The following is a 247,823-nucleotide window of genomic DNA, read 5'->3' as shown; positions in this document are numbered from 1 at the left end:
GCCATGGCTCACGGGCCTAGCCGCTCCACGGCATGTGGGATCTTCCCGGACTGGAGCACGAACCCGTGTCCCCTGCATCAGCAGGTGGACTCTCAACCACTGCGCCACCAGGGAAGCCCCTATGACTTCATTTTTTAAAAATTCAATATGTAGGTGAGATCATACAGTATCTGTGTTTCTCTGTCTTATTTCCCTTAGCATAATGCCCTCAAGGTTGATCCATGTTGTTGCAAATGGCAAGATTTCCTTCTTTCTATGGGTGAATAATATTCAGTTGTGTGTATATATGTATATATATGTGTGTGTATGCATGTATGTGTATATATATATATATATATATATATATATATATATATATATATATATATACATAATCTTTATCCGTCTCACCATTGATGGACAGTTAGGTTGTTTCATGTCTTGGCTATTGTAAATAATGCTGCAGTGAACATGGGGGTGCAGATATCTTTTCCAGTTACTTTTTTCATTTCCTTAAGATAAATACCCAGTGGTGGAAATGCTGGATCGTATGGTAGTTCTATGTTTAATTTTTTGTGGAACCTTATACTGTTTTCCATTACCCATGAAGGAATTTACATTCCCACTAACAGTGTATGGGAGTTCCCTTCTCCACATCCTCACCTGGTATTTCTTTCTTCTTTTTTTTTTTTTATTGGGGTATTGTTGTCTTACAATGTTGTGTTAGTTTCTACTGTACAGTGAAGTGGAGTTCCCTGTGCTATACAGCAGGTTCTCATTAGTTATCTATTTTATATATATTAGTGTATATATGTTAATCCCAATTTCTCAATTCATCCAACCCTCCCATCCCCCCTTGGTGTCCATACGTTTGTTCTCTACATCTATTTACCTGTTATTTCTTGTCTTTTAAATAATAACTGTTATCAGATGTGAAGTAGTATCTCATTGTGGTTTTGATTTGCATTTCCTTGATGATTAGTGATGTTGAGCATTTTTTCATGTACCCGTTGGCTATCTGTATACATTCTTTGGGGAAAATGTGTATTCAAATCTTCTTCCCATTTAAAAAATCAGATTGTATGGGGTTTTGATGTTGAGTTTTATGATCTCTTTATATATTTTGATATTAACCCCTTATCAGATATACAATTTGCAATTTTTTCCCCTTTCCATAGGTTGCTTTTTCATTTTGTTAATGGTTTCCTTTCCTGTGCAGAAACTTTTTGGTTGAATATAGTCTCACTTGTTTATTTTTGCTTTTGTTGCCTTTGCTTTTGGTGTCAAATTCAAAAAATCATTGCCAAGACCAAAGTCAAGGAGCTTACCACCTATGTTTTCTACTAGGAGTTTTATGGTTTCCAGTCTTATGTTCAAGTCTTTAATCCTTTTTGAGTTTATTTTTGTGTATGGTGTGAGATAGTGGTCTAGCTTTATGTTTTTGCATGTGGCTGTCCAGTTTTTTTGGAGAGACTAACCATTGTATATTCTTGGCTTTTTAATCATAAATTAATTGACCATATATGCGTGGGTTTATTTGTGGGCTCTCTGCTCTATTCTGTTGATCTGTGTGTCTGTTTTGTGCCAGTACCATACTGTTTTGACTACTGTAGTTTATTGTGTAGTTTGAAATCAAGAAGCATGATGCCTCTGGCTTTGTTCTTTCTCAAGATTGCTTTGGGTATTTGGGATCTTTTGTTGTTCCATACAAATTTTAGTATTGTTTGTTCTATTTCTTTGAAAAAATGCCATTGGAAATTTGAGAGGGATTGCACTGAATCTGTAGATTGCTTTGGGTAGTATGGACATATAAACAATATTAATTTTTCCAATCCATGAGAATGGAATGTTTTTCCATTTATTTGTGTCATCTTCAGTTTCTTTCATCAGCGTCTTATAGTTTTCAGTGTACAAGTTTTTCAGCTTCTTGGATAATTTCTTCCTAGGTATTTTATTCTTTTTTGATGCAGTTGTAAATGGGATTGTTTTCTTAATTTCCCTTTCTGATAGTTCTTTTTTTAAAATTTATTTTATTTTCATTTTTGGCTGTGTTGAGTCTTTGTGGCTGCGCACAGGCTTTTCTCTAGTTGCGGTGAGTGGGGGCTACTCTTCGTTGCAGTGTGCGGGCTTCTCATTGTGGTGGCTTCTCTTGTTGTGGAGCATGGTCTCTAGGCATGCGGGCTTCAGTAGTTGCAGCACACAGGCTCAGTAGTTGTGACGCATGGGCTTAGTTGCTCTGCGGCATGTGGGATCTTCCCAGACCAGGGCTTGAACCGGTGTCCCCTGTATTGGCAGGCAGATTCTCAACCACTGGCCATCAGGGACGCCCCTGATAGTTCTTTATTAGTGTATATAAATGCACCAGATTTTTGTATGCTGATCTTGTATCCTGCAACTTTACTGAATTTGTAAATTAGGTCTAAGTCTTTAGGGTTTTCTATTTGTAATATGTCATTTGCAAATAGAGATAGTTTTAATTCTTTCATTCCAATTTGGATGTCTTTCATTTATTTTTCTTGCCTCTAGCTAGGACCTCCAATACTATGTTGAGTAAAGTTGAGTATCATGTTACCTGTGGGCTTGTCATAAATGGCTTTTATTATCTTGAGGTATGTTCCCTCTATACCCAATTTGTTGAGAGTTTTTATCATAAGTGGATGTTGAATTCTGCATATATTGAGACAATTATATTTATTCTTGTTTTTGTTTGTTAACTTGATATATCACATTGATTGATTTGCAGATGTTGAACCATCCTTGCATCCCTGTAATAAATCCCACCTGATCATGGTGTGTGATCCTTCTTTTAATGTACTGTTGAATTCATATGTTCAATTCATACATTCAATATGCTGATATTTTGTAGACAGTTTTTACTTCTGTGCTGATCAGGAATATTGACCTATTATTTTCTTTTCTTGTGCTGTCCTTGTCTAGTTTTGGTGTCAGGGTAATGCTGGCCTCATAAAATGAGTTTTGGGATATTTCTTCCTCTTGCATTTTTGGCAAGAGATTGAGAAGGATTGGTGTTAATTCTTTTTAAATGTTTGGTAGAATTCCTCAGTGAAGGTGTCTGGTCCTGGACTTTTGTCTGTTGGGAGGTTTTTGATTATTGATTCAGTCTCCTTGCTAGTAATTGGTCTGTTCATATTTTCTACTTCTTCGTGATTCAGTCTTGGTAGGTTGTGTGTTTCCCGGAATTTATTTCTCCTAGGTTATTCAATTTGTTGGTGTATAATTGTTCATAGTAGTATCTTAGGATCCTTTGTATTTCTGTAGTATCAGTTGTAGTATATCTTCTTTCATTTATGATTTTATTTATTTGAGTCTTCTCTTTTTTTCTTGTTGACTCTAGCTAAAGGTTTTTCAATTTTGTTTATCTTTTCAGAGAGCCAGCTCTTAGTTTCACTGATCCTTTCTATTGTCTTTTTTTCCTCTTCCAGTTTTATTGAGATAAAATTGACATCCAGCACTGTATGAGTTTAAGGTGTACAGCATAATGATTTGACTTATATACGTCATGAAATGATTATCACTATAGGTTTAGTGAACATCCATCATCTCATATAGAAATAAAATTAAAGAAAGAGAAAAAAAATGTCTTCCTGTGATGAGAACTCAGAATTTACTCTGTTAACAACTTTCATACATAACATACAGCAGTGTTAATTATATTTATCATGTTGTACTTTATATCCCTAGTACTTACTTATCTTATAACTGGAGGTTTCTACCTTTTGACTGCCTTCGTCCAATTCCTCCTCCTCCTAATCCCTGCTTCTGGTAACTATGAGTCTGGTCTCCTTTTCTATGAGTTTATTTGTTTTTGAAGTATAATTGACCAACAACATTGTGTTAGTTCCTGTTACAGAACATAGTGATTTGATCTTTCTACACAGTTCAAAATAATCACCACAATAAATATAGTTACGATCTGTTACCATAAAAAGGTGCTACAGAGTTATAGACTGTGTTTCCCACACTATTCATTTCATACCTGTGACTCATTTATTTTACAACTGGAAGTTTGTACCTCTTAATCTCCCTCATTTATTTCTTTCCACCCCCTCCAGCCCCCCTCCCATCTGGCAACCACCTGTTTGTTCTCTATATCTGTAACTAGGTTGAGCTGTATTCCACAGGCCTGCAAGCCTTGTAATTGCCTAGCCTCAAGACTGAAGAAAAAGCCCATAGACAGCGATAGCGATATCGGTGGTTTATTGGATAGGGGATCTTACACATCTGAAACAAGGAGTTCCTGGAGCTGCACTCCACCATGTATGGCAGACAGCAGGCAGGTCACAGCAGCTGTCATTGCGACTAGGGGAAGAGGGAGGTTACTAGTTGTAGGTGGAATTGACGTCAGGTTGGCTTATTGGTTACCAGGGAAACCAGCAAAGGGGCATGTCCCTCAACACCTTTGATAAACTAGGAGGGCGGAGCCTTTCTGATCTAAAGATTAGAACAGTCACTATCTGATGCTGGGGGCAACCATGTAGGCAGTTACTGATTAGGCTCTATGAATGAGAGAGAAGGTTAGTCATTTGAGTAGCATGTAGATAAAGCATGTACTAGTTGAGTAAGGGGTGTACAGAGAGCAAGAGAATCTCCATCTTGAGTGGCCTGATGGTATATTCTGTTTCTGTTTTGTTATGTTTATTCTTTTTTTATATATTTTACATATAAGTGAAATAATACAGTATTTTCTTTCTCTACGTGACTTATTTCACCTAGCATAGTACCTTCTTGGTCCATTCATGTTGTTGCATATGGCAAGTTTTCATTCTTTTTTCTGGCTGAGTAATATTCCTCTCTGTGTGTGTATGTATATATACATATGTGTATGTATATGTACCACATCTTTGTCCATTCATCTTTGGTGGGTACTTAGGTGGCTTCCATATTTTAGCTATTGTAAATAATGCTGCTATGAGCATATATTTTTTCTAATTAATGTTTTTGTTTTCCTTGGATAAATACCCAAGAGTGGAATTGCTGGATCATATGGTAGTTCTATTTTTAATTTTTTAAGGAATCTCCATACTGTTTTCATAGTGACTGCACCAGTTTACATTCCCACCAACAGTGTATGAAGGTTCCCTTTTCCACATCCTTGCCAGTATTTGTTATTTCTTGTCTTTTTCACGATAGTCATTCTGACAAGTGTGAGGTGGTATCTCATTGTGGTTTTGATTTGCATTTCTTTGATGATTAGTGATGTTGAGCAGCTTTTCAATTGCCTTTTGGCCATCTGTATGTCTTCTTTGGAAAAATGTCTGTTCAGATCGATCCTCTGTCCATTTTTTTTTTTGGTTTTTTTTTTTTGCGGTACTCGGGCCTCTCACTGTTGTGGCCTCTCCCGTTGCAGAGCACAGGCTCCGGACGCGCAGGCTCAGCGGCCACAGCTCACGGGCCCAGCCGCTCTGTGGCATGTAGGGTCTTCCTGGACCGCGGCACGAACCCGTGTCCCCTGCATCGGCAGGCGGACTCTCAACCACTGCGCCACCAGGGAAGCCCGATCCTCTGTCCATTTTTTTTTTTTTTTTTTTTTTTTTTGCTGTACGCGGGCCTCTCACTGCTGTGGCCTCTCCCGTTGCGGAGCACAGGCTCCGGACACACAGGCTCCGCGGCCATGGCTCACGGGCCCAGCCGCTCCGCGGCATGTGGGATCTTCCGGGATAGGGGCACGAACCCGTGTCCCCTGCATCGGCAGGCGGACTCTCAACCACTGCGCCACCAGGGAAGCCCGATCCTCTGTCCATTTTTAATAGGGTTGTTTTATTGATCTTGCGTTGTATGAGTTCTTTTATATTTTGGATCTTAACCCCTTATCAAATGTGTCATTTGCAAATATCTTTCTGCCATTCAGTAGGTGGCCTCTCATTTTGTTTTTTAGTTTGATGTAGTCCTGTTTGTTTATTATTGCTTTTGTCCCCTTGCTTGAGGGGACATATCCAAAAGAATATTACTAAGGCTGATGTCAAAGAGCTTACTGTGTGTGTTTACTTTTAGAAGTTTTATGGTATCTAATCTTATATTTAAGTATTTAATCCATTTTGAATTTATTTTTGTGCATAGTGTGAGAGAGTAGTCCAGTTTGATTATTTGGCATGTAGCTGTCTAATTTTCCCAAGACCATTTGTTGAAAAAGCTGTCTTTTCCCCACTGTATATTCTTGCCTCCTTTGTGGTAGATTAATTGCCCATATAAGTGTGGGTTTATTTCTGGGTTCTCTAGTCTGTTCCATTGATCTGTGTGTCTCTTTATGTGCCAATACCAGACTGTTTTAATGACTGTATCTTTGTAGTATAATTTGAAATCAGGGAGCATGATACCTCCAGCTTTGTTCTTCTTAAGATTTTTTTTTGGCTATTCAGGGTTTTTTTGTGTTTCCATACAAATTTTAGAATTATTTGTTCTAGTTCTGTGAAAAATGCCATTGATATCTTAAACTCCTGTGGTTGTCTAAGTAGTCTACTTTGTTCTTAGTGCCTCTCTGTAGTTGGAGCATGTGCCAAAATCTTTCAGTGTCCCAAAGGGGAGGATTTCAATCATTACCTAGATGCAGGCTGATTGGAAGCTGGACCCTCAGGCAGCAGCTTTTAAAGTATGAAGACTTTCAGGGGAAGACTCAGCAGTGGGCTTTTCTGTTTCATGGGAAGACTCAGCAATGGGCTTGGCTGTTTGCTCCCTCTGCATTGAGTTCTGGGGTGACAGCTAATTAAGAACTTTTCTTTGTTTGCCTCCATCCCATTTAACCCACGAACCCAACCCCTACTAGCCACCAGAGCCAGGCTATCAAGAGCTGTGTCCTCTGGGTGGCAGCTACAAAAGCTGTGGTGCCAGGCATGTGCACAAGCTCCTTTCTCAGAGAGACACTGGTGACCTGACTTGGGGCAGAGGGAAAACATGAAGATGGCACCCACCAGCCTCTCTGGTCTCTGGAGAGGTTTTCAGTGGTCCCTCATGAAGATGGCACTCACCAGCCTCTCTGGAGAAGTTTTCAATGGTCCCGTATATACTTGTTTTAGTTGAAGCCTGCCCCTCAGGCCACGGGTAGGAAGATAAATTAATAAGCTTCTTTCACAGAAAGACTGGGCATGTCAGTCTGCTGCTTCTCCACCATGCCCTGGGGGAATAGCCAGTTAAGAACTCTGTTTTTTACAGTCCTGTGGGACTTATGAATATAAGCCTTTCTGTCCACCAGAGCCAGCAGTCAAGGGGTGACTCTTGGGTGATATGCACAAAAACTAGGGCACCAGATATGTGCACTAACTCCTTTCTGGGAGATACCATGACCTGGAGTTATGCAGAGGGAGAGCACAAAGGTGGCCTCTGTTATCTTCGGAGAATATTTCAGTAGGTGCCTAATGTATGTTACATTAGATGCCTGCCCCTTAGACCAAAGCTTTAAGATAAGCAAATAGACCTCTTTTACAGAAAGACTGGGTGTTTCAGTCAGCTTCCTCAGTGCTGGGCCCAGGATGTCCTCAGAACTATTTCTCACTTCAGAATTGTTTCTCAGTTCACTATAGCCTTGTGTATTTTGTGGATGCAAGTCCTGTGTTGCTAGATGTTTTGGGGGCTCATCTCTCAGGTGCAGGTCTTAAAAGTTGCCAGGTGTGGGGTTCAGACCCTTTGCTCCTCAGGGAGGAGCTTGGAGTTGTGAGTCTCCTACTGATTGTGGGTCACCACACTAGGGGCGTGGTTTTCAGCAAGATTGTGTCTCAGCCTCTCCTGCCTGTTCCGATGTGGGGTTTTTTGGTCGCCCATTGCGTAGGAGTCTTTCAGCTAGTTTTGTGGTTTCTTTCAGAGGAAATTGTTTTATATGTAGCTGTATATTCGGTGTGTCTGTGGGAGGAGATGAGTTCGGGATCTTACTACTTCACCATCTTGAACCATAACTTCTACTGTGGTGTTCTAATGGTGATTTTCTGTTTCTTTCATCCCTCTTACATTTGTTATTTGGAATTCTTTTTAAGAAACATTTGTCCCCTTCCTTTACATACCAGTGTGGAGTCACTGATATTTATTTTATTATTTGGGTATAATCCATTACTGTCATTATTTTGTCGTTCAGATTATTCCAGCATTGGGAGCTCTTTCATTGTTGCCTCCTGTGCCCTTTTGACATGTTCCCATTTTAAAGAAAGTATTTCCTTACTTTCTGGAACTATAAGATGTGCTTGTATTTCCATGCCCTACACCTAAAATTGGCCATTTCTCCAGGAAGCCCTGGTTATTTTTACTGGATAATGATAATGAGAAACTAAGATCTTGGAGCTAGTTGTACTTGTTGCTTTAGAAGTGTCATTGCTTCTATGCTTGCACAGAAAACAGAGCTAGTAAATATATTTATGTATGCTAACTCATATATGCAGACACATTTGTATTTTGGTATCTGTACATAATGATGAGTTTATACCTTTGTCTGTAATCCAACACCACAACATTCACTCTAGCCTTCCCCCTCGCCTGTGTGTCTCTTCTTACTCTGACAATGAGAAATGTGGCTATGTCTACAGTTTATCTGTTGAGCATGTAAAGTAGTCGCAGATTTGTTAACCAGTATCACTATGAGAAACAAATTTACCATCTAAAGCACAGTGCTTAGTTCTTTTTTTTTTCTTTAGTCTTACATTATCTGGTCAGAACACTGTTTTCCAGAGTTACTTAGGTCAGTTGTTTTTCCATCCCCTTCAGTGAGATCATGTCATGGTTTTATAACACAGTTATATTCATTTGTCACAGTCTGCACTTCATCCTGGCATCCCTATTGGTCTTTTAAACTTGCATACAGTTAAGCTTACTTTCATCAAGTACAGTTCTGTGGGTCTTGACAGATACATGGGGTCATATATTGACCACCTTAGTTCCATGCAGAATGGTTCCATCACCCTAAAATTTCCATATGTGACCCACCCCTGTTCCTTCCCTTTACTCCTGGCTATCACTGGTCTGTTTTCAGTATAACCTTTTTTTTCCTTTTCTATAGTGTCATACAAATGGTATCATACAATATGTAACCTTTTAGATCTGGCTTCTTTCATTTAGAAAAACACATGTAAGATTCAGCCAAGTTGTTAGGTGAATAAATAGCTTATTCATTTTTGTTGCAGAGTAGTATTCCATTGTATGCATATAACACTGTTTATCTGTTCACCTGCTGAAGGACATTTTGACTGTTTCCAGTTTTTGGTAGTTATGAATACAGCTACTTATCCTAAGTAGGATTGGTGGGTTATACAGTAAGTGTCCTAGTCTGTTTGGGCTGCTATAACAAAAATACCATAGACTGGGTGGCTTAAATAACAAATATTTCTCATAGTTCTGGAGGGTTGCAAGTCCAGATTGCTGGCAGATTCCGTGTCTGATGAAAGATGCCGCTTCCTGGTTCATAGATGGCCATCTTCTTGCTGTGTCCTCACATGGCAGAAGGGACAAGAGAGCAATCTGGAGTCCCTTTTATAAGGGCACTAATCCCATTCATAAGGGCTCATGATCTAATCACCACTCAGAGGTCCCACCTCCACTTACCATCACATTGGGAATTAGGTGTCAAGATACGAATTTTAGGGAGGCCCCAACATTTGGTCCATAGCAGTAAACGTATACTTAAATTTAGAAAAAACTGCCAAAATTTTCCAGAGTGACTATAACATTTTTGCAATCCCACCAACAATAAGTAATTCCTATTGCTGTGCACTCTTACCAGCATTTGGTATTGTTAGTTTTTTTAACTAATATTTTAGCCATTATAGTAAGTATGTAGTGGTATCTAATTGTGGTTTTAATATGCACTTCCCTAATGACTAATGATGTTGAGTATCTTTTCATATATCTTTGCCATTCTTTAGTTAAGTGTCTGTTCAAGTCTTTTGCCCATTTTCTAATTGGAAATTTTCTTATTAAGTTTGAAGAGTATTTGTATATTCTTTATACAGATCCTTCATTGGATATGTGGTTTGCAGATATGTTCTCCCAGTTTGTGGCTTGAGTATTTATTCTCTGAACAGTGTCTTTGTAGATCAGAAGTTTTTAATTTTGATCAAGTCCAATTTACAGGCATACCTTGGAGATATAGTATGTTCAGTTCCAGACCACTGAAATAAAGTGAGTATCACAGTAAAGTGAGTTACACGAATTTTTTTGTTTCCCAGTGCATATGAAAGATATGTTTACACTATACTGAAACCTATTAAGTGTGCAATAGCATTATGTCTAAAAAAACAATGCACATACCTTAATTTAAAAATACTTAATTGGTGAAAAATTCTAACCAGCATCTGATAATACAGGCTCGCCAAACATTCAATTTGTAAAAAAAAAAAAAATGCAGTATCTGCGAAGCACAATAAAGCAAAGCTCAGTAAAACAAGGTATGCCTATGTCAATTTTTTCTTTTATGGATCATGCTGTTGATATTGTCTCTAAAAACTCATTGCCAAACCCAAGGTCACACATTTCTCCTATGTTTACTTCTAGACAGTTTTATAATTTTAAGTTAGGTATATGATATATTTTTCCACTTGGAGTTAATGTTTTGTATAAGGTATTAGGATTATGTTGAGCTTTTTTTTTTTATGCCTATGGACATCTAGTTATTCCAGCACCATTTGAGAAAACTATTTTTTTTCTATTGAGTTTCTTTTGCACCTTTGTCAAAAAACAATTTGGCATATTTATGTGAAGACTACTTTTCCTTAAAACACTGGTTAGAACTTCCAGTATGATATTGTATATCATAGCAGTGAAACATTGCTTTGTTCTGGATTTTAAAGGGAAAGAATTCATTCTCTCACCATTAACTATGCTGTTAGCTATAGGTTTTTCACAGATGTCCTTTATTATGCTTAGGAAATTCTGTTCCTAATTTGATGAAGATTTTTTTTATTGTTAATGGATGTTGAATTTTCTTGAATGCTTTTTTGTATCTTTTGAGATCTTTTTCTTTTTTTTTCTGTTCAGGAAGCATTTTATTGTTGCTCCAAGTTTAAGAATTTTCACTGACAGAAAATCAGCTTTTAGAAACTCTCCCACATTGCTCTGCTCAGCTTCTGAATCTTGGGATTTGCAGACATTCAACATATTTCTCTCCAGTACGGACAATCATTTCACCCATGATTGATGGATCAGTCTTAACTTCCAATTTCAATACTTGGCCTTTACTTAGGAAGCTCTTCAGGACCGTTTTTAATTCAGTAAGAGTGGCTTCATCTAAAGAGGTTGCAGTGGTAACTGTGCAAGGTGCTTCTCCATTGTGGACATTCATTGTAGAAAAGGCAGAAATGACTCCAGCGATATTGTTCAAGCGACCATTTTCAGCAAGCAAATTGAGCAGGTTGGACATGAGGGGAGAAACCTCTCTTGTTGTCATGTCATTTAGGCTTTTCACTTTAATGGAACGCTTTGCATAGGGATTCATAATAGAAGCAGCCGTTTTGGGTTCCTTCAAGATTTGTGCTATTCCTTTTCTACTTGCTTCAGTTTATCCTGTTTAAATGCAGCAGAATAAAGAGCATATCAGAAAACGCTTTTGCTTTCCCAACATCACAACAGCAGGTGAGGGTGAGCCAAGCGCTCTCCCTCCTGTACCACAGCCTCCATGGTGCCCTGGGGTCCTTTGTACATTTCACAAGCGCTGTCACTGTGCTGACTGCTGGGGAGTGCAAGATGGTGAGAACAGTCGCTGCTCTTGGAGACTCAAAGAGAAGCTGGGAGGACAGATTTGTGGGCAAATAATTGTGGCAGTGTGATAAGTGTCTGCTGAAGTATGGACAGGGAGTCCGAAGGGAAGATTCCTTAACTCTGCCTGGAGGTACTGGGGGAGGCATCCAGGAGGACATGCCCTGTGAGCTGACCTTGGAAGGGTGGGGCTGTATGTGACCAAAGCACAGCAGTGAGTGGATGTTAGGCTGGGGGAAAGTGATGAAGAGGGGCGTTGTCTCATTCCTCTCATGGTCTTCAGGAAGTATCTTGTCCCTGCCATGGTAGCATTTACTAATTGTTAAGCGAGGGGCTGCAGAGTTCTTGCCTACATTGATTAACTCATTCTCCCCCACTCCCTGCTTTTTAAATTGCAAAAGCACTATAGGCTAATGGTAAAAATCGCAAGCAATGCAAAAAACAAAAAAAGCAGTAAAAAAAGAAAAAAAAAAAGGGAAAGGTCTGTCTCCTTCCTTAATCTCCTTACTTGAGACAGTCACTATGAGTATGTAGTTTGGTGGGTATTCTTCCAGTATTTTTCTATAGATATGCAGACATAAAAACTATATAGTTTGTTTTGCAGCAGTGAAGTTATATATTTTGCTCTGCAGTTGCCTTTGATATGGTAGTATGTGGGCAAATTGCCATTGTTTTGTTTTGTTTTGTTTTTTGCAGCACACGGGCCTCTCACTGTTGTGGCCTCTCCCGTTGTGGAGCACAGGCTCCGGACACGCAGGCTCAGTGGCCATGGCTCACGGCCCCAGCCGCTCCGCGGCATGTGGGATCTCCAGACCGGGGCACGAACCCGTGTCCCCTGCATCGGCAGGTGGACTCTCAACCACTGCGCCACCAGGGAAGCACAATTAGCTACTATTTTGTTGAGGATTTTTGCATCTGTGTTCACGAGGAATATTGGGTTATAAGTGTTTCTTTCTTGTAATGTTGTTGGTTTTAACATTAGGATAATTTGGCCTCATAGAATCAGTTGGGAAGTATTCAGTATTATTCTACTTTCTGACAAAGATTAGGTAGAATTGGTATTATTTCTTCTTTGAATGTTCTGTATTTTACAGTAAATTTTTCAGAATCTTCAGAATTTTTTCAGTAAAACCATCTGGGGCAGGAGTTTTCTTTTGTTTCGGGGCGGGGAGAAGGTTTTAACCTACAAATTCAATTTCTTTAATCAATATAGAAATATTTATGTTATCTATTTTTTAGGTGAGTTTTGGTATTTTGCACCTTTTAAGAGATTAGCATATTACATCTAAGTTTTGTGTGACTGTGTCAAATACATGGCCATATAATTTTTTATTATTATCTTAATGTCTGTGAGATAAGTAGTGATATCCCCTCCTTTATTCCTAATATTGGTAACTTGTGTCTTCTTCAGCCAGGCTAGAGGTTGATCAATTTTATTGATGTTTTCAAAGAAGCAGATTTTGGCTTCATTGATTTTTTTCCTGTTATTTTTCTGTTTAAATTTTATTTATCTCTGCTCTCATCTTTATTATGCCCTTCCTTCTTCTTGCTTTGGATTTGTTATTCTTGCTCTCTAATTTCTTTATTCAAGCATAGTTTACTGATCTCAGATCTTCTTTTCTAATATGAATGTTTAATTCTATAAATTTCCCTCGAAGCACTGCTGTAGCTGCATCCCACAAATTTTGATACATTTTCATTTTCATTTAGTTTAAAATATTTTAAAATTTCCCTTGGGACTTCCTCTTTGACTCTTGGCTTACTTAGAAGTGTGTTGTTTAATTTCCAAATATTTCAGGATTTTTTTCAGATATCTTGTTTAATTCTGTTATGGTTTAAGACGTACTATCTTTGTATGATTTCTATTTTATACTTGTTAAGGTTTGTCTTAGGGTTGAGTGTGGTCTGTTTTGTGAATGTTCTGTTTAAACTTGGGAAGAATCTATATTCTGCTGTTGTTGGGTAGAGTGTTTTATAAATACCAACTAAATTGAGTTGACTTTTAGTGTTGTCCAGGTCATCTATATTTCTACTGATTTTCCTCCTACTTGTTCTGTCAGTGACTAAGAGAGGCATCTTGATATCTCCAGCTATAATTGTGAATATGTCTATCTTTTCATTCCTATCAGTTTTTAGTTTTTACCTCACATATTTTAAAGTGTAGATGTATACACATATAGGATTATTATGTTATCCTGGATGATTGACCACTTTATGTCACATCACTGTTTGGTCTGATAATATAATATTCCTTGTTGTGTAGTTTATTTTTTATGAAGTTAATATATCTACTCCAGCTTTCTTTTAGTGTTTTCATGATATGTATCCTTTTGTTTTAAACCTATCTGTATCTTTATATATAAAGTGAATTTATTGTGGATAGTGTATGGTTAGGTTTTGTTTCTTTATCCAATCCAATTTTTTTTCTTTTTTTACTGGTGTGTTGGGCAATTCACATTTAAAATGATTATTAATGTGGTTGGATTAAAATCTTTAATCTTAAGGCTAGATGTTTTTTCTGTTCCATTTTTTTTTTGCTGACTTCTCTGGGTTTAATTGTACATTTTTTTATGATTCCATTTTATCTCCTCTGTTGACTTAATATTTACATGTCATTTAAGAACTTTTTTAGTGGTTGCTCTGGAATTTACAGTAATATTTTAAAATAATCTGAGTCAATCTTCAAACAATATTATACCACTTAGCATCTGTATATTAATCTTATAACAGTGTATTCCCAGTTATTCCCTTATATGCTATAAACACAATATATTGTTACAGCTTTTTTGCTTTAATAGTTAGTTATCTTTTACAGCAATTAAAAACAAAGATATTTTTGTTATCCTCATTTACTTTGAACACTCTACATGTCTTTATATAGATCCAAGTTTCTGACTATATCATTTTCATTCAGAAGTGTTCCTGCCCCTTTTTCAGATCTAATATTGGGGCTAGTTCTCCCAGCGGTAGAACTTTTTTTCCTTTTTATTCTCCTCCAGCTTCAGTGGGTTTCCACCAGTTGCCTCAGGCAACAATTTTGTTGCCCTTCCCTCTGCGGATTAGACTTGTATTCCTTAGGAGATATAGAGGACATGGGTCTGGGCAGGGTTTCAGTGGTGGCTGTTCTTCCCAGTATCTAGCCAGTATCATGGGGGAAGCTTTTTCAGGATTCATCTTGATTTATCCTATGAGCATTTTGTGGGATTCCTGGAGAGAAAGCTTACAGGAAGACACAAAAGCCCCTAAGTCTGGCTCCCAGGGGCATCACAGTCTTACTGTAGCCTTTGCTTAGCCTATCTGATTAGTTAAAAATTACTGGCTGATTCTTCTTATTAGCTTGTATGGCATTTGGCCCAAGTAAGCAAATGCTCAGGTCCTGTTTGTCCTTATGCCTGTCTCTTCAGATTTTCTGTTAGTTGTTCACACTATGACCTCAGTTTTCTGATGGGTTCAAGAAAAATTGTTAATTTACAATGTGTCCAGCTTTTTTTTTCTAAGGGTGAGCACAGTGCTTTTTTCCAGTTCTCTACCTCTCCAAGGTGAAACCTCAAGTTGTCTGATTATGTATTTTTAAATGAATAATTCTGGGCCTGAAACTCCTAGGATATATCTTGGATACATATAAGAAGAGTGATCTAACCCCCCACTACCCTGATTCTGGTGATGCTGCACGTTAGAATGAGCTAAGGGGACTGTCATTTTACGTTGCCAAAGTTTACCCAGGTTGCCAAATACCTGTTGGCCTTTTCTTTATTGTTTCAGCCCCAGTCAGCATGTTAAGTTTTGCATGTGAGTGCTGTAGAGATACAACGTGATGTTTTGGGCCCTATGTTTTAAAAAGTGATTAAAATTTTAACACAGCCAGAGTCTGATAAATTTTAGGTGAGATTTACCTGACTTAGGCTCTGGGACAGATAATCCACATAATTTGCATAAAATTCCCAGCGAATTATACAGTAAAAGAAAAAGTTTAAGTAATTTAGTGTTTAAGACATTTCAGTGTAACTTAAATGACCTTGTATTTCAAAACTATGAGTGTTGCTTATGTGCTGATTTTAGTAAACTGCCTCAGATTTAATACTATATAAATATTGCTATTAATTAACAAATGATGGATTGCCTAGTGTATAAATGGAAATACACCAGGTTTTAAATCCTTGCCTTCACATTTCTGACATACTGATGTAAAGTTAACTAAACACCAGATGGCCAAAATATACTGTATGACTTGAAGGACATTTTGGGAACTGTTGAACTATAGTACTTTCATCCTTCATACTTGACATGACTCTCCATTATTATTTGACAAGGAAAACTGGGAAATTGGGTGTGATAGTGAATTCCCCATCTCATACCTGACACCATCATTAACCAAGTCGTTCAAGCCAAAAACGCAGGAGCAAGGCCATAGTGTAAGGCTGTGAACAAGGACACCAAGCCAGGGGGGCAAGTGGGGCTGAAGTATACCTTCACTCTGCTAACCAAGCTATATGCCTTGGTTTGGGTCTTCTATGGCCTGAAGAACAAATGTTCTTTCTAATTTCTGATCTCATTAATGTAGTTTCCTTGGCCATGACCAGGAACTATCATTGACTCCTTTCTTTCCCTCCAGCCTTATTCCGCAGTTGGCTCTTTTGGCTCTGTCTCCATAACATGCCCTGAATGAGTTCATTTCTTATCACTTCCACTACTGCCACCCTTGTCCAAGCAACCATTGTTATCTTTTTCTGGGACTTCGCAGTAGCTTTCTGACAGGTCTTCCTTCTTCCAGCTCTTGTCCCTTTAACCCACCAGTAAGCCGTTTTCCATTTTACTTTCAAAAGAGTTTTTTAAAAATAGAAAAAATATATTATTTAGATCTGAGAAAGAAGTGGGTGAAGATAAACGTGTATATGAGAGGCAGTGTTGGATAACGGTTAAGTAATTGGGTTTTTGGAGTTAGCACAGTGTTTTATTTTATTTATTTTTAAATTAATTTTTGGCTGCATTGGGTCTTCGTTGCTGCGCGCGGGCTTTCTCTAGTTGCGGTGAGTGGGGGCTACTCTTTGTTGCAGTGCGTGGGCTTCTCATTGCGGTGGCTTCTCTGGTTGTGGAGCATGGGCTCTAGGAGTGCGGGCTTCAGTAGTTGCAGCATGCGGGCTCAGTAGTTGTGGCTCGTGGGCTGTAGAACGCAGGCTCAGTAGTTGTGGCGCACGGGCTTAGTTGCTCCGCGGCATGTGGGATCTTCCTGGACCAGGGCTCGAACCCATGTCCCCTGCATTGGCAGGTGGATTCTTAACCACCGTGCCACCAGGGAAGTCCCTAGCACAGTGTTTTAATTTAGACTTTGCTGTTCATTTTTTCATTCATTTACAAATGTAGCCAACAAATATGTTGAGTGTCTACCATGTGCCACTGTTTTAGGCCTTGGGGATTCAACAGTGAACAAAACGGGAAAAACAAAACAAAGAAACCCCCAAAACCCTGGCCTTCATGGAGCTCACATTCTAGTGTGAGATACAATGAAAACATAAGTAAGTAAAATTATACAATGTTAGTGAGAAGTGCTAAAATGAAATTATAAAGTTGAGAAGGGAGACATATATTTATATAGAAGGAAGTTAAAATTTCAGGTAGGATATTTAAGGAGTACCTCACTGAGAGGACTACTGTTAAAGACCTGAAGAAAATTAACTATGGTCAAGTTACCTGGCCCTCTGAGTCTCAACTTCTTCATTTGCAAAATAAGCAGATTATCATCCACTTCATACATTTGTTGGGAGGAATCTATTAACTGATAGATATAAACAGCTTAGTACTGTACCTGTTACCCAGTAAATGCTTGGTATTATTATTTTATTTCATATATGAATAAGTACTGAAGCTTTAAAGGTACTTTTAAATGTTTGTCACAGAACTTAATACATAAAACTTCCATGACAGAAGTTAAATAGGTGGTAGAACCCTCATTTCAACTGGTCATATGGTGGTGGTTAGAATTTATCATTTATTTCTTGTACCACCCGTTCCATGTCAGTTGCCTTCAGTCAGTGTCTCAAATGATTGGGGCTCCTTATTCAGTGGAATAATCTGTCAAGAATTATGAAGGATTTGAGATTTTACTGTACTTGAAAACTTTAAAGTTAGCCTGCCATAGTTATCGATGCTGGCAGAACACGAGACTTGTGATTCAGTGACAAAGAGTAGTGTGGCCATCAGTATGTCTGAATGGTTCTACTTGTCCCCAAGTCCCATGGAAGCAGCATGTATAGGTCCAGATGAATGTTGCACACACAGTAGGGTTGTGTTACAGGAGAAGAACTTTCAGCTTAGGGAACTCTAACCTTTTATAATGGGCAGAAGGAGACACTATTTTCCAAGGCTGTAGGTAAATTTACCCTTTGCTCTGGTGGCAGGTACTATCTCTATTTTCCAGGGTTGCTCACTGTACAAATAACCTGGAGAATATAGTCCTGAACAAAGAGCAGTTAGACTCTTGCTTGCAAGATGTGTGGAAATGTAGGAGACCCACTGAGAATATCTTCCAAAGTGTTCTCATCTCTGCTTCTGAGGGAGCTGAGCCCTAATGGACATGCCTATGGCTGCTGTGCTCTGCCACTCATTTAGAGGCACTAATAGACTCCTTCAGGGCTCACCTTGGAGCTATCTGTGTCATCTCCATTGCAGCAGCAACCCATTTCCTCACAATTAATGGAATCAGTCCACGTGTCCAGTACCTTTTCCTGGTTCAACCAGTCGGCATCTGGAAGCCCAGGTAACTAGGTGGCAGCCTCAGATTCTAATTTAATGAGACCATTGTGTGTTCCTGGTGGAAACATTCCTCCCTTGGATACTAAGAGCTCTTTTCAGTGGAATTGGACAGAAGGTATACATTTTGAAGGTGCTTGTTAGGTATAATAGTGAAAGGAGATAACTGTATCTTTCAACTCTGAGTTATTGAACCTATGTATTTTGTTCATGAGAGATACAGGATGAGATACTGACCACTAGTTTAAAACATCTACTACATTATGTAGGTCAGCACCCCAGCCATACATATCTTTCTTAGATTGAGGAATCACTGAATCTTCAGTAGGCTAGTCTATGATGATAAGTCCAGCTGCATATGGGTAATGATAAAACTAGTGAAACCCATGGGCATCAGCTTTCTCTCACTGTAAGTTAGGTAAGTTTTCATTCTGTTGAACAATGAATAAACCTGTTAACAGGAAACAGTAGTAACAAAGTAATAGTAACAATAGTAATAGTAAAGTATTTAAACAGAAAACTATTCATGTTTGATGCTTAAGATAAATATCTGCTTTCTCCTGTCCAAAGGTTGGAATTCATTGAAAGACACATATCAGAGATACGGAGGTTAAAAAAAATAGTCAGCTTTATTGCCTAATGAATCTGAATTGGAAAATGTGCTCAGCTGTCTGGCCAAATGGGGTTGCCATCACTAAATACACAAACTTCCTCATTCTATCAGTGCAAGCTGGACAAATCCAGCTTGCCCCTTACAGCATGCACAAGGGAGGAAATCAGAATTGCATCCTCCTTGCAGGCAGGCTGGCTTCAAAAGATGAAATGAGAATAGGCTCATTCATTTTCTCTAGAAAATGAATTTTCTAGAGAACTTTCTCATTTTCTTCATAGTGAGGATAGAGAAGGTTCTAGAGCAATTCTATTTAGTGTAGTCCATGGACTGAGGCCACTCCATGAATTATTAATGTTCTACAAGAAGTATAGAAATTGAGAGTACGCGTTTAGAAGTTCTTACAGCAATTGACAGAACACACTTGAATCTAATAATAAAACTGAATGTAAAAAATTAAAAATTTGAGCTTGTGTTTTATATGTTGAGTATTTTAAAAAATGTTTTCATTTTGAATAATTGATCTTTACTGTATTTTACAAGTATTGTTTTGGCAGTTTAGATTGGTACTGCAGATTTATATTTTGGTACTGCAGATTTATATTTGGTGCTACATATAGGTAATTTTAAAAAAATGATTCTTCACTACAGATGGTTTGTGAATCCCAGGTCTAAAGTGGGCCAGGAATTACGATCTTTATATGAGAAAATCCTTTAGATTTTGTCACATGTCATTGGAATGTTATAGAAAATCTGGATGTATAATGTGATTTACTAGAATAGGATAAGGTACATGATACTCAAAATATAATTTTAGCAGACTGCCTGGAAACTGGTATCTACACAGGGCTGTATCTTTTTTCATTCAAGGATAGAGATCATCCTTGGTTTTTGTTTGTTTTGTTTTACAGTTGTGTACTATTCCATTAAGTGGGTCTGTCATATTTCATTTACCTGTCTTCCACTGATGGACATTTGAATTGTTTCCATCCATTTATTATGAAGAATACTGCAGTAAATATTCTTACATAATTATTTCACACATACGCAGGTATATCCAGTAGTGAGCCTGTTCAATAAGGGATGATGTGCCTTTGTAATTTTAGTAGCTTTGCGTAATTGTCCTTCATGGGGGTTGTGCCAGTTTACACTCCTACCAGCACTGCACAAATATGGTTTTCCCATAGCTTTGTCCAACAGAGCCACAGAAATTTTCAACAGTTACAGATTTATTTTAAATTGCCCTTTTTTTGGTAATCTCATATGTCAATACATTTAAAGCCAGAGGAAATTTTTCACATTTAGAACTTACTACTAGCACACTGTTTCTTGGAAGCAGAGAATTAATACCTGAAGTACAACTCCAGGAACTAATTTTCAAAATTTTTACTTATTCTGTTGTTTTATGAAGTAACTATCTTAGATAGTTCTCTGGTAAGCTTGACCAACAGAAATATTGTACCTATTGCTCCCAACTGTAGAGCTGCCAAGGGGGAAACAGAGATCAGGCAGATGATTCATAAGATGGTCTAGCAGAATACAAAATGATGATTCTAGACACTAGGGTTTTAGTTTTGCTACTGAATTGCTGTGTGACCTTAGATAGCAGTTCTTAATTCCCCTACTGACACTTAGTGTACATGCATATCTACATACATACCTATACACACACACCCTTGGCTAAGTGTCTTGACTCTTGAGCTTTTAATCTGTCAGAACAAATAAATGCAAAAGTCTGCACCAGAGGCTTTCTTGAGGTGTTTTCTAGCTCATGGTTCTTCAGTTCTACTCTTTACCCAGCCTTTAAACTGACTATTGACTTAGCTAGATTTCAAACCTGAGTTGTGATTAACAGTATTATAGCTACCTTTGAATATTACTTTAGATTTTGCTATTCTTTTAAAATTTATTTATTATATTTACATGTATAATATTATACATATTCGTATGCACAAGGAATACATATAAATATATAAAGAATATAGTATAATAAAACAAATAGCTGTGTACTCACCAGTAGCTTAAGAAATAGAACAATACCTAATATTTCTGAAGCCTCTGCTGTACCTCTCCCTGAGATAGTTTTTTATAAGTATTTTTTTCTGTGAAAACAGTAACTGACCCAGGATGGGCATCTATTAATTATAAAAATAAGCTATAAAAGGAAGAAAAGTCTCAAACAACTACAGACTGAAACCAATTATTGTGACTTTATTACAGTAGTTACAAACAATACTTTAGTGGTATGTATTTGTATCACAATTACTCAAACTATATACAAATAGGTATTTATACAAGTCTACACTTAAAAAAAAGAAAAAGCAATTAATGTCCAAAAAAAAAAAGTCACATTATCAACAAAATTTTTTTCTAAACGTTATGGCCAATAACAAAGGAAATTCACAGTTATTCTGAAAATATTTTAAAGATGCAGGAATCATATTGCACATAATACAGTTATAAACCTTACTGAGCAAATGTGTATATTTTAATCTAGTTTTTCACAAAATTTACATTCTCATGCAATACTTCACTGTATACAGAATGGTGGAACTAGAATAAACAGGTTAACTTACAAACTTTTAATATAATGGCCACAAAATTAGAATTTTTTAAAGTTATATTTAAAATAATTTTACTATACAAAAAAACCCCCCAAAAACCCAACACTCCAGTGTAATAAAGCTTAACGGACAGAATCAAAATTTGTTCACAGATCAAGTTACATTTTTAGTGTTCTTCTTTATCTTTTCCTTTCTTTTCCTTTTCATCCTGTAGTGCAGTACCGAGTTTTTTAATAAGAACTGACAGAACCTTGTCCAGTGGGTCCATGACTCCTCTTTGAAGCCACTTAGGAATAGTAGTCCTGGCATGATGAAAGCCCAATTTTTGAAGAATATAATCAACGCCTACTGGATCAATTTTTCTTCCAGTCCAAGAAATTAATCTAAAATAATTACAAATTATTATTAAGGAGTACAGTGCCCTAGCACAGTCCTGAAGATAGGTTCAAGACAAAGTATTTTCAGTAGATGCAAATGATTATCTAACCTGCAATTCCTGGATTCACTGTAATAGCACTCAAAAAATGTGTGAGCCTACACAGCAACGGCATTTATGAATTTCATCGTGATTAATTTATTTTAGGCCTCAAGTTACATGGTCATCTTAAACCTTTAAAGGACATCTGGCTCATTCTAAAAGATGGTATTAACTTGATGGGGGGAATCCTTTCATGATGTACACGTATATCAAATCATGATGTTGTACACTTAAAATATCTGTTTTGTCAATTATACTTCAATAAAGCTGGGAGAAAAAGGCTAAAATTTACTAAGTGTTTGCTATGTGCTAAACATGTTTGAAGGAAGAACCATTTTCTCCCTATTCTTTCTATTTTCTTCCATATAGAAGAACAGCATTAGTGAAACACACCTGGTCTTTCTCTGCCCCCTTATTGATGATTTATCTGATTGGCAAATTAACAGAAGAACCGAGTAGTGTAGTTCAGTACCCTCCTCCCTACCTGCTCTTCAGGAGCCACTCATTTTGAACTGTTTCTCCATGCCATAGGTTTTTCAAGGACAGGCCCCTAAATAGTTAGCCCAAGACTGTTCGTGGCTACCTGTAGCTAGGTGAGTACACAAGGCTGCTGACTGCACAACTCTAGCATCCCTCTGCCCCTCACCTCCTACTTGAGTTCTGCATCGAGACCCTGTATGTAAGTCCAAGCCTAGACTTTGTAATAGAAAGACATTGTTGCTTGACACCAAACCACATTCTGTTATCAGCTTTATAAGTATTAAAGCTGTAATTTTGATTTCCAGCTGCCTCTTGCTGTTTCAATTGATCCTGAACTTAGGTAGGGAAAAGGAGGGTATGAAGCACTGGTCTGCTAAAACTCTAATGGTTTAATAAGGTTTTTCCATTAATTAACTCATGTAACCACCCTGGAATGTAGGTAATACCATTTTCCAGATTTTTCATATGAGGCACCTGAGGCATTAGATCCTTTGGCCAAGGTCACTCAGCCGCTATGCTATGTAGCTGGGCTTAGAGCCCGGAGCCCTTAACCACAGGCTCCACCAGTATATCGTATCGCTTAATCTCTTGATAGGTATCTAAAATATATACATATATATGTGTTTATGGCAAATTTAACTTTTTATTCTCATTTTAAATTAAAAGATAGTCAATTTCATTATATTTATAGAGATTTACATATACTGAACAGTTTTCTGTATTAGGACCTTTGCAGTATTTTAATATTGACACTGTTAATATTTCTCATGAGTATATATACTATTAATACCAAAGTGTATTGTTGATTTGGTTACAACATATTTTATTAAATACAAATTACTAACACAAAGTCACTACTTTCTGCTTATACAGGAGTCCACTGAATAATGGAGATCTTACTAGTTTGGAATGATTCTGTGGCATAAATATATCTGAAAAATAACATCTAAATGAAATATGTATCATTCTGCAGAATGTTGTGCTGGACTTTTTTTGATACTGTTATTGCATGATGGACAGTTATAATTTGATTAACAAAGCAGAGGAGAGGAAAGAGGAAAATAACAGGAAGTTTGTGTTAAATCACACACAAGGACATACAGAGCAAGTACTGCTAGTTACAGCAGAAGTCTAATGTAATTAAAACTAGAAAATACTTTGGAAAGTTTGATATGAAAACAATGTGATGTAGCTGGGATTGTGATTGTAGTAGAACATGACACAGTAAAGGAACCTAAATCTGAATTAAATCTGACATTTCAGGATGGTTTTATATTGCTTAGTATGCAGACAGAAAGACACTGTGACACTGTAGGTTCTATTACATTGTCATGACATATGTGAGAAATTGTAATGACTCCTTAATGATGATGTATGACTTCTGCATCTTACAAAAGTTTATTGTAGCTACCTCAAACACCTGAAAATAACATCCTGCTGAGATGGTGAAAAAATAATAGCAACTGCAAAAGTGGAGTTACTCTCATTTTTTACTGATTAACTGACAGGATATCATGTCACACACTGGATAGCTCGTCAGCACGGAGCTATTCTCAGTTGTTTGTGCTTCTTTTGCCTTGCTTAGAAGCACTTACAAGAGAAAAAAGGAGCAGCAAAAATATCAGTCAGAAGCTGTAGAGGTTGTAAGTGACTAACATAAAAATATTTTTTGGTAAACCATATTTAACCTGCTGCATTATTTATAACCTTTTTCTCATAATAATCTCATAGGAAATAGGTAAATATGTACACCCACTCCTTACCTAAGAGTGGGTTCTAGATGCCATGTATTGCACATAAAATCTCTCCAGTCCACAGTAGTGTAAGTGATGCTGTCTTCTCTGTCTTTGTCAGAGGAATTTTCATCATGAATGATAACTGGACTTTTCTGTCCTGGTCGAGTAGATAAAATCCGAGGTGGAAAAATAGCTATAAGGAAAATGATATATTAATATTGCAAATACATATCTTATAAATTTAAGTCACTAAATGAACAAAGTAATTGGCTCCATTTGTTTTTATTTATAAACTGGCCAAAGCCTCATTTAATTACATTTCTTAAAAAATATTTAAAAATAAGCCATAAGTAAGTGCCAGTTGTTGGTATTTCTTGGAGAAAGACAATATCGAAGTTATTTTATTCTAAGAATTAGAAATAACATGTCATCATTTATTTTTGAGTAATAGCACATGTTTTACATGTATCTGTGTGCCTAAAACATACAGTAAAGAATACTGAGATTTACTTGATAGCAGGCACAGGACACTGAAATTGACAGTTATAGGGCTCCTAAAGAAATGCCTGTAGATGGATGACTTTTTAACAGCTTTTTTGAGATGTAGTTCACTCGTTTAAAGTGTACAGCTCAATGGGTTTTTTTTTTTTTTTTTTTTTTTTGTGGTACGCGGGCCTCTCACTGTTGTGGCCTCTCACGTTGCGGAGCACAGGCTCCGGACGCGCAGGCTCAGCGGCCATGGCTCATGGGCCCAGCTGCTCCACGGCATGTGGGATCTTCCTGGACCGGGGCACGAACCCGTGTCCCCTGCATCGGCAGGCGGACTCTTAACCACTGCGCCACCAGGGAAGCCTTCAATGTTTTTTTAATGTTAATGCCTATATATATATATATATATATATATATATATTTGAACAGCTGTACTAACTTAGGAGTTTTTTAGGTAAGCAGTCTTTTCACTCTTCATAGTTGAGTACTCAAATGTTCTATGAAAAATGAAGTCTTTTAAAATTGGTGATCATAAATGATATATTTAAAATTGAATCTGGGACAAAAGTAGCTTTCATATGATCTTTAATAAATACAGCATTCCTATAGGGCACAGGTTTTCAAGACACAAATTGGGCATAAAATAATAATTAATATGAAATATGATATATATTATGTAGCTCTGGTTATAACTGTTAATTAGCAGTGGGATAATATATTCATTGGGAATGAACCTAGGCATGAAGCTGTACTCTCACACCACATCAGAATACAGATGTCTTCAGTTATTGCTTGGTCTGTTGCTCTGCTTTTGTTTATTATTGATGGTGGTTACAGTACTACAGTTTATCTGGATGTTCTAGGAATATGTTGATTCTGCTCTAGTCTTACATGCTGTTAAGAATTTTCTGAGGCATGTTTATATTTATTTTGCCCAACACTACTTGCTTTTAGTTTTTTTTAAAAAAAATATACTTACAGCTATTAAAATATTTTATTTATAATTAAAATCCCCATAAGTAATTTTGTTACTGTAAGTCCAATAATCAAGTCCCTATTTCCTCTTTTCTCATTGAAATAATGTCTTACAACAATTTCTATAAAAAATACATTTTAGAAGAAGCACAGAGTTCATGGCAGGCCAACACAATATTTCATAAAGTGACAAAGGTTCCACATAATACCCAAGGGAAAGAAATCTGGCAGGCATTCATACCTAGGTAGACTAGAAAAGAATTCTGCACTTCACAGCTTTATCTAGAATCTGTGTTTCTCCACATTAAGTTTAAACATTAAGGCAGAGAGAAAAACAAGAGGATTAACAGTGATGGTATATTTTGTTGCTCTATGTGAAGACTGGATCTATGCATATTATACATAACATTTCCTATTATACGCCTGCAGTCATTTTACTTGAGTGGCTCATAGATTTCTCCCAGCCATCATTATTGCTTTCACTCTCACTGAATTTTTGGCACATCTAGATTAAATAGTAATGGAAGAGCAATTCAATTTATGTATGCTATATTTACACTCTTTCCACATGGTCTTTTGAAAATCTGTCTTTGTTTTCTTCACTCAAACATTCATCATGAAGCTATTTTGAAATATCTACAAGATAAATTTTATATTTCTTTCTTCTTGGAAAAAATGAAGCAGTTATTATAGTGTGATTATAGTGTGACTTGATTATATTTAATAAATAAATTTCATCTATTTGAAGCAGTTTTTTTTAAAAGCACATGTGTTGTTTTTACCATTGTATATTCATATAGTTGCACAATAAATATTTATTGAGTGAATAAAGACCATATATTTGGAGAGCATTCCATATCATGACATTTTAAACTACCTCATTCTTTTAAACAGCTACAGAGTATTCCATTTCATTCTATGGACACACCATAATATACTCAGCCAATTCCATATGGATATTAGGGTCACCATATGTTTCTTAGTGGGCCAACATTTAAGTTTCCAGTGAGTAAAACCAATGTTAGCTAGCTCATGAAAACAAGACACCACTACTGAGGTCTAAATATTTATAAAAAAGATAATGTTCTGTGCATTCTAGACAGATATATCTTCTTATTTAATTCGGTTTTCCCAATTTTGTATGTAACTCTTGCTAACTTTATTATGTAGTTGTTTCTCTAGTCACTTCACTTTGACTAGCAATATTTCCTCAAAGAGGTTTTCTTTTCCAACTTTTGTGAGACTATCTTACTAGACCTGATAATATACAGAACATATATGGAAACATTGTGTAAAGTATAAAACACCATTCAGTTTGAGATATGGTTAGAAAAAAATGAAATGTACCTGGCAGATACTCAGAAAGTCTATCACATTGTCTTACTACTATATATTTATTGATATTTGTAACTCATAGAGGAAGGAGATACATTCTACCCATTTTATCACTAGACCATAAAAATCCGTATAAATTGTAGTGAGAGCTGCCTTTCCTGAAGCTTGAAAGGAAAAACAAAAACAAAAACAATGTTACCCACCTTTTTCTTTTTCTTTAAGATAAGCTGACACTAAATCATGAAGAAACATGATGAGCTCAGCATCCATCGTCACACAAATGTGGTCAGTGAACTCTGTCACCACACTGCATTCTACCTTTGGCTTCAGGCTGGCGTCTGCAATGGCAAAGTTCTTTTACAGTAAAAGATTATTGAAATAAGTCCCTTCCTCTTCCCATTAACAAGGGATTTACATGGGTCCGTGTAAATGCCTCCACTTAAATGCAATTTCTGTATATGACTTACAGAATGATGATGATAGTTTACTAAGCACTTTCCAAGTATAAAAACCTGATGAAATCCTATTAGCTCCATTTGAGGAGAAAGAGGCACAAATGGAGTAAATTATTTGCCAGAGGTCATACAGCTGGTAAGAATATCAATCAATTTGAACCAGAAGATCAATTTCATTATATTATATTACAAAAATAACCTTCAGGGAAAAAAAGAAGTTTGAAGATCCTTTAGAATTTTCTTAGTTAACTTTGGAAACTAAAGATTGTTTTTCCACATACTCTGTAATGAAGGTTCTTGTGGTTCTTGAACGTGAATAGATTTAAAGTCAAGCTGCATCCTTGGTAATGCAAAGATAGTCTCTGTTTCATGATTGTAGCTAGAACATCCTCTGAATCCACTCAGCAAACTAGAATTCTTCACTGTAGTGCTATTCTCAGTGTTATTAGCATCAACATTTCGAAGCAGATTTAGCTCTACAAGCATAATGATAAAGACAATAAGAATCAAACCAACAGGCATTGATAAGCATATAGCTTTCATGACAGTGATACACAGAACTTTTATCATTTCAAAAGGTTGGAAAATGAACACATTTAAAAAAAGAGAGCCATAATTAAGCTTTGATTTTGAGACTAGTTATATGCCTCTATAAATATGGACACATTTATATATACATACATATACAAATATATATCTCACTATTCTCAATATTGAAGCTTTATAACATGATTTTGGATAAATCCAGTAAATTGTGTTTTTTTGTTTCTTGAATTTTGAATATTATTCTCAATTGAAATTGTATCTGAATTTAATGAAGGCGAAGTCTTAACCACTGGACCGCCAGGGAAGTCCCAGGAGGTCTTTTTAAAGTAAAACATTCAAGTCTTAACAGGTCCCAGTCTAGTCAGCTTTTTAATACAGATGAAATGATTGGTAAAAGCAGTACTCTAAACTCTAACACAAAAACAACCACAGAATGAGAATTTTCATGACTGAATTACTACAAGACTGGTGAATCTAATGTACTTCCTTATCCTCCTTTGTTCTGAGAACATTTTTAACAGTCTCTGATCCCTAGGGTTGCCTGTGCGTAACAACTATTTTCCATGAGGCCCAAGCCATCTTCTTTTCCATTCTGAGAGGATTAAAAAAAATTAATAAATTAAAAAATGAAAATCAATTTAAAAACTTCATCAAAAGCACTCTCTTTAAACTTATGACTTCATAGGATTACTAATATTTAGTTTCATTTTATTCCAGCCATCCTGAACCTTAATTTTTGGTATTCTATTACTTAGTTGTATAATAACTTTCCCAAACCTCCAATGTGAACATTACTATAAAAATATTTTTCCAATTATAATAAACTTAATTTAATTTATTTAAACCAATTTTATTTTGAATGTTTTCAGTTACATCTAAAATAATTTTAGTCCATGAGATGTTGCACTACTAGGGTGGTGAATCATGTACTAATATTGCTACTTAAGGCAGCTGGAATAAAACGAAAATTGTTTAAAGAAATGGAAATTCTCCCTACACTTAAATTCTAAACACAGTCAACAGAGCCCAAAATAGAACAAAACAAATCTCTCCAAAGAATCAAACTTTTAACCTTCATTTCTTGTGGCTGTAACGTAATTGAACCATTCTTTCACACTTGCTACTCCATGGGGTGGATTTTCATGGCGACGCCTTGTTATCTTGGTTATTGTTGCCATAGGACTTTCCAAAGCACCGCATGGTTTGGTAACCATGGTATTATGGCCCAGATGAAAATCCAGTGTTTGTACAATATATGTAGAATGATCACTAGCGCCTAGAGGGGAAAAAAAGTTTCTCAGTGTAACAAACTATATTTAGATGCAAGAAAAGTTGTGGTCCTAGAGCAATAGATTTAGCTAGGTAAGTCATACATAGTAAGGAGTACAAAAGAGAGAAAAAAATTCACAAATACTCTTTCTTTTAGTTATAACTGGATCTATCCCCAAGAAGATGAAGAACATCAACCATTTTTTTCCTTCATCATTAAGAAACCACTGAGTAGAAAATTAAAGCTAAAAGAAACTGTAAATAGAGGTAAGAGCACAGCCTGCCCATAAAAGTTTTGTAAAATAGTATTGACTGGCAAGTAATTTCCTTACACTACCACTGTGTGTCATCTTCTCTTCATGTTTTTATAAGAAATTTTTACAATAACTATTATTTTGACTGTGGCCAGCCACAGCAACAAAAACTTTGCCTAAGTAAGAAACAGAGTGAGATGGTAAGTTCAGAAATAAGTCCTTTCGAAAGAGAGGCATGGACGTGTATACACTACCAAACGTAAGGTAGATAGATAGTGGGAAGCAGCCGCAGAGCACAGGGAGATCAGCTCGGTGCTTTGTGACCGCCTGGAGGGGTGGGATGGGGAGGGTGGGAGGGAGGGAGATGCATGAGGGAAGGGATGTGGGAACAGATGTATATGTATGACTGATTCACTTTGTTATAAAGCAGAAATTAATTAAAAAAATAAATAAATAAACTTTAAAAAAAAAAAAAAAAGAAATAAGTCCTTTAACATGTCCCAGACTTTATAGATACTGACTCATTGGCAGTGAACTCCTTGACACTGTCAGATACATGATAATAAATAGAGATGGATTTCAGAAATACCATAAGAAAAACAGATAAAAGATATGAGAAAAGAAAATTACTTTGTCATATATAATCATATAAGAAGATGGGGAAAAGTGAAAGCTGAGAATGTGTCAGTTTACCATCTTCCCAGATTTTTTGAGCTTCAGTCCAAAAAGCAATATTTGGTTCCTCTAAGTGAAAAAGGGCCCATGATTTTGAACGGAAATTTGGACCATGAAAACAAGCTAGTGTCATATGATTTCCATGTAAGCTCATTGATCCTCCAAACTGCATTCCATCTTCTGGTAATGGAATCTGAAATAAGGATATGTGGCATCCTGATACCACCTTCAATACTCCAGGCCAATGTCGATGATGGGCTGCATCGAGCACTGCAAGAAAACAAATAACCAGTTATCCTGAAATATCTCATGAACATCCTGAATGCTGGGTAGGAAAACAGCAGGTGGCTACTTTCTACAGCTGAAGTGACTCAGATAACAGATGAAAACAACAATTCAGTCCCTGGTTAACATTAAGCAGAAGCTAATAAGGATACAGCCTGGGAAAAGATGCTGTGTAAGGACGGCTAGAACTCAGGAAAGTAGCAACTTGCTAATAACAATTACAACTAATGCTTCTGTAATGATTAATGATTTACAAAGTGCCTGCATGAAATTTTATGTAGTTCTCACAGTATCTTTGTAAACTAGGTATTTCATCTAGACTCTTCAAGTGAAATAGAAGAGGGGTTAAGTGAACCAGTGATTAGAAGGCCTAGAAATCAAAGGCAGATCCCTGATTTTAAGTACTGGAAAAAAAGTCTTTTATACCCTTTGCTGCTCAAAAGTGAGGTCTGAGGACCAGTGGCATCAACATCGCCTCGGTGCTTGTTAGAAATTCACTCTTATGTCCACCCCAAATCTACTGCATCAGAATCTGCATTTTAAAAAGCTCTCCAGGTGTTTCAGATGCACAGTAAAGTTCAAGAAGAACTAATGAGATATACAGTTGACCACTGAACAACATGGGGGTTAGGGGCACTGACCCTCCGCACAGTCGAAAATCCACGTATAACTTATGGTTGGCCCTCCACATCCACACTTCCTCAGGATTCAACAAACCATAGATGGTGTAGTACCACAGTACTACATGGGCCTGCACAGTTCAAACCCATGTTTTTCAAGGGTCATCTGTACAATTCATATTTCTATTTCCCACTTATTCCAATAATATCCTTTTGGCTGTTTTCCACAATTCTCATTCTGGATCTAACCAAGGATCATACATCATGATCATGCAAGGATCATGTATTAGTTGGCATATCTCTTTAGTTTCCTTTAATCTAAGACAATTCCTTAAGCCTGTTTGTTTCCCATGACAAAGACTTTTTGGAAGAATCCAGGCCATGCATTTTTGGGAACATCCCTCTATTTGTATATATGTCTGATACCAATTCTAGTTTAAAGGAAATGCAGGGACTAGGGGAACAAGATAAATGAAACCACAAGGAAGCAACTGAAAAAGACCCAGAAAGTAGGATATTCTGCAGGACAATTGGCCAAGTCTCTTCAGCAAGTCAGGTCACTAAAAAAAGGACTATACTGAATTTAAAAATAGTAAAGGAATATAACCATTTTTAATCTGTGATCTTGAATTGGATATACTGGTTTGGACAAACCAGTTGTAAATATAATTTTAGATCAGTTGTAGACTGTGCTGAGGTGGCTAGAGGAGATAATTAGCACAATGGAAAGTTCGAGACTGTTGACTGGAAAAGGCTACAAAACAATATGAATAATGTTTTGGTAAAAGGTACATATGTGTGTGTGTGTGTATACATATACATACACACACACACATACATACACACACACACGCATAGAAAAGTATCTGAAAGTATATAAAGTGTTCACAGTGATGATTTCTGGGTGGAATGTGATTTTTTTTTGCTTGTATATGTTTTCTCATTTGTTTTCCCAATACACATGTACTGCTTATGTGCTAATAAATGATTAAAAATTATCCTGCTTCTGACTACTTTTCACTTTTACCACTCTCTCTCTAGTTAAGGCCACCATCGTCTGTTGCCTGGACTCTCAAAAATCCTCCTTACAATGGTAATGTAAGTCTGTAGCAATGGTAATGGTAATTATTGCAGTGATTTCCTTACTTTCATTCTTTTTTTTTTTTTTTTTTTTCGGTACGCGGGCCTCTCACTGTTGTGGCCTCTCCCGTTGCAGAGCATAGGCTCCGGACGCACAGGCTCAGCGGCCATGGCTCACGGGCCCAGCCGCTCCGCGGCATGCAGGATCTTCCAGGACCGAGGCACGAACCCGTGTCCCCTGCATCGGCAGGCGGACTCCCAACCACTGCGCCACCAGGGAAGCCCCTTACTTTCATTCTTAACCACCTTGGTCTGTTCCCCACACAGCAGCCAGAGTGATGCTTTAAAAAGGATTAATTTTTTTAAAAGTGAATCAAATAATATCAGATCTGTTCAAAGCTCTCCAATAGCTACCCATCATATTAAAAATCTTATCTTTGGCCTCTCTAAATTCATGTCCAGTATTTTCTTGCTTGCTCACTCTGTTCCACCACAGTGGGCCACCTTAATGATCCTCAAACAAGTACGTTTCCTCCCGACTGTAGGAGCTTTGCACCTTTCGGTAGCCTACATTGCCCAGAACTCTCTTCCCCAGATCTTAGCCTAGCTCTCACTTCAGAAAAGGTTTCCCTGACTACCCTTTCTCAAACAGCTATCCTCACAGTATGTATCACAGACTCTATGATCCTGCCCCTGCTTTGTTCTTTTTCTCAGCATTTCTCTCTACCTGAAATTATCTTACATACTTACTTAGCAAATTTGTTATCATCTGTCTCTCCCATTAAAATGTAAGCTCCATGAGGGTAGGAATTTTTTCTACTAGTAGATCTCCTAGGCCTAAAACAGTGCTTAAGAACACGGTTGATACATAATAAAAATTTGAATTACTGAATGAAAATCTGCCTAATATGACACAGGTAATAAATCCAAACTCAGACATTCTGATTCTATAGCCCATGCTCTAAACCAGAACATGGTGTTGTCATATTTAGTATTCAAGAGCATGGAGTATAGTTGTATGTATTAAACAGTCAAATGAACATGAGTAATGTAATGGGAAATACAATGTAAGCTATTCAGAATAAAAGAAAATATATCTAATCATTAGTTGTAACTTGTAATTATGTAATAAAGTAAGAATTAATTTGTAGTGTAGTGATGTAATCTGTAATAATGGCATGATTGTAGATGAGCTGTGGCAGGGGGAGGAGATAATGAATGAATGACTTCCCAAATGATGGCCTCTAATTCCACTGGTGGGTAGGAAATTGGGTACTTTGCTGAGTGAGCAGGATAAAAAGCATATGGACCACTTTTTAAGTATGGTATATAGATATTATTTTAAACGAACACATATTTAGTGAAAGATAAAGCATATATAAAGCCTTAGTCTTCTCTTACATTGTTCTTGTGAACTTTTCTCTAGGTTATTAGTCATTGTCTTAGGTGGAAGATAAGGAACTGGTCCCCAGGTAGACAGAGCTCGTTTGCTGGTGTCAAACTGTTGAGTGAAAAATTCCTGCAGCTTCATTCCTATTTTTATCAGGTCTGGTGTAGTTGATCTTGATATCATTACTTGGAAAATATCCCACTTCAGATCTCCATGGACAAAAATTTCACTAGAGCATAAAACAGAATCTTTTATCATATATATTACAGAAGACAGTTTAAAAGCACAAGAAAAAGTCTCTTCCCCACCAGTTTTTTCATTCATATTAATTGTATGATATAAAATCACTGTGCAGGAAAAATGGTTTGTGTTTTCTCACTGGATGATAGAAAATATGTTGAGTAGTCATGTAAAGTACTGAAAAAGTAATATTTTACTAAATACCTTTTATCAGTAATGCTTGAATCCAGTGCGTTATACAGATTTACTTTCCATTCATCCTGAAGCTTGAGATCAGCATTACTGAAGATACCCATGAGAATACTTGAGCCCATGTAATCAACACGAGCTTCAGTAGAACCCATAGTAATCTGAATTTTGTGACTGGGTTGCTGATTTGGATGTTCAGAAATATGAGCTAAAATAGAAACAATAATTACTTTGCACAGAAATGCCTCATGGGAAAAACTCATCAAAATCAATTTTCAAATACTTTTCTTCAACATATTGTTCAGTTGTAAAATTTCAACATACCAACCATCTCCAAAGCATTGACATCTATAGTCCCTCCAACTACTCCTCCTTTAGAATCTAACTGTGATCTTCCTAGACCAACAGACATGCTTATCTCTCGATCTCGATTACTTCCTACTGACAGACGGCCCTGGCTCTTCAAACCACTAGTTGTCCAGCTATAAAAAAGAAAAAGTGTTATTAATTAGACATATGGCTTCCCAAGTCAATGAATTAAAACAGGAGTTAGATGATTTCAAAAAAGTTGGACAATGAAACAATACATTTCTTATAAAAACTATGGTAAACATTTGAATATTAACATTAATGATGAAGCTTTCTTCTTAACTAGATAATTATGCTATTTTCCTTATCATTTTCTATCTTTTTAGAAGACATATTTCATGCTGTTTTTATGTTACAATCTCTTTAGGATTAAACCATTTTCAGGATAAAGCAAGGCATATAATCTTTTATCTACTGTCTTCACTGTCTCAAACATTGCAGCATTAAAAAAAGGTTTTGAATTGCTTTACTACAATTAGAAAAATTACAACTAATGATTAAATATATTTTCTTTGTATCTGAATAGCTTACGTTGTATTTCCCATTACATTACTCATATTCATTTGAACGTTTAATTGCTTCAGGTTGATAGCAAACACGACAAGTGTTTCCCATGGGGTCCCTTGTTGGCTTGCTGCTCTGTTTGATTTGTTAAAAGGAGTTGATGTTTTTGAAAGTGAATCTAAAAATAGAAAATCAAATGTACATTCACATAGATGCTCAGCCAATTACAAAGCAAAAACTACTCATCACTATAATCCAGAAAATAAAATTATGATATTCTTGTGTTAAAACCTAACATTTACTAGCTGTCATATTGCCTCCAAAATATTAATAGTTACCATTTACTGAACGGTCAGTAAGGGTTGCCAGCCTTACTTCTTGAAAGCTCATAGTTCTGTATGAGCTCCATCTTATATGAGGAGATTCTGGTGTGCATGGGATATAGCAGCACAGATCATTTATCACCCTAGGATTTTCTTACCAAAGGAGAAAATCATAAGTTGCTGCTGCCAAGAAGAGAACTTGGAAGGCAAGTGCCATTCTGAAATGCAGAGGCTGGCTGGGGTGCCTGTCTTCTGTGTTCTTATGGACTCAGTATATATCCTGAGTCCTGCATTGACTCATTATATATCCTGAGTCCTGCATTGACTCATTATACTCTAATCTTACCTTGTGACATGAACTACATCATTCATTTTATATACTTAGACACAAGTAGAGCCTTGAGCACATAAGAGTTAAAAAAAATAGTGGCTGAGTAAAAGAATGACTGAAAGAATGCAAAGATTAACTTTTTCAATATGGAGTTTACAACACTGTAGGTTTGTTTTACTTCCTGTGGTGCATGCTAACACTATGCTCACTCATTCCTCTCTCCCTATCCCTTTTCAAAGCGACTAGCCGTCCAGCTGTCTCTTCTGCTAGCAAATACTGTGAAGTGCTTTGTCTGTTGTTTGGTCTGGGGTTCCTCCCTCAACCCCACATCTCCATAAAAACCTGCAAGAGAATAACTTCCTGCATTTGGGGCAGAAGTCTGGGCATAACTAATTAAGATTTTTATCTTGGGGTCACTGGAGGACTACTGATAACAAGGAGAGCAGTGTTACCTCTTTGGGGAACTGAAGAATCAGACACACTCCTTGACCTTATGGAAGCTGGGGATTTTAGGCTCTGTGCTGCTGTCCCTGGTGACATGGTGCTGTTTGTCATATGCTCATTGAACACATTAGGTGACTGAGGCATGTGGGTGAAAGAGGATGACTGACTAGGCTGCTCCCAGGTCCTGCAGTAAGCTTTTCTTGAAGATTCGGGGGAAAGGTGTTGGCTTACACCTTCAATGGAATCAGGTGTCCCTGGGCCAGATGCTAACAGAAAAGTAGATAGCAAAAACAAAATTAACAGGGTAATATCACCATGTTATAAAATAAGGAATTTCACCACTCCACCATTTCTAATCACATTTTATATCCCTTCCAGTTCTCTGACAACTGTATGATGTACAGTTTGCAAAGTACATTCCAGCATGTTATTTTTTAAAATTCTCACAGAAACTCCATGAGATGGGTAGGACAGGCACTCTGTCCCATATTACAGATGAGGGAATAGACCCAGACCCAGATTTCTGATATTTTCTACTGTATCATGCTAACTCTGTCTTTCACTTACGCAGTGTAATACTACAACAATATCTAAGTCCAAGAGAAAAAATGCAATATGATAGCATGTCCCCAATATATTCTATTTTCCATGTTTAACCATGATTAACTTGGTTAAATGTATTTCTGCGTTTCCAGATTTTACAAAGATTACAGGGTAATCATTACAGAATAAAAATCAGCTGAACTTAACCCCTGAGAGTGCAAGTATTTTGTGACCTCCAGTGCTAGTGCACTCCCAGTGGTTATTTGAACATTAAAGGGGCTCCACTGACATTTGCTGAATGAGTGAAAGAATTGCAGGGTAAAACTTACCAAGTAAGACAAAGTTTGTGTTATCAATCATGGATCTTGTTACTTTTGTAATCAAAATGAAAAGCAGCCTAAGTATAATTTATAATTACATAAACAAGCTTACTTGGCAAATTTATAGTTTGGTCTCCAAGGAACAGGCGTCTTGCAATACTCCTTCTATACCAAGCTCTTGGAAATGCCAGAATTTCACTGAGGCGGCGCATATCATATTTAAAGGAAGCAGACCCTATATCACAAACAGCTGATACATAAATAAAGTTTGTTAGAACACATTTCCAAAACCTTTAATATTTTCACATGGTAGGTAATAATAGGACATGATATCACACAACTGAATTATAATTCTGTTACAATTCATGAAATACCAAAATAAGTTACATAGTATGATTAGTAAGTGATAATGTGTTCCACAAATGATAAAAATAGCACATTCTGCACTGTTAGTTCCATTTTTAAGGTGAGGGCAAATTGGAATTCTATTATCAAGTGATGATATCGTGAAATTCTCAGAGAGGATCTAAAGATCGGTCTTACAAACAGCTTCCAGCTTTAACATACAGCTCTTCTCAAATATGGGAAATGAATCATCAGGATGAGCGAGAATACAAACTTCCTCAAAAGTAGCTGCAAACCAAATAACTATGGCAAAAACTACTATTTTCCCTTTAGACAGAAAGTAGCGACTTGTCAATCTGAAAGCACTCTCATGGCTGTCTCTAGGGGTTCTGCTCTGAGCACACTGCTGCTTTTGCTTCATGTGCCTTCTGTTCCTCCACCATAGCTTCTGTTGCATTTACATGCCAACATTTCCCAAACCTGAAGTGTCTGTTTCAGTCTGAGCCCATATCCACACAGCTCATTAGCCAATTGCCTACCAGACCCTTTCACCTCAAGGTCATATAGGCATTTCCTTCTTTATTTTCTATCTAAGTTAATGACCTCACTGTCCCTTCAGTCACCTAAGCTAAAAGTTTGAGGCATCCTTGTCTCCTCTACTGCTCCTCATACAACTTGTCCTTAAGCTTGTGGACTCTCATATTTCTCTTGAAACCATTCCCTCTACTCTTTTTTTCCTATAACAACTCAGGCCCTCATCCCCTATTGCTTAGTCTGTTTCAACAGCTTCCTCAAGCATCTTTCCACTCTACCACCCCTTTTCATTCAACCATTAACTCCCTTCCTAAACCATCAATCTGAAGCATCATTCTTTTTTTTAATGTAAACAGATTATTTTATAAACCGTATATAATTTTGGTTGTTTTTTGTGGTAAGAACACTTAACATGAAACCTACCAGCTACAGATTTTTAAACGTACAATACAGTATTGTCACCTTTCGGGACAATGTTGTCATACCATTTCTTAAAAATGCTAATGGCTTCTCCCCGCCCAAAGGATCAGAACCTTATTCTTTAGCCTGGCATATGAGTCCCCCCTACCCCAATCATGTCCTGGGCTATTTTACCAGCTTTACCTCTAGCCAACTCCTCTTTCCCTCTGGCCTCACCTACTGTGTACAACTAACTAAATGTTCAGTTGTACCTATGCTTCAGCTTCAGTGAATTAAAGTATGATCCAAAAGCATACTTTTTGACACTTTTGTACCATTAAATACCATGTTGCTATAGCCAAGGATATTCCTACATAATTTTGAAGATCTGGTCCAACATCATCTCCTTTGTGAAGCTTTCTCTGATCACTCATATAAAGCAGAATATGTTTCCTCCTCTTTAAGTAAACCTCCATTATAGGATTTATCACACTGCACTGTAATTTGTCTACTCATAAGACCTTCCCTTATTCATGCCTGCACCTTCAAGCATCTAGCAGAGTGCCTGGCACAAGTTCACTGTAAAATAAAGGCTCAATATATGTTTGATGAATGACCAAACATATATTGTGTTGAGTGAGTTAAGTATACTTACTATATCTTTTCAGTTAATAATTTAAAGATTTTTCACTTGCATAGTACTCTGAATTCTTCAAAATGTTCTACATGCATTTAATTTTAAATACTCAAATCACAACGTAAAGAAAATGAGCAAGTAATCTGTCCATAGTTATGTAACTAGTTATAAAGCTGGCAACACATATGCACACAACTCAAGATCTAATGACACCAAGTAAAAAATTTCCAACACTCATCTCTCCTTAGTGTTTTAAGAATTTCTAATTAAAAAATCAAACAAAAAGTCAGAAATTTTACCAATTCATGGTAGAGAAGCGAAGAAGCCGTTTTCAGTGATTCAATTAGGCATATTTTGGCCCTTGGGTGATATTTCCATGTATTTATCTAGCAATCATATTTCTAACATTGATTACCTGGACTGAGATAATAGTTGGCTGGACAGTTATTCTTCTCCTTTAAATCAATTTATCACTGAATGCTTAATATTACTAAATGTATTTAATAATTAAACACGAAAAGGAGGCCCTTATTTAATTCTGGAAAAACAATATTTTAATTAAAAAACTATAAAATTGAATACCAGATATATTTATTAGTGTAGTGTCCATTTTGCTTGCAGACTTGCTTACAGACTGACTTTCAAAAAATGAGGCACCTCCTGAACGCCTTATCCGAGACAAACTCACTTTTACGAACTCGAGATTTATACTGAGTGAGTCTTTTCGACCAGTGACTGAAGTGGCTTCTTCATCCACATTCCCTTTAAAAAAAACAAGAAAAAAACCCCAAAAAACACATGCGTATGAACACACACACATATATATATGTATACACACACACACACACAACTATCTTACATGAAATTATGAAATTACATGAAATTATCCAATAGGCTAGAATATGCTATCAAATAACATCACTTAAGTGAGTAAAAATTTAAACAGAATGACCTAATGAGCATTAGGCATTCCTAACAATAATTTTATAGGTTCAAGCCCATAAACATAATAGATGATTTTTACAGCATCTCTCCAGCAAAAATTAGGATGGACATGGAGTGTGTGTCTTTATTATTTGTCTAAATAAGTCAAGAGACATTCACTAATATCAACATCCTATGCATTTTTAGTGGTAAATCTGCACTTTAAATGCCAGGGGAATTTAAGTTCACTAAATAACTAGTAATAATAGTCTCATTTTAAATTAACAAATGTGATGCACACCCTTTAAAAATTTACTATTTATAAAATATAATTTGTTATACAAATAGTGATTTGATGAAACATTTAAAATTTAAGTAACATAAGTAACGATATCTGAAGCGACTGCACAGTGTGTATCACTTATAAAATATTTGGAGTTTTAAAATTCTTATATAATTGATTTACCTACATGACTTATTTCATATTTCTATTTATTATGTAGAGACAGGATAGATATTATCAAGAAGAAAAATAAAAGTTTCTGATCTCATTTTATATCCATTATTAAAGATAACATTTCTAAAAAGATCAAAGCTTGAAAAGATGCGATAAATTTGAAAAAGATGCAGACATGCCAAGTATACCTAATCCTCCTGATCCAGGTGTAAGGCCAGAAACAGCAGTTTTTTGTTTCCCTGCTCCATATGGATGAAATACATAAAGGGAAAAGTCAGACATGCACGCAGTGAAGCTCAACCCAGATGAACTGCTGCTGGAACTGGTCAGATCTGACTGACTACTACTATGTCGACTTCTGCCAAGAGGGCTGCCTAATCCTGACAAACCTACAGGGAACACAAGAACACCAAAATATTTATAAGCCACAGAAAATTTTAAAAACTGTCACTAATATAGTCTCAAGAAACAAACATGACTTGAAAATAAAGTGAAAATAGTCAAATATTAACCGATCAATAGAGTTAAATCCTTGAAATTAAAATGAGGACTTAGATGTATTTTCCAGTTAATTTACTTCGTAAACTAGGGCTGAATATTCTGTTCATCTTTGAAATAATTATTTATACATATTACTGGCCAATTCCATGGTTTCCTGTTTCTTTTCTCCTTTGTTCTACAGGAAGCAGGCCGTGGAAGAGGTACAAAACAGCTGGGTTTTAAGCAATGGAAGAGAAGAATGAACTGTAAAAAACCCAAACCATATAGCTGGAGTCCACATTTCCCAGAAACAGTGGAAACAGAGTAAGGTACACAAATAGAGAAAGTTAAAGATCTCCTTCTCTTAGGCAGCTACGTGCCCTCACTGGCAACATCTACCATGGGTGGACAGACTAATTCCAAATGTGCTTTAAACATAAAAAATATGAGACTGTCTGAATGGAGCTTTATATGATTTGCCAGTGATTCTAAAATACGTATCTCCAGACCAGACTTCTTTTGGATTCAGATATTGCCGCTGGTTACTTGACATCCAGCTAGAATGGATCACAGACATGTGATCACCGACATGGTAAGACAAAACTTACCATGTCCAAAACTGAACTGATCTTTTCCCCTAATCTGCTTTTCTTCCAGTATTTCCCATCTCCGTAAGTAACACTTCCATGCAAATAGCTCAGCCAGAAACCTGGGAGTTATCTGTCATCCTTCCCACTTCTAACTTCCTATCATGCAATTTATCACCATACCATTTCTATGTCTAACAACATATATCAAGTATGTCCATTTTCCTCCATCTTACTATGGCTATTCTAGCCTAAACAATGATCAATTCTGGGCTGCTGAAATGGCCAACTTCTCTCCCTGCTTCCTTCCACTCCTGTTCTCCTCAAAGCAACTGCCACACTGCAGCTGGACTAGTGTTCTAGAAGTGTGAATGATAATCACGTCCACTTCCCTGCTTAACCTCTCGGTGGCTTCCCTGAATGATATGGCTCTTTCCTATCTATATAAATCTTGCTTATGACAGTATACCCTTTGTTCACGATGCTCCACTTATACTAGTTTTATTCTTTTTATTTTTCAAAGTTGTCAAATTCTTTCCTACTTAATTCTTGTATTCTGTACCTGGAGTGTTTATTCCCCCAACTCTCTGCTTGGCTAACTCATACTTAACCTACTTCATGTTTCCACTTAAAACATGTTTGTTTGCTTATTATCTGTTTCTCCAAATTCAATTTAAGTTCCATATTAGCAGGCACTATGTCTGTTAGCTAAGTTCACTACAGTATATCCAACCCCTAGTACTGACCCAGAACTCAGTAAAGTTCAGTAAAGATCCTTTAAAAGAATGGATATTGTCATAACCTACATTTCTTATACATTTATTCTCATCATCATTCTTTCATGTTTTATGATGATAGAATAAGGGGTGCTGTTTCATTCTTTAATTTTCTAAAATAAATGTGGACATAAAAATAGCTGTTCATTTTATTTTCCTCTCATTATATATTTCTAGCATAGTACATATATACTGCTATAATAATTTGTGTTAATAATTTGTGATATTTTGTCATTAAGAAAAAAGTGAATATCCCAACAGAGAAATGGGCATGGGCATATTTATCCCCCTCTGTCAAACAGCCAATAAAGTAACAATCATATTAACAATGATTGAAAATAAATTTAAAGCAAAGTGTTGAGAAGAGTACAGTGAACTTGGCGTTCAGACACGTTGTGGTGAAGATGCGGAAATCTTTATAGTCTTACTAGAGAGTAAAATATATCAAACACCTTAAAATGTTTACACTCTCTGACTTAGGAATTCCACTTTTAAGAATTAATCCTATGGATGTTTTAAAATATTTATATACAGAGATACTCATCTCAATATTATTCACAAAATAAAAACCAAAGAGCCCAGGGAGTTTCAAATATATGATCAAAATGATGTTATATCATACAGTCATTAAAGTTATTTTAGAGATAAATACTTAATAATTTGGGAAAACCTATATTTAAAATTTCTGAAAGTTACATAGCAGAAGAGACCATATTTCAGTTTTTCCTGGGAAAAAGATCATATCTTCACAAAAATGCTAGAGAGTAGGTAGGAACTGATAAAGGGATATTATTATTTTCATTTTTGATACTTTTCTGTTTTCTTTATGTTCTGTAATGAACAATGAGTTAATTTTATAATCAAAAAAATATGTTTTCAAAAACCAGCACTATTGCTCCAACATGTTGTTGACTACAATACAATTCCAGCAGCAATATTTAGGAGCTAAGTGTAAGACAGTGGGCAGTGGCATTAGCAAAAATCTTATTTCTAAAATATCAACTTTTTGTTGTGAAAATTTTCAGAGATTTACACAGCAAAGCAAATGTTTTGCTTTAGCCCTTTCTCCACATTGCGGAATATCCCCTGGGGGCAGAATCGCCCCCCCACTGCTTAAGACCACTGAACATTAGTTCTCTCATCAATTTTCATTCATTCTAGTCTCTCTTTTAAAAAATGGCCAAGAAAATCTTTATTTTTTGCATTTGTGATCTCTAAATGATTTTTAGGGCAGAAATGACACAGTTTTAATACAGTGAAGTGTGACTATCTCATCAGGAAATCATCAGTTCTGCTTTAAAAACTAAACCTTTCATGAAACAAACATTTGAGGAGGTAACAAAATTTACCATTAAAAAGTTTTTATACACACACACACACACACACACGCAATGTGATATACTTTTAATTCAGTGTGATAAGAAATCCTTGCAAGATAATACTACATCTCATTTACCATTTGCAACACTGATTACTTGTAATGTAAAAATATAGCATAAAATCAAACACTCAGAAGTACTTGAACACATTATCATTCATACCTCATAGTGCATGCAATGCGTATGTGAAACCAACAACAAAATGCTATCCCACTGCCATTCCTTTGTAATAAAATACACTCAAAACTTTGATCTCCTATAGATTTTTTTCTACAAGTACTCTAATTCTCAAATATTCTCCTTTTCAAAATTTATTTATTTGGCAATGTATATTACTGTTAAAATAATACTTGGCTTTATGCCAATTGAATAAAAGAATGTTTCCACACCTGGTATTCCAGTTTTGCTTGCAGAGGTCTTTGTTCCACTCTGAGGAGCATTACCTCCAGGGGATAAAGTCTCTGCAGGATACGTAGCCCCTAAAGTCTCCAGCTCTCCTCGGTTTGAAGAAAACACCAAGTCCAGGGATGGCAGTTTTAGCATGCATTCTACTCTTGACACTGGTAAACAGCTAAACTTGATCTGTGAGGGCTAAAAAGTGCAGAAAGCCAAAAAATAAGTTTCTAGGAGCTAGATGATTAAAAAATTTCCCACTGGACTCCAAAAATTACATTCAGTTTCTGTTTCAGTCTACATATACCAAATTTATTATTCGACACTTAAAAGAATTTTGTCTTTAGTGTCCTACCTTTTTCAAACAGACACACGATACATTAACCAAAGTATATTAACAAAATGGTATCATTTTAAAAACTCTAAATATTTGAGGAACTATCTCTAAGCAGTAAATATGTAGACAGATAATTCAGAACATTAAAGATGTTTATGTTCATATTGTTCATAATCAAGTATTTTAAATAATTTCCTTTTATACTAAAATTTAAAAAGGCTATTGCACTAATAACTGAAGTTTTACAAACTCTCAAACCCTTACTCATTACATGTTTTCATCAGATCTTCAAAAAAGCTTGTGCAAAACTCCAGAAGATCAGACTGAAGTTCTTTTGGCCAAACTGCTATTGTAGAAATTAATCTGAACAGATGATCATTAGCGTTGTTTTTTCTTTTTTTTTTTTTTGCGGTATGTGGGCCTCTCACTGTTGTGGCCTCTCCCGTTGCAGAGCACAGGCTCCAGATGCGCAGGCTCAGCGGCCATGGCTCACGGGCCCAGCCGCTCTGCGGCATGTGGGATCTTCCCGGCCTGGGGCACTAGCGTTACTTTTATTCTTGAGATTGTTCATAAAATTTTAATTGAGAGTAAACTAAACCTTGAAGTTTGGATACAAGCCAAGTCCTCCTTAATAAATGGACTCAATCGGATGCTAATATAACATACCTCGTTTTATTGTGCTTTGAAGATGTTGAGTTTTTTACAGATTGAAGGAGGTTCATGGCCACTCTACCTTGAGCAAGTCTAATGGTACCATTCTTCCAACAGCATTATTTTTTAATTAAGGCAGGTACATTGTTTTTTTAGATATAATACTATTGCACACTTAATAAACTACCATATAGTGTAAACATAACTTTTATATGCACTGAGGAATCAAAAAATTCATGTAACTTGCTTCACTGCAATTTTGCTTTATTGCAGTGGTGGTTTGGAACTGAACCCACAATATCTCTCAGGTATGCCTATACTCCTAAAGGACTACAGATTGGACTGAATTTTAGAATAAAATATTAAATATATATTATATAACTCTTAGAAAAATCTAACAAAGGTACTGTTGTGACTTTGTATCTCAATTTCACTTTATATCTGCTCCCAAATGACCATAATGACAAGAAATATAGGTGCCATCATAAAAAATGGCATAGAGTGCTAAAAAACAGTTTTAACTTACATATTTTTACATTTGCCACAAAAGTATGAGATCTCAATTTTGAAAACTCAAAAGATACGAACCTCCTCAGCAGACAAGTAAACACACACATAAAATTATACATACACTTCCCAAAGGTTCACACAACCTCTAAGCCATCATAGACATACTAAAGGTCCATGAAGCTTAAGAAAACGCTAAAGGGTAGTAATATTGTAAATGTTCAAATAAACTTAAGAAAAAATTTTTTTCTTTAAAACAGAAAGGAATAAATGAAGTATATCACCTGAACTCGTACATAAACCACAACATCTACAGGGAAGGAAGAGTAAGCAGATGTTGAAGATGATACTAGTGATGTTGTTGATTCTTCCATAGGATCTGGTATTTCAAAATGTCCCATATCTTCATCTTGTGAGCTGATAGCTGTTAAAATATTTAGTTTTAAGTGCACTATTAGGGCAAGGGCAAACTATTTATTAAAAGATCTTTTTCTCTTATGCTAGTACTGAGATCCGGGGTATGAACGCACAGAAACACTGGCTCTGTAGCCCATCATTCTATACATCTTTCCCTATTCAAACCTCTTACTCATTCCTTCAAACTCTGATTCCCTGCTGCTATACCAAACAACAAACAAAGAAAAAAGTAATTATGCCTTTGCCCTCAAGGAGTTTCCAGTCCAAGAGACACACTAACATAGGACCTAAAAATGTTAATTTTGTCACTAGCTGTGGCCGTGGAAGAATCGTAAAACCCCACCAGGACTAGATGGTCTCTCAAGTTCTTCAGTTCTATAATTCCTTTACATTTATCATTGAATATATAATAGCATTAAGAAATCCTTCTAAGTAATAGGACCCCAAAGTACATGTGATGGGCAAATAAGTATATAAAGAGGACACTCACTTGTATAGTTCCTTTCAATTGGTGTAATTGGGATAGTTTCCAGAGCCTTTTCCAGAAAGTCTAATAGGCAGGGACTAATAACCATTTCTTCTGGCAATGACTGAAGTGCTACCCAGGCATATAACTTGGCTGTTTTTACTCCTCCACTTGCTTTTCCTTTAGCTAGAACATTTAAGGGTGTGAAGTGAATTTAATAGTTTCCATAAAACATACAATAATTTTGTGAGAAATCAGAATTATATGACAGTTTAATCACATGAAGCACCTTATATTTAAGACCATACAAGAATGCAATAAAAATAGGTTGAAAGAAATAATAAATTATTGTTAGAATACAAAGATAACCAATGATGTATATAAAAGTACAACAGTTATTCCTATTTGCTCTAGGTAACAAATTTTGGTTCAGTTTTTCAAGTTTATACTTTGCTAACTCTGTCAGTATTATTTTAGCATTTAATCTCTCATTTAGTATTATTTTGTCCACTTGAGGAGTAAGATGTAGAGAATTTTGACTAATGACATTCTGTGGCAAGTTGAGGAAAAACATCATTGTTTTTAGGTTTTCCTGTGTTCTTGCTGTTCTTACCTTGTATGCATTTATAATGTCTCCTTACATTGGCTGCATCTCTCTTTCCTTCTGCCTGACTAAATGTTTCCACATTAGTAGAATGATTATAATAGCTAACTAAGATTTGGCTAACTTTGGCTTAGGTTTCCAACTCCAGCATGTATTAGCTTGTAAACGTAGGAAAGAAATGCAACTTCTGTGAGCTTTAAATTTCTTCATATATAAAATGGGGACAATATTGATAATATCTGCCTTGCACTTAATGGACATACATGTGTCTTGTCAATTTAAAAGTGATCTAAGGACTTCCCCAGTGGTCCACTGGTAAAGAATCCACCTTCCAACGCAGGGGATATGGCTTTGATCCCTGGTCAGGGAACTAAGATCCCACATGCCATGGGGCAACTAAGCCCACACACTGCAACTACTGAGCCCGCACGCCGCAACTACAGAGCACATGCACTCTGGAGCCCATGCGCCACAACTAGAGACAAGCCCATGCCCCGCGATGAAAGATCCCATGTGCTGCAACTAAGACCCAACGCAGAGAGCGCAGAAGCAAGAACTACAATCCTGCAGCCTGTGGAACAAAAACCACATCACAGAAAGACAAGATGAAAAGGCAGAGGGCTATGTACCAGATGACGGAACAAGATAAAACCCCAGAAAAACAACTAAATGAAGTGGAGACAGGCAACCTTTCAGAAAAAGAATTCAGAATAATGATAGTGAAGATGCTCCAGGACCGGGGAAAAAGAATGGAGGCAAAGATCGAGAAGATGCAAGAGATGTTTAACAAAGACCTAGAAGAATTAAAGAACAAACAAACAGAGATGAACAATACAACAACTGAAATGAAAACTACACTAGAAGGAATCAGTAGCAGAATAACTGAGGCAGAAGAACGGATAAGTGACCTGGAAGACAGAAGGGTGGCGTTCACTGCTGCGGAACAGAATAAAGAAAAACGAATGAAAAGAAATGAAGACAGCCTAAGAGACCTCTGGGACAACATTAAATGCAACAACATTCACATTATAGGGGTCCCAGAAGGAGAAGAGAGAGAGAAAGGACCCGAGAAAATATGTGAAGAGATTATAGTCGAAAACTTCCCTAACATGGGAAAGGAAATAGCCACCCAAGTCCAGGAAGCACAGAGAGTCCCATACAGGATAAACCCAAGGAGAAACACATCGAGACACACAGTAATCAAATCAGCAAAAATTAAAGACAAAGAAAAATTATTAAAAGCAGCAAGGGAAAAACAACAAATAACATACAAGAGAACTCCCATAAGGTTAACAGCTGATTTCTCAGCAGAAACTCTACAAGCCAGAAGGAAGTGTCATGATATACTTAAAGTGATGAAAGGGAAGAACCTACAACCAAGATTACTCTACCCAGCAAGGATCTCATTCAGATTTGACGGAGAAATCAAAAGCTTTACAGACAAGCAAAAGCTAAGAGAATTTAGCACCACCAAACCAGCTCTACAACAAATGCTAAAGGAACTACTCTAAGTGGGAAACAAAAGAGAAGAAAGGACCTACAAAAACAAACCTGAAACAATTAGAAAATGGTAATAGGAACATACATATCAATAATTACCCTAAACGTGAATGGATTAAATGCTCCAACCAAAAGACACAGGCTTGCTGAATGGATACAAAAACAAGACCCATATATATGCTGTCTACAAGAGACCCACTTCAGACCTAGGGACACATTCAGACTGAAAGTGAGGGGATGGAAAAACATATTCCATGCAAATGGAAATCAAAAGAAAGCTGGAGCAGCAATACTCATATCAGATAAAATAGACTTTAAAATAAAGAATGTTACAAGAGACAAGGAAGGACACTACATAATGATCAGGGGATCAATCCAAGAAGAAGATATAACAATTATAAATATATATGCACCCAACATAGGAGCACCTCAATACATAAGGCAACTGCTAACAGCTATAAAAGAGGAAATCGACAGTAACACAATAATAGTGGGGGCCTTTAACACCTCACTTACACCAATGGATAGATCATCCAAACAAAAAGTTAATAAGGAAACCCAAGCTTTAAATGACACGATAGACCAGATAGATTTAATTTATATTTATAGGACATTCCATCCAAGAACAGCAGATTACACTTTCTTCTCAAATGCACACGGAACATTCTCCAAGACAGATCACATCTTGGGTCACAAATCAAGCCTCAGTAAATTTAAGAAAATTAAAAACATATCAAGCATCTTTTCTGACCACAACGCTATGAGAGTAGAAATGAATTACAGGGAAAAAAACGTAAAAAACACAAACACATGGAGGCTAAACAATACGTTACTAAATAACCAAGAGATCACTGAGGAAATCAAAGAGGAAATCAAAAAATATCTAGAGACAAATGACAATGACAACACGATGATCCAAAACCTATGGGATGCAGCAAAAGCAGTTCTAAGAGGGAAGTTTATAGCTATACAATCCTACCTCAAAAAACAAGAAAAATCTCAAACAATCTAACCTTACACCTAAAGGAACTAGAGAAATAAGAACAAACAAAACCCAAAGTTAGCAGAAGGAAAGAGATAATAAAGTTCAGGGCAGTAATAAATGAAGTAGAAACAAAGAAAACAACAGCAAAGATCAATAAAACTAAAAGCTGGTTCTTTGAGAAGATAAACAAAATTGATAAACCATTAGCAACACTCATCAAGAAAAAGAGGGAGAGGACTCAAATCAATAAAATTAGAAATGAAAAAGAAGTTACTGCAGAAATACAAAGTATCCTAAGAGACTACTACAAGCAACTCTATGCCAATAAAATGGACAACCTGGAAGAAATGGACAAATTCTTAGAAATGCACAACCTGCCAAGACTGAATCAGGAAGAAATAGAAAATATGAACAGACCGATCACAAGTAATGAAATTGAAACTGTGATTAAAAATCTTCCAACAGGGCTTCCCTGGTGGCGCAGTGGTTGAGAGTCCGCCTGCCGATGCAGTGGATGTGGGTTCGTGCCCCGGTCCGGGAAGGTCCCACATGCCGCGGAGCGGCTGGGCCCGTGAGCCATGGCTGCTGAGCCTGCGCGTCCGGAGCCTGTGCTCCGCAACAGGAGAGGCCACAACAGTGAGAGGCCCGTGTACCATAAAAAAAAAAAAAAAAAAAAAAAAAAAATCTTCCAACAAACAGAAGTCCAGGACCAGATGGCTTCACAGGTGAATTCTATCAAACATTTAGAGAAGAGCTAACACCCATCCTTCACAAACTCTTCCAAAAAATTGCAGAGGAAGGAACACTCCCAAACTCATTCTATGAGGCCACCATCACTCTGATACCAAAACCAGCCAAAATAAAAAAATAAAAAAGACCCAACACAGCCAAACATAAATTAAAAAATATAAAATAAAATATAAAAGTGCTCTAAAAATGTTAGGCATTATTACGATTACTGGCTACTTTAAAAGATTTATCAAGTTCCATCTCTCTAATAAAGCTTTTTCAAATAGTTCTTGTCCAGTCCAATATTCCCTTTTTTGGAAATTCTATTATATATATAAGGTATTATCCACATGGTATAGTAGCCAGATTCCAAGATAACTTCCAATAGTCCTTTCCTCCTGGTATTCACACCCTTGTGTAGTTCCCTCCCACACTGAATAAGGCTCACCTCTATGATCAATTAGATATTGTGGAAGTGATGTTACATGACTTCTGAGACTAAGCCATAAAAGACATTGCAGCTTCAGCCATGTTCTCTTTTGGATCACTCCTTTTGAGGGAATGTCAGCTGCCATGTCCTGAGAACACTCAGGCAGCCCAGTGGAGAGACCCATGTGGGGAGAAACTAAAGCACCAGCTTGCCAGCCATGTGAATGGGATACAATGGAAGCAGATTTCCAGACCCAGTCAGGCATTTGGATGACTGCAGCCCTAGCCAACATCCTGACTGCAGCTTCATAAAACACTGTGAAGTTAGATTCACCCTGCCAAACTGCTCCTGAATTTCTGATCCGCAGAAGGTGTGTTTGAGATTATAAGCCACTAAATTTGGGTTAATTTGTTATGCAATAATAGATAATAAATGTGGTTAAGTCCAGTGTACTCTGTCTTAAATGTATAACTTTGATGTTTCCATCTAGATCATAAGCTCCCAGATATAACTTTGATGTTTCCATCTAGATCATAAACTCCCAGATTTGAACTACATTAAGACTTTTCTAAATATATATAGATCTAAAAAATTAAGTAAACTATTAAGTTTATTTTAACAACTGATATTCTAAGGTAATATCAATTTGAGAACTAGGCAAAAGTAGTTGGCCAACACTTCCACATATGAACTTTGTACACTTGTTACTGATAAGTCTAAGTCCTTTCTTCTTAAACATGAATTTGAAAGAAAGTCTCAAAAGAGCAAGTAGGTGATGACTAAAACTTAATTTATGAAAAAAATTAAAATAAAATATATTTTCCGTAAATACCTGAGGGAATAGGCGGGGGCTGGGGAGGAAGTAAGCTGTGAGTCTTGCTCTGGGCAGTGCAAGGTAAAGGAGGAGGAGGAGATGTCGCACTGTCTTTCACACCGTACAGCTTGGACTCTTTAGACAGTGTTCTTGGCAAGGAAGATCCTCTGGAGGCATTAGGTGATTCGGTCTTTAGAGTCTTGGAATTATAATGCAACTGTATTGAAACAAATAAACTTTCAAAATTAAAATTATGCAGATGAGGGAAACCAAGAAATGTACAAAAATGTGGCAGAAAGAACACTGGTTCTGGAGCCAGAAGATTTTACGAGTTAGCTTTGTGATCCCGGAAAGTTCCTTATTAGCTTTTTCTCATTTTTAAAGTTAAAAAGGGTCATCCCAGATAATATTTTAAGTTCTTTCTAGCTTAACATCCTAGCTTAATAATTCTAGAATCTAAAAGAGTTGCAATAGGCAAGGTTTAGCAAATACATTGTGAATATCAGTGTTTAAAAAAGAAAATTAACTTTTCTGTCAAAATTTCGTGGAAAAAGGGGCAACCTGCAGTTTAGAAGGTCTCATGTTCAGAATATGGCTATATTAGAGAAAAACTTCAGAAAGCCTCATTTTAATATAATTGGTGAAGGAAGAATATATATGATAAAAAATAAACATGGCTACTAAAAATCTAATCCCTAATCCTAGACATTTAGGTTTTTACCTTTACATCAACTCCAGGAATGTAAAATACTGTTGTTTCTAAGTCACTAGGCTTTGTTTGTAGAGATGATGGCACTTTCTTGCCAGTCATTAAATGGGTGGTGGAAGCATAATTAGTTTGAAACTTCTTCTTTTTCGAAGGAGAATCTTGATCTAAACTCCTGGAACTTCTATCATAACTCCTATAAATAGAAAAATGTTATATCTTTTTGAAAGATATTTATTTCATTTTATTTTGTTTAAAAGCAAACTTTTATTTATATAGTAAGTGAAATGTAATCCTTCATTAATAAGGTTGAAAAAGTGAAGCTCATCAGCGTCTCTAGTGAAACTGGTTAATCCTTGCATGGATGAGGTTTATGTTGTATGTTCCACAACTACACAAGGCAGTTATTCTTTCCTGAGATCACAACTGTTTCACATTAACACATAAGGTTGAACCAAATGAAACTGCCCTTTACATAGGTAAATATAGCTGAGTACCAGCAATTTATTTTGGTTTACTGCGGTTCAACCAAAAATAAATTAACAGTTGTTCTTTTTATCACCACTATTACATTTGTAAGACTTTAACTGTTTAGAGTGCCTTTTTATCTTCTCATTTTCTAAAAAGCCTCATTAGACAAAGAGACATTTAAAAATCTTTTATTATAGAAAATTTTGAACATACAGGAAGTAAATGGAATGGCAGAATGAACTCCCATGGGTCCATCTCCCAGCTTCAGCAGTTGTCAGCATTCTGCCTACTTGTTTTATTTACATTTCCACCCACTCCTTACTCATTCGCTCAATTATTAATATTACTGTTTTCTTATAATTTTTTTTTAGATTAGGAAGGAAAAGCAAAACAGAAATTCAAAGAACAAAATAATCTAACCCTACGCCTGTTTATACCACTATTTCTTCAATGATGGAAACAAATGGTAAAGTTGCAGTTATAGCCTGAACAACATTCCAGTTTACTGAGGTCTCTTGGTGCAGTTGTTTCCCAATCTTTCTTATTTCTTTATGTCATCAAAGTTTCAATAACAAGATATCTTTAAGTATTGTACTGTTCTTTGAAACAGAAATGTGCACAATATGATGACAGAGACTGAGAAATTCATGCTTATTTAAAGAATTCCAAGGATATAACTATTTTAATTAACAAATTTGCTAGAATCTAAATCAGATGTCCATTTCTAATCACCAGAAAACATTATACACTTGTTTAAAGAAAATAGTATGTTATACAAATAAACAAACACGCTAATTATAATAAAATATACTCTTTAAATCTGCATTTTGGGATGTGGTGGGAAATGTTTGTTATGATTAATGATACGTAAATAGTAGTTCTAACAAATGAAGTTACTTGTACACCTTTCTGACCAATATGTTACCTTCTCAAGCTTATATCATCATGTTCTTGTAGAAGGGTGGTTGGGTGGAGCACACATTTTCCACTATCAATTTCAACTCGTATATCAAGTTCAAAGTCAATATTTCTCTCTGTAGCTGTGCCACTAAGACTTCTGTTGGCTGGGGCTGTTGGCCAGCGTTCTGTAAATAGCTGATGAACAGCAGCAAAGCCTGTTGCTTTTTTACGTGATGTATGTCTAGAGGAAGAACAACTGGTGATTACATTGTAGTAAACTGGGAAGAGTTTTCAACCAACTATTTTCCAACATGTTATGTGAGCAGTAGTCTATAAATAAATTTCACTATTTTATAAATTCACACAAATTACCCAACTGGCTCCTACTAATTGAAGTTTTTCTTAAGTTTAATGGAGTCACATTTTATTCAACAACTATGTACTGAGTAACTATCACATGCCAGGCAGTGTTCTAAGCGCTCAGGACACAGGCACAAGCACTGATATTAAGGAGTCTGAATATCAGCGTATGACCTACATTCTACATCTTGGAGGAGATTTCATTTTTGCAAATTGTAAAATTTAAAATGCTACTTTCTAGATTTTATTAAAAGACATAAAGACAGGGAAAGAAAATAATGCCATATGGAGCTAAATTATATTAGTAAACCATGGATACATCTCCTAGTCTCACTCTGGGTAGGCATGTTAAGATTTTTTTTTCTGTAAAAATTAACAGTTATATAATGCTTTAAGCTCAGTTCTAGATTCTAAAGTACTGCCTAGGGATCTTAAAGCTACTCACGAGGGCTTCCTATAAATATAGAACCTTTCCCTCTCATGGTCTTCATCCTTTTCATCCTTCTCGGAATCTTCACTGGTAGAAGACAAACTGTCATCTCGTCGGCCCTCCTCAGGTTGGAAAGAAATGCCTGGTGAAAGGCCTCCTGGAGTTTTGGGAGAACTGAACACGGAATATGATCCTTCACTATTTGAGGAGTAATGGGATGGACCTTCAATGGTTACTGACAAAAGGTCCAGTTCTGTCTCCTCTGGAAACTGAATGTAAAGAGAAAAAATATGAATCAGGTTCACATTATAAACCTCTTTTCCCTTAAAAAAAAGAAAAAGAAAAAATATACATTTAAGCATCTAAAATTTCTCTCAAAATTGAATTTCCTCACTCTGAACTGAAAGATCAGCTTTACAAACATATGAAATGGTACACCAAGGAAGGAAGGAGAAGTTCAAACCACAGAAAGTCATACCACTGACTCACTAAAAATTAGAGTGAAATTTTACTTTATATAAGCATATATCATCACGTTAATTAGTACATACTGTAATTCTTTAAAGCATGGGTTAATCATGCTGTGGAGACAAAAGAAGCAATGTGATTAAATTAGAAGGGCAAGAGAGCAATTAATGATGGAAGAACATGCAAGTGTCAGTACAGAATGTACTTTGCGCTTCCAGAATACTTTCTGTGGATACATCATTTTAAAATGGGCCCCTAATGAGCTGAAGAAAGATGTGTAAATAGTTATATAATTAAATAGCAATCAATCAAACTTAAGAATTCTGTATTTTAAGGCAAATACTTTGTATAAATACAATGTCACTCACTGAGGATTGTATCAGGAGACCACTGCATTTAAGTAGGTCAAAAAAAAAACAAAAAACAAAACTTCTATGACTGAATTTTGATTCCCAGTTTTGAGATTTGCTCGCATATCCTTTGAAGGAATGTGATAAGCCTTTGTAAAGTGTAATGTGCAAGGTACATTTATTGATATTACTATAAGATACATAGTGAAATCCTATAATCAAAATTTCAAACATTTGCAGAATCTAGATTTTCTTCACTTTAAAAAAATAACATCATTTAGTAAGCAAGTCAGATTTTATCAGAAAATCTTCAACTTTTAAAGCTGTGGTAAGAGTTTATGTAGATAAATATACCTTTGTTTATACTTATTTTCTATTTAACCATGCCTTAATGATCTATTCTGTAATTTATGATTTTTATACACTATTTTTTATAAACAGCATATACTGCTATTTAAAAATAGGACTTGAATTATTCAAATATTAATGCCTTTAAGAATAACTCAATCATTTCACAGTATATACATCTATCAAATAATTATGTTGTGTACCTGAAAATAATGTTATATGTCAATTATCTCAATTTTAAAAATACTGTCCAGGAAAAAAAAATCAATTAGTAGAATCCATTCAATTCACTGTAAAGGACAGTATTTCCAAGTTCATTTTTAGAAAAAAGGACATGTCTGTCAAGCTCACTCTATTACAACCTAATAGTTCTACAACAAAATTTGGCTTGACTAAATTCAGTGTAACTATGGGATATATATTGAGACTATCTTAAAAGAGTGGGCTATGGGAAACAAATGTGGAATAAGTTCCAATTTTTAAATGTAACTTGACAGAAAATTTCTAGACAATGATTTACGTACCTACTATACAGATACAATTTTAAAATTAAATTTTACTTTTATAACTTATATTTAGGGAAAATATGTAGCTTATAAAGGTGTTAACTCAACTTATAAGTGATTGTGCAGCACATTTTCCATACTGTTTTGAACATAATTTTTAATAGATTGCTTTTATACATGCTTTTTTATACCAGTGACTCAAAATAAATAACACTCAATGATTAATTTGTTGTTCTGAGATAGGTTTGATTCTAGTTTGAATTAGGTAACTAATTTTTTCTTAAAGAAAAGATTCATTTTGTATTTGAGTGTAGGGAAAAAGAGATTCACTTCGGGATTAGCAAATAACTGTAACATACTGCAGTTTTTGGTTTATGATTTTGTTGAGTTAATCTGCTGATTTAGTCCTTTAATTTTGGAGATTAAATAATTACTATTAAATTATAAGTAAGTATAGAAGTAAAATATATTCATGAAAAAGCTTAGGAAATATACATGATGAAAAAGAACTGAAACAATCTTAAACCTTTATGTAAAATATCTTCAAGGTCTGAGTTTAGTATGAAATGAGAGGAAGACATTTTGAAAGCAGATTTTCAGAGTGGTTAATTAGTTTTAAAGCAAAATTTACATTGTTCTTAAAAAGTACCTGAAAATACCCTTCCCCAGGACAGCTGGACTGTGGTGTACTTCCCCATACCGTGTTTTTCAACTTAATCAAAATAATAAGAAAATTTATAAAAATTCATGAAAAATAAAAAATGCTTTAAAAGTAAACAAAAAACAACAAATATTTTAACATTAATTTTAACATGCTATAAAATTAGAATACAACTTTGATGCTGACCTTTTTTACTACTAGTTTCTGATATTATCTCTCTATATATTCTGAACAGAAATACATAAACAATAAAATACATTAAGTAAAAACATTCCACATTACATTTGTGTAAAATACCCAGTTTAATGCAGAGTCGAACTTGAAAGAAAAATTATTCAACAAAATGTTTCTACCTACAAGCAAGCAGTATGGAGTCTTTATTCTACATGCAAAACACTAACACCTGCGGCATGGCTCTCAATAGTGCTCTGCTATTTGGCAATGTACAGACACCTCAACCATCACAATCCACACTTTCACTGTAAGTAAGAACTACTATTTCTAAACTGCATAACTACTATAATTTTGTAATTACTAAAAATTATTTAGCACTGTGTATCTCTAACAAATAGTATCTCTCTTACTGTATCTTGGATATTGAAAGTGACTCTGGGTCCAGGAGATGCTGCATCCACCCGGATTTCTGGGAGTTCCTCAGTTTCACCTACTCGAGAACTATAATAAAATATAAAGTTATAAAACATTAATATTCATGTTCAAAAAAAACCCCTGGACTTTATAAAAGTCTGACTAATGACATTAACACTTTATTTCTAAATATTTACCTTATCCAAGGATTGAACTTTTGGTATTCCATTTCTTAACCTTTAGCATCTCATAAAAAAAAAGTTCATTGCTTTAACACAAGATTTTCTAAAATTAAACCTTATAAAAAAGAATTTATACTTTATAGTGTTCACTTACTAGTAAAACTATATTTTTCTTCAATAATAAGTAAAATTTCCCATTTTTCATATGTTAAATGTGTGTATAATCACACTTTTTCTAAAATGACAAATTTAGAGCTGCAGCTACTAACATGCAACTATTCATTTCTTTGGATAGTCTATAAGTTTACGCATAAACTTGTCTAAATAGCAGTGTACTTCATTACTAAAAAGCACACAATGACTTTTATAATATAAAAGTAGAGTATAAATGGGATAGAGGGATTCCTCAAACTTCTTAGTTTGACAGTATCCACTATTACTAGTTTTACTAATAAGGTCCATTTGCTACCTTAATTTTGTAATTTCCCCAATTAGAACACAATAAATAAGTAGTGACCTTTGGCAAAAGAGTCAGCAATTTTATTACTTGTTGCATTGGTTGAAATATATTACCTTGCCCTTTCCATTCGCTTAAGAGGTGGTCTTCCAGAAGCTGAAATGCTTTTTGATCGGCTGTAACTTGGTTTGTAACCCAAACCCCACTTATCCTTTAGGGAAGCAGCCTAATGAAAGGGGACAGAAAAAGGGTGAGTTTAGGCAGTTGTTTACTGTTGTAATATCTGACTTCAGGTAAAATGTTCTGCTGTTAAAGAAGTTAGCTTGTCTCCCCCAGGTCAATAACAAGTTATCTTAAATTGTGACTTTAAATGTCACTTAACAACACAGATGCATCAAAGTGCAGCAGGAATCAGCTATTCTTAGTCCTAACGTCAATTAGGAAGGCTGTACAAGGAAAATAGGAGCCACCAGCTCATTTGAGAGAAAAGATTGGGAGCAGGGATGAGGGGCACAGAAATAAGGGGAGAAATAAGGAAACAATAAGAAAAGAAAGAAACGAGAAAGAAAATGAGAATTAAAAGGAAAGATTCTGGGAGAAAGGTGAGGGGAGGGGGGAGAAGAGATCAGGGAAGAGGGGGAGGGGGAGGGAGGGAGCGACCACTAATCATCCTGAGTACCAACCAAGGGTACCCCCCCGACAGAACTCTTTATTACAAAAAAGGAAAGGAAGTGGTGACTGGAACACCCTCCTTGTCACCAAATCCCTCTTCTTCAAATTCGTAGTTTGGGGGGCTAGATAGTAAAAAAGATTCTAATACAATGGAGACTTAGAGAGCAAGAGGACTAAAAGGGAATTGAGGGGGAAATACCAAATGAGAAAAATGTTAAGAACACAGATTTAATTTCAGTAATTTTCCTAATCCTCTCTACCTAGTTTTATTTTTAATAGTTAATTGCCAAGTCTAAACTAGCTTATAAACAGTATGCAAGCAATATTTTCATTATGTTGCATGACTGTGAGGTACATAGTGGCAAAAAATTTAAACACAGAGTTATGCATTACAGAGCATCACTATCCATTTAGTACTATCAGAGGCCAGTGTTGAATAAGTAAAATTGAATTTTATTCCTAATTTAAATAAATAATTTAGAACACTATTCAAATGAGGTTGTCTAGGACTTTGGTGGTGACCAAGGAAAGAAAGTTCAAGCTGATGAACTCTGGATCCCTGCAACCTTTCCCCCTTTTCTCTAACCTCAACAGCTCTGATTTAATCAGTTTTTATGTATTGGGGTAACACCCAAAAACCATACTCTGGTTAAAAAAAACTGGAGGGTTTTGCTGACTATATTTTTAAAAATTAGTTTTTCTACTAACAAGACTACCTTGACCCAAAGCAACCTACCTCCATTTGAATAAGTTTTAGAATTATTTTCTACTCTATTTTTCTAGTACATCTATCTATATATTATTTCAAGTGTTCAGCAATTGGACTAAATCCCAGGATGTGGTAGATAGTAAGGTCAAAGATAAACAACTTGTCCTTTAAGAGACTCAAATACTAGTAAGGGCAACTAAATATGCAAATAATAAAGGTAAGAATAAAGTGCTGACAGTATGTAGTGGCTAAGAGTAAAATCCGCTGTGGAAAATGGGAGGGGTAGAATGGACATCTCAAAAAATTTCACATTTGAATTAGAGACAAAAAAGAAAGTATGACTTCATGACAGGCAGACAAAACACAGTGGCTAAGGGCATAGACTGTAGAATCCCACTGTTTGGGTTTGAATTTTGGCTCCGCTGGAATTATTGGCTGTATAACCTTGGTCAAATTGCTTGACCTCTCTGTGCCTCAGTTTCCTCATCTTTAAAATGGGGAAAATAATACAAGCTACCACATAGGGTTGTTGTAGAGATTTAATGGGTTGTTGAATGTAAAGTGTTTTAAACAGTGCCTGGTACATAGTAGACATGAGATACACAAGTCAAGTGTTATCACTAGCAATGGAGGAAGAAAGAGAACAACATAAGTATCATCATAAAATTTCATAAAGTGAAAAAATGTTTAAATAGTCTACTTTAATAAAATTCTCCTTAAATGTTTACTCACTCGCATACTGGACCTCCGTAATTTTTTACGAACATCTCTTCTAATATCATTCACAGCAACAGATTCTAATTGTTGATAACGTTGAATTTCCTGGTTTATGGTTCCTTCACTTGCACCTAGTTTTCTGGATAAAAAACAAATATGGCAGTTAGTGTAATGAGGTAACAAAGTAAGAGTGATTTTTACTTGCTCCTTTTTAAATTCTCTATCAGAATATCAAAGATTATGTATGGACAGGCCACAATCCTGCATAAAGTTAATACTCATATCTGGCAAAACTGTAAAAAAAAAAACAACTTTCTCTAATGTTTTAGGAAATGGTTCTTATCCATTTCTACATCACGAGTCTCTGTGATAATCTCAGGAAAGCTATGGAACCACTTAGCAGAATAGTATCTGTATGTAATATTCTACATATAATTTAAGCCTCAGGTAAGATTTTAGGGGAGGAAGTATATTTTGCTTCAAGTCAGTTTTCCCCTGATAACAAAACTCAAACTACAATGTAAGTCAACAGGAAAACGTGAATCACTGTATCATAACTGATTTTACAGACAAGTTTTTAGCGAATACCTCTCACTGTACAATGTATACATTTCTGTAAAATCCTCGAATGCAAAAAAACACAGATAAAGGAGTACAAAGATTAGAAAAGATGAAGTATGTTTTCCACCTTTGGGGAAAACAAAAATTTCATTTTGGCAAGAAGAATATTTAGTCTTACAGAGCAAGTATTACCTAGTCAGTACTATTTAGCAGGCTACAGATAAAGAAAAAAATGACTACCACCTACTCCCCACTCTTGACTCGCCCTACCCTCACCTCAGTTCTAGTGAACTGCTAATACAGGCAAGCAAAAAAGCATGAAGTTTGAATTCAGACAAACACAGGTTCAAATTCCAATTCTTTAATCTCTCTGAGCCAGTTTTCTCATCTATAAAGTTTGGATAATGCCATCTAATCTCACAGAAATGTTGTGAGGATTAAATTGAGATAACATGTCAGAATCACAATAGGTGCTTAATAAATTCTAAATTTTCTTCCTCTCTCAAAAATTTGCATTCCAAAAATACTGTTAGCAAAAAACTCATATTTACATACATATGTGAAGATACATGTATGTACATGTAGAGATGCACATATGTGACATAAAGTCAGTCATAAACTTCTCAGAAATGGGGAGTTGTGGTGAGCACTAGACTAACATTTCTAACTTTATCACTAATGAATGTATGATCTCAGACAAATCACCAAACTTTTCTGGACCTTGGTGATCTCATTTATAAACTAAAGGGGTTGTACTGGCCCCAATCCAGTTTCCTTCACATTTAAAATCTATTCTATTATTAGGGAATACTATACTAAATTAAAAATCATTATACATACTTAAGATCATCTATTACTTTGGCCTGTTCATTCAGTTCTCTGATATCCACTATACGCTTCATAATTTTTCTTCCTCTAAGTTCTCCTGGCTGGCTACAAGATGCTCCTTGTCTTCGATGATCTACAGCTTCCTGAAAAATCAAAAGCATGTCTGTCAGTAACACCCTCAGGTCACAAAGCAAATCTACCCTATCACAGAAATAACACCTTAAATCAAAGGGAGCATGCAAGAATCAAAGCCATCTATATTAAGTAAGATGATTGGAATTCTCCAGTGATTCAAACCCCTTCATTTTCGTAAGGAATCCATTTAGTTGCTACCTACGTTTCCCCATGAGTGAGCTCTGCATGCTTTCAGATGGGACTGGCTAGACTGAGGGGAGGCCCACATCTCTGGGTTACACAGATACTCTGCAGGAACAGAATAGCGCTGATGTGGAGGCCTCAGGCCTAGGAGGTGATTTACAAGTCGTTGCCCAAAGGTGAGCTTGTGGCCATCTCCACTTACTGAACTTCCCTCTGAACTCTAAATGGTAAACAGTAATGTTAATTTTTTAAAAATTTCTTTCCAAGAACAAAACTATTTCATGACACAGTAGTTAAAAGATGTTTCAAAATTTTTTTTACGTCGATAATAGAATGAAAGCAGAGAGAAACTTTCTTTTTATCTAATAATAAGTTTAACTAATAACTAATCAATCTGATACTATAGAATATGTACAGTATAAATGGAAATACACATTTTTAAAATGTATACTTTATTTTGTGTGGGTGCACTTTGCTTCTGACTTTCATTTTTGAACATCATTATTGGGATAACTCACATGCCATAAAATTCACCCATTTAAAATGTATAATGGTTTACAGTGGTTTTTAGTATAGTCACAAAGTTGTGCAGCCATCATCAGAATCTATTTAGAACATTTTTACCGCCTCCCAAACAAAACCTCATAACATTAGCAGTCTCTTCCCATCCCCTCTCCCAACCCCCTAAACTCTCCCAGTCCTAGGCGACCACTGATCTACTTTCTGTCTCTACAGATCTGCTTGCACTTTGCTTTTACTGTTAACATGTTACCTGTAGGTTAAGGCACAAGTTGGTTGACAACCGTTATGAAACAAGGAATTCAATTAAAAGACTATATTTTGGAATTAAAAAAACAATATTATATAAATGTAGACACAGAGAACCACCACTCCCTTCCTCCACAATTAGCAACTACAGTAAATAACACTGACCTAATAATATCCCTTTCTCAGGGTAAAAGCCAGTCCTGACAAAGTCTAACTGTGAGTTTACTTACAGTATGGATAGTGGGAGACATAGTGTCAACTTCATCTTCATCTGACAGGTCAGCTATGTTCACTGAATTTAGATCGGCAATGTCATCTACGTCCTCCTCTCCTGTCAGTGTTGTAAGGGTATTGCCCAGAGCGTTAAGTCTTTTGCCAATGTTAGGATCCATGTGGACATCAATCCCACACATTTTCCACAATACATTGAGTGTCCAGGTTCCAGCACTACTACTTTCTGTTTAAATAAAGAAGTGACGTTTTTGGTAAGTCTTGAGTATAGAAATTTAAATAATTCTACATTCAGGTAATAAAGTGGATGATGGCCCTGTGTAATAACTAATGTCTCTTACAGCTAGATCTGTCAGAAACATGAGACTACGGGATTGATTTCCCTATTGTATAGTGTGCACCTATTGTTTCTCTGTTTTCAGCACTCTTCTTTCCCCATGTGACCTATGAATTCCCTCCTCCCCTAGCCCCATAGCTGATCTACCTTCCCATGACTATAGTAGGAGAACTGGCACAGCCCTCCCTCATTAGCCAGAATTAATCAGATGATTAGCCTGAGTAAGGGTCAAAGTTGGAAAACTAAGAATCCTTCCCTGGACTTGAGAAAAGACTGGTCCCTCTCTAGTGATTGAGGGGTGGGGAATGAGGCTCATGAGCTGCTGGCAGCCATGTTTCCTGCCATATTTCAGGAGGTCAGCAGTTAGCAAAAATGAAGCAGCCGGAGAGAAGCAAAGACAAGAGCTGGAAAGAGCCCTGGTGACAGCTGGGATCTTGTTTCCAGTAGTTCCTGAGGGCCCCTGAATTGACCTCGTTCTTTCTCTTCACTGAGATAGCCATTCCTAAGTTTAATTGTGATCTGCAAATGTTCTTTTAACAAGTTCCCCCTTCTGGTTAAGCCAGTTTGAGTACGTTGTTGTCGCTTATAAACAAGACTCCTGACAAAGACTTTTATGTGACCTTCCTCCCAATATGTATGTTTACCTCAGTTATCAACTTTTCCTTCTAACATTACTGCTGGAAATTTCCTAACTTTTTCAGTTCTCTGTCAGTGGGGACTGCAGGCCTTGCTATTTTCTGAGACAGTTTACTTAGGACGAGCACTGAGACTAGGTTTTGGAGGACAGGAGGAATAGTAAGGAGAAAAGGAAATCTACTCGTCCTAATCGGCTTCTCCCCTCTCAACATTTTTTTTTTTTTTTTTTTTTTGCTGTACGCGGGCCTCTCACTGTTGTGGCCTCTCCCGTTGCGAAGCACAGGCTCCGGACGCGCAGGCTCAGCAGCCACGGCTCACGGGCCCAGCCGCTCCGCGGCATGTGGGATCCTCCCGGACCGGGGCACGAACCCGCGTCCCCCGCATCGGCAGGCGGACTCCCAACCACTGCGCCACCAGGGAAGCCCTCCTCTCAACATTTTAAGCGCTCTTAAATCAATATCTCCATTTATCTTACCCTAATTTTATACCAGTAAAAATAATAAAAAGTGACACTATGCTGTCATCTTAGTTAAGACAGATTACTACTTCTATGGTTATCTCCGAACCAGTTTCCTAGATTTCTCTCCTCTCTAATCCTTGAAAGTGTGTGTCCCTTTGATACTGTCACATCTGCTTTCTTGCTCAAAAAAACTCAACGGCTTTCTCACTGTCCACAAGATGAAGTCCAAATTCCTTAATTTGGGATTTAAGATTTTTCTCATCTTATTTTCACATAACTCTATTCCAGCCAATTTGGACAACTCTAACTAGACACTGTGTTTTGACATCATGACAGGTATTATTCTCTCTGCCTGAATTTTCTCTGTTCATATTTTCCAGTTTTTGCTTAAGAAACAATTTTATCCATCTTTCAAGTCCTTGTTTAAATGCTTTTCCTTCCATAAAGCTTTCTCTCATTCCAGTATCCTTTGACATTTAGAAATTTTATCTCCCTCCTGTAAATTTCAATAGCAATTGGAATTTTATATATTTTTTGAACTTATCACTTATTACAGTTTAGTTATGCTGCAGAGCTGTAACTACATTATTAGAATTTAAACTTATATGGCATAGAAAGTATATCTTATTCATCTTTGTCTTTCCCAAAACATTTTGTAGTGTATCTTGTACACTGATGGTGTCTAATTAATTGTTAGATAAATAAAAATATGCTAATATTATTGCAAAATAGTTTTTAAAAATTAGGGAGTACCAGAATGAGTTTAGTTAAAAGAGCCTCTAATATAAAGGCAGGAAAAATGGATAAAAAAAGCAGAATTCTACCAGATATATATAGCAAAAGTAATACCAAAGGTGAACTTACCAGCAGCTGCTTGTCCTGTAGTCCTGGAACACACTTCATAGGTACCATCTGGAACTACACCTGCACAAAAATGACCCCCAAAATAAGTTTCAATAAAATTATGCTTGTGATTAAATATTACACTGCAATTTTTCTTCCAAAAATGATTACCTAAATATAAACAGGATTACTAGCCTCTCTAGGTTTCAGTTTCTTTTTTTTAATTTATTAATTTATTTATTTTATACAGCACGTTCTTATTAGTTATCTATCTGATACATCTTAGTGTATTAGATTTCAGTTTCTAATCTGGAGAATGAAAGGGCTACCTTAGATGACTTATGGTATCTATTTCATGTCTCGCAATATTTTATTCTTACCGATTTTAAGAACTGCATACACCTGAAACTAATATATTGTAAATCAACCATACCTCAATAAAGAAAAAAAGATTTGACTCCAGTTTTATCTTTACATTCTGCATGTGATTTCCTTATCTGAGTGACAATACCTGGCCAACTCTGAAACTCTAGTTTCCAGATTCTATGACAATTTGTACCATCATGAATGAATGGCACTTTGAGAATGCAAATAAGTTTAAAAGGATTTTTTGATAACTAAGAACTGCCACATTAGGTCACAGACATGATTCATCAACCTTGTCTTTTACTTTGACAAGGATCATTTTATGAGGGGAAAAAAAAAAAAGATTGCCTGCCATGATGTCAACCTCATAACGTCAGCCTCCTAAGGTCATGGACCTATCCCCAGAACATATCTAACTTTAACTTTGAAACATTTACTACTTCTTAGCTTTAATCAGATAATTTCAGCTTTTTAAAGAGGTTAATTAAATCAACAAAAGACATGCCATCCTTGAAACAACTTTTAAACAAAGTAGAGCCTAAAGATAGAATTAAGACCCTTTCTCAGTAATCCTTAATGGAAACCAAATTTCAGTCTAAACCTGACAGTATATATACCGTAATAAAATGTCCTTTTGCAATTCATTCCATATTCTAAACTGGTATTCAAATGTTACTCAAATGCGAGTTGTAGAAATACTACAATTTAGGGACTTCCCTGGTGGTCCAGTGGTTAAGACTCCATGCTCCCAATGCAGGGGGCCTGGGTTCGATCCCTGGTCAGGGAACTAGATCCCGCATGCCACAACTAAGACCCAGCACAGCCAAATAAATAAATTAATTTAAAAAAAAGAAAAGAAATACTACAATTTATTTTGGGAGAAAGGGTTCATAACTGACAATTTCTATTATGTATTTTTTAAGGTGGTGCCAATAACTTTAAAATCTAAATTATATTTTTGAACCATATGGTACTTGTGCCTCACATACAAATTATAAAAAAGAATTAGATCTTGTTTGGGGGTAAAAGTTTGCCTAATTCACCTTTAATGTCATAGTTATAAATCAGAGCAAAAAAAGCCTAGACTACCCTTTCAAATCTTAAGACTGCTAGAATGAAAAGAAAAGCCTCTGAAATTGGAGTAATATAACTAAGGCCAAGTGAAAGTAAGAAACAGTAAATTTAAAAAGGGTAGAAAACATCGAGGACTTCCAATCCCAAGAAGTGCTAGAGAATTTTTGAATATTAAGCTAAAAAAAAGATTATATAAATTCATAGAATACAGAGGTATGATGAATTAATAAGGAATGTTAAAATTCTTAGGAGTATATCTGGATCCTGAAAGTGAGAAGTAGGAAACCAACTGGGCTCCTGCCCACTGTACCTGTCATCTCTGAGTTGGACCAACCAGAATCCAGGATGGCAGTATTCCTGCTGTGACAACCAAATGCTGCTACCCAGGTGTTAGCAGAAAGTTGGAATTTTTCAAACTTCTAGTGGTTTAGTTTTTCTAAATACATGTTAAAGAATAGCGTCTAATCTTTACTATTTAAGTGGTCCATGGAACCCTTCCTATACATTGTCCTTTCTAATTTTTATTGCACTTCCCCCCAAAATATTATCACCTAGAGAGGAAATTACACCGCGCTATCTTTTTTTTTTTTTGGCCATGCCGCTTGGCTTGCAGACTCTTAGTTCCCCAACCAGGGATCAAACCTGGGCCCCGCCAGTGAAAGCGCCAAGTCCTAACCACTGGACCACCAAGGGAATTACCGACACAGGGCCATCTTTTATTTAGGGCATGATTTTTTTTTTAACATCTTTATTGGAGTATAATTGCTTTACAATGGTGTGTTAGTTTCTGCTGTATAACAAAGTGAATCAGCTATACATATACATATATCCCCATATCCCCTCCCTCTTGCGTCTCCCTCCCACCCTCCCTATCCCACCCCTCTAGGTGGTCACAAAGCATCGAGCTGATCTCCCTGTGCTGTGCGGCTGCTTCCCACTAGTTATCTATTTTACGTTTGGTAGTTTACATATGTACATGCCACTCTCTTACTTTGTCCCAGCTTACCCTTCCCACTCCCCATGTCCTCAAGTCCATTCTCTACATCTGTGTCTTTATTCCTGTCCTGCTCCTAGGTTCTTCAGAACCACTTTTTTTTTTTTTAGATTCTATATATGTGTTAGCATATGGTATTTGTTTTTCTCTTTCTGACTTACTTCACTCTGTATGACAGACTCTAGGTCCATCCACCTCACTACAAATACCTCAATTTCATTTCTTTTAATGGCTAATATTCCACTGTATATATATATGCCACATCTTCTTTATCCATTCATCTGTCAGTGGACACTTAGGTTGCTTCCATGTCCAGGCTATTGTAAATAGTGCTGCAGTGAACATTGTGGTACATGACTATTTTGGAATTATGGTTTTCTCAGGGTATATGCCCAGTAGTGGGATTGCTTGGTCGTATGGTAGTTCTAATTTTAGTTTTTTAAGGAACTTCCATATTGTTCTCCATAGTGGCTGTATCAATTTACATTCCCACCAACAGTGCAAGAGGGTTCCCTTTTCTCCACACCCTGTCCAGCATTTATTGCTTGTAGATTTTTTGATGCTGGCCATTCTGACTGGTGTGAGGTGATACCTCATTGTAGTTTTGATTTGCATTTCTCTAATGATTAGTGATGTTGAGCATCTTTTCATGTGTTTGTTGGCAATCTGTATATCTTCTTTGGAGAAATGTCTATTTAGGTCTTCTGCCCATTTTTGGATTGGGTTGTTTGTTTTTTTGACATTGAGCTGCATGAGCTGCTTGTAAATTTTGGAGATTAATCCTTTGTCCATTGATTCATTCGCAAATATTTCCTCCCATTCTGAGAGTTGTCTTTTGGTCTTGTTTATGGTTTCCTTTGCTGTGCAAAAGCTTTGAAGTTTCGTTAGGTCCCATTTGTTTATTTTTGTTTTTATTTCCATTTCTCTAGGAGGTGGGTCAAAAAGGATCTTGCTGTGATTTATGTCATGGAGTGTTCTGCCTATGTTTTCCTTTTTATAGTGTCTGGCCTTACATTTAGGTCTTTAATCCATTTTGAGTTTATTTTTGTGTATGGCATTAGGGAGTGTTCTAATTTCATTCTTTTACATGTCCCTGTCCAGTTTTCCCATCACCACTTATTGAAGAGGCTGTCTTTTCTCCATTGTATATTCTTGCCTCCTTTATCAAAAATAAGGTGACCATATGTGCGTGGGTTTATCTCTGGGCTTTCTATCCTGTTCCATTGATCTATATTTCTGTTTCTGTAGGGCATGATTTTTAAATGATCTGTGAAAAAAAATCCTAAGGCATAATCCTACTTTTCCTTATTTCTCTGCCCTAAACTCAACTCTTTTTTAAAAAAAAATCTCAGTTATATCCAAGTATACTTACTACTAATAAAAACTACACTAATAAAAACTACAAAATAGTAAACTAATTGGTGAATCTGTAATTTGGAATTCTTTTATGTCAGCAAAACAACTACTCTACTCATCTCGTTTGCCACTCTCCCAAAACACCAAACAATAAGCATGTTACAAAAACAAGTCATTTGATTCCTTCCAAAACCCCAAATAAATTATGATTATCGCAATTATCAGCATGTTAGTGTTCTACTTTGCTGGTATAATATCCACTGAGGTGCTGAGTTATTGTTTATATTTTTTAATATGTGTTTTTGAGTCAGAGGCATATTTCTTATGCATTTTCCCTTTGTTTAAACTGCTAAGGAAATGGTATCCTTCCTTGTTTCCAAATATATTCTATCCAGTATGACTATAATGATGGCAAAATGTCATCATAATAAAAATCAAGAGGTTTAAATTTATTTTAAGGAAAAAAACACACAAACAAAAGACAGTTATGGTGACCTTTTAAAACATACATAACAACCATGTAAAATGATTACTTGTAAAAATTTCTAATGAAGCCTAATTTTGGTCTTTTGGGTATCAGGCACGAGTATTTTGATATCAAGTCTTCTTAATAACCTGAAGTATTTCAAAGAAATCCTAGTATTTTACCTATGAATTATCTAAATGCAAAGCATTCAAAACCAAAAAATTTCACCTAAAATTTTCGCCAATATTAAATGCTAAAACTTCAAGTTTTGATATAAAAACACTGGAAAGTTCTCCCAATACTCAAAGAAAACCCAGAACTGGAAAGAAGATTGTCTTCCAGTGAAGAGAGGAAAAAATTGCTAAATAATGGCATACCACCTTCTGAAAAGTAATTAATTTTGTTTTACAGATTAGCTGAGGAATTTTAGTCCACAACCATTAATTCTTCAAATATAATTTTTCTTCATTATTAAGATTAATGATAACACAACATTGTAAAGCAACTATACTCCAATAAAAATTAATTAAAAATAGATTAATGATGCTTTATCAACTCTGCTGTAATATTTAAAATATTAAAATAAAAATAAATCCCTTTACCTTCAAAATAGCATACAAATACAGCTTTAGTTATTCACAACCAGAGGAAACTAAAGCTGTGTTTAATGGAGCATAATAGAATCAGAGAAATCACACAAATTATACTCTGTATACTACATATGTGGACATGTGGACTAATTTATTTACTTATTTATGGCTGGAATCACAAATATGTTCTGATATCTTTAATTAGAAATAGTCTTTATGTCACGAAGTCCAATAACATTCCTAGATATGAACATCCTTTAGTTTTACTTATGAAGACACTGGGGTTATTTTTTAATTTTAAAAAATTCAAAACCTCATACAGAAAATAAGAGACACTCACAGGCATTCATCACTAGGTCCCCACGAATTTCTGGTTTCCAGTCATCCCATGATGTCTCAAAGCCATCAGCAAAACGGATACAAAAGTTTTTGAAATGCCCTTTACTAACTAGAGATTCTGAAGAACAAGCAGTGATGAGAGTACTTTCAATGGTCAGTACTAAAGCAGAACCAGTGTCAAGGTCTCCAGTGTGATTAGACTGCAAAATATATTAAAGAAATGAGACAAAAGGTGACAACTTTTAAAATTTGGAAACCTCACAGGATTCATAAGATCAAACATCTAGAAAGGGTCAACCCTAGAGCGCTTCATTAAAAAGCAGTTTAGAAAGATGCCTACTTTTAAAATTAAATTGCTCATGTGAAATGCATTGCCATGTGCATTTTTTTAACCTAAACTTGCAAAAGGCTAATTATCTGTTCTTTTTATCTCAAGCCTTTTAGTTTGTGTGGAACATTTTCATTTTGACAACCATCCCTGGTGTGTAAATCCTTCCTAAGCTCTGTCCATCATGTCATTAAAATATTATCATTTTTCAATCCCTGAAGCACAAACATACCATGTTGCCAATCCTTAACTCCGAGTTTTTCTTAACACTGTTTTGCCAAACAAAATACTTAAAGATAAATTCATTCAACAACTGGTTACAGGTTAAGGTAAATTATAACAGTAAAATGTAGACCTCTGTATTTGTTATAATTGTAACTTCTTAGCCTAACAGGGGGTTCATAGCCTTTTCCCTCACACACATGTGCATGCAAATATGTATTCCTGAGAACTGGTCCTAAATCACAAAGAGTAAATTTTTGCTTTATCCAGTACACATAACTTGGAAGTTTTGTTACCACTAAATATTATAGTTTAAAAGAATTTTGAAATTCCCTACCCTGTTTTAGATAAAGTTATTAAACATTATTATATAGCATCCTTAAATATCCTTTGTTTCTATTTTATTATCAAGTGTATGCCAAAGATGTCTTGGCTAAATACAAAACAAATAAAAATTTTTGAAAGCTAAGCTGCTTATTTTCCAAGGTAAAAATTAAGATTTATTAGATGGGTGTCAATCTCATTACTATTATGAGGCATATCAGAATGCTTCAGAGAAGTCTCATGAAACTGACGTTTAATACGCTGTGGATGAATAACAGTTGAAGGCGTTCAATCTTACTTGCTATCTACTAAACTCAAGTTATAAACTGTTATCCTGAAAAGCTTATTGTTATACTCTATACACATAAAAATGGTTTCTAGAAATGTCTGGCTCTTAATCTTGGACTGTGATTCGATTTTTTATACCTGTGCAGTGTTTGTGATAGGCAGGCAAATTCCCAGATCATTCACAGTGAGCTGGAGGAAGAGAGTCCCAAACGCCTGGGCTGACGTTTGCTGGATACCAGGCAACATATCTACCACTTCCTTTGTAGCCATATGAATATCTTTATGTAAAGCCATTCGTTGTTCATTCCAATTGTCATAGGCAGCCTTATAATTCAGCCAAAACAGCACAGCTTTTGATAATTAAGACAGGGCAGAAGGAAAATTAAAATAAAAACTGTAAAGCTATATGGCAAGTAAACCTCTAGAGCTGCAAAATCCTGTTGATTAATAAAAATTATTCCCAGAAAATTGTAGCATTAGAATTTGAAAGGATCTAAGAGGATACGGTCAACTTGAAAAATGAAAAAAGCAGAAAGCAGGGACTGCAAAGTGGCAAAAGAAGAAAATCCAGGTCCATTCATTCATTCAATGAATTAGTTGTGAAATGCCTACTATATATGCTAGGCATTGGCATGGAATAACAAACGAAAACAGACATGGTCCCTGACCTTATACAGCTTTCTGTTACAACAGTTAAAAATTCTTGAAGGAGAGGTACGTAATACTGGGAGTATACATTAATAAAGTGTGATTTAGAGAGAGAAGTCGAAGACATTTGAGTTTGTAACAAGAATGAAACTTAAGGTAAACCATCATTTAATGCAGTGTATACAAGGAGGAGTCTAAAGAGAGATAAAGATGAACGGGCCAGAGAAGTAGAAGGAAAAGCAGGTGTTATGTCATGGACACAAAGAGTACAAAGTACTTTAAGGAGTTGTTGAAAGTTGATCAAAAGTTGGTAAGATGAGAAATGAAAAAAAAAATGTGCACCAGATTTAGCAAAATAAAATGGTAAGGGCAGTTTTCTCACAAACTGATCTTATCACCAGCCAATGCCCACCACTGATTTAAATCTTTTATGGCTTCATAAATGGTTCTTCATTACTTCTAAAATACAATTCCTATTTGCCCAAGACACATTAATTAGATTCTATCTATTGTTCAGCCTTATTTCCCATTATTTTCTTTTATAAAAATGGCTGCTATATTTTCTTAGACCTCTGTGCTCATATATATTCATTCATGTTCTTTCTCACTTGGCAAATATTTATTTAGTTCTTAACTACATGCCTGGGACTGTTCTAGGCCTTCAGATACAGAGGTAAATAGGACAAGCTTTCATTTCCTGTCTCCTTGGTGAACTCCTAACTCCAAGTTGAATCTGAAAATTTAGTTTCTCCTCTGAGAAGCACAGAGAAAGTGAGAGACACCCTCAGATATAAGGGGGAAAAAAAGAAGTGTGTGTGTGTGTGTGTGTGTGTATCTATATCTATATCTATATATCTCCACTCTGTAGTCTACTTTGTTCTCTTTCCCACTGAACTGAGAGCTCCTTGAGGGCAGAGATCCTGTTTTCCATATTTGTATTCCACTTCTAGACAGTAAACAATAAATGTTTATAGAATAAATTAATAAAGACAGTGCTAAGACAATTGGGTGCAATAGTTATCCAAACCAAAAAATTTAAAATTCTGAATCAGACATTCCTATAGATCCATGTAAAAAGCAAATAACTTTAAAAAGTAAAGTAACTTCAAAAACTAATGGTAATAAGCATGAAACTTTTTTTGGATGCTCACATTTTAAATTTAAGAGACATTTAGCTGTCAAGCATTTAAACTTGTAAACTACAGATGATTTTTTCTAGCATTACCAAAACATTTCTAAATCTAACAAGACAGTATTGATAGACTTCATCTTACCTCTATCAAAGGCCACAGGCTGTGCATAAACAATTGGTCTATTCAGGGTAATAAGCACAGCTTCCCTATCTGAAGAACCACTGATTTCTTCTCGCAGGGCATTTCTTAACCCAATTCTAGTTTTAAAATAGGCAACCTGATGAAAATCAGAACCAGCTTCCTCATAAACCTAAAATAAAATTAAAAGCTCAATAAAATCAAATAATGGAAAATATTTTAATTTAAAAAATTAGAAGTTTTAACACCATTAATGGTATTGTTCACTAAAAGAACTACAGTACATTTTTCTCTATTTCATTTGTCAATGATAAATTCCTGATACTCTGTACCATAAACACTTGAAATTAATATACAATATGGATGGGTATATAAGAAATAAATAGGAAGTCATACATAAAATTCATACAAAAGCTAGGATTAGGGCCATATCCTCAATGGCAATGTATTAAATGTTTCAAGATAATTAGATCCTCTCTCCTCTCAAACTGTGTTTCTATTTGAAAAAATTACTGTTTTTCTAGAGATGACATGAAATTTTTGTTCATTTATTCCCCCACATAATCTTTAATACAACCACTCAGGTTTGAAAAGTGACTGGTATTCTTTTAATCTTCAAACTAAAGAAGGAAAAAGGTTAAATCTACATAATAATTTTTAGCAAAAAAAATAGTAAAATTCCCTGATGAGCTGTGAAAGTTAATTTTTATACAACAGAATCTGATTTACTGTCGTATATATACACTTTTTTTAAACTTTACATGTTTATATTATAGCATGCAAAATTTGCCATTATCAAACAGGACAGCTAAGAAACTTAGTAACATTTTAAAGACTGACCAATGTTAGTACAAAGTGTTGAAATAAAAAATAATGTTTAACAAAATCAAGAGAAATTATAAATGAATATTTATGAAGATACTAGATTCAAGTTTCATGTGATTGCATTTGCACTGAACAATATACTACCAATATACTCAATGAAATACCAAGGTAAAATTATAAGGTCCTTCTTAAATGATTTTTTATTAGAATTTACAATCAGATTTTAGGAACTTCAACTCAATACTTTTTAAAGTATAGTAATACTTAAAGTAGTTTAAATTGATGTGCAAAGTTTAAAAGCCACAGTTTTAATATCAACATATTCAGCACTCACCTGATGTTTAACAATTTGTCCTAATGCCAGATTTAAATCCACTTGGCATTTACCAAACAGTTTCAGATAGCTGCTACTTCCTGGTGAAGCTTTGGTTTGAAGTCGGTTTGAAAGTTCCAGTTCAATCAATCCAGTTTCAAATCTCACAGCTCTCATTGAGGGAGTTGTGGCCGTTACTTGAATACCCTAGCAGATTATATGTTTGGAGGAAAAAAGAATCTTAAATCAACAATGTACACACACACAAATGAAATCCTTCAATATATGATAAATAAAACAGCCATGTTTTAAAACACATATAGGATGCCTGATGAACTGATAAAACTGGCAACATCCTTTAATTTCTCATGTCAGTAGGAACTTTTTTAGCTATTAATTTTTTTTTCAGTATTCTGTATTTAAAATATAGACTGTTCATGTGTTAAATACATTAATTACAAGTAAATAACTATTTGGTAAGAATGATTTTTATTTTTAAGAACACTAATATCGTAAATATTGGAAATAACTTTTCTATTAAGGTATTATTTTAACTGGATAACTGTACAAAATATTTCTTACAGAGTAATTTATAACAGCAATAATTAGAAAAAAGTCAAAAGGTTTATCTGAAGGAAGTAGTTAAATTGTTACAACTGTATAATATATAGCATAGCTGTTCAAAAAGATAAAGTGGATCTAAATGTTCTGACATGGAAAGGTATTCAAGGTTTTTAAAAATGCAGAAATATATACATATATAAAAATACAAATAGGAAAACGTCCTAAAGGATATTCAACTGTTAAAGCTTCTTCTCTGCGTGGACAGGGTTATACTTCAGTTTTATTTTCTATTTGGCATACTCATATATCATATAGATTTTCTACAAGCATACATTAAGTAGAAAAATACTTCTTAAAGAATCATTATTATATTATTATTTATGTTACCTTAAACTGCAAGTTCAGGGAATAGAGTAGAATTTTAGGCTTATCTCCATCTGCTGTTCCATCATGTTCGTTCCAAAGAGGAATAGGTTGCTCCCCACCTGAAAGGTTAAATAATTGAAGGTTTGAGGCAATTTCTTTAAAAGGAAAATAACTACTTTGTGTGCTTAAAAACACACACACACACACACAACATTTTCTTCTTCCTGATCATTAACTCAATCTTTAACAGGGAACTTTAGCCATGTCACATTTCACTGAGGCAGATGTTATATGATAGGGACAGTACTGCATATGTAGGTATTTATTAAGAACATTTTATAAGGACTAGAACTAAGATCCCACAAGCTGTGCAGTGCGGCCAGAAAAAAAAAAAAGAACATTTTATAAGGACTAAATTAAGACATTATACCTATAATTACACCAAACATGATTATACACCTGAGGAAATATATTTGAGGGAAAAACAGTACAATGAAATAATTTCTTCAACCAAAAATGTGACCTTTGTCATTTATATTTGTGTGTCATAAACAAAAAAGAAAAAATAAAGGTGGAGAAATAAAAAATAAGGTAATAATTAAGAGTGTGACAATAAAGGTTTGGCCTATACATGAAAACAAAATGGGGGCAGAGGACCCTGGGGATAAAGTTCCTATTAATAGACCATTTGTTGCCCAGGCATTGTGGCATTCAGGAAATAATGTTCTAATACTTTAAAATCCAACTTCTATCTCTCCTCCTCCTTCCTTTATTGTAAAAACTTTTCTGTATGCTTACCTTTCAAATATTCTATCTTAAAGTGATTCATCTTTTTCTATGTATATTGAATTTAGCATCATCCCAGGGAGCAAATATAAGTGGGATGGGAAGTTTTTTCCTAGTAGGTAATCAATTAATGCAATTCATCACATCAACAGGCTAAAGAAGAAAAATTACATTATCATATTACAGGATGCAGAAAAAGCATTTGACAAAATCCAACACCTATTGATAGTAAAGATTCTCAGTAAACTAGGAGCAGAGAACTTCCTCAACTCGATAGAGAATATCTACAAAAAACCTACAGCTAGTAGGATCCTTAATGGTGAAAAGCTCTTAGTTTCCTCACTAAGATAAGGTACAAACCAAGGATGTCCACTCTTACCACTCCTTTTCAACATCATACAAGAAGTCCTACCTAATGCAATAAGACAAGAAAAGGAAAAAAAAAAGATATACAGATTGGGAAGGAAGAAATAAAACTGTCTCTGTTCACAAATGACCTGATCATCTATGTAGAAGTTCCTGGACCCAATAAGTGATTATAGCAAAATTGCAGGATACAAGGTTAATAATATACACTTTCCTATATACCAGCAATAAACAGTGGAATGTGAAATTAAAAACACAACACCATTTACATTAGCACCACAAAAAATAAGATACTTAAGTATAAATTAACAATATATATATATATAAGATCTACATGAGAAAACCTACAAAACTCTGATAATGTCAGTTCTTCCCAACTTGCTCTCTAGATTCAATGCAACCCCAGTCAAAATCCTACCAAGTTATTTTGTGGATATTGACAAACTCATTCTAAGGTGTACATGAAGAGACAAAATACCCAGAATAGCCAATAAAATATTGAAGGAGAAGACCAAAACTAGAAGACTTAAACTACCTGACTTCAAGACTACAAGCTAATCAAGACAGTGTGGTACTGGTGAAATAACAGACAAAAAGATCAATGGAACAGAAGGGAGAGCTCAAAAATAGATCCACATAAATATAGTCAACTAATCTTTGACAAATGAGCATAGGCAATACAGTTGAGCAAAGGCAATACAATGGAGCAAAGATACAGTCTTTTCAACATATGTTGCTAGAATACCTGGACATCCACATGCAAAAAAATACATGTAGATATAGACCTTAAACCTGTCACAAAAATTAACTCATAATGGATCACAGGCCTAAAGGTAAAACACAAAACTACAAAAATCATATATGATTTTTAACAAAGGAGAAAACCTTAATGACCTTCTGTATGACAATGACTTTTTGGATACAACACCAAAGGCATGATCCATGAAAGAAAGAATTGATAAATTAGACTTTTAAAAAATTTTTTAATTTTAATTTTAATTTTTTTTTGGTCACACCACACAAAATGAGGGATCTTAGTCCCCCAACCAGGCATGAAACTCGCACCCCTTGCAGTGGAAGCACGGAGTCTTAACCACTGGACCACCAGGGAAGTCCCAAGCTAGACTTTATTAAAATTAAAAACTTCTGCTCTGAGAAGACAGTATCAAGAGAATAACAAGACAAGCCACAACTGGGAGAAAATATTTCCAAAAGATACATTTGTAAAGGACCATTATCCAAAATATGCAAAGAGCTCTTAAACTCAACAATAAGAAAACAACCTGATTAAAAATGGGCCAAACATTTTAATAAACACCTCACCAAAGAAGATATACAGAAGGCAAATAAGCACATGAAAAGATGCTTCACATCATGTCATCAGGGAAATGCAAATTAAAACCACAGTAATATACCACTGCACACCCATCAGAATATCCAAAATCTAGAACAGTGACAAACAACACAAAATGCTGGGGGGATGTGGAGCAAAAGGAACTTTCATTCATTTCTGGTGGGAATGCAAAATGGTACAGTCACTTTAGAAGACAGTTTGGCAGTTTCCTATAAAACGAAACATACTTTTATATGATCCATATGATCCAGCAATGTTGCACCTTGGCAGTTACCAAAAGGAGAGGAAAACTTATGTCCACACAGAAACCTGCACGTGGATGTTTATAGCACCTTAGTTCATAATGGCCAAAACCTGGAAGCAACCAAGGGAGGAATAAATAGGCAAAGAACAGAGGATTTTTAGGGCAGTGGAACTACTCTGTAGGATATTATAATGATAGATACACGTCATTATACATTTGTTCAAACCCACAGAATGAACAATGCCAAGAGTGAATCCTAATGTAAACTATGGGCTTTTGGTGATAATAGTGTGTCAATGTAGGTTTGTCAGTTGTAACAAACGTACCACTATAATGGGGGACTTTGATAATGGGGGAGACTATGCATGACTGAAGGCAGAGGGTATCTGGGAAATCTCTGTACCTTCCCCTCAATTTTGCCGTGAACCTAAAACTGCTCTAAAAAATAAAGTTGATTTTTAAAAAAGACTATTTGTTTTGTTCATCTGTCACTATGCTGAATATCTTTTATATAGTTTCAGAAAAAACATTTTTTTTAATTTAAAAGACAAGCTCTGCCTCTTACAAAATGTATTACATAATACTTTTAGTTTATAGAAATATCAGAGATACTATTAGTCACATTAACTCCACAGTTTTTACCTTGTTATGAATTAAATATAGACCTGGTCCAATTGTAAGAAGGTAACCTCACTATATATATATTTCTCATTACATATAAATGGCTGTACATACCCAAAAATAGACCTCTTCTCTTTACTAAGTCAGCGCTTACCTACACCTTTCTGAAACCCAGGCAATCCATGGGCAATAAGATTATAAGAATTGATTCTTCAAAAAAGAATTTTCCTAACAAACTTGATGATGATTGTGAACATGAGTATTCCTATGCAACAGAAAATGTCCTAAAGCTAAATGTAACATGAAGGAAAAGCATGAGGAAAAAGTTTAAGAAACAAATAAGGAAAATAATCATGAAGATTATGGGAGAGTAGGGAAGCAATATAGAGATTAGAATACTAAGAAATGTGGCTACAGGGATTCTAAGTATTCCCTCTCAATAATCTGTTACATTCTCTGGTTTTGAAAAAGATAAGGGAACATCTGTGCTCCATGAGGCCCTGGGCCAGCTGGATGATATGTGATTTACATTTCAGCTATTTTCCTAGGGTTCATGCTGTCTCTACAGTCAGGAAGGAATGGTTCAGGGAGCAGATCTAGCCACTAAATGACTTTGGCATCATTATCGGATTTCTCTAGTCTTCACAGTGATTAGCAAGCCTTCATGGTTAGAATATTAATTTCCAGTCTTCTTTTCCAGTTCATTATTCACAGACCTAGGGATACACTTTACTTATAACTCCTAACTGAATGTAATTCAAAGGTTAAGAAAAGCCTTTCTTTTTCATCAAAACCACTTTGACAGCTTACAGTACCAGACTAATACGAGGAACTCTATAATCCTAGGTTTTTACCGTAAGAGATACAAGATTAGTTAATGGAAAAGTCTGTTTGTTCTTTAGTTATACATATTCAGCAATAGCAGTCTTGAAAATACTCTTTAAAACTCATAAAAATTTACCAACTTGAAATATTCTTTACTTTCACATTATAGACAATGTTCTAATGTGATATCAACCAGGTAAATGGGCCACATTAAAACTTCTGTATGGTCTCCAAGTAGAGACACCTTCAGTGGCAGAAGAGGCTTCTGCTATGTATTTATCCCTCCCTTAATGGTTTGTATTCAACCGTTTTTAGAAAAATTCCAAGACTACCAATTGATCTGATTTTTATATTAACTTGTAAAATTCTATAGCTCTGCTAGGCTTCTTCAATGTGATCATTAAGTAGCTTCCTGACCTCAGATACAACCAGAACCAACCCATGAGAACCAGGAAAATCTCTTGCTCACACAGCTGCTACATAATTTAATTCCCTAATCCATGTTCTGTCCTCCTTCAGGGCCTTATCAAATACTGGTCCATAAGCTCTGCCTGAATCTTCTCTACTTCTCCTTTCTTGCCAAATGAGGCTTCACTTGTGAGGTTTTGAATATGACTTCCTCTGTGAAGCCTTTTCTGATTCCTTAGACTACATTAGTTTCTCCTTTGACACAGACATAGCACCTTCTTCTTGTCATTCAGAGAACTCATCACAATTATAATATACTATCTAGATACTCAATAAATTTGTAAAATGAATGAATTTATCCATCAACATGGAGGAGTCTCCTCTTGATGCCAATTTATAGATGAGGCTTAACTATTATTTTAACATGATTATATTCATACTGAAATATTCAGCCTCAAGAACTGTTATACAGTCAACTTGTTTTCCACCCTAATGCCTCTTAATGCTTTACCTTGTGAATTAAAAATCAATTAATTGTTTAAATCAAACATATTTCCGGTTAAAATATAAAATAGTGATTAAGAAGCTCACTTATAATCTGATCTTGAGGAATAGCAAAAATATAATAAGGGTTGCTATAGACAATTTACCATGTGGCCAGCATACAGTCACCATCTGATACAGATTAAAATCGAAATCTTAATACTGATCTAAATTTTGTTCCCAAATGATTAAGATTAGTTTAGTTAACAGACACACACTAAGCTTTTTTTTTTTTTGGAAGGGAAGCATAAGGGAGCTTTGTTTAATTTATAAATTGTAAATGCATATATTACATATGACAAAAGTAATAAGCAAAAGAATCTGTAGGTGAGAAAGCCATAAAAGGAATGCAGAATTTTTAGGGAGTTACTCAACAATTTCATCTAAATGATAGGATCGATACTCATACATACCACTGGTACATGGACCATCATATAGCCAATGAGAATAAAAACCTGTTGTATGTTCTGCACTGTAAGTATCAAATCATCTTACCAGAAACTTTTTGTATTACTTCATTAACTTCCTTCATGAACACTTTCTGTACAAATACCAAGTGGTTTAGAAGATCAGTTGTAAGGTTATGTTCGAAGGAGCCAACCTGCCAAACAAAATCAGAATATTAGATTAACATACTGACTATATTAGTTTAAAATACATCTCACATAAGTCATCCCAAACTCTGAGGAAAAACAATTATCTACATGCTATTTGAAATGAAAATACTGAAGAAGGGTTAAAAATATTCCCCAATACTCTACTGGCCTGACATTGTTATGAGCTATTCCCCCCATATTTTAAAATAACAGTAGCCAATAAGGTATGAGAAATCTTTTGAAAATGAAGGAAAATTATACTCTATGTAACTTGCTGATTGCAAAATTGAAATTTTATGTAGAGTAATATTTATTTTTAATGACCACTGTTGTAGAGTTAGAAAGATGGACCAGTATAAATGAAAGTAAATGTATTTACTCATTCAAATATTTATTGACCATCTGCATTAGGTGCTAAAGATACAGCTGTGAATAAAAATAACAAAATTATGGCTCTCATGAAACTACATTTGAGCAAATTAGCAAATCAGATATACTAAAGTCAGCTTTACTATAATACATGTCCCATAATTAGTATAAAGCCCAAAATTTCTGGCAAGCATTAGTTAATAAACAGATTAAATAGAAACCCGGCCCTAACTGGAGTTGAGTTTTATATTAACAATGAATTGAAACATCCTTATGAGTAAGGCAAATGCTTCAACATTTGTCACTTTGATAGTGCCCATATTTTGATCAAAAGTTAACAGCAAAAGAGATGTAGCAGTCTTTTCTTAGGTGAGAAGTCACATAAAGTCTAAGTTTCACTGGGCACTTTTATTTTATATATAGTAGTATCAAATGGGCAAAGATGATTTTCACATGTGTCTACTTTAGGCCATAGTTAAATGGGCAACTCTCAGAGAGATGCAACTTTAGATTCTTCCGAATGTTTGTAATTAACTGCATTCTTAGTAAATCTGGGATGGTGTTCTGCCCCAATTACAAACTTTATACCTTTATAATAGCTAATATTAGTAAGGAACTATGCAATATACTGCATTTGATTTGTTTTATTTTCTGTCAAATGAAGCATTAATAATAGTATTGCTAAACTACAGTCTGGGACACTTATTTTTCAGTGTAGAAAGCACAAATGAAATATGCTTTATAATCCACCTTTAAGTAAATATTTGACTTCTAGCATCTTGTACACGAGAAGTTCTAGGACAAGCAGAGTCTAAAGAAGGTAAACTAGATTTAAATATATCCTACTTAGCTGTAATATTTCTAGAAAGACGCCAAAGAGCATTCTTATAGATCCTTCAGATTCTAGAGGATAAAATTTATAAAACAAAGAGTTGGAAAATTGATTTTTGATAAGGTTGCAATTGTTTCTGACAAACTGACAAAGCAAGCTGAGGAACGAGCACACTGTGTGACTCCTACATCTCTCATTTGATAGTTGGGAGACTTGGGGAAAGTTATTTAATCTCTCTAAATTTGATTTTCTACTATAAAAAATTAGGATGATAACAAATGGCCTACTTACCACAAATCAAATGAAAACATATCCAAATGCTTTTTAAACTTGTGATAATTGTACAGATATAAAGGGAAAAAATAATGATGGAATCATGTATGCTGGCTTTCAAATTCCCTTAGTAAAGAAACTAGTCTGTGAATCTGCTTGTAATTATTTTATGTCTGTATGACCTTTATATTGTTAATAAATATGTATACCTGGATGAATCATGTAACCTCTCTAATGGCTCAGTTTCTTTACTTGTAAAATGAGAATAAAATATCTACCTCAAAGGACTGATTTAAGGATTGTACAAGTCAATGAATATGAAGCATCTGACAAATGTTAGATACCCTTAGCGTTTTTATAATCAAATGAATCACGAAAATATTGTAGAGATGCATGTGAAACCCAATATAATAAATTTGAATTCAAAGATGATTAAAACAAGAAAAAAAAGCATGTTTAAATAGAACTATAAGGAGAGAGACACAAACACACATGTGTACGTACGTACACACACACACACACACACCAAACAGAGTACAAAATTCTGTAGGAATAAATGATTTGATGATTTTTTGGATCACTACATACTTTGGTACAACTAAAATTTGAAGGCTCCTAAATTACAAAGAGTAAGAAGATTAAAAAGTGAACTTACTTCTGCCACACAACGTAGATAATTTCCCTGTAAATAGTACCCTTGTTTAGAAGGCAGTTCATCTATACTCCACACCTGGTCTGAATAACTATCATGCTCTTCCATTATATATTTCCCTGACATAGTAACAGGAGGAAGGTTAAGACTGGCAGAAGGAGGAATGGTTGACATATCTGTGGCAGAAACTTTTGAAGTAAAACGCAATCTGTGATTTGGCAGCTCAAATGTAAACCTGGTCTGTGCACCTGTAAGAAATAAGGAAAGTTACTGTTTGTTGTTCAGGTGCTCATTCACTCATTCATTCCTTACTTTGTTCAATAAATGGTGTCTATTAAAAAAAGTATGCATTTTCCAAACCTACGTTGAAAGATATGAGGATATTTTAAATTTGCTTATAAAATATTTCCCATCTTTAAATATATGTATGGTTACTATAAAGCATCAGCCAGTACTACTAAGCCAGCAAATATCATTTATTAAGCCTACTAGGTGCCCAGCATTGTGTTAGGTGCTAGAGAAACACCTGTAAATGTTCTCTTTATTTCACATAAGGTAGAAAAGAAATTGCCTTTATTATGAAAGAGTTAAAACAAGAGAAATTAAAGTGCAAAACAAAACAAAACAACAGCAATCCACACAGTGTTTTATTCACAGAGAATAGTTAGCAGTTGATAACTTGCCTCTTGATCCTGACTCAGTATGGAAGGAAACAGTGAAATTGTCAAATCAACTAAATTACACTCAATGAAAACATTCGTCAAGTATAAAATTTTACAAACACATGTATCTTTGACCTTAACAATAATAATGGGACCATACTCCAAATAAGAATATGGTATGAGTTTTAGTTTACTGTTGGTTCTAAACACTTAAATCAACAATTTGGCATGTAGTTGTTCAAACAATTATAAATACACAACCTGTACTATTTATTCAGGCCATATTTCTCCAACTATTTATTGAGGGCATTAAGGCATAGCAGAAACCTTGTTAAAATCAAGATCTATTATTGCCTATTACATATACTGTCTAATGTATATGTGCATGTTCCTTTCCAACCAATCAAATCTACTGATACTGTTCTGTACATAAGCAATTCTCTCCACTCAAACATTAAACAGCCTATTTTGCCTACATTTAAAATTTATTATATGTTCGTAGTATTCTCGATTGTGCCAGAAGTAATTCTCTTTCTTCCACAAACTAATTAAAGGTCACCTCCTATATGTCACTTTCACTATATTCACTCACTATAACGTTTATACTTGGAATGAGTTATCCATAAACAGAAACATGCTCTCTCACCAACTGGTGCAACCGTGAGAGGCCAGATAGGTCACAACTGCTCTGATCTCCTCTTACTCACCACTCCAGCCAGGCAGAGTCATTGACTATGGCTTGCAGGCTGCAAGGGGTGCGGGCTGCCCTCCACAGTAGCTACCACTACTATTACTACCACCAACATCACCAAATAAAAACACAGACTGAAGTAATACTAGGCCTCAGGTCATCCCTTACCACTAGTATAACCTTTTTTTTTCCTACTGTTTTTGTCCCTTTCCTTTATTGCAAGAAGAATTATGGGTTGTTATCTGACTGGATATTTGACAGTATGTTTTCTTTGCTCCTAAATACTCATATCTTCCTAGTTCCAAACTGACTATTCGGCTTTTGATTTGCTGCTTCTGTTGACTCTTCTATTTCATGGATACCCTGAATAAACAGACAAGAAGAGCCATTTAGCCCAATACCTGAAGGCCCAACACTTCTGACTCTGCCAAATATGGAAATTCACTTTAAAGTGCTTCTGTTTCTGATAAGAAAAGATGTTCAGAAAAATCCCTCTCAATAAAGAAAACCTAAAATGCTAGAGAGCAGAAATAAATACATACACATACATACAAAATACATACATGTATGTATTCACATATATGTATATGTTTTTTAAAATTATTAATGTAATTTATCATGTTAATAAAATAAAGGAGAAAAAATATTTTAATTTCAACAGATACAGAAAAAAGTATCCAATAATAAGTATTCACCAATCATTCATAGAAACTCTTAGCACACTAGGAATAAAAGTAACTTATCTTGACCTGATAAAAATAATCCAGCAAAAACCTACAGCAAACATCATATTCACTGGTGAAATATTAATTCCCTTAAAAAATGTGAGTAAAACAAGGATGCCAGCAGTACCCCTTTTACTGAACTTGGTAGTAGAGACACAGTAATATAAGAAAAATAAAAAGGCATAAAGACTGGAAAGGAAGAAACAAAAGTATTATTTGCACATGGTATGAATATCTACTTAGGAAACTCCACAGAATCTTATTAGCAATAATAAAATAGGGGGCCCCGGAGGAAGATGGCGGAAGAGTAAGACGCGGAGATCACCTTCCTCCCCACAGATACATCAGAAATCCATCTACACGTGGAACAACTCCTACAGAACACCTACTGAACGCTGACAGAAGACCTCAGACCCCCCAAAAGGCAAGAAGCTCCCCACATACCTGGGTAGGGCAAAAGAAAAAAAGAATAAACAGAGACAATAGGATAGGGACGGGACCTGCACCAGTGGGAGGGAGCCGTGAAGCCGTGAAGGGGGGAAGGTTTCTACACACTACAAGCCCCTTCGCGGGCGGAGACTGCAGGTGGCGGAGGGGGAAAGCTTCGGAGTAGCGGAGGAGAGCACAGCAACAGGGGTGCGGAGGGCAAAGCGGAGAGATTCTGGCACAGAGGACCGGTGCCCTCAGGCACACACCAGCCCGAGAGGCTTGTCTGCTCGGCCGCCGTGGCGGGCGGGGCTGGGAGCTGAGGCTCGGGTATCGGCTTTCAGTCGGAGCGCAGGGAGAGGACTGGGGCTGGCGGCAGGAAGAGAGCCTGAAGGGGTTAGTGCACCACGGCTAGCCCGGAGGGAGTCCGGGGAAAGGGTCTGGAGCTGCTGAAGAGGCAAGAGACTTTTTTCCCTTTTGTTTCCTGGTGCGCGAGGAGAGGGCATTAAGAGGGCTGCTTGGGGAAGCGCCGGAGACAGGCACGAGCTGCGGGTAAGGCACGGACCTCGGAGACGGGCGTGGGCCGCCGCCGCAGCCGCCCGCCGCCGCCGCCGCCGCCGCCGCCGCCGCTGCCGCCGCCGCCGCGGGGCCTGTGTGCGAGCGCGGGTCACTGTCCGCCCCGCCTTCTGGGGGGCCTGTGCACCCCGCCACTGCCGGGGTCCCCGAGACCCGGGGACGGCTTTCCCGGGAAAGCGCACGGAGCGCCACGGGCTGCTGCAACGTCACGCCGGCCTCTGCCGCCGCAGGCCCGCCCCACACTGCGCGCCCCTCCCTCCCCTCTGCCTGAGTGAGCCAGAGCCCCCGAATCAGCGGCTCCTTTAAACCCGTCCTGTCTGAGCGAAGAACGGACGCCCTCCGGCGACCTACGCGCAGAGGCGGGGCCAGGTCCAAGGCTGAGACCTGGGAGCTGTGAGAGCAGAGGCAGGGAAATCTCTCTGTGCAGCCTCGGAGGCAGCGGATTAAAGCTCCACGGTCCATTTGATGTGCCCTGCGTCTGTGGAGTGCATGAATGGACAGCGAATCATCCCAAATTGAGGAAGTGGACTTTGAGGACAAGATTTAAGACTTTCCCCCCTTTTCCTCTTTTTACAACGAATTATTCCAAATTAAGGAGGTGGACTTAGAGAGCAAGATTTCAGACTTCTCGCCCTTTTCCTCTTTGTACAACGAATTATCCCAAATTGAGGAGGTGGACTTGGAGAGCAAGATTTTTGATTTTTCCCCCTGCTCTCTTTTTGTGAATGTGTATGTGTAATCTTCTGTGTAAGATTCTCTCTGTATAGCTTTGCTTCCACCATATGTCCCAGGGTTCTATCGGTCCGGTTTTTTTTTTTTTTTTTTTCAATAATTACTTTCTAATTTTAATAACGCTACTATATTTCATACTTTATTCTATTTTACTTTACCTGCTCTTTCTTTTTTTCCTACTCTCCCTTCCTCCCTCCCTCCCTCCGCTCCTCCTTTCCTTCTTTCTTTTTCTTTCCTCCCTCCCACCCTTCTTCTTTCCACTTTCTTTTTCTTTCCTCCTCCCTCCCTCCTGTCTTTCTTCCTTTCCTTCCTCCCTCCATCCCTCCTTTCTTTCCTTCTTTCTTTCCATCCTTCCTCCCTCCCTCCTTTCTTTCTTTCTTCCTTCCTTCCTTCCTTTCTTCCCTTCTTCCTTTCTTTCCCTCTCTCTTTCTTTCTTCTACTAATTCTTTCTTTCTACATTTTCTCCCTGTTATTCTGAGCCGGGTGGATGAAAGGCTCTTGGTGCTGCAGCCAGGAGCCAGTGCTGTGCCTCTGAAGTGGGAGAGCCAACTTCAGGACACGGGTCCACAAGAGACCTCCCAGCTCCACATAATATCAAGCAGCGAAAATCTCCCAGAGATCTCCATCCCAACACCAGCACCCAGCTTCAGTCAACGACCAGCAAGCTACAGTGCGGGTCACTCTATGCCAAGCAACTAGCAAGGCAGGAACACAACCCAACCCATTAGCAGAGAGGCTACCTAAAAACATAATAAGGCCATAGGCACCCCAAAACACACCACCAGACGTGGACCTGTCCACCAGAAAGACAAGATCGAGCCTCAACCACCAGAGCACAGGAATTAATCCCCCCCACCAGGAAGCCTACACAACCTACTGAAACAACCTTAGCCACTGGGGTCAGACACCAAAAACAACGGGAACTACGAATCTGCAGCCGGCAAAAAGGAGACCCCAAACACAGTAACATAAGCAAAATGAGAAGGCAGAAAAACACACAGCAGGTGAAGGAGCAAGATAAACACCTACCAGACCTAACAAATGAAGAGGTAATAGGCAGTCTACCTGAAAAAGAATTCAGAATAATGATAGTAAAGCTGATCCAAGATTCTATTTCCAAGATCCATAATCTTGGAAATAGAATAGACAACATGCAAGAAACAGTTAACAAGGACCTAGAAGAACTAAAGATGAATCAAGCATCGATTAAAAACACAATAAATGAAATGAAAAATACTCTAGATGGGATCAATAGCAGAATAACTGAGGCAGAAGAACGGATAAGTGAGGTGGAAGATAAAATAGTGGAAATAACTGATGCAGAGCAAAATAAAGAAAAAAGAATGAAAAGAACAGAGGACAGTCTCAGAGACCTCTGGGACAACATTAAACGCACCAACATTCGAATTATAGGGGTTCCAGAAGAAGAAGAGAAAAAGAAAGGGACTGAGAAAATATTTGAAGAGATTATAGTTGAAAACTTCCCCAATATGGGAAAGGAAATAGTTAATCAAGTCCAGGAGGCACAGAGAGTCCCATACAGAATAAATCCAAGGAGAAATACACCAAGACACATATTAATCAAACTGTCAAAAATTAAACACAAAGAAATCATATTAAAAGCAGCAAGGCAAAAACAACAAATAACACACAAGGGAATCCCCATCAGGTTAACAGCTGATCTCTCAGCAGAAACCCTACAAGCCAGAAGGGAGTGGCAGGACATAATTAAAGTGATGAAGGAGAGAAACCTGCAACCTAGATTACTCTACCCAGCAAGGATCTCATTCAGATTTGATGGAGAAATTAAAACGTTTACAGACAAGCAAAAGCTGAGAGAGTTCAGCACCACCAAACCAGCTTTACAACAAATGCTAAAGGAACTTCTCTAGGCAAGAAACACAACAGAAGGAATATACCTACAATAACGAACCCAAAGCAATTAAGGAAATGGGAATAGGAACATACATATCAATAATTACCTTAAATGTAAATGGACTAAATGCTCCCACCAAAAGACACAGAGTGGCTGAATGGATACAAAAACAAGACCCATATATATTCTGTCTACAAGAGACACACTTCAGACCTAGAGACACATACAGATTGAAAGTAAAGGGATGGAAAAAGATATTCCATGCAAATGGAAATCAAAAGAAAGCTGGAGTAGCAATTCTTATATCAGACAAAATAGACTTTAAAATAAAGACTATTAGAAGAGACAAGGAAGGACACTACATAACGATAAAGGGATCGATCCAAGAAGAAGATATAACAATTGTAAATATTTATGCACCCAACATAGGAGCACCTCAATACATAAGGCAAATACTAACAGCCATAAAAGGGGAAATCGACAGTAACACAATCATAGTAGGGGACTTTAACACCCCACTTTCACCAATGGACAGATCATCCAAAATGAAAATAAATAAGGAAACACAAGCTTTAAATGATACATTAAACGAGATGGACTTAGTTGATATTTATAGGACATTCCACCCAAAAACAACAGAATACACATTTTTCTCAAGTGCTCATGGAACATTCTCCAGGATAGATCATATCTTGGGTCACAAATCAAGCCTCGGTAATTTTAAGAAAATTGAAATTGTATCAAGTATCTTCTCCGACCACAATGCTATGAGACTAGACATCAATTACAGGAAAAGATGTGTAAAAAATACAAACACATGGAGGCTAAACAATACACTACTCAATAACGAACTGATCACTGAAGAAATCAAAGAGGAAATTAAAAAATACCTAGAAACAAATGACAATGGAGACACGACGACCCAAAACCTATGGGACGCAGCAAAAGCAGTTCTAAGGGGGAAGTTTATAGCAATACAATCCCACCTTAAGAAACAGGAAGCATTTCGAGTAAACAACCTGACCCTGCACCTAAAGCAATTAGAGAAAGAAGAACAAAAATACCCCAAAGCTAGCAGAAGGAAAGAAATCATAAAGATCAGATCAGAAATAAATGAAAAAGAAATGAAGGAAACGATAGCAAAGATCAACCAAACTAAAAGCTGGTTCTTTGAGAAGATAAACAAAATTGACAAACCATTAGCCAGACTCATCAAGAAAAAAAGGGAGAAGACTCAAATCAATAGAATTAGAAATGAAAAAGGAGAAGTAACAACTGACACTGCAGAAATACAAAAGATTATGAGAGATTACTATAAGCAACTCTATTCCAATAAAATGGACAACCTGGAAGAAATGGACACATTCTTAGAAATGCACAACCTGCCAAGACTGACTCAGGAAGAAATAGAAAATATGAATAGACCAATCACAAGCACTGAAATTGAAACTGTGATTAAAAATCTTCCATCAAACAAAAGCCCAGGACCAGATGGCTTCACAGGTGAATTCTATCAAACATTTAGAGAAGAGCTAACACCTATCCTTCTCAAACTCTTCCAAAATATAGCAGAGGGAGGAACACTCCCAAACTCATTCTACGAGGCCGACATCACCTTGATACCAAAACCAGGCAAGGATGTCACAAAGAAAGAAAACTACAGGCCAATATCACTGATGAACATAGATGCAAAAATCCTCAACAAAATACTAGCAAACAAAATCCAACAGCACATTAAAAGGATCATACACCATGATCAAGTGGGGTTTATCCCAGGAATGCAAGGATTCTTCAATATACGCAAATCAATCAATGTAATACACCATATTAACAAGTTGAAGGAGAAAAACCATATGATCATCTCAATAGATGCAGAGAAAGCTTTCGACAAAATTCAACACCCATTTATGATAAAAACCCTGCAGAAAGTAGGTATAGAGGGATCTTTCCTCAACATAATAAAGGCCATATATGACAAACCCACAGCCAACATTGTCCTCAATGGTGAAAAACTGAAACCATTTCCACTAAGATCAGGAACAAGACAAGGCTGCCCACTCTCACCACTCTTATTCAACATAGTTTTGGAAGTTTTAGCCACAGCAATCAGAGAAGAAAAGGAAATAAAAGGAATCCAAATTGGAAAAGAAGAAGTAAAGCTGTCACTGTTTGCAGATGACATGATACTATACATAGAGAATCCTAAAGATGCTACCGAAAAACTACTAGAGCTAATCAATGAATTTGGTAAAGTAGCAGGATATAAAATTAATGTACAGAAATCTCTGGCATTCCTATACACTAATGATGAAAAATCTGAAAATGAAATCAAGAAAACACTCCCATTTACCATCGCAACAAAAAGAATAAAATATCTAGGAATAAACCTACCTAAGGAGACAAAAGACCTGTATGCAGAAAACTATAAGACACTGATGAAAGAAATTAAAGATGATACAAATAGATGGAGAGATATACCATGCTCCTGGATTGGAAGAATCAATATTGTGAAAATGACTCTACTACCCAAAGCAATCTACAGATTCAATGCAATCCCTATCAAACTACCAATGGCATTTTTCACAGAACTAGATCAAAAAATTTCAAAATTTGTTTGGAAAAACAAAAGGCCCCGAATAGCTAAAGCAATCTTGAGAACGAAAAACGGAGCTGGAGGAATCAGGCTCCCTGACTTCAGACTATACTACAAAGCTACAGTAATTAAGACAGTCTGGTACTGGCATAAAAACAGAAAGATAGATCAGTGGATCAGGATAGAAAGCCCAGAGATAAAACCACGCACATATGGCCAACTTATCTTTGATAAAGGAGCCAGGAATGTACAGTGGAGAAAGGACAGCCTCTTCAATAAGTGGTGCTGGGAAAACTGGACAGGGACATGTAAAACTTTGAGATTAGATCATTCCCTAGCACCATACACAAAAATAAGCTCAAAATGGATTAAAGACTTAAATGTAAGGCCAGAAACTATCAAACTCTTAGAGGAAAACATAGGTAGAACACTCTATGACATAAATCACAGCAAGATCCTTTTGGACCCACCTCCTAGAGAAATGGAAATAAAAACAAAGATAAACAAATGGGACCTAATGAAACTTCAAAGCTTTTGCACAGCAAAGGAAACCATAAAGAAGACCAAAAGACAACCCTCAGAATGGGAGAAAATATTTGCAAATGAAGCAACTGACAAAGGATTAATCTCCAAAATTTATAAACAGCTCATGCAGCTCAAGAGCAAAAAAACAAACAACCCAATCCAAAAATGGGCAGAAGACTTAAATAGGCATTTCTCCAAAGAAGATATACAGACTGCCAACAAACACATGAAAGAATGCTCAACATCATTAATCATTAGAGAAATGCAAATCAAAACTACAATGAGATATCATCTCACACCAGTCAGAATGGCCATCATCAAAAAATCTAGAAACAATAAATGCTGGAGAGGGTGTGGAGAAAAGGGAACACTCTTGCACTGCTGGTGGGAATGTGAATTGGTACAGCCACCATGGAGAACGGTATGGAGGTTCCTTAAAAAACTACAAATAGAACTACCATATGACCCAGCAATCCCACTACTGGGCATATACCCTGAGAAAACCATAATTCAAAAAGAGACATGTACCAAAATGTTCATTGCAGCTCTATTCACAATAGCCCGGAGCTGGAAACAACCTAAGTGTCCATCATCGGATGAATGGATAAAGAAGATGTGGCACATATATACAATGGAATATTACTCAGCCATAAAAAGAAACGAAACTGAGCTATTTGTAATGAGGTGGATAGACCTAGAGTCTGTCATACAGAGTGAAGTTAGTCAGAAAGAGAAAGACAAATACCGTATGCTAACACATATATACGGAATTTTAAAAAAAAGGAATGTCATGAAGAACCTAGGGGTAGAACGGGAATGAAGACACAGACCTGCTTGAGAGTGGACTTGAGGATGTGGGGAGGGGGGAGGGTAAGCTGTGACAAAGCGAAGGAGAGGCATGGACATATATACACTACCAAACGTGGGGTAGATAGGTGGTGGGAAGCAGCCGCAGAGCGCGGGGAGATCAGCTCGGTGCTTTGTGACTGCCTGGAGGGGTGGGATGGGGAGGGTGGGAGGGAGGGAGATGCATGGGGGAAGGGATGTGGGAACAGATGTATATGTATGACTGATTCACTTTGTTATAAAGCAGAAACTAATTTAAAAAATAAATAAATAAACTTTAAAATCAAAAAAAAATAATAAAATAAAATAGTTTAATATGGTTGCTGAGTATAAGATTAACATCAAGTGCATTTGTACATACCACCACTAGTTTAAAATGCTATTTATAAAATATACCATTTGTAATAACAACAATAACATAAGGTGCCTAGGTATCTAAGTAAATAAACATATCTTGCAACAGATACACAAAAACCTCAAGTTGAAAAATTTAAACTTTATAGAAAAACGTTGAAGATCTAAAGAAACAGAGAGATAGACATATGCAGGAATAAGAAGGTTAAATACTATGTCAGTTCTCAATATCAATCAATATTTTTAATTCTCCCCCAAGTAAATCTATAGATTCAACTCAATTTCTATGAAAATCCAAACAGGCTTTTTCAGGGAACTTGGCAAACTGATTCTAAAATGTATCTGAAGGAGCAAATAAACAAAAATAACCAGGACAACTTCTAAAAAAAGGAAGTCAAGTATCAGTATGACACTGGTGCAAACAGGCCACTGAGGCACAATAGAGTTCTCTGAAATAGACCCCCATATACATAAACACTTAATAGATGATAAAGTTGGATTATCTATCACTGAAAAAAATAACAGATTAGTCAATAAATGATGCTGAGGTAACTGGTTATGCATACTACTCCATACCAAACTGAAGAAAAAACCAGTCAATTCCTTACAGATTAGGAACTTAAATGTGAAAAGCAAAACTTCAAAATGTTTAACAGTAAATATGAGAGAATCTTCTCATGATCCTGGGAACAGAAGGATATAAAAATTTATATTTTTATGTCTTCTTCAAGACATAAAACTACACAATTAAACAAGAAAATATTAATGCAGTTACATTAAAATTAAGAGTATATGTTGATCAAAAGACCAAAAAGTGAAATAAGCCTCTGACTGGGTAACAATATATGTTGAACATATAACATCAAAGGTTTAATATACAAAACATACAAAGAATTTCTGTGAACCAAGAACAATACAAATGACTCAATGGTCAAATGGACAGAAAACAAACAAGAACCATCAACAGGTGTTTCATATAAGAAAACATATAAGGACCCCTTAATCATATTGAAAAATTGAGCTCCATTAATAACTACAGAAACATAAATTAAAGTACAATGAGATACCGTTCCACATTTACCAGACAAGCAATAATTTTAAAGTCGATAATACCAAGTGTTGGCAAAGATGCAGAACAGTGGGAACTCCAATCTAATACTGATAGGAGGGTAAAAACTGGTGGACACAAGCACTAAGGAAAACAGTTTTATATTTCCTAGTAAAGTTGAAGATGCATTTACCCTATAATCGAGCTGTATCACTCCTAAGTAAATATCCTTGAAAAACTCTTGCACATATGTACCAGAAGATGTGTATGAGAACAAATGTAATAGCAAAAAAATAGAATGAGGCAAAGGTCCATCAATAGCGGAATAGATAAATAAATTGTGATATAGTCACTTAACGGACTACTATATTTCACTGAAAAATGAATGAACCAAAGATACATGGATGAATATAAATAAATCAAAGAAAATGTGCAATAAAAAATTCCAAGTTAAAATATACATTAGTGGGACTCCATATGAATAAAGTTTAAAACAGGCTACAACAAAATTGGTCATTTGTGAGTATATGTCTCCGTAATAAAACTATAAAGAAAAGCAAAGCAATGGAAAACACAAAATTCATGATAGTGATTATTAACCAAGCACTCATGGGGACTATTATCTGGTAGTAATAATATTCATTGAAGGAGCCTTCAAAGTACTGGTAATGTTTTAATTCTTAGGATGTGTAATCGGTGGGTGAGTTTACAGTTCTATAAACTGTGTGAATGTAACTGACATACTTTTGTATACATGATACATTTCAGAATAAAAATACAACAGCAAAGTGCTTTTGGAGAGGATATATAAGGATCACAAAATCTTATAAAAATAGCTATTTTGAAGAAGTCAAATAACCTCTGATTTAAGCTAGATGTACTCAACGTGAAAATAAACCAAGTTATTCAGGCTATAAGAACCTAACAATGTAGAAATGTATCCAACTTGTAGAAATGTATTCAATTCAAGCTTAAGCTGGAAATGGTTTCTAAAGAGTGGATAACTCTAAAGAGTTCAAATGAAAGCAGGGTCCATGCTGGTCATTCAAGGAAGTGTATTGCTATTTTTACTTGACTGAATGAAGAACATCATTAATGAAATTTAAAAGTGTTTTGATTAAAATTATTTAAATTTTCATTAAAAATCTATAAAACTAAATTTGTTTCACCAAAATATTACTGATTTCTTAAATCAGTCATAAATTTTAAGAATGAATTCAAACTTCAATGTTACCTGTCATTCCATGACTTCTCATTCTTCCCATCTTGTATTCTGCTTTCAGAGATGGTAAAAGTGCTGCTCCAATGGCTATACCATCTAACATGGTGCTGAATTTAAGGACAATAGGCTTCTTCTCTAAACCTTCTGGTAGCTGAGGAAATTCATTTGTTTCAATAGGAGTTTGATTAACACTTGTTGGGGTTTTTTCAGAAGGTAGGGGGGTTGCAATATCTTCTTTTACAGGCTGTGGGCTATAGAGCAGGAAAAAAAAGTTTAAAAAAGACAATTAGAACAGCTACTAATAAAATTTAAATTGTATAAAAATAAAAATTGTATAAAATTGGTATTCTCAATGTAAAAGAGCAAAAATAAACTATGAACAGATGTTTTCTTTCTAATACCAGATCATATTAAGACTTCCTCAGAACAGCCATTGAAAAATGATGATCTAGAAAAGTAAACAAGATGAAGTAATAACAATATAAACTGAATGTTACACTGCCAAGGCCATTCACATCATTAATGTGAAACTGGAGGTTTGTCTGATTCCAAATTCCATGACTCAACCATTATGCACTCTACTGTTGATTGTTAATACTATTACTATTACTAGCACTATTAATAAAATAACACCAACACCAACAACAGCAGTAATTATTTGAGTGCTTACTATGTGCCAGGTATTATTCTTATTGCTTTGTGCATTTCATATAATTTATTTATCTCACAAAACCCTTTGATTAGGCACTATTATCTCCATTTTACAAATGAAGTATAGCGAGAAAGTGGTGATATCAGTTTTGAACTCAGTCAATCTGACTCTAGAGTCTTTTTGTTTTTAACTACTCCACTCCACTGCCAATACATTCTAATAAGGAAAAATTCCTTAGGGTATTTTATAACTTAGGCTCATGTACACATTCTGGATTCCATATTCCACTGACAGGAGAAACATGTTTAAATTATTACTACTTAGTCAACCAGACATGAATTAATATTACATCAGAATTAAAGATCTAAATAGGACAACTGGAAAAATCACTGCTTTAAGACACTGTCAAAATACACACTTGTTATTTTCTGCCTTACAGGTTAGGAAAAAGGAAACATAACAAGACAACTTTTTACCTTTTACTTATATTTTTATTAGTTATTAATTAGCTATAACTTTGGAGACCAGGAAGAAAGCTTGGCAATGCAGACCCAGGGAATAAAGGTTACTGTGCAAAGGTCCCATTTACTGCCTTTTAAAATATTTAAATGGTATATTCAAATCCTGCCTTGAACCATGTACAATAATCTCACATAGAGGTCAGCACAAAACCACGCATGGGACATAAATGGCCACTGCAACTTTATAAATCTATGCACTCACAAATTTCAGTGAGTTCAAAGTAAAGAAATATTGCTACAATCCTAGAATTTGCCTTTTATTAGTAACATGTTATAATGTCCACTAATCTCTAGGATCTCTTAAGCTTTACTGATGCAATATGAAAGACTGACAATTGCATTTGTGACATAGTACTTTAATAATATTCAGAATATGATTCTCCCACAATCATGTTTAGCTACTTTTCACCTGCCCCACTATCCATAATAGTCACTACTTAGATGTAACCTTCTGTCTTCCTCCAAACTATTGTTAACACAGCGAAGAATGACATGAAATACTATATAGAATCACAGATCTTAAATAAATAACTTACACTGTAGAAGGTTGTCTGATGAGATCTGAGATCTGCTTAGATAGTTGGTGAGAACTTCGAACCATCATGCTGTGTAAGGTGGCAGGGTGTTGGGGAATGTTGATGCTGATAGCTCCTACTTTGAACACCGCGGCATTGTTAGTCTTCAACCCCCTCTGGGCACTGTAGAGGGCTTGGGACTTGGCAATACTACATTTCACTACAGTTCTAATTAAAGAGAAGGAGGATCATTAAAATATGGCCAAGTAAAGAGAAATTTTGAAAAAGTATTTTGAGAGCAAGACAAATGTTTTTAAATCATTCAATGAAGTAAATTACAAGATTTTTCATGAATTTAAATCACACTAAAGAAATAATGTTTTCTAAAAATATGGACATACATTTTATACTGAATATTATTCTGTTTAATAAAGAGCTTACAGAAGAATGTATGTATGTGCTTACATGGAAGAGAATACACTGACATATTACACATATACAACACACAAAATCCCATTTTGATTTTTTTCCCCATTCAGAACTCCATTTTTCTTCAACATATTTTAGGCATCTGCACAACCACTAAGAAAATATAAACAGTGAAAATTAAAAGAAAAGAAACAAACACTCACTATACTTCTTAAAATCTAATCAGCCAAAGAAATTAATCTAACAATCATCTAATATGTTAAAAGAAATTAATGAGAAGGAAGAAATATAACTTGCATTTTCCATTTTTTTTTTCAGTGAGTAGCAAAGAAATGATAGAAGTCCAATTCATAATGAGTAACTACTACTTAATTAAAAATTGGTAAGCTTTGCTGGTACAGATATAAAATAGAAATACTGTCTTTCTTGATTTCTTGTTCTTTCTTTCCAATGCCTAGAACAGTGCTTTAAACATGGTAGACACTCACTGAATTTTGTGAAATGAATGAGCAGAAAGAAGTACAGCAGAAGAATGACTCAACACAACTGTGGAATTCCACAGATATCATGTGATAAATCATGTATGTAAAAGCCACGATGAAGCAGTCTTGACACACACAGTGGAAAGGTTCATGTCAATGAACTGCACCACTAAAGGCCCAGTAGTAAAAGGAAAGCTTTTAACATATATGTTATCTTTCAAATGAGCAAAGAATGCTTGACAACAGATTTAGCAAAACACACAAAATGCAAATTTCATATTAACTACATGTCAGTTCACACACATTTATCTCTACTTAGGCTACAGAGGATTCACAGAGAATTTATTTAGTCTCAAGGACCTAAGGAATCATCCATTCATTACATTTAACTTCTGTAAGAATAAACCTTGAGAAGCGTAACAGTGGTTCTATTAGAAGTTCTGATTATTTACATAGTGAAATCCAGGTATTATACAAAATTCGAAAATGATTACTAGAGAACTGTATTTGCTTTCTTCTTCAAAGGAAACTATTTCTCAAAGACTATCACTGACTAGAAAAAGAAAAAAGTAATCTATGGAATTGTTCTAGCTAGCAAGAGTATAGATTCTAGGATGCTGACTAGTTACTGAATTTTGAATCTTAACTATTTTAATAAATAAAGCTACTATTTATCATCAATGAGATTCCATTTTAAATTCAATTTCAACATGAGCCAGAACACTCAGATGGTGCTAAAATGCAAAGGGCTTTCTAGTTGTGAACAGTATTCATCTACTGAATGAAACTAAGCATACATTTACAAAGAAGTCTTGTTATCATGACATTCAAGAAATTCTACACCTATCTTACTATTTTACCTTTATAATCTATAGAAGTCTGCTTGAATATTACTTGTGATTATAGAAGCATATACACAACCCTTGATTTTCAATCATACACCAAATGTCAGAATAGAAAGCTATGGGGCTGACTGCTCTCCTACTGTAGATCCTACAGTGGTATTTCCAGTGGAAATTTTGATGTTAAGGACTTCAGGGGCTCTGTGTTGCCCAACTCTAGAGGGCACCATCACACTGTAGGCTATGTAAATGATGCCCATGACTACAGCGTGAGTAATGTTCCTTGGAGCTAGACAACAGGATAGTCCTACACTGATCAAACTGAGACAGACACTGTAGAGGATGTCTGATTAACTCTTGTCAAACTGTACATGTCAAACATGTAAGGAGACCCAGAATGAGGAATTAAACAATTTACAAGCTGCCAATATGAATTATCTATTCATAATTTATCTATTCATAAATTATCTATTCATAATTTCAGATTTATCTATTCATTATTATCTATTCATATATTATCTATTTTAATTCTTAAAAGAGCTGTCACTTAATCTAGATCAAAAAACATGTAGTATACATAAGACTTTTACACAGGAAAGAAGTGGTTGAAGTCTTTTTAAAGAGAAGACTATAAAAACTTGTAGCATGCCAGGCATGCCTCATATATGTAAAAAGTTCATGGCAAGTGACCAAGAAGCTTGGTTCAAGAATTCATTGGCAGTGGTGGTAGGGCAGATCCACTGTGAGCCTGTTATAACCACCACAGTGCCTAATCAGGCAAGGACTTATCTGCATCTTCTTTTTCTTCCTGTGTCCAGGCCACAGGGCCTTTAAAGCAGGCCAGCCATCCTCGTAGTGCCGGTTGAGAGTTTGAGGATTTACTTTGGGGCCTCATTATCGCTACTCTATCTCCACCCCCACCCCACCTCCTTGATCTTGCAGGCCCAGACTTTAAAGGCAGGAAAAGGAGGTAAACTAATTTATGTACCCTGACCCATGCTGCCTGCCTCAGTTCAGTTTTGCCTGGAAATCTCTACAATGTGGACAGAGAGTGTTGGGATCAGGTGTAATTCAGTTAACTATTAAAAATCATTCGAGCTTTCTTTCCCATTTGGCAATTGTACCTTACGTGTTAACTCTCTCAGCAGGAAGGTCTAAAAAAGGAGGGAGTGGTCCTATAAGTGATATTATGACAGGAACTACCTCTCACTTGCTTACTGTTGCATCTCTGAAACATAACACAGTGAGCAGGCCATAATATGCAACTAATAACCTAATTAGTTGAGTGGATAAAGATGTGATCTTCAGCCATTAAATAGCATCCTCTCTAAAGTCATACAGTACTGATTTTTTTTTTATTATACATCCAGAGAACTCAGTGATAAAAAAAGAGAGAAACAATAAATCTTCTCTAGCTACTGTAACTTCTAAAGTGGAATTAGCTATTTTTTCTATACCTTAGAGTGGTTTCCAAAAACAATCAATTTTCTAATTTAATATTAGTGCATTTATTCTTTTTTAGTACTTCTAGTTGGCTGATGAAGTGACATAGATCACAGATAATCCCAACAAAGGGTTGCTGACTGATGATATTTTGACTATGGCTTATTATCAATACGCAATGAAACAAATCTCACCAGGTATTGATAATCTTACCAGCCTGGAACAAAATATGCAGATTCATCTATTTATTCAGCATACTGAAATTTTATAGAAAAGGCTGAAAGAAAATATCAGTCCTAAGTAACATACTAAATTGTCATGGTGGTAAGACTCATGTGACAAGTATTTAAATATATCACTACCACAAAATATCAGATATACACAGGCCAAATCAAGCCGGTCAAAATACAAAAGGATACACAGTAAAAGCCATACATAAAAGCTGACAACAGAGCAGTGAACTCTCTCCATCTTAAAGACAGAATTATTATAAGGTTGACCAATGTAGATATTTTCATATATTAGTGTTTTAATAATTAGTTTTGCAAATTTGTGAAAACTCATTTGCAAAGTTAAAAATTTTAGCTTCTATTATCATATCAAACGTTAACAAGGGTTTGTAACAGGTCTTAAAAAAGCACAAAGCAACACACAACTACAGTGTTACAATCTTTCAACAATAAAACAAGGTATGAATTACCAAAAAGGTAGTCCTTACCTGTGTATTTTCCTTGAAAATCAGTAAACTTTAATCTACAAAAGGATCTATATTAAAGCTACAAAATAATAACTACATACTTTCACAGCCATGCAGATAATCTAAATATTTTATCTTTAAAACTATTCAATACTATGTTAATCACAAAGTCCATGAAAAAGAATAATAATGACATACAGAAACTCTTGTTTGGCTGTGCTTGTAGGAGATGTAGGAAAGTCCTCCAGTCTACAGATGAAGATTCAAGAGAAAGCAGGAAAACAAAAAGGAAGCAAATAAACATTCATGCATAAATTACTGACAATATGAGCAATCATTTGGAAAGCTTTTATTTTCCATTTTTAAAATTTTCAAGAACCTTTTCAACTATTTTTTTAAAGTTCCATTTCCTTTTAATTGAAACTGGAAGTGAAAAGCCAAAGACTAAATCCAGAAAGTCTTAACACTACTAGAGTTTGGCAGTGAGTAATTAATAACTTTTATTTTTTTAATGAAAAAGTTAAGGGATCTTGGCTTCAGATTTTTTTAAAGGCAAGAATTATCAACTAATACTTTTTTAAAAAAATCAATTTTATAAATACGTTTGCAAATTTAGAGACTATTTGAAGCCCTTAAGAGATAATAGATAATGGAGATAAGAGGTTCAAGAGGATAGAGTAAATAAAACCCACGAGACATCTAAAGAAATTTGTTTTGTTTTGTTTTGTTTTTTTCTGGTACGCGGGCCTCTCACTGTTGTGGCCTCTCCCGTCGCGGAGCACAGGCTCCGGATGCGCAGGCTCAGCGGCCATGGCTCACGGGCCCAGCCGCTCCGCGGCATGTAGGATCTTCCCGGACCAGGGCACGAACCCATGTCCCCTGCATCAGCAGGTGGATTTTCAACCACTGCGCCACCAGGGAAGCCCTGCTGTACTTTTGAATAGGTCAAAGTGACCATAATACTTTAAATTTAGACTCAACAAAGGAATCATGAAACCCAAGGTCTATGGTGACTTCCTGCAGTAGCATCATAGTGAGGTAGAAGGTGCAGAGGTTCAGGCATCTCTTCTTACTGACTGTATGACTTTAAGCATTTTAGGAAAACACTTTGATATTTCTGAATCTCGATTTATTGTTCTGTAAAGTGGGGATAAAACACCCCAGTTAACAGGACTGTGGTGAGGATTAAATAAAATAATGTATAGGAGGCTCCAGGTCCATGATAGATAACTCCTTTAGATGGTAATTATTACATAATAATACCCCTCTCCTCCCATACTGAATGATCAGAAAAGATCTTTTCTCACAACTACTGGAATTTCCTGGTCTTTAGAAAGACTGCTTAGGACATGTAATCTGGACCATTTAGGCAGCTATAATGAAATATACTCTTTGGTTCTAGATATACAGGTCCAAACTGCCTCAGCAAGACTTAGACCTCCATTTCATCCATCCATTTTATGTTCCCCAAGACAGTCATCACATTACCCATGTTTGAAATGTTATGAATAGACCTGTAATGAGTCAAAGTAAAACTAATATTTAATATTTATAACATTGAACCAAATCCTCTATTTATCAGTATTTAGCATGATAGATGCTTTAAGGGACAATAGTAGGACATTAACTAGTTATAATATTAAGAATGAGCAAATCCTCAAAATCTGACCTAAATTATCAAAATACATTTTGTAGTTATAGCATAAAAGTGCTGCACTGAAAGGAAGTTAGGAATGAAGTTTTATACTCCCAAGTGTATGAGCAAAGTAAACAGTTAAATGTATTGACAACCAAACAGTGATCTAAATATCATGTATAAAGGTAATCATTATCAGAACAATTTTGGACAGACCCACAAATAGAACATATAAAGAAAAGGTGAGAGCAAAGAGTCAAAAAAAAGCAATATGGAATGGTATACTCACTACAGAAAGCTTACCTATACTATTAGAAGGGTCTCACAGGCTTTATTGTTAAATTCTTTAAATGAAAAAATGGCAAGATAAAGTTTGGAAACCCAGCATGAATATGGGTAATGATTAGTTAGAATAAGATCAAGAGACAGTCTATATTCTCTGACTATAATTTTGTTTTAAACACTTAACTATTTGAATTATGTGAGCTTTTGCATCTCATATGTTTAACTGAAATTTGCATTGTAATCATTTTTCCTGTCACACAATCTTAAAATGCCCCGGGAGTCAGTTTTTTAGGGTGGAGGGGTGGCAGTAGGCCAATTTTAGAAAAGGAATAAATAAGTTTTCTGAGAACATTTCATTTGTGATGTTCTTAGTGACAGAATCACAGTGTCTGGCAACATTAAGTAATATAAATCTCAAAACTTAGTAGGTACGGGATTCATCCAATGAATTTTAAGTTCCCTGTAAAACTATAACAAACAAGTTTAAGAGAATAGTAAAAAAAAAAAACCACACTTACTGTATATTTGGTGTAATCCCTTCAAGCAGCACAATATTGACCCCACCAATATGAGCAGTGGCACATGTCTCAGTCATCTTTTGATGTAAAACATCTTAAAATGTGAAAAAAAAAGTGTATGAATTCTGGAAATAGAGTTGCACTTCATATTAAAATGTCATTTTATTCATAATATGTTCAATGACAAAAGATAACTTTAAAGGTACAATGAAATTTAAACTATTTCCAAACGAGTTTTTAAAAAATTTCCTTGAAGATTTTTATTTCTATGCACTCACATATACATATGTATTATACGTGAAAACTGGAATGATGCTGAATATGTAGTTTAACATGCCATTCATGCACTAAAGAGCCTAATGACATTAAACAGCCTAAGGACATTTTAAATCTCAGAAGTAAATCTTGGCACAGAATACTTACAAGAATTTTAAAAACGTTAAGAATAACAAAAAGAAACTATATACATGAGCACTCTTGATCTGTATAAATGGGAAGTTCCATTCTCTGAAGAAAAGTTGCCAAGTAGGAATTTGTGAGACATGGCACTGGCTTTCTTCAGAAAAAACGCGCCCCAGGGTTAGAATGTCACCTGCCTTTCATTTTTTCCTTCAGTGTGAAACTGCCGTGGATCCTCTTCAGCTCTGACTCCATGGTTAGCCCACCAATGTCGGCCTCCAGGTGTGTGCGGCTCACCATGCCAACCCCAAACACTATTAGAGTGACGTGCTGGGGCTCAGCAGCTGCCACACTGCGCTTCCTCTGCGTCCTTGTCAAACTGTTCTTGTCTTGTTCATTCTCAAACACAACTTTACACGTTGGCTCTGTAGGGCTCCGGACTCCTTTAAGTGAACAGAAATATATAGGTTTAGACGTGAAAACTGCAAAATGGAAGGACATCAACTGACCTTTCTTTCCTGCACATTCCAAACTGGCCGTCTTTGTCCTCTTCCCCACCAAAATGATTTCTTATATTTTTCAACATTTTCCCATGGTCATATTTGAAAATAAATAGTACAGTCAGGTGTTTGAAAGCAGGTCTGTGTGAATTCTTTAGGAGCATACTGTGTAAGGGTTAGGAAGGATGGGAAAAAGAGGTAGCAGAATATCTGATCGCCATCACTATTTTCTCTCCTTGGGTGACTGCCAATTTCTTTCATTTCAATTATCCAATTATAACATTAAGAAAACATGATGAATAAATTTGTCTTTTTTAGTATTATTGCTATTCTAAACGGAAAAAATTTTAAATATAAAAATATCCATTACCTGCTGGTCCAAATGTTTCTGAAGATTTTTCCAGTATTCCTGTTGGATCAGAGATAAGTGAATAGAAGTTAAGCAATTTATACATATTCTGCCAGCACTCAGCTGAAGGCTCACTTTGTTCTGACACTGTAATTGAGTCAGAGTCATCCATATGGATAGTCATATGATCCGCCACGTCTTTTGAACCTTTCCTAGACACTTTTGAAGTTCTTCTTTCAGATCTTCCTAATGAATTTTTGTTTCGAGACTCCTTTTTGTTGTTCTCATTGTTGGTCCGTTTGTTCTTTGCATTATTTACTCTATTGCCACCATTAAGACTTCCTCTAGAACTGCGGCTGAAGTCAGATGAGCGAAAATCCCGATGTTTTCTGGTTTTGAAGGTAGGCGTTGGAGAAGCTGATCCAGCTGTATATCTGCTAAGTTTAATGTCAGTCTGAGTCGCTTTGATGTCATCTATCATCGTACTAAATTGATGAATAAGACGAACTAAAGCCATATCTACATGCTGGCTTATTGACTGACAGGAAATAGTAAAGTTGCAGTGAAAGGTATTGTAATAACGCTTGTTGAGATCATGAAAAGAAAGAGCACTGGTAGAGTTCTGAGGGGTGCACACAGACTTTTCCATTACAACAGCGCTGATGCTAAAGGTTTCCAACATCAATGCTGGTTTGAACTCAAGTGGAGGAAAATTCACATGGCCTTGCCTAAAAATGTGGAAAAATGAAAAAAGAAAATGACAAGGTTTTATTTCTTTTTCCCCAGAACCACACAATCTTTATTAACTTGTTAGCAAAATAATCTCCAAGGTGAAGAATAAGCCATTTAAATAATTTTAAGTAAGAGATCAAGTAGAATAAGTTTTTCCAACTTTTTCATAAGTGGGAAACTGGGCCTTAAGTCTTCCTTCGTGATCTTACTCTATGACTAGTCAAAATCAGACTTAATTAATGATTTCAGTGAAATGGTAAAATAATTTTTCTTGCCATCTGATGGCACACCCCAACGGTATTAGAATTTAAAGTCAATAGTAGGTCAACCAGAACATCTTCCTTAACCATCCTCTACTGTTCTGTTAAATATATGATTTATATATTTAATTTCATCACATTTTATATATTTTGATTTGCTATTTGAAATGAAACCCTGCTGGCATATTTTGCCAAGTTGAAAGTGCTAAGAAGAGCAACTGAAACAAAAATGAGAAATGCACACAAGACTTAAAACCTCTATAAAAGTTATTTTGGCAAATCCCCTGCATATCTAAAATTTTTCAGGTAGAAATATTATAGACAATTTTAATATTAAAATGTCAAAATATCTCAGATTTTCATAAATCAACTACTAATAACAATAAACCTCAAGCACCAAAATTTTTAAAAGATATTTTTCCCCTCTTCTTCCATGTAAAATATGAATGTGTAGTCATATAGGTTAAATTAAACATAGGATTTTTTTCTATTGGGAAAAAAAACCTCTCCAAGATTCTTTGATATTTTCAATTTGACTTAAAGAAATTATAATTAGAGACTAATAATTCCTTAATGAATACTAGTATTTCTTATTTAATAAGAAAAATTCCACTCTGTGGTATAATTCAAGAAAATGTACAAGCTTAGAGTAAGCCTATATATAATCAATGCTAAGTGTGCAATCAGAGAAGGAAAAATTAGATTTTGAGAATTAGAAGATATAGACGAGAGACTCAAAAGAGATTAAAATAATCCAAAACTGCAAAAACAAGAACTGAAAACATGTAAGCGAGGCAAAAAAGTCTTAAGGAGAGGAGATTCAAGTAAAAGGGGGAAGAAATCTAGCTACATAATGAAGCAGTCATTTAAGGCAAAAGCAGCCACATGGGTAAAGTTAAAATTAAATATTTATTAAGCCCCTAACATGTTCACCTATCTTGACTGGAGATAGCAAAGATATAAGGAAACCAATATTTATGAGGACATACTACATGCCAGGACTTATGCTAAATGATTTAATAACTGTTCTGGCTTTATGGTCTAGGAGAGTTATACATGTTTATATAAGAAACTATAACCCAATAGTAAGGTACAATAATTAGTAGAATGAACAATGTGCTACAAAAAAAGCCCAGACCAGACTAAAATTAATGACCAGGAAAAGTGTACTGTGACAAAAGTTTCCTAATAAATAAGATCTAAGGTGGAGTTACAGGAGATCTGAGAAATAAAAGCTAACCATGGTGGAGTAATAAGAATGTAGAGCATTCAGAGGTGGTGTGATAATAGAAAAATTAAAAGGCATGTTAGGTTCGGCTAGACTAAAGACAGTAAGTTCAAAGTCATTCAAAGAATTTGGAAACATAAGAAGGGAAGTGTGGTCAGATGAAGGTCTGGTCTGTAGCAGTATTATATGGCATTTAGCAGGCCAATAAGTAGGCTGTAAATATAATCTAATATATATAATCATATTATATATAATATAATTATGCATAACCTAATTATATCTGATGATACATATACTATGTGTGTATACATACCATTTTTATATATACATATATTTTTACATATTAATATATATTTATATGTATGTATATATTTACATGAAAGTAGGCTACTGTAAATAGAAATACAAATTTAACTCAGGACTTTAAACTCTAATCCAGGAATGTAAGCAGATATTAATGTTTTGGTGTCTGGATTTGATGATTCCAATGTGAATGGATGCAATTACCATGGTTTATAGTTAAATAACACCAGACCCCAATAACATGGTTCAAATTTTAACTGAAATTTACTGCATAAAGTATAAACTTGCTGCTAGCTCTTCAGTCCACAAATCACTACATAAATAATAGATGTACATCATGATCACTGACCAACCACATCACTTCTGTCAAAGTCTGTCAGTGACTGGTCAGTGCACATTTGTTTTTCATTTCATGCACAGACAGTAAAGCATGTAGTTATATTGCCTCCTTGTGATAAACCCACATGACATTTTACAAAAATGGTTAATTAAAAGGGAACTGGACAGCAAAGATGAAAATGAAGCAAAATAAGATTGTGGTGATGAAATTCAATAAAAAGTAAATGGAAAGTTGCAGGGTATAAAATCAACATACAAAAATCTGTTGTTTCTATATGCTTACAATGAGCCAGCAGAAAGAGAAATTAAGAAAACAATCCTATTTACAATCGAAACAAAAATAATAAAATACCTAGGAATACATTTAACCAAGGAGGTAAAAGACCTGTATACCAAAAACCATAAGACATCGTTGAAAGAAACTGAAGACACAAATAAATTGCAAGATATTCTGTGCTCATGGACTAGAAGAATTAACATTGTTAAAATGCCCATATCACCTAAAGCAATCTACAGATTCAACACAATCCTTATCAAAATCACAAGGACATTTTTCACAGAAAGAGAACAAAAAACATATATGGAACCACAAAAGACCCTGAATAGTTAAAGCAATCCTGAGGGAAAAAAAAAACAAAGCTGGAGGTATCATGCTCCCTGATTCTGAACTATATTACAAAGTTAAATTAATCAAAACAGCATGGTATTGGCAGAAAAACATACATAGATCAATGAAATAGAATTGAAAGCCCAGAAATAAACCCACACATATATGCACAATTAATTTATGACAAAGGAGCAAAAGACAAACAATGGAGAAGGATAGTCTTTTCAATAAATGGTGTTGGAAAAACTGGGCAGTCACATGCAAAAAAAAAAAAAAAAAAAGAAAGAAAGAAAGAAAGAAACTAGACCACTATCTCACACCATACACAAAAATCAACTCAAAATGGATTAAAGATTTGAATGTAAGACCTGAAATCAGAAAATTTCTGAAAGAAAACTTAAGCACTATGATTTCTGATATTGGTCTTTGCAAGATTTTTCTGATATGCCTCCTCAGGCAAGGGAAACAAAAGTAAAAATAAACAAATGGAACTACATCTAAATGAAAAGCTTCTGCACAGGAAAGGAAGCCATCAACAAAAGGAAAAGACAACCTACTGAATGGGAGAAGATACTTGCAAATGATATATCTGATAAGGGGTTAATATCCAAAAAATACATAAAGAGCTTATACAACTCAATAATTTTAAAAATGATTAAAAATGGGCAGAGTATCTACATAGATATTTTTCCAAAGAAGACATACAGATGGCCAACAGGCGTATGAAAAGATTTTCAACATCACTAATTATTAGAGAAATATAAATCAAAACCATGATGAGATATCACCTCATGTCTGTTAGAATAGCTATCATCAAAAAGTAAGAAATAACAAGTATGGGCAAGGATGTGGAGAAAGGGAATCTTCATACACTGTTGGTGGGAATATAAACTGGTGTACCACTATTGAATACAGTATAGAAATTCCTCCAAAAATTAAGATTAGAACTACCTTACGATCCAGCTTTCCTACTTCTGGGTATTTATCAAAATAATACAAAAACACTAATTCTAAGAGATATATTCACCCCTATATTCATCATGGCATTATTTACAATAGCCAAGATATGAAAACAGCCTAAGTGCCCATCAATGGATGAATGGATGAAGAAGATATGGTATACACTCACACTCACACACACACACACAATACTACTCAGCATAAAAAAACATGAAATCTTGCTGTCTGCAGCAACATGGATGGAACTTGAGGGCATTATACTAAGTGAAATAAGTCAAACAGAAAGACATACCGTATGATTTCACTTACATGTGGAATACAAAAAACAAATAATAACATAAATAAACCAAACCAAACAAAAACAAACACCCAGATACAGAGAACAGAGTAGTGGTTACCAGAGGGGAAGGGGTTCAGGTAAGGGAGGGGGGAGCAAAATGGGTAAAGGTGATCAAACACATGGTAACAAAAGGAAACCAAACGTTTGGCAGCGAGCATGCTGTAGTGTATACAGAAGTAGAAATGTAATGTTGTACATGTGAAACTTATATAATGTTATAAATCAATGTTACCTCAATAAAAAATAAAGTTTAAAAAAGTAAATGGAGTTATAGAAGAAAACAACTGAGTATGAAAATGTTGACACTTCCACTGTTCTAGAAACTCTAGATATGCAGCTAGAGGAGCTCAGAGAAGGCAAACTTACTAGCATAAAGAGGAAGTGGTCATGGCAAAAAGGATGAAGGTATCCCAGAGAAAGTGATGTGGGCAAAAACCTTTCTAGTGAAAAGAACTAGGGAAGATATTTCATGACACAAAGTGCAAAGGTAAAATGTTGGAAACTGCTGAGAATGGCGTATGACATTTGCTAAGGCACAGAAAAGATGCTCATTCTGTGTTGTAAGTTACATGATGATAAGAAGGTAAGGACTATACAAACTACCCTTTGATGAGTTTTTAAGAAAGAAATAAAACACCTTAATTCTCCATGTTTCTAATGTTTTAAATTGTATGAACAAAATATTAGTTTTACTGTATTTTTCATTTTCCTATACATTTATAATAAATAGTAAGAGGCTTTTTTAATATTTTGACAAACATTTTTCCAGGTCACAAAACAAAGGTAATTTTCCCCATTAATCTTTATAATCATTAAGGTCACTTCTGCAGTGTTTCAGCTTGCATGGTCATTATTAATGGTACCACACTATTGTGAAAAGCAAGCCCATACTCTCAGCAAGACTTCTACTCTGTTCCTAATAGAAAATACAACCTGCTACAAGTCAACTCAGAAAGGAGGTTAGGAGTAAGTTCTAAGAATAATATATAAAATTACAATCCATAAGATCATAAAAATTAAACTACTGCAACAGTAAATAAAGTGTATTTATCAACATAAGTGCTTTGGCTGACCCTCATACATGTACTAACATCTTACAAAAATATGCCTAAAAATAGGCCTCATAACCTACTGATAAAATCAACAGGTTTTTAAGGAAATGTGACTACTGTTTCTGTTAAATGGAAGTTATCTTCTCATTACGCTATTAAAATTACTACCGCATCAGCACTGGAAGAAAGCAAAGTTAAAAAAAACAAGTATTATAACTTTTGTACAAAACTTTACATAAAAACAATAATAATGTAAGACACCTTCTTGCTCTTTTGCCTTTTCTCTCTTTGGCTGTGTCTGAATCCACGATATCTGCTCTAAGGCAGTCCAAAGTTCCTGAAAATGAGAGGTGTTCTCCGAAGTACATTCGGTAGCAGAGAGGCACTGCATCCTGTGACTGGATCCCTGTATGACTCAGAAGAGGTTTGAAAACAACCTAAAAAACATAACACATTTATATTACCTCAACTTAACAATTCATCATTTATTGTGGCTTTTTTCTTACACTCTATCTCAGTACATATTATTAACTGTAGTGTGAAGGGGAAAAAAAAGGCCTTGTATAATAAATATAGCTCTAATTTTACTTAAAATTTAACAGTATTTTTGAGCACCTACTATGTGCCACTCATCTTCAAATTAATCATAAGGACAAAGATGTCTTGATCCTACTTAAGTGAAAGTACAAGGTAAATAGAATTGTGAATTAGTTTAAATCATTCTACTTCTTGCTTTTAAAAAAGGCTTGAATATCTACTGTGTTTCCGTAACAATCTGCTATAAAAGGTTCACAAAAGAGTCTATCAATTTCCTGTATTAATATAAAAACATTTCATATGTTATATTTTTAATATCTGGTCTATTTTTAAGTGGTATCACTTGGTTGCAAAATAACATTTTCTGACAAAGAACTTCCTTTACATTTTAAGTATCATATATGCTATGGAAATATTAATACATCACTCCGGTTAAATCTCTAGTTAACTGAACTTCATAGTTACTAAGAGGTAACCCAAATAGAAGCAACTATATGTGTGCAATAGTAGATCACTATAATCTTTCTGACTACTCCTTCTCTGCTGCATGGGTCCTTTTCCTCCTTCCACATCCTAAATACAGATGCTATATATCCGGTGCTTTCCTTGACCCCCTTCTAACTCTTTCACCACACATTCTCACTTAGTAACCTTTTCCCGAAGCTTAAAAAAATCTATCAAAATGGAGAAATGCCATTTATGCAATGAAACTCAAGTCTGCACTTTCACTTGTCTCTACATCATCTCATTTGTTTGTGCTTGGGAAAACAAGCTACCCTTGTGAAAGCATGAAGGCCTAGAATGAGAGAATTCAAACAATTCACCCCTCACTGGAAACTTAGGGAGTATTTTTCTCTCCCTTGTATATCTGCTTGGCATACGCTTTCTTGGGTTTACTCTTTCTTAGATTTGCTCTTTCATCCTAATGGAAACGCTCTTCCCTCTTTAAGGTTCAAACCATCTTCCACCTTTCCTAATCTTTGTTATCTACTTATGCCCCTTAGTTAATTCTGCAAACCCATCAGGTATTTTGGTTCTTTTCTTTTCCATCCCAGTTTATCATCCTGAATGGCTTCTTTGGCCATGCAGATAACTCAACCAATGCTTTAGTTCCAAAGTTATGTGACTTCCTTTCCCCCCCCATAATCTTGCCTTAAACTCCTTTTCAGCAACTTCCAAGACTGTATATTACATTTCATCACCTCATTTTTCTTGCTACATCTGCTTTGGATCAATCCTCTTCTATTCCTATAGCTGAGCTACTAAGGACACAAGAAGTTCTAAATAACTAGACCCTCAGCACTATTTGGCAATCCTTCTGGGGGTCTGGTGGGCTCTCTTTCACATTCACTCTAACCTTTCCATATATCTAAATCACCTTACACAGTTTTTTATTGTATTACTTAATATTAATGTCTCTGGTAGGTTTTAGAGTCTTACATGTAAAATAGTATAGTTGTCTCTAAAAATGTGTATTGGATGCTAATAAATACAATGAATATATATACAGGCCAAAATAGACATAAAAATATTTCTTTTCTCTCTCTCTTTTAAAAAAAAGTGAAAGGATCCCTAAAAACTACTCCAATGTATTAGAGAAGTAAATCTCAAGAAAGTTTAAAAGTGCCTGACACATTTCTTAACATAAATCACCTCCTATTGTGAGAGAAAGTTGAGGCTATCAATTTGCAAACTTACCTGTACAGTTATGAAATGTCCTTACTGCCTTCCCAAACATTCTCAGGGGAAAAAGTACTTTTTATGTCAAAAAGTATCTTTCTCTATAAAGGACTCTAAATTCCAACACTTCTCATCCCTCGCTGAATCTTTCTTTATCAGTTTACCCTCTTTTCCTTTTTTTTTTTTTTTTTTTTTGATCAGGACCTTCCTAATTCCTCCTAAGTAAAAAATATGCTCGAGTCTCTTTCATCCTGAAAAAATAATACCTCTTAATATCCATATCCCACTCTCCCACCTGCCTCTGGTCACTCAAACTAGAAAGTACATTTCAAAGGATTTTGTTCATCTACTCCCTACATTTAGTCAATTAAATAAGATCTCCACGATATTTCTCCTTTACCTATCAAAGCCATAACCATCTAAGCTAACAGCTTCATTACCATTTGTGTGGACTATTTCATTAACTCATCTTTTCACCTCTAGTATCTCTACTTCAATCCATTTAACACATTGCTACTCATATAACATTTGCACATGTACAGTTCCAGGCACTTTACTCCTCTGCTCTAAAATCTTCAATGCCTCCCCACTGCTCACTCAAGTCTTCACATAGCACTAAAGACTATAGGAAATGATGAAATTTAACTTTCTAGTCATGTTATTTTGCCTATCTCTATCTCCAAATAACAAAAATGTTGCTATACGAGACAACTAACTATATGCCACTCTTCAGTTTAATGAGTATCTATAGATGCTTAATTTGTATTTATAATTAACCCATGTACTTTTTAAAGGCTCCTCCTTTTTTCATGAAGGCTTTAGGCAGACAGGCAAGGAAAAAGATTTTCACTAGAATTCCACGGTGCACATACTTGATGGTTCCAGCTGCTAAGTACTGCTCAATGCGAGGTCACTATAATTAGGGAAAAACAGACTGGCTCACCTGAGCATCAGCAAGCTGTACAGCAGGGAACCCTTGGTTGGCTTCTTCTACACCTACCACATCATCCTGACTCGTGCTATGTTGAGAATGTGTCCCATCCAAAGTATTCTGGTCACTAGACAAGACAGTGTTGAAATCGGAGGCTGAGGGTATTGTAGGAAGATTGGGTGCAACACCTAAAAGAGCAAGTGTTCAAAAATAAAATCTAAATTACTGGGAAATGAAAGCAACATAAAGGGGCACAGCAAAGTAAACTTATGAAACTTGTAATTGTATTATCAGACCATTTAAATTGAGAAGGGAAAAAATAGCACTTTCAGGTTATTTTACAGACATGATTTATTAATAGAAAATGAAATTAAACTTTATTTTCAGAATATATCACTCATCCTTGTACATGAAGTATGCATTAGAGCCAGTCACTCCAAAATATAAAACTTTAGGGCTGGAAGATCTTTGAAAAGCATTTGATATCCCATCAGCTTTGCACTGAGGAACAGAATTATAGACAGTAGCAGGGCTACAAAAAGCAGCTGCAGCAGGACAAAAGCCATAGGCATCACAGAATCCCAAATATAAATTTCTTCCCCACTATGCTTTCCCAAGGTGGAACAAAAATGAAATGGCACTATTTCTTTCTTCTGTACTCCCTTTATCCTTCAACTCGCCAGGCAAAGGACCTGTGATAGAGAGGAAATGTTCCTTTCTGATTCTTTTGAAATTTAAACTCTATGAAGTAGTGACACTAGCTCCAGAAAAGTGCAGAGAGCTGGTAAAAGCACCATCCTTCTATCTTCGTCAACCAAGGGCCAATACTAAGAATTAGCACGTCTTAGCGCTCTTAAGAGTCAGAATTAGGATCAGTTCCAGATTCAAAAGTGGTCCATGCACTGGCAAAAAAAAGGACTGAGTAAGTAGTCATATATCAACTACTTTTCATAATTTCATATTTTTGTCTGAAGAAAATTTACAAGTGATCCAATAACTGTTATACAGATTAATTTCAGCTGCCCTCAGTAACTAGGTTCAAAGGCTACTTCACATATTCATTTAAAATATATATACACATTTTTACAATAAAATAATAAATGCATCTAGTGAATTTGGAAAAACAAAAAATAATAGCAAAGGATAGGAAAGAAAGAGTGGCCCATTTATGTTACTGGAAATAGCCACCAATATTTCTTTGTGAATTCTTTGCCTGTTTTCCTGCTACTTAGAAACATTCCTTTAAAATTAATAAATTTTCCTCATTTGTTTCCCTCCTTGAGGGCAAGAATCTTACTTTATTCCTTTTAGTACTCCTTCAGATTTAATTAAATATTTAAGTATAAAGAACATATAGATGCTTGTCATTATGCCTCAGAGGACTCTGGATAAGCTGAAAGTATTTTCTGTATTGTAGGTACATGACGCTGTAATTATACTTTGCATTTTTTCATTTACCACCTCTTGGTGTTTTGAAAATTAAACCACACACATTAAATGGAAGTTTTAAACTCTTTAAATTATATATAATCTTGCATTTGACATATTTGCCTTTCCACAAGAACACTGAGCGACTGCTTACGACTCTCTCAATTGCAGTATTAGCAAAGGCATTCCATAAATGAGCCAATTTCAACTAAACAGTACTTAAATGTTTGAGATTTTTTTAACCATCCTCTGAAAAACAGGATTTTAACATAACTTCACACATACCCCTTAGATGGTTAAGTAAAATAATGTGATAGCTCAATACCTGTTGGGAGACTATTGTGTCCTGATTTTGTAACAGGAGATTCTTGCACCACACTTCCTCGATTACCCACAGCATTTGACATCCAATTATAGAAACTCACAGATGATGGCTCAGATAACAAAGGGTGTTCAGATAACATATCAGTGGCCATTGTGTTTCCTGAAAATAAAGTTTTACTGAGTATAGTACTTATGTACTAAGGAGCAGAAAATGTGATTTATTTTTTGAAAAGTCAGGTTAAATTATCTGCCTTTTGTATGTCTTTAAACTCACTGCACGATGTTGGTATTTGGATATTAAGGCATTAATAAATAATTTATTGCTATCATAATGGGAAAAAATTCACTGCTGGCTGGCCTAGACAGCATTTCACACCATGCCTAGGTTGACAGTAATAGCAAATGTTGCAATTTAAAAATGCAAACTAAGGGCATGAGACACCAACAAGTTATAAGCAGAAGAGTTTCCCAAAATACTTTCTCAAAGATAAGGTGTAATACAAAAGACTAGGTATGCAACCAAAGAATATATCTAAATAAACATAAGTCCTGTTTTTGTTTTCTTAATCTCCCACAGAAGTAAGCTTATAATTGTCAAAACTAAGGATATACCTGTTCTCGTTAGGGAGCTACTTTTCACCGCTGCACTACTTCTTTGAGGGGTCCCTTCCAGGAGGTTGTGCAAGCTTGGGAAGCTTCCCGTCAGGTAGCTGAGTAGGCTCTCCTTCCTTGGACTCTCCTTAACTGGCATGCCTGTACGTCCCACATGCACCGGAGAATCTGTGGCAGTGTCACCACTGGTATAGCTCAGAGAATGATACGGGTGAATGCCCTATAAAAGGAACAACACGGGGCTCTTTCTTATGCACATAAAAATGACTACTGATAACCATGACTACTCACTGTTTTTATTACTAGTTATTGTTTACATTAAAACAACTGTGTCTATCTAAACAGTTTGTGTCTATTAGAATTATGGTGAATCCCAAATGTATGTAATAATGTTTTATAACTCTACAGTACAATACCAAGGACAGCATTTATTATCACTCATTTAATTTTAACAATGATTAATGCCCTTTAAAATCTGGAGAGGGAGTCTGGTGGTAAGATGTCTATCCCAAAATTCTTCATACCATACTACTCTTCTTGGTACTCTGATAATAAATTTCTGTGTTAAGACCTGATTCTCTGTAAAGCTCTAATATACCAAAAAGAATTTCCAGCAATTCTCTGAAGAAAAACAAAAAAATCAAAAATTACACAGTTGTCCAATCTCTATCTGTTCTGCCACATCTAAGACCGGAATTCCAGATCAGTTTAAAACAGTACAAAGAAAGACCATGCAGACAGAAAGAGCCTGAAAAGCAGAGATCTGAAACGAAGCACTTTTAATTTCAATTCTTTGGACTTCTGTAATCCATAAACAAAGGAACGTTCAAAAACATTTCTGAGAGAGAACAGCATTATAGCAAACACCTAGGGACTTCCCTGGTGATGCAGTGGTTAAGAATCCACCTGCCAATGCAGGGGACATGGGTCCAATCCCTGGTCTGGGAAGATCCCGCATGCCACAGAGCAACTAAGCCCGTGCACTGCAACTACTGAACATGCACTCCAGAGCCCACAAGCCACAACTGCTGAGCCCATGCGCCTAGAGCCCGAGCTCCATAACAAGACAAGCCACCACAAATGAGAAGTCCACGCAGTGCAACGAAGAGTAGCCCCCGCTCGCCACAACTAGAGAAAGCCCGCACGCAACAACGAAGACCCAATGCAGCCAAAATAAAAAAAGAAATAAAAAATTTTTTAAAATAGCAAACACCTAAATATGATCAGAGCATCTGGAAAAACTATAAACCAGGGAAAATTCTGAGACAGATTAAGGGGTGGAGAATTTAAAGTGTCCCAGCCTTGTAACTATACTGCAGAAACAGAATAAGCCTATAGCCCAAACTTTAAAAAATGTATATCAAATTAAATGTTTTAATTAAAAGAGCAATACTTACACAAAATAAAACTTTCAAAAGCACAAAAGACTAGTCAATAAAAAGTATCTCCTGAGCTCCAGTCTACTAGATCCTTTCCCCGAGAAGTCCTCTTAACCATTTCTTATCTATCCTTATATAAATAATTTGACTACATAAACATATTTATCCTTTTTTAACACAGAGATACATATTGTCCTATACTTTATTTTTACTTGAACCAGTGCACTTTGGTGATCATTCCACATCCACTTAGAGATCTACTTTATCTTTTTGAAGTCTTCATAGTAGGCATCCATATGAGGGTACACTAATTTATTAGTCCTCAAATAGTCATTTATGTTGTTTCCATTATACTCCTATTATAAATGGTGTTGTAAAGAATGTTCTTGGACATGTGTCCTTGAGCATTTATGAGCATTCATTTCTTTAGAATCAGTTCCTGGACATGGACATACTGTTAAAAGGCATTACATTTAAAATTTTACATTTAAAAATTGACAAACTGTTCTTCAAAGAGGTTATGCCAGTTTACACTCCCACCCAGTACCATATGAAAGTGTCTGTTTTCTTACATCTTCACCAACATATACTATTAAACTTTCAGATTTTTCAACCTGACAGGTGGAAATGGAATCTCATTTTATTTTACATTTACATTTCTTTAATTATAAGAGAATACATTTTCATATTTGTATATGAATTCCTCTGTGAACTGCCTTTATTTTCTATTTGGTTGTGCCTTTTTAGTGATTAGGAAGAGATCTTTACACATTAGGAAATTAGCCCTTGGTCATATGTCTTTCCATTTTGTTTACAATACTTTCTTTTCTGTGTAGAAATTTTATATTTCAATATAGTGAAAAATACAATTTACTTAATGGATTCTTGGTATTAATTATTAATTTAAGATTATACCCAGACTGTCAAAGGAAGTTAAAATATTAACTATTTGCTGTTGTCAGTGCTCAGAAAAGGAAATTACCAAAAAATAAGTAACTCACAACAACACCAAATAACTTACTAAGTGCTTACCATAAGCCAGGTATTGTTCTAAGCATTTTTCATGTATGAACTCAATTATTTTTTACAGCAACCTTCTGAAGGAGGTTACTATTATAATCTCCATTTTTAACATATGAGGAAACTGACACACAGTGCAGTTAAAAACTTTAGTCACAAAGCAATTAAGTGGCAGGGGCAGGATTGAAACCAAGGCAGTCTGACTCCTGAGTGGCAGTCAACCACTCTGCTATCCATATGTCTTATTTTATCAAGCACTGGTTAAATTTCTTAAAACAAAAAAATGTAATTAAAGTCATAAAACTAGCCTAACTCAAACTGTATTTTGATCATTTACTACCTATAAAACTTCTCATTAAAACTAATAACTGTAAGCTGATCAACATTTCAATATTGTTTTTTATTGAATACAATATTCAATAAGTTGAAACAACGAGAGCCCTAAGGCTTGGTAGTTAAAGTAGTCCTTGTTCAATATTAATTACTGACTGTTGATATAATTTTCAAAGAAATGTGTAAACTAAAGGTTACTAATCATGTTAATTTCAACATAAAAACACTACTTGAATATTTAGGGCAAATACCTAATATTTACATTTGAGATAACAAAAGTTTAGGTCTTCTCTGTAAGTCTAAGTAACTCTAACCAAGGGCAGCAACAATGTACCTTTATTTTTAATGCAGAGTCACTATGCGTATGAGTCTTAGATAGTTTCCTCATTATCTCAGCTCCAGTTACAGGTCCAGAACTACCAGGTGGAGGCCGGTTGGCTGTTCCCTCCAGCAGCATTGTGTGTTCACTGACTGTGGCTGAAACAGTTCAAAACAATAAGTGGGCTATAGATTATCATAATCTTGAAACAACAACTCCAATGCTCCTGGTGGCATAACTAAACTCAACTTTTCATATTTCTTGAAAAACTAATTGTGCACTCTGCTATAACATTCACTCTTCTGTCTTTTATTCTTCAAACCCCAGTCTTCTCACTCAGTCTCAAGAAAGGAACAAACAGCTTCTGCTCAGTCTTTCACATGTCACCCAAACGGCACAGAGATCAAAAACTAATTCAACTATGCTGAAGAAAGTAGGAAATGTTCACAGATTAACCTAGGCATTTGCAGATGATTAGAAGGGATGTTTACTGCACTATTCTTTCAATTTTGGGGTAGACTTGAAATTTTTTAAAATAATAAAATCTAGCCTATTACACATAACATATTTATTTGTTAAATACAAAGTTTTTCTAATTTATGTTTTAAAAGCTTGGTAAAGTATTATATGTAAATGTTCTGAAAGCTCTAATTTTAAGACTACTATCCTTTTCCATGGTACTTTTAATTTTTTTCAAAAGATCACAAGATAAATTTTCATTGAATACTATATATCATGATAATAATAAAAATTATCCTTTGAAAAAGCATTTAAGTATGCATGTATATTTCTGTAATGCATTATCTACTGCCTATGTTCTGGCATAGTCATTATAATGACAGAATTGTGGGCTGAATGCATACCTCTAAACATTATACAAATTCAGAATCAAACAGGCACAAGGTAAAATTCAAATCTTTAAAAGACTGGTATAGGGAGCATGATAAATAGACAAATATAAATTTCAAAAAGAAATACATGTGTTTCACTCAAAACATTCTGGTTATACAAAGATGCCTGTTAATTGTACTGGATAGGTTAGGAGAAGAAATCTTCTGTATTTCACAAAATTAAACTTAGAAGTCAAGTCTGTATAAAGATTCCAACATTATTACCACTTATTTGGACTAATACAAATCATAGTTGTATAATTAAGCCATGACATTTTCAAACTTGGGACAAAAATTATTAAAATTATCACAAGTATTAGGTTACCAAGTACATAGTATCTAGCAAAAATATTTATAAAATTACCTGCATCAAATTCAAATTCTGCTCCATCAGCACTGGTATCACTTTGAAGACCACCTCCATTGTCCAGCCCAAGCCCATCTTCATGATCATAGACCACAGCTGATTGAGGTTTCAGGGGCTGAGCTGGTCGATGTAAACTCACTCCTTTAAAGGCTGGTGTCACTACAATAAACTTCATCCACTGCCTTGCCAGTGCAACTAAACCTTTCTTTAAAGTTACCAAAGCAGGAAGGCCATCACTCTGTAACAACAATGACATGGTTAGGAGTAATCTTACTGTAACAATAATAGTGACCATTTAAGTGTTCTGCATACATTTATTCATTTAAATCTTATAACTCCCATTCAGAGATGAGGAAACTGGAATTTATATGTTGAGTAATTTGTCCAGGTTTACACAGGAGAGTCACTATTTCAAGCTGACTATAGAACTCAATCTCTAAACACAATGTTGCATCTTTCTATCATAAACAATACAGCAGTACCAGGTAAATAAGAGACTAAACACGGGGTATAAAAGTGGGATCCTCCTTAAGAAGCATTCAATGCACTTCACCTGCTTTGCTCAACTGAAGAATTAAATGTATTTTGTGCTACCTGGAATATTCATCAAGCAAAGAGGAAATTATTTCTTTCAAAGATTAGGTAACCACCTCTATTTTATCATTAAAAATTTAATAAATTACTATAGTTAAATGACAGACATAGAAGGATTTGCAACTGCTTTGAAACTTAAATATATGATCAGTAAGAATTACATAATTTAGAATATATTTTATTCCACATGGTGATGATTTTACGAAAGAAAATTTGCCTACTGGAGCCTTAGCCTAAGGAGAAAATATGCAACTCCTCTCCCTCCCCTTTCCTAGTATTAGGAATAATAGCTTTGACTGAAGAGAGCCGTTTACTAGGTGGCAGGAATCACCTCATTTACTTTCTGAGGAACATCAGGTCGCTTAGCCTATCCTTTCATTCCTAGACTCAAGTAAGGAGGGTCATTTTGTGTTTCTTCCTCTTACATGAAAACCATATCCCGGCAGAGCATCCATCCGTGGGAAATGCCTGCCTGTGACTAGATGGGCAAGTTAATCTTGCACTGTGGATCTCCCAGGCTTCAATTCACAGGGTGGGAGTAGAAAGCACTATACCAGCCTCAGGTCTAAGTACCTTTATGAAATCCATAATTTACTCCAGATTCTTTCATTAGAGGTTATCAGGAGCTTGACTGGCCATTAATAATACTGATACATTGATTACTAATTTGGCTAAAGATTCCTGTGTATTCTCTATTGACCAGAAACTTGGAGAGGAGAGGGAGATCCTCAAGCTCCAAGCCTCTAATCATGTGCTTCCATAGTGCTTTTCTAGTGCAGAGATATACTGTATTTATTCGTACAGTTACATATTCCCCCCTCAATCATTAATTAGTTCTTATTTTATTAAACATTTCTGTGAAGTTTGACTCTAATGATTACTCTCCTGCTTGAAATTCTTTATACCTTTGGTTTCTAAAACCTTCTTTCCTGGTCCTTCTACCTCTTCTTTTCCCTCCTCAGCACTCTGTGTACCTCTATGCACCCTCTCCATGCTCCTTTAATTTTGGTATTTATCAGGGATCCATCCCTGACCAGTTTCTCACTCAACATATCATCCGTAGAAGGCTCATCCATATCCGCAGCTTCTAACACTTTCATGCTGGCAACTCCCAAACCATTAATTTGAGCCCAATCTTGTCAATAGGCTGGATATCTAACCACATTTCTCCTTTGGACTTCCCATACTCATCTCAAACCTTGCGGGTCAACGGCTACTCAAAAGAATAGAGGTTTTTTTAAAGCTAACATATGATTCCAGTAACTCACCATTGTAGCATCATCAATGATGGAGTAATTTGCCTGGTGCAGGTAGTGATGTAGTATATTACACAGTAAACATGAAGGATTTTCTTGGAGAAAGCGGGCAACTTTTGTAAGTCTGTTGTATTTACTTCTTAAGGGAAAATGTACACTTTTATTCTGTAAAAAGCAAAACAACAGATTCAGAATGACACAGCAAAGATACAACAAACAAAAGATACCTGGAAATTAAGAACTTGCAGGTCTGATGTTTTCTGACAATGATAATAAGGGATCATTTTCAATAATAAACTTTGTATGATACCTTGTATTGTTGAAAGACATACCTCTAATGCTTCTGTCATTATGCATCCCATAACAGCACAAATTCTCAAGGTTCCCTCGGTTTCTAATTTGTTTAAGGATGACTTGAGTTGATCAATGGGAACAAGCCATGCACCAACAGCTGGAGTTGCAGTGCTTAAAAGGTTTAGCTGCCTTTTAAAATGAAAAAAAAAAAATTTTTAAAACAAGTGTTTAGATTTGTATTTCAAACTATCTCCCATATCTACTGTAATTAGTGGCTATTTTATTAGGCAAAATTACCTTTCCTTTTGACCACTAGATAAATTCTGAACATATAAGTAGGAAATGCAAAGAACAGATAACAGAAAATAAAGAAAAATATAAAAATATTTCTTTATAAAATAAAGAAAAATATAAAAGTTAGAGGTGAAAAGAGTATATAAAAAGCTTATGGCAGGGTGACATGTAAAAATAAAACTAAAACCCTAGGAAAGAAGAAGGGTCAAACAAATTGGGAATAACGTCCATAGAAAGTATGAAGTAGGAAAGATGGAAAAGAAACTGGCAACCCTAATACTAGATATATCAGAAAAACAATTCAAAAAATACATGAAACAGTATTGTATGTTACTTAAAGAAACATCAGGGATAGTAATATATTTTTAAAACTTTTTACCTAGAAAATGCATGTGCAGGAGATCTCACATTAGTGGGAGCTGCAAAACTAAACCAAATTTCCTTGATGGTCAACTTCATGCTACAGGAATCTGGAGGTGGAGGCATTAAAGGCAGATCTTTTTTCAAATCATCAGATTCAACTCCTTCATCCTATATAAAACAGAGCATCAAAAACTTATTAATGTATAGTCCCTTAAAACCACTAGCACAGAGTGTTTTACGAACAAAACCTTTCTATCAAATCAAGTTCTACAGATAACACCGTGATATAAAACAGGTAACATAAACGTTGCTCAGCCTAATCCTTATTCTGAGAAATACCTATGGATCCTTGAAGCTCCAAGGAGCACACTCTGAAAAACATTATAACAAACCATAATTATAACAAACCATACATTATAACGAACTGCATTATAACGAACCATAAATCAGAGATCTTAGAACTAAAGTGTTTCTCTCAATCACTTAATTCAGTCACATTTGTTTAGGGATACTGTTTTTTTTTTTCCTAGATGAGAGAAAGAAGTTTTATGACTTGCCAGAGGTCATACAACTATTAAGTTGGAGAATGAGTGACAGCATTAAGGTCTTCTGCTTCCTACTGCAATCTATTTTCCATTCTATCTTTTTTTTTTTCTTTTTTTTTGCGGTACGCAGGCCTCTCACTGTTGTGGCCTCTCCCGTTGCAGAGCACAGGCTCTGGACGCACAGGCTCAGCGGCCATGGCTCACAGGCCCAAACGCTCCGCGGCATGTGGGATCTTCCCAGACCAGGGCACGAACCCGTGTCCCTTGCATCGTCAGGCAGACTCTCAACCACTGCACCACCAGGGAAGCCCCTTCCATTTATCTTAATAGAATGTTTCAAACTTCCAAATAAAGTGCCATAAGAAATACTATTATAGCCTATGTTCAAATAAATAACACTATACAATAAAAAATTATTAGTTATCTTGGATGCTAGTAATCTGAATCTGTATTGAGAAACAGGAATAATACTTTTTAAACATGTAATCACCACTCTTCAGAATGCAGGGAGGTAAGAAGCATAATATTAAAGAAACAAACAAAATCCACTGCCTGCTATATCTGTTTCATAGGTTTCTAATTCATTTTTAGATATTCTTGGTCAAAATAAAGAAAAGATTGGCATTTTCTTGTGGGATGATTAAGGAATGAAGAGTATCCACAAAACAGCTTTAAATCCTAAATGTTACAAGACAATGTGAACCACAGACCCTAGTAATTTTAAAGTCAGCAGGCACTAAATATAAGTCCACATTCCCATATCTGCAATTCCAAAATCCACAACATTCTGAAAATCTAATCTGTTTTTGTGGCATCAAAATCTGATATGAACTTGTAAGAGACTATTTATCCCACTTGGTGTTTTTATTCATGTCTTGCTGTAGAAATATTCAAATATTTCAAGATGTAGTGCTATCTCAGATTCCACTAGGAGTTTATGTAGCTTATACACACACCATATTACCTTTATTTTATTTTTTTATTGAACTATAGTTGATGTACAATATTGTATGTTACAGGAGTACAATATAGTGACTCACAATTTTTAAAGGTTATACTCCATTTATAGTTACTATAAAATATTGGCTATATTCCCTGTGTTGTATAATATATCCTTGTAGCTTATTTTATACATAATAGTTTGCACATCTTAATCATTTATAATGGAATCTAAAAAACACAACATAGGGAGGGTGGGAGGGAGGGAGACGCAAGAGGGAAGAGATACAGGAACATATGTATATGTATAACTGATTCACTTTGTTATAAAGCAGAAACTAACACAACATTGTAAAGCAATTATACTCCAATAAAGATGGAAAAAAATAAAATAAAAAAATAAAAAATACAACAAACTAGTGAATATAGCAAAAAAAGAAGCAGACTCACAGATATAGAGAACAAACTAGTGGTTATCAGTAGGGAGAGGGAAGGAGAGAGGGGCAATATAGGGCTATGGCATATTACCTTTCTTTTAAATAAAAATAAATCTGAATTCTCAAATACATCTGGTCCATGGATTTCAGACAAGGGCTGTGAGCCAGGCAACTGAGTATATACAAATATACAGAAAACAGTCTAGAGGAACTTGAACTTTAAAAAACGGGAAAGGGGGGTGCTTCCCTGGTGGCGCAGTGGTTGAGAGTCCGCCTGCCGATGCAGGGGACACGGGTTCGTGCCCCGGTCCAGGAAGATCCCACATGCCGCGGAGCGGCTGGGCCAATGAGCCATGGCCGCTGAGCCTGCGCGTCCGGAGCCTGTGCTCCGCGACGGGAGAGGCCACAGAAGTGAGAGGCCCGCGTACCGCAAAAAAAAAAAAAAAAAAAGAAAAAGAAAAGAAAACGGGAGAGGGGCTTGCAGATAATAAGCAAGTACTTATAACAACATGTGAAGCAAAGTAACAAAAAACTTGGTTTTAGACTGACTGAATTTTTGGTGCCTATGGCACATCTAAATGATGATATCTAAAAGGCTATTGGATACAATTCTGAAGCTCAGGTAAAGGGTTGATGCTGAAGGCATAACCGATGGGAAAGAGCAGTGTCATCAAATTATGGACCTGGACTAGGAAATGAAACAAGTGAGGGAGTGGACAAAGAGCAAGAAGAGTAGCCAAGAACAGAACATGGGGGGAACACCCACATTTATGAAGGACAATGAACTGCATAAGGAAATGGACCAAGAAAAGTCAGAGAACCAAAAGAAAGCAACGTTACAAAATTTGAGGACTTCCACCAAGGAGAACAGGATCAGCGAGATTAAGGAAGATACCTGAGTTTCTGTCAAGTATTTTAGAAGGTGAAGGAGAAGGAAAGAACAGATAGGTTCTTCCTAGCTCTTTGTTCAGTGAGCAGCTGCTATATATTTTAATTTCCTTAATCGAAGTGCTAATTCCCACCCACCTCTTAAATACTTCCGAAGACCTCACAAGAAAACTGTGATTAAAACCCTTTACTATGCATCAAATCAAAATAAACATTTCAAAAATAAATTCCCAGAAACCTGGGTTCAGGAGTGATTTGCCAATGCATACTAGATACCCATGACACATTTCTTAGTTAAAAGGTGGTTTCTTTCCTCTTCAATTGGTCTAATTTCCAAATGATCGGAAGTGTCACGTATGTTTAAGAACAACATTTACCAAGTTCTTACTATGCTGTAGACACCAAGTTAAGTCTTTCATATGTACTGCCTCCTTCAATCTTCACAACTCTAGGTCAGTAACATTATAATACTCCTATTTCAGAAACATAGGAGACAGTAAAAAAAAAAATATATATGTGCCCAAGGTCATCAATCAGGTAGTAGTACAACTATTCTGTAGTCTAGAATTTTGAATATTTTCATTATTGCTGTTACTATATTCATCACCATGAAATTATACCATAATAAAAACAGTAAATGAGTTGCATGTAAGGTGTTCTTCAGGCTTCCAAATGAAATAGGTAGATATTGACAAAAATATTTAAACTTGCATGAAATACTACCAATAACAAAACTGTTTATTTAAAAACTGAATTCTGCTAAAATCCTTCAAATAAGATAAAAACAAAGCCTGCTTTTCTGAAATTCTATTAATTCATTAATTCAACAAATATAATTAAGTACTTAACACAAGCAAAATATTATGCTAGGTACTATGACAGATATAAATATATCTATAATATGGTGCCTACATTTCAGCAATTATACTCTAGTAGAATATAATCACCAAAATGCCTTGGCTACCATTTAAGCAAAATCCACAACATGGAAAGACAAGGAAATATACTCCAGAAATTAAATGTGAATTGGCTATGTAGTTTTCTATATTATTTTCCCAAATCATTATTATTATTAGAAATTCACCAACTTGTTCATCAGAAACAGAATTTCCATTTAAGTCTGAAGAAGGGCTTGTTCGGTCACAAGGAAGATTATCATCAGAGACATCAGTATTATAGCCGCTGCCAGTTGGAGAATCAGAAGAATTATTGGATGTCAGCACTCCACCCCTTTCCGTGACATTAGCTTTACCCATAATTCCAAAAGTATTATATAAAACAGCACCAGACTGTCTTCCTCCTATACAAATGAAAGAATTTATTTATTAAAAACATTGGGTGTCTCAATGCTGTACTCTATCATATCCATAAAAGTAAAAAATAAAAATCTCATGAAGATTTTTTTTCTCACCAAAACTTTGCCTTTATCTATAAAAGTGATATAATATTGCAATATCAGGTATGGAATTATAGGCATATACACTACTATTATATATAACTAAGCCTAAAAGTCTTATACACAATTCAGCTTTCCTATTTTAATGTATTAGTCAGTAATGTAAAAGAAAATAAATATAAGTCAGTATCACTGAATAAAGGATTTACAGTATTTTCATCGTATATGGCAAGGCTCTACTAATCAAAGATCCAGTTTCCAAAGATGCAGACTCCCAAAAGTTAAGAGGCTTTATATTTTATTTGAGAATTTTTTCTGAACTATGCACTGCTTTGCTCAGGCATTTTACATGTCTAGATGCTCTGCTAGTTTTGAATCACACAATAATTTCATTAAGCTCCACTTACGCAATTGGGAGGGGCACCCACTCCTAGTAAATAATCCCAGATGCTACACTTTCTGCTTGAATATGCTGATTCAGGTTATTGAAAGTCAAATTGTTCAAAACTTTTCAGCAATGTGTGGCCAATTTGTTCCCCACTTAAGCAGAAATTTTTATAAAAAGCTTACCTTTTATGGTTAAATTTTCAAGTCCACATTCAAACATTATCCAACCCCATTTTTCTTGGCTGGGACCTATTCGAGTTACATCTGGAACAGCTTGCTGATCAGTTTCATCCACAAAAGCAAACTCATCCAACTCTTCAAGAGTAAATAAAACTTTGGACTTCTCAAAGGGGATAGCAGTGATGGCACAGGTACCAATATCTATTATCAAAAGAAAACAAAATGACCATTTTTGAAGACAGAGGTTTGTATATTTTTTAAAAACAACAAATAATGTAAGCATTTGGCACAGTGGTTGTCTTAAAAGATATCTTAGTATTCTGTCAACAAGAAAAATAAACAAATGAACCAACCAATTTCTAAAATAGCACTGCCTAATGTCATACTACTTAAAAAGTGCCAGAATCATGTTGAAGTTAGAGGGAGAAAAGAAGATTCCATAAGTAACAGATCAGAGATAGGATAAAGTCATTTCTGACAGATTATAGGGTACTCTAAGAATCTAAACTTAAAAAGTTCTTGAATAATTCAGCTTCATAGTAAACTATTTTTAAATACTTTCTCATCATTTTACAAAATAAAAAATTATTTTAATTAATTACCTAGCCTTAGGAAAAACATTATTTTCCAAGAAAACTATAGCTTTCACTCAAAGATTGCTTTATGCTAACATATTTTATATAACAATTCATCACAGGTATTTCCTAATTCCATCCCTTTCAATATGCAATATGGGAGCCAACATCCTGAGTGCCTGGCAGAGATTTTTAGTTTATCTTACTGTTTTTTCATTTCGTTCTCTGATTACAGCTAATGAATACAGAAAAGCAAAAAGAAGATTAAAAAACACATGTAAATTTACCACCCAAAGATAACTTGTTTACATATGAACTAAGTTTTCTTCTAGCTCTTTAGAGATCGTTTTACAAATCCAGCTTTGGTTCCCACCTTTCATGTAGCAGTCAACTATGATAATTTCCTCAGTTCATTAAAAATTCTTCAAAGATATTATTTTAAGAAGCACAGCCATGTCTATTATTATTATTGCTGCTATAGTTCACAGATTTGACTACCTGCTTTTGATATCACTATTAATTCTTTTTAACAAAGCTGTGCCTACAGGATAATTTTAAAAAGAAAGAGAGACTATAAAGATCATACTCTCTCTGTTCTACAGTGAGCAAACAGATACCATGAAGAAAACAGATGCGAGCTAGAAGCAGTTCCTAATGTGGGGCCATACTACCCACCTTCCCACCAAAGTTTACCTTCCATCCTGCGTAGAATGTGAGTAATGAATAGTTAAATACTATGTGTTCAATATATACAGAAATACCTTTCTCTTCCTTATATTGATAAAATACTCAAATTGTAGCAATCTTCAAAGGAAAAAAATTATGTTTCCTTTTTCAAAATCCTCTTACATTTATACATGTCAAAGAAAAATATGTTGTAGACTCCTACCCGTTGTATCAAGACCCCTCAGTTGCCCATGAACTCGATGAATGTTTAACTTGGCTGCAATCTCTTTGCCTTTTTCCGCTCCAGCATTTGATCTGAGAGATCCTGATGACTGAGGCTGCATCTTAGTGGCATGAACATACCTATCAAAATTTGATGTTCTACCAGGGTCTGCATTGTTTGAAGTCTCTTCAACCACACCTCTTTATGAAAAAAGAAAGAGTATGATGGTTAACATTTAAATAATATATAGTTCAGTAAAAACATTTAACTAGTATTTAAAAAAAACAATCCACTATTTTAATTAAACCAATATTAATAACAAACTCTTCAGTGTTTACTAAAAGATAGTATGAAGAAAAAAAGTACAAACTTTTTAAAACCTACTTTGCTAATCTTAAAGTGAGATTTGAAATTCCAATACCAGTTCTGAGTTTTAACATTAGAATTTTCCGAAATGTATTAAACGGATGGTTAAGGCTTGCTTTAACATCCAGCAAGACAGTCATGTCTCAAATTAATAAACTCTTTCTTACCTGTTCATACGAACTTGTGTAGCAATTCTGTCAAAACATAGTGCTACTAAGGAAACATGAGTCACACTTCTACTAGGAGCTGTACTCGGAGATTCTTCCACTGAGGCTTGTAACAAACATAAGTTCACCTAACACACAAAATGTCACATATTTCAGAGTTGAAAAGTAAAAAGTTACCACTTAAACATAAGATATATAGGAAAATGAAAAACTACCATTAGGAATGGCATATCTATGTGTATGAAAGTAATGAAGGAGAAGCTTATAAACTCTCATAAAATAATAATTAAATTCTTACTGGATCAATGTGAATTATTTTAGTAAATATTACCCAACATTCTGCTTAAGTAAACTACTTACATTACATTAAATGTTACATTAGATCATCAAGGAAATAAAATATATATTTTTGATATTACAATCTATTCTACCACCATTCAGTTTAGTAAATACAAAGGATAAAAACCACCAAAATATTCTCTTTCAGGAAAACTTGTTTAAATATTAAATTTTTACCTTTGGTATGCTAACATTAGCCTGAAGACCTTTAATTGTTACATTATCTTGCTTCATTATGAGATTTGTCTGTGCTTGTCCTTGGTTAGTCATTCCTATGGTAGAATGTTCAGTTTTTGTTCCTCTAACATCCTGTTTGGAAGATAGCTAAAAAGATTGAAAGCGGAATTATTATTTCACAGACCTTTCGTAATTTCCATATCATCTACAACAGCAACTTGTTATTCACTGTGCTCCTTTATACACATCTAGGTACCAGCTGCCATCTGGTTTAGCATTCCCAGTCTTAAAGTCCAAACCTTAGAAAAGCTAGAAAATAGACTGGCAGCCCCAGTGTTGAGAGAAGTGATACATAATAAAGCAAAATCAGCCTACATAAAAACATGTACTTGAGAACATATTTGGTTTCTGATAATTAGCTCCTTGTTGGCTGGGAATATTTTCAAATTTCTTTTGATTTGTACTCCTCTAGCCAAACTACCTATCACATGAAATGCCAATATATTTTGAAGAACTGGATCACTAAAAATAATCAGCTTTACTTTCACCTTGCCTCTGGTCCGTAGTCCAAATGCGACTCAGATAAATTTGAAAGTCAAGTGGACAGTCACTAGATGAGGATCAATCACCAGGATATGACTGCTAAGAAACTGGCTTTGTGACTAGGACCACAGTGTTAAGTAAAACATCACACACCAGAAGACAGTGACTTGATTCACCGAGGTGAACAAAAATAATCTCAAAAATATTAAGATACTAGTTATCTAATCACAGAGGAAAGCCAGAATACTATGCAGATTTGCTTTCTTAGTAAATGAATGTACCAGTCCTAAACAATGCTCATTCACTTAGGACCAAAGCTCTTTAGGAAAGGCTTAGAATTAAACTATTTCCAAAATAAAAGAAAAAATAATGCTACATTTTAATAAATATTTTACTCCTCTTATGCTATCTCTTATGGAGCCAATGACATAAAGATTATTTAGAAATGTTCATGTATTCCAATTTACATGACTAATAAAATTTTAGTATATTCAAATTTTTTTCAAGTTTGGATATTATGTACCTGTGAAGAATACTCAATTTGCCACACTCACTCAACAAAAAGTTCTTACATTTTCTGAGAAGGTAGTCTTGCTATTTTGGACAGCTTCCCTGAGGACTTTGACATGTAGATCATCCACAATTGCAGCTGGATGTCTAGTACTAGCACAATGAACCATGGCTTCAATATACCTGAGGGAAGAAAAACAGTATATGAAACATTTTAATATCACTTAATACTATGATCTAGTTTATCTAATCTATCCTATTATGTTCCATTCTAGATTTTATTCATCTTAGTTTTGTCTCCCTAGATAGACTATATCTCCTTGCAGGACAGACAATATATTATTTCCTCTTTATACCTTTGTTAACCAGACAGTAGTAAGAATATCAAACTTAATAATTAGTTCCTGGGTATTTGATAAATTTTATGCTTATCAGCCCAAAAGCAAAAAGTAGAAAATACAATGTAATATAATTATTATAATATTGCAATATATAATTATTTAGGCTGAAAAAGTAACAAATAATAACTGAAACATAGTCCTTTTAAAATATATTTTCATTTTTATTCAATCAAAATAGCCATCATCGTTCTTTTTCATGAAAATACTATATCACATACACTTATTTTTATAAAATAAAATATAAAAATTATTTTATAAAATAGTAGTTGTAGTTTTAGACAAAATTAATACCTGTCTAAAGCTTCAGCCACTAGGGGAGTCAGAACAATATCAACGGTTCCTTTTACTTCAACTATGGCTGTTGTTCTGGTCTGAGAGACTGGTTGATCCAAGGTCCACTCTTCTGTTAATGTTTCATCATCTGTATTATCAACAGCTTTCTTTTCCAGAGGAGTATATGGTGTACTATACAATTTAACAAGCAAAGTATATATTAAAAAGACCAGTATATATATAAAAAAATAGAAGTTGGAGCTTCCTTAAGATGAGTGGCCCTTAAACTTATACTTATTTCAACTAAAAATTTCATGAAATTGGACTATATATTATATGTCCCAAATACTCTTCAAGGACAAGACAAACGAGGCAATAAAATGCAAATTGATCAAAGACAGTTTACATCAAATGATAAAAAAAAATTTGATATATTTACTTGGCAGGGCTCTACCAAAATATGAAAATTATAATACTGAATTCTTGTTAGTTCCCAATTTTAATATGCCAAGTTATGGTTTGCATAGTATGTCTAAAAGAAATGCTACTGACTACTTATACATGTAGGCAAAGCCATGAAAGACAACAGAGTTGAATTATTTGGGTCAACTTATTCATAAAATAAAGACTACAGTCAAGTAAAGAGTGGTTATTCCTCAGAACGAACTCTATGTAGCTCATAATCAGGAAAGACTGATTTTAAACTTCAAAAGTATATAATTTTTACTTACTTTGAAGTTGATCCTGAAAGCTGCATTCCTCTGTCTAGTAAAGAGTTAGCTGTGAGCCCTTGTTTGATAACCTAGAATAATAAAAAACATTACTTACAGACTAGAATTTTAATATTAATTATTCTGTAATTTTATGCTATAAACTGATACTTGTGAATATCCAAATTACCTTGTTAATGTGATTTTGATATGTATGATATAAATATTTAACAAATTGAAAAAAATCACAGAAAATATTCAACTGGCAATTTCATTTTCTAATTATTCAGACAAATGACAGAGTAGGGCTGTGAGGATTCAGCAACGAGAGTAGACTATAAAACTAAAGGTTAAAAGCAAGTGCTTCAAATGTTTTTCCTCCATAGTTCCTCTTTAAATTGTGCTTTTCTTAGAAAAAGCTAATTTTAGAGTCTTGTAGCACAATCAACGTTTTTTTTCTTTTTTTTTTTTTTTTTTTTTTGCGGTACGCGGGCCTCTCACTGTTGTGGCCTCTCCCGTTGCGGAGCACAGGCTCCGAACGCGCAGGCTCAGCGTTCATGGCTCACGGGCCCAGCCGCTCCGCGGCATGTGGGATCTTCCCGGACCGGGGCACGAACCCGTGTCCCCTGCATCAGCAGGCGGACTCTCAACCACTGCGCCACCAGGAAAGCCCCCTACAATCAACTTTTAAGTGGGAAAGAATCCCAGAGTAACATTAAATTATAGGAAAAGCTAGATTGTATTTTATATCCATAAAAGATAACAAATAAAATAAATAATGCACTTGAATAACCAAACTAAACCCCTTTAAATGCTAGCCTGTATTTAGATTTAATGAAGAAAAATAACTTTCTTATGTTCTATTTTTGAAGTTGTTTAAAGATATGAATTCCTTGACTTATTTTCTCCAGAGATTTGACTGCCTAATCAAACTAGATTTATTGAAAATACTACAATAATTCTAACCTCTCACAGCAATTCTAACCTCTATTTTTCACAGCAAGTGCAATTTAGTTTTATACTGGAACATTCATTTACCAACATATTTTCACATGGAATAAAGAGAACATTTTAAAATGTTGGCATGGGTAACTTATCTTAGGCAAGATAAGAAATGGGCACAACCTTAAAATCAAAATTTTGTGACTCTATGTTTCTTCTTCCTTCAATACATATTACTCAAATGCATTTATCTCTAAGGATATTTCACTCCACTTATCACATTTCCGTCACTATTTAAGTCCAAGCCCATCATCTCTTGCACAGGCTGCTGCGACAGCCTCCTAGGTGATCACCCCAATTCCTCCTTGCGTAATGAGAATTCTGTTCCACTTAGTAGCCAAAATACATGAGATCACATCACATTTCCTTAAAGCTCTCATGAATTTCCCAATGAAATTAAAATTCTAACTACCGATACCCTGGTCTACATGTCCTTAATGATCTCGTCTTTGTTCAGGTCTCTAACCTCACCATGTGCAAAGCTCTCTGCTAACTCACTATGTCTCAGGCACACTGACTTCTTTCCCACTTTAGAACTTCAGCAAGGCAGATGCCTGTGCCCTGAATATAGTATATAGTACCCCTAAGTCTTCCCTTCCTCAATTCCTCCTCATCCTTTAAGTTTCAGTTTAAGTATTACCTCCTGTGATAGACCTTTCATGTCAATACAAGCTAGGCAGCCCCACTCCCCATTATTCTCTATCCCAGCATCCTTTATCTTCATAAGACTTCTGAATTTATAATCATATACTGTACTTATCCATTTATCTATTTACTGCCCATCTCTCATCCTAAACTATAAGCCCCATGTCTGTTTCCCTCACCAGTGAACATCAAATGATTGACACACAGTAGTATATAATAAATATCTAAATTTAAAATGAGAATATTAACATTTAGACACTTTAAACAAGTATATATGTACATGTTAGTATATACCACATGAGATTCTTGAATTGTTAATCAGCTCCATAAGATTTTATATGCTCAGTTTTGGTCTTTAAAATCATAAAAAGTTCTCTTATAAATTTATAATTTTATAAAAATGTCTTCATATTGGATATTATCACTAAATTTATTTTGACCTATTTTTAGCTTTCCTAAAAAAAAAGCTATTTACAGAATACATTACAGATATGGACAATAATTAATTAATACTAAATTATAAGATCTCAAATACCAAGTGTACAGAACTGGATTTGCATAGAAGCAGTTATGGATTAATATAATAGAACACCAACAATTAAAAACTATTTCAAAATTTTACTTTTAAGACACAGAAAATATGAATTCACAGAGACATGATCCTAATCTTAGAATATAATGTAGACACAGACTATACGTTAATTGTTAATATTCTGACAATCAAGTCTGAAACTATTCCTTAATTTTATATGCTTAAATTTATAATACTCATCAGTAAATCTGAGGCCTACTGTCGTACATGAAGTCATGACTTCAGGAATTTTATCTTTCAGAAAAGTAGCTAAATGACTGAGAGAGTAATTTTTTAAATATCTTAAAAATCAATTTTCCTACATAAATTTATCAGTGGAAATTAATGATTTGGCTTATACCTTAAAAGTTGGAACAGAAAGCTGTTCAAATGATGATGAGCTTTCTTCACTGGTTGGTGTATCCAGATCGAGGGGGCGATGCAATGAGGACTTAGAGGTTCTTTTGTTGGTTGGATGCTTCACTGACCAATTAATTACTTGGAATTGTGTAAGGTAAGTCTGATAACAATTCATCACAGGTTGTTGAGAAGTAATCTGTTCGCTCTCTACTGTTTTCTCACTTTCTACAACATACAGATGCTCTGTAACATCATCCTCTCCACCTAATGCAGAAACAAAGGAAGCCTGGGAAGGATGAGTTTTGAATGGCAGAGTCCGGGGATCCTGAATGCTTTCTCCATGGCCAGTAAGTGGTCCTTCTACACTGTGATATATGGAACCCCTACTGTAGTCAATCTGCTGGGCTTGCTTTTTCTTCTTTTTTCTACCTGGATAAGTTCCAGGGCCTTCGTCACTGCTAATGGGCTCAAATTCTTCAGCTGCAGAAAAGTAAGCTTCACTATCAGCCATTGACATGCTGGAATCCATTGATCGATATTGATGAAAAGAATTAGAGTCTGCTGATGGTGTATATGGAAATGAACCAAAACTTCTTCTCTGCTTTGGTGAGTCTAGCACATTTTCATCACTTCGGGAGACATCACTACTAAACTGGACTCCAACCGTAACAGGCTGCTTGTCCCCATAAAAAGCAGCAGTAAGGCTCTTGGTACTTCCAAGTCGGGTGGAACATACAGAGGCTTGTCGTTTCAAGGGAGATCTCAGAGGAGACTGACCTACTGACTTATCCTGAGTATTAGGAGACACAGGGCTATTTCCTGAAATTTCTGTAGGAATGCTAAAAAAAGAAAGAAAAACTATTAACATTTACTGCACATCATATAATTTAATTATAAATAGAAGTACTTATAAAATCCTTTCTGTATATATTAATCATTTATTTTACAAATAAAGGAAGTTGTAAACTTTTACAATAAAATATCCATACAAAGTAGCAAAACAGTACAATATATATTCCTACCCCACATAGTTCCAAAAAAAAAATTGAGGCAACTTAAAACACAATAAAAATTTAAAGAAACCCAGAGTATAATCTTCTATCCATAATCCATGAACACTAATGCATTTATAAGTTTTTTTCCCCACATCCTTTAAAAGTTTATATAACAAAATATACCAGGGGCCTTTGATTAGATGAGAGGAAATGAGAGAGGGAGAAGTCACAGATAACCCCAATATTTCTGACTTCAGCAATTGATATACTAGTGCCATTAACTGAGGCACAGCAAGTTGAACATGATAGGCACAAGATCATTTTTTAATATGTTGAGTTTGAGCCCTCCATGAAACATCAAGAAGGTAGCTAGGTTCATAGGGACAAAGGTCTTGGATGGAGTTTTTAACATTTATAAGATGTTAGCTACAGATCATAATTGAAGCCAAACAGTTACTAAGACTGCCTAGGGAAACATTATTGAGTCAGTGGAGAAAAGGGTACATAACAGTCTTAAGGGATAATGACATTTAACAAATGGCAGTCTGTAAGAGGAAGAGAAAGAAGAAGGGGAGAGAAAAAAAAATGGAGGACTTGGAAATAGAGACAGAGAAGGAAAAGCCAAGGAGATGGGAGGAAAATCTGAAATGCGCTATCAAGTCGAGAGGAGAGTGTATTTCAAGAAGCAAGTAATCAACTAGGGGCCAAAAGAAGGACCAAAAAATATTCAACACACTAGAAGGATAATATCCAAATGTTAACAATGGTTCACTCTCAGTGGTGAGACGACAAGAAATGTTCATTTTTCTTATACTTTTCTGTATTTTTCTAAAATCTGGAATGAATATATATGTATTACTTTTGTAATGAGAAAAACAACAGCAAATGGACATTTAAAAATAAGTTCAGGAGGAGAAAAAATTCTCTACAACAGGTGAGTTGAGAGGAGAGAAGTTTTTCTTGCCACAGTTTTAAGCACTTATAATCCCACGATCAGGTTTCTGAATCTAATTGAATACTGACCTCACTTGGCCATCATCTCTTTTCGTACCATGCAAGAATTCTTTTTGAACCAAATGATTATCGGCAACAGAAGAGGGACTTTCCTTTTCACCAGCCAATAGAGGCTGTGCAGCACTAGAACTACTATTCTCTTCTGAAGAAGAGGATGAGCTATGAGATCGTAATGGTACTTGAAGACTAAGGTGCTGAGTTTTTCTCTCTACTTCTATTCCCACTGATTTGTTTTCCCATTCTTTCCTCTTCATGACATTCACATTACCTAAACAAACAAAAAAGTGAGTTACATAAACATAATAATTTCAAAAGCAATCTATGAAAAATATAATAACTTAATCCAATTCCCTGTTTTTAAGTATATAATAATTTTTAAAAAGCACAAGTAACTAATTTCACATAGCAATATGCTAAACACTACAGAAAGATACCAATGTAAGTATGAATCCAGAGTCCATACACAGTGAATTTTTTCTTTTTTTTAAGCTATTTATATGAAAATTTTCCAACTTAGAAAACTTTCAAGAGTGGTAACCAAGCCATCAAAGATATTTTACTCAAAATTACCTATCTTAAAAACACTTTGCCCCCATTTGCTCCATTTTTATAAATAGACATAGTATTTTTGGAACCATCTGAGAATAATTTGCAGATGTAGTAGGCTTTTACCCTAAATACTTAAAGGTTTATTTCCTAAGAATAATACAAAAACACAGTATAATTATCAACTTGGTATATTTGGTGTTTATACCATACTGTTACCTAGTCTACCATGTGCTTTCCAATTTTCTCAAATGACCCAATAATGTCCTTTAAAACACTTCTGCCCTCTCCAGTATAGGATCCAATCTAGGTCTGTATATTATTACATTCAGTTGTCATGTTTTCTTTAATCTGGAACATTTTCTCAGTCTTTCATAAGAGCCCTGTGATGTGTTATGTAAATTGGGGGTGGAGAGGGATAAAAGGAGAATTCTATGGCTGCTTAGATCCAAAAAATAACTATTGCCCTACTCCTCTCCTCCAGCCATGCTTGTGCTACTCAAGAAAGAAGAACATACTAGTAGGAGAAAACATCTCTCCAAGCAGAAGGCACTTCTAGGTGGAACTTAAGCGGTAAGAAGACTTAAGAACTTACAGTATAAGTAATATTACTTGCTTCTACCACCACAAATGTAAAAATCCAACAAAAGTCAAAAGAAAAATGGGTTTGAGTCATTTCTAAGTGATAGGAAACTAGTGTTCACTGACCTTCCAAGGAAATTATTTAGTTCCATCGACATGCCCTCCTTGATTCTATCCTGACACTGTACATCTATATGTGGCTCCTAGAAAATGCAGATACTTACACAGGGACTAATTCCAATCTTCCCTGCACAAGAAACTTATGGCAATTTACCAATTATAGCTCATTCCTGAGAAAATCACTAGGAGACACAGACACTCCCTATTACATGTTATAAGAACTAAAATGAGGTTTCTTTTTGTTTACTGTTAGAGAAATTGCTATTTTCTCCCTTTTAACCATGTGTAAATTCCCTGTAGATTTTCTTCCTTGAGTTTGCGATAGTTGAATTTTGATCTGCAGATTAGAAAATCAAACAACGTCTTTATAAATAGTGCCAGCTCTAGTAGGGTGGAAAGAACTAAAGTGGTTTCGATGACTGTAATTCTAGTTTATGCTCAGCCATATACATGACTTTTTGACTTCATGCAACTCAGCCTCAGTGATGACCTCAGTTACTTCACCATATACAGGGAAAATAAAGAACTCACATGGTAGTTTGTGGATGAAATAAGAAATGCCTGTGAACACCTTTAAAAACAAACATTATTCAAAAGTAAGAAAGTAATATTATAAGAAGACGGCTAAGTTTATTTCTTGACCTTTAAATGTCGAGAAGTTTTGGTGTTTGCTGATTTTATAAGATAATCTGCTCTTATTCTAGTAAAACTGCTGAAGTCAAGTAATCTTAAAATAACATGCACAAATTTATTAACATTCAGTGAAATATCATTTAAACAAGAATTTGGCATATGTAGTAGTCTAGCTCTTTCCTCTAAGAGCTCCTTACACATGAAAATCAATCCAATAAATTCTTAAAGTTAAAACTACTTCTTTTCTATCTTTGTCTACTGACAAAAGGCAGAGCTAAGTTAATGTTTCTGAATGGATCAAGGAAAAATAGCTAAATACTGGTGAGATATCAAGACATTTCTACATTTCACTTCTTGACAGCATGGCAACTTAAGCAGTAAGTATTGCACTTAATGTAGGAATACACAACTAAGAAACACAAAGGAAAATGCATTTCTGAAGTCTTTGGAGAAAAGATGCTAGATAGATATAAATACAGTATGCCTAAAGCCACCATTCACTGTTCATATCAAACTCATGTATTTGCAAAGTTATCCTACAGGCTCTAAGACCAAATTTCTCTTCTTGACATGTACAGTTTTAGTAAGAAGAATATTTTGCAAAAGTAGTGAATAAAATGAGGGCCAATAGTATAAATATTTCTATTGATAAGTTTTTCCTATAAAAGTAAGCTGGTAAAACAATCGTTACCTCAAAGCATAGCTATTCCTAAGTATATTTCTGGAATCTGGATTCTAGGGAAATAATGATATATAAGGAAATATTTAGAATAAGTTGGGCTAGGAAAAATCACCCATGTTAACAGCAGAAGATCTGAATAGTAGATCTACTTTTGCCTTGTGCAACTCTGAAAAACTCACTAGTCTTATCTGGCTAGAGTTAATCACCTGCAAAACAAAGACAGATTATACTAAACCCTATGTGTAAAACTGCTCAAAAAACTAAGTTGAACAAAGTAACACTGAACTTCTCTCAGAATGGCATAGGGATGAAGATAATAAAAGATTAACACAAGTGACAACACATTACCATCTACAATTTTGGGAACTTCTTTAGTAATAATCCATTCTCCAGGCTGTAGCAGAGACTGTCCATAATACATATCAGACTCTGCACTCGTGCTTGAAAATGCAGAGCTACTGGAAGGTGTCAGCTCTTCAAGTCTGAAGAAATCTAGGCAAGTTACTGTGCCGCCGAAGAATCTGCAGCCACCAAGACAACCACACTTGTTCCTACACCTCTTATTCTTCAGGGTGTCATCTGGCCACAGAAACCACAACCTAAACAAAACCCAAAATGAAACAAACAAAAGAACAACAACATAACAAAAAATCATTAAGAAATCAGAAACTTTTGAGCAGATAATCAATTAAATATAACTGTTAATATTTTTTAAAGAAGTTTGTTTTTACAATGGACTATCTTTTTAATTATTTTGCCTTTCTTTAAAAAAAAAAGTCTCACCATGGTGAGATGAAAATAGGTAGGAACAATAATGAGAAATAGAGTATATGCTAAAAAAACACAAAAAACAAAGAGCTAAAAAAGAAGCATATATATAAAAATTAGACATTTAAATCCAGTTTAAAGACAGCAGTGAACATTCTCAAAAGAACTAAAAATTTAAACATTAATCTAAAAAATAGCCAAGGGACTTCCCTGGTGGTGCAGTGGTTAAGAATCTGCCTGCCAATGCAGGGGACACGGGTTTGAGCCCTGGTACAGGAAGATCCCACATGCTGCGGAGTAACTAAGCCCTTGCGCCACAACTACTGAGCCCGTGTGCTGCAACTACTGAAGCCCACGCACCTAGAGCCCGTGATCCGCAACAAGAGAAGCCAATGCAATGAGAAGCCCGCGCATCGCAACAAAGAAAAGCCCACACGCAGCAACAAAGACCCAACGCAGCCAAAAATAAATAAAATTTTTAAAAATGAATAAAAATTTTAAAAATAGACAAAACTATTAGTATAGATTATGCTTAATAGATTATTATTTTTAGCATTTCAGAGCCTATTTCACATGGTAAATTTAGTACACCAAAATGTTATAAATATGGGGCAAGTAAAAAATTATTTCTCAATAAAATCAAAATAGTGCACCATTCTATATTTTAGGAAAAAAAATTGTAATGATTTTGTAATAAGGACTCTGAATAAAGTATTGAGAATTAAGACAATAAGATGTCTGTAAAATTCTGTAAAATGTCTGTAAAATTCTTCAAGCTCTGTGAGTGACCCCCACAGAAAACTGTCAACATTTATTAACTCCCCTTTCTTAAAAAATATTATATAAGTCTGGGAAATATATTGTTATTCCTTTTTTTTTTTTACTTTAATAAAACCTCATATTAACAGTCCATTTTTCTAAGCATTTCCACATGCATTATCTCACTGGATCCTCAGGGCTCTCATAGGAAGATAGAATAGGTATTGTATTTTCACTTTACATTCATTCATTTATATTTCCTGAACATATCTACTGTGTGCCTTGTATTGTGCTAGGCAAAACTGACATAGCCTTATCCGTGTGAAGTTTACAGTACAGAGGCAAAGACAGGCCGCAAATAAGAATATCTAATCATAAATTACAGTAAATGTTCTGAGGAAAAGAATAGGGTGTTGTGACAAACAAAATGCACGTAACCTTTCAAAAAATAATATTTGAGATGTGAAAAATAAGATGGAATAAATATATCAAGTTAGAAGTGAAGAAATTAATATATCAAATTAGAAGAGGAACATCCATCTAGAGAAGACAGAAGGAAAATATGTATAACATATGTAAAGCACCTGATGCAAAATCTGGAATACAGAAGTTGCACAACAAATGTAAGCTCCCCTTCTCTGTCTTTATATAAACCAGTGTGCTAGTTCTCAAACTTCAGCTTGCATTAGAATCACCAGGAGGGCTTATTAAAATATGGAGAGCTAGGCTCCACCTCCAGAGTTACTGATTGAGGTCTGGGAAGGCCTGATTACTAACAAGTTCCAAGGAGGCGTTGGTGCTGGTGGTTTAGGAACTATACTTTTCAGAAATACTAATCCAATGAAACTAATGGTCTGGGAGTCTGGTAACTTTTCCAGTTTTATCAGAAATGAATACACCTACTCCCCAAAACTCCTGGGAGTCAAATATGCACTAAGGCAGACAAAGCAGAAGATCAATGAGCTACCATGTAGGGAGAAGCAATTCACCACGGGCCCTAAACAGCCCTACCTGTTCTTGCTGGATATGCCAAGAATGCAAGGCTCTGACCAGGCCATTTCTCAGGATTGTGCTGATAGTAAGCCACGTTAAGGAACGAGGTAATGTCTCACCCTGGAAGAGAGCAGGCTTGCTTCCACTTATTACAGAAGTAGAATTTTTACTCTTAGGTAGAATCCCTAAGCTCACTGTGCCTCTTCTGTAATGCATCCCACTATGGGCAAACATCCATCATGGGTCTTTTCTGACACCCCCATGGGACTCAGGGATAGGGGTACCAGGTTTAGCAAATAAAAATAAGTTTGTCCTATGCAATATGTGGGGTGTACTTATACTAAAAAGTTATTTGTTGTTTATCTGAAACAATTTTAGCTGTGCATCCTGTATTTTATCTGGCAATCCTACTTGGAGGGCACAGGGAACCAATGCAAACACATTTGACTCTGGCCAGTGCTTTTGCTAGTGAGTAATATAGTCTTCTGTCTCTCATCAGGTTTCTTATATCTTCTGCCAGCACTCAGGAAACTGTGGCAGGATAATTTGTCAGCTTGTAAGTAGGATAAAATCTCAAACTCTTCACAATTCTTAACAAGAGCACTGAAACTAACCTAAATGAGGCCTTAAATCACATGGAGCCACCTCCTTAACTTCACTAATACTTTGTATTACCACCTGACCTATCAGAACAGGCACTGGGTTCATACTCACTGACTTCCTGAGCAATAATTAACAAAGAAACCAAAGTTTCTTTAAACAATATTCTCTACACATGAGTTTTCGTACTTAGATTTACAAGATATCAGCATCTTAAATAAACCTAAAAGATTAATGTAATCTCAATAAAAACCTCAAAGGGATTTCTTTAAACTAGAAAAATAGTTCTTTGGGAAAAGCTAATAGATGAAAATATTTAAACATTTTGTGAAATGAGTATGTGTTAGGTATTAATTTTCCCTCTATATTTGAATAGATATTTGCAGAAAAATCTATTTACATTCTTGGCTGTATTAATGCACACACACCATTAAAAATCCAGATGGTTTAGAGTTTTTCCTCTATATCTGAATAGATATTTGCAGAAAAATCTATTTACATCCTTAGCTGTATTAATGCACACACACCATTAAAAATCCAGATGGTTTAGAGTTTTTCCTCTATATCTGAATAGATATTTGCAGAAAAATCTATTTACATCCTTGACTGTATTAATACACACACACCATAAAAATCCAGATGGTGTTTATTAATGCACATACACCATAAAAAATCAAGATGGTTAGGAATAGAAAAAAATAAGAAAGTACAGGGGCCATGCGATTACTAGCAAAAAGAGTGTTCTCAAATTAGTACAAGAAATTACAAAAGGGAAAGGTTAACATATTTGAATACATAAGAATTAAAATCTGTTTAACATAAGAATAAAAAAAATAAAAGAAACAAACTGCAAAATATTAGCACCAGGGATCAGAAAAGGGCAATAATCTATAAAGAGCTCTTAAAAATTGGTAAGAAATATACCAAGATCCCAATAAATAAATGTATGTAGAATACTAGCAGGCAATTCACAAATGAGGAAATAAAAATAGCCAATAAATATTTGAAAAAAGTATTAAACTCAAAATAAAGAAATGCAAAATAAAGCAAAGAGATACCACCTTTCGGTTATTATAAAACACTCAAAGGGTAGCAAAGGTGCAGTAAGACAGAGACTCTCCTAAAAAGCCACTGGGAATATAAAATGAAATAATCTTTCTAGGAAGTAGTTTGGGAATGCATATAAAAAGCTCAGTTTTTAACACAGTCATACAACCTTCTAAGGAAGCTATTTAAAGGAAATACCCAGAAATCGTGGGAAAAGCTTTGATGTATAATGAGAAATTTAGAAACAATCTACGTATTTAATGTAAGGGCAATGGCTAAGTAAAGCACAATATACCTTCTTGATGGGTGCATTATCATTTGTTTAAAAGGAGCTTTATCAGTCCACAGCTTACAGACGCCAGCCTCCTGACCCAGCAAAAACAAGCTGCCCAAGGGCTGCAGCCAACAAAGAAGCCACAGCCTCCCCAGTCTCCTCCCTTCTCTCTGTTCTCTCCTCTCCTCTGTTCTCCAGACTTGCCTACGGTTTGCCACAGTTTGCTTGTCTTGAATTGCAATTCTTTGCTATTCCCAAAAAAACTCATTTTGCTGGTAAAAACAAACCAAAAAACGGGCTCTTTTGTTTTTTTTAAGGGCAACATTACATACATGCAGAATTTTTAAATGTAAATACAGGATGATTTCAAGTATAAGAAAAATACACTAAAAATACTGGAAAGAAATGTAACAAATTCAGTGTAGTAGGGCTATAATTATTTTCCTTTATTTCTTAATAGTTTTCTCTATTTTTAAAATAAGCTTTATAAACTTTAGAAGGGAAGAGATGGGGATGGAAAAAGTCATACTATCATTTTAAACAGATGTAATTCAGTAAGAAGCTTTGGCAACTTTTTAAAAAGCAGATATAATCATTTCTTAAGGTTTAGGTACTCTGAGTCTTCCCTGCAGTTGTGAAGGCCTACAAAAGAAGTTTTGTAGAATAAATGGTGATTAGTAATGGTGTTTTCTAGGAATGACATATTGGAAGTGGAGGGCTGTGGTGAGAGAGAAGGGGGTGTAGTGCTTTACAAAATGTTATTTGGGGGCCAGTAATTTATATTTGTTTCACTGTTGACATACACAGCATGGGCTTAGAAACATATCAAAAAATAATGTTTTTTCCCAGCAACCACACCATCATCAGATGATATATACAATGTGATTACTTAAATATAAAATCTTTATTTATTCATTGAGGTATACCCAGCACAATCACATTCAGTCTATATTTTAGACTTTTTTTTTTTTTTTTTTTTTGCAGTACACGGGCCTCTCACCGTTGTGGCCTCTCCCGTTGCGGAGCACAGGCTCCGGGAGCACAGGCTCCGGATGCGCAGGCTCAGCGACCATGACTCATGGGCCCAGCCGCTCCACAGCATGTGGGATCTTCCCAGACCGGGGCACAAACCCGTGTCCCCTGCATCGGCAGGCGGACTCTTAACCACTGTGCCACCAGGGAAGCCTGCTTATTCCATTCTTAACGGTAGAATTTCCTTTATAATTATCTAGTAATTTTCATCTGAACTTGAGACTATTACCATTCCTAAATTTCACTTACCTCTTAGTTCTGGTATCATGAGTTTCTAAGAAATGTCTTTGCGCCTCATGTTTAGAATGATGATCAGCAGCTAATGCAATATCAACAGTAATAAGTCCTAAGTTGGCAGACCCAGCTTCAAGCCAGTAGGCCCTCCGTAGTACTGCAGGCTGAAGTCCAACTCTGGAATTATTCAACTGTTCAATGTACTGTCTCACTTGAAAATCCTGAATTGCAGCACTTATTCCTTCCCCAACCGACTGATTGTGGAGATTACAGTTTGCAACCCGAATTGCACCCATCTAAAGTTGAATGAAGAAAATGAAACAAAACTGTAGTTTCTGTATTTTTAAGCAACTTACAGTAAACTATAGAATAAGTAATTATTTCAAATTGCATGAAATATAGAAGAAGAAAGGGAAAGGAAAGAGAAAGGAGAAATAGAAAAGATAAATGCAACAGAATAAAAATAAACATTCAATTTAAAAAAGAGGATAAAAGGAAAAGAACATAATTCCAAAGGAAAATGAGAGATGGAGGAAAGAAAAGTTAGAAGAGTAGTAAGTAATGAAATCACAGAATCTTAACAAGGGCTTGATTTTAAACAGTAGCCAGTAAGCAGCAGTGGCAAACAAATGTTTTAGGAGCCAGACAGCAAATATAAATGAATAAAACCTAAAGGAATTCAAAATTAAATCTTTTAAAAACATTAGCAATTTATATCCCTGCCATATAAGCACGCTACCAGTTTATATCCCCCTGCCATAAAGCAAGGTTATAATAATCCAGTTAGAGTAAAAAAGTAGTGAAAGTGTGCCTTTAAAAATATAAGACTGGGGCTTCCCTGGTGGCGCAGTGGTTGAGAGTCCGCCTGCCGATGCAGGCGACACGGGTTCGTGCCCCGGTTCGGGAAGATCCCACATGCCGCGGAGCCACTGGGCCCGTGAGCCATGGTCGCTGAGCCTGCGTGTCCGGAGCCTGCGCATCCGGAGCCTGTGCTCCGCAACCGGAGAGGCCACAACAGTGAGAGGCCCGCTTACCGGTAAAAAAAAAAAAAAAAAAAATATATATATATATATATATATATATATATATATATATAAAAGACTGGAAGAGAACACAGATAGTATAAAATAGAAAGCTATCTCCTAGAATTCTGCGAGATGGCAAACTATAAATATGTGTTTTATTTCAAGAAATGGAGGTTTGGTTTGGCAAAAAGGAAAAAAGAATTACACTAGCCAAGAAATAGACTAATGTGTACCTTTATATTTGTAGCACAGCCATGCTCCACAATATAAATATCAGCTCCATCTACTGCTAAACGAGTCATAGTATACTTCAAATCATCTGAAGTTGGACAAGGCCCAGGAATACAACTCAACTAAAATGAAATGGATTGAACATTTAATTCTTCACCATCAATTCATTATTTTGATACATAAATCTGCTTATTTAAATAAACACAAGTCTTGTTACATGTGTATTTTAAAATATCAATTAAATTTCACTTTTTTATAATGATAAATTATATATTTATAATTAGATATATTTATAATGATAAATAAAATAATCAGCAACTAAAGTCTTGCCAATTAGAAAACTAATCATAAGCAACCATGTGTCACTTTCATTCAAAAGTGGCATGTGGCAATACTATACTGACAGAATACATGTAAAACTTGTTATTGAAACTCAAAAAGAACAGCCAAAGGAAACTGATAAACAATTTCACAGGTTTATAAGGACTGTAGAGGAGTTTAAAGTTGTAAGATTTTCTTAAGAGTATTTCATATTCCATTCACATGCAAATTTTTACACACATCCACAAATATATGAACTGTAAATGTTATGATGATATCTAGGAAAATCCACACAAATTTACTTTTGTTTTACTCCTAAAACATAGATTTGGTCATGATTAGGTTGGAAGCTAACATACATATCCCCAACTTCAATGAACTTCTTTGGGAAATGGCAGCCCTGAATAAATTACCAGCCCAACAGCATGTACTCTGCTCATCAGTGGCAGAGCCAGGACTAGAAGGCAGGTGTCTTGCATGACAGTCGGTGCTCTATACTAATATATTTCCTCCACGCGAAATAGACCTTTAAAAAAATCTGATCTAAAATGACAGAAAGAATATCAGTGGATGTGTGGAATGGTGTCTGACTGCAAAGGGTCACAAAGGAATTTCCTAAGGTGATAGAAATGTTCTAGATCTTCATTGGTGGTAAGGGTTACACCAGTATATATAACTTTTCTCAAAACTCAAACTTAAAAAGGGTGAATTTATTGTATGTAAATTATGCCTCAATGAAGTTGATTTTTTAAAATTATAATACAACTTAAAAGCTTTGAGTAGTAGTAGGAAAAAAAAAAGGAGGAGATACCTACAAGTATGTACAAATTATTGGTAAGAAACTAATGACTAAGGAACCAATTCCCTGGAGCCTGGCATTGTGTTTATAACAAGAAAATAAATAATTTTATCACCAATTACAGCTGTTTCCTTTATTGATGGTAAGTTAGCACAGGTTACAGATTTTCTTGGACATAAAATTAAAAGAATGAATTACTTCCAATTCACAGTAATATAATAGCAAACATACAGTTTGTATAACAAAAGAAAAAAGAAAGGAAAGACACATAGAAAAGAAACTAGAAAGAAAAACTGTTAGCAATGGCTATCTCTATGTTGTAGAATTAGGGTAAGTTATTTTTCTTTTTTGAAACTGCAATGTTTTCCAGGTTTTCTCAAAGGAGCATACTTAAAAAATGTTCCCCACCCTAAATGCATAAGGAATGGTGTTTACTACAAAATAACACTCTGCATCTCTCTGCCCCTGTACATGATTTCAGGAATTACTACCTACTTTTTACAACCCTCTTGAAGGTACTGTAATGACCCTTAGTCGCGGTAGTGCAATGTGGTAGAAAGAGTGTAAGATCTGGAGTCAGGAAACTTGGCAAATGCCCAACATTGCTAATCATGTTAAAGGAGAACATGTATGTTCCAGAAGGGTCTGCAAACAATGCCATGTAAGGAATTTAACCTTCTTCCTCCAATTTCTAAACCTTCTACATAAACACACAGCCATATCCCAAAGAGTTAGTATAATAATGCAGTAAGAGATAAGACATAATTTTATAATATCTCCATTTATTTGTGAATGTATGTTTTAATAATTACCTCATATTTTAGATATTTACAACTAAATAACAAGTGGCTATAAATGTGCAAAATAATTTTAGTAATTGAAAAAACTGAACTTTGGTGTTTACTTGATGCTATGTGCAGTTGATTTAAAGCTGATATCTCTTTCATTTTGAAAAAAGCCATAAATGTTTATAATACTGCTAACATATCTGTTAACATACCTTGGATTCACAGAACCGACGATCAATTCCATGCTGACATACTACTACTGATTTTGGTCTTTCCAGTTCATACTCCCGACATACGACATGAAAAACAAATGTCTGTCCCCATTCCAAGAGACAAGCCAGCTGCAAATAAGCCATGACAGGTTGACAACACTGTTAGCATTCTAAACAATTGTTCAGAGTTTAAAAGCTTATCAAGAATATTAATACAGCGTGAAAGAATCCAAACAGTGCCTTATACCTGCTACATAATCTACTTGTTAGTCAATATCATTTTTCTACCTTGACATCATTTATAAGCTTGTGTTACTTTTCATTTGTGAATGACAAAATGCATTGCCAAAATGAAAACTCATTTCAACTGAAAAATTCAACTTCAGCAACCTCTAAAGCAAGTATTTTTTCCAAGGTTATATCTTTCTTATATGATTAATCGGAATCCTCTGCACAGAAAAGCACCTAAAATTCTCTACCTAATAATAAACCAAGCTTTGAAGTGAAATTTATATCTATTAAGCTACAATTTTAGAAAATCAGGTATTCTGAAGAACTTTTATGAATAGAAGTTTAAGTAAGTATATATCAATTTTTCATCAAATCTTGAGTTTAAAAAAAACCCTTAATTTTATAACTGGCTAGTTTACAATAAACACTGAGACAGGGGTATACATGGTATTATCCCCCCCCAAAAAGTACGTATCTTGAACTCTCAGAAAACATGAATTTCACTTTTAAAACATACAAAGAATGGAATAAACACTAAAAGCACCTATGGATTCATGAACCTTGCAGGAAACAGTGATGCCATGATTCTAGTGCAGAAGAAAGAGAAATGTTTTATCTTCTAATAAGGGCAACGTATATGAGAGTCTAGCAATCTTTAGATTAAAGGAATTGTGTCCAGTCTTGGAGGGTCAGCACAGCTTCACTGCATGCTTGCTGGGAACAAACTGTTTTGTTATATGCTTCAGCTTTTACTTGTATATTTAGAGACAGAAAATGACAGATAAGAAGAAGACAGTTATGAGGCTACTGAGCAATGAATATTTGTTTTCACCCATTATTATTTATTTCTTTCCATTCATTTTTATATAAAATATCCCTTTTCAATTCCTATTTCTAGAATCTTAATTTTTGCTGCCCTCCAACAATTTCCTTCAGATACACAAGGTATCTAGTCTTTATTCACCTGCTTGTTGCCACTACCTACCTCTAAATTACATGTATTTCACACTCATTCTGTAACTCTTTATTAAAAACTGAGTATGTACCTTTCTACCACATTCCAATCTTTTTTTTTTTTTTTTTTTTTTGCGGTATGCGGGCCTCTCACTGTTGTGGCCTCTCCCGTTGCGGAGCACAGGCTCCGGATGCGCAGGCCCAGCGGCCATGGCTCACGGGCCCAGCCGCTCCGCGGCATATGGGATCCTCCCAGACCGGGGCACGAACCCGTATCCCCTGCATCGGCAGGCGGACTCTCAACCACTGCGCCACCAGGGAGGCCCAACACATTCCAATCTTTTGAAACGCCAATTATGAAACACACATTATAAATACAGGCATACCTCAGAGATACTGTGGGTTTGGTTCCAGACCACCGCAATAAATTGGCAATATAGTGACTATCACAATAAAGCAAGTCACAAATACTTGGTTTCCCAGTGCATGTAGAAGTTATATTTACAAGTAACTAGTAGTCTATCAAGTGCACAATAACATTATGTCTAAAAAAACAACATACATACCTTAATTCAAAGATACTTTATTGCTAAAAAATGCTAACCTGAGCCTTCAATGATTTATAATCTTTTTGCAATAGTAACTAACATCAAAGATCACTAATCACAGATCACCATAACAAATGTAATAATAATGAAAAAGTTTGAAATATTGCAATAATTGCCAAAATGTGACACAGACACATAAATCGAGCAAATGCTGCAGAAAAATGGTGCTGATAGACCTGCTTGATGCAGCATTGCTGCAAACCTTCAATTTGTAAAAAAAAAAAAAAAAAAGCAAAATCTGTGAAGCACAATAAAATGAGGTAAGCCTGTATATGTCTCAACGGGTGAAATATTGCAGTAATACAGACATTCAACTAAATTTCAATGGTCCATTTCTAGAACTAAATACAGTCAGCCCTCTGTATCCTTAGGCTTCACATCTGCAGTTGGTTGAACCTGTGGATGCAGAACCTGTGGATAGGAAGGGCTGACTATAACTTTTAGGCATCTGAGACTCCTAAAGACTAAGTGGGACAGTGAGGGGGAAGGAGAATTTATCCAAAAGGATCACAACTAGCACTCCAGACCAGATTTTCTTACCAATAAATTCATTTTTATTTTTCTAAACCAGTATTCATATCACTAAGTGGAGGTTCAAACGATTTTATCTTGTTTTGGGACATCACAAGTAAAGAATCATGCTACCTTAATAGTATAAATGCTGTTTTCCAATCCTACTTAAGAAATATACAAGGAGGTAAAGTTCTTAGAAAATTATTCTGTGTACTGGGAAAACAAGATTGTTCCAACAGTGGAGAGCCAAGTAATATAATTTTAATAATATATAATTTGATTTCCAGAAATTTCTCATCCTGAGTTTTTCTCAAAGAAAGTCTTGAATTCTTGAAAGTATTACACAGAACTATAAAACATCACACCCGTCAATTTTAGGTGGCCCAGAAAAGTGAAATTTGTCTCTGACTCATATACTACTAAGAAAATTTTGAATGGCAAGTGGAAATAAGAAGAACATTCAAATGGGCATATACCTATTCTTGGGGAGCTGGGTGAGTAAAGGAAAAAAAAAAAAAGTCAGGAGATAGCACTCTGAAAACTGAGAACATACCTGTGGCGTTGTGACCTTAGCTGTAAGGCTTCCAGCCTGCACATCAATTAGCCATGCGTATTCTAAGGAATCACTTCCCAAAGTAAGACCTTCTGCTGAGAACATAGCATGTGCTCTCAGTTGGAGACCTGACAAATTGATGTGACCTTCCCTGAGCACTTCATCCACAGGGGGTCGCTGCTGAAAACAATAATAAGACTGTAAGAAGCGTAAGAAAAATCAGCATTATAATTGTTAGTTGCTTTTTCCCCCAGTGACAAAAGGTAAAAACACGCTATTTGGAAAATATGACTTTGAGATCCACAAGCTCCTAACACAATCTTGTACCCATAAAAGTAGTCTGTGTTAAGCTTCTTTAGTGACATTATCCATAAGAGCCCAACTGCAAAGCGAGACAGCAAAGTCCTAAAGAAAAAACGCAGATCTCTGATTGGTAACTGCCTCAATGAATAAAAAGAAACAAGCATTCTGACTGAGAGGGAATGTAAGAGGCCAATCTTTTGTGACAAGGCAGGAATCATGAGATCGAAGTATTAAAAAGAAGAAAATAACATGGAAGAACAAAGACCATTAAGACCATAAAACAAGGAACTAGCAAAGAAAGCCATCTTCCATAAAGATTTTGAGAATTATGTAAATATTAAAAGGATAGATTCATCTTACAAGAATAATTATATATTCACAACTAAAAAGCAGCAACATTTCAAAGAGAAAATTTCTAAGACTTACTCAGAAAGCTAAAGCATATGTCCTAAAATAGGGTATTCCGTGCAACACTGGTTTCACAGATGGTTATTAGAAAGACAGAATAAAGTAAGTTTGGTAATGCCCTACCCATCAGTCACCAATTTCTATAGAATCTACCTCCCAATCTCTCACAAATGCACTGAGTTTCTTCCAGCTTCACTGCTATCATCCTGGTCCAAATAATACAACCTCTTGCCAGGATCTCCCAAGCCTTAACTTTTACATATCTCTGGTCCACACTCTACAAAACCACCACAGAGATCTTTTAAAATCAAGTTTCATCATGTTCTTATCTTAAGACTATTACATGCTACCAAAGTACCACATTCCTCTCCTTGCAGCACTTTTTACGCTTGAAATTATTTATCTTAATTTTACCATGACAGTCTTTTTAGTGTGTGTGTGTGTGCAGGCCATCTTACAGGGTTAATGTTCCTTATTTCAACACAAATCTTGGGAACTGCGTTCATAAAAAAGTGTTTTTAAGAATAGAGCTAAATCGAATTCATAAAGAATTCTTAAAAGGTCATTTCAAATTGTGACTATAACAATAGCTCTAGAAACTCTTCTGACACAGTTTTAATTTTATTTTTGTCTAAGCTGTGTGACAGTATATAAAATCACTTAACTTCTCCAGGCCTCAGTTCCCTTCTGAGAATTTTATCTGAGGCAGCTGGAGAAGATGGTCAATAAAGATCACTTCTGGCACTGAGATTCAGTAATTCTCAGTATAAAGTTTTTGAGAGCTTTTTCTAAGTTCAAAAATACATGTGGATCTTGGCTTGGAAGAATCAATATTGTTAAAAATGTCCACACTACCCAAAGCAATCTACAGACTCAATGCAATCCCTATCAAAATTCCAATGGCATCTTTCAAAGAAATAGAACAAATAATCCTAGAATTCGTATAGAACCACAAAACCCCCCAAATACCCAAAGTAATCTTGAAAAAGACAAAAAAAGCTGGAGGTATCATGCTCCCTTATCTCAAACTCTATCACATAGCTGTAATAATCAAAACAGTATGGTATTAGCATAAAAACAGACACATAAGTCAATGGAACAGAATAGAGAGCCCAGAAATAAACACACATATATATGGTCAATTAATTTACAGCAAAGGATCCAAGAATATACAATGAGGAAAGGAGAGTCTCTTCAATAAATAGTGCTGGGAAAACTGGGTACCGCATACTAAAAGAATGAAACTCAATCACTATCTTATACCATATACAAAAATCAACTCAAAATTAATTAGAGACTTGAATGTAAGACCTGAAACCATAAAACTCCTAGAAGAAAATATCGGAAGTAGACTCTCTGACATGGGCCTGGTGATTATTTTTTGAATCTAACACCAAAGGCAAAGCAACAAAAGCAAAAATAAACAAGTGGGACTACATCAAACGAAAAAGCTTCTTTGTAGCAAAGGAAACTATTAACAAAATGAAAAGGCGACCTGCAGAAGAAAAGAAAATATTTGCAAATCATAAATCTGATACAGGTCTAATACCCAAAATATATAAAGAATTCCCACAACTCAAAAGCAAAAAAACAAACAATCCAATTTAAGAAATAGGCAGATGATCTGAATAGCTATTTCTCCAAAGAGGGCATGCAGATGGTCAACAGACACATGAGAAGATGCTCAACATCACTAAGTATCAGGGAAATGCAAATCAAAACCACAGTGAGATATCACTTCACACCTGTCAGAATGGCTCTCATTAAAAAGAACACAAATAGGGCTTCCCTGGTGGCGCAGTGGTTGAGAGTCCGCCTGCCAATGCAGGGGACACGGGTTCGTGCCCCGGTCCGGGAAGATCCCACATGCCGCGGAGCGGCTGGGCCCGTGAGCCGTGGCCGCTGAGCCTGCGCGTCTGGAGCCTGTGCTCCGCAACGGGAGAGGCCACAGCAGTGAGAGGCCCGCGTACCGCAAAAAAAAAAAAAAAAAAAAAAAAAAAAAAAAAGAACACAAATAACAAATGTTGGCAAGGATATGGAGAAAAGGGAACCCTTGTGCACTGTTGGTGGGAATGTAAATTGGTGCATCCACTATGGAGAATAATGGTGGTTTCTCAAAAAATTAAAAATAGAACTGCCATATGATTCAGAAATTTCACTTCTGGGTAGTTATCCGAAGGAAATGAAAACACTAATTCAAAGAGATACATGCATCCCCATGTTCACTGCAGTATTATTTACAAAAGCCAAGATATGGAAAAAACCTAAGTGTCTATCAATGGATGAATGGATAAAGAAATTATGGTGAATATATATATATATATATACATACATATATATGTGTGTATATATATATACACACACACACACACACATATACAGTGGAATATCAGTCATAAAGAAATTATGGTAAATATATATATATACATATATATGTGTGTGTGTATATATATATATATACACACACACACATACACAAATACACTGGAATATCAGTCATAAAGAAATTATGGTAAATATATATATATACATATATATGTGTGTGTATATATATATATATATACACACACACATACACAAATACAGTGGAATATCAGTCATAAAGAAATTATGGTAAATATATATATATACATATATATGTGTGTGTATATATATATATATATACACACACATACACACATACAGTGGAATATCAGTCATAAAGAAATTATGGTAAATATATATATATACATATATATGTGTGTATATATATATATATATATATATATATATATACACACACACACATACACAAATACACTGGAATATCAGTCATAAAGAAATTATGGTGACTATATATACACATAAATATATATGTGTATATATATATACACACACACACACACACATACACACATACAGTGGAATATCAGTCATAAAGAAATGGTGAATATATATATATATATATGTGTGTGTATATACATACACACACATACACATATACAGTGGAATATCAATCATAAAGAAATTATGGTGAATATATATATATATACACATATATATGTGTATATACACACACACACACACACATACAGTGGAATATCAGTCATAAATTATGGTGAATATATATGTGTGTATACACACACACACACACACACAGTGGAATATCAGTCATAAAAAAAGAAGGAAGGGCTTCCCTGGTGGCGCAGTGGTTGAGAGTCCGCCTGCCGATGCAGGGGACACGGGTTCGTGCCCCAGTCTGGGAAGATCCCACATGCCGCGGAGCGGTTGGGCCCGTGAGCCATGGCCGTTGGGCCTGCGCGTCCGGAGCCTGTGCTCCGCAACGGGAGAGGCCACAACAGTGAGAGGCCCGCATACAGCAAAAAAAAAAAAAAAAAAAAAAAAAAAAAGAAGGAAATCTTGCCATTTGCAACAACATAAATGGACCTCGAGGTCAATATGCTAAGTGAAATAAGTAAGATAGAGAAAGACAAATACCGTATGATCCCTCTTACATGTGGAATCTAAAAAAAAGCTCATAGAATACAGAAAACAGATTGGTGGTTGCTAGAGGTGAGAGTAGGGGGTGGGGGAAATGGGTGAAAGGGGTCAAAAGGCAAAAGAAAATAAAGTACATTTGGCCTTAAAGTTGGGGGGGAGGGGTTCATGCAGACGAGACAGGGGGTATTGAGGGCATGATGCCTTTATCAGTCACTACCACCAGCTTGTCTATTTTTATTATTTTTAGCCACATAGGTTATCACAGGGACCATCCAAATGTATTTTCCAAGAATGTTCAGGGCCCACATATGCATCTGCTGTTAGTATATTAGAGTACCATCAGAAAGTCAGCTATTTATGACTTTTGAATGCCACTGCACCTACACAGACACTTAGGTGTTTATCTCAGCTATTTCTCAAAGACAATGAAGTCCACTCTTTGGAAAATACTAGAAAATGAAGGTTGATTTCTTGGTACTTCAAACCCAACATGCCCAGAAACGCATCATCTTCCCCTATAAACCAGTTCCTCCTCCCGTATTCTTTATCTCCCACTGGCTCAGTTAATTGCCCAAGGCAAAAACCAGGCATCATCCTGGATTCTATCCTCTCTCTCACCACCCCCTGCCAAAAAAACAAAAACAAACATGTGGATCTTGGCTTGTCCTAAAGGTAAAGCCTACCTGGTACACCAATAAAGATTAGACTCTGAATTTTATTACGGCTTGCATCGTTTAGTGGGTTGAATTGTGTCCCCTATGAAGACACGTTCAATTCCTAAGCTCAGGTACCTGTGAATGTGATCTTATTTGGAAATAGGGTCTTGACGAATGTAATCAAGTTAAAATGTGATTACACTGGATTACAGTGGGCCCTAATCCAAGCAACAGTGTCCTTGTAAGGGGGAAAACTTAGACACACAGACTCATGGAGAGAATGCCACGTGAAGACAAAGGCAGAGATTTGAGTGATACAACTACAGAACAAGGAATGCCAAGGATTGTTAGCGACCACCAAAAGCTAGGAAAAGACAAGGAAGGATCCTCTCCGATGGCCTTGAAAGAGAGCATGGCCCTGCCAAACACACCAATTTCAGACTTCTAGGCTCCAAAACTGTGAAAGAATAAGTTTCTGTTGTTCTAAGCCACCCAGTGTGGGGTACTTTGCATTGGCAGCTCTAGAAAACTAATATACTTCAAAAGATGATCAAGTAAAAAGTGTGTGGTTTCATAAGTCAGACACAATAATAGACCCATCACATTAGATCCTTAACCTTGAAGTTCTGCACTAAGACTAATGCTACCAGAAATAAGCAGCTACAGGTGAGTGACCCGGAACTGAGTCTTGAGGGCAGTCACAGTGTGAAGCTTCCCACCATGAAAGAGTATTAGATAGTATAAAGACAAAAGAAGAAAATATTTCTTAGGAATGCTAGCACTACAAAATGTAAGCAAATTAAGTAGATAAGCAAATTCCAAGAGAATATGCATAGACTATGCTTGTCTTCGGGGTGAATTATGAAGTGTTAACCGCCCAGGAAACAAAACATCACTAATACTTCTACTACTGCCTTGATATCTCCACTCCCTGAATTCCTTTTCTTATCACCAAATAAATCACACTTTACACTTCAGTCTCTTTACAAGTTTGCCAGTAATTCTATAATTAGGGTTAATATGAACTTTCATAATAAACTCAATAAAATATTTTTATATCTACTAAAGTCTTTTGAGAATGCAGTTATTAAAATAGAAGTTGAAGTATCACCAGGTACTCATAAGCAACCAGAGATACTCACCTAAGATTCTCAGAACTCAGCCTTAAGAAGATATTTCCCTTTTACCTTTATTAATTTCCTCAACAGACTGAAAAAAGGAGATGGGCTTCCCCTCCATACACTTGCCTCCCAAAATAAAAAAACAACCAATTCTAATGACCCACTAATTAGAGAGAGAAGGACAAGAGTTATTTTTAAGGTTTCATGTGACAAGTTAAAAGCGTTAACACAAGTGAGATCTTTGTGATGATAGAATAGTTCTGTATCTTGATTTTGGTGGCAGTTACACAAATCTACACGTGATAAGATGACAGAGAACTATGGACACATATTGTGCCAATGCCAATCTCCTGGTTTTGATACTATTCCATAATTATGTAAAAGATCAACATGGAGGAAACACAAAAACTCTCTGTACTACCTTTGTAACCTCCTATAAATCTATAATTCTTTTGAAATAAAAGTTTTAAAAAAAGAAACATTCTGTGGCAAAAACTATCATACATTAAGTGTTAAGTTTTAGCTACTACAATAGAAAAATATAGTCAGTTATGGCAAAACAGTGAAAAGGGGTAAGCTCTTTTAAATAAGATGATCAGTTACTACATAGACTCCATAGTGAGTTATCATTCATTGATGATTCACTGTCAGATTCTTCCTCCTGTTTATAATTTTACTTTGCTTTGTACGAAAAAAATCATAGTTCTAAAGCACACAACTTGACTAAAAGTAGAAAAGAGCCTTAAAGTAGTGGCAGATGCCAAGAGAAGCCATTGGCCTTAAAAAAATATAATAATAATAAAGTAATAATCTACCCAGGAATGTAAAATATTCCCATTTGATGAATGTCACCAGTTCACTTCCAAAAGAGCCTCAGGAATATCTTGAAGGAATTAACAAAGTATCTGGTAGGTACGTTAGATGAAAAGAATAAACCATTGACCATGTAGGTATGCATGTTTTCAAGATTTATGGTACTGGTTAATATTAATACTTAGGTTGCGATTTTCAACACTATCTACACCAACATTGTATACAATTAGTTCTTCCCTTCCATCAACATATGACAAAGTTAGAAAGTATTTCTTTCCATTTCTAAAAACAATAGATATTAAATATAATTGTTTGGGATCATATAAATAAGGAAATAAGCAGAGAAAAGAAAAGAAAAACTAAGATTCTTGAAACAATTCTCATATATATACACACAATACAAAACTGCTTAGTACAGTTAAATTAGAGGTCCCTAATTTTAAGAGCTATATATTCCATGCTCTGAAGTTAACACATTGTTTTGACCCCAAAAATAGTAATAATAAATCACTAAGTCTCTACCATAACTCAGTTTCACATTACCTGATAGTTATCACTGACAAACACATTCAGGGGTGACAGGACAAGTTGCAGCATGGTCTCCCTAAATCCTTTTTTCATTTCAAAACATAGTCTTTCCAAAAAAGCTGTAGGACACTCAGGGCCATCAGGAGTTCCATGCTAAAGTCAAGCAAAATACCATAATCAAGATACAGATAAAGACCAAGGAAGTACAGAAAAATAAAAATTACATTTATACAAATAAAAGACTGATATTTTACAAGGAGAAACAGTGCTTACTGACAAAAAAAAGTATTCTGTACCCAGAAAAAAGACATTAGGTTCACTAAGCACCAGAGGTGATTCCTTTCCCGTGCAACCCTAGGAACATGACATGGACCCAGTATGCAGCACAATGCTCTAGGGCCACACCCTCCCTATCTGGCCTGGCTCCAATGGCCATGGGTTCTTTGGACAATATAATCTTATTTCAAGTCAGCCCCAAGAGGCCCAAGGGTCATCCTTTAGAGTAAACCAGGATACTGTGCTGAATCCAAACCTCTGACACAACTCAAATTCCAGGGTCAAGTCTGAATCTTGATTTTGTAATAGGTCCAACATCCCAGACTGGTCTGGAGTTAGAGATAAAGGCTAAAAAAATGTGAAGTCCTAGGACATCCATCAGGCTAACTATAAACCTAGCAACTCAACAGCATGGCAAAATGTTCTAAACTTATATAGAAGAGCAAAGAAGGAACTAAAGTGAAACAAGAAAAACAGAACGGAAAAGTATCAGTGATTGCGTAATTATACTATGAAGAAAATAATAAACTAGCTTTATAAAGATAAAAGGATAAATTCATAAGTGTTGTTGAATATGAATTGTTTATGTAAGTGTGTGCACACACACAGTTTCCTACGCTGACTGGATTTCATAATAAACTCCAGACTATTTAGACACGTAAACACTTACAACAGGAAGACGCCCGTGAACTTTGTGCAAATTAACAAGTACAGTAATATCCCAAGGACGCAAGGTAAGTGGATGAATTGACTTGGCTGAACTTTCATTTTCTTTTTTGTCATTTTCCATCCCAACAGCAGTCCACCCAGAGCTGGATGATGTTGACAGTGACATAACAGGACTTGAAATAACCTCTTCAAAATCCATATACATGTCATCTTCCCCAAAGTAGTTTTCCTACAAATATTAAGAATAAATTGCCATCAAAAGAGATATGTAACAATAACTTTTCATCTTGGAGCCTGAAATTTGTAAACTAAGCAATTCTTTAACCCATTTTAAAGCATCAGTCTATTTCCTTAAAATGAAAACAAGATACATATATTTAAGGCACCCATTTGATACTTAATTACATATATTTAAGCAGCCACTTACTTGGCTGCTTAGCAAATAAATATTCCATAGCAAAAAAAAAAAAAATGAACAAAAAGTTACAGAAGTTTGTAGTAAAGCTTCATGATAACACCACCTCTAATTACCTCTAATTATAGCAAAAACTTGCAATTTAGGTCCTAAAAGAAACCTATGAAAATTTGAAAGGTTCAGTTGTTTTCAATCTGTGCTTCTCAGAGTTCTGAGGTAATAATACCCAGAGATATCCTTTGAGGGAAGCAGATCAATTCACTAAAAATAAATTTGGATAACGGAGGAAGATGGCGGAAGAGTAAGACGCGGAGATCACCTTCCTCCCCACAGATACATCAGAAATTCATCTACACGTGGAACAACTCTTACAGAACACCTACTGAACGCTGACAGAAGACTTCAGACCCCCCAAAAGGCAAGAAGCTCCCCACATACCTGGGTAGGGCAAAAGAAAAAAAGAATAAACAGAGACAATAGGATAGGGACGGGACCTGCACCAGTGGGAGGGAGCCGTGAAGGAGGAAAGGTTTCCACACACTAGAAGCCCCTTAGCAGGCGGAGACTGCAGGTGGCGGAGGGGGAAAGCTTCGGAGTAGTGGAGGAGAGCACAGCAACAGGGGTGTGGAGGGCAAAGCGGAGAGATTCCCGCACAGAGGATCGGTGCCCTCAGGCACACACCAGCCCGAGAGGCTTGTCTGCTCCGCCTCCGCCACCGGGGCGGGTGGGGCTGGGAGCTGAGGCTCGGGTATCGGTTTCAGTCGGAGCGCAGGGAGAGGACTGGGGCTGGCGGCAGGAAGAGAGCCTGAAGGGGTTAGTGCACCACGGCTAGCCCGGAGGGAGTCCGGGGGGAAAAAGTCTGGAGCTGCCCGAAGAGGCAAGAGACTTTTTCTTCCCTTTTGTTTCCTGGTGCGCGAGGAGAGGGCATTAAGAGCGCTGCTTAAAGAAGCTCCAGAGACCGGCGCAAGCCGTGGCAAAAGGCGCGGACCCCGGAGCGGGCGTGGGACGCTGGGGCTGCTGCTGCCGCCGCCACAAGGCCTGTGTGCGAGTGCAGGTCACTGTCCACCCCGCCTTCCAGGAAGCCTGTGCAGCCCGCCACTGCCGGGGTCCCGGGACCCAGGGACGGCTTCCCCGGGAAAGCGCACAGAGCGCCTCGGGCTGGTGCAATGTCACGCTGGCATATGCCACCGCAGGCCCGCCCCGCACTGCGTGCCCCTCCCTCCCCTCGGCCTGAGTGAGCCAGAGCCCCCGAATCAGCGGCTCCTTTAAACCCGTCCTGTCTGAGCGAAGAACGGACGCCCTCCGGCGACCTACGCGCAGAGGCGGGGCCAGGTCCAAGGCTGAGACCCGGGAGCTGTGAGAGCATAGAAGAGACAGGGAAATCTCTCTGTGCAGCCTTGGAGGCAGCGGAATAAAGCTCCACGGTCCGCTTGATGTGTCCTGCGTCTGTGGAGTGCATGAATGGACAGCGAATCATCCCAAATTGAGGAGGTGGACTTTGAGGACAAGATTTAAGATTTTTCCACCTTTTCCTCTTTTTACAACGAATTATCCCAAATTAAGGAGGTGGACTTTGAGAGCAAGATTTCAGACTTTTTCCCCTTTTCTTCTTTTTACAACGAATTATCCCAAATTGAGGAGGTGGACTTCGAGAGCAAGATTTTCGATTTTTTCCCCCTGTTCTCTTTTTGTGAATGTGTATGTGTATGCTTCTGGGTGAGATTTTCTCTGTATAGCTTTGCTTCCACCATAGGTCCCAGGGTTCTATCCGTCCGTTTTGTTTTTTTTTTTTCCCCAATAATTACTTTTTTTAATTTTTAATAACGCTACTATATTTTATACTTTATTCTATTTTACTTTATCTTCTCTCTTTCTTCTTTTCCTACCTTCCCTTCCTCTCTCCCTCCCTCCGCCCCTTTCTTTCTTTCTTTCCTTCCTCCCTCCCTCCTGTCTTTCTTTCTTTCCTTCCTCCCTCCCTCCCTCCCGTCTTTATTTCTTTCTTTATTTATTTACTTCCTTCCTCCCTCCCTCCCTCTCTCGTCTTTCTTTCTTTCCTTCCTCCCTCCCCTCTCTCCTGTCTTTCTTTCATTCTTTCTTTCGTTCTTTCTTTTTCTTCTGTCCTTCCTCCCTCCCTCCCCTTCTTTCTTCCTTTCTTTCTTTTTCTTTCCTGCCTCCCTCCCTCCCTCCTTTCTTTCTTTCCGTCCTTCTGCCCTCCCTCCCTCCCTCCTTTATTTCTTTCTTCCTTCCTTCCTTCCTTTCTTTCCTTCTTCCTTTCTTTCTCTCTCTCTTTCTTTCTTCTACTAATTCTTTCTTTCTACTTTTTCTCCCTTTTATTCTGAGCCGGGTAGAAGAAAGGCTCTTGGTGCTGCAGCCAGGAGTCAGTGCTGTGCCTCTGAAGTGGGAGAGCCAACTTCAGGACACGGGTCCACAAGAGACCTCCCAGCTCCACATAATATCAAGCGGCGAAAATCTCCCAGAGATCTCCATCTCAACACCAGCACCCAGCTTCAGTCAACGACCAGCAAGCTACAGTGCTGGTCACCCTATGCTAAGCAACTAGCAAGACAGGAACACAATCCCACCCATTAGCAGAGAGGCTGCCTAAAAACATAATAAGGCCACAGGCACCCCAAAACACACCACCAGACGTGGACCTGTCCACCAGAAAGACAAGATCAAGCCTCAACCACCAGAACACAGGCACAAGTACCCCCCACCAGGAAGCCTACACAACCCACTGAAACAACCTTAGCCACTGGGGACAGACACCAAAAACAATGGGAACTACAAATCTGCAGCCTGCAAAAAGGAGACCCCAAACACAGGAAGATAAGCAAAATGAGAAGACAGAAAAACACACAGCAGGTGAAGGAGCAAGATAAAAACCTACCAGACCTAACAAATGAAGAGGTAATAGGCAGTCTACCTGAAAAAGAATTCAGAATAATGATAGTAAAGATGATCCAAGATTCTATTTCCAAGATCCAAAATCTTGGAAATAGAATAGACAAAATGCAAGAAACAGTTAACAAGGACCTAGAAGAACTAAAGATGAATCAAACATCGATTAAAAACACAATAAATGAAATGAAAAATACTCTGGATGGGATCAATAGGAGAATAACTGAGGCAGAAGAACGGATAAGTGAGGTGGAAGATAAAATAGTGGAAATAACTGCTGCACAGCAAAGTAAAGAAAAAAGAATGGAAAGAACAGAGGACAGTCTCAGAGACCTCTGGGACAACATTAAACGCACCAACATTTGAATTATAGGGGGTCCAGAAGAAGAAGAGAAAAAGAAAGGGACTGAGAAAATATTTGAAGAGATTATAGTGGAAAACTTCCCTAATATAGGAAAGGAAATAGTTAATCAAGTCCAGGAGGCACAGAGAGTCCCATACAGAATAAATCCAAGGAGAAATACGCCAAGACACATATTAATCAAACAGTCAAAAATTAAACACAAAGAAATCATATTAAAAGCAGCAAGGGAAAAACAACAAATAACACACAAGGGAATCCCCATCAGGATAACAGCTGATCTCTCAGCAGAAACTCTACAAGCCGGAAGGGAGTGGCAGGACATAATTAAAGTGATGAAGGAGAAAAACCTGCAACCAAGATTACTCTACCCAGCAAGGATCTCATTCAGATTTGATGGAGAAATTAAAACCTTTACAGACAAGCAAAAGCTGGGAGAGTTCAGCACCACCAAACCAGCTTTACAACAAATGCTAAAGGAACTTCTCTAGGCAAGAAACACAACAGAAGGAAAATACCTACAATAACGAACCCAAAACAATTAAGGAAATGGGAATAGGAACATACATATCAAGAATTACCTTAAATGTAAATGGACTAAATGCTCCCACCAAAAGACACAGATTGGCTGAATGGATACAAAAACAAGACCCATATATATGCTGTCTACAAGAGACCCACTTCAGACCTAGAGACACATACAGATTGAAAGTAAGGGGATGGAAAAAGATATTCCATGCAAATGGAAATCAAAAGGAAGCTGGAGTAGCAATTCTTATATCAGACAAAATAGACTTTAAAATAAAGACTATTAGAAGAGACAAAGAAGGACACTACATAATGATAAAGGGATCGATCCAAGAAGAAGATATAACAATTGTAAATATTTATGCACCCAACATAGAAGCACCTCAATACATAAGGCAAATACTAACAGCCATAAAAGGGGAAATCGACTGTAACACACTCATAGTAGGGGACTTTAACACCCCACTTTCACCAATGGACAGATCATCCAAAATGAAAATCAATAAGGAAACACAAGCTTTAAATGATACATTAAACAAGATGGACTTAATTGATATTTATAGGACATTCCATCCAAAAACAACAGAATAAACATTTTTCTCAAATGCTCATGGAACATTCTCCAGGATAGATCATATCTTGGGTCACAAATCAAGCCTTGGTAAATTTAAGAAAATTGAAATTGTATCAAGTATCTTTTCCGACCACAATGCTATGAGACTAGACATCAATTACAGGAAAAGATCTGTAAAAAATACAAACACATGGAGGCTAAACAATACACTACTCAATCACGAAGTGATCACTGAAGAAATCAAAGAGGAAATAAAAAAATACCTAGAAACAAATGACAATGGAGACACGACGACCCAAAACCTATGGGATGCAGCAAAAGCAGTTCTAAGGGGGAAGTTTATAGCAATACAATCCCACCTTAAGAAACAGGAAACATCTCGAGTAAACCACCTGACCCTGCACCTAAAGCAATTAGAGAAAAAAGAACAAAAAACCCCCAAAGTTAGCAGAAGGAAAGAAATCATAAAGATCAGATCAGAAATAAATGAAAAAGAAATGAAGGAAACGATAGCAAAGATCAATAAAACTAAAAGCTGGTTCTTTGAGAAGATAAACAGAATTGATAAACCGTTAGCCAGACTCATCAAGAAAAAAAGGGAGAAGACTCAAATCAAGAGAATTAGAAATGAAAAAGGAGAAGTAACAACTGACACTGCAGAAATACAAAAGATCATGAGAGATTACTACAAGAAACTCTATGCCAATAAAATGGACAACCTGGAAGAAATGGACAAAGTCTTAGAAATGCACAACCTGCCAAGACTGAATCAGGAAGAAATAGAAAATACGAATAGACCAATCAAGCACTGAAACTGAAACTGTGATTAAAAATCTTCCAACCAACAAAAGCCCAGGACCAGATGGCTTCACAGGCGAATTCTATCAAACAATTAGAGAAGAAGTAACACCTATCCTTCTCAAACTCTTCCAAAATATAGCAGAGGGAGGAGCACTCCCAAACTCATTCTACGAGGCCACCATCACCTTGATACCAAAACCAGGCAAGGATGTCACAAAGAAAGAAAACTACAGGCCAATATCACTGATGAACATAGATGCAAAAAACCTCAACAAAATACTAGCAAACAGAATCCAACAGCACATTAAAAGCATCGTACACCATGATCAAGTGGGCTTTACTCCAGGAATGCAAGGATTCTTCAATGTATGCAAATCAATCAATGTGATACACCATATTAACAAGTTGAAGGAGAAAAACCATATGATCATCTCAATAGATGCAGAGAAAGCTTTTGACAAAATTCAACACCCATTTATGATAAAAACCCTGCAGAAAGTAGGCATAGAGGGAACTTTCCTCAACGTAATAAAGGCCATATATGACAAACCCACAGCCAACATCGTCCTCAATGGTGAAAAACTGAAACCATTTCCACTAATATCAGGAACAAGACAAGGTTGCCCACTCTCACCACTCTTATTCAACATAGTTTTGGAAGTTTTAGCCACAGCAATCAGAGAAGAAAAGGAAATAAAAGGAATCCAAATTGGAAAAGAAGAAGTAAAGCTGTCACTGTTTGCAGATGACATGATACTATACATAGAGAATCCTAAAGATGCTACCAGAAAACTACTAGAGCTAATCAATGAATTTGGTAAAGTAGCAGGATACAAAATTAATGCACAGAAATCTCTGGCATTCCTGTACACTAATGATGAAAAATCTGAAAGTGAAATCAAGAAAACACTCCCATTTACCATTGCAACAAAAAGAATAAAATATCTAGGAATAAACCTACCTAAGGAGACAAAAGACCTGTATGCAGAAAATTATAAGACACTGATGAAAGAAATTAAAGATGATACAAATAGATGGAGAGATATACCTGCTCCTGGATTGGAAGAATCAATATTGTGAAAATGACTCTACTACCCAAAGCAATCTACAGATTCAATGCAATCCCTATCAAACTACCACTGGCATTTTTCACAGAACTAGAACAAAAAACTTCACAATTTGTTTGGAAAAACAAAAGACCCCGAATAGCCAAAGCAATCTTGAGAACGAAAAACGGAGCTGGAGGAATCAGGCTCCCTGACTTCAGACTATACTACAAAGCTACAGTAATCAAGACAGTGTGGTACTGGCACAAAAACAGAAAGATAGATCAATGGAACAGGATAGAAAGCCCAGAGATAAACCCACGCACATATGGTCAACTTATCTTTGATAAAGGAGGCAGGAATGTACAGTGGAGAAAGGACAGTCTCTTTAATAAGTGGTGCTGGGAAAACTGGATAGGGACATGTAAAAGTATGAGATTAGATCACTCCCTAACACCATACACAAAAATAAGCTCAAAATGGATTAGAGACCTAAATGTAAGGCCAGAAACTATCAAACTCTTAGAGGAAAACATAGGCAGAACACTCTATGACATAAATCACAGCAAGATCCTTTTGGACCCACCTCCTAGAGAAATGGAAATAAAAACAAAGATAAACAAATGGGACCTAATGAAACTTCAAAGCTTTTGCACAGCAAAGGAAACCATAAACAAGACCAAAAGACAACCCTCAGAATGGGAGAAAATATTTGCAAATGAAGCAACTGACAAAGGATTAATCTCAAAAATTTATAAGCAGCTCATGCAGCTCAATAGCAAAAAAACAAACAACCCAATCCAAAAATGGGCAGAAGACTTAAATAGGCATTTCTCCAAAGAAGATATACAGACTGCCAACAAACACATGAAAGAATGCTCAACATCATTAATCATTAGAGAAATGCAAATCAAAACTACAATGAGATATCATCTCACACCAGTCAGAATGGCCATCATCAAAAAATCTAGAAACAATAAATGCTGGAGAGGGTGTGGAGAAAAGGGAACACTCTTGCACTGCTGGTGGGAATGTGAATTGGTACAGCCACTATGGAGAACAGTATGGAGGTTCCTTAAAAAACTACAAATAGAACTACCATATGACCCAGCAATCCCACTACTGGGCATATACCCTGAGAAAACCATAATTCAAAAAGAGACATGTACCAAAATGTTCATTACAGCTCTATTCACAGTAGCCCGGAGATGGAAACAACCTAAGTGTCCATCATCGGATGAAAGGATAAAGAAGATGTGGCACATATATACAATGGAATATTACTCAGCCATAAAAAGAAACGAAACTGAGCTATTTGTAATGAGGTGGATAGACCTAGAGTCTGTCATACAGAGTGAAGTAAGTCAGAAAGAGAAAGACAAATACCGTATGCTAACACATATATATGGAATTTAAGAAAAAAATTGTCATGAAGAACCTAGGGGTAAAAGAGGAATAAAGACACAGACCTACTTGAGAATGGACTTGAGGATATGGGGAGGGGGAAGGGTAAGCTGTGACAAAGCAAAAGAGAGGCAGGGACATATATACAGTACCAAACGTAAGGTAGATAGATAGTGGGAAGCAGCCGCATAGCACAGGGAGATCAGCTCGGTGCTTTGTGACCGCCTGGAGGGGTGGGATAGGGAGGGTGGGAGGGAGGGAGACGCAAGAGGGAAGGGATGGGGGAACAGATGTATATGTATGACTGATTCACTTTGTTATAAAGCAGAAACTAATAAAATAAATAAATAAATAAATAAAGTTGGCTAAATCCAATTAGCTAAATCTTTAATTTATATATTACAGTTGGAATATTTATCAGGAATGTTTCAACAGCTTTAATAAGAATGTCCCATTTTGGTTACTTGTGACAAAAACATTATAAACAGTTACCAAAATTTCCTTTCACACAGTTCATCCTGGTTTCTTAAGTATTTAAATTTCTTAAGTGTTTCAACAATTAATATCTGGTTTCTTTTGCATCAGAATTTAAATTTCTTTTTTAATTGAAATTCTTTTTTCTTCCTATTAATTCCAAATTTAAATTTTGCCTATTTGCTCTGTCAGTAGTAATGAAAAAGTTGTTAAAATATTCTAATTAACACCGTTAACTACATTTGCTCAATATTAAAACCAAGGTAGTATTTTGGTAAATTCTGCATTTTGGTTATTGACATATTTATTTTCTGGCTAGGGTTCTGGATATATGGCCAAATAATATCCTTTCATAGGAAAGGATATTGAAGGGCTTAAGGTCATTCAGTTAATTACTGGTAGGGCAAATATTAAAATCCCAAATATACTGACTTGCAGAACTGGGGCTTTTTCCTCTATTCTCTACTGTCATCTGCCTCTAAATAATACAGGTCCTACTTTGAACCTGCTTGATTTAATTGTGCTTATATAACTCAGAAGCATGGACAAATTCAAACACAAATAGAAAGGTAAATAAATATTGGATTTTATCCTGAATTCCAACAGTAAAGTTTTAAAACTCAAGATAGGGCTTCCCTGGTGGCACAGTGGTTGAGAGTCTGCCTGCCAATGCAGGGGACGTGGGTTCGTGCCCTGGTCCGGGAAGATCCCACATGCCGCAGAGCAGCTGGGCCCGTGAGCCATGGCCGCTGAGCCTGCGCATCCGGAGCCTGTGCTCCGCAACGGGAGAGGCCGCATGAGTGACAGGCCCGTGTACCGCAAAAAAAAAAAATATATATATATGGAGGTTCTTTTAAAATTCTTACCTTTATACATAGAAAGGCATTTAATAGAGGTCCATAGAGAGTTATCTGAGAATCTGGAGAAAGTTCCATTTCTACATGAAGTTTATCAGGTGGAAGTTCTGAGGGATCAATAGGTGGACGTGAAGAAGTAGAGGGAGAAGAAACAACTCTGTCTGTTTTCTGGGATGGCCTTAATACAGATAGCATTGTTTCTTCCATTTCTGACACTGGAATAAATTGAGGAAAAAAGAATAATGTTTGAGGGGTGAGGGAGGAAAGCACCTCTTAAAAGTTCTTCAAAGAACTAGTCACTAAGAAATTCTATTTTGCAAATATGAAAGCAACTAATGCTATAAAATATCTGTAGTATATAATGAAAACAAACCTGAAAGATTAATAGTTAAGAATGCAATAAAGAATGGACTTCATTGAAATATGTATAAAATAAATCAAACTTCAAAGAATCGATGCAAAATTCCCATTAACTAAGGCAACATTCTCATCAAGTTCTGTCAATATACTGTAAGTCTGGGTCACAATTAGGCTTTAACTATACTTAGGCATTAAACTATAAAGTTATTTTCACATAAACAGCTATTCAAATGCAGTGTGACATTATGAACATATACATATGAGAAAGTTACAAAGACTATTCTTAAAAACTTAACTCACTGGAAAAATACACAGAAAATATCACTTGACTCTAATTCCACTTTGGATCCAAATAAAGCAGCACTTAAGCCTCAGGGAAACTATAAATGATATGACAGCTGTCAAAATGCATTAAAGAAACTAACATTTCACAAAATCTAGTGCTTTAAATATACAGATTTACATATACCTAACTTCATACTCCAGCTCTGCTGCTTCTAGCTCAGCAGACCTTGAGAAAATTACTTACTTTCTCTGAGCATATTTCCTCAACTCTACAATGACAATAATAATTATAACATCTATCTCACAGAGTTGCTTGAAGAGTTAAATGAGATAAAGTAAACCAGGAAACAGCTTGGCCTAGTATTTGATATATACAGTATTTGATATAGTACTTGATATATAGTAAACGCTCAATGAAAGTTAGCTGTAATTACACCAAAATCCTTAAAAGATTTTAAATGTATAAAATTGCCAATAGATGCATTTCCAAATATTTTTAATTTCTCCTTGTATCTTGGATGTTTATCAATTATAACACTAGATATTTCAACGTACAAATTATATAAAAACACTTACATGACTGTTTTAGCTGTTCATCTGCTTTTTGTGGATAAATTGGATGCCATGTGTAATCAATTGTAAGCATGACACTTGGGACAGTCCAGCATTCAACCCAACCAGCCCTTTGAAGAGTAAAAATAAAGTTTCTAGTCTGGTACTTATTCCTTTGATTGTATACAGACACCAGTTACAGATAATCAAATTTTACTATCATTCTTTTAAAGAATTAGAAGAGTAATTTCTCCACATAAACACAAAATACTTAGATCACTAATATTAAGTACTTACTTTTCTTGAGTAATGTTCCGCCATTTTGGTTTAACTGTTTTCTGGCTACTTTGACATTCAGCAGGAATACCAGTATCATGAGTCATTTTATTTGGGTGGCAATTCTTTACCAGCATAAATAATGAATATTTACTAGGGTGGCAATCTGGTAGAAACAAATGAAGATCAACATCTTCTCCCTAAAAAATAATTTATAATAACCCAAAGTAACAAAATAGGTACATAAATTTGTTAGGTTACTATTTACAAGCAAGCTTACCTATAATAATCAATTAAACAGAAAATAAACATAAATTTGAAATGGCAGGTTTTACACTGAATAATCAGGTAAGTAACTGGAATAAGATCTTACATTGACTGAAACTAAATTCTGCGTAGAAAGTCAAGAATGAGACTTCCCTGGTGGTGCAGTGGTTAAGAATCCACCTGCCAATTCAGGGGACATGGGTTCAAGCCCTGGTCCAGGAAGATCCCACATGCCATGGAGCAACTAAGCCTGTGTGCCACAACTACTGAGCCTGCGCTCTAGGGCCTGCGAGCCACAACTACGGAGCCTGAGTGCCACAACTACTGAAGCCCGCGCACCTAGGGCCCATGTTCCACAATAAGAGAAGCCACCGCAATGAGAAGCCCGTGCACCACAACGAAGAGTAGCCCCTGCTCTCCACAACTAGGGAAAGCCCACACGCAGCAATGAACACCCAACACAGCCAAAAATAACAAATTAATTAATTAATTAATTAGTTAACCTTCTTTAAAAAAGATAATAATAAAAATAAAATCTCTAAGTAAAAGAAAGTCAGGGAAAAAAATCAGGGAAATAAACAGCACAGTTTCTAGAAAACAGTAAGAAGATTATCTTCCATGGGTTTCCTTGGATATTTCACACGTAACTCAGTAAAAAAAAATTAAAAATCAGCTAATATAAGCTCAGGTGGAATATGTTCTGTATTTTAAAAAACATGATTGTCTATTTTGATTCTAGTAAGTCTTGGTTCCTCAACTGCTTTTTAAGAATTATATCAAAGGATCTTCACTGAGTTTCACTTTTTTCCTTATAGGTCCCTGAATCTTTGCTCATTTTGATGCTTGGTTTCTAAACAGGCAACACAATGGGGTGGTTAAAAGAGTGGAGCCCTAAGCTATACTGCCTGGGCTCGAATTCTAACTTGGCCACTCACTAGCTATATGACAACTTACATCAACTTGCCTCCTCAGTTTCCTATTCTGTAAATGCAGATAATAACAACAACTACTACAAGAGGGTTGTTCTGAGAATGATTAAATGAGTTACTACACATAAAGCACTTGGAGAAGTGTCTGGCATAAAGAAGATGTTAATACTTGCTGGATGCTCTTATTATTGCTGCTATTTTTTACCTTCATAACCTCCATCAATACTACAACTACCAATGATTGTATACCTTAAAGTTAGGTGTACCATGAATTTTGAACTCCTAAGAGCTGGCTTTTGGATCATGGGGTTTATTCCTTGAATTCATGGTTAAAATTAGGACTGAAATACAGCTGACCCTTGAACAACACAGGTTTGAACTGCACAGGCCACTTACACATGGATGTTTTTTCAACAGTAAATATTACAGTCCTACACAATCTGTGGTTCGTTGAATCTGCAGATGCTGAACCTCAGATACAGAGGAACCAAGGACATGGAGGATATAAGGAGAACTGACTCTAAGTAACTGCACACGAATTTATGATGGCAGGGAGGGTCAGCGTCCCTAACCTCCACATTGTTCAAGTGTCAACTGTATAGAGAAATGTAAAATCCAGTTCACAGACTAATATTAGACCTAGAATAAGTTCTTAAGAGAACATATAGATTAGTCACAGAGGTCAGAAATGAGCTCTAACAAAATAATCGACTCAAGGAATTTTTTTTTTTGCCCAGGTTTTTTTTTTAATAGAAGTATAGTTGATTTACAATATTATATTCATTTCAGTCATATAACACAATTCAGTGTTTTTATGGATTATATGCTATATCAATACAAAGTTATTATAAAATATTGACTATATTCCCAGTGCTGTACATTACATCCCCATGACTTATTTTATAACTGGTAGTTTATATCTCTTAATCTCCTTCACCTACTTCACCCTTCCTCCTTCCCCTCCCCCCTCTGGTAACCACTAGTTTGTTTTCTGTATCTGGAAGTCCATTTCTGTTTTATCTGTTTATTTGTTTTGTTTTTTAGATTCCAAATATAAGTGAAGACATACAGTATTTGTCTTTCTCTGTTTGACTTATTTCACTAAGCATAATACCCCTCCAGGTCATCCATTTATCCATCATAAATGGCAAGGTCTCATCCTTTTTTATGGCTGAGTAATACTCCAGTGAGTATATATATCACATCTTCTTTATCCATTCATCTGTCAATGGGCACTGAGGTCACTTCCATATCCTGGCTATTGTTAATAATGCTGCTATGAACACTGGGGTACACATATCTTTTCAAGTTACTGCCCAACTTCTTAGGGGAACTTGGGGAACTTAGGGGAAAGGCAGAATATTACAGTTAACTACAAAAAAGAAACAGGCAATTCTGTGCCACTGAAGTTAGTGAACAATGGTGGAAAACCAAAATACTTCAGGGTGGCAACAGGATGGGCAGGAGAGAGTAAAGGTAAGTGCTGGGAAATCAAATTTACTAATAAACCTTGTGGAATAAACAATGCATCTAATTATACGTACTCTTAAAGAGAACTTGGTATTACATGTAGCTGGAACAAAGTCCGTAAACGGCAAAGAGAAATCAATGTTTAGTGTTTCCCCACAGGCTGCCAGGTACACTGCAAAAAAAAAAAAAAAGAAAAGAAATTTACTTTTAATTACAAAAAAATTTTAAACAAAAACTGCCTTAAATACACACCTAAACAAAATTAAATTTAATATACTTAGTGTAATACAAATTCTGAAATAGTTCTGTGAGAGTCTTATAAGACAATGGAAAAGAAGATCAATTCTAGTATCTATTAAAACTACAAAAATCAATACCAGTTTTCTTTGTTGGTATTTGTCTTAATGAACAGAATACTAAACTAATTTTTAAAAAGTACTTACCATTTTCCTGTTGTTTAGTGGAACAGTCAATCCAATTGTGCTGATTAGCTGCCCAAATCATTTCAAATTGATGAAACATGATTTTAAAATTCCATGTATATGGAACAAATGAAAAAATGTCTGGAGCACTATCGCTTGACCAGTCTTGAATTAAATCTAAAATTATTGAGGTAGGAGACAGAATGTAAAATTAACTGAAATTCAGAAAACAAAATAAAAATATTCTAACACCAAAAAGTTTCCTATTGTTACCTAAAAAGAACTTTTATACAAAAAGGTGATTAAGATGTAGCTAAATGATTGGACACTAAAAATGCTTACTTACTAATCATAGTTCCAAATAAGAAAACTTTTATGCATTTCATATACCTATTATGTTTTTAAAGAAACTTCAGAAGATAAAAGAGGAAAAAAAATTACCTGATATTCTGTTACCAAAACACCTAACATTGTGGATATATCTCATCCTAGTTCTTTTTTCTATGTAGATTTTTACACTATCCTAGATGTACAAGTTAAATTACTTTTTTTTCATTGAACTCAAAATTTTGCCATGTTACTTCGTACACATTAACAAAAATTTTGTTCATTAAAAAGATATGCAGTGATTGAGCTCTTCCCTGTTGATTAGAACCGGGTGCTGGGAGAGCTATAAGCAGACAGGAAAAAGAAACACGCCGAAGGCAGTAGAATTCCAGAGCTGATGAAAGGTTCTTGGTGCTGAAGCCAGGAGTCAGTGCTGTGCCTCTGAAGTGGGAGAGCCAACTTCAGGACACGGGTCCACAAGAGACCTCCCAGCTCCACATAATATCAAGCGGCGAAAATCTCCCAGAGATCTCCATCTCAACACCAGCACCCAGCTTCAGTCAATGACCAGCAAGCTACAATGCTGGTCACCCTATGCCAAACAACTAACAAGACAGGAACACAACCCCACCCATTAGCAGAGAGGCTGCCTAAAAACATACTAAGGCCACAGGCACCCCAAAACACACCACCAGACGTGAACCTATCCACCAGAAAGACAAGATCCAGCCTCAACCACCAGAACACAGGCACTAGTCCTCCCCACGAGGAAGCCTACACAACCTACTGAAACAACCTTAGCCACTGGGGACAGACACCAAAAACAATGGGAACTACGAATCTGCAGCCTGCAAAAAGGAGACCCCAAACACAGGAAGATAAGCAAAATGAGAAGACAGAAAAACACACAGCAGGTGAAGGAGCAAGATAAAAACCTACCAGACCTAACAAATGAAGAGGTAATAGGCAGTCTACCTGAAAAAGAATTCAGAATAATGATAGTAAAGATGATCCAAGATTCTATTTCCAAGATCCAAAATCTTGGAAATAGAATAGACAAAATGCAAGAAACAGTTAACAAGGACCTAGAAGAACTAAAGATGAATCAAGCATCGATTAAAAACACAATAAATGAAATGAAAAATACTCTAGATGGGATCAATAGGAGAATAACTGAGGCAGAAGAACGGATAAGTGAGGTGGAAGATAAAATAGTGGAAATAACTGCTGCACAGCAAAGTAAAGAAAAAAGAATGGAAAGAACAGAGGACAGTCTCAGAGACCTCTGGGACAACATTAAACGCACCAACATTTGAATTATAGGGGGTCCAGAAGAAGAAGAGAAAAAGAAAGGGACTGAGAAAATATTTGAAGAGATTATAGTGGAAAACTTCCCTAATATAGGAAAGGAAATAGTTAATCAAGTCCAGGAGGCACAGAGAGTCCCATACAGAATAAATCCAAGGAGAAATACGCCAAGACACATATTAATCAAACGGTCAAAAATTAAACACAAAGAAATCATATTAAAAGCAGCAAGGGAAAAACAACAAATAACACACAAGGGAATTCCCATCAGGATAACAGCTGATCTCTCAGCAGAAACTCTACAAGCCGGAAGGGAGTGGCAGGACATAATTAAAGTGATGAAGGAGAAAAACCTGCAACCAAGATTACTCTACCCAGCAAGGATCTCATTCAGATTTGATGGAGAAATTAAAACCTTTACAGACAAGCAAAAGCTGGGAGAGTTCAGCACCACCAAACCAGCTTTACAACAAATGCTAAAGGAACTTCTCTAGGCAAGAAACACAACAGAAGGAAAATACCTACAATAACGAACCCAAAACAATTAAGAAAATGGGAATAGGAACATACATATCAATAATTACCTTAAATGTAAATGGACTAAATGCTCCCACCAAAAGACACAGATTGGCTGAATGGATACAAAAACAAGACCCATATATATGCTGTCTACAAGAGACCCACTTCAGACCTAGAGACACATACAGACTGAAAGTAAGGGGATGGAAAAAGATATTCCATGCAAATGGAAATCAAAAGGAAGCTGGAGTAGCAATTCTTATATCAGACAAAATAGACTTTAAAATAAAGACTATTAGAAGAGACAAAGAAGGACACTACATAATGATAAAGGGATCGATCCAAGAAGAAGATATAACAATTGTAAATATTTATGCACCCAACATAGAAGCACCTCAATACATAAGGCAAATACTAACAGCCATAAAAGGGGAAATCGACAGTAACACACTCATAGTAGGGGACTTTAACACCCCACTTTCACCAATGGACAGATCATCCAAAATGAAAATCAATAAGGAAACACAAGCTTTAAATGATACATTAAACAAGATGGACTTAATTGATATTTATAGGACATTCCATCCAAAAACAACAGAATACACATTTTTCTCAAGTGCTCATGGAACATTCTCCAGGATAGATCATATCTTGGGTCACAAATCAAGCCTTGGTAAATTTAAGAAAATTGAAATTGTATCAAGTATCTTTTCCGACCACAATGCTATGAGACTAGACATCAATTACAGGAAAAGATCTGTAAAAAATACAAACACATGGAGGCTAAACAATACACTACTCAATAACGAAGTGATCACTGAAGAAATCAAAGAGGAAATAAAAAAATACCTAGAAACAAATGACAATGGAGACACGACGACCCAAAACCTATGGGACGCAGCAAAAGCAGTTCTAAGGGGGAAGTTTATAGCAATACAATCCCAGCTTAAGAAACAGGAAACATCTCGAGTAAACCACCTGACCCTGCACCTAAAGCAATTAGAGAAAAAAGAACAAAAAACCCCCAAAGTTAGCAGAAGGAAAGAAATCATAAAGATCAGATCAGAAATAAATGAAAAAGAAATGAAGGAAATGATAGCAAAGATCAATAAAACTAAAAGCTGGTTCTTTGAGAAGATAAACAAAATTGATAAACCGTTAGCCAGACTCATCAAGAAAAAAAGGGAGAAGACTCAAATCAAGAGAATTAGAAATGAAAAAGGAGAAGTAACAACTGACACTGCAGAAATACAAAAGATCATGAGAGATTACTACAAGAAACTCTATGCCAATAAAATGGACAACCTGGAAGAAATGGACAAAGTCTTAGAAATGCACAACCTGCCAAGACTGAATCAGGAAGAAATAGAAAATATGAATAGACCAATCACAAGCACTGAAATTGAAACTGTGATTAAAAATCTTCCAACCAACAAAAGCCCAGGACCAGATGGCTTCACAGGCGAATTCTATCAAACATTTAGAGAAGAGCTAACACCTATCCTTCTCAAACTCTTCCAAAATATAGCAGAGGGAGGAGCACTCCCAAACTCATTCTACGAGGCCACCATCACCTTGATACCAAAACCAGGCAAGGATGTCACAAAGAAAGAAAACTACAGGCCAATATCACTGATGAACACAGATGCAAAAATCCTCAACAAAATACTAGCAAACAGAATCCAACAGCACATTAAAAGGATCATACACCATGATCAAGTGGGGTTTATTCCAGGAATGCAAGGATTCTTCAATATACGCAAATCAATCAATGCGATACACCATATTAACAAATTGACGGAGAAAAACCATATGATCATCTCAATAGATGCAGAGAAAGCTTCGACATAATTCAACACCCATTTATGATAAAAACCCTGCAGAAAGTAGGCATAGAGGGAACTTTCCTCAACGTAATAAAGGCCATATATGACAAACCCACAGCCAACATCGTCTTGAATGGTGAAAAAAATGAAACCATTTCCACTAATATCAGGAACAAGACAAGGTTGCCCACTCTCACCACTATTATTGAACACAGTTTTCAGAAGTAATATATCTAAATGTTACAGCTGTTAAATCTGGGAGATGAGAACTTAAGTTTTGTACCTTTCTATATTTTTTAAATTTCTCCAAATAAATTTTAGAAAAAAATAACTAAAAAAGTGAAGTTAAATAGGTATAAGCATAAAGATTAGAGTTAAAGAAAGAAAATAATTTATGAAAAATCACAATTGTAATTTAGGAAATGTGTACTTGTTTAGCTAATACAATATTCAGTCTAAATGTAAGCACTACTACAAAATAAAGTTTAAATTTTGAGAAATTTATACTTCTACTCCAAGTATTCTTGGCACTGCTAAAGTCTGAGATTGTGAAGTTCTGGAGGAAAAACAATATGAAGTATTGAATGCTTGAAAATACTGGGTTTTTTCTTTAAGTTTAAATAAATTAAATAATTTATAATTTAAAAAGTCTAAAAAGAAACTGGAATCTATTTTAAAAGATTAGCAAAGTTAGAAATGATAAAATCTTAAGTGAGAAGGAAAAGATTATGCAAAGAAGCTATCTATATAAAAACAGATTCTTGAACCAGACTATTTGGGTTGGAATCCTAGCTTGACTTAGTCGTGTAACCCTGGACAAATTGCTTAACCACTCTGTAACTCACTGCCCTCATCTGTAAAATAAGGATAATGATAATAAAATTGACCTCAGAGAATTATTATGAGGATTTAATGATTTAATATGTGAAACTGCTTAGAACAGAGACAGACACTAATACACACTAAGTTTTAGCTATTATTTTTTTCATAAATCTGAATTAAGTAGTACTTATTCAATATTCAGCTTCACTGACAAAAATTTAACTTGCCAGGGACTCTGTCAAAGTTTCTACTACTGGGACCTTGACTTGAGCCTTGGAGAAGCATTATACAACTGCAAAAATACAGAATCATTCTATCTAATCCCCACGATAAGGCTCCTGATTAAAGCAAAAAACAACTACAGAAGACTACTGATTGAACATATTATAGTATTGGCATTATTATAAAAGGCCAAAACTCTAGCAATAGCAAAATTAAGTTAGAAATTGTTATCCCTATTTCACAGATAAGGAAACTGAAGCTTAAACAATTAGGAAATTTGGCCAACATCATATTGCTAGTAAGTAATGTCAGGACAGGGAAACCTGTGAATATCTTAATCACTGCTATACCCACAAATATTAGTATTCAGCACAGAATACTTGTAAATGATCGGTGGGTGGATGGACGAAGAGATAAATGCAGCAATCAGTCAGGCAAATATTAGGAGTTCTGGGGTAGCCACTGATCCTAGAAAAACAGACCAACTGTGGCTAAACTTCTTACAGAAAGGCTCAAAAAATGCTTATTTTTATGTAGCAGTATTTATGTCATTCAGAGACTAAGACCACATGTTCCCATAATCATAAAATAATGAGTAGCTATCATAATATGCTGCAAGAAATAAAAGAATTTTTTCCACCTAATGACAGCACCAACTTAATTATACATGCCAACAGAAAGGAGTTAAGTAGGGACTCCAAATACAAAAATAACATATTTGACTATTTGAATATACTGTCTGTGGATTACTAACTAAAACAAAATAATAGAGCCACAATGATGCCTAATTCAGGAAGAGAAAGAAACTGACTCATCTTCCCCAACTTATCCCCCACTAGACTGACACAAAAATGAGTTCTTGCACTTCCTCCTAAGCCCAATTTGGGGTTAATATTTTCCTTGTTTGGGTTAGAAGACAGCATAGAACATGTATATTTAAGTTTTTCCTTTGATAAACTTGGCCCCAAAAGAAGTATAAAAGAAAGTATGAATTGTGTCATCAAGTCCCTATGTTGAATCTAAAAGCAAAACTTATTGACTATACACAAGTTCACTATGATAAATCTCAGATCTCATTGTATTTATACTTATTAGAAAATTACCTGTGAAGAAATTCTTCTGTGCAAAGATGAAGTGGTAGGTGGCTTTATAAACCTCTAATTCACACTGCCATGTCTGTGGCATGTTCCATATTCGGGGGTAGCTGGCAATGATGTGAAACTGCAAATCAAATGTTAGGTAACAATGTCAGAGGTTAAAATATGACATTGTGTGACAGCATTAGAAATGAACTCGCACAAACTGGTGAGTAATTAAAACTTATTTTCCTACTGAGCCAAACAGAATGTCCCTTAGAGATTTTAATATTGCTGTGGCTAAAGGTCAGTATCCATGGTTACATCCAGCTCCTTAAAATACTAAGCTATGATGTGGCCAAAAAACTTTAAGAACAAATCAGGCTACAGTTTTGATACTGTAGCTAAACAAACAGAGTAACAGCCAACTTCATTAACTCTTCTTTAAACCTAATCTGTTAAGTGAGAGGCTCAGGGTCAGGCAGGGTAGAGTGCAATGTATACTGTCACACAGAAGTCTGGCCACCAGTGTCTCCTCGGTTCTCATTTGACAGCACAGTAGTTATAAATCTGACATGATGCTTTGTGGTATATTCCACCTGCCAAAGCTTGGCAATTCTGCAAAGGCAAGAGCTGCCTGGCCAGGAATACCATTATTGCACAGCACCATTTATCAGCAATAGCTTAGGAATTCATTAAAATGCTGAATATTCATATTTATAGTATTCATTATATTCTTGGTAACTGCAAAATTTTCTTAATTTACATATATCATATATAAATATGCTTGTTTAGACAAGCAATTAAGGACCTAATGATATCATCTAATATAAAAGAATCCTCTCTAAATATCAGCCATTCTACACAGTGACTTTTGTTATTTTGCTGTTATTGTTGTCGTCCTTGAGAAAAAATAATAATCTGCTTGATTAATGAGTTCCTGACCTGCAGTTTTCAATCATGAGCATTGCCATATTTATTCTGTTTCTAATATGGAGCAATTCAGGGTATCAATAAGATTTTCTTCCTTGTACCTTATTCATCAAGTAAAAAAGGACAATGAATTATTAAGCCCTGAGAAAGAATCTGATGGGGCCAGAAAACATAGAGTAAAAAATTATCTTACTTACAGCATAGGAGACAGCTAGTCTAGCCATACAGTGAAGTTTAAAAACAATACACCGAGAACTTTTCACATTTTTAAAGGCCAAAAACCCATGTAGTGTTGCCTTATATTCATTTCCCCCAAAAGAAGAGCAACAGAGAGATGCCAAAGGGAGTCCACAGCATTGGGAATCTACACCTCTACCCAAAAACATGGTCAAGAGCATCTGGTTGTTCTTGAATGAGAAGACTGACCATTTGATGACCTCCTGGCCATTAAAATTTTATATTAAAAAATTAAAACCAAATTTGTATTTTATGGACGTAGGCATATCATCATATACTCTAGACTTACTGCTAACATTTCTGCTTCTAAAAGAGTCCGGTATTGCATGCTGGTAGTGGCATCAACATGTAAGAGTTGTCCTTTAATTGCAGGGGTGTAACCTAAAATAAGTGAAAACATAAAAATTAGGAACCTAAAGAAATATATACATATAATTAAAAATTTTGGACTGGAAACAAATTCCCCCACCACCCAAAGAAGGAATTCCTGAAAAACAGTAATCAGTCACTATTTAAACACACCCCCAATAATGTGGAGTATACTATCTAATAGGTAACCTTTCTCATTTCGGACAGCTCTGATGGAAAAGAGTTCCATCTTCATATAAGGTCTATCCTGACTCTGCTTTCCAGTGCAAAACTACAAGTCTATTTTCCAAATGATAGTGTGCAAATATTTAAGCCTGCTCCCATGTCTTTTTTTTCACTGATTCAAGGGTACATATTTTCAACTACCCCTTAAGTAATGACAGTTGCTTTTTTTTCTTTTTTGGGGGGGAAATTAAAACACCAGCTTTATTATAGAGGTATTGAAAACATAGCTTTGAATATCCCAATAAGAAAATCTTGAGTTAGTCATAGCTACAGATAGGCAATGCCAGAAATCCAAATCTACTCCACCACCCAGGACAGATCCTTTCACTAAATGACTTCGAAGAGTCTAAAATCTGTCTGTAGAAAAGACAGTATAAAAAAAGGGGGGGGGGCTTCCCTGGTGGCGCAGTGGTTGAGAGTCCGCCTGCCGATGCAGGGGACACAGGTTCGTGCCCCGGTCCAGGATGATCCCACATGCCACGGAGCGGCCGGGCCCGTGAGCCACGGCCGCTGAGCCTGCGCGTAAGGAGCCTGTGCTCCGCAGTGGGAGGGGCCAAAACAGTGAGAGGCCCGCGTACCGCAAAAAAAAAAAAAAAAAAGGAATAGGATGGATCTAATATATCATACCCTTGTTCAAAATCCACCCATCAGGGCAAGGATAGGTAGGAGAGAAGTCAGGAGATTGCACAAATTATTAAAAAAATGTGTAATGATAGTTGCTAAACAAAAAAAAACCTATTCCTTACATAGTGACAGTTACCAAACAACACAGCCCCACTCTGAATAAAAGCAGAAAGGTTCAGAGTATTTCACTTCTTTTCTTGATGGACTGCCCTCCTATGAACACTAACACTATGAACATTCTTATATGGCTAATTCAACATGCATCCTGCTCTGGGCATTTTTTTTTCCCCAAACACCTGAATCTCTGGGACCAGTTTTTAAATGTTTTTGAATTATATTTTGCTATTGTCTAAGAACTAAGTCTATTTTTCCCTTTGAAGACAGTCATCTTAAAAGCCACCTAACCTTTACCAAGAACTTGACTGGGTTTTCCTTAGACACTTAACTCATTCAGTTCAACAGTCAGTGTGCTGTGGCACTTCCCATGAATTCATAATAGGTATATGCTCAAGATATTGATGCCTCAGTCCTCAGATGGTCTACCCCAGTGCACCAATAAATGTACCCCCAAAAAATCTGTACAAATATTATTTCCTATATGCATCATCAGTTTAAAAAGGCAGAGGGACTTCCCTGGTGGCGCAGTGGTTAAGAATCGCCTGCCAATGCAGGGGACACGGGTTCAAGCCCTGGTCTGGGAAGATCCCACATACTGCGGAGCAACTAAGCTCGTGCACCACAAATGCTGAGCCTGTGCTCTAGAGCCCGCGAGCCACAAATGCTGAGCCTCTGTGCTACAACTACTGAAGCCCACGTGCCTAGAGCCCGTGCTCCGCAACGAGAAGCCCCCACTCGCCGCAACTAGAGAAAGCCCGTGCGCAGCAATGAAGGCCCAATGCAGCCAAAGATAAATAAATAAATAAATTTTAAAAAGGCAGAAGCACTCCCTTAACTGAACCATTCTCAATTCTGTGCAACCCTCAACAGCCTCTTCCCCTACAGAATTACAGGTCCTATATATCAGTAATTAAGGCTATCCTGAAAGATGCTTCTTTCCAACTGACTACTCTAAATCCTAGATAATCTCAAGCATCTGCTTCAAGACTTAGGTTATTCTTTTAAAAGTAACTAAGATAAGGTTTTAGTTCTTCAGTGTAATAGCCCTAAAGTTACAGGGAAAATATATACTATCTCATTCTCAGTCACTTTTTCAATTAATTATCTAAGCAGGCAGACTCAACTGATACCTTTTTATGCAAGCTAATAAATCTAGTCAACACCTTTGCCTGTTTTCTTCTTATTGTAGCAACAAAATGAGTGACAGAAACAAGAAAAGAGAGCCAAGAATTACATAAACCTTATTCTAATTATATTTAGCAATAGTAACATTGCTATTCAGTAATTTAAAAACATTGGTGAGTTGCTACTCTCCATACTCTCAAGAAAGTGAAGAAATAAAGCAGAACTTCACTTCAACTGGTCTCAGTTACAAATGTAATAAGAGGATGGGAAGAACAAGGAGAAATGAGGGAGACTATATAATATTTTGATAAATTTAACAATAAAGTATTTAATCATGTTACTGATTAACCTGTATCAGAGCCCAAATTTCAAATTCATAATGAACTTAGATTATCTTAGCTCAGATAAAACTACAGCTAATCAGGGCATGACTTAATATTTTAAATATGAAATATTCTGCTTTCTTAAAGTTATGCTATTCAAAGTACCCAGGTTACTTCCTGACAAAAATCTACTAACAATACAACCTAAAACAAAGCCTTTTAGTCATTCAATCTATTTCTGCCCATGGACCACGTGCCAGGTCCTGGGTTTGGCACAGGTATACACCAGTGAAAAGAAATACGTAGTACCAGCCTTCACAGAGCAACAGACTAACAGGAAAAACATACACTAAGCAAATTACACACAAACTTACAAAAGAAGTGTAAGGTATAATGAAAGCACAGAATAATAAGACCTAGGCTTGATTAAAACACTTTTCCCTTCTCTCCAAGTGCGTGAATAATATAGTATTTACTAACTACAGACACATCAAAATAGAATAAAAAGCTGAAAAAGAAAACCCCATTAATTCTAGTCTAACTGGATTAATGATTATTTATATATTAATTATTCCCCTACTAATCACTTAAAACAGAAAAACAGTCATTGTAGCTTACCATTTTCCTCGACTGTCATTGGAATATTAATTTCTAAATACGAGCCAGCTCCTACATTTACATGTACAGCATTTGTTTCCTACCAAAAGCAAAAAATAATTCATGAGGCATTTATTATAATTACACTCCCATCTTTACTTTTCAGTTATTATCAAAGATAAAATTTAATCATCAATAATATTAAATAGGTATTAAAAGTTCCTAAGAGCAAAAGTTCAAATTTATACCAAAAATATACTAAAACAGTTTGGCCAGATTTAAAGGAGAAAATGAATCAGACTATAGTATAAAGGTCTATTATTATTAATTAACTTCTTTCTACTATTTGGCACTTAATGAAAGTAACATACATACAATTATTGGGGGTGGGGGTCAGGGAAGCTCATAGAAATGAATCTGAGTATAGGACTAGTTGCCAGAAAGATACTCTGGAAAATAATGTTCAAATTTTACACATAATTTTCTACTATATTATTTCAATAATTACCCTATTTTTGGTAAACAGCAAGTCAATTGTAGCATCTGCAATAATATTCATTCGTAGTTCAAAAGCAAGGATCTGTCTTGGTCTCCCGGGCTGTGCAATTTCAGAGACTTTCAGAACTTGATAATCAGGAGGGAAGAAGAACTTCCATAAACAATCTCTAAATAAGTAGGAAGAAAGAATAATGACAAGTTATTCAAATAAAATTACCTCTGATAAGAGACAAAATCAGTATTATAACTTTCTATTACCACTGCTATCTTAACAATTAGACATAAAATTGAAAAAAAAATTATAAGTCACAAAATAACACCTACCATAATTTCCTTTCAGTAAAATGAAAGACTGTTTTATACTTCCAGAGATCAATGAGCTTTGAGCACTTAATATACTACTATCAAATAAGACAAAGGTAAGACCAAATTTGCACTATTCAAACATACTGTGAAAAATTAAAGACTTTCTACAGGTATATCAATTGTGCAAATGGCAAAGAAAAGCTGAAGGGGGATGGTTTAATTAGAATCATTCCTCTCTGGACAATTACTACTTAACCTTTCTGAGGACACTCACCTGCTTCCTCACCTGTAAAAGAGAATTATCATAACCAGTCTCAGAGAATAGATCCAAGAATTAAATGACAACATATAAGAAAAAGACTTGGCAGTACAGGGCACATGGAGAAAGTGTATTTCTATTATTTTCATAATCACTATTAATCAATGTTATAAGAATAAGACTCTAAAGAGCAATAGATTTCTAAAACGAAGCAAGTGTTTGGAGGCTAGGGCTCTAATGTATTTGCCTCCCCATATCATTTGACAAACAGGAAAGAAACCAAGAAACGTTCAATTCATAGTCTTCTATAAAATTAAAAATTAGCATGTTACTCATACATTCAGAAAAAGTATCAGTTTCTGACTTTTAAATAGGAAGAGCTGAGGAAGGAGTCATCAGTAACAGGAAATGCTGCTTGGAATAAACTGACTGGGAAAAATCAGATCAACAGAACAAAATTTGCAAACTGATCCATTATAGACATGAAAAGAAAATTAAGTCTGTAAATGTTTTGGCTAAGACACAAATATATAAAACTAAGCTTTCAAGACAAAGAATCCATCTGATCATTAGGTGATCATGGACTATAAAATGGGTAGCAGGATATAATGAAAAGAGCAGTGGACTTGAAGGGTTGGTCTGAATCTTGGCTCTAGATGTTATAGCTTTACTATATTGCCCAAATCACTGAACTTCTGTGTCTTCATTTTCTCACAGGTATAATCAGATCAGATCACCACACCTGTCCTTGTGTCTCTCACTGTTATGAAGATCAAGTGTGAAAATATAAATGAAAGCACTTAAGTGAAAGCAATAAAACGCCAGACAATATCAGGAATATTTGCATTATTATAGTTATCATTAAGGAGTAAGTACGAATTTATAAAGTTTATATTTCAACTCTGTCATGAAAACTCTTAAAAAGAAAAGATGAGTGTCTTAAAGATTCAGACACAAGAGGGAGGGGATATGGGGATATATGTATACGTATAGCTGATTCACTTTGTTGTACAACAGAAACTAACACACCACTGTAAAGCAATTATACTCCAATAAAGATGTTAAAAAAAAAAAGAAAATCATGTAAAGGTAATAGAACTGACATTAAAATCTATAAGCTAAATAAGGTCATGCTACATCAGAGATCAAAAACTCACAATGCTGAGTGAACTATCCAATAATAAAACAGTTGAGATTTCTTTCTATATTTCTTACACTAATAGGTAGATACTAAAAAAAATAACCTAATTAATATTTCTGATAACAGTTCATATTTGTTTAGAAACTCAGTATGGGGAAAAAGAAAAGGAAATGGCTACAAGAGAGGAAATGCACAATTTGCATATAAAAGGGAGGAGATAAATACTATTATTACTCACAAAAGGAAACTAAACCCATGTGATAAATTTCTTTCTTCTTTCTTTTTAATAAATCTGAATGGTTTTGTTAAGTCCATGTTAAAGAATGTATTGCTGTTCTCTCCTAGCAGTGGCAGGACCTACTGAAGGGAGTTGGTAAAGCAAATTTTTCTTTCATGTTATCTTCAGTATCATTTCTCTGTATTATACAAAGATCACCCAAAGAGTGAATATGACTATATATTAAAAGAATTTTAGCTAGGATTTTCATGTAAATATAGCCTAATACTTCTCTTAATGCAATACAATTAAATATAGTTTAAGAAGAATCACACTTTATTCAAATACTAAAATGCAAGAATATTCTGTGTCTGTGTTAAAGCACTGCTTTAATTTTTTCCTTTCAAATATAGCAAGTGTAATTGTTACTTAAGGGAATGTAAAACCCCTCATTTTCAACTATTACACAGTAAATATAGCATGGTTTAATGTATGAAAAATTTTATTATAAAAGGAAAATTTTAATCCAGTAATTTGAAAAATATTTGTTTTCTAACCTGAAATTTTAAGCTATGTTTACCTTCGGGTCTAATAATCTAACCCAGAACTTAATGAAGTACTGTATTGGCATACTCCAAGTATTCAAATAATAACACACTTACTTATATATTTATCAAACAACTGTTATTTAAGTAGCTACTTAATGGAGCAGGTATTTCTATATGCTAGAGATACCAAGGTTAACAGAATGTAGTACCTGACAAAGCATATAACTCTTCTAACAATGCTAGGTAGAAAGCACTTTTTTTTTGTTTCTTGGCTGCGTTGGGTCTTCATTGCCGCGCCCAGGCTTAGAAAGCACTTTTTAAAACAATTTAGTTTGCAAGGCAGAAATAGAGACACAGATGTAGAGAACAAACGTATGGACACCAAGGGGGGAAAGCGGCGGCGGTGGTTTGTGGTGCTGGGATGAATTGGGAGACTGGGATTGACATATATGCCCTAATATGTATAAAATAGATAACTAATAAGAACCTGCTGTGTAAAAACATAAAATTAAAAAAAAACCAATTAAGTATAAAAAGAGTCAGTGTATCAAGTCAGTATCAGTGCTCTTAGTAGTCCATCAGTGGCCCAGTAATATCTGCCTCAGTGACTGATTAAGCTTGTATTTCTCCATTCAAGCTAGTTTATGAAAGACTAAACTAGCTTTAAACAATGTATATTTACATAAAAATTTAGATGTTCCCTCATAAATAGTAGTACATGTCCCCTCCTTTGTTTAAAATTCTTCAATAAGTAGGTAGATGTTCATAATATATTAAAAATAGAAAATTAACTTCAAAATCAATAGAATAACTAAGAAATAAAAAACCCTTTTTTACCTTTCAGGCACTCCCTATTACCTCCAGTATAAAATCTATATATTTCTTAACTACCTACAAATCTCTTTAACAACCTATAGAACTTATTAAGACAATTCTCTACTGTCATCATGCATTTGCAGAACTCCTCCCTTGCCTTGATTACTTATCCTTCCCTTCCTTCCCTGGCTAATTCTTACTTACGTTTCAAAACTCAACTCACATATTACCTCAACCAAAAAGCATTCCCCAGTTCTCTCCTCTTCAATATGAGTTATGAACCTGTTGTGGGCTAAATTGTGTCCCCCTAAAATTCATATGTCCTAATCTTCAGTACCTCATAATTTGGCCATAGTTAGAGACAGGGTCTTTAGAGAAGTAATTAAGTTAAAATGAGGTCAATAGGGTGGGCCTAATCCAATATGACTGGTATTCTTGCAAGAAGAGGAAATTTGGACACAGAGACCTAAAAAACACACAAGAGAGAAGACCATGTGAAGATACAAGGAGAAGATGGCCATCTACAAGCCAAGGAGTGAGGCTTTGAACACAGCCTTCCCTCAGGGCCCTCAGAAGGAACCAATCCTGCCAACACCTTGATCTCAGAATTCTAACCTCCAGAATGGTGAGAAATTTCTGCTGTTTAAGCCACACAGTCTGCGGTACTTTGTTGTGGCAGCCTCAGCAAACTAATACAGTACCTCTCTAAATTCTTCATCAAGACTTTTTACATACCTCTAATACAGCACTTAATAAAACTCTTTTGTTTCTTTTTTCCGAAACTGAACTATGTATGTCTTTTAGCTCTGAAATCTCCATAGTCCCAACAATCCCTGGCATATTCGGTGATTAAATACAAAAGAAAAAACCAAGGAATCAATAAATATTCTGCTCATTCACCATTTTTCTAATGAATTAGCTCCTCCTTTAGAGCAAACTTGCTTGTGCCAATTTCTCTACAAATTATTTGGATTAAAATGTTTAGTGATACCTTACCCTGCCATAATAAAATAGCTTATAAAAATATCGATACTAAGCTAGCCTTTAATAAAAATTATAGTATTATCCCAATATGTTTGACTTAGAAATATAATTTAATCAAGTACCTCTGCCTATCAGCCCATGGCCCATAGTTGAAATCTGTTCCTTTACCACAAACTATATCCAGTCCCCAACAGGGAGGCAAATCTTGTAATTTGCAATCCTCACTGCTCATTTCTCCTTCAATAGTTTCTTCTGTTTCTTCTGGAACAAGTCCTATATTGCAGAATATACAATATGAAGATAGTTACTTAAAATAACCATTAAAAGGCTTCCTTAGATCAACATTTCTAAAAATTTTTTGATCTCCAGAACACTTTACACTCTATATTGAGGACCCCAAAGTGGGATTTTTTTTTTGTATTGTATCTATCAAAATTTACTGTATTCAAAATTTGAATTGAGCAATATTTTTAAATTTTATTTTTAAAATAAACTCATTACATGTTGACATAACAAAATGTCTAATAAGATTTAATGAAAATATGATGTGAAAAATAACTACATTTTAATGAAAACAAATAAAATTTTATTTCATTTTGAATGAAAATATTTTTTAATCAAAATAAGCATATTTTCTAAAACAAATTAATTTATTGAGAAGTGTTGGCATCGTTTTTATTTTGGCAAATTTCTTAAATATACAGCTTAATAGAAAACAAGTGAATTCTCACAGCTGTTTCGGCACTTAATCTATTGAAGAAAACCTAGCCTCATACAAATAGGTAGACAGAAAAGGGAGGAGTATTTTAATAGCTTTTTCAGATAATTCTGGATATTCTTTGACACTAGACCAAAATTCAACAAGTGGTAATTTCTTAAAGATTACTTGCAATGTGGAATCTGAAACCATATCACTGAACTTCTCATACTCTGACACGTTAAAATTTACTGATCCCTGTTGCACTCTGAATAAATCTTTTACGGACATCATGAATTGGTCATTTGGAAAATATTGGTTCACTGAGACATGCATATTTTTCCCAAATAGACAAATTTCATTATTAAACATTTAAAAAGTCATATTGTTAATAACACTGGTAGTCTCATCAGAAAAGTCATCAAACTCACAGTGGCAGACCCAAATTTTCCAAAATTCTAACTTTCACATGAAAGCTCAAAACCATAGTTTGTCCCTAGTTGCTCTTTCAAGCACAACTGGTATTCCATGAAAAGAGCAAACAGTTCAGCTTGGAACTCAATCACAGAGTGCTTTTCCCCAAAACAACAGTGTACTTTGGTATGGGGCAGAAGTGTATTATGTGTTCTTATCATTTTATTAAATGAGTATTAAAAAGTTTACTGAAGGGTCAAGATTTGATAAAAGTAATTTTTACTGCTTAATCAAAGACCCTGTAAAGTGCACTGGCATTTGTTTTATTGTGACTGCATGGCAGTGAAAAAGACAGGGATTACTAGTATAGTTTGGAATCACTGCCTTGATTCATGCTAAAGCACCAGAAGTTTTGCCCCCTGTAACTTTTACACAATCAATACAACATGGTAAAAAAAAAAAAAAAAAGGCAAATAACATCCTAATTTTGAACATACTTTGACCTCATAAACCTCCTGAAAGGTATGAAAAACAAGAATTAGGAAAAAAATGACTAAAAATCCAATATTTAGCTTATTTATAAAACTGAGGCCACCTGTGAAACACTGTAACTAGCTGGACTTCAATCCTTAAACTTTAGGCCTCAAATCCAACTTACTGTGATTTTTTTTCCCCTAAGCCAGCAAGAACTACCTTAACTATCATCATATTCTCTAATGGTTTTCACTCATGGTCATTTGTATTCACAATTTTTGAAGTATACTTGCAAAAATGGAATTTGAAGGAAAGATTACTATATTGTTCTCTTTTGATCTGAAATACTAAAGATATTCAACTTTTGACAAATGACACAGATATTTTTTAGGTAGGCATTCTCACATCCACATTTACCGTTATTAATGCTTATTTATATCCTAAGCAAGGATACTTAAAGTATTATTAGATATCAGCATTTCATAGAAGAAACAGAATTGTAGCTATGAAACATATTTTCAAAAAATAATACCTGGCTCATCCATGTAATAGTAGATGTCAACATCATTCGACTGCATCACCACAAAACCTTCTCCCATTAATCTTGGTGGTCTATACAAAGGAAGGTGGAAGGCAAACTAAGTACACCTCCAGAATATAAAATGTTCAGCATTCTAATTAACGATGGTAATGGGTGAAAACAAAAAAGAAAACTTAAAAGCAATCAAGTGTAGAAACTTGAAAAGGGAAAACATCTTTCACATACATAATAAATTGTTCCATAATTGTTTTCTATATTAGACTATATAAAAAGTTGGCACTGAAAAATTTTTGACCAGCAAAATCAGTTAAAGAAAGACAAAAAATTTGTTTTGCATTTTTCATTTTAAGTTTTGAATGAGAGAAATCCATTTAAAACAAAGTTTAATTAAATACAATGGAAGAACAATGTTCATTGGAATATAATAATCATATTCTGCATTTGCAACAATAAATTTAAAATTAGACTTCAAATTCAACCATTTTATATTAATAACACTATATAACTGATTAAAAATATCATCTTATATATTGTAAAATAAAGCAAAACCTTTCAGAAACATTAAATTTAAAAAGTGTTGTCATTTTTAACAACTTTATATTACCTATTTCCAAGAATATTTAATTGAACAACTTGAAATAAACTTAAAGCAAACATCTTGAACTCAAATTCTGGAATGAATGTTTCTGTACCATCAATTAACTTCCCCTCTTTACTTGCTTTGATTTAACAACTTTTGTCCTTATCATACACCACAATATCTTCCTTCCATATCAAAATTAACCTCTCAATCATCAGATAATATAACACATACAAATTCAACAATCTTCTTCTAAATATGTATTAAATCACAAAGGTTAGGGTTTAATCTCATTATTTAATCTCCATGCTTACTTCTGAAGAGTGAAAAATACAATTTTAAATCTTTTTATACAAATAGCAGGACACTTTTTCATTTTACTCTGTAGTAATTTTCACAAAAACCCAGATTTATTTTTTTCAGTATTACAACTTGCACCCATAAATATAGAATTGTGTGCGTAGCTTATATTCCAAGATGCTAAGCAATTCAGTGATCCTGAAGAGTGTGAAACCAGGTAGACCCAGAGCCTCCCCGGTACTCAAGCTGGGAAAATGACTGGGTCATTCTAGCCAATCCCTAGAAAATCTAATAGCAAGCTAGCCAAAAGTTGGAACTAAAAAGAAACAATCATGTTTCTCATAAACTCAAACTTTATATTGCCTACACACAAGACAAAAGCTGAGACAGTGGAAACTCATCACATGAATACTTAAATTACACAAATTTAACCACAGACTCCTTCACAAAAAAGAATAGTGATTGAGAATAACAAAGATTACAAGAGCCCTCACCCCACTCATGAGCATGTGGCCTGGGAGTCAGATGCGAGCCATGTGTCTGTTACCTGGGGGCCCCGGTCCTCTGGAATGGAAGCATCCCACCACAAAGAGGGTGACTCTAGTGTGCGTCATTATAACAATGTGTCTCCTAAACGCAAGGAGCTACTTCACTGAAGGAAAGCAAATCTGAAAAGCCAGGTGGAAAACTGACTGGGACTTAAATGTCAACTGAATTCCAAAACTGTCTTAACTTCATCAGTTTTCCAAGAGTAATTCTGATTCAATTTTCAACTTTTCATTAACTCAAATGATACTCTACTATAATGAATTTGTTGAATTTACTATTTATCCATCCCTTCTGAAAATAAAAACCTACCTGTAATGTGTATTTTCTAACATACAAACATCAGGGCTCAATTGCCCAAAATAAATTTCCCAAATACACTGAGAAAAGGATAGAAAAATTATAAGCTTATAAACAGTGCCTGACATATATTAAATGGCAATAAATATTAACTATTACAATTAAAAAACAAGAAAAATAGCTTATAGAAAAATATTTAAAATAGGAGTTTACCAGTGGATAAACTCCATTTATCTTATAAAGCAGGAATACTCTCAGTTGATTTAATAGAGAAATATATGTAATTATTGCCCAACTTATAGCAAAGAAATTAAAAGGATACAAAAGATTCTAAATGATAAGCTACAATAGGTATAAAGAAGTTATATGTTATTTTTATGACTTTCTTACTCATCATTTTGAAGACCAACATATCTTGGACTAGGAACAAGCATGACTCGAACATTTTCAAGCTTTCCCTTTACAATATGCATGAACTGGTCAAGATGACTGGAAGGTGGTTTTGTAGTATAGGTTAAGAAAGCATCATCAAAGTTGATGCACAGAGTTTGAGGTTGGTAATGATTTCCAAAGGCCAAGCGTCCCTGTAAAAAACAGATAAGAGATATTATGCCATACAATTTAGGCCATTTTTTTTCTCAGTTGACCTAATAACAAGCATTTTCAAGCAACTACTAAATGATTCCACTTTAGCACTATATACTGTTTAAATTGCTCCACTGATCAATTTAGACTAGTGTTTAAAGAAATTTGAGCACTTGTGAATAAATAAATAGCCTTAAAGGTCTATACATTTGTGCTAAAATGGTATTGGTGTTGAAATAATTCTTTCACTTTATTAAGAATGGAACCCAAAGACCTCTACAAAATTACTTTCTTAAGTGAAAATTATATTTGCAAAAATAAAAGGTTCTGTTATTAACCCATAAAACACTAATTGTAGTGGAATTTACTTACTGTGCTCACATTGACTTTTATGACTGGAATAAGTGATCTCCATGAAGATGTGGGGTCTTGAGATTCTGTTTTTACTTTAACTCTGAGAAAAAAAAAATTGACATATATGAGAAAAATTTAAGTACCTGAGAATACTGTTGACTTCCTCACAGTACACATTATTATTATTATTATTGGCTGTGTTGGGTCTTCGTTGCAGCGCGCGGACTTTCTCTAGTTGTGGTGAGCAGGGGCTACTCTTTGTTGTGGTGTGCAGGCTTCTCACTGCAGTGGCTTCTCTTGTTGTGGAGCACAGGCTCTAGGCATGCAGGCTTCAGTAGTTGTGGCTCGTGGGCTCTAGAGCACAGGCTCAGTAGTTGTGGCGCACAGGCTTAGCTGCTCTGCGGCATGTGGGATCTTCGTGGACCAGGGATTGAACCCATGTCCCCTGCACTGGCAGGCAGATTCTTAACCACTGCGCCACCAGGGAAGTCCCACAATACACATTATTAATACCACTTATATCTTTCCAAATATATCTAATGACTGCTCAGTAAACAAAACAATGACCATCTAAGGGACACTAATATCCCTAAAATGTCTCCTAGAATGTACTCTATCACGTACCAATTTTTATATAAGAAGCTATAACAAAAAAGTATATTTTCAGAATGACAAGCTTAAATGACAAAGTATAAATTATGATGTGCTGTCATTACATCTGTCATTATGCCTATCACACTACATTATATCATTTTATAAGACAGAAAAAATTATAATTAAAACAAAAATGACCAAGATATGTTACTTTGATGTTTTAAGTGTTTTAAGCACTTCTGACAGTTCAGCTGATCCTTCACCTTCCCTACCCCCGCCACTCTGTGCCAAAATAATTTCCTCTCAATATAATGAAAAGGATAGACCAAGAGTAAGAAAAAAGGAATTGGCCATACACAAAGTACACAAAATTTAAGAAATGAAAAATTCACAGCAATTCACTAAAGATTTCATATGAAAACTCAAGGCATATCTCTTCAATAACCTGATAACTCCTAAATCACACTTCTGGAGCCATATTTGTAAGATGGCCTTCAGTTCTTAAAACTAAATTCAAAACTAACCTCACTACCACCCCCTAACCTTTCTCTAACGTTCCCTGACTAAGCATGACTACCGCTTAAATTAGAAATTTGGATTCACTGTTGACTCATCCTTCTTATTTGTTCTCCACATCTAATTCATGACTCTCTTAAGTATTCAACTGCTTAAATGTATCCAGAATCCATCTCCATCTCTTCCTTCCCCTTGCTAGCAACCCAGTTGATGATCATCTCTTCCCTGAACTGTTACTATGTCCTTCTATCTGCTCTCCCTGCCTCCAGTCTTATTTCCCTCCAATCACAACACAACACTGCTGACCTGGGGTAAGGCCACATTTCTAACCCAGATCCTGCTAAACATTTTAGTCTAATTTATCCCCACCTCAAGTAATCCACTCCAGCCTCAGTAACAACTTCTCTATTGCATATGATGTTTCTTCTCCATGGAAGAACTTTCATCTCCTCCTCTGCTTAATTCATTCACCTTTAAGGTTCCTACCTTCCTGGATCCTTCTATGTGTGCCCAAAGAATTCTATTCTTTGTTTTGTTTTGTTTTGTTTTGTTTTGTTTTTTGCGGTATGCGGGCCTCTTGCTGTTGTGGTCTCTCCCGTTGCACAGCACAGGCTCCGGATGTGCAGGCTCAGTGGCAATGGCTCACGGGCCCAGCTGCTCTACGGCACATGGGATCCTCCCGGACCGGGGCATGAACCCATGTCCCCTGCATTGGCAGGCGGACTCTCGACCACTGTGCCACCAGGGAAGCCCGAGAATTCTATTCATGTCCCTGTTATATTTCTTGCACTAAAATTGCCTGCTAAGTGTTCTAACTCCCACAGTAGGCTGTAAATTCCCTCAAGATAGAACAGCTGTCATATTCTCAGTATCCCCAGTACCTCAAGCTCAGTGCCTGGGACATAATATGCACTAAATATTTAATTGAGAATAAACATCCTCATCATCTACTTTTAAAAAAATAAAACTAGGGCCTCCCTGGTGGCGCAGTGGTTGAGAGTCTGCCTGCCAATGTAGGGGACACAGGTTCGTGCCCCAGTCCGGGAAGATCCCACATGCCGCGGAGCGGCTAGGCCAGTGAGCCATGGCTGCTGAGCCTGCGCGTCCGGAGCCTGTGCTCCGCAACGGGAGAGGCCACAACAGTGAGAGGCCTGCGTAATGCGATAAATAAATAAATAAATAAATAAATAAATAAAACTATTACCTATACAAGGCTGGTTCAACATTCAAAAATCAATTAACAGGCTAAAAGTGAAAAATCAAAGGATCATACCAACAGATACAGACAAAGCATCTGACAAAGTCCAATACCCATTCATGATTAAAACCTCTAGTTTTACTAACTAGGAATATAGGGGAACTTCCTCAACTTGATAAAGCATATCAACCAACAAAAACCTACAGTTAACATGATACTTAACAGTGAGAAGCTAGAAGCTTTCCCACTAAGACCAGGTATGAAGCAAGATGTCCCCTCTCACCATTCTTTTCCAAATACATACTAGAAGTTCTAGCTATTGCAATAAGACAAAAAAAGGAAATAAAATGTATACAGATTGGGAAGCAAGAAATAAGACTTTCTTTGTTTGCAGCTGACACAATCATCTATGTTGAAAATCGGAAAGAACTGATCAGGAATACTCTTAGAACTAATGACTATAGCAAGGTTGCAGGATACAAGGTTAGTAATATACAAGAGTCAATCACTTTCCTATATACCACCAATGAACAAGTGGAATTTGAAATTAAAAACATAATACCGTACATTAGCACTACAGAAAATGAAATAGGGATAAATTTAACAATTTTTCTACATGATCTACATGAGGAAAACTATAAAACTCTGATGAAAGATATCAAAGAGAACTAAATAACTAAAGAAACATTCCATGTTCATTGACAGGAAGACTCAATACTGTCAAGATGTCGATTCTTCCCAACTTGATTTATAGATTCAATGCAATCCCTATCGAAATCCCTGGATATTGGCAAACTGATTCTAAAGTTTATATGGAGAGGCAAAAGACCCAGAATACCCAAGACAACACTGAAGGAGAAAAGCAAAGTTGGAGGACTGACACTACCTGATTTCAAGACTTAAATGTAAAGCTACAGTAATCAACACACTGTGGTACTGGTGAAAGAAAACAAATAGGTCAATGAAACAGAACGGAGAGCCCAGAAACAGATAAAATAAAATAATATAATTGTATATGCACCTTAGCTATGTATATGTATGTATAGACTTATGTATGTGCATTCAAAAGAATAAAAAACAAATTGATAGTAGTTATCAACAAAGAAGGAAGTAGAACTGGTGAGAAGAATAGACCGGGACTGTTTTTTCACATTACATAATTCTGTATTATTTGAAATTTTTGAAGAATTATATACTTATTTGTGAGAATAAAAGTTTTAGTTAATCTATAAAGAAAGATTAGGCTGTGTTTAGGTAAACAGTGTTAATACTCTAATAAAAGCGGATGTTTAAATGTTGGAGATTAATAAAATTCAAGTGTGACAATCAACCTTTCAATTTTGGACTGGGTTCTTGTTCTTCCATTTTCTTGTGTTTTATCATCTTCTTTCTTGGGTAGAATTATTGTTGGCTCCAAACCAAACAATTCTTGAAGACGTCCATAAAGATCCGAACGATTATAGACATGAAATTCAAAGTCATTGACTGTGATGTATAATCTAGTTTCTGCCTTTGGATCTAAAGACATCAATTACAAAAAAAAAAAAGTTTTTAGTCAACTTTTTAAAAACTTTAGTCAAAGTTTTAAGTCAAATCTTTTCCACAGCTAAAGTAACTCAAATAATTTCTTTTAACACAGAAGTCTATGGTAAAAGGGAATAATATTTTAAAAGCAATAAAACATGGGCAAAAGAAAGAAAAAAGCTGATTTACTACAGTATTTCAATTTAGCACTCTAAAAACAATCTGAATTTCTACATTCTGGGTGTATAACAACAAAACTTAAAGACTGTATGCTAAGAACAGCACAATGCCATTTACAGAGTAAAACTTTACCCCAATATAGCCATAAGTGTATACTAAAATATAAATTGTTAAAAGTATGATGCATTTAAACATCACACTAGTATTTGAACTTGTGCATCATAGAAACCAGGACTTTTCATAAATACTAGTTTGTTTTTAAAAACTACACAATGCTAGGGCTTCCCTGGTGGCGCAGTGGTTGGGAGTCCGCCTGCCGATGCAGGGGACATAGGTTCGTGCCCCGGTCCGGGAAGATCCCACATGCTGCGGGGCGGCTGGGCCCGTGAGCCATGGCCACTGGGCCTGTGCGTCCGGAGCCTGTGCTCCGCAGAGGGAGAGGCCACAACAGTGAGAGGCCCGTGTACAGAAAAAAAATTAAAAAAATAAAAAATAAAAACTACACAATGCTAAAACAAAGATTCTATAAACTGTAGACTCAAATAGTAATCTCAAATAAAAGACAATTATATTAAATATAAGTGACAATAGTAATAAATCCATCTATAAAGTGATAGATGGGGCACTTGTTTCTACTGAGGAAATAATCTAAGACAGTGCATCTCATGTCAACCAAAAAGGGTCAGAAGAAAGGTACCACAGTCAGTGCTTTATTTTGTTATAAATGATACATGTTTTTTAAGACTTCTTTTTCAACCTTTATCTGTTTTTATCCCTGTCAAACAAATTCAATTGAAAGGCAATTAAAATTAGATATGAACAGTTAGAATAATTTAATTTTTTTAAATGGGTAAAGAGAATTACCAACTTTCATTTTAGTAGCTTAAGCTGTGGTTTAGTAAGGTACCAAATTTCACCAGTATTAATTTCTTCTCAAATTATTAGCAAAACAGCATATGAGATGTCAAACACCCTAAATAAATGTAAATTTTAGTTTAAATTAATAAATGAAAAATACACTGCCACTCATATTTCAAAAATAAGCTGAGGAAAATGAATCAACAACATTCATATTTTTATACAGTAATACTTTTAGTTTTACTCCAATCAAGGTTTTTTCCCTCATTACTTCCTGAGACAAGAGAGGAAAAAGAGATAAACACAATCCTTCAAAAAACTAATGTTTAAGAGCTGTAAGTTTTCTTATATTTTTTAGACAGCTCTTGACCTATGTTCCCTCTCCTATTTCTTCAGACTTATCAAATGGCTAAAAGCTAAGACGATCCCCTTAAGCTATTACATAAAGTGTGTTTCCCTTTTTCTTGCTGTAGGTCAAATTCTTAAAATTAAAATAAAAATAAGAAACACATTTTTAATACATATGAAGTATTCTAAGACTTAATAGTTATAAATATCATTATCATTTTTAAATAAGTAAATCAAACTTTATCACTCATTAGGTTTTAAACCTTTCTACAGTAATTATTCATGACCTCTTCTCAAAATGTGAGGGTCAAATATCCAGCAGCCTACTCAAATATCTCCAATTTGATGTCTAACAGGCATCACGCACTTGACCTATCCAACCAAACACCCGATTTTCCCACCCCAACCTACTCCACAATATTCCCCACCTTATCAACAGCAAGTCAATCTTTTCAATTGCTCAGGCCAAAAAATTTGACTGCTCTCTTTCTTTCTTGTCCCAGATATTATCAGCAAATCCTGTCAGCTTTTCTTTCAACATATATCCAGAAACCACTCCTCACCACTCTGGCCCAAGTCACCATCAACCTGCACCTGTTTTAACACAATAGCCTCCTAACTACTCTCCCTGCTTCTGCCCTTATTTCCCTTATGCCTGTGCTTTACACATTGGCCAGATCTTTCAAAAACCCTAACTAAAATCATGTCACTCTCCTGTTCCCTAATTTTCTGATGGTCTCCTCTCTCATTGATACCAAGTTTCTTTAAAAGTGACCTATAAAATCTTATAGGATCTGCACCCTTCTCCCCTTCTAGTCCTCCCTCCCTTCTAGTCCTGGCCTCCATTTTGGTTATAAACCAGGACCTGAACAACCAGGAAATGTCCTTCCCCCAGACAGTCAAAATAACTCATTTCCTTAACTTGCTTCATGTTTCTGTTTAACCATCCCCTATCAATGAAGCCTCTCCCAACTTCCCTATGTACACAGCACCCTCCCTGCAAAACAGCACTCTCTACTCTACTGACCCTACTCTGATTTTCCTCAATGCCATATTTTCCTCACTCACTCCTGGATGCTACATATATTTACTCGCTAATTATCTAAATCCTTCCCAAGCAAGGATTCAGAATGAAGCAAGCTCTTTAAGAGAAAAAACTTGTTTTATTCACTATTGTATCTCTGGTGCCTAGAACAATTCTTAGTACATAGTAGGGCTCATTTGTATGAAAGAGGAACAGAGCATCTTACCACAAATCATACTCCTAAGTAAAACAAAAATATCCTCAAACAAACAGATCTAAGACTTTTTGGAAACCCAACATGTGGAAGCATAATAAATGCAAAGTAGGTTATTTTTCTATTCCCACTTTGATCTATACAAGTAGGAATTAATTATTATGCAATTCTTCAAGGTCATAAACAACTCAATCAAAATTTACCTCAAAACTCATTTAAGGCATTTGTTTTCAAATTTACTTTTGGAACACCTGATCATGATCCCTGAATACAAATGCCTTGATCATTAGGAATATACTATAAAGGCCAGTGGATGAGCTACAGAAGGAGCAATGGGGAAAATCAAGAGTCTGGACTAGCTCCTAATTGGATCAGCAGTGATGAATAAACAAATGACTGTATAAAAATGGAAACAGGATTACTCTCAATTTGATCTTCAACTTGCTGGACATGCACAACTGATTCTCTTCTTTCAATATAACCGATATAAAAGAATATGGCTACATTAACTTACTAAAGACAACAAGGTACAAAGATAAAGGTATTAATCTCTGAAAGTATTTTGAAAACACTGATAAACACTAAATACTTAATACTAAAACACTACAAGATCCTCTCAACAATCCCTACCCATTTTCCCAACTGGTTTTTTTTTTGCATTATTTATTATTGATTGTCACCTGCCCCAACTAGAATGTAAACTCCATTAGAGATGATTTTTTTCCTGTTGTGTTCACTCTTCTATCCCTGGTGCCTAAAACAGTGCCTGGTATGTAGAAGGGGCTCAATAAATATGTTAAATCCTTAAACAGAAATAATAAATGGGCTTTTAAATTTTAAGTAAGATTGAACAAAATGCCTAGACCACTCTTTTCCTTCCAAAAATCACTTTAGAAAAACACTGAACAAATAGTGAATCTATAAGCATTTTAAAAGCAGCTTTTGGTTTCATATTTTTAAATAGAGAGATTTAGCTGAGTTCACGCTCAACTTCTATGTTCTATTGCTTCTATTCGTTTCACCTGAATTACTAATATTCCAGCCAGCAAGCTATGTGATTAAACAGTAAATCAGATCGCCAAGCCTGGTTGATCTCCAAGCTTACATGACCTTATTCTCTTCAGAGTCTTTGCCCAGGATCTTTTCTGTCAATAATCCCAGCTTTCTGCCATCCCCAGGAATATTCCATGGGCAATTCCCTCTCCATCTGTCAACCCCATCCCAACAAACACAGATGCAAAAAGGTGGCCCAAGAGCACACCCACAGAGACAGAAACATAGGAAAAAGCACATACACAGAGGTGAGCACACATATACAGAGGGGGGCATGCATTCATTTAAGCACTCAAACACAGAACCACTCATAAAGACAAACACATACATACATATACTCTCACAGAGCCATACATGCAGATGCATGAATACAAGTACTACTGTACTAGCATATTCAGTACTCATAGCATCACCCTCACAGAGATAAGTATGTACATACAGAGCCCACATGCAGAGGTACCCCACACATAGACAGGGATACCTTCCCAGATCAACAGGGCACATCCTCATAAATAAACACCTCCCCTAACAGATAGATGAGCACTCTAAAAAGACAGAGAGGTTTCAAAGGCATGTATCTCTCACATATAGACATGTGAGTACACGCATGCACACCCACACACACACGTAACTGAGAAGAACCCTGTGAGACCTTTCCAGAATAGAGAGCCACCCATGTCCTCTGCCTGCCTTTTGTCTCTAGAAAAACTTTAGTCAAAGAATAAATTTAATCAAAGAAGTGAGAAAATGCAGAAAGAAAGGGAAATAGTCAAGCAAGACAAAATAATAATACTTCAGCCGTTAAACAAAGTCAAGGACCTTTAGTTCTTCCTCAAGGACTACGGATAATATTCTGAGCCACCTCCTTTGAGCTGTTTTGCAGATATTGAAACCCCCATCAGGTGGAAGAAATTATCTGTATGCTGCCCACAAGCAGGCAGACCCCAGACTGATTGGAACCAGAAGGCTGATGAGGCTGACTCCCCATTACCTCACCACCAACCAATCAGAAGAATGTCCACAAGCTAATGACACTTTGCTCCTTGAACACTATAAGATTCCTTACTATCCACTCCAGGGTGGAACACACAGTCTTGAGGATATTAGCCCGCTGTGGCCCCCTTTACCTGGCAAAGCAATAAAGCTATTTCTTTCTACTTCACCCAAAACTCTGTCTCTGAGATTTAATCCAGCACCAGTGTACAGAGGCCTAATTTCAGCAACACACATATACAGCTTTTTTGGGGGGGAAAAAAGAAAGTTGGGGAATCCTACACTAGATTCTCCAGAAATTAGAAAAAGGCAGTAAATAGACAGTAGAAAGGATATAAGATTGGATTCCTGTAACATTATTTACAAATGCTATGACCTAAGGCAAGTACCTTAACCACGCTAAGCCTCATTTTTCTCATTTATAAAATGAGAATACCTCTACCTACCTGTAGGATTGTTGTATACCATAAATACTAGCTAGTTCCCTTGGCTTTGCAGGTCAAATTCTTCTTACTAGTCATATAAACTATGTATTCACTTTTTATTTGTACTGAATTCTCTTCTTTTTAAATAATTTTTCATTTAATAATGTGACATAATGTTCATCATAATAACAAAAGCAGCTCACCTCTATTGAACAGTTGCTATGTTCCAGGTACTGTTCTAGGCACTTTACTCATATAATCTCATTTAATCCTCACAACAACCCTAGCAGTCAGAGCCCAAGATTATATAACTAGGAAGTAGACTAAAATCCAGGTCTCTAAATAGGTTCTTAACCACAAAATAAAATTACTTATCAATTATATTAATAAATGTAATGACTATTTCAAAAGCAAAAAAGTTATTAATCCCTGAAAACAGAAATGTACAAAACGGGTCCAGTTATTTCTTTGCATTTTATATTAAAAAAAACTGATCAATAGTCAAAACTTAAATGTAGTATTTAATTGTTAAATTCTGATAACACTAGATTTCTCACTGACATTTATCTCTCCTAGAAATTTTAAAAGCAGTTTTTAGGTTTCATTCATTCTGATGATACTGGGAGTCAAACAGAAAACTTTATTTTATACATAATTTAAGAAAGGTATAATCAACTGGCTCTCCTAAATCTTCTCTTTACATTAACACTGCTCTACCCTTGAAGGCAGAAATCTTCTCTTTCTCATACTCCTTGTCATCTAACATTCACATAATGGGCTTCCCAAACTCATTTTTTAATAAAATATCCAATAGATAGAAGTATAGACATAAAAGGCTCTTAACAAGCAGTTAATTTACGGAGGAAAAAAGTAAATGAATGTTGTACAACAGCTTAAGTCTCCTGAGCAAACAGCTAATTGAGACTTCTTGTTTTCCAATGGGAAACTGGGAAAAAGGCACTTATTTAATTATATAATTGGGACACATGTTATTTGCAGTAAAAAATCTAAAGTGCAGAAGTGCTGACAAGGCCTTGTAATACTTAGAATCGATACTTAGCACAAAGACAAAATAGTCTGCTGACCTTTTAAGAATTGTTCAGGGATTTTTATTTCCTTTATGTATTTAACAAACAAGACCTAGATGCTACAAATTTAAAAGTACTAGATTATATTAGGCTAAAACTTCTAAGCCACAAAATAACAGAAAGGGACATACTTTACCATCATCCTTTTGCTTCTCAACAGCCCAAGAATTCCTCTGGATAAGAAGGATGCATGCCTAGTTTGTCAGACTAGTATGAATTTAAACACTATGATATATCACCACATATTAAGAGGTAACTGGCCCTGCTATTTATTTTCCAAAAGAATCCTTTAAAATTAAATATCCTAAAAATAAAGATTTTTGACTGATATCCTCATTAAGTGGCCTTTAGCCAACAACCATCTATAACAGATCACTAATTCATGACCTAGGGCATATTTTACAACAAACTCTATGGTAAATGAATTAGATGTGTTCTGTTTTCTCTTTTTTAAAGGGTTAAACTGGACAAGTGACAAATTTAAATCTGCTCCTGGCTTAAATTATCCCAACCAAGCTCTATGGCACAGTAGTTTCAGCTCTTAACATACCTCTTTTCTCCTAATAGAGCAGCTCCAAAACTTCCTAATGAAAATCTTGGTCCTACCCACCAATGGGGCCTATCTCCTTGGAAGGCTAGTGGCCATGTATCTTCTCAGGCACATGTCCCAGTTAGGCTTCTAAATTTTCCACCAAGAAATATCAATCATCTCTACTTCCTGCTTGGTTAACTGTCAAAGCACATGGATCTTCCCTTTTTTTTTTTTGTGGTACGCGGGCCTCACTGTTGTGGCCTCTCCCATTGCGGAGCACAGGCTCCAGACGCACAGGCTCAGCGGCCATGGCTCATGGGCTCAGCCACTCCGCGGCATGTGGGATCTTCCCGGACTGGGGCACGAACCCGTGTCCCCTGCATGGATAGGCGGACTCTCAACCACTGCACCACCAGGGAAGCCCTGGATCTTCCCTTAATCAGCAAGAAGTAATATCCAGAATGTAAGGTCTTGCTACTGAATATAGCTCACTATTTTAACCTATATTCCATAATATTGTCCAACTTTTTATCAGAAGCTTACTTTGCAGCCTATTCACTCCTCTACACTATATTCTGATAAATTCTGTCCCTTATAAATGCTAGACTAATAATGTACTTAGACCAAACTGCTTATTCCTGCACTGCTATTTGGCATTGTGTCTTTACCTTTGAAGGGTGTAACTGTGAGCACAATGTAAAGAATGTCATCCTTTACAACAAAGAGTATCTTTTAAAAGCATATGGAAGAGAAACTTCTTTGACCATTCACAAAAGCTGTGCTGTTCATGAGCACATACATTTAAATTTTTAAATGTAGGTAAAACTATGAGCAAATAATTAGAATTATAGAAGTGATAACTGATAAAGTCTACCAACTTTTAACATCACTGTAAAATGGAGGGGTGAGTTTTTTTTCTACTGCAAACCACTGGCATAAAAAAATGAGAAAGAACAATTTGGAAAAAATAATTTAAATGTTATTCAATATTAAGAAAAACATAAAATATCCAAAAATTATGATAATCTTTCTGTTCTACATTATGGACAATTCCAGAGGGAGAGCAGAGACACAGATTTATGTTAACATTAAGAGTGACAAAAAGAATTCAAGACACAAAGAAATGACAGGGGAGAGCCAGTCAAGGAAGGGCTAATAGTTGAGCTATTTATATTAGTCTTGGGTTATGCATCTCAAGTAGTGATTACATTTTGCTATATTCTTTGAAATGAGCTAAGTTCATATCACTCCCCTGCCCAAAAACCTTTCACGGCAGTGACTGCCAGGTGTTCAATATCCTCCATAACACAGCTTCCAAGTTATCCCCTATTATTCCTTTACCTTATATTTACCACCAAATGGAGTTGTTAATTCCTAAACACACCCGTTTTCCAACCTTATTGCCACTGGTCAAACCAGTTATTCCATCTGAGCTACCCTCCCATCCACTCCGCCCCTGCATGACACAATCCTACTCACTGTCATCATCAAGCATGGAACTTTCACAACAGCCCTCCATCTACCATTCTGCTTCTTGACCAACAGGCAGAACTTATAACATCATCAAACCATGAACCAGCTGGGACCACACCAAGTGGTCCATTCGAAAGTTGGTATGGACCAACTTTGAAGATGGTTCTGAAGATGGTTCTCAGTATTTTTCCTCAACACACACTCATTGCTCCATTTTTTCTTTAATTACAATTTGTTTTTATGAATGTATTCCCTCAAGTAGATTTGGATAGCACCTATTTTTTTTATCCCCCACTCCAACTTAACACAATGATCAAGTAAAGTGAATTCAAAATAAAAATCTGTTCAGGGCTTCCCTGGTGGCGCAGTGGTTGAGAGTCCGCCTGCCGATGCAGGGGACACGGGTTCGTGCCCCGGTCCGGGAGAATCCCCCATGCCGCGGAGCAGCTGGGCCCGTGAGCCATGGCCATTGAGCCTGCGCATCTGGAGCCTGTGCTCCGCAACGGGAGAGGCCACAACAGCGCGAGGCCCACATACCGCAAAAAAAAAAAAAAAAAAAATCTGTTCAATTAGGTAAAGATTTTTATCAAAAGTTACCTCTTTCCTAAAGAACTTGGGTCAGTTACTCTTGATCCTCATCCATGTGTTTTGGTGAATAGCAATCCACTTCAAGGAGATGTTACATTTCATGATAAAATTAATTATTTTCTTCAAAAAAAAAGACTATAAACAATTTAGGATGGTATTCCCCACGTCAAAGAAAATTCTGAAATGGGCAATCGCAGTAGGCTTAGTTTAAGTCGTGCAGTTGCCTCTGGACACTGCAAATGTCTTCATTCCTCCCCATAAGCTGTGATCAGTGTTTATCCATAAGAATCTCTAAGGAACCTTCTTGGGCCACATTTGACAAGGTTGTTTTATAAATATAAGAAGCACTAGACTGGAAATTAGTAGACCTGGGTTTTTGTCCTGATTTTACCAGCTATAATCACAGTAGTTTCTGATTTTCCATCTGCCAAATGAGGGGTTTTGAGAACATTAATTGTTTCCAAATTGGTAATAGATTTTGAGAAAAATTGGTTGTTTCCTGTGTTCCTTGGAATCCTGGGGTAAAAAGCATGGGGTGGAGGTGCCCTAAGGCCGAATGGGCTTCCTCACTCCACCACCCCCTACAGCTTTATCAGTTCACATGAACATTTTAAAACACTAAAAAAAAAAAAAAAAAAAAAGAAATTGGAAATAAAGTTCCTAATGTAAGTATACAAATAGTTTTTTTAATCACAAACAAGCTATATAAATGAAGAGAACTTTTGTTTCAGCTCCATTGTAACCTTGTTAACAACAAAGCTTATGTTAACTAAACATGTAAAGAGAAAAAAAGATTAAGTCAAAACAGCAAGTCACCTAACAAATACACTACAAGATTAAAAGAAGCATGACGTGCTGAGGAAAAATATTCTCCTAAAGTAATCTATCTCTAAGGGACAAATGAGATGGATTTTTCAAACTAAATCTGAGGCAGAAATACTGGGCCTGAGCAAAGTTAAGTAAATGTGTAGAAGCTGGGACTGAGCTCAAAGGAACTTGGCTCTCAGGAATGAGTTTTAACCATCTCTAAAGTGTAAGGTATCTTTACTTAACTGCCACCTTTAAGACCTAAAAATTAAAAAAAAAAAAAAGTCAAGAAAATTCTCTCCACAACATTTAACATGGTTAACAGTGTAGGAAAGTGACTCAAAATTTTGAATTTATTCAGATTTCATAAAAAGTCAAAACTTAAAAGATTCCCAATGCATTAACATAATATCTAAAGAACACTTTTTATTTCCTGTGAGAATGCTTCTAGTAAATGCTAAGAAAAGAGGTAAAAAAGTTGGTTTAACAACTGATATTCTAAAATCACAGACTGAAGACTGGTAATAACATACAGCCAGCCATTCTCAATCACAGATGAAAGATTGCAAAAATCCTATTCCAAAGTCCCACAGAATACTTTTATCATATGAAGTCACTCAGCCTCTGTTCAAAATTATCTAATGTACAACTCTAATTTTTAGAAAACTTTTTCCAGACATGAAATTTGCCATTATTTCTTCTAATCATTTTGATTTCATTACCTCTTCAGATGTCAAATTGTAACCAACTAATGTCAACCTTTTCAAGGTAGAGTACATTATTATGTATTATACAGGAGGGGCAAAAGATACGTGGGAGCAAGGAAATGACAGTTTAAAAAAAGACTAAACAATGGTGAAACAATAGCAAAATCTAAAAGTAATTTAGGATAGCTCAAAGTTTTGGTAAGTTTTAAAACTTTTGGAACTTTAAATCTATTTTCCTATACAAACAAGTTATATACGATGGTAAGATTCCTAGATGAGCTCACACACACACACACACACACAAACACACACAAAACCCAACATTTAATTGGAAAGTTCCAAAGTTATACAGAACCAATCACCATTTCAGAATCTCAGTGGGGTGCCAGAAACAGAGGTCTTCATCACTAAGAAAAGGTGGAGGGGTTTCGTCCTCTTTTGACCTTACACTCCCAGGCCCCACTTAAAATCTCTGTAGTTATCAAAGTATGGTCCAGGGACTTCTGGGGAGATACTGAAACCCTTTCTGGAAGACCACAAAGTCAGAATTATTTTGATAGTATTATACTAAGATGTTTGACTTTTTCTCATTCTCCCATGAGTGGACAATGGAGTTTTTTAGAGGCTACATGAAGTATATGGTACAACAGACTGAATATAAAAGGAGAGGTGAGAATTCAATTATCTTCCATTAGGATATTTAAAATATTTGCAAAATATAAAACAGTGTCACTCTTCTCACTAATTTTTTTGCTTTGGAAAAGTTATTCTTCATAAAGTTTGTTATTTATTTTAATATGTAATGGATTTATGATAGGTATTTTTAATGAAATAAAAATGTTTCTATAATGATCAGGCTTAATTGTGAATGCAGTAAATATAAATAGATATAACTTACATGAATAAAAGCTCTTTGGAATCCTCAATAATTTAGAACAATGTAATAGGTTCCTGAGATCAAAAATGTTTGAGAATCAATATTCTAGAAAGTAAAGACAAGGTCTACTCTCCTTGAGGCCACTGGTGTGGTTAATGTAGAGAAGGAAGGGTACATTCACAAACAGGAACACCTACAGTTGTGAAATGAAGATTTGAGGACAATATTCTGAGAGAAAATTCTGATGATAAAAAGCAGAACCAGAAGAGAGTCAAAGTCTGCATTTCCTCTTTTCTGCTCATCCTTACAACAGTAGATAAATGAGAATTAGTCACAATGCCACGTAAAAGTATAAATAAAGTCAAAGAAGCTGAAAAGTAAGAGAAGTGTCTTAGTAGAATGATTAAAGAGTGCTAGGAAGGCCACTCTAACCACAGTATGGGATTAAGTCCATAGATGTAATAGGAGGTAAGGGTGGAAATGTGGGTAAGGATCATACTGAGAATAACCCTAAATAAATAATAGGCTAAAGAAACTAAATTTAACCATGCAAGAGGAAAGCTGCTGAAGGATTTCCAGCCAAGGGGTATTAAGATCAGTTCTGTAAACTCCAAAGCTTTTAAAAATATTTTTAACTATTACAAAATGTGAGACATTCCAGTATCTACAAATGAAAATTCTGATTATATGATTGAAGATTTCAAACACATGCAAAAATGAAAGCTCACCATGTTGCTTCTGCTTTGGGTTATACATTTTCCACCACCGAAAAATTATAAATCCATCTTGAATTCTAAGCAAGATAAATTACAGAAAGGAAAGCTTAAGTAACAATTTACTTAACTCATTTCTTAATTAGTTATTATAAAAGGCAGGCAATTGATAATAAGGAAATACACAAAATTTTCAACAGGACACTAGCATACCAAGATGTTTCATAACATTCCAGTTAAGAAAGGAAAAGAAGATTTGCAAAGCTCTTAAGATTCTTCTATTTAGGTAAACTGTAATACCAGATTACATTTAACAGGAAAATAAAGTGTTAAGAGAAAAAACTTTTTCTTTTTTAAATTTAAATTTTTAATTTTTAAAATTTAAAAAAGGAGTTAAAATTATATAAGCTAAAAGCCAAATCTTCAAAGGGGGATATTAGCACACTAAGCGAAAACTTTTAAAGATTTTCTTTCATTTCTATAGTGATACAACACTTCATATCCCAGAAGGATGGAATTATAATCTAACTTTCACTTTTTAATTTTAACTTGGAAATAATTTTAGACACACAAAGAAGTTACCTCTCCGTTATAAATGAGGTATGAGGGCTGCCAAACCCTAGCACCTCTCAACTAATTCCATATCTTCAAGTTTTATCTAACTAACAAATTTTAAGCAAATCACAAAAATAAGAGTAAGCTTTTCTTTCAAGGCTTACAGAAGACAGAATATATCAAACATATGAACTATCATTTCTTATTATATTCAGATTTCATTTCCTCCTTGAGGTAAAATTAGAAATGTTAATAAATGCTAAATAATTCTAAAAACTGACTATCTATACTAAGGAACTAATGGATGAGAGTTATCAACGTCCCTGATCCTTGCTTACATAACAAATGACCACAATGAATTCTGAAACAAAAATTGTCAGGTAATCTAATGGCTCAATATTTAAAACTAGGGATGACATAAGATTGTTCATTTCCATAAGCTGCTATTCAATAATATTTTGCCAGCTTAAACCTTAGCTAAATTAATCCACTGATAGAAACACTTAAAAAAATCAATTCACCAAGTATGAGTCACTGAAGAAAATGATTTTTATGATTTTATTTGAAAAGGCCAACATTTCTAATATGAAAAAGCAAGTCATATTCAATACAGTATTATAATCAAAAAATTTTGTAATATTTCAAATTTGTTTAAGATGGGTCCTCATTTATTTATTTATTTATTCTTACCTAATAGACATGTCTTCTGTAATGTAATAGATTTCACGAACCATGACTTTTCCAGAAAGAACAGAGAAAGAAAAGGAGCCTGTTGTAGGAAAAAAACAACAGCAATTAATGTAATTGTTTTGTAAGACAGTAGGGTCCTTAAAGCTTTAAATGCTCTTAGCATTCAATTTACCCAATAATTAAATGTTCTCTCCCTACTCCCTTCCTGATATCCTTAAAGCCTTACTAACCTTCTAAAATTTTTCCCTCGAATATAACAAAAAGTGCCATACATATCATCACTATGAACTGAGCCACTAAATAACTATATGAGAACATTAGTTTAAACAGCTGCTTCCTATGGATAATTCCATTAATTAGGCACAGCCAAAAAACAAACCCAAAGCAGTGCAGGGGGCAGACAGCAGAAGCAAGAAGAACTACAATCCTGCAGCCTGTGGAACACAAACCACATTCACAGAAAGACAAGATGAAAAGTCAGAGGGCTATATACCAGATGAAGAAACAAGATAAAACCCCAGAAAAACAACTAAATGAAGTGGAGATAGGCAACCTTCCAGAAAAAGAATTCAGAATAATGATAGTGAAGATAATCCAGGAACTCAGAAAAAGAATAGGGGCAAAGATCGAGAACATGCAAAAAATGTTTAACAAAGACCTAGAAGAATTAAAGAACAAACAAACAGAGATGAACAATACAATAACTGAAATGAAAATTACACTAGAAGGAATCAATAGCAGAATAACTGAGGCAGAAGAACGGATAAGTGACCTGGAAGACAGAATGCTGGAATTCACTGCTGTGGAACAGAATAAAGAAAAAACAATGAAAAGAAATGAAGACAGCCAAAGAGACCTCTGGGACAACATTAAACGCAACAACATTCGCATTATAGGGGTCCTAGAAGGAGAAAAGAGAGAGAAAGGACCAGAGAAAATATTTGAAGAGATTATAGTCGAAAACTTCCCTAACATGGGAAAGGATATAGCCACCCAAGTCCAGGAAGCACAGTGAATTCCATAGAGGATAAACCCATGGAGAAACATGCAGAGACACATAGTAATCAAATTGGTAAAAATTAAAGACAAAGAAAAATTATTAAAAGCAACAAGGGTAAAATGACAAATAATATACAAGGGAACTCCCATAAGGTTAACAGCTGATTTCTCAGCAGAAACTCTACAAGCGAGAAGGGAGTAGCATGATATACTTAACGTGATGAAAAGGGAAGAACTTACAACCAACATTACTCTACCCAGCAAGGATCTCATTCAGATTTGATGGAGAAATCAAAAGCTTTACAGACAAGCAAAAGCTAAGAGAATTCAGCACCACCAAACCAGCTCTACAACAAATGCAAAAGGAACTTCTCTAAGTGGAAACACACGAGAAGAAAAGGAGCTACAAAAAGAAATCCAAAACAATTAACAAAATAGGAACCTACATATCAATAATTACCTTAAACGTGAATGGATTAAATGCTCTAACCAAAAGACACAGAATGGATACAAAAACAAGACCCATATATATGCTGTCTACAAGAGACCCACTTCAGACCTAGGGACACATAAAGACTGAAAGTGAGGGGATGGAAAAAGATATTCCATGCAAATGGAAATCAAAAGAAAGCTGGAGTAGCTATACTCATATCAGATAAAATAGACTTTAAAATAAAGAATGTTACAAGAGCCAAGGAAGGACACAATGTAATGATCAAGGGATCAATCCAAGAAGAAGATATAACAATTATAAATATATATGCACCCAACATAGGAGCACCACAATACATGAGGCAACTGCTAAGAGCTATAAAAGAGGAAATCGACAGTAACACAATAATAGTGGGGGATTTTAACACCTCACTTACACCAATGGACAGATCATCCAAAATGAAAATAAATGAGGAAACATAAGCTTTAAATGATATAACAGACCAGATAGATTTAATTGATATTTATAGGACATTCCACCCAAAAACAGCAGATTACACTTTCTCCTCAAGTGCACATGGAACATTCTCCAGGATAGATCACATCTTGGGTCACAAAAGAAGCCTCAGTAAATTTAAGAAAAATGAAATCATATCAAGCATCTTTTCTGACCACAACACTATGAGATTAGAAATCAATTACACGGAAAAAAAAAAACATTAAAAACTCAGACACATGGAGACTAAACAATACGTTACTAAATAACCAAGAGATCACTGAAGCAATCCAAGAAGAAATCAAAAAATACATAGAGACAAATGACAATGAAAACACGACGATCCAAAACCTATGGCATGCAGCAAAAGCAGTTCTAAGAGGGAAGTTTATAGCTATACAAGAGTACCTCAAGAAACAAGAAAAAACTCAAGTAAAAAATCTAAACTTATACCTAAAGGAACAAGAGAAAGAAGAACAAACAAAACCCAAAGTTAGCAGAAGGAATAAAATCATAAATATCACAGCAGAAATAAATGAAATAGAAACAAAGAAAACAATAGCAAAGATCAATAAAACTAAAAGCTGGTTCTTTGAGAAGATAAATAAAATTGATAAACCATTACCCAGACTCATCAAGAAAAAGAGGGAGAGGACTCAAATCAATAAAATTAGAAATGAAAAAGAAGAAGTTCCAACAGACACTGCAGAAACACAAAGCATCCTAAGAGACTACTACAAGCAACTCTATGACAATAAAATGGAAAAGCTGGAAGAAATGGACAAATTCTTAGAAATGCACAACCTGCCGAGACTGAACCAGGAAGAAATACACAATATGAACAGACCAATCACAAGCACTGAAATTGAAACTGTGATTAAAAATCTTCCAACAAACAAAAGTCCAGGACCAGATGACTTCACAGGTGAATTCTATCAAACATTTAGAGAAGAGCTAACACCCATCCTTCTCAAACTCCTCCAAAAAATTGCAGAGGAAGGAACACTCCCAAATTCATTCTATGAGGCCACCATCACCCTGATACCAAAACCAGACAAAGATACTACAAAAAAAGAAAATTACAGACCAATATCACTGATGAATATAGATGCAAAAATCCTCAACAAAATACTAGCAAACAGAATCCAACAACACATTAAAAGGATCATACACCATGATCAAGTGGGATTTATCCCAGGGATGCAAGGATTCTTCAATATATGCAAATCAATCAATGTGATACACCATATTAACAAATTGAAGAATAAAAACCATATGATCATCTCAACAGATGCAGAAGATGCTTTTGACAAAATTCAACACCCATTTATGATAAAAACTCTCCAGAAAGTGGGCACAGAGGGAACCTACCTCAACATAATAAAGGCCATATATGACAAACCCACAGCAAACATCATTCTCAATGGTGAAAAACTGAAAGCATTTCCTCTAAGATCAGGAAAGAGACAAGGATGTCTACTCTTGCCACCCTTATTCAACATAGTTTTGGAAGTCCTAGCCATGGCAATCAGAGAAGAAAAAGAAATAAAAGGAATACAAATTGGAAAAGAAGAAGTAAAACTGTCACTGTTTGCAGATGACATGATACTATACATAGAGAATCCTAAAGATGCTACCGAAAAACTACTAGAGCTAATCAATGAATTTGGTAAAGTTGCAGGATACAAAATTAATGCACAGAAATCTCTTGCATTCCTATACACCAATGATGAAAAATCTGAAAGAGGAATTAAGGCAACACTCCCATTTACCACTGCAACAAGAAGAATAAAATACATGGAATAAACCTACCTAGGGAGACAAAAGACCTGTATGCAGAAAACTGTAAGACACTGATGAAAGAAAATAAAGATGATACCAACAGATGGAGAGATATACCATGTTCTTGGATTGGAAGAATCAATATTGTGAAAATGACTATACTACCCAAAGCTATCTACAGATTCAATGCACTCCCTATCAAATTACCAATGGCATTTTTTACAGAACTAGAATAAATCATCTTAAAATTTGTATGGAGACACAAAAGACCCCAAATAGCCAAAGCAGTCTTGAGGGAAAAAAATGGAGCTGGAGGAATCAGACTCCCTGACTTCAGACTATACTACAAAGCTACAGTAATCAAGACAATATGGTACTGGCACAAAAACAGAAACATAGTTCAATGGAACAAGACAGAAAGCCCAGAGATAAACCCACGCACCTATGGTCAACTAATCTATGATAAAGGAGGCAAATATATACAATGGAGAGAAGACAGTCTCTTCAATAAGTGGTGATGGGAAAACTGGACAGCTACATGTAAAAGAATGAAATTAGAACACTCCCTAACACCATACACAAAAATAAACTCAAAATGGATTCGAGACCTAAATGTAAGAACAAACACTATAAAACTCTTAGAGGAAAACATAGGTAGAACACTCATTGACATAACTCACAGCAAGATCTTTTTTGATCCACCTCCTAGAGAAATGGAAATAAAAACAAAGATAAACAAATGGGACCTAATGAAACTTCAAAGCTTTTGCACAGCAAAGGAAACCATAAACAAGACCAAAAGACAACGCTCAGAATGGGACAAAATATTTGCAAACAAATCAAAGGACAAAGGATTAATCTCCAAAATATATAAACAGCTCATGCAGCTCAATATTAAAGAAACAAACAACCCAATCCAAAAATGGGCAGAAGACCTAAATAGACATTTCTCCAAAGAAGATATACAGATGGCCAAGAAGCACATGAGAAGCTGCTCAACATCACTAATTATGAGAGAAATGCAAATCAAAACTAAAATGAGGTATCACCTCACACCAGTGAGAATGGGCATCATCAGAAAATTCACAAACAACAAATGCTGGAGAGGGCGTGGAGAAAAAGGAACCCTCTTGCTCTGTTGGTGGGAATGTAAATTGATACAGTCACTATGAAGAACAGTATGGAGGTTCCTTAAAAAACTAAAAATAGAATTACCATATGATCCAGCAATCCCACTACTGGGCTTATACCCAGAGAAAACCATAATTCAAAAAGACACATGCACCCCAATATTCATTGCAGCACTATTTACCATAGCCAGGTCATGGAAGCAACCTAAATGCCCATCGACAGACGAATGGATAAAGAAGTAGTGGTACATACATACAATGGAATATTACTCAGCCATAAAAAGGAACAAAATTGAGTCATTTGTTGAGATGTGGATGGATCTAGAGACTGTCATACAGAGTGAAGTAAGTCAGAAAGAGAAAAACAAATATTATATATTAATGCATGTATGTGGAACCTAGAAAAATGGTACAGATGAACCGGTTTGCAGGGCAGAAGTTGAGACACAGATAGAGAACAAACATATGCACACCAAGGGGGGAAAACCGCGGTGGGGTGGGGATCGTGGTGTGCTGAATTGGGTGATTGGGATTGACACATATACACTGATGTGTATAAAACTGATGACTTATAAGAACCTGCAGTATAAAAAAACAAACAAACAAAAAACCCAAAGCAGTGACTAATTCACCATTCTTCTCCATTAATTTGGGTGACTCCAGGAACCCGTCATTGCCTCAAATCAATGAAAGACTACTTACGTTTGAGAAAAGTTTTATTTATGACCACTAAGAGGTACTCAACTCTAAGGAAGATCAGAAACATTCTATTTGCTGACTCTTCACCCCTTTTCCCCAGTGGTTTAGGGCTTTCTAAGGCATATAACTTCCTAAGACACCCTCCTATCTATTTGCAAACTTCCCATTTATAAGTAGTCAAGCTAAATTAATAAAGAAGGCTACAAAATGAAATACACAAGATGATTCCACTTACAGTTATAGATTTTTTAGGTATCAGTTTAAAAAACAACAGTAAAACTTCATCAAGCATTAGAAAGTTTCTTTGTATAGTAGGACCTTAAGAAACTTCTAGTTCCATATGTTATATGTCTAGATTTTTCAAATTATTTTAATGATTATCTCTTATAAGCCAAAAAAAAACCACTTAGAAACACTTTAAGAAATAAGAATGAGGTAAAGGACATAACCAAGTGGTAGTTGAACTCTACTTGAACTATATGCTATATGAGAGAAATTCCAGTTAAATTAGTTTAACTTTCATAAAACAAAGGTAAATTTCTAAAGCTACTATCTGTTTATAAAATACATATTTACAATATACATCTCAAGATTACAGAGAAGAAAAAAATTACTCAAACTTACCAATATGGATATAGCCATGCTTGTATAATCTGTTAAGAACCAGTGTTAAAATAAGACCAACATTCCGAGAATTATAATACGTGAGATAAATAATCCATCCACAGGACAAAATGGTAGCTGTTGGGAGAAAAAAATGCAAAAAAAAAAAAGGATCTCACTATACGTTTCCTTCAGTCATCTTAATATCTCAATAAAGATTTGTTAGTGAAAGATCATTTATCACGTTCAGAAACGAGAGGATTTACTTCCATATGGTAAAATGTCCTCTTACAATTTAATACTTGAATTTTCAAAACCACAAGTTGATTCTTTATTCAACTTTCTTCATTCTCTGTAAGCCATTAGCCAGCAAAACACAGATTTCAATCAGATGAAGTAAAGCAATGTTTCAAGTAAAATGGCTTTCCTTTTTTTCCTGTTTCCTTTTACACTCCTTTGTTCTGTTTCAGTTATTAAACATACACAAAGATGTTCTGGGATGAAAAAGCCCATATTTCTGAATATTATGAAAAAAAAACTACCTTTATTAGGCTAAAAGCTCACTCCTAATACCATCCACTTAAAAATAAAGAAAACTGATTTTTTTTTTTTACATCATAGAAAGGTCACTTTTTAAAAAAAATAAATTTATTTATTTTATTTTTGGCTGTGCTGGATCTTTGTTGCTGTGCACAGGCTTTCTCTAGTTGTGGTGAGTGGGGGCTACTCTTCATTGCGGGGTACGGGCTTCTCGTTGTGGTGGCTTCTCTTGTTGTGGAGCACGGGCTCCAGGCGCACGGGCTTCAGTAGTTGTGGCACATGGGCTCAGTAGTTGTGGCTCACGGGATCTAGAGTGCAGGCTCAGTAGTTGTGGCACACGGGCTTAGCTGCTCCACGGTATGTGGGATCTTCCTGGATCAGGGCTTGAACCCGTGTCCCCTGCACTGGCAGGTGGATTCTTAACCACTGTGCCACCAGGGAAGCCTGAAAAGTCACTTTTTAAAAAAATCAATAGTCTCTGCTTTTAAAGTACTATTGGAAAGAAGTGACAATTTTAACCTACTTCAAGATATATCTATATTAAATAGGCCACCAAATACTATTTTGCTGCAATTGATAAGACAAGAACTTACTTTTTTTTTTTTTTTTTTTGCGGTACGCGGACCTCTCACTGTTGTGTCCTCTCCCGCTGTGGAGCACAGGCTCCGGACGCGCAGGCTCAGCGGCCATGGCTCACGGGCCTAGCCACTCCGCAGCATGTGGGATCTTCCTGGACCGGGGCATGAACCCGTGTCCCCTGCATCGGCAGGCGGACTCTCAACCACTGCGCTACCAGGGAAGCCCCAACAACAACTTACTTTTAAAGAACACCAGTAAATATTATTACAGTAAATGATATTCTAAATTTGATTATAAAATTTATAATATTCCCAAAAAACCTAGTTCGTAAACATACAAAACGCAAAACACAAGAAAGTATTTTTCGATAAATTTTCTTTTACTTATCCATTTAAATAGTATAACTATTTTCTAGATTAAGACAGTAATATAAAACAATTTAATATGTGTAACCTTTTAGCAACATCATATTAAGTTCGTAAAATTTTTAAAAATTTTTTTAACATAGGGCTTCCCTGGTGGCGCAGTGGTTGAGAGTCCACCTGTCGATGCTGGGGACATGGGCGCGTGCCCTGGTCCGGGAGGATCCCACATGCCGCGCAGCGGCTGGGCCCGTGAGCCATGACCGCTGAGCCTGCACGTCCGGAGCCTGTGCTCTGCAACGGGAGAGGCCACAACAGTGAGAGGTCCGCGTACTGCAAAAAAAAAAAAAAAAAAAATTATTTAACATAGATAAAACAAAGCAGTCACTGAGAGTCAAAATACAACATTCCTCAAGGTAGCTTAGATTGATGGTAATAGCTCTGAGGTAGCAAGTGCTATGATTTGTCCATAAAAATTATTTCTAGAACAATTCTTTTGAACACTTATTTTGATGGTACAACACTGTTTTAAGCTTAAAGTCATTTTGCATTAATTTTTACTGTAAATCACTGTGTGAAGAGCAGATAGTTACAGGCCCTTCAGAAAGGCAAAAGGTATCTGCTGAGAAAGTACACTTCTTTCCCGGAGAGTAACCACCTGAGGATTATGGCCTTTCACTGTATCATGTCCCCCCATCCCCTTCAATAGCGTAAGGCCATTAGTAAAACAGAGGGATTAAACAATCCCGCTAGGTTTTTCTGGTCATTGCAATTATTTTCACCTTAAAGAAAGGAGCTGTATACAATGTGAAAATGAGAAATTCAAGGTGACAGGAGAAGGGGCACCTAGGAAATCAGAAAGAATTCTGCCGGGACTTCCCTGGTGGTCAAGTGGGTAAGACTCCACGCTCCCAACACAGTGGGCCCAGGTTTGATCCCTGGTCGGGAACTAGATCCCGCATGCATGCTGCAACTAAGAGTCCGCATGCTGCAACTAAATATCCCTTATGCCGCAATGAAGATCCCGATTGCTGCAACTAAGATCCAGCACAGCCAAAATAAATAAATAAATGTTAAAAAGAAAAAAAGAAAGAATTCTGCCTTTAATTAAACTAAAAGGTAATTTTAAACGCTGCTTTTATGAAGTTATATTTCATAGTATTGTTTTGCATTTCATTTTACTTTTTATTTTTCGTTAATGATAATTTACAGTAGTTCATGTTTGTCAATTAGGAAAAAAAAAACTTGTAGTTGAAATGGTAATCCAATCTTACCTAGAAATCATGAATCATTATAATTCCCTTTATATATACTTCACCTCTACCATAACCCTACCATGCATCCTGCAGTGTCATGAAAGAAGCATAAGCCTGCACTCAGAAAAAAACAGCTGTGTAACCTGTGTAAGTTAATAAATCCTTATGGGCCTCAATTCCCCAACATGTTAATAGGAAAATAACACCTACCCTCATAAGTCTGCTGTGAGCATTAAGTGAGACAACATATGCAAAATGCCTGTGGCATGTGGCACACAAAGGATGCTCAATAAATATTACCTCAATAAATATTACCATTACCCTCCCTTTCCTCTCTCACCCCATCTTACCCTTCCTACTTTCCTCTCTGTATCTTTCTAATTCCCATGCTAAAGTTCAAATCAAACACCATTCTTCCACAAAACATCCTGGGCAGTAACAGCCTACAGTAATCTCTCCTTTCCTTGGTATTTTATTTGTATTTCTCCTTCTTATTTGTTCATACTCATTCATTCACTCGTATTTCTTCCCTTTCTCTGCAATTTAAGTATACACTGTCTTGTATTATTTGTGTACACCTAGAAAAGTTCGGCAATATAAGACAAAAAAACTTATTACTGGAAAAGCCCACTGTCAAGTGAATAAAGAGTGAGGAAAGAGATGAGAAGATTAATTAGGCAAAAACATATTTGCCACAAGGATTTATCACTTTTATAATAAAACAAAAGTGTTTGCTTGTATGTTGGGATGGGGAATGGAAGAGCTGATCTGAAACAGGAAAGATAAGCTATGTCTTTCTTCTCATCCCACTTCTAAGTCAGACAAGGAGGCAATCTAAGGAAAACAGCCTTCCAGGGCAGTTTCCAGAGCAAATATTCAAAGAAGCATAGATTAAAATCTTCTCCCCAAAAAATAAACAAATGGTATTATAAGCATTCTAACTTCAGTCAACCACTGCTTAAAATCTGGCAGTTGTTAATCCATACACAAAAAACAATAAAGTACAAGAAAATATATTCTACTTACCAACAAGAAGCCAAACAACATTGGAATTGTGTTCTGTAAGAAAATCTTCTAATTGAGTGATACTAGGAACAATACTCTCATTCTTCCTTTGATCCATTACTTAAGTTTTTCCAGAATAGCATCTAAAGGTCTGAAAGAGTTCAAAGGTTAAATTTAGAACTTAACCTATGTAAGGGGAAAATAAGGTGAATTTAATAAATGTGAAAGTTTATTAAATCATATTCTGCTTTCTTCAATAAGAAGAAATTTGTTATATTTGCAAAAATATAACAAACAACAAACATGTCCACATTTCTACATAAAATATAAAACAATGTATCATATTTTTAATGTCCTGATTTCACCATTCTAAGTATGAACAGAGACTCAGGTTCATTTACTATACTCTGGCTCAAAATAAGAGGGACATAATTATTCTTAAATCTAATCTAAGATATTTATCTCAACAATAAAGGAGTATTAATCATCTACATTAGACAAATTCACCTAGACTTGTCCTAAAAACTGCTACTTAATAATAATATATTTATATATTAAGTTGTATTAATCCTTCTTAACCTCTATCAGCTGTGTATTCCCATTATTCCATGGAGAAACAATCTTCCTAGTTTAGATTCACTCTGGATAGTTTGGACAGTAAGCAGATCTCCTGCCACCGGATGCTCAGGATAAATTACAACATATGTCAAATTGTGATTAGACATGAAAAATGTATGTATGTGTGTGTGTGTGTATGTGTGTGTGTGTGTGTGTGTACGTACTGAGAATGAGCAAAAAGTGAGGAATGAAAGTTCTGATTTTATGATCTAAGAAACAAGAAAATTATCCCTCTGATAATACAGTATTAACATGACTAACCCAACCCACCTATAACAAAATTATCTTGTGATAAATCAGAAAAAGGGGGGAAAGAAGTTAGACAAAGAAAGCCATGCAGTTAATAATCCCTTAAGACCAAACAGTATATGTGACTTTTATGAACAACTAGAAGGACAGATTTTAAAACAGGAAAAATATGTGAGGACAACTTTCTAGATGAAATTCAGTAGTTAGCTTGTCAAACTTAAAAGTGTTTTCTGTTTACTCGCCACAAATCTATCTTCATAGATTACAAAACAAGTTTAAAAACTGAGTGAAACAACATTGCAAGATACTATCTACAAGAGATTACAATATTTCATATTTCTACATTGTTGAAATCAGTATAATTTAGAGGCAAATTAAACATGCATTTTTTAAAAATGAAGAGCTCAGTAATAAAAGGTTTATTATTAAAAGTGATATGCAAACCTAAGGGCAAGATGGCTAGAGAAATTTTTTTAATGTTTTCATTTTTCAGTAAACCTTTTTTCCTATGTTTTAGAGAGTAAAAAATGTTCACATATTGAAAATACTGGTGGTGGCCAAAGGCGTGGGGTGGCGGAAATGATTGAAGATGTTCAAAGGGTACAAATTTCCAGTTATAAGATAAATAAGTTCTGGGAGTGTAATGAACAGCATGGTGACTATAGTTAACAATACTGTATTGCATATTTGAAAGTTGCTAAGAGATCTTAAAATTTCACATCACAAAAACAAACAACGTGTAACTATGCGAGGTGATGGATGTTATCTAAACTTACTGTGGCAATCATTTTGCAATATATACATATATCAAATCATTATGTTGTATACATTAAACTAATACAATGTTATATGTCAATTATGTTTCAATAAAACTGGGAAAAAGGCTGTATTTTTCAAGGCTTTGAAAAGTCTGTCGACTAGCAACTTAAAATTTGGAGGCTAACTTTTACAACATGAGCTTTCTTTCTTCCCTTTTCAGTTTTGTAGACTAGAAGAAGTAAAAGTTTTAAAAGAGAGAAAACACTTTGAAAAGACCTATAATCTAAAACCAAATATTCACATATTATATAATGGTTTACACATTATAAAATAACATCTATACCTATTTCATACTTATTTTTAACATTTTACAGATGCATCACCAGCACACTGAGGAAGAAAGGAGCACCTGGTGACTCCTAGGGGATGCTCCATGAGGGATGTACCCTGGCATTCAGATCTCCACATAAGAGGAAAAGTGATCTATCCACCAAAAGGATCTACAGTCCTCATGCAACATCACCTGGACCACCCACCACTGTAACAACCCACAGCCAAAGAGACTGTAATTAGAAAGAGGGTATTCAAGTTACCAAGAGAGAAAACTGCAGTATCACACAGTTTTAACCAACATTTGTCCAATTACTAGTTAATGCAAAACCTTTAAGAGAAATCAACAGACAAAGTCTCAATAGTTAAAAGAACATATTTTGAGCAAATACAGAAGTAAAGGTTAAGACTTAACAAGGGGCCCTAAAGTAAACAGTAGACATTCTGGCATAAAGTAAGTGAGTAAAAACAACACTGGACACAGAAAATCCAGACTCAAACGGGGCTATATGCTTTGCCACACTGTTTAAGTGGCACACCACCAATCCTTTAAGGAAGAGGAAGTGGAGACTGATATAAGAACCTACTGCAAAACCTTTTCATGGAGCAAATGATGGAATAAAAAACAAATTGGTTGTTTCCTCTTCCTCTTCCCTTCCTGAACAGTTCAGTTTAAAAGCCGTAACGTGGGACTTCCCTGGTGGCACAGTGGTTAAGAATCTGCCTGCCAATGCAGGGGACATGGGTTCGAGCCCTGGTCCTGGAAGATCCCACATGCCACAGAGCAACTAGGCCCATGTGCCACAACTAGAGCCCCCGAGCCACAACTGCTGAAGCCCGTGTGCCTAGAGCCTGTGCTCTGCAGCAAGAGAAGCCACCGCAATGAGAAGCCCACGCACCACAACGAAGAGTAGCCCCCACTCACTGCAACTAGAGAAAGCCCACGCGCAGCAACAAAGATGGAATGCAGCCAAAAATAAATAAATAAACCAATTAATTAAAAAAAAGAGAGAAAACAGATTGTTCCATCTCCTATTAAATAAACAAACAAACAAATAAATAAATAAAGCCATAAGGTAAAGCAGAGTAAGGCAGGAACCTGCACATGGGGGAGAGAGGGACAGGAGTCTCAGTGGCCTAGAGTAGGATATCAGAGCCAAATAATACCTTTAAATACCCTAAATTAAATACCCATTTGTGCGGTGATGAGGCTAGTGGAAAAGTGGCAGTATTTCAGGGTACTGAAGCCATAGCAGGATGAGGAGGCAATACTTGCAGGGAATAGGTTAGGCACAGGGTGCTGGAGACTGAGTGGAAGGACGAGGGTCCAAGGCACGGGGAGAGGGGCAGGAGAAGCAGTCCAGCTCAAGGTGTCAGAGCCTGGGCGAGTGAGGTCATCCACACAGGCAGGCTGCCTGGTGCAGGGTGTCAGAACCCAAGTGGAAGGCATCAGACCCCAAAGAGATGGGTAGACCTTCCATGCAGGAGGGCGATCTGGGGTACTGCATTGATGCAGGAGCGGGATATGAAGGGCGAACACCTGGGAGATAGCCCATGCAGGGGATGGGGGAGGGGATTAATCAAGTAAGTAAATATACCAAGAATAATGGGAGCCAAGTTTCTCACTGCTAGAGGATATATAAAGGAAGAAAATCAGAATTAACCCTGTGGTGCTGGATAAGAACTGGAGGTACGGTTTTCAATATAAACGGATATAGAAACAAATATAGCTGTAAATGTATATATGTATATTATGCATATGCTCATTAACAGGCCCTGAGAGCAGCAACACCCCAATATAAAGAGCAGAGAACTTTTCTTCTAAAAACAGTTTTCTATTAAGAGAGCTCCTTGAAGAAATGGCTGATTCCACAACTAGGGCAGGGAAAGTCAAGATGAGCCTTGTTTTCCAGAAAGGAAAGAAGTATTCAAAGAATGATGGGAACATGTCAAAAGGACATAAAAACCAGAGGCTCCCACTGGCAAAATTTGGGACAATTTAAGCAGTAAAATAAATAACAGTAATAAATTACAACCCATTTAATAAATACAAATCTATGAGTCCATACGAATATAAATAATCAATTAAATTTTGATGAGCAACAGGATACTCATATCATCTCAAAATAACTGCTCCCCAAAATAATTATTAATGACAAAGGGAAAAAGAGGAACTCTGAAAAAGCTGGCAATTAATTAAGTGATCAAAGTAAATACCATCAATATAGGGACAAATCAAAATCGTGCACTTTTTAATAGAAGAAAACAGCCTCACTTCCTTGATATTCCTGCCAAAGATACATAACCTGAATCTAATCTATCTTGCCTCTCTCTTCTGAATCATAATGACCAATAGAGATTGTTTTAGTCATCTTTGTATCCAAAATACCAGTGACAATGCCTTGAACACAGCCACTGTTTTCAAGTATCATATCATTTTAAATGGCATTTTTATCTATTACGTAAGAAGGTAACACTGATCTACGTGTTTTAAGACATGTTCTTGCAATATTTTCATGATTCACCTATATTCTTCTCTTCATTCTTCCTGAAATCCATGGTACTCATTTCAAAACTGCTGTCCACATTAGAAAAGAAATTGTGGCAAGTAATATTTTAGTGGCATACAAAGAAAAGCATGAAAATGTGAAACAGTTTAATCAAACACAACAACAACCAGAGATTTATCAAAGTCCCTAATTTAATACCACCACTACTACCAACATTCTTAGAAATAGCTTTCAAAAAAAGATTACTTTTCAAAATGAATTATCTGTAAAATATTTTCAAATACTACATTCAACCTATTTTCTCTTCCACTAGCATGAAGGAATAAAACTATCTAACATCTAATACTTGCATCATCAGACTTTTAAAGATAAAACTCCAAATCTTGATTGGTCCTACAAGAATAGAGGTCATCCTACAAGTCAATACAAAAAATACAAATAATCTGATAGAAAAATGAGAAAATATATAAACAGGCAATTCACAGAGAAAGATAATCAATAACACTAGCAATCGGGGATAATCACAATTTATCACCCACTATAAGCAAAAATTAGATAGACTGAAAACAACTATATTGGCAAAAGTATGGGGAAATGGGCACTTATACAGTTGATGGGAGTAAACTGCCTTTGAGAAGACCAATTTATCAGATACTATAAAAATGTACATGCCTTGACTTGAACATTTCAGTTCTAAGGCTCTATTTATTTCTCAGAAATACTTAGACACAAAGATGTTTTTTCAAGGACAGTCACTGCAACATTATATATCATACTGAGAAAACAGAAAAAATGTCAATTAATAGGAAAATAGTTAAATAAATTATGGTACACTCTTACCATATAAATACTATTACCATGTGAAATAATATGCAGCTTTTTTAAAAGAATAAAATAGCTCTATAGGGGATAATACAGGGAAATGTCCAGGATACATGTAATGTTAGCAGGAGAAAAGCAAGTTGAGCAAAAAGATGTATAGTATTCCACTTACATTTTTTAAAAAGACTATCCATTTTGTGTATTACATATATACACCATATAGATACACCACATATGCATGTACATATATAGTGTGTGTATATGTATATACTTTTATTAATCTGCAAAAACATTAGCTAAGCCATTACCTCCGAGAGCAGTGGGAGGAGATTTGGGGAAAGGAAAAGAATCAGTAAAGCAGAACTTTCACTTTTACTCTTGATAACTAAGTATTATTTAAATGTTTTACAATTGGCTTGTAATTCTTCCACAATTTAAAAAGAAAAAAGGGAGGGTGGTGGCTGGAAGACAGGACATGACAGGCGAGAAAGGGGCTTTTTTTGCCCAAGCACACACCCCTTGGCCTTTCCTTATAACTATGGCCAAGGAATAGGTGTTTCCCAACCCAAAAATATCAACTTGATCCTCTGTCATTCTACCATCATGTCTTTCCTTCTACGGTTCTTAAATCTTTGTCTTTTCTAAAAATTAAAATGCAAATACCAAGCAATATGAAACTCAAAGCCTTCATCAAAACATCAGAAAGACCAGTTAACACCTTAGCAAGAATTATTTGATTTGATAGCCTTGAGTGTAAGAATGGAAGCTGAACAGCTGTACTGTTCTAGAGAGGGGCAAGCTAAAAACAAGGAAGGAAGTAAAGAACACTAACAGGAAAGACACTGGAGGAAGGGAGAAAGAGGAAGCAGTTACCAAGGGAAAACAGAAGAGTCAAAAGGTCCTGCTTCAGGCTGTATTGTTCCAAAAGCAGACCATTATGTGGACTGAGAGCATGGACTCTGTACTAGACCACCTGGGTTCAAAAACCAGTTCTGACATTATAGCTATGTGATCATGGGCAAGTTACCTAACCACTCTGTGCTCTATTTCTTCATCCGTTAAATGAGGACACTAACAGTACCTGCCTCACAGAGTTGTACAGTGAGAATTGATGAGTTCAGATATGTAAAGCATTTAGAACAATGCGTAGCACATAGTAGATAATACCTTGTGTAAATGCCTGATACTGGCAACAAATGCCATTGGTGTCTTGCCCATAAACTGTTGACATTCACCTCTACACCAGAAGATTATTCATTCTGAACACCTGTAACATCCTACTGTAGGCTGCTTTCTGGCTGCAGGAACATGCTCAGTTTGTACTCAGGGCAAGCCAGAAATGCCAGAGTTAATGTCAATGATGGCTAGGAAGTTGGTGGGTAAACACCTGCAGCTTCCCTGCTCTTGGCTTGGGATAACTCTGAGGAATATTTTATTTAGTCTCCGTGAGTTCCCCAGTGGTAGTGAGCTCCAGATGGCCACAGTGGTAAATGTATCTTAGCATTTATCACACTGTATTGTAATTATCAGTTTAGAAGTCTGTCTCCCCACCTAGACAGCTAACTGCTCTTTAAGGATATGCTTGCCCTATTCATTGAGTGTGCAATATCCAACAAAGTTCCTGGTATGCAGTAGTCTCTCAATAAATACTTGTTTCATAACTGAATGAAATAAATGCATCATTATAAAAAGTACATAATTATGAGCTATTGCCAAAAGTAAGCAAGTATTTCCACTGTACTCAAGGCCAAGAGAGTCCTAAATGATCTTTTTCACACTCAAGAAAATTTAGTTTTCATTCACTTGAGTTTAAGGAAAGGATATCAAAATATCCTTTTGATAACCCAATTCCAAATATAACAAAAATGAAGGAAAAAAATTAATCATACTCAAATCCCTCATGCAACAATAAAGTCACAATTATTTGTATAAAAGGCATTCACATACCTTCAGACCATTATATTAAAGTTTTTCGAATTTAATCACAGTTCCTTTTCCATAAAGGAAACTACGTGGGGTTTTTTTGTTTGTTTCTTTGTTTTTTTAATTTTTTTTTGAAGTTTAGTTGATTGTGCCAATCAACTATAGTTTGGCACGAGATTGTTGTGCCCATCTCTGCAAAGTGACTCAGTTATACACACATTGACATTCTTTTCTTCTATATTCTTTTCCATTATGGTTTATCACAGGATATTCAATACAGTTCCCTGTGCTACATGGGTTTTAAGAGTTGGAAAATATATCGACTTCATAGCTCTCCTTTCAGCTTCATCAACATTAGCATTCTCTTCAACATCAAGCTTGAATACCTATTAGCACATAGCAGCATTCTGTATACTAGAAATTCTGTGAAGTATGCACTTTGTACACACTTTTGCATTGCTTGCCCATAAACCAAACTTGACTGATTTTACATTAACTGTTATAGAATATACACTTACTTGAAAACTTTTCAGGTACGGTTTGGTTTCTGTAAATATGTAAGAAATTACCTTGAGATACCTTTGTACAGGTCCCAATTTCAAAGTCATTTATATCCTCCTTAATTAAGAAGTCAGGTAATTGACCCAAAGAGCTCAGTAAATACCAACACAAAGGAACTGCCAAAACAGACTGCTTAAGTTTCCTATGGCATAATGACAACCCAAAACAAAAGTAAAACACAAATCAGCTGGCAACATTTTTATACAAAATGAAGTTTCAAGAGTGTTTAATTCATTTGAACTGTTTCTGCAATGGCTCAAGTAGTCTGAGCACTCAGCAATCTAAAGGCAGCGGGCCTGAAACAAATGACTTTGCGATGCTCCTTCCAATTCTAGGATGCTACACAAATAAAATAATACAAAACAGAAAAGTACCTGCAATTGAACATCTCAAGCAAAAGAAATATGTAAACATTTACATTTAAGATAGTATTGGAATGCATATAAAGGTTGGTATTACCAACTGAGCATATAGTGATTTGAAGAGCCCTCTATGCCTAAAAAAATTTGCCCATCAGGATACAAGGCCTAAAATCCCACCATCCATTTCTTCAAATAGAGTACCAACCAATATTCTCTCTTAAAATGCAAAGATATCTTTAGAGTATCTCAATAATAGCTACCATTAATTATTACCATGTGTTATTAGTATAAATTAATTCAATAGATTACTTTTCTCATTAACAAGCAAGATCCAGGAATATCACAGAAGGCCTGAGATTCCTGAAAATGGGAAAAACCTTAAAAAGAAGATGGTAGGCAAAAAAAGCAAATTTAGTTTCCTTAAGAAATGTGGTCAGGGTTGGCAGCTTTGTGTACATAAAGCAAAATTATATAATGTCCTATTCTGTTCATTTAAACAAACAAAATAGACAATTATCCTCTTAGATCAAACAGATTGGGAATAATCCTCTCTACCTAGAAAGAGTCATTCCAGGACCCTTTCAGCCCCAGGATTCTACATGCTACAAGCACAATTTGACCTATTAACTATTAACTACCTCTAAAGACCAACAGAATTAACTGGTAAAGTAACAGTCAGAAATAACAGAAATCAAACAGAATAGGCTTTAAAGCAGATTTGCAATGTAAAGCTTCCTCTTTCTATCCCTTCTAGCCCTTCCTTAGCTGTGAGATAACTGAAGCAAGTTACTTAATCTCTTTGAGCCTGTTTCCAAGTTGTAAAATGGCCATCTCTTCCTTGAAGAGCAAACATAAAACTCAGAGCAAAGTGTTTGACAAGAAACACATTATAACAGTTGTAGCTAAGCTATCATTAATGTTCTTTTTTAAAAGAAAACCAGTTCAACACAAGGTGAAAGTTAAAAAAACATAAGATGCATACCAGTAAACAATGACTAATGTATTGTTAGTAAAAGATAAAAATATAAAAGAGAAATATATATATTTAATTAAACAACAGAAATTTATAACAAAGAAGAAATTAGTTGATATAAATGACAATCAAAAATGTATTAAATGCACCAAACTTTTGGATAGCATGGGCCATGAGTCTAGGGAGCACTAAAAAAAAAAAAAAAAAAAAAGTATTATGAATAACATAGCTCTAAAAATACTATTGAGATTCTTAAAAGCAGATCAAATACCAAAGTTCAATGATCACCAGGCAATTATTGCTGAAGTATTGATATTATTCAGATATGGTGACCAACGATTCAAACAGTATAAATCAACAAACTAAACAAATGTAGAGTACCTTTTAATAACATAATCTGTGCTACAAAAATGGTTCTTCATGTCACATATAGAAGAGTTTTTAACATCTAAGAAGTCATATCATCCAATAAAAATACTGCACTTTAGCAAACCTCACTGCTATAGCCAGAAATTTATGCTGGTTCACCTAAATATTCATAGAAAGCACAAAAAACAAAACGAAACTCTTAAAAAGCTGTAGAAAGCATATCTACTAATAATGGGGTAAAAAGAGCTAACTTCAACTTCTTCAAATCTAGAAGAAACCATGATTTATAAATATTACCCACCTCCATACAGCACACCAGAAGTAATTACTACCTTCAGTGTATTCTTCAATATGGCCAGCGATACAAAGACATCAACAGAAAGTGCCGTGAGTGAAAAGTTTAACCCTTCCACTTCTGCATCTCATAAATTGATTAGCTGTGGGGTTTTGTTTTCACTTTTTGTACTGGCTGGTGAACACAATCTACAAGTTTCTTTTAATTCTTTTAATCTAGAATTCTATATACCCCTTCCATATTGATACACCAGAAGGCATAAAACTTTAAAAAAACTAGCATCAGCAAAGTAAAATTCTAAAGAAGGTTTCTTGTAATAAAACCAGTATTTCCATTTTCTGATCTGGCTCTTAATCTTGTTATCTTCTGCCTTAAGTCACATCAGAAAACCCCACCTAATATATATTCAAACTATTCACCCAATAAAGTAGGGTCTTTGGATATGGGGGAGAGGGAGGAAGAAACTGGTCATGTGTGTTTACCAACAATCTTATCATACCAAGTTCAAGGAAATTATTTTTTATTAGCATGTTGCTATGCAGAGAGCCCAAAAGATCCATTTAATAGCCAATTCCTATGAACTGAGAACACTGCTGTAATTGAAATTGAACTTCTATGTACCTACTACAACAAAAAAGGCTGCTTCAGGAAAAAATGCAGATGTGACCTTATACAATACTACTGGTGATATCTGACACAGTATTTTAAATGGATATGGAGCTGGATAGAAACACACTTTCCATATACATCAAAAGTGACAAAGTCCACTAAAGTTTAGACTGTAAACATTTTGGACAATGTTATATTACTCCTTGAAAGGTTCATGCCATGGTATTAACTCACCATTATAATGATAAAATATAGCTACCATAAAATGGCTAACATTTATTCACTGCTTGCTATGTGCCAGGCACTTTTCTAAACACTTTACATGTAGTTACTGATCTAATTGTCAGAAATAACTACCTACTTACAATTCCCCATTTTTCAGATGAAGAAGTTGTGGCAGTGAGAAGCTAAGCACAAATACGGCTAAGACATGGCTGACCTGGGATTTGAAACTAGACAGTCTGGCTTTAGAGTCTGTGTTATACTGCCTCTCATATCATATATGTTCACAGAAATCAGCCTGTACTTGTCTTTTAGTCCTCAATTTCTTTGCTGCAAAAAATTAGTTCCTTCCTTCTACCTCTAAATTCTAGTTTAGGAGCTAATATTGAATGTTACCAAAATCCACATTTTGGTATTAAAAATTCATATTTTGCCCACTATGGCATTTTTTTCTCCTAAAAGTATCCTCTATTAAATCAAAGGTCAGCAATCACTTTTTTAAATCAACTACAAGAGGTAACACATCGAGTTATTGAGCCTAATTCGTGGCAATGGAGACCAAACGGTAAAGTGAGCTAAATGTGACTGAACCACCTCCCCACGTTTCTGTACTTCTCTCTCACCTGGATATAAAGGCTGAATCTACATATTTTTAAAGAGCTTATTTGCTGCCCTGAAGAAGCTGACAATTGATAGAATTGTGGTAGTTTTAAAATATGTCCAAAAAGTATTTGATATTCCTCCCTTCAAGAGGTGGAGCTTAATTCATTCCCCTCCCAAGTGTGGGCTGGAATTAGTGATTCAGTTCTAAAAGAACAAAGCAATGGTTTGTGACTGAGTCAAAAACGGCGTCACAGCCTTTCTCTCTCTCTCTCTCTCTCTCTCCCTCTCTCTCTCTCCCCCCCTCTCTCTGTCTCTCTCTCTGTTTTTCTGTCTCTCTCTCTCTCGGATCATCTGCTCCAGGGGAAGACAGCTGCCTTGTTAGGACACTTCAGAAGCCCTAGAGAAGTTCATGTGGTGAGGATTTCAGGCCTCCGGCCAACACACATGTGAATGAACTATCATGGAGGCAAATCTTCCAGCCCCAGCTGAGCACTCAGTGGATTGAAGTCCCAGCCAATCAACTACAACCTCATGAGACCTGAAGCCAGATGCAACCAGTTCAGTCACTCCCAAATTCCCAACCCACAGACACTCTGAGATAATAAATATTTGAAGCCACTAACTTTTGGGATAATTTCTTACTCTGCAATAGATAACTAATACAAAGTATGAGAAAGGTAATTTTGTGAGATATCTGCAAGCTATCTCTACCCTGATGGTTCATACCTGCCATCTTAAGCTAAACTACCCTCACTCCACTCCTCCTCACCAAATGACCAGGAGTCAGCAATACCACACCAAGAAGGCTACCAATCACATGAGTGAATCATATACTCCTTCCACCCTAAGTGGGAGTCTCCTGCAAGGACTCTGTGGAGCAACCTCTACCCTGCCTCCTACAAATTTATCTGTATCCATAATCATCACCGCCTCCTTCCCTCCTGTCTCGGGAGAGGTCTATCTGAAGCACCCTTGACTTGCATCTTTGTATTCTATCCCTTCCAACTTGGTTAATGACCTTGCTCCACCAATTCTTCTCTCTCACTCTTCTCTCGTCAAATTCTCTTTTTGATGGCTTCTTATCCTCAGCAAATAAAGACTGTAAATGTATTCATATCATTCATACCTTTAAAAAACAAAAACCCTCTCTCAAACTCATCTATCTATCTCAAACTATCTCTAACTATCCCCTGTTTAAAACCAAACTTTCTGAAAGACCAAGTGACATTAGTTATTTCAATTTCTTATCTCTTAGCCAGTGTGAACTGGATCCACCTATATAATTGCTCTTGCTGAAATCAATGACTTAACTGACATGTCCAATGGATATTTTTGTTATCCTCATTTTATGTGATGTCTCAAAGATGCCTAATACCCATTCCTTTTCTCCAAACTCAGCTCTTCCACTTACTTGTGACTCTGCTGATCTTCTCCCACTTCCCTGCCTACTACTTCATCTCTTTTGAGGTATGTTTTCCTTCCACCTTACCCTTAAATATTAGTGTTCCCCATCCTCATTTCTTTTCTTTTACCCTATGTTTTTCTCCCTGACTGATCTCATCCATTCCCATTGCTTTTCACTATCATCTATAAACTGTGACTTCAAATTTATATCTCAAGTTGAGTCTTCTTCTTAACTCAGATCTGTAAATACAACTGCCTAATGACATTTCTTGGAAGTCACAGATGCCTCAAATATAAGAGCCTCAACTGAACTCATCTCCTCCAACCATGTTCCTCAGTCTATTTCTCTTCCTATATATTCCCTCAGTAAATGGCCCGGAATCTACTCAGTTTCCCAAGCCAGGTGTCAGATAATTCATTTATTCTGAAAATATTTATTAAACATTAATTATAAAATTGAAAATGATAATGGCTAGAAATCACCCTGACTCCACTTTCCCTCAAGCCCACTAAATCTTATCCATTCTATCTCCTTTATATCTATCTAATCCATCTCCATCCCTTAAATCCCATTTACACTACTGTGCTTCTAATTCTCATTTGCCACGTGGATTACTACAATAGCCTCTAATTGACTGCCATGCTTCCAAGCTCATCTCTCTCCAATTCATCATCCAGATTGTTGCATCTGACCATGTCCCTTCTATTTGTCATATATAAGTTCCCTGAAATTTTCTCAAATTAAAGAATTAATTTTCTTAATCTCCCATGAACTTTTGAAATTCTATCACTATCTTTTTTAAATTTATCTTTTGAGGTAACTAGTTTATAACATTATATGTTTCATGGGTACATTATATTCATACTTCTGTATAAACTACAATGTGCTCACCAACAAAAATTTAGTTTCTATCCATTACCATACAGTGGATCCCCTTTTCCCATTTCGCCCTACCCCCCCATCCCTTTCCCTCTAGTAATCACTACTCTGTTCTCAGTAACTGTGTTTTTGTTTGGTTTGTTCATTTATTTTGTTTGTTTTTTATATTCCACATATGAGTGAAATCATGTTATTTGTCCTTCTCCATCTTATTTCAGTTAGCATAATACCCTCGAGATCCATCCATGTCGTCACGAATGGCAAAGTTACATCTTTTTTATGGCTGAATAGTATTCCATATATACATACATATATATATATATATATATATATATATATATATATATATATATCTCACATTATTTACAATAGCCAAGATATGGAAACAACCCAAGTCCCCATCAACAGATGAATGGATAAAGAACATGTGGTCTACTACTATCTCTAACATGGAAAAGAGTACACTAAAGTGAAGTCTGTAACAACCCTAGTTTCTCACTGTACCTTAAAGTAGCTCTAGTAGACTGCCTTCCTTTATTAACTAAAATAATATGAAAGAATTATTATAGATACAAACACTTACTGTATGAGTAGTGCTGTTTTCCTAGTCTTTTACATAAATCAAAAACATCCTTGCATATAAAACTTTTTTAAAAGATATGGGTTTAGGGACTTCCCTGGTGGCACAGTCATTGAGAATCTGCCTGCCAATGCAGGGGACACGGGTTCGATCCCTGGTCCAGGAAGATCCCACATGTCACGGAGCAACTAAGCCCGTGTGCCACAACTACTGAGCCTGTGCTCTAGAGCCCACATGCCACAACTACTGAAGCCCATGCACCTAGGGCCTGTGCTCTACAACAAGAGAAGCCACTGCAATGAGAAGCCCACACCCTGCAGTGAAGAGTAGCTCCCGTCCGCTGCAACTAGAGAAAGCCCAGGAGCAGCAACGAAGACCCAATGCAGCCAAAAATAAATAGATAGATAGACAGATAGATAAATAAATAAATAAATAAATAAAAGATATGGGTTCACAAAAATCTTACCTTCTAGAAAAAAGTTCACTACTCTAGTACTCTCCAGGGCCATGGTGACCACTACTCTTAACAGAAGCCTGAAAAAATGCCTGAGGTACGGTACTCAATAAATATTTATGAAATTAATTAAGATTTTCTCAATCATGTTTAACCATGTCTTCTATTATTCTCCATTGAACTCATAGTGAAAAATACAGTTAAGTTCAAACAAACACAGTATTCTATAAAGAACAAACCAAACGTCAACTAATTTTCTTCCTTTCTTTTTAAAACCCTTTATAATATGGGCAGATTAATGAGGAAGCAAAAGAGAGAAAAGAAAGTTGCCACTTTAGATAGAGAATCAAGCCAACAATTCCCTTTGCTTTCTCCTGCCAATACACAAGCTAAGCACATGACTCAACTGTCAGTCACATAGCAATAGTTCAAAAGTCAGGTAAAATGAATGGCAGCTCACGTTATACACTACTGTCACCCCATACACTACTGTCACCCCACCCCCATTCTTAGACCATTCGATCAGGTTAAATTACAATTGAAGCAGAAAGTCAGATTTCCTCTATCTGAGCTTTAACTGAAAACCCGAAATATTTACCAAGTTTTTTTTCCAGAGTCTGTAATGTTCTGTTTTTCCTTTTCTTGATCTTCAGAAGGCCTGTCTGCAGTGTTGCATCTTAACACACCTGAAAAGATCACCCATTTTAACCAATTATACAAGATATTCTGACTTTATCAGCAGTTTCACCATTTCAGATTAAATGATTTGATTACATATGCACCTGCGTGCATGCACACACAAGAAGTCTTTAGTGTTAATCCAATATTACGTTTCCTTCTTTAAAGTTTCTGAACAAGAAATACTCCTAAAACTAGAAGAAGACCACAATTTCCAAACTACAGTCTTCCAAAGGTTTCAAAACCACTGTACTTATGGAAAGGGCATGATTTTGGTAATCAGAGGGTTCTAGAGGTCAAATCCTACCTTTAAAACATACTCCTTGAAAAAGCTGTTCTCTCAAACTGTTGGGTCCTTGCTGGCAAGAATGGTGCCTCAGTTTCCTTCCTATTCCCACCTGGCACACTTTTTATCAAATGAAAATCACCTTGCAAATCCTCACGATGCTTGGGAGTGGTAAAGCATACTGATTAAGGGACTCTAAACTGGAGTACAATGACCTGATCTAAATCACAACTCTGACTTTCGACAAGTTGTTTTTTAGGGCTGTGGGATTTAGTTCTCTCATCTATAAAATAAGAGTAATAACAGACTTTACCTGATAGGATTGTTATGATGATTAAATAAGATAATATATGCACATAAAGCATGTACCACTCAATACTCATTAAGATAAATGTTCTGGTTAATTCATCTATTTTTATACTTTATGTATCTAGTGAACTTAAAATAAATCAGCTTCATTGCCATGCACAGAGTTGAAAGCAGCAACATGAAACCAGTTGAAACTTAGACGCTTGAACAGTCATGGAAAACAATGATTTCCTTACAGAGGAAATTTACAAGAACTCTTTCCCTTTAACAAGCGTCCCTAACTTGCATTTGTCAAAGCTAAGGCCAAGAGGAGCGGGAGGGGGACAATTCTGCAGAGGGAAAATCAACTTCCCTTCACCCTCCTTTGGTCAAAAGATGTTTCCGCTGAAACGTACTCTTCCATAGTGTAGCCCCAGCAAGCACCCATCAGAATACAAACACACCACGCCTGGGGAGTAAACAGGGTTTCTAAGGCTCCACCGCCCTTGGTCCAAAATCGACTCTGCGTTAACCAGGATGGGGTCTCCTGCAGCCCGGTGCAGCTAACAAGGCTGAAGCCAGAGTCTGCAGGTGCACGGTCCTTCCCACACAGCCGCAGGTGGGCGTCGCCCGCCCGCCATACCACCACCCAGGGGCCAGTTTCTGCATTCGAGCCCCCAGTCACCCATCATGGCCCTTTCTGGCCTTCTCATGGACCTTCGACAGCCGGTGTACAAGTCCCCGTGCTGCAGGTAAAGATGGCAAACGAATAAGAGATGAGTCGACGTCGCACCAGGCAGTCGCGACGAAGCCACACCTCCCTGATTCCGACCAGACTGAGGTCCAGAGATGCTGGGAAGAGTGCTGCCCACCCAAAACCTGCCCAGCCGGACCCATCCCCTCACCTGAGCGAGCGCCGGGGCGGCCCGGAATCGCTCTGGTCTCTCTCCGGGGGATGCCGAGGGCCTTGGGCGGCGGCGGCGGCAGCTGCAGAGCCCAGCCGAACACGGCCTGCTGAGCGCTGCGCGGGTCCACACCCTCCAACCCCGCCACCCAGACCCGCCGCCCGAAGTCCGGCCCGGGGCCCCACCTCTGACACAGAGTCGGGCGGAGGAGAATGGGAGGGGTCCGAGTTGGGGCCGGGCAGCACTGCGGCTGCGTCAATTGGTAACGTCATACGTCACGGCGCCGGCGTCTCGAGGCACGCCACCCGAGCCCCGCCCAGGAATTGGGACGCCCCGCCCCTTCCCCCCCTCCTGGGCGGGCTGGGGGCGGAACCTCGACCTTGAGGCGGAGGTTAGGCACGGATTTGAAAAATCATTTCGCTACCCACCCTAAGGGAATGGTAATGAATTACCTTCCTGCGGCCAAGAGGCAGATGAGCACAGGTGGGGACAGATCGCTAACCAAAAGGAGACCGGTGCTCTGATTTGAAGAGAATCCGCTCTGAATAGAGAGCAAAACTTTTATGACCGTATCAATAAAGGGAGCTTCATTGTGTGAAATGCTGCCACAGCGAATCTATTAGAACTAAGTCTCTTATTGTTATACTACTAAAAAGTGGTTGATGCTCACCATTTTTAAAGAGAAAGGCTCTTCATATTATTAGTGGGTGCACCAAAGCAAACTACTTCCTGGAGTTAGAGGCTTGTTACAGAAATTTTGCGCACTTCTTAGGTACAAATTGTAATAGGAAAAGTGGGAAACAGTGTTAGCTCTGTAAAAGTTTTCTGATTGCTTGGGGCAGATGTGGAGAATGCACATAAGACAACTAGAAATGCAAACGGTAACATACTAGTAATAGCTAACAGTGTCAAGCATGAGCGAGGCACTGTTCTAAGCACTTTTTATTTACTGACTCATTTAATCCTCCCAAAACCCTGTGAGGTAAATACTGTTATTATCCCCACTTATTTCCATTTCACAAATTAAAAACTCAGATACAGAGAGAGGTTTAATAACTTGCCAAACTGGAGAGCTAGGGTTCCCAAGCAGTATGGCTCCAGAGTTCATACTCTTAAGCATTACTGTATACTGCCTCTTAAATTCTAAATGTCGAAATGTCTAGTCTGACTTCCTTGAGCTGAAGTGCCACTCTCAGTAACATTTAACATTACATGGGAGTTCCGTTTTTACCTCAAAACAACAGCTATGAAGCCAAATTTAAAATAAAGCTAGAAAAGGTTAATCACATGAGGTGTTGTATTAACCTTTATTGCATATAAGGAAATGGTGGCTCAAGCAGAAATGGTTTATGAAAGGACTGGATGAAAGCCAAGAAGAGAAAAGCATACACCTATCTTAGTTACTTCCACCTACTACGGAAACACACCTGCCTCCCTTATTTGAATTAGCTCTTTAGAGTTTATTTCTGCACTTCTACAAAGAAATTAATTTCAGTAGTCCTTCTCAAAGTCTGGAGAATCTCAATCATTCTTAATCCTTATTCCCCAGTAAGGCTCCAGGACCCCACAAGGATTCAACTTTGCTACTGTCAAACATTCAACCCTGCCTTAAAGGGAAATTGTCCCAGCACAAGTTATCTGGAGTAGGAATACCAAGATGTGGTTCAAGCTCCTCAAATCAAAAACTAAACTGAAACTGAATTGCCCTGGAGCTAAGGGAAAGAATTAAGAGGAAAGAGGGAAGATGGGGGTGAAGTTGAATGTGGTCTTCATCTAACTACTGAGTGGACAGTTGGAATCTGAAAGTTTCTGACTCTACTTCCTTTCATCCCTAAGAAAAAGGGCCACCCTGTAACAACTACAGATATGCATTAGACGGCGTCCTAAAAATGAATTATTTATTTTAAAAGCTTTCTATTCCAAAGGTGTTTAATGTTGTGAAGATTGTTAAACTCTCTGACATTTCATTTGACTCACTAATTTTCATGACAAGGCTTATTCCCTTCACTTGTCTACCACCTACTTTCACCTTTCACCAGCAAAGAAGAATACAAAAGCAAATGTCTCCATCCAGACTTCAATAAGAATTGCTCTAATGATGGAAGCCCTCTAATGATTTTGGGTTTTTTATTAACCTTTTACTTTGAAATAATTATAGATACACAGAAGTTGCAAAGGTAGTACAGAGTGGTTTTGTGTACCCATCACCCAGTTTCCCCCAGTGGTTATATGGTACATAATTATAATACAACATGAAAACCAGGAATTAGACATTGGTATAATGTGTATATATAGCTTTATATCATTTCATCACATGTAAAGTCATGTAACCATCACTGCAAACATGATGAGAGCTATTCTGTTACCACAAATATACCCCTCATGCTATCGCTACCCCTTTATAGTCACACTTACTCCCCTCCGTGTATAATTCCTAGCCTCTGGCAACCACTGATCTGTCTTCCACCTCTATAAATGTAATCATTTAAAGAATATTATATAAGTGAAACCACACAGTATGTGACCTTTAGACACTGGCTTTTTTCACTCAGCACAGTGTACTTGAGAGCTATCCAAGTTGTTGCACATATCGATAGTTCATTCTTTTTATTGCTGAGTGTTCCACAGTCTGTTTAACAATTCACCTACTGAGGAACATTTTGGTTGTTTCCCACTTGGGGCTATTATAAATAAAACTACTATGAATAACTGTGTATAAGTTTTCTTTGTGGTCTAGTGGTTAAAAAATATATATATATGTATATACATATATATATATGACATTTTCTTTGTCTTAATTTCTTTTGGTCCACTGAAGAGGACTATTTTTTTAAGTTGAGACCAAGGTGAAATTTACGTCTTTCAGTTTTGTCTCTCACCTTTGTTACTCTCATTTGTTACTCTCATTTGCCACTCACTAGCTCACATACAAAGGTCAGCCTCAAGTCTGATTAAATCAGGCTCTCATGGTCCCCTAAAATTATATTCCTCATCTCCTTCTGGGGGATATTTCATTTTTATGTGAAAACATTAAAGACAATAAAAATCTTCAACTTTAAAGATATTGAATGGAATAAATCTCTAATGGTGTAATTTTGGGGACAGTGAAAGGATTATTTAAGGATAGAAGGGATTACTTTCAAAATAATCCAAGAGGTAGCCACCAAATTAACCAAATTTAGCTGCTTTCTATTTACAGTGATATTGTCATCATGAAAATGTTTTATCCTAGAGTAAAATAAAATGTGCTTCAAAAACTAATGGAATATATACTAAGAAAAAAATGTTTAAATTACATATATATACTAAGTGCCAGGCACCTGGCTAATATCTGTTATGGACTATTTCATTTAATTCACACAAACCCATAATGTATATACTATCTGTGAATGAGGAAATTTAGTAAAGTTAAATAACTTGCCCAAGGTCACACAAGCTAGAAAGTGGAACCAGAACTGGAACTCAAGAGAGTCTAACTCCAATACCTATTATTTTTCACTACTCCATACTAGATCCAAGTAAAAAAAAAAAAAAAGATTATTTCTCAAATTGTAGTATTGGAACAGATAATAATGTAAAACCACAACTGTAACCAAGCAGGACCCTGTGGGACCTTCCTGGGACACCTCCATGCCCCTGCCACCATGTCCTCTGCCTGCATTTTGTTTGTAGAAAAACTTTAGCCTCCTAGGCCTTCCAGAGTTCCAAAGAATAAATTTAATCAGAGAAGTGAGAAAATGCAGAAACAAAGGGAAACACTTAAGCAAGATAAAATAATAATAGTTTAGCCAATAAACTAGTCAAGGACCTTTAGTTCCTCCTCAAGGGCTATAAATAATATTCTGAGCCATATTCTTTGAGCTATTTTGCAGATACTAAAACCCCCAACAAGTGGAAGAAGTTAACTATATGCTACCCACAAGCATGCAGACCCCAGACAGGCTGGAACCAGAAGGCTGACAGTGTTGACTCCCAATTACCACACTACCAACCAATAAGAGGAATGTCCATGGGCTGATCACATACCCCGCAGCCCTCTCCCTCACCCTGGCATTAAAAATCTTTCCCTGAAAGCCATCGGGGAGTTTGGGCCTTTTGAGCACTAGTTGCCTGGACTCCGTGCTTGGTGCCTGCAATAAATGCTGCCCTTTCCTTCACCACAACCCTGTGTCAGTAGATTGGCTTTCCTGAGCTTGGGCAAGCAGACCGAGGTTTGGTTCAGTAACATAACTACTTTACAGATAATTTTAAAACAGTGATGATAAAGCAGCATATTGTCTGTATTTTAATGCATAAAAGAATTTAATGGCACCAAGTTCAATATGTTAAAGTTGTTGTGAATGCTTAATTCAGATTTTTATTTCACTACCCTTTAATAATTTCTTAAAGCCACTATTCCTTTATATATAAAATTGAGTATTCCTCAAGTTGTTACACACTTTTTTTTTTGCTTTATAACAAATTTAATCAGTTATACATATACATATGTTCCCATATCCCCTCCCTTTTGCGTCTCCCTCCCACCCTCCCTATCCCACCCTTCCAGGCGGTCACAAAGCACCGAGCTGATCTCCCTGTGCTATGCGGCTGCTTCCCACTAGCTATTTACCTTATGTTTGGTAGTGTATATATGTCCATGCCGTTCTTTCACTTTGTCACAGCTTAGCCTTCCCCCTCCCCATATCCTCAAGTCCATTCTCAAGTAGGTCTGTGTCTTTATTCCTGTCTTACCCCTATGTTCTTCATGACATTTTTTTTCTTAAATTCCATATATATGTGTCAGCATACAGTATTTGTCTTTCTCTTTCTGACTTACTTCACTCTGTATGACAGACTCTAGGTCCATCCACCTCATTACAAATAGCTCAATTTCGTTTCTTTTTATGGCTGAGTAATATTCCATTGTATATATGTGCCACATCTTCTTTACCCATTCATCCGATGATGGACACTTAGGTTGTTTCCATCTCCGGGCTATTGTAAATAGGGCTGCTATGAACATTTTGGTACATGTCTCTTTTTGAATTGTGGTTTTCTCAGGGTATATGCCTAGTAGTGGGATTGCTGGGTCATATGGTAGTTCTATTTGTAGTTTTTTAAGGAACCTCCATACCGTTCTCCATAGTGGCTGTACCAATTCACATTCCCACCAGCAGTGCAAGAGTGTTCCCTTTTTTCCACACCCTCTCCAGCATTTATTGTTTCTAGATTTTTTGATGATGGCCATTCTGACTGGTGTGACATGATATCTCATTGTAGTTTTGATTTGCATTTCTCTAATGAGTAAAGATGTTGAGCATCCTTTCATGTGTTTGTTAGCAGTCTGTATATCTTCTGTGGAGAAATGTCTAATTAGGTCTTGTGCCCATTTTTGGATTGGGTTGTTTGTTTTTTTGTTATTGAGCTGCATGAGCTGCTTATAAATTTTTGAGATTAATCCTTTGTCAGTTGCTTCATTTGCAAATATTTTCTCCCATTCTGAGGGTTGTCTTTTGGTCTTGTTTATGGTTTCCTTTGCTGTGCAAAAGCTTTTAAGTTTCATTAGGTCCCATGTGTTTATTTTTGTCTTTATTTCCATTTCTCTAGGAGGTGGGTCCAAAAGGATCTTGCTGTGATTTATGTCATAGAGTGTTCTGCCTATGTTTTCCTCTAAGAGTTTGATAGTGTCTGGCCTTACATTTAGGTCTCTAATCCATTTTGAGCTTATTTTTGTGTATGGTGTTAGGGAGTGATCTAATCTCATACTTTTACATGTCCCTATCCAGTTTTCCCAGCACCACTTATTGAAGAGACTGTTCTTTCTCCACTGTACATTCCTGCCTCCTTTATCAAAGATAAGGTGACCATATGTCCGTGGGTTTATCTCTGGGCTTTCTATCCTGTTCCATTGATCTATCTTTCTGTTTTTGTGCCAGTACCATACTTTCTTGATTACTGTAGCTTTGTAGTAGAGTCTGAAGTCAGGGAGCCTGATTCCTCCAGCTCCATTTTTCGTTCTCAAGATTGCTTTGGCTATTCGGGGTCTTTTGTGTTTCCATACAAATTGTGAAATTTTTTGTTCTAGTTCTGTGAAAAATGCCAGTGGTAGTTTGATAGGGATTGCATTGAATCTGTAGATTGCTTTGGGTAGTAGAGTCATTTTCACAATGTTGATCCTTCCAATCCAAGAACATGGTACATCTCTCCATCTATTTGTATCATCTTAAATTTCTTTCATCAGTGTCTTATAATTTTCTGCATACAGGTCTTTTGTCTCCTTAGGTAGGTTCATTCCTAGATATTTTATTCTTTTTGTTGCAATGGTAAATGGGAGTGTTTCCTTGATTTCACTTTCAGATTTTTCATCATTAGTATATAGGAATGCCAGAGATTTCTGTGCATTAATTTTGTATCCTGCAACTTTACCAAATTCATTGATTAGCTCTAGTAGTTTTCTGGTAGCATCTTTAGGATTCTCTATGTATAGTATCATGTCATCTGCAAACAGTGACAGCTTTACTTCTTCGTTTCCAATTTGGATTCCTTTTATTTCCTTTTCTTCTCTGATTGCTGTGGCTAAAACTTCCAAAACTATGTTGAATAAGAGTGGTGAGAGTGGGCAACCTTGTCTTGTTCCTGATCTTAGTGGAAATGGTTTCAGTTTTTCACCATTGAGGACGATGTTGGCTGTGGGTTTGTCATATATGGCCTTTATTATGTTGAGGAAAGTTCCCTCTATGCCTACTTTCTGCAGGGTTTTTATCATAAATGGGTGTTGAATTTTGTCGAAAGCTTTCTCTGCATCTATTGAGATGATCATATGGTTTTTCTCCTTCAATTTGTTAATATGGTGTATCACATTGATTGATTTGCATATATTGAAGAATCCTTGCATTCCTGGAATAAACCCCACTTGATCATGGTGTATGATCCTTTTAATGTGCTGTTGGATTCTGTTTGCTAGTATTTTGTTGAGGATTTTTGCATCTGTGTTCATCAGTGATATTGGCCTGTAGTTTTCTTTCTTTGTGACATCCTTGCCTGGTTTTGGTATCAAGGTGATGGTGGCCTCGTAGAATGAGTTTGGGAGTGCTCCTCCCTCTGCTATATTTTGGAAGAGTTTGAGAAGGATAAGTGTTACTTCTTCTCTAAATGCTTGATAGAATTCGCCTGTGAAGCCATCTGGTCCTGGGCTTTTGTTTGTTGGAAGATTTTTAATCACAGTTTCAATTTCAGTGCTTGTGATTGGTCTATTCATATTTTCTATTTCTTCCTGATTCAGTCTTGGCAGGTTGTGCATTTCTAAGAATTTGTCCATCTCTTCCAGGTTGTCCATTTTATTGGCATAGAGTTGCTTATAGTAATCTCTCATGATCTTTTGTATTTCTGCAGTGTCAGTTGTTACTTCTCCTTTTTCATTTCTAATTCTATTGATTTGAGTCTTCTCCCTTTTTCTCTTGATGAGTCTGGCTAATGGTTTATCAATTTTGTTTATCTTCTCAAAGAACCAGCTTTTACTTTTATTGATCTTTGCTATCGTTTCCTTCATTTCTTTTTCATTTATTTCTGATCTGATCTTTATGATTTCTTTCCTTCTGCTAACTTTGGGATGTTTTTGTTCTTCTTTCTCTGATTGCTTTAGGTGCAAGGTTAGGTTGTTTACTCGAGATGTTTCCTGTTTCTTAAGGTGGGATTGTATTGCTATAAACTTCCCCCTTAGAACTGCTTTTCCTGCATCCCATAGGTTTTGGGTCGTCGTGTCTCCATTGTCATTTGTTTCTAGGTATTTTTTAATTTCCTCTTTGATTTCTTCAGTGATCACTTCGTTATTAAGTAGTGTATTGTTTAGCCTCCATGTGTTTGTATTTTTTACAGCTCTTTTCCTGTAATTGATATCTAGTCTCATAGCATTGTGGTCAGAAAAGATACGTGATACAATTTCAATTTTCTTATATTTACCAAGGCTTGATTTGTGACCCAAGATATGATCTATCCTGGAGAATGTTCCATGAGCACTTGAGAAAAACATGTATTCTGTTGTTTTTGGATGGAATGTCCTATAAATATCAATTAAGTCCATCTTGTTTAATGTATCATTTAAAGCTTGTGTTTCCTTATTGATTTTCATTTTGGATGATCTGTCCATTGGTGAAAGTGGGGTGTTAAAGTCCCCTACTATGAGTGTGTTACTGTCGATTTCTCCTTTTATGGCTGTTAGTATTTGCCTTATGTCTTGAGGTGCTCCTATGTTGGGTGCATAAATATTTACAATTGTTATATCTTCTTCTTGGATCGATCCCTTTATCATTATGTAGTGTCCTTCTTTGTCTCTTCTAGTGTCTTTATTTTAAAGTCTATTTTGTCTGATACGAGAATTGCTACTCCAGCTTTCTTTTGGTTTCCATTTGCATGGAATATCTTTTTCCATCCCCTTACTTTCAATCTGTATGTGTCTCTAGGTCTGAAGTGGGTCTCTTGTAGACAGCATATATATGGGTCTTGTTTTTGTATCCATTCAGCCAATCTGTGTCTTTTGGTGGGAGCATTTAGTCCATTTACATTTAAGGTAATTATTGATATGTATGTTCCTATTCCCATTTTCTTAATTGTTTTGGGTTCGTTATTGTAGGTCTTTTCCTTCTGTTGTGTTACACATTTTTTATAATACCATACCAAGTCTGAAGTTAATTCTCACACCAAAAAGAAGAAAAAAGTAACATCAATAAGTCCATAAAACACACACACAAAATAATTAATAGTTTCCTGTATTATTTCCCAATATATCTACCAACTGAATTTATTTCTTTCATTTCACTTACCCCCAGCCAATGCAGGCCACAGTTCAAGCTTCTGTGATGTCACACTGTCCCAGGAGCCACCAATGCTAAGACAAACAAACCAATGCTATTTAAGTCAAATATATTTTAAGAAAACCACAATTATACACTTTAAAGCTGACGCAAAAGTGAAAGGAGCTGAACATGTGTGTTGAAAGAGGAAGTGTGTACATGTCTTAATATACTAGAAAAATCCAGTTTTCTAATAATGATTTGAACTTTAATGACATATAATACCCTAGAAATCAACAAGCAAGACCAACAACCTGATGAGCAAAACATGTGAACAGACAGTTCACATAAAAAGAAATACAACTGGGCCTAAAACTTTAGAAAAGACAGTCTTCATTCTCATAAAAATAAAAAGGCCAATTACAGCTAATGTTTAGGTACTATTTCTTTTCAATTGACAAAGCTCAAAACATTTTTTGATAATTCAATATTAGAAAGGGTTTGAAGAAATAGACACCCACCTTGCTGGTGGTCATGAATTGATTTAGCCTCAATGGAGAGCAATACAAAAAATATCTTTTTAAAGCTTTAAGTGCTCATATCTTTGACCCAGCAATTCCATTTCTAGAAATGAATCATACAGAAATTTTCGCACGTGACCAAAACGTACAAGTTATCCATTGCTACATTGTTCATAAAGGTAAAAGATTGTTAGCCACCTAAACATGTTCAGTTCTAGAAGACGAGTTTAAAAATATGAAACATTTGTAGAGCAGTGAAAAACTGTGATAGTTATAAATGCACTGATATGAGATAAACTACAATGTATATTATTAAAAAGGTGAAGAGCAAAAAATATATGTGTGTGTGTGAAAAATAATAAGTAAATAGGCCAAAACCTACAAGTGACTTTAAAAATATATTGGTCAAAAACTAAATTGGACAAAAGTTATAATTTCCAGTCAATGGCACATAACGTAAAATAACATGTATGTACATGGATGAGATGGCCACCTTCTCACTTTTTCCTCACATGTCCTTTCTCTGTGCAAGCTTGACCCTGATGTCTCCCCTTTTGTCTTAATTCCTCTTCTTGCAAAGACACCAGTCAGATTAAACACATTAATGGCCTCATTTTAACTTAATTACCTCTTTCAAAGCCCTATCTCCAAATATAGTCACATTCTGAGGTACTGGAGGTTAAGGCTTCAACATATGAATTTTGAGGGGACACAATTCAGCCCACAACACATGATAAATATGATCTCTTGTATAATTCTTTGAAATATATACTCCACATACCTTATTCTAAAACTCTTGATATTTCTTAATTTGTATTAATTTACCAGTTTATCATCCATCTCTCCATACTA

At 35.8% G+C, this 247,823-nt stretch overlaps 1 protein-coding gene and 1 pseudogene across 3 annotated transcripts; both read right to left on the bottom strand.

Annotated features, from left to right (window-relative positions):
- Positions 1 to 11,003: 11,003 nt before the first annotated feature.
- Positions 11,004 to 11,502, bottom strand: LOC308626184 (ATP synthase subunit O, mitochondrial-like; annotated as a pseudogene). Its single transcript has one exon. The product of its transcript is annotated as an ATP synthase subunit O, mitochondrial-like (transcript).
- A 9,707-nt stretch (positions 11,503 to 21,209) lies between these two features.
- On the bottom strand, positions 21,210 to 237,895 carry BLTP1 (bridge-like lipid transfer protein family member 1). Of its 2 annotated transcripts, XM_081223831.1 has the most exons (88): positions 237,683 to 237,895; positions 236,124 to 236,211; positions 221,024 to 221,153; positions 217,282 to 217,398; positions 211,120 to 211,198; positions 209,890 to 209,954; positions 197,802 to 197,988; positions 194,181 to 194,262; positions 193,614 to 193,807; positions 191,489 to 191,568; positions 189,494 to 189,644; positions 185,111 to 185,267; positions 184,624 to 184,702; positions 181,512 to 181,603; positions 180,080 to 180,197; positions 173,974 to 174,129; positions 173,605 to 173,702; positions 170,886 to 171,064; positions 170,613 to 170,719; positions 169,401 to 169,606; positions 160,032 to 160,259; positions 159,101 to 159,238; positions 151,777 to 151,956; positions 148,918 to 149,046; positions 146,800 to 146,919; positions 145,557 to 145,837; positions 140,183 to 140,433; positions 137,281 to 137,539; positions 135,264 to 136,101; positions 132,706 to 132,776; positions 131,993 to 132,166; positions 131,363 to 131,483; positions 130,248 to 130,394; positions 129,732 to 129,859; positions 129,199 to 129,398; positions 127,738 to 127,935; positions 126,860 to 127,071; positions 122,979 to 123,130; positions 122,344 to 122,494; positions 122,024 to 122,176; positions 120,159 to 120,399; positions 118,920 to 119,062; positions 115,854 to 116,073; positions 115,243 to 115,401; positions 113,502 to 113,677; positions 110,603 to 110,778; positions 104,542 to 105,248; positions 103,869 to 104,114; positions 103,273 to 103,366; positions 101,032 to 101,082; positions 96,962 to 97,168; positions 95,265 to 95,503; positions 82,980 to 83,224; positions 80,750 to 80,855; positions 75,129 to 75,226; positions 74,199 to 74,384; positions 73,043 to 73,211; positions 71,259 to 71,470; positions 69,960 to 70,158; positions 64,795 to 64,854; positions 62,497 to 62,723; positions 61,518 to 61,718; positions 61,193 to 61,323; positions 59,807 to 59,930; positions 57,810 to 57,919; positions 57,051 to 57,141; positions 56,455 to 56,517; positions 54,149 to 54,402; positions 53,369 to 53,584; positions 51,988 to 52,168; positions 51,285 to 51,483; positions 46,229 to 46,390; positions 45,606 to 45,745; positions 43,823 to 44,024; positions 40,400 to 40,600; positions 39,413 to 39,592; positions 37,028 to 37,165; positions 36,061 to 36,318; positions 34,982 to 35,132; positions 34,406 to 34,563; positions 34,097 to 34,289; positions 33,664 to 33,881; positions 30,296 to 30,547; positions 29,152 to 29,355; positions 27,815 to 28,009; positions 27,282 to 27,416; positions 24,307 to 24,472; positions 21,210 to 21,968 (listed from the first exon to the last, which is right to left on the bottom strand). In XM_081223831.1, exons 3-88 carry the CDS (start codon positions 221,118 to 221,120, stop codon positions 21,752 to 21,754), a joined length of 15,276 nt encoding a protein of 5,091 aa, XP_081079957.1. In that variant the 5' UTR covers positions 221,121 to 221,153; positions 236,124 to 236,211; positions 237,683 to 237,895; the 3' UTR covers positions 21,210 to 21,751. The 2 variants fall into 2 exon arrangements, with proteins under 2 accessions (XP_081079957.1, XP_081079958.1); XM_081223832.1 differs by lacking the exon at positions 61,518 to 61,718.
- Between the last annotated feature and the right edge of the window lie 9,928 nt (positions 237,896 to 247,823).

This window comes from Mesoplodon bidens (assembly GCF_964165515.1).
Source record: "Mesoplodon bidens genome assembly, chromosome: 1".
Classification (NCBI taxonomy): Eukaryota; Metazoa; Chordata; class Mammalia; order Artiodactyla; family Ziphiidae; genus Mesoplodon; species Mesoplodon bidens.
The sequence above is the reverse complement of the archived record's forward strand: the minus strand, read 5'-3'. Positions and strand labels throughout refer to the sequence as shown.

Bases quoted from the DNA above. Each gene is read 5' to 3' on its own strand.
- BLTP1 (XM_081223831.1), bottom strand. From the start codon at position 221,120: ATGGATCAAAGGAAGAATGAGAGTATTGTTCCTAGTATCACTCAATTA. The intron at 75,227-80,749 runs GTAAGATGATTT...TTAACCTTTCAG, and splicing joins AGTAATACAAAAAGTTTCTG to GTGGGGAGCAACCTATTCCT. The intron at 64,855-69,959 runs GTGAGTGTCTCT...ATTTTTGTGCAG, and splicing joins GGACCTAGTGATGAATGCCT to GTGTAGTTCCAGATGGTACC.